Raw genomic sequence first — 243,793 nt, forward strand, 5'->3', positions numbered from 1 at the left:
AATATAGTTACATTCCAAACTAGAAGCAGAAAATACCCATTGCCCAGGCTGCACAGTCTTCTGCTCAAGAAGGAATTAGGTGCCTTACTGCTGGTCGGCAGTAGGAAATTTAAAAAGTCTGGTAGCTCTTTAGCGATTAACAGAATTAATGCCGGTTTGAGCTTTTGTGAGCCAGAGTTCACTTCATCAGATGTACGAAATATGCTTCCACTAGATCTAAAGCCCGTATTAATTGAAAATAAAATGGGCGCTAGATGGCCTCGGACTCCCCCCCCCCGACTCCCAAAGGCTTCTGTGTAGCTGTGGACGGGGTCCATGGGGCCGCAGAAGCCTTTCTCCTCCTCCCCCCCAGCAGACCGCAGAAGGCTTAAGCGGGGCTAGGACAGGATTTGGGGGAAGCGGCCTACCTGTCTTCAGCACTGGCGGCTCCTCAGCAGCTGGGAGCTGCAGGGACGCTGGTTCCGGGCGGCCCTGAGGCGGGCGGCCACGTGGCGTGGCACGGGGTGGTGGCCCAGCAGCAGTGATGATGGCGGCATTCCAGCCGTGGTGTGGACAGCAGCGTTTCAGCGGTGGTGTTCCAGCCGTGACTCAGGCGGGCCAGCAGTGGCGGTTTCAGCGGTGTTCCAGCCGCGGCACGGATGGCAGCTGGCCAGCAACGGCAGAGCGCCTGGGCGGAGCTGTCTTTGGCCCAACAGCTGCCGGCAGGCGGTGGTCAGGGCCTGGGTGCGTCAGTGGCGGCGAAGGCTGGGGACAGGCAGGGATCGGGGAAGTGGCAGTGGGTAAGTTGTGGTATGGGGGTGGGGGTGGGAAGGGGGCGGGGCAGGAGCGGGAGCGGGGGCGGACGGACGCTCGTGGTGGGTGCAGTAAGGGCATGCGCCGGGTCAGGCGGGGATGGCGGGTCAGGTTCCTTGTGTGAGGTAGATGGCCGGCGGTGTGCGGGGAGGGGGGTGGGGTAGCGCCAAGTCCCATCAGCGTTTGAGGGCTGTCGCTGGGCGGCGGGAAAGTGACATTCCTGGAGCCCAGCGGCGTGGGGCGAGCCTCCTCCCTGGCGGCCATCTGGGCAGGATGGTGGCTCGGGAGGACTGGAGTGTGTGGTGCAGCGTTCGGGAGACGGGCCAAGTATCCAATAGGCGCACCTCCCAATTGGACACTTGGCCCTGGAGTGCCACTCGGAGGAGCGAATCAGGAGCTTCGCGGCTCCTGATTCGCTCCTCCGAGTTTTTATCCCGGACGGAGCCCGCCCTAACTCCTCCCCACCAGCCCTTACTGCTTTATTTAATCCGCTCCACAGGAGCGGATTAAAGATTAGGTTGGTGCATTGATATTAACAGAAAGGGGAGAGAGGGATGTCATGAAAAGAGCCTGATTTAAAGCACGATGGCTCATGTTTCAAAGCAGCCTCTCTTTGGAGATAAACTTGCTTAGTCTCTAATGTGCCAGAACTGCCTTGAGCTGGCTGGCCAGGCAGGTTGGTCTATAAGCCTAATAATGTCCCCTGGTGTTATTCCACCTATTGTTCCTCTTCCATTTAACACTTACAATGTCATAAGGCAGGGTAATAGGACCAAGGTCTTACAGCGAATTTTAAAACACCAACATTTAAAGACAGCATAAGATTATAGGAGATGCTTCTGGCTGTCTCACCAATCCCACCTGGGGAACGGGATCAGAAATATCAGCTATTCCCTGTAAAATGCTGGGCATAAAAGAATTTCTTTCCACCATCAAACATGGCTTGTCATGTTGACTAAGCCCAAAGTAACTGAAGGAAGAACATGACTCAGTAGGAAAGTTTCCTGTATCTTCACACTGAGGGTTGCCAACTCCTCTGAAAATTCCTGGAGAGTTGATGGTGGAGCCATAGGGAGAGTTGGGTGTGGGGAAAGCAAGATATAATATCATAGTGTCCAGCCTCCCAAGAAGCCATGTTGTCAAGAGGAACTGATCTCTTCAGGCTGGAGATATGATGTAATTTGGGAAGTCCCCAGGCCCCACCTGAAGGTTCCTTCCCCGTTAAGCTTTTTCATGGGTTGAAAAGGATATATATCTGTGAGCAGCCATCTATTTGTTGTCAACATTTATCTTGCATCATTGGATTGGGGCAATTATTTTCTAAATTATGGTGATCTGAAAATTAAAATTAATATGTGATTTTGACTAGTGTTATATTTGTATTCTTTCAGGAACCAGAAGAATTCAATTTTGCCCAGCATTTTAACTAAATGGACAGAGGGGGAAATCAGAACATTAGGAGGCTCGTTAAAATAAATCAAAATAATTATTGTACATGTTGGTATTAATTTCTATTTCATTCAATTAGAACACATTCCAGATTAAGCACTGGTAAGCATGATTAAAAACATTAAACTAGAGGAGAATTGATTCATTTGAACTCTGGTGCTGGAGAAAGCTTCTGTGGATTCCATGAAAAGCTAAAGTAACAAGCAAGGAAATACAAGAACGAATAAAGCATGATATATAACTGATAGGCAAAATCACGAAACTCCGTCTCACTTATTTCGCCATATCATGTGATCCAACTCAACGGAGAAAATAATTATGCTTGGATTGGTCAGTAGTAAAAGGAAACCAAGCCGACAAAGAGTGTGGTGGTTAGACGTGATCAAAATGGACACTGACCAGAGCATTATGCAATGGAAAGAGGGATGTAGACAAACTGGAGCATGTCCAGAGGAGGGCAACAAAGATGGTGAGGGGTTTGGAGATCAAGACGTATAAAGAAAGGTTGGGGGAGCTTGGTCCGTTTAGGCTGGAGAGGAGATGACTGAGAGGGGATCTGATAAACATCTTCAAGTATTTAAAAGGGTGCCATATAGAGGATGGAGCAGAATTGTTCTCTCTTGCCCCAGAAGGACAGATCAGAACCAATGGGATGAAATTAATTCAAAAAGAAATTCCATCTAAACATCAGGAATACGTTCCTGACAGAGTGGTTTCTCAGTGGAATAGGCTTCCTCGGGAGGTGGTGGGTTCTCCATCTTTGGAAATTTTAAACAGAGGCTAGATAGCCATCTGACAGAGAGGCTGATTTTGTGAAGGCTCAAGGGGGTGGCAGGTTACAGTGGATGAGCGATAGGGTTGTGAAAGTCCCGCATAGTGCAGGGGGTTGGACTAGATGACCCACGAGATCCCTTCCAACTCTGTTATTCTATGATTCTATGAAAAGAAATGGTGCAAGATGGAAAGATGTGGTGTGACAGGTGAGTCATAGTATCACAAGAGTCAGACATGACTAAATAACTAACATCATGATCAAATATTAAGTATTTCATTAGGAAAGGTAAATATGTTTGCATTTAACCCTCAATTATGTTCTTATTAATACATTATCATTATTATTATTATTATTAAGCTATAATGTATTAAATCAATTCATTAACTTGTGGTTATAGTTGAATGTATGTATTATGTCAACAGGAGAGATAATTTCCATGCTCAAAAAGTTTGACTTGTGAAGAGGTGAAATAAATGAAAGTAAATTTCCTTTATTTAGATGAAGATGTGTAATGCCTGAACTATAACAATTACAATACCCTCTAAGACCGAGGTTTTCAAATTGTGTTGTGAGGACCAAAATAACAGGCTTATTCAGAAGTTTATCAGAGTTTCTTTTCTATTAAAATATATATATTCTTCACAGTTATATCCTCAAAGCAACTTGTGATGAGATTTATCCCATTTTGCCCCACACAAAGCAACCTGTGAAGTAACTGAGGCCAAGAGCAAGTAATTGAAAGCCACCAGCTGAGTTTTGTGACCACAGTGGGAGCTCCTTGTCTCACCAAGTTCTTCAGTCTAGAAATTACAGCACACTGGCTCCCCAAGGAGAATATCTGTATTGACACTGAGAAGCTCATGCATAGCATATTCTAGGGTATATTTTTTAGGCCTACATCTCTTTATTGCTAAACCTGTGATGGGGCAACATGACTGCCGTGGGGCAGGGAGTCACATGACAGGATGCCTCTCCATTAAAAAAAGATTCTCCTCACATAAAAAACAAAATGTGAATAAGAATATCTCTGGCCCTGATATGTTATTTTTGGGACTGAGTTGGGTTGCCAATTGCAGGATGAGAAATTCCTTGAGGTTTGAAGGGCTGTCTGGGTAGAGGGACCTCAACAGGGCCATAATGCCAGAGTCGGCTCTCAAAACCAGCTGTTCGCTCCAGGAGAACCGATCTCAATAGTTTGGAGATCTTGTTTTAATTCTGGGAGATTTCCAGGTCCCATCTGAAAGCTCGCAATATGAATGTTTTGTATAGTGGAACTATAAAGAGGTACAACACAAAAAGTTCAGTCTTAATTTTAGCTTGGGTAGCTGTGTGGGTTTGAAGTAGCAGAACAACATTTGAGGTCAATGACACCTTTAAGACTAACAAGTTTACACTTTGACTGAAACTATGTTGGTCTTAAAGTTGCCTTTGGCCTCAAACGTACCCCAGCCTTCCATGAATATTGGCTGATGTGTCTTCTTGGGACCTGAATTTGCACCCCAGGATATATCTTCAACTCTGATGCAAATCCCAGTGCTTTCTTAGTTAATATAGGAAAGCTTTCTCCAAGGCAAAATGGCAAAATAGGAATGGGAACCCAATTAAACCATGTATTATTTTACAATGCACTCAAAAGGGATGCTTTCTGTATCTGCCTTGGGAGAAATTTCAAAGCAATAAATCTTTCAAGAATTTCAAAAGATCCTTAGCCTTATCTGCATTGTGATTACTGTACTTAACAAAAAGCAAAATGTGTATTTCTTTCATCAGCTATGTAATTAGGATTCCTGCTTCAATAAAACAGAAGCTTTAAGTAAGAATACAGAAGTCAAATATAGAGAGAGGTACCTCTTGTTTTTTTTTCTGAGCTGTCAAAGCACAAACCCCACTAGATGGTGGGTCTAAAAGTACCGCCTGCTTATTTTGACAGGAAATCTATAATTTTGATGCATTACAGGACAGACAGTCCACAATCTGGCAGGTGTCAAAACTTGCTAGTGACAACTTAAAAGTAGAATCTCAGACCTGAGACTTAGTCATGAGGCTCACCAAAAATAGCAGGAGAAACTGAATTGGTCCCTTTCTATAGCCGGCTGTTCTCAAAAGCAAGAAACTGTCATATTGGTCAATACATTTTAGGTCGAGGCCAGGTGAACAGGGGTGGGAAGGGAACTGGAAAAGCTTTCAGAGCTGACCTTTACAAAGGTAGACTGAACAGTATTTGTTGGAAGCTGTCATTAGCTGTTATTTACAGATACAACATGGCGCCTTTCTTCTTCTACACTGAAATCCTTGTAAAAGAGTGAACACCTGATTAGTTTTATACCCCTGGTATTACGAGGAGTGACTGTGTTAGGATTGTGCCTCTTTGGTGGCACTAATGAGGCCGAACTCCTGGCAGCTGGTCAGCCATATCCTGCCCATGAGTTTCCAGAAGTACAACTGATTGAAACAGGAAGCTCATCTTTACATACCTTAGACTTTCCTACCAAAACATGTCTCATCTTATTGTCATAATTTCAGCCCTGTTAAGGTGCTGATTGCTACTTTCTCTTATCCTCCCTTCCCTCAATGGTTTCAGGGCGGTAAATAGGCCAATCCATTTTATCCTCACAAGAGTCTGAGGAGAAAGGGGAGCTAATGGGGATTTCAAACTGGGTCTCCTCAGGCCTATTCTAATGCTAATGTGAGTGGGGGGAGAGCAGGATGATGGCCTAAATATCTACCCCAACTTTTGTCTATTCATTGGAATGTCTACAGTGGCCTGTGCATTTAGAAGCCCTGGATCTAGACTGGCTACCAGTCACATGGGAAGAACCATAGACTCACACGTCAGAGACAGTGTATTCATTTGAAAGAAGCACATTGGTTGGGGGTGGAGCTAGCTGTCATGACCCAGCACCCCCATGCATACTTCCCATGCACAAACGTCTAAAAGGGGTTTTATATGAGATGCATTGATAAAAGAATCCAGGCAGGAGCCAATATGTTAAAGTCTGTAGATCTTTTTTGCTTTATTTTTGGAATTCTGAACAATCTGAGGTTTACTTCAAGTCTCTAAGGCATTTCTGACTGAAGACATGAAACTTACAGCTATATTAAATTGTGATGCTTTCGAAGCATTGATTGCCTATTGTGATGGACAGGAGAAAATCCCACCAGAAAATCCGACCAGATTGGAAAGGCTGAACAGAATGCTGAAGTGAGGGAAGGAAACTCCTGAGGAGTTTAACAGCCAACAATCAAGAGTCAATAAGTATGGAGGACGAATGAATAGGAGCTACCCCTGATAGACAGGGAGTGCAGGAAGGACTCTATGTGCGATTTTAGACAGGCAGGAATTGGATGCTGTTGCTTTGTGAAAAACAGTTATTTAAAGCTGCCTAGTTATTTCTTTAAGTCATAAATGCTGAAGGAGACACCGTAACAATTGAGCATAACGTACCTCTAGCTCAAGTAACTGTGGGCCGAACTAGACATAACAGCTGCCATGGTTCCAACCTGTGGTCACCAATGCCATTTTAGGGGAAGATTGAGTTGTTTTAAAAAATGTTGTAAGGGCCCAATCCTTATCATTCTGGCAGCACAACAGTCCCAAGAGTTCTTGTTTCTCCCTCACACAGATTTCAAGTATGGAAGCCTCTGTGAGTGGGCTGTTTTGGCACCTGAAAAGATTTGAGGACAAGATCTCCTGGGGCCACCAAACCATAGGGGACTGGGCCTGAGCAGCAATTTTTTTAATGATTAAATCTCCCTTTAAAACAGCATTGATGGCCATTGGGAGGGTCCATGGCTGTGGTCATCTTTAGTTTGGCTCCATGTCAGCTAACAGATTCGAGTGAAAGTCAGCACAGGTCAGCCTCACCCACTAAACAGAATTACATGTTTTGTTATATGTGACTCCTGGCCATTTTGAAACTGCCATTGTATTCCATTTTAGTCATTGGTTGCCAAAGGATTTATTTTTTCTTTCATTTCAAACAGACCCATTTTAGTAACTGGCTGCTAGAAGAATTTATTTACCTGTTCAGACAAACCTGCGTGCATTGGCTTAGCAAAACATCGTTGAGCTGCTTTTAATGAAAATGGCTTTCTTTCATTTCCTACCTCCTTCATTGCACTTCTGGATCACTGGGGCATGAAGTTTAAAATGCACAGAGAACTTCTTACAATGCCTCTTTTTCCCTGTCCTTTTTTCCACACTTTCTTCGGAGATTTTTTTAACATTCTAAGTTGAGCGCTGTAGTGCTTAACCAATATAGCATGTCAGGGCTATAGCAGTACCATTGAGATGCCTTGATTCCATTTTGATTCAAGGAAGATTGCCCCATCAAAAGCAAGGGGGGTAGGGGGGGCAGCACTGTTGGAAGCACTGCAGACCTTTTAAAGAGCATATCCCACACTCTAGAAGCACAAAGAGGGGAAATGGAAGAAAACAATTTCTCTTAAGAACAACTCAACCACATTTTGCTAAACGGTTGCAAGCAGTTCTGTATGAAAATGTAAATAAAATCCATTAGCTGATGGTTGCTAAAATGGTTATATCTGAAACGACACACAAAAAATCCATTAGCAACTGGCTACTAAAAGGGATTTAAAAGGTTATTTGAAAGGAAGTTAAGATCCATGAAAACAGGATCTTGATTTTGTTCCCGATAGGGTATCTGGTGCAAGATTAACGAACCTTATGGGTGTAAAAGAAGATGCACCAAATAAGAGAAAGCCATGTTGCCTCGTGCGCTTAAAGAGGACAGTATAGTAAACTAAACGGAGCCTGTGAGCAGTGAGGCAGATCACAGCACTTCAGTCTGAGGGACGTGGCACTGGGACAGTCATACAAAATAAGACAACCAAGAAAGGCCTGGATCAGAGGTTCTGACATAAATTGGTGCCAGTGAGGCGGGAGGGATTTGAGAAAGAGCTCTAGACAAAAGGAAGTGTCAGAGTGGGAATCAGACACAGAGCAAATTTAAAACAGTTTGTTGGACTGAGCTATTTAGATATGAATGTCTTTTTCCTCTGTCAGGACTGTCAGAGTACAGGCCCAGTGGATGCCAGCATGTCATTAGTTCCCCACCACCTGTATTTCTCAGGCACACTACAATTGCTCATGCCAGGGTTCCATGCTTGGATTTTTGTGGAATGTTAGGCTCTGGGCTCATTGATTTCCACTAACAAGTTCAGTTTTCTTTAGCCCATTTTTTCCCCTCAAGTGATTGCTAAAGGTGGGCTTTTAAAATTAATTGGATATGCAGTATAGAACACACCATAACATCTGCCGCTATTTACAGGAGCTTCAGAAGCTGTCAAAAAGAGCTGCTGAATTTGACTGCAAAGCTGAGGTGGGGAGTCCATCCAGGAGCATGTATTAAGGACAATTGTTGACATTCAAGACATCTTCAGGGGCCCAAAGGCAGATTATTGGGCAGGACATTTCTGGAGCCAGTTTTATACAAAAGGCAAGTCAACTGCAGTTAAGGGCCCCAGATTACGTTGTTGTTGTTAGGTGCGAAGTTGTGTCTGACCCATCGCAACCCCATGGACAATGATCCTCCAGGCCTTCCTGTCCTCTACCATTCCCCGGAGTCCATTTAAGTCCCAGATTATGAGAGGTATCTAAATACAAAAACTATTATGGTAATTCAATGTTCAAACGATACATTTGGGGGGCTAATGCTCTTCAAGAGCCAACTGATTGTAGTGGTTAAAGAACAGTGGCCTCTAATCTGGAGAATCTGGTGTGATTCCCCTCTCCTACTCCACATGCAACCAGCTGGTGATCTTGAACCAGTCAATTTTCTCAGAGCTCCATCTACCTCACAAAGTGCCTGTTGTGGTGAAAGGAAGGGTAGGTGATTATAAGCCAATTTAAGAAAAACACAGTTCTTCTTCTAGTTGGCATGGTTCAGGGCCTCCACCTGCAGTGATTCCAAATGACATATGAAAAGTTCAACTTCCTCTCCATATCCTTGGCGTAGCCTAGCGATCCCCAACCTGTGGGCTGCGGACCACATGTGGTCCTTCGACTAATTGGAGGTGGGCCCCGAAGGACGCCTTCTCCCCCCCCAGCCCTTTACAACACACTTCATTGTTGTGGAGTGTCTGTATCTTATTTTGAAGGGATGTTTAAACATTACCATAGCAATCAGAGAGTGCTAGGGCAGTGGTTGAGAGTAGAGGAGTAAGCTACCCCCCACCGGGCCTCAGTAAAAGGTGTTGAGTGGTCCCCAGTGAGTGGTCCCCGGCGTTGAGTGGTCCCCGGTGATTAAAAGGTTGGGGACCACTGGCGTAGCCCATTTCCTACCTTGACTAGGTGTGGCTGAGACTTTCAGGTTAACTCTCAAAACACCTGTCAGGGAGAATGGAGCAAACTGGAGGTCTGGGATGAATCTGAAAACCTTTACCCATCCCCAGCTGAGAACCAAAAGGCAGAGAGATATTTTAAAAATGGCGCACTAATTCATAGGTCAATAGCTTGTGGTCCAATGATTTAAGCAGTGCATGGAAAACATCAGATGGCTGCTTAAGAAACATTCTCCTGCCTGCCTGCCACCATGCTAACACTTCCCGAGTGACATCAGGAACAATTATGAACCAACTGTTCAAGAATATTTTTAAAGTATTGGGAAAGGAAGCTCGTCAGTAGAGGCCTGATGACAGTCTGAGTCTACCTACTTAGACCATTACAGTGCTCCTCTTCAGAATACAGGGAATTTTATTTTGCCAGACATGTATTAGGTCAGGGGTAGTCAACCTGTGGTCCTCCACATGTCCATGGACCACAATTCCCATGAGCCCCTGCCAGCGTTTGCTGGCAGGGGCTCATGGGAATTGTAGTCCATGGACATCTGGAGGACCACAGGTTGACTACCCCTGTAATTAGGTGCTAAAGCGTGGCCGCAATACCCAGGGCGCCATTTGTGCAGCTTAAGGGTCAGATGACCCAGGGTAAGTTTAGGCTTGTCAGGCAACACATTGTTATTCTTTAAAATAAAAGCTGTGGCCTGTTTGCCTATACAATCGATGGTGTGAGTGTGATCATTAGCCCAACTGCCCACCTGTGAGTTAAATCTTCCTTAATTTCTAAGGGAGCTACATCCATCCCTCCCAAAATCTAACCAAAATCCATGCCATCAGTTCTATGGACCGATCAAGAGTTTTGGGATTTAACCAAGACAAGGCTGATTGCCAACGTGGGTGGTTAGATAGGCAAAAAAGGACGCCAAGATTTCCGTCAGCTGCTTTAGGGGACAGTGGGACGCACTGTCACCTGAGAGAGCCATTTGCATTCATCCTTCCAGTTTAAAGCCAGCGTTCGTTGTTAGCCAGCGTCTCTGCAATGCAGTTGTACTGCTGTTCGGAGGTGAATCAAAACTGATCCCCTCCCCCATAACTGGAAGAAGAATTTCTTCTTTGGAAAACATTGAGAGCAGTGACCCCCTGTCCATCCCTACAGTGCTAAAGATGTAAAGACACCTGTTGTTCTTTGGCGAGACTAGCAATTTCTGCCTGTCCCCTGTTCCTATTACAGCCCACTGAGCCCCCAGAAAATTTCTTCCTGTGGGTCAGCAGGGGAAAGATGGGATTGGCAGAAATTTCTACCTGCTGCTAAGAAAACCAAGGTGTCCTGCAGTACCGTGTGATTGGCTGTAAAGTTGCCCTGCTAAAACTTCGTACTCCCTTTAGACGGAATAAGCCCTGCAGACTTTCCTGGGAGGACTTAGGACTGGCGCTGTTGATAGGGCTGCCAAATCAACGGCTATTATTCTACAGATCCTTCTGTGCTTTGGCATCATTTCCACATCTCCCGTCAGGTTACGAATGCACTCGCACACATCGATCACACCTGGAAAGAAGCAGCGTTACTTCGATTACATCAGGAGGACTGGCTGTGTGCGGTGTTTTACTGAGGCACCAATTCCCTGTGTTGGATTCAGGGTAAGGCTCTTGGGAGGTTTGAGCCAGAATCCTTCCGAGTTCTCTCCTTACCTAGCAGCCTGTTCCAACCCCTGGTAAGTGTATAGGACCCACGTAGAGTAATACCATGCAGGTCGGGAGGCTCCCCCGGGAACAGGAAAGGAGGCAAAATTGTTTCCTGCTTTCTCTTTCAATAGTGCATTTCCACTCACAGAAGAAGCAGAAAGGGGTTGGTCCGGGGTTGTGCTTAGAGTGTAAGATGACCGGGTTCATATCTCTTACTCAGTCATGGAAGCCTGCCAGGTGACCAGGAGCCCATCACTCAGAGTCTCTCAGCCTAACCTACTCTCACAATACAGTCTGAGGAAGAGTGCTTGCACTTGAAAGCTCATAGAATCATAGAATCATAGATTGGAAGGGACCTCCTCGGTCATCTAGTCCAACCCCCTGCACTATGCAGGACACTCACAACCCTATCGCTCATCTACTGTAACCTGCCACCCCCTTGAGCCTTCACAGGATCAGCCTCTCTGTCAGATGGCTATCCAGCCTCTGTTTAAAAATCTCCAAAGATGGAGAACCCACTACCTCCCGAGGAAGCCTGTTCCACTGAGAAACTGCTCTATAACTGTCAGGAACTTCTTCTGGATGTTTAGATGAAATTTCTTTTGAATTAATTTCATCCCATTGGTTCTAGTCCGTCCCTCCGGGGCAAGAGAGAAAAACTCTTCTCCATCCTCTATCTTAGGGGTAGTCAACCTGTGATCCTCCAGATGTCCGTGGACTACAATTCCCATGACCTCCTGCCAGCAAATGCTGGCAGGGGCTCATGGGAGTTGTAGTCCATGGACATGTGGAGGACCATAGCCTTCAATAAATCTTTGTTGGTCTTAAAGATGCTGCTGGACTCTGATTTTGCTGTGCTACTCTCACAAGGTTGTTGTGGCAGCAATCGAGGGGAAGATCCATAAAAGAATAGCCGGCCCAGAAATCCCACTGAAACTATCACATGAGGGATATTTAGAAGTCATGGTGATGACACCAAAAGGGAAGGGCCTGGAAGGGTAAGAACAATCCCCAAAGGGAAGTTAATCCTAAAATGACTTGAATTCTGACATTCTGCTTTCTAGGCTATGTTTTTTTCTTCTTCTTGGAATTGCTGCATATTGCCTGCAGTTTTTTAAAATCCATCTTGCCCTTACAGACCACCCTCTTCCTGAGGATTCTGCCTCTTCCCTCTGCTGAGCCATACTCCCAGGAGCAAAATGCTGGGGCAGGGAACTAAAACAGGAGTGAGAAATGGAAGAACCATGGATGGTTGGGGGCACGTAGGGTTGTCAGGTCTGGGTTGGGAAATACCTGGAGACTTTGAGGATGGAACTGGGAGGGGGTGGGATTTGGGGCAAGGAGGAACCTGTGGAATCCAATGCTATGGTGTCCACCCTCCAAAGCAGCCATTTTCTCCAGGGGAATTGATCTCTGTCCCCAGCTTGCCCCTGGGGACTGGCCTCCCTACCCCGTGCACTTTCTTTGCTCCAAAAACAAAAACATCAACCCCAGTCTGTGCATCAGGAACCAGCTACAGCTAAAGTACGAGTGAGATAGTCAAAACCGCAAACAGGGCAAAGGATTGCATCATGTGGTTTTGAAGAATAAAACATAAGCTCTTCCTGTCTGATCAGACTCGGAGACTTGTTAACCATCTGAATGGAAGAACATGTGGTTCGACGGAATTGCATTTGGTCTCTTTTGGGATCCCAGGCTCTTCCTAAGGAAGCGAGGCAGCCAAAGGGGAAGAAAGCCAGCAAATGTGTCATCTGTCCTTCCAGCGAGTCGCAAACACGGCGGAGGAATAGGAGTGGATGGCACCAAGGAACGGCGTTAGGCAGTGGTGTCCAAGTTAGGCTGTTCTCCATCATTGCCAGGTGACAAAGCAACAGATGGGAGAAAATAGCACTTCTCTATTAGCCACCTAGAAATGCCTTTTCTCCCCAAAGATGAGAGGGGGGGGGGAAATCATAAAGACATCTGTAAGCAGGCTGGTTTTGGAACTCTCTGCAGATATGTGTGAGTCCAGCGCCACCTTTAAGACTCACAAAGTTTATTCAAGTTTTATTCATCCGTCTTGATCAGGGGTGGTCAAATGCTGGCAGGGGCTCATGGGAATTGTAGTCCATGGACATTTGGAGGGCCACAATTTGACCACCTCTGGAAGATGCCACGAGACTCCAATATTGTTCGGCTGCTTCGGACCAACATGGCGACCCACCTGAATTTGTGTGTGTGCAAGCGCACTCACATCTGTGCATGTGTCATCACCCTGATAATTTCAAGGATGTGTTAATCTGATAGCAAAATGGCATTAATTTACGGGATGGACAGAGCAGAGAGACTTTCCTCACATTTGACCTTGGTCAGTTCTACAACACTTGTGGGTGCCCATACTGCCTCAAATGGGAGAAGGACTGAGATTATTGAGGCACAAAGCCATCCACCACACCGTGTCCAGACTGGCCTGCAGGGAGGATTGAGGGGGATTCTTCAACTGCACCAATGCACAATGACACTTCCAGCAAATAGCCGGAAGTGACATCAACATGCTGGCATGACAGTCTAGGATTCATGCAACACTGTATGGCAACCTTTCTCAACTCTTTAACCATTGAGAAGCCCCTGAAACATTATTTGGGCCTTGAGAAACCCCAGAAACAGTGCAGTCATGCAGAATATGGTTGTGTACGTCCAGCTGGTGCCCCTCGCTTCCCACTCCCTCCAGGCCAAGCATTGACCATTGCAGGGGGCAGATTAACAAGGCCATATATGTTCATTTGCCCAATAGATGTTCAACAATTTATATATCTTAAAAACGCTTCGCTGTTAAAATAACAGCCTAAGGGCTGGGTGGAGAGTGGGTGCGGCCTGTCCGAGGCAGGGCCCAATCAGGACATGTGTGGCCCAATCACCACAAGTTTGCCACTGGCTGCTGAGTGTAAGGTGACAGGGAAAGCCGGGAGGGGAGGCCTCCTCCCCCCCAGCCTATCCTGTCACTGGAAGTCCCATTAGCGGCAAACCAGTCCGCTTCGGGATCATCCAAGACGTGGAGCTACTGAAGGGGAACCGCGCTTGGGGCCGGAGGGAAGGGAGGGAAGGGCAGCCAGCTGTGTGCCTGCTTGCCAGCAGCTTACTGTTCTGCTCAAACCTGGGGTGGCTGGGGTGCCTGCCCCCGATCCGGCCTTGATTCAAGATACTGTGGCTGCTCAGGCTGGCTTTCATGACTTGTGAGTAAAGGATCTCCATGGCATCATTCTTGAAAGGTAGGAAGCTCTTCAGGAGCAAGCCGGCAAGCAGGAACGCTGAGAAGTGAAGCATGGGGCGGATCATGGTGAACTCAAGCATCAGTCGCCTGCCTGCATAATTCCCCGGCTCGTCTCACCCACCCACCACAACTGGTCAGTGGGGCTTCTGCCAGGATGCCTTTACAGAGCCCCTAACCACTTGGCATCCGCTCAGGTGCAAAAGTTGGGGAGCACTTCAGCCGGTGAGCGGCGGGAAAGGAGGGGGATCCCTGAGAAAGAGCCGGGAGGCCAGGAGCAATCAGAGGCTGGGTGGAACGGAGGGGACTAAACCGCTCCCGTCTGGCAGGATTTCTCGGGGGAGGTAGGGGGAGAGGCTGTGAGTGAAGGGATCTCGTTCTGCCGCGCTCAAGCAGTATCACCATTGGAAAACTCTGCTTCTATACCACTTCCAGTTTACACTAGATGGGATGCTGAACTTGGTGAAATGCCAAAGACATTGCTGCCATTCCCCAAGTGCCTCAGCTGGGTTGCTAGCTAAATCTTGCCTTCTTACTTAGGCAATCGTGTGGGCGACTGGGATCACCCACAGGGTCTTTGGGGACCGTCTTGGGAATGGTCGGCTACCATAACATTTGCCCTCCGATGCTACCATTTTCTCCAGGGGAAGTGATCCCATGAAGCCAGCAACCTTCCTCCATGACAGACTGAGGATTTCATTCGGGTTCTCCAAGATCCCGCTCCACGGTTTCAGCCTGGACATGGGTGCCAACGCATGCACCTCATCTGGGCCCCTTGGCAGCGATGGACTGTAAAGAATCTCCGGTCATTTCATAATAACAGAAAAACTGTGTGAGGCGACTGAATCACAGCCACGGAGGCCTTGGGGTGAGGTGAAGAAAGGTGCTATTAGAAGCAATTTCGGGGGAATAAAGGAAATGATTTTTAAATGATTAATTCCAGAACTATCAGAAGCCCCGGGCATCAGCCTCGAGGACCAACAGCGCTGGCTGCTGAGCTGGATCCCACAGTTCCTCAAGCAAGAACAGCGTGGCCTTAACTATTCCCTCGGAGCATCACAATGGTGCTCCATTAAGCCCTTTCACACAGAGCGTGTCTCACAGCAGCTCCCTTGGGGCTGAGCATTGACCAGGGCTTGCATTTTGCGGTTAATTTCGAAAAGAGTTTCACAGCCAGATGCCTGTTGGCATCCACTTTTGGGGAGCCTGATGATACACTGGGTTGCTTGCTTTTGGAGAGAGGACTAAGATTAACCACAAACAGAGTAATAATAACCTGATGGCAGGTTACTCTTCATCTGGCAGAGATGCACATTTTCACATGCTACTTATCTTTGTGGGTCACCACAAACAAATATCGTTTGCTTAGTGTCGTGCATTTTTAAACAATGCACACTGGATTGCCTTTAAAAAAAATAAATGCTACTGCCCAAACCAAACAACGCCCGAATAGTAATATAAGCAATATGTTCCATGCTTACATAGACTCTTCATGACTTGAGGCATTGGTCTAACTGCACATTTCCTCTGACAGAATGGCATTTCCAAGAGAACTTCCACTGCAGATCCCCTGCTGTTCCTGGGGTCTGCTGGCCACTAGAAACAACTGGGGGGGTAGTTGAGAGGACATGACAGCCACCTCCTTTAGCCACTGCCACCTCCTTCTTGTCATGGCCAGTGCCTTCTGGTAGGGGAGACCCAATGCTGGCCGCTCCTTGATTGGGCCGTAGTTGAGTCTGGACACTGCCCGGAGGCTAGACACACTCCACCACCCAGGCAGTTTCCCAAATATATAGGAGAACCATGGATAAGGATATATATATATATATATATATATATATATATATATATATATATATATATATATATATATATATATAAATTCCCACAGGTGACTCAAGACACACACATATTTTCTGAGGGTGGTTTTTTGAAGCAGAATCTCCCACCTTGGACATCTTACCAATTCATTGCTGAAATACAATATTATTGTGAACTGCAATTTCCACATTGTTTCTTGCTCAGTGGATGTCTCAGCAATTAATTGTTCGGGTATAAGCAAAAAACTTTGGCATGAATTTGAGTTAGGAAGCATCAAATCCCTGAATGGGCTCAGCTGGCTCCCAGCCAACATCAAGTGGTGTGTATGTTTGTGACTGTTATCAATGCTCAGTCCCCCAACATCATCACCTGGTCCAAACCAAGCTTTTGCTGCAATATGGCAGGGGACAGACCGAGGAGAAAGCACCAAAGGAATCATGATATCTTCATGTTTGCACTCTAGCCAACTTTGCCCCCTGTTCTCTTACATACAGCGCTGCTTTTTCTGGTTTCCCCATGAGACAATGTAGGTTATCTCTGATGGCAGAGGGTACCTAAATGTCTGCTGAGCCTTTCCCCTACTTGTGCCCTCCACAACATTGCAACACACTCCCATTCCTTTCTGGTATCATAGCAACCCACTGTTGGAGCAGCCAACTCTCTCAAGGACATAAGATGCTGCACTTGAAAGAAAGAGAGAAGTACATGGATGGTTGTTTTGAAATGGAAAAGTTCACGTTCAGGTCAGCTAGCAATTGTTTGGTTAGAATGAAAAAGTCATGGTATGTGCTGATCAGAAGCTCCTCCTAGACTACCTTCTGCTCCTCTGTGGCTTCTTACAAAGTGGTGGAGCCCATAAAAGCACATCTTGAAACAGAATTACTTAGTGTTCACCATACTACAAAGACTAAATCTTTTGTCAGGAGTGTCTGGTTTCTACAATATACAATATATATTGTATATACACACCAAATGGGATTTATATGCTACAGCTTGTAGTGATAATCTATAGATAGACAACCAATCTATCTTTCCATGCATTTGCCCACACTTTAAACACCTAGTTTCTTTAAATGAAACAAAGTCTTCTGGGCCAGATGAATTGCACCCAAGGGTACTAAAAAAACTTGCAGATGTCTGAATCTCTGTCCATTCTTTTTGACACTTCTTGGAGAACAGGTGAGGTGTCAGATGATTGGAGGCATGCAACTGTTGGTCACATCTTCAAGAAATGGAAAAAGGAGGAACCGGTTAACTATCGACCCGTCAGCTTGACATCTGTAGCTGGCAAAATTTTGGAACAAATCATCAAACACTCGGTCCTTGAGCTGCTGGAACAGAGAGCTGTGATTTCTAAGACTCAACACGGGTTTCGCAAGAACAAGTCATGTCAGACCAACCTTATCCCTTTTTTTTGCTGGATCAGGGGAATGCTGTGGACATAGTTTATCTGGATTCCGGTAAAGCTTTTGATAAGATTCCACATGATATTCTTGTTGACAAGTTGGTAAAATGAGGTATGGATCCTAATTCTGTCAGGTGGATTGATAACTGGTTGACAAATTGTACCCAAAGGGTTCAGCCTCCTCATGGAGAAGAGTGATGAGTGGAGTGCCCCAGGTATCTGTCCTGGGCCTGTGTTGTTCAAAATATTTATACATGATTTGGATGAGTGATTAGAGGGGATATTAAATTTGCAGATGATACTAAACTGGGAGGGGTAGCAAACACAACAGAAGACAGAATCAGAATACAGGATGGTCTTGATAGGCTCGAGAAGTGGGCTAAACTGAATAAAATGAAGTTCAATAGGGACAAATGTAAAGTTCTGCAGTTAGGCAGGAAAAACCATAGACACAAATATAGGATGGGGGAGACTTGTCTTGGCAGTAGTATGTGCAAAAAGGATCTAGGAGTCTTAGTGGACCATACTTGTTCTCTCTTGCCCCGGACGGACGGACCAGAATTCCCCTCTCCCCAACATGCAGCCAGCTGGGTGACCTTGGGCTCTGTAAGAGTGATTGTTAACTGGAACATGAAAACTTCTTTAAAAACAAGTTTCTTTATTCAGAGATGCAGACATCATTACAAAGGCATAGACAGGAATGGCAAATTATGGGAAAGATTACCCTGATAAAACCCAAACACACCTCATTCCCCCCTCCCTTGGGAAGGCGATGGCCTGCATTTCAAAGGAGTGCAACCATTTGGTGCAATACCTCCTTGCAGCCTATGTCAAATAATAAATATTTATTTTATAACCCGCCCTTCCAAAATGCTCAGGGTGGGTCACATGAATTCAACAGGCGATAAAATTATAAAATCATATATGAATCCCATAAAAAGATTATATTTCCATAGCCTCCAACTAATTCCGCTTTAGATCTATTCTCAAAGCCAGCAATTCTTGATGGCCTATTTGAACTTCAACTGTAGGCCTTATGGATAAGCTCTGTCTTGCAGGCCCTACAGAACTGGGTAAAGTCCAACAGGGCCCTGACCTCTCTTGGAAGAGCCTCCCCCCAGGCCAGGGCCAAAAAGGAGCCTTACCTCCAACTTGGCTCATGTTCTTCCCATCAGACCATACAAGGTTGTGCAGCATTTTGCTTCTTAACCATGCCATATCACACAATTTCTTGGTGATCCTCTGCAGCATTTCAAGGGTGGAAGGACTTGTGCCTGCAGTATGGTGGTGTTCTCATTTCTCTCCTTCCACAGCAGTCCCAAATGCTCCCCCCAGTCCCAAACGCTCCCTTCCAGGGGTCCCCTTTCCCAAAGCAGAATGCAAGGGGGGTGGGGCTTGGGATTGCCCCAGGAAAGAGGGAATCACAAACATTGTGTTAGACTGGAGGGAGGGAATCACGAATATTGTGTTAGCCCTGGGTGTTAGACTGTACAGGAGACCGATGCCAGGCTATATTTGGGGACCTGAGAGCAGAACAAGATCTTGAGATATCATGCCAGCCAAACACTGGCTTCAATTACTCTGAATGCCATCAGAAGATGGCAAAAAGCATTCTACTCATTTTCCCTAAACCCTTAATAATCCGTAAGGCAGCAGATATGCAGTCTGAAAGCTTTGCCCATGAGGCTGGGAGTTCAATCCCAGCAGCCGACTCAAGGTTGACTCAGCCTTCCATCCTTCCAAGGTCGGTAAAATGAGTACCCAGCTTGCTGTGGGGTAAACGGTAATGACTGGGGAAGGCACTGGCAAACCACCCTGTATTGAGTCTGCCAAGAAGACGCTAGAGGGCGCCACCCCAATAGACAGACATGACCCGGTGCTTGCACAGGGGATACCTTTACCTTTTAACCATGAGATGGTTGTTGTCTAGGTGGATTATTTGGGATAAGGTGGGCCTGTGCACGAGCATTCCCAGCTGGGCCACTTATCCCATCTAACTTTTTTTTTTTTAAGAAACTCACTTTTGGGATATGCCTGTTTTCATTGAAGCATTTCTGTTCCCACCCAAGAATTTCCTGTCCTACCTGCATAAGTTGGATTCTTCAAGAGAACGCACAGAACATCCACGATGAACTGTCACTTATTGTGATTTTGAGAGCAACAAGACTGAAGGGGCTAAGAAGTCATTGAATGAGGCCACTTAGTAATTAGGGGGATAACTAATTCATTACATAAATGTTTGCAGACATGAAAAACAGAGATACTGGGTTTACCAACGGAGTTTCATAGACTTCTGTAATAAGGAAATCCTTCCATTCACTTTTTTAAAGGCCCAACTGGAAATGGAATTGCACCTTTGTGTGTCTCTGTTCCAAGTGATGTGATCCTGTTTATTACCCTCACAACAATCCTTGAGTCATAAGGGTTAGACTGAGAGACTGGCCCAGATTTACATCATTGAATACTCTTTGTATTTCAACAAGATTTTGAAAACGGGTGCCCTGGCTCCTCATCAGTGATGTTGTATGTATGTATGTATAAGATTTTTTTTGTTTCCAGCCATAGGCCATTGCAATACTAGCAATATCATAGCGGTTGATATCAAAAAAGCAATAAAACAATTAAAACAATATATGCAGCGGTCCATAGATAATGAAAGACGATAAGAATTCGGGTGTCTAGCTCTCTGGTGGTGTAAATTTGGCTCGAATTTTCCTTGCTGCTAGTTCAGATAATGAGACATTATATGTGACAACGTACATACACACTTCCTTGGGGGTTGTTTGGGTTCGCTTCATTATCAGACTACAACGCGGATTCCCATGCATAGGTTCCCCTTGCCTCACCAAGCGATCGCTTGAACCTGTGAATGAGCAGACAAAATTCTCCCAACACCTCCAATAGGCTGTGTTCCCTTGGTTTCCATTTTGCCCATTCAGCTACAAGCAATCTCACCTGGCTCACCAGGTGGCCTGGGGAAAGGAGAGAGTTGTGTGAATTGAGTGAAGCCAGACTGCCAGACCCTTTCTCTGCAAACCCACCTGGCTGAAAAGGTCTGTCACTGCATGTTGATGGCTTGTATAAACTGGGGAGACTGCAGAACAAATCTAGTCCAGCAGGGAGACTGCTGCAATTCTTGGAATGAGTGTGGCCTTCTGGATAATAAAATCAGAGTCCAGCAGCACCTTTAAGACCAACAAAGATTTATTCAAGGCATGAGCTTTCGAGTGCAAGCACTTTTCGTCCGATGAAGAGTGCTTGCACTTGAAAGCTCACACCTTAAATAAATCTTTGTTGGTCTTAACGGTGCTCCTGGACTCTGATTTTATTGTGCTACTTCAGACCGACATGGCTACTCATTTGAAGCCTTCCAGATAAGTTAGGTTTAATGTTGGGAGGAGGGGGCGGGGACTCTAACAGGAAATTCTGTACTATGGAAACTGGGAGGAGGAGCTTCTGGAACACTGACTTGGCCAGTGTGTTCCAGGATGAATGCATGCTCATAATAGGTTGCCAAGGCGCCAGGCAAAGGAAACATGCACCAGGGGCCTGAGCAGAGCGGTGTATCAGCAGCTGGCCGGTGCTGACCATGGCCAGCGGGTACCAGCTCTGGGGACCCTGGTCCCCGCTGGATGAGTCCCTACAATGGCTGCGGGGAGCTGTCCCCAGGCCCAGCGGCACCAAACACCCTTTCCGCGGTGGGCAGAGCCCAGCCACCACAGCTGATCTGGAGGTGCAGCTTTGTTTCCAGGGACTCAGTCTGGTGCTGGAGCCCAACACAAAGACGGGAGCTGGGCAACCACAGCCTCCTGGGGCAGCGGGAGAGATGAGAGGAAGCAGCGGGACGGTGCGCAAGCCTCAAGCTGTGCGGCTCACAGGGCTCGACTCTGTCTTTGGGCACTTTGTGACTGCCCAGCCCCCACACTGGACTGGCTCACTGAGGGTGTCGGAGCGCTCAGCCTTCTGTCAGGTCATTAGCTCCCAGCAACGTTGGCCTCGGGGACTCCAGGAGCCACAAGTACGCATGGCTATGGCCATGTGCCGCCAGATGCTGCGTGCCATTCTTCTGCTTTATGCCGCCTACAAGAAGTGTGCCTTTGCCCTGCAGCATTCCCGTTAAGAGCTAACCTGTCTGAGAAAGGGCAGGGCAAACTGGGATCCTTAGCCTGCTCAGAAGACGATCTTTTACCCTCATATGCACCCTCCCCCCCCCCCCGTTTCATCTACATGTGCCCCGGCCAACAGCCCATCTATTTTCCCATTCCTGGAAACCCCAACTTCCCTGCTCCATGCCTGAACTAAATTTCTGCCACCAAGAGGAAAAAGAAATTCACCTAACTAGCAACAGCTTGTCAGCCAAAAGATCCAGGGTGGTGTGAAAACTGCAGATTGTTTGCAGAGACAATACCGATCATATTGTCAACGTGGCCTGGCAAAGAAGAGGGTCCTGGCAACATCTGGCTCATGAATGGAAGATGCAGACAAATAATATCCAGCTTTTTGAAAAGACTTTATAGGTAACTAAAACAAGAACCCAAATGGAGATCAAACAGGTTAACACACATCCTCAATAGGAGATCATATTCCGACACAGATTTTAAAGGGATTGAGGTAGAAAGGTGATTCTCCCCCCACCCTTCCCCCAAAATACCAAAGCTGGCTCCGTATGAATTTTCAATATGACTAGCAAAAGCATTTGCCCTGCTGGATGGGGCCGACATGAAGAACAGCAATATTTTAAATGTGGATAAGGAAATGAATTTGGAAAGGAAAGCAGAGTGCATGTCTTGAATCCAGGAAATAAAATTGTTCTTGTTCTAATGGAGTAAATAACCAACTGGAAATTATTCCTGAAACCAGCAATGGGTGGTATTCTGAAAATAGCAAGAAGATCTTCAGGTGGCCAAATGGAATCCATTGGAAGAACATTCTAAACAAGGATTATTTAAAACCAATGAATGAAATTCGACCCTTCTTGGTCACAGCGCTATATTTGACACCGAGATGAAGTAATTGTCCAAAAAGCACATCTATGTGCTGCCATTTTAAAAACAAAATAACAGATTATTTGTTTATCTCAATAGATGCCACTTGCAGCAGCTGGATATTTACTATTCAAAATGCAGACCCCCCCCCCACCCCATGAATATTTTGTTTTGTTTTTTGTGAACTATGAAGGGGCTGGAAAACTCTTTGCTTAAAGCCACATGGTCCCCAGATCCAATTCACTATGCGAGAGTTTGTAATCACAATGGAGCTAATGTGTAACAAATGTTTATTATAATTTTTCAGCCATTCAGCACCTTGAATCCAACCAAATTCTGGAGACAAATGGCATTTTCGCCTGTTCAATTGGGAAAAATCAAAGCATAAATCAAAGCATTAAGGATAGGGGGAGATGGACAACAGATCCTCCAATATATCAGAACTCTATCTTCTAATGTGTCAACCAGGAGCAAAATTTGGAAACAGACTTCAAGCAACATAGAACTTTGCAGCCCATTGATGGCACCTGTGAGAACCTACCTGCTTTGGCCTAGCCCGGCAGAAAATCAATGCTGATGTTCAAAGGGACCACCAGTTAGACTCGGGCTATTTTAACTGTCTCCCACAGATAGCCTGACTCACAGCGTGCGAAAGGAAGGAAGGAAGGAAGGAAGGAAGGAAGGAAGGAAGGAAGGAAGGAAGGAAGGAAGGAAGGATTTTCTTGCAAAAAAACAACCCCCAATGAAACCCTATGGTAACCTAGAGCAAGGCCTTGGTCATGCTGCATTTTATACCGACTGAAAGGCTGGATATAGAGGTTAATGGGGAAATCATTTTTTGAGTCTTGTTAAAACCCCAAACATACTTTAAATCTTAAGAGTACAATTTCCTCTAGGGAATGGAGTGGGGGGGAGAGAGAAGTGCGCCTTCATAATTAATTGGAAGGCATCTAGTTTTGGTACCTGTCAGCTTCTGCTTCTAGAAGTTCATCATGACCACTCAACAACACACATGCAGAATTTACTTCTACTGGGTGGATATGAATTTTGAACACTACTTTCCAGGATACCAAACAGAAATCTTGCCTTTTATTAACCAATACAAACATCCGGTGGACAGCATCAATGCAGGTTGCCTGACTGGCTCGAGTATCTTTAGAAACCATGCTGTTCCACGGAAAAAGAAGACGAAGACCCATTTCAACGTGTGGGGAGAAAAACCCTTGCTGCAATTGTCATTAAGCCCAGATCTGTGTTGGGGACTCCTTCAAAATGGAGTCTCTACAACAGTCTTATAGTAGATAGAGGAAATTTACAGAAGTCCTCATTGCCTTATGCAAAGCAGAGTGCCTTGACTTTAATCTATCTTTTATTGACAGAATAAAAGCTTTCAGTGGCGTAGTCGTCAGGCTTTGCCTTGAACAGCAACAAAAATGCCTGCTTTGACGCCACAGGTAAGATGAGTAAGAGGATCTTCACCTGGGGATTCAAAGGTCCAAATGTGACATGAATCATCTGCATCCAAGGAACGCAGTTTTTCCACAAAGCCGCCTCCTACGACATCTCTGCCTTATCAGCATGTGAAAAGAAAGCTCTTTGTCTTAGAGTCCCCCTTCCCCACAAAGGAAACCAGCTTTTCAGAAGTGTAACTTTGCCTTGCCAACAGCCCAAGCCAGTTGCCTATCTCTGCAACCACAAACATGATGCAGTTTATTTTAAGTCGAGGTTTAAGAAAAGAAATAATAAAAACCCTTAAGGTACAGTATTGTCTGAAATTTATGAGAGCTGCTTTCTTAGTTTTTTGGAAAGCAAATCTCTCTTCCCACCCTGCCTCTTTTTTAGCGGCGCATCTGAATACCATGCCAAATGTTAATCAAGTGTAGTCAGATTTGAACTATTAGGAGAAAAGGGAAGTAGGTTCAAATCAGCTTAGGAATAAAGCCTACTGAAATGGGGCCATCATCAGCTACTTTGGAAGGTGGGGGGCAGGTCAACAACAACATTTTTGGTCATATCGCCCAATTATATTTTAATTTTAAAAGTATATTAAAGTTAACTCCCACCCAATTTGCTCCCAAGGTTCAGGTTGACACAGTAAGCAGCAAGACATTCTGCTCGGTCCCAAGTCCCTCCAGAGCAAGAGAGTTGCAGAGTAACAGAGCATTTGGAAAGTATGCAGTTATTCATTAACTTTGTAGATGAGGTACAGGTCCAGACTCACAGTGCTTTGAGGTTTAAAAGAGAGTAATCTTTACTGCATGGTTATTTACAGAAAATATATCATATTTATCCACTTCAGTCTCATTACTGGAGCAGAGTACAAAAGCACAATGGAGCAGGTACAAAGAAAATACATTGCAATGTAGGACACTACATACCTGCACATCAGCAGAGAGCCTAAGGGAGTCACCTTGCTTGCTTCTGCAAAGCACACACAGATCTTCTTCTTGCTGAAGCAGCAGAAAGTGGGCAGGAGCCCACCTTAAACAAAAGAATCCCCAGGATATTTGCAGGTGGAGGGGGGTTTCATTGCAACCTAACCTGTGATCACTTGATGTACTAATGAGCACACAGGTACAGCTCAGCTGCTTAAAAAGCTTAAGGGCCCTTTAAGGCTGACTTCACCAAATTACTTGCTGGTTGTAATTTCAACACATTCAAATCACTACTGCTCCAGCCTCTGCAAGGTTGCCCTCATTAATTCAGGATGACCTCTGAGGGTTCTGGTTCATCCCATCTCCTCCCCTCCCGCTGTGAAGGTGTGCTCTCTTGCATCTGTTGAGAATTTTTGCACGCACTTTGTATGTTAAAAGCATGCAACATTTTCCAAAGCTGGCGGCAGCTCTTCCCACAATTATGCTAAAGGCCTATCACAAATCTCTCTCTGAAATTTTACAATAGCTTTGCCTTCAAGGGCACACCTGGAAATGTGAGTTAACTTTCTGGTGTCTGGAGTATTTATCTTTTAGAATAATTTAACCTGTACCAGGTATAAGATAAATTATGTAACTGTCATGCTTCAGAGGAATGGGCATTGCATGCTCATCTGTACACATCTCTAAGAAGTGTGCGGCTTTCCATGTGCCCACTAGATGGCATTTGCTTCCACATTACCTTGTAAGAAAAATGATGCATGGTGACAAGTGAATCTCCAGACACTTCGGATCTTGTCCTCCAGATGTTCTGCCTTTAAAAGATGCTGTCCTGACTGCTTCCATTCTGCATAACATAATTTCCATTGATGCAAACTTGTTTACTACAGTATTCATGGTTATATAATGCCATTTCTCAGACTGGAATCCAGGGAGTCTGAGAGTATTCTGTACCATCAGCTGGCAAGCTCCTCTGCTGCCATTCAGCCTAAGCAAAAAGGGAGTCTTCTCGATATTGTAGGCATGAGGTCAGGGACTCTGCATTGGGAAAAGGGGACAGAATTCACCTCTTCTGCCTTTTGACAGGTGGGAACTCACAACAGCACAGGCTCTCACTTACCGATCTCCCTGAGCACTAGCAGGGAATTCAGAAACCCAGAAACCAAGTAGCTCGGTCCAAGAAACTCTTAATTGGTTAAGTGGCACCACAGGGTGGGAGGGATTCAGTCATCCTCTTTATGTTTGAAGTAAGACAACAAAGAAGAGCTGGTTACTTATGCCCCGCTTCTCACTATGACCCATTATGCACGGGGGTTTTAGCGCACATTCGGGGTGGAATGGCGGCGACTAAAATCACGGATAACGCACGGAGCCGGCTGCAACCGGCTGCAGCTTCGGTGCATGCCGCCGAAAAAGCCGCGTCAGTGAAACGCGGAAGAAAGCGCAGCTTCCGGGTGAGCGGGGCGCAACCAGAAGCGGCGCCCGGATCGGCGCGTGCATAATCGGTTACTCTGGGTTTTGCCGCCGTCGCGCCCCGCCCCATGTATAACCGGTATGCGTCGCGTCTTCCCCCTCCGCGTTTTCCATGTGACCCGAAATCGCCGTTTCGGCGGCCGTGCATAATGGGCCATAGTGGAAGAGTCCCAATGCGGTTTACAGACACCTTTCCCGTTTCCGCACACCACACACCCTTTGAAGCCCTGTGGGAGGAAGACTGCCAGTGTGGGGAGGCACCGCCGCTGGTGCCCACCTCCCTGTCGTTCTCAGATGTATCCGAGCAGCACAAAAAGGAGCCGTGCCTTGGCCTCTCCCCCTGCCCCCAAGGCAAAGCATCAATTAATCAATTGAAGGGCTCCCTCCTCCGAAACCCATTCCCAGAGGCATGGCTGGACTTCCACTCCAGCCTGTCTGTAAAGCTCCCATAAAAGTGGCAGAGAAAGTCACAGGCAATTCCCCCCCCCCTTTAATGCATCTTTGAATAACAAGCAAGAATTACACAAAGAAATAATTAAGCTCAATTTTAAATGAAACCCCCAGACAATAAGTTGAAAGCAGCACTTTGCATTCATATTTCCACAGGCTGAAGGTTGCTTTCTTCTCCCCTTCTATTATCACCCCAAAAGCCCACCACCACCTAGGCTGCTACTGGAGGAACCTTCCCTCCACCCCCCCATCCCCCCCAGCCCCTCATTTCAAGGCATTTCAGAGGACCCTTGCAGGTGGAGGCAGCAGGTAAGAATGGAAAGCACTGGAAAGCTTTCCATCTGCAGGAAGCTCAAGGCACAGTCTAGAAAGGTAACTAAACATTTTGGTTATCTGAAATCATTTTTTCGAGCTGATTACTCAAGCCTCAGTGGAATTTCCACAGCGTGTTATCACAAAAATACCAACGACGTGTCTATTCAAGAAGCTGTAATGTTTGTTTATTAAACGGTTAGACGCCTGTCCCAGAAAGAAATCTAAATGGAGCTTTCTGACAATACACATCTCTATGCAAATTCAGTTAACTAAAAAAAACCATTAACCATGGATCCATTTGTCGCTTTTTAATTTGTTGACAGTGCTGGAAATAAAAATAATTTATTTACAAATATTAATCACCACAGTCCTACTTGTAAAAAGTTACATTAATGCCATGTGTTTAACAAGTAATTTTTTCCCCCATTCATTCTTTCATATTTATTTTCCATGGATGTCAGACATAACATATACAAGTAGAGGCATTTAAATATTTAAATAAGCAAACTTTTTCTTCCCTTTTGCCGTTCAATCTTGGTACTTTCAGTGATTTCCACAAAAATATTATTTTCAGAGGGAAAGAGAGTATTGGCAGCCAAGAATCAACTTCCCATTTCAGGTAGCCGGAAAGGCAGAAAACATGTTTCTGGGAAACCAAAGACCACCCAGCCAGCCAGCAGTTGCATTGTGGTACAGATATAGCTGTATTAGGCATGTTCCATTCCTGGGCATACTTCTCTGCAATTTCCTAGAGAAGAAGAAGAGGGTTTTTTTGCACCCAACTCATCTCTACCCAAAGGAGTCTCAAAGCAGCTGACAATCTCCTGTCCTACCTCTCCCCACAACAGACACAACAGAGGTAGCTGAAGTTCAGAGAACTCTGAGAGAAGTGTGACTGGCCCAAGATCACCCAGCGGGCCTCATGTGTCTCATAGCGGCGTACAATTGCCCACCCTTCCTCTCACCACAACAGACACCCTTTGAGGTAGGTGGGAATGAGAGAGCTCTAAGAGAACTGACTGGCCCAAGGTCACTCAGCTGGCTTCATGTGGAAGAGTGGGGAATCCGACCCAGTTCTCCAGAATAGAATCCGCCACTCTTAACCACTACACCAAACTGGATCTCGATCTCCAGCCTTCTAGAGAGCAGTATATAGGACCAATGAGGGCACAAGTAGCTTGGATTATTCATCCCCTTCAGCCCTGTAGGTGCTCCGCTGAACATCTCCTTATTTCCAAGAGAGAATCAGAAGTAATGATACCCCAAATCCCTTCTGTGGAGTAGCTCATATCCTTCCAGTTGTTCCTCTCTGTTCAGAAAGAATCAAGCATTCCCCACATGAGGAAATGGGTAATAGTCATAAACAGTACTCCCTATTGCAGGATACTTGCCCAGGATCATGGAACGCATCTTCTGAGGATGTTTCCATCATGACATCCTTGGCTGCACCTCTGTAGCCAACCCTGGGAAGTCATTTGGGATGGGATGGCAATACCACGAGGCTTTGGTTTTATCCTGACACCAAAGCAACCATCAAAAACAGAGTTAAGCACACTGCAGCCAGTTGCCATCCATGGATGCTAGAGTCAAATGCTTCTGCCATCTAAGCTGGCCACTTTGTGGTCAACTTTCAAACTGTATCATCCTTTAGATGTCACCTTAGCTTCTTGGGATGCACTTCCCCACAAGGGAATTACATTTAAGTGATGCAAACGTGGGTCGGGCAGATCGCCATGAACTACCCCTATGAAATAGACATACCCCCTTCCAAAGATGGTGGCAGTTCTTTAGTTGCAGCTCAGATGATTGGCCCATTTCCACACGTGGTTGGATTATCTTAACATTACCCTGGGCACAGGAGGAAGTAACTGACACAGGACTATCTAAAGGACCTCTGAATGACTGGGAAATAATATAATACACACCCACCAACTTTCTAAATTATTAAGGTGCTCTTAATAATCGCTAGGTTTTTCTGAGGAGGAAAATACGAGATATCCCAAACTTCAGAAAAACGCATTTCTTGTGCATCCATAAATCTTTAGCTTAAGGTAACCTTACCTGCTGAGGCTGTAGCCCCTGGGGCATTTCCGTGGGAATGACAAGCTTTTACTTTGGCAAAGTCATCCAGTCAATACTCCCAGGCCAGCAAGCATCTGGTTTAGTTATACAAATTCTTCACATGGCTTACAGGTTACCATCATAAGAATAATGCATAAACTTTATAGCAAGAAAAATACATATAATAATTAATTCTTCTCCGAATTGCATAAATGATATCTCCTTTTGTAGGCGCACACATGTAGTTTTGATGTGTATTTTGGTGCATGCAGAGATTGTTCAACAGAGGACCGATACGACCGTGAGTTATGTGTGGTCAGGAAGGGGCTCGGGGGCGGAGCCATGGATGAAGCCAAGGCCATCGTAGGGTAGAGTTCAGCACTATAGCTGCTGAGACGAGGGGTTGATTCAGAGCTTGACCACACATGGGGCAGCTGTACAGTCCTGTGGCATAGATAGATGCTGATGCCACACCTCTCCTCCCATGGTGTCCTCCATATGCACACCCAAATAGACAGGCATGCGCATAATCTTCCCTCCTGGCGAACGTGCTTTGCAAACTCTGACAATGAACACAGTAGTCCTTCCTTGGTGGTGCGCTTCCATCGGTACCCGAGATACTAGTTTCAAAGTCTTTGGAGATTGGAAGCAAACGTCACCGCTGGGAGCAGAGAATAGGTTTGATGCATCTGCCTTTGTGCTGGACTAAGTTTGCCGGGCAATGACACCCCGCGACACATGGCTTGTGGCAAGGGCCAATCTCGTTCCAGTTGTCACAGGTCTTCACGCACCCAGGGCCGCAGGTATCATAAACTGCTCCATTTTTACACTGGGTCGCTGGAAGAGAGTTCAAAGAGAACAGAGCTTCACTGATTGAAAATTGAAAAATTGTGGGTTTATTATTATTATTATTATTATCATTATCATTATCATTATTATTAAGATTTATTTCCTGCCATTCACAGCAAGCCATCTCGTGGCGGGTTACAAGATAAAACCCCCACATAAAAACATAAATCCCCATTAAAAATTCCCCATTAAATCCCAGCAGCAAAACTATCACACACACACACACACATGGTCCATGGCACTGCCTCTCGGTGTGCCAAGGGGATGACGGCTGCCGGCAACCACCCGCAGCGATAACCTGGCATAGTAGTCCCTCTGATCTTCCATGCCCTGGCCTCAACCATAGACCTGGCGGAAGAACTCCATCTTCCTGCTGTAATAGCAGTTCCGTTCCTTATTCTCTCTGTGAAATGCATGCCGTTCGACCCACTAAGCAAAAGCACTGCCCGAGTATTGTTGAAACATGCCAGGTTCTCCCTGGCCACAGAACTGAGTTGGGAAACTATTGGAGGTTGGGGATGGAGCCTGGGGGGGATGGGGACATCCGCAGGGTACACTGAAAGTCTGCCCTCCAAGGCATCCATTTTCTCCTGATGAACTGATCTCAGTAGTCTAGAGTAGTCTATTCCAGTCTATTCTATACTCAGGTCCCACCTGGTTGCTGGCATCCCAAACAAGAAATTATCTGCACACCTTTAATATTTAAGAGGTTTGCTATTACATTCCCCCCCCCCAACAGTCTGACATATAGACATTTCCCCAACTGACCTTCTTCCCCTCCTCTTGTTTACAATAAACTTTAAACCCTGGGGAAGTGAAGATCGGAAATCGGCAGGAGCTGACACTCCAACCAGTATGCTTTTGATCTAGTCATTCCAAATTCCAACTCCAGTTCATTCAAAATGCCTCAACATATACCTTTCCTTTAAGAAGAATCAGTAAAGTGGAAGTGCTGAGTAGCGACAGAACGCAATAAGTTTGTTTATTAATTGTATTTCTTAATTGAATTTATAAGCCTCGCCCGCTCCTGGCCTGCCAACTTGTGGTGGCTCACAGCAAACAGTTCAGAGCAATAAAACAGTTCATAAACAGTAAATCACAATAATACCTAGCCCCACCCCACCCTAAGCCTAACTCCTTTCTGCCGTACATCCAAGGAAAGAGTCATGTATCGGAGTATTGGAGGAAGGGCTACAGATCTTCCTCAGCCTGGCTTCAACCAAACACCTGGTGGAAGAGCGCCATCTTGCAGGCCCTGTGGATCCGAGTCAGTTGTCCGGGCCCTCAGCTCTTCTGTGAGCTCGTTCCACCAAGTGGGGCTAAGTACCAAAAAGGCCCTGGTCCTGGCAGAGGCCAAGTGAGCTTTCTAGGGCTAAATTCACATTTTTAAAAATGCAATCTTGCACTGAACTGGTTTTTCTCATATTTTGTTAGGCTGTAACGTTTTCAAAAACAATTAGTTGGAAACATTTATTTTTTCAGTTCCACAAGATCTTCTTACTCAGGGGTGGTCAAACGGCGGCCCTTCAGATGTCCATGGACTACAATTCCCATGAGCCCCTGCCAGCGTTCGCTGGCAGGGGCTCATGGGAATTGTAGTCCATGGACATCTGGAGGGCTGCAGTTTGACTACCCCTGTTTTTGCTCCTGTTCACGTTTATGTGTCCTGTCTGTGTGAATCTGTTCGCTGCCTAGTACAAACTGCAGGCTTTTAGCCATTCCTCTAATTGCTTCTTCTTTCCGTGGAATTAATATAAGCGGTGGCCATAAAAACGGCAAACAGCCTGTTCACAAATACCATCCAATGCAAAAGTCTTCTTTTAGCAAATGTTACAAGAGGGGAATCTGGGCTAATTATTTTCCATATAGCTATAAACTAGATCAATTACTCGAGCAACTGTGAATTCATTAACTAATTCGACACAGGAGACTCTTAAATCCCTTTCCAACTACAAAACCCTGAAAGTATGCAGGAGGATGGCAATTTCTGCCCCCAACAGGCAGGCATTCAGCAACTGCTGTGAAAAGCCCCTGCACATGTGTCCGCAGATAGGTAGTGTAGACACACGCACGTGTCTATGCATAGACAACTTATGCACATGTGGGTTCTTTATACACAAGTAACCCAATGCATATGTAGCAGAGATCGGTCTGGCTGGAAGGATTCTCTCCTTCACTGCTTGTTTTTTTTTGGGGGGGGGGCGGCTAATTCCTGAGAGAATTACTGGAGAAGACTGTTGTGAGTCCCTTGGACTGCAAGGCGAAGAAACCAGTCAGTCCTAGAGGAGATCAACCCTGACTGCTCTTTAGAAGGCCAGATCCTGAAGATGAAACTGAAATACTTTGGCCACCTCATGAGAAGGAAAGACTCCCTGGAGAAGAGCCTAATGCTGGGAGCCATCGAGGGCAAAAGAAGAAGGGGACGACAGAGAATGAGGTGGCTGGATGGAGTCACTGAAGCAGTCGGTGCGAGCTTAAATGGACTCCGGGGAATGGTGGAGGACAGGAGGGCCTGGAGGATCATTGTCCATGGGGTCATGAGTCGCGACTTCGCAACTAACAACAACAATTCCTGAGAATGGCTCTCATTATAAAAAGCAAGACCCTTTCCAGGCCCATATAAAAAGGTGCACTGGCCATCGTAAAGCTCCGTGGGATTACAAGCATTCCACACAAAAATCTCACGATTCAGGGGCAGCATCAAATGTGCTCCGAGTTTGTTGCGCTGTTAGGGAATGCTGCTCAAACCAGATTCCCCCCTGCCCCCAGGAGGGAATCTACCTCAAGTGGAAGCCCCAAAGACACGTTGGCTTCCTTCGCTTCCTTCACTGTTTCCTGCCTCAAATGGTGACTTTTCAGATCCGACCAAGGTCCTGTGCCTCCGTCTGCCCTCCCCTTCCTCCCCTCCTGTCCCTGCTGGGTGGTGATGAGAACAAGATTCCTAGCAGCCTTCCTCCAATGTAAAGATCGCAAAGCTGGAAGTCAATAGGGCAGCCCTGCTGCATCAGACCCATGGCCCATCTAGTCAGCATTCTGTTTCACACAGCGGCTGGCCGGGCGGAGAGGAGAAAGGCTTTGGGAGCATACTGAGACTGAGCACAGGGAAGAGACAGGTATACTCCCCCGGAAGAGCATTAAGACCACCCTTTTGCTCAAAGCCAGGGTTCATCTTCTGGCAAATCCATGCAGTCCGAAGGTTAACAAGCCATAGAGTCCAGCAAAGCCCCAAACGTGCATTCCGGGAAGCGGCAGGCTTTTTTCTCTCTTTAGGGTGTAGTCTGCAATTGGGCTTTTTACCCAGGCCCAGTTCGAATAAACACCTTCCATCTACACTGAATTCGATTTCCATTTTGATTTTGGGCGCTTTAAATTTTTCTTCTGCAACATGCATGATTGATCCGGAGTGAACCTACCTTTCCCCCATGATATCCAGAAGTGGATATAACCTGGCCTGGGGGGCACTGTTTGGTTCTCCTGCCAGAACTCTTCTGACAGAGCAGTTCTGTCAGAGCTCTTTTAGGGTGTCTGGCATCAGGTGAGGAAGGGAAGGCAATTGTAAGCTGCTTTGAGACTCCTTCATTTAGTGGGGTACAAAAGCCAGCAGCTATTCATCCTGTTGACTTTTCTGTATTTGTTGGGGGGGGAGGCTGGATGGGAGAGCCTGTGATGATGGAGCATTTCCTACCCTCAGCTTATATGCGAGTCAATAACTTTGCCCAGATTTTGTGGTAAAATTAGGTGCCTCGGCTTATATGCAGGTTGGCTTATATGCGAATATATGCATTGTGCAGAATCAGCCTAGGTTTCCAAAGGTATCCCTGATTTGCAAGTCGCGCGGTGCGGTCCTAAGAAGAGCTGAAATCACCGTGCTTAGACTGCAGCAGCTTGGCTTGATCAGCACTCACGCTCGAGAGTACGGCCTCGACCATTTCCTCCTCCCTGCGGCCAGGATCTGTGTCATCAGTATATTGCTGGCAGATTCTAGGCCCTTCATGTTTAAGGACTCCGGAACTAATTAGGGAATTTGCTAGGCGGTTAGCTCAGTTCTGGGATCTCAAAGGGCAAGTCCTACTGAAGTTAATGCACTCTCCCGTGACGTAGAAGCGGCCGGGCGCTCTGTTGCCCCAGTAGCCCCCTTAATTCACTTTCCTGCTGCTTTATTAAAGGCAAAGGTCAATAAACCGAGAGAGAGAGAGAGAAAGAGATTGCATTAATGATATCTGAGACCAGAATGCTACTTGGAAGCACTTTACTGGTATTGTTTCCCCCACTATAAAGGCGGGGAACAACTTTCAGAGCAGTCAGCTGCCTATTTTTGGCTCTGCCGTTCCACCCTATCGGCTAACGTCCCCTCCGTCGAAAAGGACATTCAAGGAAATCAGCGGACCTTGTGTCACATATAATTACCCATACAGTCCTCGAGTTAATAACTTCTGGAGCAGCAAGGATGACCCTTTTCCTTATCTTCCCTAATCACCATCAATTCCTCTCCACGAGCATCCAGGTCACCACCCCATTAGAAAGCAGCATGCCACAATAAAGCCATCAGCATGGGAAACATTGTGTGGCAAGGCGGCATGTGACGAGGTGGGGAAAGGACACCAACAACAAAGATGGATTTCTGGCAAAGAATGGCCCACGGCTTTATTTTCATGCACATGAGTGTCGGTGCAGCACGGGTGGATCCAGCCATCTTGTGGCCAACCTGGAGGTGCATGGAAACATGCATATGTGCATCCCAGGGCTGAATGGTTCTTGGGAGGTGGCCGGCAGTTAGGGGCCCCTCTGGCATCAGCCTCAGCTACGACCCCTGCCTATGTCCCGGAAATGTAAGACAGGCAACCAGTCTCCACCCCTGACAGGGATGGCGCCATGGTTCCACATCCACAAGGCCTCTTAGGGAGGCCCCCAAAATTGGGGAAGTCCAGTGCGCAAGCTTGGCCTCCATCCAATATGGATCCACCCCATGCACCATAACCCCAAATGGTGCCAAAGGGATAACGGGAAAAAACACATATCTGTATGATTAGTACAAGACAACTGAGCCAAACAAAGCATAAACCACCAGGGTAGGATGTGTGGGTGAATGCCAGAAAAAGAGACTGAGAGCCACAGTGAAACCCCTTAAATGGGGGTGCCTGCCCCCCCATGGCCAATCCACAGTGGGAATGTTGATCCCAGAGCTCAGAAAAATGGTGGGGAAGCGGGCACTTCCGGCCACAACTGGCCGTGCCAGGTCTGTTTCTGGCCTGGCGTCCCAAGCAGCGGCAAACTGTGGCCTGGATTATCAGCAGCCACATCCCTCGTCCAATAGTGCATGGACAGGAGGCCATCACTGGTATAAAAGCCACCACTGGGCACTGACTGAGGCACATGTGGCTGGGAGCAGCACAGGGTTGAAATAGGGGTGCCAGTTGGGGTCAGGAGCCAATCTATCCCACCCCTGGATTTACAGCTCATCTCCAGTTCCCCTGGAGAAAATGGATGCTATGGAGGGTGGACCTACTGTGCTTATATCCCTGCCCCAATTCCCACTCACTCCCACTCTACGCAAAGGCTCCCAGCCCAGAGCTGGCTAATCTAGACTGAAAGGTAGCAAAGACAAATCCAGGAAGCCCAATGGAAGTCAATTTCATCCCTGGAAAGCTGCAAAGGACACCTTGTCTCCCACCAGTGAGGAAAGGGAGGGCATCCAGACAGGCATGGACAGTGCAGAAGGCAGCTGAGGCAAGTGTCGCTCCCCCTCCCCCCCCTGCACTGCTAGCAACACCACTGAGTCTCCCAGGGCTGAGGTACAAATGATGGGCATGCATGAGGGGGCCGTCTGTGTTGTGGCCTCCAAGGCAGGGAAATGTGCTGTTCTGGGAAATCCCGTTTGCCCTCCCCCTCTGCCAGCCTGCTGGAGACCAGTAAAAACAAAACAAAACTGGGCTTCTCAAGAGAGCCTTCAAAGGTACCTTTACTGGGGCTGCTGGATGAAGAGATTCAGTTTGAACTTTGTAGTTTCTTTGTCTGTTTCTTTTGTTGTTGTTGCAGATTACCTTTGTGGTGTTAATTTTAGTAGCTGAGCTACATCTTTTGGTTTATTATTAAACTAGGGGCAAAGCCCGTTGTATCCAAGAATACAACGGGCGCTAGAGCTTGGCAGTGGGAAGAGGAAGGGGAGGAGTTGTTCAGTCTGTAAGGGCATGGGGTCGAATGTGTGTGTTGTGTGGGAGGTTGTGGTGGCATGGTGACAAATGAGGGTGTGGGTATGGAGATATGGGTGTCAAGAACCTGTGGTGTGGAATGTTCATTGAGTGTGGGAGAGGACTGACCTTTGGGAATTTTGGCATAGTGGTTACAGATGAGCTTTCCAGAACCATGTCTTCAGTTATGTGAAGGGAAAATTAGACTGGAGACTCTTCTTAGGGGGAGATTACATGGCAACCAATTCCTCCTAGTTCTGCGTTCAACCTCATTTCCCTTCTTGTGTGAATTAGGCCACAGACACAGCAATGTCTGCTTGCCCTAATACACATGGGGTAGTCACAGTACACAGTTGTCCACCCTCCTCCTTCTGTCTCCATTTTTTTACTGTTGATAAAATGTTATGTGGCCACATGCTTCTTTCACGGTTGCTCCTTAGAAGAAGAGCTGGATTTTTGTACCCTATTTACTACCCAAAGGAGTCTCTAAGCGGTTTACAAACACCTTTTCCCTTCCTCTCCTCATAGCAGAGTCCCCATGAGGGAGGTGGGGTAGAGGGCCTCACTTGGAAGATGGCAACCCTAAGAGGAGGTCTCTCTGTACATAGCAGACTTGTGCACACCTAGGTAGTGTGGAATTCCAGAACATGAACCTATACCAATCTGGCAACCTTTCCTTCTCTCTGCAATGTTTTCTTGACCTGAAATAGATCAGGGGATTCTAGGTGGCTGCAGGGGCATTACACACTTTTGAGATCCCACTTCCAGACTTCAAGGAATATGTTCAGACCAGGGACAGAAAAACTCCAGGTGGAGCCTGGAGATCTCCTGGAATTGCTGCTCATCTCCAGACTATAAAGATCAGCTCTCCAGGCAAAAATGGCTGCTTTGGAGGGGTGACTGTGTAGCAATGTATCCCACTGAGGTTTAGGGATGCCAGCCTCCAGGTGGGGTCTAAGATTCTATTGGAAATACAGCTCATCTCCAGGAAGTTAGGCTGAAGGGAAAGCTCTTTCCCCTCACATGCATCCCAGAATACCCTTGGTTGCTTGGCTGGTGATGTCTGCCCTTCTGAAGCCTGAGGCCTACTGCTGGCTACTGCAGTCCCTGTTGTTGTCTGCAAGGCCAAGTCATTGCCTCATAAAAGTGGATCACCTAGTTTCTCCCAAAGTCTCATTCTCTACTTTCCTGTAAAGCTAACTCCATTTGAAATTCAAAAGAACCTCCACAACAGCATCCAGTTTTGTCTGCACAACAACCCTGTGTGGTAGGCCTCAAATCTACAAAGAGTTGCTTGGATGTTTCTTCCCTCCAGCAGCGAGGCCGACCACAGCAGTATTTTAAGTGAAAAGGGGTATTTCTGTCAGCCAACTGTTTAGCAGAAGGGGATAGGTTCCCCCAAAAAGGAAAGCACAAATACCCCCACAGACTCCTCTGTGTTGCTCTCGGAAACAGCTCCCTCCCCTCAGTCAGGGTCTGTTAGAGGCTCCTTCACAGCAGGCCTGAAGGGAGGGGGGAAGCACATTCACCAGCCACCTGCCAGCTGCATCAATGGTCTGAGGCAAAGTGAGGAAGTTGTTGGATGTGACAGTTAGGACAGCCCTGGGGTGAAAAGGGCTGGCGCAGCCTGTCCAAGCCTCTATTCTCACCCCCTTGGCAGCCCTACCAAACGCCTCTCCCTGCAGTGGTCAGGGGTAGACTGGCAGCGATATCTCCAGATTGCCCCTGGCCGGGCTGGGGGGCGGCCTGTGTTGCCTCCATATTGGTCCCAGGTCCAGGGGGGCAGGGCCAGTACAATTTTTGGACCAATCAGAAACCCCCGCCTACTGCCCACCCACCTAGGCCTTAGCTTTTTATTATTATACAGCGAAGCTGTTTCAGACTAGGGGCCAAGCCTGTTGCATTCAGGAATACAAAGGGCACTAGATTGGGGGGGGGGGGGTGGAAGAACACTCTAGATGGCCTTGCCCTCCCCCCAGGACCTGGAAAGGCTGCAGGCAGTGTTAGGGAACTCACCAGCAGGGGAAGCTCTCATGTGGCAGGAATCCGCAGCCTCTGAGCCTCAGAGGGATGTGGAAGGAGGAGGGGGTGGTCAGGGGCGGGGGATGGAAAGCGATTGGCTGGCTGCCGGACAGACAGGCAAGCCGGTTGGAGGAGGAGGCACTCAGGGGTGAGACAGCCATCCTGAGTGGGTGTTAAGCACTGAGTGGCACTTAAGCCATGAGACACACTCCTCCTCCAATGCCTTACCAGAATTATATAGTGAAACAGATTATTATTATTAATTTTGGTGATATGCCATCTTTCTCCCCAATGGTGGATAATCTACTACAGGCCAATCTGCTCCCACTGTGCTTCTGCACAAACTAAAAAAACAGTGTGGGAAATGTTAATAATCAGCCGTAAGAATCCAGAAACTCAGCAATCCTTCCCCTAACTACCCCATCCACCTAGTGGACAAATGGACTAGGAAAAGCTTTAGAATAGGGCTGTTAGTACAAACTCGCTGGGCTTCTGCTAGTCACAGATGCTTCCTATATTCTCTCCAAAGCGCAGGAAACAGCCAGGCCGGTTATCAGATTTCTGCACCTGGTAACCATTCATTGATCTTTGTTAGTTGTGTGTGTGTGTGTGTTTTAAACTTCTGGCAGCAGAGTGGTTCGGGAAAAGATCTTCAGGCTGTATGTTCAAGGCAGATCTTGGTTAAATGCATGTGTGTGTGTGTGTGTGTGTGTGACAAAGGCCGGGCAACTCCTTTTGCAAAGGAAAAGTGGTTTTTGAAGGAATCAGTCTGGACTGGAGCTGTCACCTCTTCTTCTGTGCTCAGAACAGCCAAGGGGCTGATGTCACAGAGGAGGGACTGGATGTATTTTGGGGGGATGACTTAACGTGGAAGGGCAGGAAGGGGACTAAGCACAGTCTTCTCCTCCCCAGATCACCTCCCTCCCCATACTGCAGGGGTGGCCAAACTGTGGCTCTCCAGATAGCCATGGACTACAATTCCCATGAGCCCCTGCCAGCACACTGGCAGGGGCTCATGGGTATTGTAGTCCATGGCCATCTGGAGAGCCACAGTTTGGCCACCCCTGCCACACTGCTTTCCCCCTCCCTCCCTCCCCGTCAGAAGAAACATCCTTCAAGTCATGCAACTTGTTAGTGCCGGCCTCGGTTTCCGCAATACAACTGGCGTAATCCGCTTACCCGCACAGTTCTGCTCCGGTTTCCAATGGACTTTGAGACCTTCCCTCTGACAGGCTCTTGCGTAGGCTAGGAACGATTCGCAGTAGCAGTTTTTATGAGTGGGGCACTCACACATGTCCGTCACGCAGGACCTGCAGGGCACAGCCGAAAGGAGGGAGAGGGACGAGAGGGAAGATTCAGCGGCAGTGCAGTTCAAGACTCACTGTTCTTAAAGGCAAAGTGGACCCGAGAGGGAGTGCTTGGTTTCCACCCACCCGGTCAGCTCCAGTATGCTTGACGTGATGTTATTTGTTTGTTGGTTCTTGGATTTATAACCTGCCTCTCAGGACTTTTGTCACCTCGAGGTGGCTAACAATTAAAACCACGCTCTTGGCAGTAGGATGGGTGAAAAGGATCTAGGAGTCTTAGTAGACCACACATTGAACATGAGTCAGCAGTGTGACTCGGTGGCTAAAAAGGCAAATGGGATTTTGGGCTGTATCAAATGGAGTATCGTGTCCAGATCACAGTAGGTGATGGTACCGCTTTACTTTGCTCTGGTTCGACCTCCCTTGGAGTAATGTGTTCAGTTTTGGGCACCACAGTTGAAGAGGGATGTAGACAAACTGGAGCGTGTCCAGAGGAGGGCAACAAAGATAGTGAGGGGTTTGGAGACCAAGACGTATGAGGAAAGGTTAGGGGAGCTTGGTCTGTTTAGCCTGGAGAGGAGACGACTGAGAGGGGATCTGATAGCCATCTTCAAGTATTTAAAAGGCTGCCATGTAGAGGATGGAGCAGAATTGTTCTCTCTTGCCCCAGAGAGATAGACCAGAACCAATGGGATGAAATTAATTCAAAAGAAATTTCATCTAAACATCTGGAAGAAGTTCCTGACAATCAGAGTGATTTCTCAGTGGAACAGGCTTCCTCGGGAGGTGGTGGGTTCTCCATCGTTGGAAATTTTTAAGCAGAGGCTGGATAGCCATATGACGGGGGGGGGGGGGAGTTTAAACCATCCACTGCACAGTATGAATCAGACTCTGAGCACCTGGCACACACACACAAAAAACTACATTTTAATCCACTCGAATCATTTCCCCCTAATTTAGGCTTCCTGGAATTTATTCCCTTCTCCAGTTCTGTGTCTGTGGGGGGAAAAAATCTCATTTTTGACAGGATCACTTGTGAAATCTCATAAAGTTTTGTGAGTTTCCTTATAAAGGGATGTGGTTTCCTGCTTTCCTCCTTCCATTCTCTTCTCCCAACAGCAGCTTTGTCTAGAAAGCAGTCTCTTGCAGCATCCGTACACAAACCTCCGTATGCTTCTCTGTACGCTGTTTTCCCTCCCCGTCCTGCTTAAATCACACCTTAGTAGACCCAGACGTGGATGCAAGCTTCACTTCAGCCCATCAGTTACCATCATACATGTCAGGGAGAATTCCCATTATCTTTCTAACTCACCAAGATTTTTTTTTAAACTCACCTTCTTAAAAGGCATTGCTAAGACATGCATTTGTACAAAGGTCAGACAAGAAAGATGAACTAAACCTGTGAAATATCTCAGGCAGGATGACAAGAGTGGCTGCTGTGCAAACTTTGTTTATTTTGATGCCCAGGAAAGAGTCTACTGGCTGGCCTGCAGAATTCACCCTTCGTGGAGAAAGAGAGCCTACACAGTTCTTGGGATACATAAGTGGACAGACATGATTTTAATCGTGCTGAGAAATAAAGCAAAAAAATGAGATTGGAAGCTCCTTTTTGAAAGTCACTCTCCGTTAGGTGCTGTTGCACCATTGTCCACATATGTATCTAACCTGTTGCTGCTGTTTTTTTCAACACGGCATGATCACTAGAGCTGAAGGGTGGCTCGAAAACAAGGCCAACTTCAATGAGTTAGTCTGCTTCGTTTCAGTAGGCTCCAGAAAATCCAGGTTGCTTCTGGGGATGCACAGTAATAAATATTTCTCTAAAGCAGGGTAGTCAAACTGTGGCCCTCCAGATGTCTATGGACTACAACTCCCATGAGCCCCTGCCAGCAAATGCTGGCAAGGGCTCATGGGAATTGTAGTCCATGGACATCTGGAGGACAGCAGTTTGACTACCCTTGCTCTAAAGGGAAGGCAGTTATCGTAAAATGGAATTGTTCTGGGGCAGCTTCCTTCAGGCGGTTTTATTTTTTATGTCTCGTCTTGCCTTTGTTGTGCTTTTCTTCTCACTTTAATAAACCAGTGTCTTGCATCACTGTAGGTAGTACACTGCTTCAATTACAGCACTTTGCTTTCCAATTTTGTAGTCCAGTTTTCACTACATACTATATTCTATGTATTAAAATGCTTATTGCATGGAATTAAATTAAGAAGAATAAGAAGAAGAGATGGTTCTTGTATGCCGCTTTTCTCTACCTGAAGGAGGCTCAAAGCGGCTTACAGTCGCCTTCCCTTTCCCCACAACAGACACCCAGTTGAGCCGGCAGGACTCTAGCAGTAATTGTAACTCTTTTGATCGCTTCAAAAATATTTCCAGAGTTAAGCAAAGATAAAAAGACTTGAATGAGCAGAAAATGGGAAATCATGCAGACACTGGCGCCCTCTTGTGTTGAACATGCAGAATGTCAGCCCAGGACATTTTTGGAATACAAAAATAAGTATTTTAGAGAGTCCTTAAGTATGCCTTAAGAGCCTCTTGTGGCGCAGAGTGGTAAGGCAGCCGTCTGAAAGCTTTGCCCATGAGGCTGGGAGTTCAATCCCAGCAGCCGGCTCAAGGTTGACTCAGCCTTCCATCCTTCCAACGTCAGTAAAATGAGTACCCAGCTTGCTGGGGGGTAAACGGTAATGACTGGGGAAGGCACTGGCAAACCACCCCGTATTGAGTCTGCCATGAAAACGCTGGAGGGCGTCACCCCAAGGGTCAGACATGACTCGGTGCTTGCACAGGGGATACCTTTACCTTTACCTTTAAGTATGCCTTGTTTCTAGCAGGAAGCCTTCAGTGCCCCGAAGACTCATGGCACAGCAAGCAAGATACCAGACAGGTAAGGCACAAGTTGGGGGCTACAAAGAATAATGGGTGGGGGAGAAGAAATGGAAGAATTGTCCCCTCTGCTGAAGAAACGCACCACTTTCAAAGCCTTTCCCCACCTGGGAGCCATACACCTGAAGGACTGCCTGTCCCCAAGATCAGCCCAACTGACTGCTGATTTTCCCATCAGGCCTTGTTCCTGGTTCCTGGTTCCTTCCCTGGAAGCCTATTTAAGGGTTTTCTCTGTGGAACAGGTTGCCCAGGGACGCAAGGACTATACCATTTTTTGCTAACATTCAGGGAAAATGTGTAAGGCAAAGTTGTTTAGGAAGGCCCTCAGTTGAGCTTATGGTTTTATTTTAGCTCACTGATGGTGCTTCAGGAGATTTCTAGATAAAAGGTAACTTGGGTAGCGTGTTATTTGCAATCATTACACTCTTGATCTTTAAACCAGAATCAGGAGGTTCAATAAGGTTCTCTTTGGTATGAGTGCATATGTCTGACTCCTTATGGTAAGTTGTCACCTATGACATAACCTGTGAGGGCTTTTAAAAAGGTATCTTCCCACCCCTACTTCAGCATAATAATCTTACGGCACTGGTCAGACCACACCTGGAGTACTGTGTGCAGTTCTGGAGGCCTCACTTCAAGAAGGACGTGGATAAAATTGAAAGGGTACAGAGGAGAGTGACGAAGATGATCTGGGGCCAAGGGACCAAGCCCTATGAAGATAGGTTGAAGGACTTGGGAATGTTCAGCCTGGAGAAAAGGAGGTCGAGAGGGGACATGATAGCCCTCTTTAAGTATTTGAAAGGTTGTCATTTGGAGGAGGGCAGGATGCTGTTTCTGTTGGCTGCAGAGGAGAGGACACACAGTAATGGGTTTAAATTACAAGTACAACGATATAGGTTAGATATCAGGAAAAAAAATTTCACAGTCAGAGTAGTTCAGCAGTGGAATAGGCTGCCTAAGGAGGTGGTGAGCTCCCCCTCACTGGCAGTCTTCAAGCAAAGGTTGGATACACACTTTTCTTGGATGCTTTAGGATGCTTTGGGCTGATCTTGCGTTGAGCAGGGGGTTGGACTAGATGGCCTGTGTGGCCCCTTCCAGTTCTATGATTCTATGATTCTTATTATTGATATGGAACACATCTACTGGCACATCCCCTGAAACGGATATGACCATGTCCCACCCCAGGGAGTGCAACAGTAGATGACGGCTTGCAAGGCCCAACACTGAGCCCCACTCGTTGCGCTGTCTCCACCACTGCCCCCCAACTTCCACAGCTGGTCCCAACCTCAGGAGAACAGGAATGGCCTCAGAAGACAGGCAGTGGAGGCGGTAGTGGTGCAGCGAGCAGGGCTCAGCACTAGGCCTCGGCATCCTCCGCTGCACCCATTAAGTGGAATGTGTTTCCACATAATGGGCAAGAATCTGCTTGTCACTAGATTTTTACCCCCTCTTCTGCTTTGATTATTAAAATACTGTGCCCACCCTGTAATCACTCAAGAGTCCTGAGGTAAGAGTGAGGGCGGGGGACACCCAATAACTTTAATTTATCCCCTGGAAATAGTTAAAGGCTTTGGAGCAGTGAAGCCTGAAAAAATATAGAAATGTAACCATCAGGAAGTGTCACGGATAAAACAATTTATCGGGAAAACAGCGAGAAAATAACAGCGAATCTGCACTATGAGAGAGAATTGTGAGTCCCTGGATCAGGATTATCAAATCCCAGAACAGGAATGGCAGAATAGTATAAAATAAGACCATTTCTCACAGTCCTGGAAGATTCAATAAGCTGATTTAAACACCAAACATGAGTTTATCCTTGACATTACAATTCACCATCCTGCTTCCCTGAAGATTGACTCTGAGACCCCCCTCCCCCCCAAAAAAAAACACCTGCCTTTCTGTCAGCTAAACCTGGTCTGAAGGGAGGGGAGGAGGAGCTGGTAACTGCTTCTTGCTCCAGTCCCCTCCCCGCTGGTTTTCACGGTTCTAAGGGTCTTGATTGGCTTACTGGCCCAATAAGTCATTCTAACCGGGTCACTGGCCAGAAAAGGCAGGACTTTGACTGGTCTTAGAGGGGTTTGGTTCTCTATTGCTAGGTTACTGCTAGGCGTACTGCTCTGAGCACAGAGGGAAAGCAACCCATTCATGAGTCAAATAAATGAATTGAAGGGATATTGTGCCGCCTGCTCAAGCCTCTTGCACGTGATGCTCATGTGTGAAGAGGCGCTGGTAACTGGATGTCTGCACTCACAGACTCTTGCACCAGGACCCCAGGAAAGCGAAAGCATCTGTCATCTGTGGGACACGCACGTGCATCAGACAGTCCCGCATCTTCAAAGCGAACCATATGAGCACACTTCTTTAGCAACTGGCCTTTTTCACATTAAACTATGGAAAAGGTCCAAGTCCTTTTTTTAAGCCCTTCACTACATGGAATTCCTTTTTCTTTTCTTTTTTTTCTAATCTGCTTTTGCTGCTGCTGCTGCCGGCTTTACACATAGGTCCGCGGTATTGAAATTGCAGATGCTTGGTGTCTTTCCTCGAACATCTGCAGTTTCTTTTCCGTCCCAGTAAACAAGTACTCCCGATCAATCACCCTAAGTGGGAATGCCTTTTGCATTTAATATTTAACGCCCTTTGTTTCACCAAAGCCGGCATGATGAAGTGCGCAGTAAAAGGCACGGACTCCTCCAAGTCATAACGTTATGCAGATGGAAAGTAAGAGGCTCAAGTGAAAAGAGACGGGCCCGCTGGATTTAAACAGATCTCCCAGAGGTCTGATAGCGGAGCTGCCTCCCTTCCCAACAAATCAAACGGCATCCCGGTTAAAACACCTTCGGTCGCATACTGACAAATTGGGAGGTCTGCTTCTTGTAAAGAGAAGCCAGTTGGAAAGAAAAAGAGAGAGAGAAGGTTTAGCGTCCCGTGGAACTGGTGCCATGGGGAAAGGTCGTCTCGCCAGAGAGATGAAATCCAAGTTTTAGGGCAGGGGTAGTCAAACTGCGGCCCTCCAGATGTCCATGGACTACAATTCCCATGAGCCCCTGCCAGCGAACGCTGGCAGGGGCTCATGGGAATTGTAGTCCATGGACATCTGGAGGGCTGCAGTTTGACTACCCCTGTTTTAGGGTGTGCCTCACCTAATTTAACATGGAAAATGCCCTAAAACTGTCTGCTGACCTAACCATTGCCACAATCACCCCTCAGTGCCCGCAAGTTCATTTTTGTGATGGAAACCCTGGGGTTTTGTCATGCCTCATACAAAAGATGATGGGTTTTCCTTCTCTCACGGACGAGCTGAAATACATCTGTCGATATGCAGATACAGATACATCAGCTGGCTTTGCTGACAGAGCCGTTTTCCTCTTCTTAAATACAACGGAGGATCCGCCTTTCTGCTTCTAGCGGTGATGTTCTACCTGGGTGTTGGCTCTGCGCAAGGCAAGCATGAGGATTCATCGCTCTCCATGTAAACACCAAGCCAGGTGGCAGCAGCTTCTCTCTGTGTCGGTGGCCACTGGAGGCTACAGTGCAGAGGGAGGAAGGGGAGAATTGCTCTTCCTGGCTCTATTCCCCATGCCTCCCACCAGTTTTTCCTGACTTTGCTTGGACATAAATACTTCCAGGTCAGGCCTGCGTCTTTGGTGGCGTAGCCAAGTGCAGCTTGGGAAGTTACTGGCGATTTTGGGGGCAGAGCCAGGGGAAAGCAGGCATCTGGGAAAGGGGGAGAGAGCTAAGCAGGGGTGGGTTATCATGTCCTTGAAGATGCAGTCTAGAGCAGTGGTCCCCAACCTTTTTATCACCGTGGACCGGTCAACGCTTCACAATTTTACTGAGGCCCGGGGGGGGTAGTCTTTTGCCAAGGGACGGCACTGCCGCCTGAGTCCCTGCTCCACTTGCTTTCCCGCCGGTGCCCCTGACTTCCTGCTGCCCCCTAGGGGCCGCTGCCAGCTGCAGCTGTGCAGTGCCACACCAAGGGGGAGCCCCAGCCATGGTGGCCGCCGGAGAGCACCAAAGGTGAGCCGGTGGCAGAGTAGCAGGGCAGCTCCCAAGGGAGCAGCAGGGGAATAGGACGAGGAGGAGCCGCAGCCCGGTACCGACTGATCCACGGTCCCTGGAATGGGGGTTGGGGACCGCTGGTCTAGAGGTCAGGTATAGTTCCAGAAGGACGCCAGGGACCATCTGGAGGTTGTCCCACACCCTAGCATGCCACTCTAACTACTTTTGCACACCAGTCGTTAGGCAAATGGCAGCTCCTGAAGGCTAGTTCCTTAGGATCCTGTTCGAAGAGCCAGATGTATATGGAAGCTCTGCCATTTTGATATTTCAGCCACACATACTCCTTCGTGCATTATCAAACAGCAAACACTGCCTTTAATACATTCTGGAATTTTTCAAAGACTGTCGTGTTAGTTCTGGGCGTTTTAGTTTCAAGACCCAAACCTCCGCCCAAAATGTAAGCAAATATGCCATTTTTCAAGCAACATTCAATAAATGTAGGCCAGTATAAACCTTTCACACTTTATACGGAGCTGGGCTGGGTCATTAAAATCCTTCAGTGTATCCTGTGAAAAATATAAAGGCTACATTCCCTCCACCCCCCTCCCCAGATATTGCCAGTGCCCTGTTATATGTATTTTTGAACCTTTATTTGAAAGGAACCTTCAAGCCAAATTTGCATTTTATAGCCTTTAACCAGCATCACACCACAATAATAAGACAAAGTGAATAATGAAATCGCTTGGAATGTGTTTTTGGAAACCTCACAAAATAAAACTTTTGCAATCATAACACCCACCTCAAAGAGCTGCATTTGCAATCCTCCTTAAAATCTGGAGCCATAATTTTGAAGGCAATAAAAACCCCACTCATTTCCTCATTATATACCCCATAATATTCTCCTGATGAAGCACATGGTGGGCTCTCTCTTTCCCTGATGCTTGCTTGGAAGCCACATGGTACGTGAATTGCTGGTTTCTCTTTTTTCAAAAAGAAAAATTTCTGTACAAAAGGAGAGCCAGCCAGCGTAAAGCAGTCGAGGCAAGGTTCTCCCTTCCCGTTCCTCAGAGGCTACATGAGAATGAACAATCCTCCTCCATCATTCATTCGCCACGATGACAGAGTGACGCAAACTCACAGTCCTTTCGCCACATGTCTCACAACAGATCAGAGAAATCAGTGGCCGTCCCTCCCAATACTTTGGTTTCAAAACGAAAACATTCACAAGCCGCCTGTGGCCATAAAGAAGGCATCAGCGGAGAGGATCAGCCTCTGGTCTGGAGGACACTAGGCTAAGCTGACCATCTGTCTTGCCTTTGGCAGGGCAGTCCCGAATTTGGGGCATTTGGCCCGAGTTCCGCGGCGTTTTCCAAACTGTTCTGCAGTGTTCGGATATATATTTTTTTAATTTAAATTTTAAAAATACATATATTTTTATTTATTTTTTGCCCATGAGGCAGGCAGCCCATTAGACTGCCCGGGCTCAGGAGGCCCCTGTGCAGGCGCCCGGGCTCCGGGGTGGGGCTTCCCGGCCAGCTCTGCTGCCGCCTTTTCCTCCGGGCCTCCCTGCCTCCTCCAGGACCAGGCCTTGACCCAGGCCACTGCCCTAAGGTCAATCATGGAGGGAGGGGGGGAGAGAGGGAGGAGGGAGGGAGGAAGGAGGGAGGGCCCGCTGCCGGTGTTGCCATCGCCCCACTGCTGCCCTTCTAAGGGTCGGGGGAGAGGGAGGAGGAAGAAGGGAGAGGGGGCCCACCTGCTGCCGCCTACTGCCGCCACGGTGGCGCGTCCCACATTGTAGGGCCAGATATCTGGTCACCTTACACTAGGCCATCAACAGAACTTGGTTGGAGCCGGACTCCAGCCCAGGATGCCTTGGGAGCCCCGGGACTCATGCTGTGTTAGTTCAGTGGCTAAGCCACCTAACCACCATGTTTTCCCCATGGTCACATGGGGAAAACAGCTCATGCTAGGGTTGCAACTAGGGATGCCAACTCCAGGTGAGACTGCAGAGATCAGCTTCCCTGGAAAAAATGGCTGCTTTGGAGAGTAGCATTATATAGCATTATTACTAGGGGCCAAGCCTGTTGCATTCAGGGATACCACGGGTGCTAGATCAGGGAGGTGGGGCAGGAAGAACTCTGCGGAGGGCCTCTCCCTCCCCCCAGGACCTGGAAAGGCTGCAGTCTGGAGGCCCCCCAGGCAGGGAACTCACCGGCAGGGGCAGCTCTCACCTGGCAGGGATCTGCAGCCCCTGAGCCTCGGAGGGAAGTGGAAGGAGGGGGTCATGGGTGGGGGGACGGAAGGCGGCTGGCTGGCTGCTGGACAGACAGGCAAGCCAGTTGTAGGAGGAGGCACTAAGGGGCGGGACAGCCGGAGTGGGTGTTAAGTGCTGAGTGGCACTTAAGCCGTGGAAAAGATATCTTAGCGAGGTCCCTCTTTTCCCCTCGCCCTCCTCAGGATCAACCGCCCAATCTCCAGGACCTTTGCTTGGGAACCATAGGTTAGAGAATTTATATCAGTGCCTAATTCTTCCCCCACACTCTAATAAGGAGAGAACTGACATTTGAAGGAGAGAACAGGTACTTGGGGAGGACAGGCATCGCTGTGAATGTTCTGGCTCTTATGGTGCTTTCTGTCGCCCAGATGCAGACAGGCACTGTATGAAGAATTCTCACATTTACATTAGAGTCCTGAGTGGTGAGAAATTCCAGGGACTACAGGATCTGCGGAGCAATACTATGCAAATTAGCAGGGGATTGCACAGCTAAATCCATCCCTTTAGATAACTAATCACTCCCTTCTTCAGTTGCAGAAGCACCATGGCATGGATGGGAGAAGCCCTGAATTAAAGGTACTTAGCAGTTGCGGGTTCAAATCCCGTCTTACAACCAGGCTCCCTAGTTGTGGCTCAGTGATAAAGAATCTGGTTTGCATGACAAAGGTCCCAGGTCAAATCCCTACCATCTCCAGTCAACTGAGTTAGTAGGTGATATGAAAGTCCTCTGCCTGGGGCCATGTCCAAACTGATGATTGTCAAAGTAGACAGGGCTGAACTTGATAGGCCAAAAGTCACATAGTGGAAGGCAGATTGCCAAAGGACAAGCCAAGGCTCTCCTGTTTAAACTATTAGCCAACCATCAGGTTAACCAACAACGGTCTTCAAACAACCAAAACTGGGACTGAGTCGCAAGCATTGGAAGTTGTGCCCCGTGCAATTCCTCTTGCCTCAAGCTTGCAGGAGGAGACGGTTCCTGACCACGGACTCAGTGAGATCGCTAGGAACACTGACCACTCGCCTTCCTGACCCCTCTGATGCTGTCCCTTTACGGTTAGTCTGAGCCTCTTAGGGATAACTTCCTGTTACCTGCTTCTTCTTCAGAAATTTCTTCCCCCTCTCCATCTTGCTCACCTGCAGTATGGTGGTGGTGGAGATGCCCTGTCCGGTGTCCTGCCATGACTGCTTTGCTTCAAGGACCTGAAGTTACTGATCTTCTGTCGATACCATAGCAGCATTTGCAGACAGAAGGGCTTTCGTGCAGCTTGTTATTTGGGTTTCAAGTTCATGCCAGGCATGCTCGGAGAAGAAGGCTAGAAATAAATTCTCCCAGTGTCCACCAGAAGGGAATCATTAAGAATATTTGGAACGGAGGTGAGATTGCAAAGTCCATGCCTTAATGCCTCTCAGAGCAAGCACTGTATACATCGCAGGTTTGTGAGCTCTGTCCACGGAGGCAGTCCCGTTCATTCCAGCACGACGAGGGCAAAGAAGAGTTGGCCCTACAAAGCCGCTGAGAAATGTATCGTTTCTAGGGAGCCCGAGTCCTGCATTGCTGTGCTAAAGGGAGTAAAGGCAGCCAGTATCAACGGATAATGGATCATCAGCGACTAAAAATAGTCTTCTAGCAAAGGCAGGCACGAAAGGCAACAGGAAGAAGAATGGTGTTAATAAAAGAACTTCAAAGGAAGACGGCAGGGTGAAATTGCTGGATTAGGGTTCATTGGAACGTTTAATTGTGCTAGCCAGGGCTTAAACAGACATGATGTATTTCTGCAGGAATTGCAGGAATTAAATTGGTTAATGGTGCAACTAAGAATCTGCTGTCAGTCATTACAGCTGTTTTGAATGGCCACTGCACTTAGTTTGTATCATTTGGAGTTTTGCATTGCATCTCCCAGATTACATATTTTGTATGTCAGTCCTACAGTTCACCGTCATTCCCAGGCAGGTGTGTATCTGTAGACTGGACCATGAAAGTGGACATTATGCCTGGGCCTGCCTCAAAGGAGAAGCAAAACTCATTTTTTTCCTCTTTTGCTGCAGCAGACTAAGAAGGCTATCCCATTAGAATGCAGTAGATATAGGAGCTGCCGGCACAGGGCCTTCTCAGAAACCGAAAACAATGCGGAAATGCCTGCCACATTCTTAATGTACAATCTCCTCCACAAATCAGGGAGGCTTGAATCTCATCAAAGCCGACATTAGTGAAGGGCCCAGTTACTGATTCATTCCGCTAATCTTAAAAGCACACTTAACTGTCTCTTGATTGTGCCCCACAGACATATTTCATTCGTTATGCCATGGAAGCCAAATAACTTTGTACACAGGCACACGCTCACATTTATCATGGACATGCATGCATAGATCAGAGAGTATTTATGCCATTAAAGGGAATCTGTATGCTGTACTGTAGATCTGTATTCCATATTGTTCATACAGATAATAAGCAGTCCCCATAATACTTCCCATAATAAGCAGTCAGAAGCCAAAAGAAGCATGAGGTATGATGTTTCAGTCTACAAGCTCCTGAGACCCATTCAATAACATTGTCCAAAAATGTAAAAGTCATCTAAATTAAAATGCCCAAGTAGGGCTACCATATGATCATTGGAGACAGCAGGTGCTACCCTCTGGCACATAGCATAGAATCACCTCCAGGATACCAGCAGGGGCTCATGGGAATTGTAGTCCATGGACATCTGGAGGGCCACAGTTTGCCCACCCCTGGTCTAGACAATCACTGCCCCTCCATGTCCCTGATCACCCAGGTTTTCCACTGGTAGCCTGGACACATCTGACAACCCTACCACAAGACCTGTGAAAAAGCTGATATCACAACTTTCTATAATGCCAAAGAGTTCACCTTCCAAAGAAGCTCCAGGGGAACTGATGTCTGTAGTCTGGAAATCAGTTGTAATTCTGGGAGACCTCCAGGCCCCACCTGGAGGTTGGCAACCTAGTAGCAAGTCCATTTCTGCTGCAACATGGACCACCATTTAGAACCAGGGAGATGCCGTATCTAACCCACTTACACTACAGTTGATTACACCTGTCTTGAAAGTGCACAGGTATGTGTGCCGCAGGGGCCACGGAGGTTAATTTGCCGGCATTCGTGTCCCCATAGTTTCCATGCCCTCCCAAACAAGAAAGTAATTTGAAGCAGAATAAAATCCTATGTACAGTCATTTACATAATTCAGTTATTCTCTCCACCTGAGACTAATTTTAGAAGGCTATTTTAGAAGCATTAAAAAAATAAAATAAACCTATAACAAACTTTCAAGAAGGACTTTTCTGTCTGCAAGCATGGGATAATTTTATGATTTAATAAAACTGTGCAGGGCCCTATACGGACGGCCTTATTTTCGTTCGCTACAAGTACCTTGTGTTCATTTTATCTTAATTGTAATCTTAATTTTGTTTCAAGTTAGGCCAAACTATGCTAAACCACAGTAAGACATTCCTAAACCCAAATAAAAATGACCACTCGGAACCTAAACAGGGACACATGAAAAACTTTTAAGCCACGCACGTACAGCTTGGTGTGCAATTAACAATATGCCCAGAAGACATATACGTTAAATGTACATTAACCATGTAGGGTTTGCTGCTATTTTGCTTTGACTGTGTATTGGGAAAGGCGACTAGTCACAAATCAACATGGTATGGATGCTCTGCACATTCAAAGGGAAAGGGAGCAGCAGAAATGACAGGGGTAGTCAAACTGCGGCCCTCCAGATGTCCATGGGCTACAATTCCCATGACCCCCTGTTCGCTGGCAGCGGCTCATGGGAATTATAGTCCATGGACATCTGGAGGACCACAGTTTGACTACCCCTGAATGCTTTTCAACAATGTTTTATTTATTTATTGTAATGGCAATGCATAACTAACAGATCAATATTCGGATGCATTTCATCTGTCTGATATGCACAAATCAGGTTTGGATCAACAGCAACCAACTGAACCTGCAAATATTCTAACAAAGATATTACACGTAATAACAAACATGACATAACAGGGCTCAGGGGTTCGCTACCAGCGCCTAGCCATTACGAGGCAGGGAAGCACAGGCTGTAGGGACAGCAGCCCCTTCTTCAGCTGAGCCCATATAATGTTTCTTGGGGGTGGAAAGTGCCCACAAGTCACAGGGGACTTCTGGTGACCTCATATAGCCCTGAGCCACATGGGAGGGTGATATAAAAATCTAAGAAATAAAAAAAAATTAAAATAGCACAGGGGTGCCATAAGGTTTTAAAGGCAAGAAACTGTTTGCCATTGCCTGCCTCTGCATAGTGACCCTGGGGTTTACTAAACAATTTTATATGGAGGGTTGTGTCTCAATGAGCCATACCTCTCCAGGTACAGGAGCACCCTAAATCCCATTGCTTCCCAATAGCCAAATGTGGACCCCGTTCTTGCCTTTTACAATGCAGTCCTCCTAGTCATGCCGTTCTATGGCAGCTGAAGTCAATGGGCTTAGCAGGGTGTAATGCGTCTCAGGGAATGCACTGTGGCCCACCTTCTAGCCAAGCAAGGAACAAAACTGGTTTTGTCAGGGTAGCAGCAATCCTATGATTATTCTGTTGTTAAGCTTGGGAAGCATCAAAGATGATCCTTCTTGTTTTACAGAAACAAAAAATCCTGAGAGCCTCTATTATGAATCACAAGCATGGGGGGGATGGTGACATTTGGCTTCCTGAGAGAGAGAGAGAGAGAGAGAGAGAGAGAGAGAGAGAGAGAGAGAGAGAGAGAGAGAGAGAGAGAGAATGTATTTCCTACATGCACACATGCCTCTTTCTTCCTATCACTGACACTTAAAACAAACAGAGGAACTGGTCGAGGCCCCGGATCTGCTCAACTAAAAAGCATCCTATCCAGTGAAATGCAGAATGGGATCCTGGCACAGGAAATGTAAACTGAAGTGAAGTTATCTCCAGCTCCTGATGATGATTCACTGTATATATTTCCTAGGAGGTCCTGCGGTATAATAATAAACACCCTCGCTAGCGGAGAAGCCTTTGCATTCTTCAACTCTCCACAGGCCCTGCCCGGTAGGGCCGACAAGAAAGGTCCTCCCTTCAGAGGGCTGCACAGCACCGAAAGAGGCTGCCTGGATCTCGGAACCACATTCATTGGGCACAATAAAATCAGAGTAGCACCTTTAAGACCAACGAAGATTTATTCAGGGCGTGAGCTTTCGAGTGCAAACACTCGAAACACATTCATTTAGGGCAGTAATTGGCAAACTTTTTCTTTCTTTTTAATGTGGGAAGGACCCTCTTCCAAATGGGCTGTCGTTTTCAGGACCTGATTGCAAAACGATGCTTCTTTTCTTTAATTCACAACATAAAACACAGGAATTTCCCTTCAGTAATCCTGGACGAGTTTATGGTTCGTGTCATAATCTCAGTATTTATCATTATACAGCGTTACTGAGCAATGGCCAGGCAGTATTCCATGGCCATTCTGCACGTACGCACAGGAGATGGCAGATTAGCTTCCTGGGGTCTCCTCTTCTAGATCACCCTCTTCTTCTTCCTTCCTTCCTCACGAGAGACGCCTACTCTGGACTGGGAAATACCTGGAAAGTGGGGGGGTGGAGCCTGAGGAGGGGCGGGTTTGGGAAGGGGAGGGGCTTCAATGAAGCAGATTTTACTTTCCAAAGCAGCCATTTCCTCCAGGTGAACTGACTTCTATTGCCTGAGAGGAAGTTGTAAACTCCGGAAATCTCCAGCCACCACCTGGAGGCTGGCAACCCTGTGTCCTGGCCTCCTGATCCGCCTGTGAGAAGGCTGTATGCCCCTTTAGGGTTTAGGATTGTGCACTCCGGCACACTTCAGCCACTTGGGTGAGCACTGAAGCTTGAAGTGGCCAGAGCCGCAGAGGGGAGGGAGTGCTGGCTGGCGTACCTCTGCCGGAACTCCCCCTTCCCTCTGAGCCATGGCACTGGCCACCTCGGGCTTAGGTGCTCACCAAAGTGCGCCAAAGTGCACAACCCTAGTTCTGGTGGCTCGTCTGAGAATCCCTGGTTTCAGAAACAGCCTGTTGCTTTGAGTTAAAGATGTGGGGGGAAGAAGGAAACTGTTGTCTGCAGGTTACCCTTAAGAGCCATAATGCTTAAAGACAGTCTTTGCTTCTTTCTGGCAGGGAGAGCTGATTTCATTTTTATGTCTCTCCAGCACAGAAGAGCGTTCATATGAGAAACATCATGGAGCAATCCCAGAGCGAGGTCAAGTGCTAAAAGGAAGTTCCATACGCAGACAATTAAAGGCTGATCCCGCAGTAATAGTTTTCCTCTCTGGAGGACCCGTGTGGGGATATGTGTGGGGGGAAGAAGAAGAAGAAGAAGAAGAAGAAGAAGAAGAAGAAGAAGAAGAAGAAGAAGAAGAGGAAGAGGAAGAGGAAGAAGAAGAAGAGGAAGAAGAAGAAGAAGAAGAAGAAGAAGAAGAGGAAGAGGAAGAGGAAGAGGAAGAAGAGGAAGAAGAAGAGGAAGAAGAAGAAGAAGAGGAAGAGGAAGAAGAAGAAGAGGAAGAAGAAGAGGAAGAAGAGGAAGAAGAAGAAGAGGAAGAAGAAGAAGAAGAGGAAGAGGAAGAGGAAGAGGAAGAAGAAGAAGAAGAGGAAGAGGAAGAAGAAGAAGAGGAAGAAGAAGAGGAAGAATAAGAAGAAGAAGAGGAAGAGGAAGAAGAAGAAGAGGAAGAAGAAGAGGAAGAAGAAGAAGAAGAGGAAGAGGAAGAAGAGGAAGAGGAAGAGGAAGAAGAAGAAGAGGAAGAAGAAGAGGAAGAGGAAGAAGAAGAAGAGGAAGAAGAGGAAGAAGAAGAAGAAGAAGAGTTGGTTCTTAGATGCCACTTTTTTCTACACGAAGGAGTCTCAAAAGGGTCTTATAGTCGCCTTCCCTTTCCTCTCCCCACAACAGACACTCTGTGAGGTGGGTGAGGCTGAGAGAGCCCTGATATCACTGCTCAGTCAGAACAGCTTTATCAGTGCCGTGGTGAGCCCAAGTGTAACACAGTGTAACTCAGGCTGTGAAGACAGTGTAGATTTTGCTGGAGAGAGATCTTGAAAGGGTAGAGACCAAGGGGTTGAGTGGGCAAAATGACTAAGTTGTTTCTAGAGAGCTAAAGTATTCAGTTAGATGGCCAAACTTGCTAAGAAAAGGAGTCATCCACCCTTATCCCTGCGTGGCTCCTTAGTCAAGGGCAGCTGTGTGTGTTGGTTGTCCCTCCCCTTGGGATGGTTTTATCTGCCATGGCGGTGAAGATCTCCTCACAGCGGAACAATCTTCATGATTTTGACAGACAGGCCTTCTTGCTTTTTGTGGATTAAATAAGGAACATGATGCCATTGCTTCCCAGAAGCAATGGCGGTAGCTCTAGAAATCACTGACAACTCTATGATAAAGGGAGTCTGTCAACAGGTGTGCACCTAGAGGATGCAAATTCAGAGTCTGTGCCCCAGAATGCTTTGTAACTTTCAAGGGTTTCCTTCCTCTTGATGGCCTGGTGGTAAAGAAGATGACTGCAACCTTCTGAATGATCATACAGTTATTAGGGATTGGCTATAATTCTACATCCTGGTCTGTCCTGGTTCAAGTCTTCGGCTCTTACCAGGCAGAGAAAAGCCTATTCCTCTCTGGAATGTAGTTTTTGATAAGCTCTGTCACAAAACCAAAGTTTATTTTATAGCTGAGATAGTGTTTCTCAAGGCTAGATAAATGGAAGAGTGTGTCAGTACCATTTATGTAAACAATTGGTGGTTGGGGGGGGGGGAGCATGCAAGCAGCTTTTTGGACATCACAAGCTGTCATAGTCCCATTGTATACAGCACTGGTCAGACCACACCTGGAGTACTGTGAGCAGTTCTGGAGGCCTCACTTCAAGAAGGACGTAGATAAAATTGAAAGGGTACAGAGGAGAGCGACGAGGATGATCTCGTCAAACTATAACAAAAGGTTTTCTTCTCAGTGTGATTAATAGGGGCTGGGCAAAAGAACCCTAATTAGGCTGTTTGGCTATCCCTCCCTCATCATCCCATGAGACAGCATCCTCTCCTTACCCACCATTCGCTTTAAGAAACCATTCCGGTTTGAAAGATTCTCATCTGGGTAAAAGAGATGAGAAGGGAGGGAGGGAGGGAGGGAGAGAGAGAGAGAGAAACAGAGAAACAGAGAAACAGAGAAAGAAAGAAAGAAAGAAAGAAAGAAAGAAAGAAAGAAAGAAAGAAAGAAAGAAAGAAAGAAAGAAAGAAAGAAAGAAAGAAAGAAAGAAAGAAAGAAAGAAAGAAAGAAAGAAAGAAAGAAAGAAAGAAAGAGAAAGGCGGTCTTCCCCATAGGACTGGAAAATATGTGTTGATGGGCCTTGCATCTGCACAGCAGGAGCACTTCATGGGAAAACAACCAAGGTGCTGATTATACTGTAGCACTAAGAAGGGGGCCGTAGCTCAGAGGGAGAGCACATGCTTTGCGTGTATAAGGTCCCAGGTTCCCCTGGCAACTCTGGTTAGAGGTTTCCAAGCAGTGCCGCTCGGAAAGGAACTCTTTCTGAGACCTTGGCGGAACTGCTGCCAATCAGTATAGTCCGTACCAAGCGAAATGGATGAATGGTTTGATTCAGTACAAGGCAGGCCCGAGCATCGCTGTTTATTCCTTCTACAGAGGAACATTCACAGTGAAATACAAATAAAATAGAAAAGACACAGGGCCAGGAGGGTGGATGTCTCCTACAGAAATGCATGTGGGTTGTGCAACGTAATGTAATATCCCCATGTATTGGCCTTATTTGCCTTCTTTCTGAGAAGAGCATGAGATACAAAAGTGCCGGTAATTTTTTCGTCAATGGATTTCTTCCCAATGCTGATGGCCTCAAATAAAGAATGAGCAGATAGGCTTTCTGAAAACTGCACTTGTTTTACTCCCAATGTTATCATTTTTTAAAAAAATTAGAAATGCAGAAGATGTGAAGCACTAGTTAAATTAACAGATTTTCTAGCAATTTGTTCCCCAAAGCTTTCTCTTAATCTTACTGTGAAGAAGACTAATTCCTTCAAGGGTTAATGAGTCATTTCGACTGAGAACTGTCATAAAAGAGTCAGATTTTTCCAGTTGAGGATGCTTATCACTTTGAACCTCAGCTCCACTTCTCAATTGCAAATCCGGACTGAAAACTTCTTCATAGACTCCCATCTCCAGCTCACAGTAGGAAGAGTTACAAAGGCAAAAATGACACTTCACAATTCAAAACATAAGAATGCAACTTGAACCTTGATAAGACAAAGTTCTGCACTGAAAATCTCATGGCTGCCATTGAGCCCCGCCTTTCTGTATACTAATAATTTATTCTAGGGAAATGTCTTAAGGTATCTGGCAGGGCTTCAAGTTCTCCTTGAGTTACAGTTCTCCTGGAGTTACAGTTGATCCTCAGGCAGCAGAGATAAGTTTCTTGGAAGGAAATAACAATTTTAGAAGGTGGACTCTCTATTAGGGAATAAACTGGAGACAAATGCAATGTTGGCTACATCAATATATCCAGAAGTGATATAAGGTACCTCTAGGAACTGACAGAAACTCTATTGTAAAACAAAAGAATTTCTGGCAATGCCTAGAACTACTCGTTGTCACTTCCACATTTCCCCCGGAAGTGACATAGTCATGTAGTTGACATCACTATTTTTTTATTTTTCTCCTTATTTTTCTCCTGCTACTGCCCAGAGTGGCATCAGACAAATGCTGGTGAGGCAGCAGGCAGCTGTAGCCATCACCCCCAAATCTGCAGGATTTACCACAGCTGGAGTTGGCAGCTTTAGGACATAGACATCCTACCAGTGTTAAGATGAGAATTATAGCTAGGCCCTACATTTTATTAAGTGCACCCCAAACAGATCTTAATTCATCAACTATGACAAGGTAGTAATGGTTGCAAACCAAATGAAAGTGCCATATTTCTTATACCTCATGCAACCTTTACTGCCACTGCTACATAACACCTTGTGGATTCAAACACATTTCCAGACTTCTGCAAGGAGGCAGCCATCCTGATTTTTGTACTGAAAATCTCAATTGTATTTACTCCAGAAGACAATCTGCAAGGCTGGGTGTCTTCAAGCAGGGTGTCTGCTGACTGTCCTCCCTCGGGGGAGTTAGAAAGGCAACTTGGGTTGCGGTCCTTAACATCTCTACTGGAGCTAAATCCTCCTGAAATCAATGGGACTTAAAAAGACATACGGGTAGGATTAGGCTGTTACATTCAAATCCGTAAGCAGGGCTGTCAGCCTCCAGGCAAAGAGGAATTACAATCCATCTCCAGAGATTAGTTCTTGTGGAGGAAATAGCAGTTTCGGAGAGTGGGCTCTAAGGCAGAGATGTCGAACTCATTTGTTACGAGGGCCATATGTGCCATAAATGTCCTTTTGTCAGATTGGGCCATATGTGCCGTGAAAGGTAATGCCGGGTCCTGGAGATATAGACTTTGTCAAGGACAATATTATTTCTACTCAAAGTGCAACCATGCTTAAAACATTAACACTCTTACAATATTCCCTTGCAGGGGTGGCCAAACTATGGGTTTCAGATGTCCATGGACTACAATTCCCATGAGCCCATGCCATCTGGCAGGGGCTCATGGGAATTGTAGTCCATGGACATCTGGAGACCCACAGTTTGGTTACCACTGCCTTACAGTATCTTCCTGATGCCCGCCCTCCTACTTCCACTGCCCATTACTCATTAACCCTGGGACAGTATCTTTATACAGCTGTCGCTATATATATATAAACATAAAAGGCGAAGGGGTAAGTGGGTGGAGAGTGAGTGGGGCCGGTCCAAGTGAGTGGCCCCTCACTAGTACAGACACAGGTTCTAGCCAGTCAGGTTTGCCAGTGCCTTCCCCAGTCATTACCGTTTATCCCCCAGCAAGCTGGGTACTCATTTTACTGACCTCGGAAGGATGGAAGGCTGAGTCAACCTTGAGCCGGCTGCTGGGATCGAACTCCCAGCCTCATGGTCAGAGCTTTCAGACTGCATGTCTGCTGCCTTACCACTCTGCGCCACAAGAGGCTCTCCAATTTAAATACACCCTTCTTTTCCCAGCTAAAGGGGAGCTTTAGACTCCTTCAGACTGGAGGACAAAAAGACTGAAACATCTTGGTGGTCTGGGAGATGAAGGAGACAGAAGGAAAACTGAGAGGGGAAGACATGTCTGGCATGATACAAAACATGAAACAGACCAGGGGGCGACAAGTCTACCGAAAGTGAGAACTTCTTCATTAAAAGCGTAGGAGATACTAAGGCTTGTTAACCAGCCGGCAGCCTTTCAAATTAGGAAGCAGAAGGGGAGGAAAAAAGAATCTGAAGTTGCATTGCCAAGCCAAAGAAACGTTTCTCCAAGCTAAGCTCTCTGTAATGGAACTCTTTGAGAAATATCTTTTTGTGCAAAGCTCAATCTATCCAGCATGGCTGCAGCTGCCTTGCCTGGGACGTGAAGCCCGATCACTAGGTACGCACACGTGTCGTGCCTCTATTTGGAGGCCAACCGCCCGTGATGGATAGCACTGTCAAGGGCTTGGCTAAGCTCTCTGTCTGTCTGCCCCTTCTCATCAGCATCAGCCCCGACTTTCTTTGCTTCAACTCTAGCCAGCTGTCTTCAGTCCAGGTGCTGATCTCCTGCAGGCAGGGTGACAAGCAAAATGGTATACATGCAGACGGTACAAGGGGATGTATAGCCAGATTGGTGTCTGCTGTGCCTCACAACCGTCCCCATAGACACGCTGCATGAAAAAGGAAGGAGTGGGAAGAGGAAAAGATGTATGGCTGGGTTAGAAGGGATTGGGCTCGGTCTGAAAATGGATCTTAGTCAAAGCACCAGAGCTGCTGCTACACTAGGAAAGATGTGGGTTAAAGGAGAGCTGTATTTGGGGGAAACACATGACTTATACTGAATCAGACCATTAGTCTATTCAAGTTCAAGGCCTTACGCTCTGCGGGTGTGAATCTTTTGGTCATTCCCGGCCCCAGAGAAGCACGCCTGGCCTCGACCAGAGCCAGAGCCTTTTCGGTCTTGGCCCCTACCTGGTGGAATGAGCTCCCGGAGGAGCTGCAGGCCCTGTGAGAGCTTTCAGCTTTCCACAGGGCCTGCAAAACGGAGCTCTTCTGCCAGGTCTATGGTTGAGGCTGGGTGGCAAGGAAGATCAGGCCCCCTCCTACAGAAGCAGCGGTAGCGAATTCAGTCTGCACCTTCTTCCTCCCCCCCCCTTCTTAGATGATTAGGATTTTATTAGTATAGGGTCGTGTTTGCTGCTGTGCCTTATGGCTTTATGGTTATTCTGTAGTAAACTGTTTTAATTGTTAAGGGGTTTTTACTGGATTTTTAACAGAGGTTGTAACCCGCCGTGAGCTTCCGGGGAGCGGTGGGCAATACATTCAACAACAACAACAACAACAACAACAACAAACAAGGCATCCATTCCGACAGGAAGTGGCTCTCTATGGCAGGGGTAGTCAAACTGCGGCCCTCCAGATGTCCATGGACTACAATTCCCATGAGAATGGGAATTGTAGTCCATGGACATCTGGAGGGCTGCAGTTTGACTACCCCTGCTCTATGGTGTCAGGGAGAGGTCTTTCTAGGGATGCCAGTCCCCAGGTGGGACTTAGGGATCCTCTGGCTTTACAGCTTGTCTCCAGATAACGGAGATAGATTCCCCTTGAGAAAATGGCTGCTTTGGAGGGTGGACAGGGCAGAACTAGCATGAGGGATCTTTTCAAGAACAGGATGCTCTCATTCTGTTTCTTGTCAACAATCTGAGCCACAACCAACCCATTCTTTGAAGATTCTCTTTAAGCTCTGGAACTACAATGATCAGTCACAGGGACAAGAGCAGTCATCTGGGCCGACCAGAGAACAAAAATGACACATGGTCCCTGGAGGAGAGGGAAAGTTCTGTGAAGGCCCTCTGGGAATGAAAACCACAAAAGGAAGTAGAACACTAAAGTAGAAAGAGATGCAGGGTGGGGGAAGCATCTGCCGATGCCATTGTTTGTGGTATGGAGGTATATTATTGAGGGGGGAAGTCCCTGCTTACGCAGCATCCATAACCTAAATAAATAAAAAGGTGCAGAAAGAGAAAATGTTTGTGTGTGTGTTATATCAAAATCGTTTCTACCATCTGAGATTAAACAGCCAGCAACAATTTTTAAAAGAAACACAGATCTTGGGTGTCATAAATGAAGATGGGGGGAAGATGCACATACATGGTTGTGGGAACATCTGTAGGAAGCCATTAAGTACTTGTGCAACGGCAAGGGAAGAACATCTGCACAGACCACCGGCCATGCTGCGATTACAGCTTTTGAGTATCCACAATGCCTTTTATTACAAAGGTCGCAGCTCTTGTCCCATATTAATTAAGCCTCATAACATCCATGTGAGGGGAAGAGGCAGTGGGAGAGCTACTTCAAAGAGCGCCCCAGAAGGCAGCTGCCTCTGGGTTAAAACCGCAGCACCTGTTTCCACCACACGACAATGCTGTGTTCATGACAGGAAATGATCCATGATGCTCCAAGAGCACAAGGAACTTGGGACTGCTGAGAACCCACTGACATTTAGTCTTTACTGCGTTTCCTATTGTGTCATGTGGCTTGTACACAAGAGAACGGTTTCCACTTTGCCGCTGCCTTATGAATGCTGAAACTGCACCATTTTGCACAGCCTCTTGAAATACTCATTCAGGAGAATTGTTACGGTAGCAGTCTGTGCCAGCGACGCGTTACAATTCCCCCTCAATTCGCCAAGCGGGCTCAAAGTACCTCCCATCTAAATGACATGAGATTGATTCAAACCACTTTTATTTATTATCTTCCTAATGCTGCCCAAGGCAACGTTAAAAAAATTACTCAAATAGAAAACAGACTAGCAAGAAAGCTCATTGCAACCAGGAATGCAATGGGCACTAGGACCCAGGGGACACTGGCAGGCGCAGATCTCTCTCTATTGTGATAGGAGCCATAGCAAGTAATCAGGGCTCGTACGTAGCAGGGAATCAAGGCTTTTGCAGTTTGGGGTGGCTGTCTCTGTCTCTCTCTCCCTCACAGCATGAGCCATAGCAGGTAATCAGGGCTGGTTTGCGGTTTAGCAGGGCTCTCTGAGTCTCTGTGTCTCTCTCTCAGGCGTCTTAGGGCAAAGTGGCTAGTGTCCAGGGAAGGACAGTGGGAGCTGTAGGGGCAAGGCCAATCAGGGTGCAGCCAGCTTTTTTGGCTGCACCCTGATTGCCCCTATTCCAACAAGAACACCCTGGACATGTTCCACTCCCCAGGCTGTTTCACAAATATTAAGAGGAACAATGGATAAGGATATCCCTGCTAGTGCTCTTCCAATTATGTTTTTACTTGCACATAAATGAAGAATGTTGTCAAAATATAGTGGCATACAAATATATCCCATGAGTTCTTTTCAGGAAACACTGGCCTCAGGTAACACGTTGAAGTGCACTGGAGAAACACAGCCCATCCTGAGAATCTGGAGAACATTGGCCACACTACAGAAAGATGCGTTCTTGGGCTAGCCAAAATACACAGGTTTAGCAATGGTTGTTCAGATGTTTTCTGCCACATGTGACAGTGTGTTCTCAGTCGCCAAGTGCCGGATCCTATAAAGGTATGTCTTCAACCACAAGGCACATTACAGTTTGGCATGGCGTATGAATACACTACAATGCATAAAGCCCAATATATCACTGGTAGGCAAAATCACGAAATTCCAGCTCGCTTACATTGGCCATGTCATGCGACTCCATTCAACAGAGAAAACAGTTATGCTAGGATTGGTCCATGGTAAAAGGAAACCAGGCCAACAAAAAATGCAGTGGTTAGATACAATCAAAATGGATACTGGCCAGAACATTACAAAACTAAAAGAAGCTGCGCACAACTGGAAATCATGGCGGCAGCTGAGCCACAGCATTGCCAGAGTTGGACTTGACTGAACGTCTAACATCATCATGAATATACCCCAGAATACAATTTCACTTTTTGTTTTTTGGAGTATTTTAGCAATAATAAACAATAACATCAAATGGAATGAACTATCGTAAAACATAAAGGTGCTATGGAAGAAGAGGAAATGCAGGTTTGTAAAGTGAGGCTTTCCGGGTTATGCAGTAGGCTGAGGCTACATATAAAACAGCACACATTAAGGGAGATTCCCCCATGCCTTCTTCTGTTATGTGCTTGACTCCATGTGAGAATAAGCACCATGTTTCAAGGGCTACTGACTGGTTGTGAGTACCAACTTTGCCCTCCATGTGATTTATCAACAGTATTTTTAACCGTATCAGCAGTCCGTCAAAGTTTAAGTTTTTTCCAAATGGCATCTGATTAACAGAGGCATGAAAGATTCAAAAGAGTAGCCATGTTGGCCTGAAGTAGCACAATAAAATCAGAATCCAGTAGCACCTTAAAGACCAACAAAGATTTATTTAAGGTGTGAGCTTTCAAGTGCAAGCACTCAATTTTATTAAGGTATGAAAGAAATAAGATACATTACAGCCAATGCCCTCTAACTGGCAAATGTCGTGTGAACATTAACAAGCCCAGACAAATTCTGTGACTGTCCAAAACAATTGAAAGAAAAGAAACACCAGGTTCATGGAAATGTTAACATTCAGTGGTGTCTGTGTGAAAAAAGAAAGAGAAAACCAATAAACTGAGAGGTAAATGTCAACATTCGCCAAAATTTGGATATTTCATTATCATTCATATATAGATATAGAGGAGTCATGCTATCAATCATAGAATCATAGAATTGGAAGGGGCCATGAAGGCCCTGCTCAACATCCTGCTCAATACAGGAACAGCCTCAAGCATCCTTGATAAGTACCCTCCCAAGCTGCTGCTTGAAGGGAGGGGGAGTTCACCACCTCTTTAGGTAGCCCATTCCACTGCTGAACCTGCCAGCGTTCGCTGGGAATTGTAGTCCATGGACATCTGGAGGGCCACAGTTTGACTACCCCTGGTCTACACCATTGCTTGTGAGACTGTACTGTCAATACTTAGGACACAAGGCAGCATCCCTGGCTTGTACTTGCCCTCTCCCTCCAAAAAAATCTTCAGAATATCCCATGGATACCGTACGGACGGCCCCAAAGCAAAACTGAAAATATTACACCCCAGCCCCCTTTTTACCATCTCCTCTGGCTATTGAAAATACACCCGGCTAGCAGGGACCGAAATCCATGCACGGGGAGCCTGGAAAGTGACAAATAAGTTACTATTTGTGATTCCCAGATCCAGCTGCTGTTCTTGTCTCTCCATCCCTTTCACAATCCCCAGAGGTTCAGCAGCCTGGAGCTAACCTCCGTGCAGCAGTAATCAAACTGAACAGGAAGCGCACCAAAAAAAAAAAAATCTAACCTGTATAAACATTTCCCTCAAACTCTCTCCCTTGAAAATTCCCAGTGGCTGAAAGCCCGACAGAAGATCAGTGTGAGCCGTCTGCCAGAAAGCAGCGGTCCAGAGAGAGAACGCGTTGCTCCACACAGGAGTTGCTTTTCTGCCTACTGCCAATTAGGTGGGCAATGGAGACTAAGCGAAAAACCTCGTGCTGAGCCAATGGATAATTCCACATGGATGCGAGCTGGACAGCCAATGGAAATCATGATGCAAAGTTCAGCTCCAGGGCACCGCTTCAAGAGCTTAGTCGAAACAAGGCCTAGTTGTCAAGCTTTGTTGCGTGCGCAGTTTTTGAAAGCCAGCACGGAGGATCAGAGCAAACGATAAGGAAAGGAATTAACAACTTAGGAGGAAAAAAAGCTGATAGATTTGTTAACTTGGTCCTTTATATCCTGATTATCACCACCAGTACTGAAAGAGGTACTGGCAGCATGCTGACAGTTCAGGAGTTAGGACTAAGGCCTTTCTTTGATTTTTTTAAAAAATACCTTTATTGGCATAATAACAGAACAGAACATGCATATAAAAGACAAAGCAATTCAGATCCCAGATCACTTGCAGAAAATCCCATGGAGGAATTTTGCAATGCCTTTGAAATTCTATGCTGGGGTAGCAATTATTATGTACAATCCTCATCAAGGAGACAGGGGAGGAGGTGTGGCTAGTGGTGTCACATGCAAGAGCCCCTGGCATCTCCAGCTAAGGACTAGGGAGCAGTTGATGGGGATATCTGAAATCCCAGGAAGCCACCATCTGGAACCATCTGAAACTCCAGAGAGCCACCATCAGTCTGAATAGACAATTCAAGAGTCATCCTTATCCATGGTTCCTCTATATATTTGTGAAACAGCCTGGGGGGTGGAACGTGTCCGGCTGTCCGAGTTGGAATAAGGCCAATCAGGATTGGCCTTGCCCCTACAGCTCCCTCCCTACCACCCTGGATGCTAGCCACATTCCTCTCAGACGCTCCAGAGACAGAGAGAGAGACACAGAGCTCTGCCAGACTGATCACGAGCCCTCATTTCCTCCTATTGCTCCTGCTGCGAGGGAGGCAGAGAGAGACACAGAGAGAGCTGCCCCAAGCTGCTGACCAGCCCTGCTTCCCTCCTAAGAATGAGCCCTAATTACCTGCTATGGCTCCTGCTGCGACGGAGGGAGAGACACAGAGACCGTTTATGCACTAGGAACTTCACTGCCCCAGCTCCCATGCAGGAGCACAAATCGGGGGCAGATGAGGAGCACCGGGCGAAATGCTCCCCAATCTGGGTGCAGGAAGATGTGGGGCAGCCTGCCAAGATTAAAACTCCAGCCTGCAGCCCAACATGAAACTTCCAGTGCATAAATGGTCAGAGAGAGCCACCCCTGCTGCGACGGAAGGAGAGAGAGACAGACAGAGAGCTGCCCCAAACTGCATACCAGCCCTGCTTCCCTCCAACAAACCAGCCCTAATTACCTGCTATGCCTCCTGCTGCGAGGGACACTGAGAGACACGCAGCGAGAGGTAGAGAGAGAGACACAGAGAGAGATCTACACCTCCCGGTGTCTCCTGGGTCCTAGCGTCCATTGCATTCCTGGTTGCAATGGGCTTTCTTGCTAGTATACAGTATAAAGCACCTTCACATGTTCACCAATGACTTGTTGAATTAAGTCTGAGTCATTGGGTATCTTTTTCTACCATTAATTTAATTTACTGGAATTCATATGTACGCCCTTCACTTTCGAATGAAATCTCCTGACCAGGCAGGCTAGCAAGTCCAGTCATAGTTACAATGTCACACGGTGGACTTCAAATCTGTCCAAAATAAACATGCAAAAAGATTCCTAGGTCATTTTTCAATGGATACTTTTGAAACATCTAATCCCAGCCATTGATGGAGATCCGTCATGCTAAAACGCAAACTGGTTCAGCTCCCATCTTTCTCCCCAGTTGCAAGCCGATCGTCCAGCAAACCTATTCAGATGCTGGCAGGGGCTCATGGGAATTGTAGTCCATGAACATCTGGAGGACCACAGGTTGACTACCCCTGTCCTAAAGCACTGTTAATGGATGGTAGTCTTTCTTGGGGGGATTCAACCATGAGATCACATTAAAAAAAAAAAAATCCTGCCAGACGTGTGTGCATTGCATCAGCCTCAGGTCCTTTAGGAATGCACCATGAAACCCACTCTGAAGTTCGGACACCAAGTTGGAGGCGAATGAGAAACATGATTCCATTTCGACTCCAGGTGTTTTTCTGTCTGTTTATGCTGTCTTCAGTGGATGGCAATTGTCCATGTTTCTCATAAATTTGAGACCTGATGTGAAAATACAGCTCTTAGGCTTCTGTTACTTACTGCAATTTTTTTAAAAAAGCAACTTCTCAGTTGAAACCTAAGCCAACAATTCATTTATCCTAGACACGTGTTTCTTACTGCCCATTGGTCACTGACTTGCTGACAGACAGACAGCTGTTATCAATGGTCAAGGTCCTTCCTGGGCTCCCTCTACATCAGCTGCCAAGTTCTATCCCAGCAAGAGGAGCCAAGCCTGTATAGGAGTTCCTCTAAAGCCATGGAATGCGATATCTCCAGAAATCTGCAGTTCCTTCTTGTTACTTGCTTTTGGAGGTGGAACAAGACACACTACGTCCATTGGTCTAGCAAGCCAATTTGGTGTAGTGGTTAGGAGTGCAGACTTCTAATCTGGTGAGCCGGGTTCGATTCTGCACTCCCCCACATGCAGCCAGCTGGGTGACCTTGGGCTCGCCACGGCACTGATAAAGCTGTTCTGACCAGGCAGTAATCTCAGGGCTCTCTCAGCCTCACCCACCTCACAGGGTGTCTGTTGTGGGGAGAGGAATGGGAAGGCCATTGTAAGCCGCTTTGAGCCTCCTTCGGGTAGAGAAAAGCGGCATATAAGAACCAACTCTTCTTCTTCTTCTTCTTCTTCTTCAGTAATATCAGGACTCTCGCAACCTCACCCCTTGTCTGGCACATTTGTGGGAGCAATTTAGAGTGTGTCTTTGTTTTTATGATGTCATTTACCTGCTCTGGGTAGACTAAAAAAAGGATTTATTATTTATTGCTGTGGGGGCTCTGCTGGTGTGTTTGTGGGTTTTTGTGTTTTGGTTTTTTTGCTGTTTCATTATTTTGTTTGTTGTTATCATGTTGCCGAGTTTGAGAACTTCCTTGTGTTTTTTGAAAGGTGGCATATACATATTTGTTGTTGTTGTTAGGTACGAAGTCGTGTCCGACCCATCGCGATCCCATGGACAATGATCATCCAGGCCTTCCTGTCCTCTACCATTCCTCAAAGTCCATTTAAGTTTGCACCTACTGCTTCAGTGACTCCATCCAGCCACCTCATTCTCTGTCGACCCCTTCTTCTTTTGCCCTCGATCGCTCCCAGCATTAGGATCTTCTCCAGGGATTCCTTCCTTCTCATGAGGTGGCCAAAGTATTTGAGTTTCATCTTCAGGATCTGGCCTTCTAAGGAGCAGTCAGGGCTGATCTCCTCCAGGACTGACCGGTTTGTTCACCTTGCAGTCCAAGGAACTTCTCCAGCACAAGAGTTCAAAAGCCTCAATTCTTTGACACTCGGCCTTCCTTATGGTCTAACTTTCGCAGCCATACACTGCAAGACCATAGCCTTGACTAAATGCACTTTTGTTGGCAGGGTGATGTTTCTGCTTTTTAGGATGCTGTCTAGATTTTCCATAGCTTTCCTCCCCAGGAGCAAGCGTCTTTTAATTTCTTTGTTTGTTTGTTTAAAAACAAACCAATAACAACTTGCTCAGGTTGGCTCAGGGCTTCTTGCAGGATATAGCCAAACATAAAACTGCAAATGGCTGCTGGTCATGTTCCCAGATCTGGGTTGGGAAATATGTGGACAATTTGGGGGTGGAGCCTGGGGGTGGGGGTTGGGGAGGGTCTTTAGCAGGGTGCAATGTCACACAGCCCACTGTGCAAAGCTGCCTTTCTTTCCCAGGGAAACTCATCCTGGTCATCTGGAGATCAACTGTAATACTGAGAGATCTCCAGGTGCCATCTCGAACTTGGCAACCCTAGCCATTGGGCTACATTCGGCTTGGCGAACTATCAATTGTTGCAAGCCTGTTTTTACCCCCAGCTCCTCTGCAAACTGCCTTTTAAAAGAAACTGAGTTTTTAAATCTTTGGCAACATCTGCAGAACTTCCTTGCAGGGGCACTTATTGTTCTAGGCAAGGAGCAATTCACTTTGGGAAGCCCTGAGGAAACAACCCTCCTGCTGGGAAGCCCACACACACACAAACACACACACACACACACTGTATCACACTTGTCCCGAAAAGGAAGCAATGAGGGGCTGGAAATTCACTGGGTTCCTGCGACTTCCGCTTACAGACATTACAGTTTCTTCATGATCCAGAGCAGAAAGAGCTAAAGTGTGTCAAAATTTACAAGGTCTCAATGGGATCACTAAACAGGTCTTAAAGCTGAAGCAAGACTCTCCCGATACATATACCAGGAAGTGCATTACACCATTTCTGCTGTGGTATTCACCCAAGGCAAGCTGATAATGTCTATTCCTTTCACAGAGACATCACCAAGCATCCCGGCCCTCCTTCCATTGTACATCAGTCCTGTTCGAAATATACTCTGAGCATGTTTTAGAATCCCATTTTGTTGCGAAATGCAGATGCCTTCTACATATCTCTTTTACAGTCAGGGCAATTATTTTGATTGCTATAATTTAGAGACCCATCCTTACAGGAACGTAGAGGATACAACTGGGATACAATATTCTAAAGGAAGGTAATGGTCAGCAGATGTTCCACCAACCCCATTAAAATGCAACAATTTGAATTGCTATTATCCTTCAAAATGTATTAATTGCAGTGCCTGAAGAGCTTCGTAATAAGGACCCCATTGTGAGACAGTATTAAAAATTATTGCAAGTATCAGAATATTATCAGCAAAATATACCAGCTTCATAATGTATTAAAGTTGCTTTTTGCCATTATGGTTCATCCCTTTATTTATCTATAGGTTTCTATTAATCCTAAATAAGGAACACATCCTTGAAATACCCTGCAAGCTTACTGCCCTAATGTTAGATGAAATACAGAAGTAATTTCTAGATGTCTGTAGTTCCTACGGTTCTTTTGTGCTAAAGCCTGAGTTATACTGACTTACTAATAAATTGGTTGTGTGTTCAATCAGTTTTTGCAGCTCTGACAAATCTCTTGGCATCAGATTTGTATTGGTTATATTACTATGGGCTTTTAAAGAAATGTTTTCAAATATTCTAGAGGCTGCATAAGAACAAAAGAGAAGCAATGGTGGACCAAGTCAATGGCCCATGCAGTCCAACAATCTGTGTCACATGGTGCCCAAAATCCAGAAGCCATCAGACTGTCTACCAGTTGGGTCAGAACTCTAGAAGCTCTCCAACTGTTGCCCCCCCAAGAATGCAGAACATCACTGCACCAGACTTAAGTGTTCCCCTCCTCCACGTGTCCTTAGAACAAGGGTAGTCAAACTGCGGCCCTCCAGATGTCCATGGACTACAAATCCCATGAGCCCCTGCCAGCATTTGCTGGCAGGGGCTCATGGGAATTGTAGTCCATGGACATCTGAAGGACCGCAGTTTGACTACCCTTGCCTTAGAAGCTAGGTTAAGCTGAAGCAAAAATACAGACTCAGTAATCTCATGAGTATCGGTGTGAATTTGAACTTAGGTCTGCTGAGGCCTAGATGAACATCATAACCACGAGGTTGCTATCATAACCACATAGGGCTGGTGAGGCCTAGATGAACATCATGACCACTCTTCCAACAATCTCTAGGAGCTTCTATAGGCGTGACACAGCTAGCATTTTATTGTGCAGTACTTTGATGTCACTTCTGGGTGAAAATCTAGTATATCACTGTATCATGGTGACACTCTAGGAATTCCATAAATCACATATGGGAAAATTATAAAGATTTGAAGGATGGACAGACCATCTCCCACAAGTTATGTTGATGCTCTGCATAATACCCAACCCTCCTTCTTTCTCACCAGTCCAAGTGTTGGGGGGGAGGAGGGGGGAGTGCCAACAGGAGATACACCACCAGCAATGGGTAAGTTGGGTCACTAATGACATTATATATCCACAGTTTACAGATACTGCCTTTCATATATTAAAAAATACAGTTTTCATATACTAAAATACACAGAGTAAATTTCTGTGTAATAAACGTATGCTTAAGTTAAAGGAACATTAAGTTCTGCTGCAACAGACAAAATTTATGTACCATCTAAAACAGTTTTAAAAACCCTCCCAGATTTTATGTTGCTGATGCCATACAGAACAGCAAGGGAAGTTTTAGGGTGGTTTTGATTATTGGAAGAACCATTAACCATACTGTAAACAGATTGCAACAGAATACCTTTAATACAAAACCCCCTGCTTTCAGTTAGCATTTCAATTTATTGCGCCTTAGAGTAAATACTGAACTTGATCCCCCCAGTCAATATTTGCTCTCAAATCAATAAATCTTCATATGTACCACAAAACAGAAACCAGTAATTGTTTAATACCAACTTGGCTTCCATTATAAAGGCAAAAGGAAGATTTCAATCTCCCAATTTCCTTTGCATCTGGAAAAACTTTTAACCATTCAGTGTAATCTCTTTGCCTTCAGGCCTCATCTTGGTTATGGATGTTGCTCCTTGCTCCATCTATAACCACAGCATGACATGCAAAAGGACTTCACTTTGGCATGAGAGCCTCAGACCAATGTGAGTGTGCAGCCAGAGAACTGCAAATACTTTAAAATGGCAACTGGGTATGTTTGAAGATCTGCATATATGGATTCAAGGAATGGCAAATTCAGTGGCAATTCAGCCAAGCAAATACAAATGCAAACTTCTAATGCTATATGATCAGTATACACCAGGGTGACAGTGACCATGGATATTAGGCAATTCTTATAGTGTATAAAGCTGTTGATTCAATGTGAGAAAACCGTGACAGGAATCCAAGTGGGAGAGGAATAAGATGGGAGAGGGGGTTACATTTGTAAGCATTTACAAAAGAACAAAAGAAAGAATTGCTCCATTTTATGGATGTTCTCAGATGAGCAGGCTGGGGAAGGGTCATGTGTGATTTGCAGGGAAAGGATACACACAAAAGACCCTTAGAAATTATGGTAAGTCATCTTCCAGCCCTAATCAGGAACAGGATCTGCAAGAGACATTATAGTTAAACATCTGTCTTAATGGAGACAAATTTAAGTGAAGGACTGTGGGCTGGATTCCACAACTTTCTTTCAGTTGGACAGCAGTCCACCATTCATTGGGACATGTGGTCCATACCGACAGTGTATGCCCATCAGTCAATGGGCTCCCCATTCATATTAGATAGGAGGTCAGAGAAAACTATGGCGCTTTCCTGTCTGTGTGCAACATGTACTCCTCTGTGTATATGAACAATACACAAGAGAAAGTTGGTTGAAAGAAACCAACAAATATAAATTAATGCCTCTCTGCAAATGCAGTTCCTCTGACCCCTTGATGTATATTGATCAAATCTCATTTGATTTTCCCATTTCATATTTCTCCTTGACAGGATATGCAGGTGAATAGTTCATGAAATGTAGCCTTGGTGTCATATATATATATATATATAGGACCATTTTTCTGTGGGTTCTTCTTACAAGTCCACCAATCTTTGAAGGAAGCCAGAAGCAAAACAACTGTGCATCTATCTATCTATCTATCTATCTATCTATCTATCTATCTATCTATCTATCTATCTATCTATCTATCTATCTATCTATCTATCTATCTATCTATCTATCTATCTATCTATCTATCTATCTATCTACCTACCTACCTACCTACCTACCTACCTATCTATCTTATTGTTAGCATCAGATGCACAAGCAACTAGACATTTATGGGGAAGGAGGAAGAAAGCAAAAGTTGGCTCAGCCTCAACTTGGCATTTTTACCAATATAGGGTCAAAAATTAAAACAAATCTCCTCTTCCCAGAACAAATATAATGGCTTGGAACCACTGGAGTGTTTCTGAGGGTAGAAGGATTTCTTCTAGAAAAAGGCAAGAACTGGCTGATGAACTAAAGTTTGTCATGAATATCAGCCAGTTCATAGTTCATGATGTTTGTGAACTGAAGAACTGCCACAGACAGCCTGTGAGGTATGGGAGGCTGAGAGATACCTGATATTACTGCTTGGTCAGAACAGCTTTATCAGTGCAATGGCAAGCTCAAGGTTACCCAGCTGGTAGTATGAGGGGAGCACGGAATCAAACCTAGCTTGCCAGATTAGAAGTCCATACTCCTAACCACTACACCAAGATGGCTCTCTGGCCACCAGGGTTAGGGGCCATTACCAAAACGGCCTTGGCCCTGGTCAAAACCAGTCACATATCTTGTGAGTCAGGGACCACCAGCCTATTGGACCTGGCTGAGCATAATGCTCTTTGCAGGACATATTCAGGTCCTTCAGGTATGCCAAGCTCAGACTGGGAATGGCCTTAAACGTCAAAACCAGCAACCTGAACCTAATCTGGTACTCCACTGGGAACCAATGTTGAGTACAGGGCATATATGAGCCCTCCATGGTGTTCTAGTGAGGACTTTGGCAGTTGCATTTTGGACCAGCTGTAGTTTCTGGAGTAGGGACAAGGGAAGGCCCATGTACAGCGAGTTACAGAAGTCCAGTCTGGCAGTGACCATTGCATGGATGACTGTAGCTAAATGATCTAGGGCCAGGTAGGGCACTAGTAGCCTAGCCTGGCATAGATGGGAAAATGCCTGCTGAACTACTTTGGTGACTTATGCCTCCATAGAAAGGGAGGCATCAAGTATCTTTGTGCCCTCAGTTCTTCTGGAAGCTGATTCCATCAGGTCAGGCCAGGACCGAAAAGGCCCTGGCCCTGGTTGAGGCTAGGTGTGCCTCCCGGAGACCAGGGACCATCAACAAATTCAAACCTGCAGAGCAAAGAACTCTGGGGGGGAGGATAAGAAGACAAGCAGTGCTTGGTTAAGTGGTCAGCTCTCAGCACGCTGCATTTTAAACATGTGATGCTCAGAAATAATATAACGATTCCTAATTTCCCAGTGGTAAATCTTATATGAATTAATTAATAGCTGCAAAGCTCATTGGAATGGCAGCACACCCAATAGATACTTACAAAATGACTTTTATAAGCCTTCCCTTCCCTACCATAGTGCCTGCCGTACTTTTAGACTATTTTTTATGTAAATACTCAGCTCTTATCCCAAAGGCTCACTGTCTTTATAAACTGCATGCCATACTTGAGAGCTGACATACAAAAATCAGCTGTTAGAATAACTCAACATTTAAAACTCTCCTCTCTAAAAGGGTCTTAAGAGAAATAACCAGATATTAACTCTTACAACTTGAGCTGGTATGATTATCTAACGTAAACAAGGTCACCAGATGTAGGGGTACATGGGGATGAAAAATGTGTGCTTCTGAGCTTTCAACAGAGTCTCTCGAAGCCAGACTCTCCTCATCCAGAATGACCCACTTAGTTCTTCCCAACAACACAGGCAACAGCCAATATGTCTGTCTTCTCCAAGTGCTGCTTGATCTCCCTCAGTCATCTGACCATGACTATCAGTCAATAGTGTAAGGCAGAGAGGGCAGCTTCTAGAGGCTTATTTCAAGAAATATATAGTAGGGCATCATCAGCATATTGAGGATAAGGTAAAGGTAAAGGTATCCCCTGTGCAAGCACCAGGTCATGTCTGACCCTTGGGGTGACGCCCTCTAGCGTTTTCTTGGCAGACTCAATACAGGGTGGTTTGCCAGTGCCTTCCCCAGTCATGACTGTATATTGAGGATACCCAACACCAAAGCTTCAGAGACTTTATACAGGTGTTTAAAAACATAGGTGATGATACAAAGCTTTATGGAGCCTCAAAGGCTAAATGCCAAACAATAGATTCAACTTCTCCAATAACTTGGGCTGTTTCTTTAAGCCCAATTTCAGATTCAAGGTCAGATGTACAGATTCAAGGTCAGATTCAAGGTACAGAGTGGTCAACTGCATTAACAGCAACTGATAGACAAAGCAAAATTTACATAGATCCATTCCCTTTTGTCAGGAGGTAGGACTCTCTCTGTATATGCCTGGGGACAACTACGGGGCAAGAGAAATTACACAACAGAAGTCTTCCCCTATAAAGAATCTTGTTAAAGAACAAAACAAAATAGCTGATTTGAGCTTTGGGGTTGAGCTCAAACTAGGGACCAGCCCTAGAGATGCTGGCAACCTGAATCCTACAGTTTTATCTAACTGCAGACTTCTATAAAATCAGAGTCCCGTGGCACCTTTAAGACCAACAAAGATTTATTCAAGGCTTTCGAGTGCAAGTACTCTTCCTCAGACTATGAACTACCATCAGGACAATGGGAATATAAAGCAAAAATTAATTCTGTCAAATTAGTAAACACATCTGATTTTATTGTGCTACTTCAGACCAACACGGCTACCCATTTGAATCTATGCAGACTTCTATGACAACCAATCTTGCATTTGTCCCCTAACTGAAGCCTGAAACCAGGCTGAAAAGGACCAAGAGCAGATAAGTCAGCCAGAAACTCCATCACTACTCAGCTATTATATGCTCAATCACTTGTCCCATAGTTGCTGGAAGCCATGGACGCTGCCATGCTAACAGAGTCCGTCCTGTCCAGACCAACAAAAAAGTGTGGTCAGGTAAGTGAGCAGTAAAGGGGACTTGCAGGTAGTGCGGGATTACAGAGGGGACAGGAGAAGGCTCCATCATTCCCAGCAGTAGATTCATATAGCATGATCCAAACCAGTATCATCATGTAGCATGATCCAAGCCAGGTGAAATGAACTTCTTTTTAATTCAGTTTAAATTCTAAATTGATTCAGTAGGACTCACTCCTCACTGATTCTGTGAATTTCCTGGGAAGGCTTTGGCTCCTCAATTACATCACCAAGTTTATCTAAAATAAATTTTACATATTTTAGACTGAATGCATCCTTCTTTTAAAATTCCCCACTGATCTAACAAAGATCCAAACAGGTCAGTCTGGGATTACCAAAAGCTTCCATGAGTCACTTCGTTTTTCTAAAAATCATAATTTTTAACTTGATCTTGACTGCTTTTGCTTTTGCTTTTGCCTCCATCCTCCCGGAATGCAGCTAAATAATTCCCGACAAAAACGACATTTAGCTCTGTGGTCCGCAGCAATATTTCTGAAGGGTACGTCTGCCTTGGAAAGAAACCCAACCATACTCAATGGCAGGCATTTTGCTCAGTGTCTTCCTAGGGAATGATAATTTAGTTCTCCTGCAAAGGTACGGGCCTCCCTCCTGCTTCCTTCCAGTGTGCACAGATTTGAAGCTTGCGCTGTATTATCAAGAATCTCCGGCTATTTCTCAGGAAGAAAGTATAAACATTTCCCGTAAGAGGAATTCACATAAATTCATTTCCCAAATGGTGCTTCAGCTGTTCTTGGTTGTAAAGCTTAAATGAGAAAACAAAGAGAGCACTTTTTCAGTTCCCCCAGCTCCTCCACTGTACAAGCAGACATACCCGTGGCACACAACATTTACTTAAGGTGGAAGAGCCACTTTGGCTTTCCGAGGTCTGGATTTCAGCTCTAGTGATTCCCTTTAGTCAGCATTTGGCGGACACGGAAGCCAAAGTATACCTATACACTTTTCTTCCCACCATGCTCAGCATATATTCATCAGTCGCTTCCATTTTCAACCAGGTCATCAAGGGCGGCGGGGGGGGGGGGGAATCCCCTCCAATCTTGAAATGAATCGAATCCCACAAAAATATGTGAAGTTTTAAGGAACCCAGGTTCAAAATCTTGTTTGTCATTTAGTGGAGGCACAATGATATAAAATCTGTAAAAGTCACCGGGTAATATTTGGGGCCATTCCGCACTCGTTCAAAATTGCACAATGGTTACAAATTGAAAACACTACTGTTTTGCTGTTATGCACAACGTCATTGACAATCTGCAACACTCCTGAAACCGATCCGGAAAAAGCGCTTCGTTGTAGCGCTTTCGGGGAAATCCCAAAAAGTGGATTCACCCTCCGGAAAGTGCTACACTCTTGCAACCAATCTGCAACACTAGTGGGAAAGTTTTGTGTGTTACCATTGTTGCGGTTTCCGCAAAGTCCCTCCCCCTAGCTCTCTCCTCGCCCGAGTTGAGTGTGTAGGTTGTGTCATTAAGCGACTTCCAACTTACGGTGACCCTATGAATTAATGGCCTCCAAAATGTCCTTGCTCAGGTCTTGCAAAACGAGGGTCATGGCTTCCTTGATTGAGGCAACCCATCTCATGTTGGGTCTTCCTCTTTTCCTGCTGCCTTCAGCTTCTCCTAGCATTTCCTTGTGCTTGGTAGCTCAACGGTGACTTCAGAGATAATAGTCCCAAAGTACAATGTGACGGTGCTTGATCCAGCAACTGTGAAAACTAAGAAGGTCGGGATCAGCTCAGTGCCTGAACAGGAGTCCCCCATTATGCTTCTATGGAAGGAAGGCAAGATAACGTACTGAATAAATGAACCATAACTCAAGGTCATAAATTCATGGCTTAGATAAAGATTTTTCAAAGTGGGATGTCTGGATGGAGATAACATCAGCCTAGCAGATGCAGGCTCAGGGCATGGGAACAGATAGCAACACAGCAACTGTTAATCTCACTGAAAGTATATCTATGTGACCATCAATGGTAATAGAGAGGAAAGGTATCACTTCCAGAGAATACCCCACCTGTGCGGGCACAGCTCCCTGAAGGCACATGTGTGTGGCAACGTGTGATGGGAGATCACATGATGCTGCAAGAGATGGTTAAGCCAAAAAATGCTTTTTCAACTGCCTATAGAAAACTATCCAGAATGACCCTATGCACCCCAGACACATACCTTAGACAGGGAGGGATAGCAGATCGGGTATGTTTGACCCAGTGTTAACTGATTCAACGAATGAAGTAAGGAACTTGTTAAGGATTTCACTGGGTGTGCGTGTACACAAACATACAGACATGCCTGCACAGAAGGCAAACAAGAGAGAAGAATTCTATGTTGCTGCCTGGAAACCGCATTTAAATAAAGAAATATGGTCCCATTATATAATTAGGGGGAACCAAATGCAGCATTCCATCTTTGTGAACCAAGAGGAACTTCCCTATGTTCTAATTACAAAATAATATGTTGCTTCATCTGGTGTCCCTATAAATCCCCCCCTGGTCCCCCTCCTTCTAAACAGCAACAACAAAAATCATTAGCTTTCCACACAGAGAAAGCATAAAGTGGCTCACAGGGGAAATGCATCAGTCTTAGACTGGAAGGAAGCCATGGAGAGTCCCAGGTGAGTGATGTCTGTCCAATGCTATAGCCTTGTCAGGATCTGACGTCCCGCCCCCATGCGCTCCCTTCTCAACATCCAATTCCCAGCTCCTCAGCGGGAAAGGAGACATCTGTGAATCCTCTGGAACGGTGTCAATGTCTTCCAGCTGTAATAACCACAAACCCAAAGGTGGGGGACGGATGTCAGCCTTCCAAGTGCAAGGTTCCTGAGGAACGTCTCTCAACAAGACTCCAGATCCGTGTTTTGTGGATGGCATCTGCCCAACGAAGGAGGTATTAAAAGAAGATGACCAAATATGTTCATGTAAGTCTTAATCCGAGCTGAGGCCCGTTATCTCATCATTCAGCCAAACTGAGAAACGGCAAATGTGCTTTGATCAAATTTATTTCTGTGAGCTGCACCAACGGTGAGATGCTTGGTAATCTTATTGTATTTTTGGAATAAAGGAACCATACTACAGTTTGTAGGCTAACTAATATAATAGCATGTATAACATCAGTGTGTTAAAATCGCGGCCATGTTGATGAAATATTCCCGGAGGAGTTAAGGGGGTTAAATGTTTGTTTCTTTAAAGAAAAAAGAAGTATGTACAATATCTACCCCCTTCAAGGATCGCTGCCTTGTTGTGGCAAGGGGGCTTGCGTAGTTCAGTGAAGCTATGAGCTATACCGTGCAGGGCCACCCAAGACGGACAGGTCATAGCTGAGAGCTCTGACAAAAGGTGATCCACTGGAGAAGGAAATGGCAAACCACTCCAGTATCTTTGCCATGAAAACTCTATGGACAGTTCCAATAGGTATAACGATATGACGCTGGAAGATGAGCCCCTCAGGTCGGAAGGTGTCCAATATGCTACTGGGGATGAGCAGATGGCTAGTACGAGTAGCGCCAGAATGAATGAAGCGACTGGGCCAAAGCCGAAAGGACGCTCAGTTGTGGAAGTAACTGGTGGCGAAAAGACAGTCCGATGCTGTAAAGATTTTTATTCCATAGGAACCTGGAACGTCAGATCCATGAATCAAGGTAAGCTGGACGTGGTCAAACAAGAAATGACAAGACTGAACATCGACATTTTAGGAATCAGTGAACTAAAATGGACAGGAATGGGTGAATTTAATTCAGATGACCATCAGGTATACTACTGTGGACAAGAATCTCACAGAAGAAATGGAGTAGCCTTCATAATCAATAAGAGAGTAGGAAAAGCAGTCTTGGGATACAATCCCCAAAATGACAGAATGATCTCAGTTCGAATCCAAGGCAAACCATTCAACATCACAGTGATGCAGGTCTATGCCCCAACCACTGCTGCTGAAGAGGATGAAGTTGATCAGTTCTATGAAGCCCTACAACACCTTCTAGAAGCAACGCCAAAAAATGATGTGCTTATCATCATGGGGGATTGGAATGCTAAAGTAGGAAGCCAAAAGATAACGGGGATAACAGGCAAGTTTGGCCTTGGAGTACAAAATGAAGCAGGGCACAGGCTGGTAGAATTTTGTCAAGAGAATACAATGGTCATAGCAAACACTCTTTTCCAACAACCGAAGAGACGACTCTACACATGGACATCACCAGACGGTCAACACAGAAATCAGATTGACTATGTGCTCTGCAGCCAAAGATGGAAAAGTTCTATCCAGTCAATAAAAACAAGACCAGGAGCTGATTGTGGTTCAGATCATGAGCTTCTTGTTGCAAAATTTAGGCTTAAATTGAAGAAAGTAGGGAAAAGCACTAGGCCACTCAGGTATGAACTAAATCATATCCCCGACGAATACACAGTAGAGGTGACAAATAGATTTAAGGAATTAGATCTGATAGACAGAGTGCCTGAAGAACTATGGACTGAGGTTCACAACATTGTACAAGAGGTAGCAACTAAAACAATCCCAAAGAAAAAGAAATGCAAGAAATCAAAATGGCTGTCTGAGGAAGCTTTACAAATAGCTAAGGAGAGAAGGGAAGTGAAAGGCAAGGGAGAAAGAGAAAGATACACCCAATTGAATGCAGAATTCCAGAGAAAAGCTAGAAGAGATAAGAATGCCTTCTTAAATGAACAGTGCAAACAAATAGAAGAAAACAATAGAATGGGGAGGACCAGAGATCTTTTCAAGAAAATTGGAGATATGAAGAGAACGTTTCATGCAAAGTTGGGTATGATAAGGGACCAAAATGGTAGGGACCTCACAGAAGCAGAAGAGATTAAACAAAGGTGGCAAAATTATACAGAACAACTATACAAGAGCGAGCTTAACATCCCTGATGACCACAGTGGGGTAGTTACTGACCTGGAGCCAGACATCCTGGAATGTGAAGTCAAATGGGCCTTAGGAAGTCTGAGCAACAATAAAGCTAGTGGTGGTGACAGCATTCCAGTTGAACTATTCAAAATTTTAAAAGACGATGCAGTAAAAGTGCTACACTCAATATGCCAGCAAATTTGGAAAACTCAACAGTGGCCACAGGATTGGAAAAGGTCAGTTTACATTCCAATCCCAAAGAAGGGCAATGCCAAAGAATGTTCAAACTACCGCACCATTGCACTAATTTCTCATGCTAGCAAAGTTATGCTCAAAATCCTACAAGCTAGGCTCCAGCAATATGTGGACCGAGAACTTCCAGAAGTACAGGCAGGATTTCGAAGAGGCAGAGGAACTAGAGATCAAATTGCCAACATACGCTGGATCATGGAGAAAGCTAGGGAGTACCAGAAGAACGTCTACTTCTGCTTCATTGACTATGCTAAAGCCTTTGATTGTGTGGAGCACAACAAATTGTGGCAAGTTCTTAAAGAGATGGGAATACCAGAGCATCTTATTTGTCTCTTGAGAAATTTATATGCAGGTCAAGAAGCAACAGTGAGAACTGAACATGGAATCACTGACTGGTTCAAAATTGAGAAAGGAGTTCGGCAAGGCTGTATACTGTCGCCTTGCCTATTTAACATGTATGCAGAGCACATCATGAGAAATGCAGGATTAGAGGAATCACAAATTGGGATCAAGATTGCAGGGAGAAATATCAACAACCTTAGATATGCAGATGATACCACTCTAATGGCAGAAAGTGAAGAGGAACTAAAGAGCCTGTTGATGCAGGTGAAGGAGGAGAGTGCAAAAGTTGGCTTGAAACTCAACATCAAGAAAACAAAGATCATGGCATCCGGCCCTCTCAATTCATGGCAAATAGATGGGGAAGAAATTGAGGTAGTGACAGATTTTATTTTCCTGGGCTCCAAGATCACTGCAGATGGGGACTGCAGCAAAGAAATTAAAAGACGCTTGCTCCTGGGGAGGAAAGCTATGGCAAATCTAGACAGCATCCTAAAAAGCAGAGACATCACCCTGCCAACAAAAGTGCGTTTAGTCAAGGCTATGGTATTCCCAGTTGCAATGTATGGCTGCGAAAGTTGGACCATAAGGAAGGCCGAGCGTCAAAGAATTGAGGCTTTTGAACTCTGGTGCTGGAGAAGACTCTTGCGAGTCCCTTGGACTGCAAGGCGAACAAACCGGTCAGTCCTAGAGGAGATCAACCCTGACTGCTCTTTAGAAGGCCAGATCCTGAAGATGAAACTCAAATACTTTGGCCACCTCATGAGAAGGAAGGACTCCCTAGAGAAGAGCCTAATGCTGGGAGCGATCGAGGGCAAAAGAAGAAGGGGACGACAGAGAATGAGGTGGCTGGATGGAATCACTGAAGCAGTCGGTGCAAACTTAAATGGACTCCGGGGAATGGTAGAGGACAGGAAGGCCTGGAGGATCATTGTCCATGGGGTCGCGATGGGTCGGACACGACTTCGCAAATAACAACAACAACAACAACACAATATCTAGGTATTTCTTTGTATACCATGATGCCAGCTTAGTTACTACTTATTTGATTTTGTCCTACCCTTCCTCAAAACTACTCAGAGTATCCACACTCTCATTTATCCACACAACTACTCTGTTTGACTGGGCCATTCAAATGACCTTCAAGACTGAATAGGGATTTGAGTCCAGGGCTGATTCTGCCCTTCCTTTGTTTTTTCCATTGTGGATCCTGCTGAATTCAGATCGATTTGAACTCAGGTCTTCCTCTATTTCCCCCCCCCCCTTGAAACAGAAAGTGTTCTGCACTCGATTGGGAAAGCTCAGAGCGGGGAGAGAAGCCAAGCAGAGCAGGAGTCTCTTTCTTTTCTTGAACGAGGGGGTTGGGAGAGAGGATTGGAGACAGCAGAGGAGGAGAAAATAAGAGGCAATTCTCTGCTGAGCAAAGTTAGGACTTCTGGAGCACAGTCACTTTAAGACAAGCCCTGCAATCAGAAACCAGGAAGCCTTTGAACTGACACCCTGGCCAATCAGGGAAGGCTGCTTTGCTACAAGGCACGGAGAAGGAAGTTAGTTTGCAAAAAGCAGAAATCTGATTGCTTACTGATGGCAATTTTTCAAATATCGAGAGTTTAATCCACTTTTGGATATCACGGAGGAAAGGCAGGGTCACTTCGGATCAATCGCACATGTTGCAAAGAAAAATGTTAAGCACCCTAAATCAAAATGGAAATCGAATTCTGTGCAGACGGGAGGGATTTATTTGAGCGGGCAGTGGGTAAAAATCCCCGTGCAGACTACACCCTGATTCCCCCAGTCCTAATCGTGGAATTATAAAAAAGTTTCATAAACCAAGTTATTTTTATGCATCTTATGTCTGAATTATAGGGTTGACAAGCTCCGAGTGCTGGCTGGAGAGCGCCTGCTTTTACTACTGAGCTCCAGGCAACAAGATATCAGTTACCCTGGAGAAAATGGTCACTTTGGAGGTAGACTCTTCAATGGGCCTTATATTCCACTGAAATCCCTCCTCTCCCCAATCCCTGAACTCTTCAGGCTCCACCTCCAGAATTACTAGGTATTTACCAACCCAAAGCTAGCAATCCTGCTGAATTACAGAGCCTCTTGTGGCGCAGAGTGGTAAGGCAGCAGAAATGTTGTCTGAAAGCTCTGCCCATGAGGTTGGGAGTTCAATCCCAGCGGCCGGCTCAAGGTCAACTCAGCCTTCCATCCTTCCGAGGTCGGTAAAATGAGTACCCAGCTTGCTTGCTGGGGGGTAAACGGTAATGACTGGGGAAGGCACTGGCAAACCACCCCGTATTGAATCTGCCATGAAAATGCTAGAGGGCATCACCCCAAGGATCAGACATGACTCGGTGCTTGCACAGGGGATACCTTTATAATTAAAGAGTTTTGAATAAGCTGTAGACCAGGGTTAGTCAAACTGCGGCCCTCCAGATGTCCATGGACTGCAATTTCCATGAGCCCCTGCCAGCATTTGCTGGCAGGGGCTCATGGGAATTGTAGTCCATGGACATCTGGAAGGCTGCAGTTTGACTACCCCTGCTGTAGACTTTGGATAAATAACAAAAACTCAGTTCTCAGTGTGGGCAGGGGACACCTTTCTCATATGTTATTTCGTCCCTCGAAAGAGCACCGCACATCCCTGATTTTCTCGTGATCGTTTTAGCCTGAACGTGTTTAGATCAAACGGAGATGTTGTATGTCTTCATCTGTGCTACGTAAAGTTACGCACTCTCTTTTGCTAACAGTATTCCTTTTGTTACGCGGGGATATTTACAACAAATAAGTTGGAGGACTAGATATGCGCCATATACTCGTGAAGTAATAATTCGGGTCCATGACCTCATGGCTCTGTCAAAGTAGGATCTGTATTCTCAGTTGTTACTGGCTCTTCATCAAGCCACTAAATATTTCATTCCACAGAGAGAGGCCTGTTGGTTCAGTCCAGCCTCCTGGTTTGGCACAGGCAGGTCTCCCACGCTAGAAGCAAGGCTGCTGACTTGGGGGGGGGGGGAGTTGGGAGGAGGAAACTGCCATACACAGAGCAGCATACGGTGGGTGGGGCAAGGAACAGATCATGACCTTAACCTCGTCATCTAATAATATTGAATTCTTGCTCAGTAGCAGGATAAGAGAGATCCACCCCCTACATCTACAGTTGCTACGTCTACTGTTGTTCTGACTGAGCAGTGATATCAGGGCTTTCAAAGCCTCACCCACCTCATAGGGTGTCTGTTGTGGGGAGAGGAAAGGGAAGGCGAATGTAAGCTGCTTTGAGCCTCCTTCAGGTAGAGAAAAGTGGCATATAAGAACCAACTCTTCTTCTTAAGTCGGTGTCGGGTAATGGTTTGAGTGTTAGCCTAAAATCTGAATGATCCAGTACCCCATAGCCATGGGGGTACCAGTCAGTACCCTCTCCCCCTAATTTATTTTGCTTTGGGTTCCCCATGGGGAAGAAAAAATGTGAGGTTAAATACCCAAATATATCCATAAAATAAATGGGAAGCTCAACCTCGTCACCCTTGAATACTTTTAAAACAGCTCCATGGTATTTGCCTGTAAAAAAAATGTCCATTTCCGTAAAAGAACATCCAGATAATGGGTGCTTTGTATTTCTAACTAGGGAATACATGATATCTCATGGAGAAAAGAATTCTAAAATTCATGTTAAGATGACCACAGAAATATCATCGTAATGAATACAGTGTGATGCAGATGGCTGAAATTCTCAAGCCGGTTGCCTTTTTTGGCATTTGAAGTGAACATATTCTCATTTGTAATGTTCTTGCACAGCAGATTTCGCAGAATTCTTATCAGAAGCGGATCACTTAAGGAGGACTGTCATGAAATTTAAGGTAGTATTGATGCCTTGGAGGAGAAAAGAGTGGGGCGGAAAGAAAGTAACAGAGTTGCCAACTGATCTCTCGTTTAAAGGCTGTGCCTTATTTCTTAACTTCTTGCCCTCCAGTGATCAACAAGCAAGTCTTCTATGACAAAAGAGAAGCCTGCACTGTAAAGATCAACTCATTTCAAGCCATTCCGTTCAAAATCAGGATGAAATTACTCCAGGACATCTACAGAAGTTTATTATCTCCACATACATACTTGTATAGAGGTAATTGTGTGATTCTTGTGCAGCTTAAGAGGGCCAGACCCAGCCACCTATTCCTGCAAATGTTATGGGAATAGGCCACACCCACATGGAATGACATATACAGGCTCCACCCCAAAGCTCCAGGAATTTCCCAACCTGGATCTGGTGACCTCACCCCACCCCATCTCCTGCCAGCTACTGGGGTGGGGAGACCAAGCAACCCGACATTGTGTTCAGCTGCTGATTTGTGTTAAAAGGTAGAGCAACCCCAGTCCTAATGTGGCAATCATGCCACTTGCACTATCCCATGCCTTATCCTGGAGCAGCTGCTGCCTTTGGCCTGATAGCTTGGGTCACCTCTGGCCCCTGTACCATACCTATACCTTTCCGCACCCCGACTCCACACCACACCATTGGCTACTGTGATCAGGGAACACAATCACCTAAAGAATATTCTCGGGTGGGGGGAGATTCAGCACAAAAGGTTTCTCCAATTTTGTTACGGTTGCCAGGCTCAAGGAGGTACTTTCTAGGTTAGAAGAGGTACAATTTCAACGGGAAGCTGTATTAAGATGCTTCTTGAAGGCTGGGCTCTTTCAGTAATCTGTACTAACTTCAAAGCAGTTTCCTACTTGCTTGTCTGCTCTTGTAAGTGATATTGTAAAGCTCGGGGAAAGTGCTGAAAGGGGCAGCTTCACTGGCTCCCAAATGAATTCCGGATCTGGTTCAGGGTTCTGGTTTTAACATTCTTCTGGCTTCGAAAAACCCCAGATGTGGCACCATCATGCAGAATATGGTAGGGAAGCATAGCTGAGTACATCTCCACCCAAGGCCCCTCCCTTTCTCACCCCTTCCAGGCCCATCATTGGCCATTTTGGGTGTTGACATGACCATAAATGGTCATATCACCCTATAAATGTATAACAAAATACATTTAAAATTAATTAACTCCCATCCATTTGAGAAACCCTTCCAGGACCGTCAAGAAAGCCTGGCCTAACTGAATACAACCCTCAGAGAGCTCTTCAGTCAGCTAATGCCAACCATTTGGAGGTTCCTGGCCACAAAGATGGCCTCGACCAGATCAAGGGCCTTCTTGGCCCTGTCTTCCGCTTAGTGAAATGAGCTCCTGGGAGAGATCAGGGCCCTGACGGAACTCACTGAGTTCCGCAGGGCCTGCATGATGGAGCTCTTCTGCTGGGCTTACGATTGTGGCCAGCGGAGAAACTGACAGAACATCTCAGCCAGGCCTCCTTCCACCCTTCACTCTCCCTTTCTACCCCCCTCTCACTTCCGTGGCACTAGCAGTTTTTAAGTTGTGATAATTTGAATCATCTTTTTAAAAATGTGTTACTATTTCTTCCACCGATGGTTTACATATTTTGGTTTTATATGTACTGTCACAAACCTTGTTGAAAACCATCTCGAGGGGACTAGTCACAAGGGAGCAGTATAGAAATCCCCAAATAAATAAATCCAAAATTTTCAAGGGATTAGAGCCCCTTCACTACAAAGAAAGAATAAACCATATCGTATGTTTTTTATTTGAGGGGGGGGAGTTACTGGAGAGGGGCATATTTGCTTTCCCGCCGGCACCCCTGATTTCCCGCCACCCACTGGGGGGCGCTGCCAGCAGTAGCTGTGCAGTGCCGTGTTGAGGGGTAGCCCCAGCCATGGTGGCCGCCAGAGAGCACCAAAGGTGAGCCAGCGGCAGAGTGGCAGGGCAGCCCCTGAGGCAGCAGCCAGGGAGGAGGACGAGGAGAAGCTGCGGCCCGGTACCGACTGATCTACAGACCAGTACCAGTCTTCGACCGGGGGTTGGGGAACACTGCTCTATATGGCAGCCTTTAAATACTTGAAGATGGCTATCAAATCTCCTTGAAAATGCTGCTGTCAGTTTCAAACTAGTCATGTCAGTTTCAAGAGACCCTCCACTTTTCCAGCATTCACACAAATGTACCAGTGCCCTTTGAAGTATAACACTGCATCATCTTCAAGGGACTACCTTTATTTTCCACCAATATTACTTCCATAGTGAAAAGAGAAAGGCAGCTACGGTAACCTTTGCATGTCATTTCCCTGTGATGTTTTGTACCTGCCTAGCCAAGATATAAATCACTTTTCTTTCTCATGTCAAGGATTTCATTGCACTAAATTAATCACAAGGAATTTTTAAAGAGGAAGTAGGAAGAAAAATCCCAACTATGAAATAAAAGAGCAGTTGCAGGGTTGTATGAAATGAAGCCTGATCTCTCAGTGCCTGGTCTCCATTTTCAGTTTTCATCACTTACCTGTGAAAAATGGCCGTGGTAAAATGGAGTTATTGCTGAAATATAAACAGCAGAACTCCTTTGGTTAATAGTACTTAGTACACTGTGTTGATCTAGCAATACGGAGGAAATGAAAGTGCTACAACCATCCTGTAAACTCTCCTCTCCTTGGATGGGGCTTTTCAGGGATCATAGCCTCAAGCGTAGAATATATTAGAGCAGTGGTTCTCAACCTTCCTAATGCCGCAACCTTTTAAGACAGTTCCTCATGTTGCGGTGATCCCCAACCAAAATATTATGCAAGTGTTCTTTCACAGAAATTAAACCAAAACTGACCAATAGCGTGAAGAGCCATGGTTCATGACTGTATATAAATTAGATAGGTTAGGAACTCCTGCATTAAATGTATGTATGTATGTATGGATGGATGGATGGATGGATGGAGGGAGGGAGGGAGGGAGGGAGGGAGGGTTAGAGGGATGGATAGTATAGTATAGCCAGGAAATCCTACAGTTGCAGGAGGATCTGGTGGCCAGGCAACAGAAGATCGGACGTGGCTTGCCACTGTCTACCTCTATGCCTTGACCGTAGTTTTCCTTGGAGGTCTCCCATTCAAATACTAACCGAGGTCAACCCTACTTAGCTTCTGAGTTTGGAGGAGACTGGGCATGCCTGTTACATCACCAGAATGGCATGCCTGTTGTATTCCCTTCTCATTGCAGAACTCCACTATTTAGGCAGGTCCCTGACCCTCCTCCCCTAGGCCATCCTGAAGCTCTTAAAGAGGTTTACAAAAAATAAAAAACGAAACTAAAGCTGTGAAATTCATAAAATGAGAAACAACAAACAAAGAGCACCAAAGTCAAGAAGTGAGAAAAACAGCATAGCATCCAAATGTTATGGGCTCAGACCACCAGTGTTAAATGAGAACAAAAATGCGGAGGCAAGAGGGAGATCTATCTGTCACCAAAAGATTAGAAGAATAAGAATGTCTTTCCTTCCCTTGGTGCCTCATGCCTAATAAAAGACACCAGGCAAGTTTACAAGGAGTGGGGAATTCCATAGGTGAGGGCTACCAGTTCTGGGTTGGGAAACACCTTGGGGGGGGGGGCTTGAGCCTAAAGAGGGCAGGGGTTGGGATTTGGGAAAGGGAAGGACTTCAAGGACGGGGGAGGGGAGTGGGTTATATATTTATTATCCGCCATCATGATATTGTGTATTAATTATGTTTTAATGGGTTTTTATGGGATTTTATTGTTCTTAAGAATCTCTGTAAACCGCCGCAAGACTTTTGAGAGCAGTGGTATATAAATATATATAAATAAATAAATAAATAAATAAATAAATAAATAAATAAATAAATAAATAAAATGCCATAGAGTTTACCATCTAAAGTGGCTGTTTTCTCCAGGTAAACTGATCTCCCAGATCTTCAGCTACCACCTGGAGATTGGCAACACCTCTGAGGATCTACCAAAGAAAAGACTCTCTCCCATGCTCATATGACCCATCTCTTGACAGCTGAGCAACAGGACCCCAGGTAAGGTCCTTAGCAATCAGGTGGACCCCACTGGTGGATATTCAGGTTTCCAAAGCATAAAAGACTCTCAAATTTAAACAGTCTTACAAGCCAGCTTCCAAATTAGGAAGAAACACTAGCCTTGGGAATTTTTGCTCCCACACCGTCTTTTAAAACTAACTTCTGGCCCTTCTGCCCCTCCTTTAATATTGGTTCAGAAACCTGAATGGTTTCCTCAGTCACACACGCCACGCTGCTCTTAAACTTATGCCACACTGGCATATATCCTGCGGGATTTACTATAGGGCAATGCTAATGAGGGCAGAAAAGGACACTTTGCTGCCTAGCCAAGCTTGCTCTGTCCTGAATAAACTCGTGGTGATTTAGTAATTGCTGTGGGCTTACTTGCAAGATGCTGGGTTCCAGTTCCTTCTTCCTAGCAACATTATTTCTACATTATTTCAGTGTTGGCATACCCCCTTTCTTTTTGCATAGCAGAGTTGCTCTTCCTTACTACCTTCTTATCGTTTTGTGCTCCCCTTCCTCTCTCTGTTCCCCTTCCAGTAGATGTTCAGCAGCGTTTTTCACCAGGGTTTCTCGCCCCCCCCCCCCTTATTCTCGCTTTGCTCATCAAAAAAGCTGCACTTACCGATAAAAAGTATCATAGTCAACTGTTGAATGGCAAGTCTGGAAGTCCCAAGCTTTGAGTTTCTGGCATTCCCGGTGAGCCCGGAGTTTCACCCTCACTGTTCCCTGGCACAATTCAGGAAAGTGCTTCTTCGTAGGGCGAGTGCAGAACTCATTGGACTCCACACGCCAGGACTCGGCAAAGTCATCGACATCAAACTTGAAATTCCCATCTCCTCCAATCAAGTCATCTCTCTTGTGGCCATTGTAGTTGCCGCACAAACCACACAACCTGCCCTTGAGATGCGGTGCAGCCATGACTTCGACAAAACTGTCTCCATCCCAAGAGATTTCCAGTCCTGCAAAAGAAGGCAAGATGGTTACTTATGGAAATAAGAAGGTGACATATAATCAGAACGTTGGTCCCTCAGACAAAGTACTACCTGGATGGTAGAAGCTCTTTGGTGTTCTTTTGCAGCTGCAGTACCTGAGGTCTTTTGAACCAGGACTGAACCTAATCGTTGCTGATGGACACCCATTAAGTGTTACTCATTGTAGCAGATATCTTATGCTACTTGGTTTTGGAAAGTGCCACCTGCCTCAAAATCTCAACCTTTACACCTTGCTTACTACTTGCAGGCAGGAATTTAAATATGACAAAATGAGATGAATAGATTATACCATTTCATGCTGCGGGTGGGAGATATTTTTGGAACCAATCTTTTAAAAATGCAGATAGACAACTAACATCCTAGAGGGACACAAGAAGTTGCTATAGGTCATTTCATTTATTACAGTCCAAGAGTGGTCAACAGCAACACGAGTGAACCAGCTAAATACAAAACTGTTATTGGGCACAAGTCACCACCCCAGGTGCAGAATGAACAAGATTCCACACCAAATTCCAAACTAGTCTTTTCTTACATTGTTTCTAGGTAGTTCTCCCAAATGCCCAGGCCTGGCAACAAGCTCTCCCACCCTTGAGAAACTGAGGAGCAAGAGAATAAGTAGCACCTTTAAGACCAACAAAGATTTATTCAAGGCATGAGCTTTCGAGTGCAAGCACTCTTCCTCAGACTAAGAACTCCCCAACCTCCTGTTGAACCCGCTTTCCTGAAGAAAGAAAACTGAAGACAAGAGGAAGTCCCAAAGTTCCAAATCTTTAGGGTCAATGGAACTGGACCTAAGCCAGCCTCCTTTCTCAGAGAGACAAGCTGATTTAGCACATTCCATGAAAAGCGCCATCTCAGGAGCAGGAGAAAAGTGATGCTTACGAATTTCCGATACTCTCCATAGTCTTTACCATAGAGATTAAGGGAAATTTCCAGAATGCCACCTGGAAATGATATCCAATCCTCTTTAAACTGTACCTTTCCCAGGAGCCACCCCAAAATCCCTCAGCATTTGCCTAGGTAAGTGATGGGAACCCTATTTCCAGAGGAAATAAAACCTATACCCAGGGGTAGTCAACCTGTGGTCCTCCAGATGTTCATGGACTACAATTCCCATGAGCCCCTGCCAGCATTTGCATTTGCTGTCAGGTGCTCATGGGAATTGTAGTCCATGAACATCTGGAGGACCACAGGTTGACTACCCCTGCAGTAGAAGACAGGAGTGTGGGTAAGTGATCACAAAAGATCTACTTAGTCTAAAATCACATTGCTGTTGAGATTCCTCTATCTTGAACTTTCTCCAGAAAATATCCTGTATTGATGACTAGTAATAACTGGCCTATTTCCTATAACTGGAAATTTAAATGCCCCAAAGAGTAGGGCACTGACAGGAAGAAATGACCATCACGGAGCTCTTTCAAATTGAATGGTCATGATTTTAATTTAGAGGACGTTCATCAGCTTCTGTTTTGTTTGCATCCTCTGACATCCAAATGTCAGTCTCTAAATCCAGGATAGCAAGTAAATAAATATGGAAAACCAGTTCAGGACTGCGATAGAATAGACTGGAAGCAGGGTTGTGTTCAGTGCTGTTTTCTCAGCAACGTTTAAATCATATGAAACAATTTATAGTTCCTTAGGATTTAAACACTAAATCCAGACCTGGTTTTTTTCAGTTCACTGAATCACAGAAATTCACTTTAGGCTCCAATAAGAAACCATATATGTTTCTTGTTCTAACTCTTTTGGAAAAACAGTGAGTCTTTATTAGCCAGAATCATAATAAAGTTGCTATTTTCATGCTTCCTAATTGTACTGCACACTATGCATTTTCATTTGGGCATATGTGGAAAATTGAATGATTTTAATTAATTGAACCATGCACTGCTGCAAAAAAAAGAGTTATTTTGCAGAATAAATTTGAAAGCAGTCCTTGAAACTATGTTTGGAACTTTTTATCTGGTGTCTCTTTTTAGTTGAATGGATGAGTTCTCTGTTCATTTGGAAGGGAACCAGGATACAAGGAATTGGTCAGATTCGAAGCCAGAGGGTACAACATCTGTCCCATCTGGAGCTGTTCAAAATAAGAGCATTCTTTCCTGGCCTTTATAGGGTTTTCCCAGTTTGCAGTTTCTTTTGGCAAATGCTTAACCAGTTTTCTCCTTATCTTTTCAGTCTGGCTGTCTAACATGCTGAATTTGGAATATTTGTCATACACTGAGAATCCCATGCTGGGATCTCCTACCCAATTGCTCCATAGTTTTATTTCCACTGAAAAGGCTTCCACAAATACTGACAATAAACTGAAGACTGAATGCCAGCATTTTACAGCAAGCCAGATGGATATTATACTGATAACAGTTCAGTAGCTGTGCAGATAAAAGCTTCCCCAGAGGCCAGAAGGACCAATATTGACCAATGATTCCAACCCTTATGCCCCTTTCAGATTATTAATTAAGGCTGGAATCTAGGCATAAGGTTGTAAAACAAATTAAGAGATAGCCAGTCCATATGGATAGCTTCTCAAGTGTCTGGTGCAGTTCATTTAAATGCAAAGAGCAATGAGCCATCCACTGGCTGGAAGGAGGCAAATGGTCTCAAGTAATTCCCTTCTCATTTTAGTGTTACAATAAAAGTCTCTTGGACTAGGTGCAATTTGGGTGAGCTCTTCCCCTCCTTAGCTATCATAGCTTTATGGTAGCCCAGGCTTTCTCAACCAGGGTTTCATGACAGCCCTGGAAGAGTTTCCTGAATGGGTGGGAGTTAATTAATTTTCAATATATTTTTTTAATTTGTTAAACGTTTATTGGGTGATAAAACCACATATGGTCAAGTCAACCCACCCACGCCTCCCAGAATGGCCAGAGGGATTGGGAAGGGGAGGGGGCTCAGGTGAACGTGTACAACTCTTGGCTTCCCAACCATATTCTGCATCATCTTTTCGGGTTTCTCAAAGCCTGAAGAATGCTTCAGGGTGTTCTCAATGGTAAAAAGTTGAGAAAGGCTGTGCTAGCCTAATGTGGTCTCTCATGTGTTTTCTCAGACTATATTGGCCACAGATCTATGGCCTCTCAGTGGCTGGCTATAGCTCATAAGATGAAAGGAAATGTTGCTTTGTGGTGCCCTGAAATAGCTGTTTTGGAAGGATGTCATAAAACTTTAAATATGGCCGTGTCAAGCTATTTCCAAGCAGACTAAATGGGGGGGGGGGGTGTTCCTACTTATTAATATTATTTATAGGCTATTTTTCTCAGAGGGGATCTTCAGAGGGGAAGCCCTCTGTCTGATATCTCAGGAGCTAGAAGAGATGGTATTCTGCTAGATAAACCAATGGTCTGATTTCACACAAGGAGCAGTTCCCAGCCTTTTGAGTGTGGTGGGTCACCAGCCCAATCTTATTTTGACAAAAAAGAAAAGAAAAATAAAAACCAATACAAAGCAGAGCATACACAAATCAATAAAACAGTTAAAAGCCCAGGTACCACTTCCACAAGCTTCATTGCCCCACAGGTTGGGGAGCACTGAAATAAAGGTGTATTTGCATGTTCCGGGTTAAAATTTTAAGTGCTGCAAATGTTTTAACAAACAAAAATAACCAAAGAATGCCTACACGTTGAACAGATAAAATGCTTGAGTTAACGACATGCTGTCGTATCTTAACTATAATGCTGATCCAGAGAAGACGGTTTTATTATTCTTATTTTTAAAAACCTGCCTCAAATTGTTCAAGATATCTCAACATTTCTATTGGCATTACGTAACTTCAGTATCATGGCTTATACTAAAGGGCATAATCTATTGGAAGGGGAGTTATAGCTCAGTGGCCTTGTTTTGTATTCACAAGGTCACAAGCTCAGTTCCTGGTATCTCCATTTTAAAGTATCCCCGGCTGTGAAAGACTTGGGAATACCACAGTCTGGTAGAACAGAGTGGAACAGGTTATAAGAACTATTGGTATGTCTTAGAACAGGGGTGAGCAACTGTGGCCCTCCAGAGGTCCATGGACTACAATTCCCATGAGCCCCTGCCAGCAAATGCTGGCAGGGGCTCATGGGAATTGTAGTCCATGAACATATGGAGGACCACAGGTTGACTACCCCTGCAGTAGAAGACAGGAGTGTGGGTAAGTGATCACAAGAGATCTACTAAGTCTAAAATCACATTGCTGTTGAGAACTCAGATTCCTCTATCTTGAACTTTCTCCAGAAAATATCCTGTATTGATGACTAATGATAACTAGCCTATTTAATCTTTGTTGGTCTTAAAGGTGCCACTGGACTCTGATTTTAGAAGAAGGCAGTCTTCTATTTTGGTTTCTAAGCATCAGAAACTCTGCAAAAGTCCTTAGAATCAATACAGGTATATTAGTCCACTCCATAGCTTACTGCAGCTGTACGTCAGCATTACCAGAATGGAAAATGCAATGCTGGGTGTCACTGCAAGCTGCTTTTCAGCATGGATGCTCCCAGTCTTTGGGTCAGTCTGCTAAGAACGCATTCAGTACAAGGACTTTTGGTTAACGGGGATCATGGGTGGCAACAGACGGCAATTACACGCTCCGGAGTGCCATTCTTGTCCCAGCTCTGCCAAATCCATGATAATGAGGCTTGCTGTAGTTTACTGAGCCGAGACAGAACAGGAGGACCAGATTCGAGTCAATTGAAACCATCCAAAACCGTCCTCAGGAATTCAGGATTTGTTGGCAGTGAAGAGACACAATCAAGATGCTTTCAATTAGAGCTTGTGAATAATATGTCTCTTGCGTGCATTATATAGACAGCCACAAACTTTCTTCCTTTTCTTTCCTTTTTTTTTACTCTCACAACTTTGATGAATGAGACCAGTGTTGTTTTGCAGGAGACAAAGGAGCAGGTGGATCAGCGGTGGGCACTGAGATACCGCTCAAGCGTTCCCTAGATCAGTGGTCCCCAGCCTTTTTATCACCGGGGACCGGTCAATGCTTGGCAATTTTACTGAGGCCCGGGGGGGGGGTAGTCTTTTGCCAAGGGACGTCACCGCCACCGCCTGAGCCCTTCTCCGCTTGCTTTCCCGCCGGCACCCCTGACTTCTTGCCACCTGCTGGGGGGGGGGGCGCTGCCAGCAGCAGCTGTGCAGTGCCACGCTGACAGGGAGCCCCAGCCATGGCAAAGGTGAGCCGGCAGCAGAGTGGCAGGGCAGCCCTCGAGGCAGCAGCCAGGAAGGAGGACAAGGAGGAGCTGTGGCCCGGTACCGACTGATCCACGCACCGAGACCGGTCTCTGGACCAGGGGTTGGGGACCACTGCCTTAGATGATGCATAGGCCTGCTTCACATGGGGGAAAAGTTTGGGATGGTGAGCTGACAGGAGAAACAGCAAGTAGGGGGAGGGAGGCTTAGCCCCGCTGATTGTTCAACTATCCTCCCTCGGTTTTCTTCACCAAGGAGTTCCAGGATATAAGTTTACTGTACCTTTGAGAAAAGTGGCGGAAGAAGCGATCGGTGAGAGAAGAATTAAACATTCTTCCTTGCTTGTTGCTCCACACACACACACACATCCCTGACAAATAGTTTGAGCTCCACAATCACAACATATTTAGTCACTATCTGTTAGGGGTCCCACTGCTGGTGGGAGGTCTCTTGCCTGCCTGACATTACAGCAGTTGGCAGGAGAGAGAAAATGCCATCAGGAATGGAGTAAGGCACTGGGATACCAGTATGGTGTCTCAAATATAACAATATAATGGACTTCTACGGAGTCTTCAAACTTCAGTAGTTCTTTAATGTCCGGAATATAATGTCTGGAACAAATCCCAACATGTTTCGCTATGTGGCTTTTTCAAGGGACATCAATTTTAACGTTTTCAACAGGAACTTCAACTCTCTATTAAGCGATTATTTCTATAAACTGAAGTTCCTGTTGAAAACATCACCCCATTCCTTTCCTTGTTTCTGGTCCTTCGCTGGGTCCTACCCCGCCTATTTCATTTTTGCATCAGCAATGGTGTGACAGATTATGATGGTGTCATCCGTTCAGTTGTGTCTGACCTTTGGCGATTCTATAGGAAAGTCTTCACCATAAGCCCCTGTCTCTGACTGCTTCTTTTAGTTGGTTCATGGTCATCCCTGTGTTGGCTTTGATCATGTTGAGCCAGCGACCTTGGCGACCACGTCTCCTTTTGCCGCTGACCATGCCGAGCATTAATGATTTTTCTAGCGAGTTTGATAGCAGGATGTGTCCAAAATAAGTGAGCTATAGCCATAATATCTAGCCTTCTAATGACATAGTTGGTTTGCTCCTCTCTAAAACTATCTATTTGGCTGCCCATGGTATTCGCAACATTCGTCTCCAACACCATAATTTGAAAGCATCTATTCTCCTGTCTTCCTTCTTCAGGGTCCAGCTTTTGCATCCATAGGTTGTTATGGGGAAGACAACGGCGTTGACTATTGGTGTCAACCGCTAACAATGTGACAGAATTTCTGGGGAAAACTCAGAGGTGACGGAACTGCTGAAAACCTAGGAGTGACATGAGTCCACTCTAGGAATCGTGTGATATTGCTTCTGGATTTGCCCTGGAAGGGATGTCACAAAATTACTGCGTCCCCCTCTAGATTCCCACTGGCCACCATACTGTCAATTAATCATTCCCTCAGTGAAATTACCCTGAATGAGATGATCTGATACATACAGGCAAGAACTAGCATTTCAAAGTAGATCCCAGCTGGCTGCATGTGGAGGAGCAGGGAATCACTCACAACCACTGTAGCAAGCTGGCTCTCAAGGTCCCCAAGAGGTCCTCAGACTTCTTGCCACACATTTCATCTATTTTTAAGATTAGAAAACCAATGACTTTAGAAGGGCAAGAGACCAGATCTGCAAATGGCAAGCCATTTTAATAAACATGCCACAAAGAGTAGCAAAACAGTGCAATTAGAGTAGTGTACAATGAAATGTACCATGTGCACTCTAACCAGAAAGCCTCATTTCTTTTCTGGTCTCTCTCTCTGCCTCTGCTTTGTGTTTCCTGCTTCCTTTGCTCTTTGCCAGTCCTTATATGCTCTTTGGAATCCATCCCCCATCCTTCAAGAAACAGCACAGAAGTTACTTGGAAGTAAGTCTACCCAACCTGCTTTATCATGTTGCAGGACAGCCATGAAATCCCAAGCGGAGTTACTGACACCCTTCCAATGGACTCAGGGCAGGATCACTCTGCTTAAGATTGTACTGTGGGATGCTTACTCAGAAGCAGATCTTCTGGCACACAGGCTGACTAGCCTGCTGTTTGGAATAGCACAGTGGGTTGCTTCCTCATGAGTAGATCTGCTCTCAAAGTGTCACTGCATTCTGCTGCTGGAACACCGCAGGCTAGAATGAGGCTCATGCAAGATATCTTGAGCATCTGGTGGGTGGGAATTTGGCCCTTTAAGTCCCAACTCATTTCCATTTGACATCCCTGGATTATCCCATCATAACTAATGAAAGTTGTACTGTCAGACATCCTGATCACTGATACGCTTTTAAGATTCATCCATCTCAGATTCCTGTATTTTATGATACCTGTTTTCTTTACGGTAGTTACCAGATGTTCTCAATTTCCCTATTAAATCATATTTCAGATCTGAATGATGCAAGACACACATGCACACAAAAAGACTCAATCCAAACACAGAAGCAATTCATTTTGGCAGGAGGCAAACCCAGACAGATGTTACACAACACCACCATCCTTTGGGGAGATGCAGAAAAGAGCTATTTTTTCACACTCGAGGTCTAACATCACACCAGCTTTTTGGTTCAGCAAGTAATTTTCATGCAGGCCTGTTGGCCAGAAAGCTTGTGAGCTTTGCAAAGGGTAGGAATGAGGAGCAGACCAATGTCCTTGCTCCAGCTTTCTCAATTTGTTTTGTTTCGTTAAATTTGTTTAACTTGGACATGTTTTACTAAACTTTTTCTTTGCTCTACAAGCACCACTGGCACACTGCTTGCTGATTCTTGATTTCTCCTGGTACCATGACTGTAGCTCTTCAAACTGTGTTCCAAAAAAGCAAGGGGGCTCCTCACAACTTTATCTGGGATACAATGATCTACGGTGGGATTTAACTACTCCCAGCTCCTTATGGGAGGAGGTGGTCAGCAAAAGCTTGCTCAGTCGTTACCCCTTTTTGCATTGGCCATATCTCACCTAAGAGCCTCTTGTGGCGCAGGGTGGTAAGGCAGCAGACATGCTGTCTGAAGCTCTGACCATGAGGCTGGGAGTTCGATCCCAGCAGCCGGCTCAAGGTTGACTCAGCCTTCCATCCTTCCGAGATCAATAAAATGAGGGAATGATTAATTGCTGGGAGGGGGTGTAAAACTGGGGAAGGGAATGGCAAATCACCCTGTATTGAGTCTGTCATGAAAATGCTATAGGGCGTCACCCCAAGGGTCAGACATGATTCTGTGCTTGCACAGGGGATACCTTTACCTTATATCTTACCTAGGCACTAAAATTTTCCCTCCTGGAATTCCCAACTTAAAGGACGGTGAAAGTGATAAAGATCTCCGCTTGGGCCAGTGTCCTGTAACTGTTTCTTCAACACAAAAACCAGTAAGAGTAGATTTCCCTGAATGGCAATTTCCTCAGCATCACCCCCTTTACCTGCAATGTGCTGCCACAAACCAATGATCTCAGTGTTCTATTGGCAACATTCCCCAACCTGTGGGGCTTGACCCAAATGTGGGTTGCAAAGCCGGTGGAAGTGAGCCCCAGTCTTTGGCACTTCTAACAGTGTGTGCATGTTCTTCTTTTTCAAGCAGGCCCCCAGATCAAAATAAATTTGGATCTGTGGGATACCATAGCAGGGGTCAGGGACCACTGTTCTATGACACAGCTCTACTGAGTAAGTGTTGTGGAATACCCTTCAGATGCCTTTGCGGAGTTCTATGGCAGACTAAGAGCCTCTTGTGGCGCAGGGTGGTAAAGCAGCAGAAATGCTGTCTGCCCAAGAGGCTGGGAGTTCGATCCCAGCAGCCGGCTCAAGGTTAACTCAGCCTTCCATCCTTCCGAGGTCGGTAAAATGAGTACCCAGCTTGCTGGGGGGTAAATGGTAATGACTGGGGAAGGCACTGGCAAACCACCCCGTATTGAGTCTGCCATGAAAACGCTAGAGGGCAACCCTCCAAGGGTCAGATATGACCCGGTGCTGGCACAGGGGATACCTTTACCTTTTTTTTATGGCAGACTAGTAATGCCTCCTTGGAAGAAGCTCAGAAAAGGACAGAAAAGGAAGAAATATGGACATTCTTGGTCTAGGTGATATATGATTCAGACCACACAGGATCCACCTCCACATAAGACTGGCAGACTACCTAAACTATACCATTAGGTTTCAAAGATCACCATCATTCCAATGCACATAGTGGTTCCAGATAAGCCAAAAACAAAATCTAAAGGCCAAAATAATGAGTCTCTCATCCATTCTTATTAGGTATATTAATGACTCAGCTTCTTGATTGCCAAGAAGGTGAATGATTAATATAGATTGCCAAGAAGTTGAATAATTAATATACTTAATATACTTAATAAGAATGGTGCAGCTTCTTTGCATACGTGGGTCTATGCATGCACTATAGTTCTTTTAAGGACGTCAATATATTATTATTATTATTATTATTATTATTATTATTATTATTATTATTATTATTATTATTATTATTATTATTATTATTATTATTATTATTATTAAAATTTATTAAAAGCTCACTGGCAGGGATGGGAGATAATCCGGTCCTCAGTTCCCAGAATCTTTCCAAAGGAAAGTATTCAGACTGATGAAAGGTGTTGGAAGTGCTATTATGATATGGACTCTGGACATGCATTCATGGGAAGCAGCACTGTTGCAAAATATGCTCTTCGTTAAAGCTTGCAAGTGAATCTCTCCATTAGTAAGTGTCATGGAACAATTAAGTCCAACACAGACTAGCTTATGTACAGAAGACAGTTGGATTCCAGTGGCACCTTTAAAAACAACAAAGTTTAATTCAGGGTATAGGCTTTTGTGAGCATTCACATGAAAGTTTATATGCGGAATTAAACTTTGTTGTCTTAAAGGTGACACTAGAATCAGGTTTATTTATAGCTTCAGCTGTAGACATGCGTCGACTGGGATCAACCTCTATAATTCTGGACACAAAGGGAAGTTCACCGTACCAGCCATGGTATTTTACTAGTAACTGTAAGTATTCCATGCTGCTGACAGGCCATGGCACATGAATGTTAACTTCAACTTGGTGGTACAAAAGCTGCACAGGAATACTTTAGAGATCGCCTTCTTCCCCTGTCCTACAGTTATAACCTGATCAAAGTGCAATTGGATCTCAAAGAAGCTTACAGATATACAATATTGCATAAAAAACAGCATACATTTCATTTAACTACTAATAGTGGAAACAAATATTTTAAAAATAAAATGTATGAGGACACTGTGCCAACATTTAAAAGACTTGTCGCCCTGTTTCCTTAGATTGAAAAATGTTGGTTACAGATCAACACCCATGAAGCTGGTTCAACCTGAAAAGACTCTTCGTCCATCAAGGTCGCCCTCGTCTACCCATATTGGCGACAGGTATCCATGGCCTGTGATGGAGATCTTTCACATCACCTCCTGCCTGGCCCTGGAGATGCCAGGGACTGAACCTGGGACCTCCTGCATGCCTTGCAATGGTGCTTCCATTGAGCCACAGCCCCTCCCAGCTGCTGAGGAAGTTAAAATAAAACAGCATAGCCCCTCTATCCCAGCCATTGTCATTGCGATGGTCTTTGCATGGTCTGAAGCAGGGGTGGGCAAACTGTGGCCCTCTAGATGCCCATGGACTACAATTCCCATGAGCCCCTGCCAGCATTCGCTGGCAGGGGCTCATGGAAATTGTAGTCCATGAACCTCTGGAAGACCACAGTCTGCCCACCCCTGGTCTTAAGTGTAACAAGGGCACTGGTCCCAGCCCCACCTGCTTTGGTTGTCACTTTCAAAAGGTACCCTTCCAAGTCGACGTGAAAGTGGGGCGTTTCGTAAGGCAGAGCTATCCGAGTCCCATTCCACTTCACGGTGAGGTGCTGATGGAGGCTGACGGTGCTGCCGCCCAGCACAAGGTCTACAGATTTTGTCCAGGAGAAAGACCGAGTCCGCCGGGCATCGTTCTTCACCAGCACCTGGAAGGGCGGGGCAGAGGAGGAGCAGTCTTTCGTCAAAACGTACTGACATGTTCCCTGAAAGTTAAATGTCCGTCCGTCAAAAGTGTTGTAGTGGGGGTCTCCAAATACAGTGCAAACGCCGGGCTCTGCAGGTGAGTGAGAAACAAAAGCACCATCAGGACCGTCTGAAGTTGGACAAGGTGGGGAATTATATGAACACAAAAGGCTCTGGCAACAATTCAGGCCACCTGATTCCTAGGATCCCAGGAAAGTGACTTTAGGATGGCAGCCTACACAGATAGCTTGAGGGTCAGGGGCATACTCGAAATGTGTCAGGAAGATACACGTTTGTGCCATGCAGATACAGAGTGCCAAATTGGCTCAATTCTGTCCACTGAGCCTACACAGGGACAAGATCAGGTTTGAAACGGGTGGAGCGGCTTTCCGCTTGGCATAATAGGGACATTGTGAAAGAGATTCCATAGGCGATAACAGGGGTGGGCAAACTGTGGCCCTCCAGATGTCCATTCGCATTCGCTGACAGGGGTTCATGGGAATTGTAGTCCATGGACATCTGGAGGGCCACAGTTTGCCAACCCCTGGACCCTAATGTGGCTTTGTTGAGAAAATGCCCATATTCTGTAAAAAAAAATGCCTATTTAAAAAACATGATTTACTAATGGTGGGACCCATGCTTTGCATACATAGAAGTCAAGAGTGGGGCCATACAGCCCCTCTCAATGCCGGATCAGACTAAAGCATTCAGGGCCTATTCTGCACACAATAGATAATGCACTTTCAATGCACTTCAGAAGTAGATTTTCTTGTTCCGCACAGGAAAATCCAGCTGCCAAAGCACATTGAAAGTGCATTATCCTATGTGTGCAGAATGGGCCCAGGATAAGTATTTGTCCAGACCATCAGCGAGGGTGAGCTCACCACCTCTTTGGGTAGCTGATTCCCCTGCAGGACTACTCTGATTCTAATACCACAGTATTAGGATGCAATCCTGTTAACACATATTTCAGTTCACTGGGACACTTTGATTCTTGAAAGCGTATGTAGCAAAAAATACTGTTGGTCTGTCAGGTATTATGGGCCTCAAATCTAGCTCTGAGACGTGTCCTGGTCATAAGATGGAGGTGTTAACTCACAGAAAGGGGTTGGCAGTGTACTTGACCCTCTTTTTTTGCCCCTCAGTAAACAAAATGCCCTCCACTGCATAACAAATCAGTTTGGAATATCCGCTAAATTTTAACAGTGCTTGGTCAAATAGAAAAATGTAGATTGGGGGTGTGGGACAGGGAAAAGGACTGCAGCTGGACAGGGGAGGGGAGATGGGGAGTTAACTCCGATGAATAGCCATCTTTTAATGTATGGGGGTTTTATGGGTTGGGTTGTTTTCTTCTTTTATTGTAAATCACCGTGAGTCTTTAAGAGAGGCGGTATATAAATAAATAAATAAATAAATAAATAAATAAATAAATAAATAAATAAATAAATAAATAAATAAATAAATAAATAAATAAATAAATAAATAAATAAATAAATAAAACAAAATCCTTTAAAAGTGTAAAGTCTCTGCAAAGAAACTTCATTGAACTCAAATGAGTAGCCATGTTGGTCTGAAGTAGCACAATAAAATCAAAGTCCAGTAGCACCTTTAAAACCAACAAAGATTTATTCAAGGCATGAGCCTTGAATAAATCTTTGCTGGTCTTAAAGGTGCTACTGGACTCTGATTTCATTGAACTCAGCGGGATATGGCTTCTGCATAAACAGGCGTAGGTTTGGTCTATATTTCCCACTGCACATACAAATGCTATTGATACCAGGTGTGTGGTCATGTTGGTCTGGTGCAATAGAACAACGTCTGAGTCCAGGGGCACCTTTACGACAAACACATTTTATTCAAGGTATAAGCTTTCATGCACACGGACACTTCCTCAGATACAATGAAATGATACCATTTGTACTGTTTGTAACCATTGGTATCTCCCTTTCTTTGTGTCTGAGGAAGACTGCGTACGCATGACAGCTTATCCCTTGAATAAAACTTTGTTGGTCTTAAAGGTGCTCCTGGCCTCAAACTTTGGTACAAACACCACAATACTAATCATAATTTTACCACAAATCACGAAGAGTGATGGAAAAAGTTTCCAATTTCCCTTTAAACATTTACATTTAGTACCCCAGCTTTTCTCCAAGTAAGCTTTCGTGCAGTCTCCTTTCCCATTTGATCCTTACAAACCACTAAGAGACAATTACAATTCCCAGGCCATCGAATGAGCGTTCTGGCTGAGCCCAGTAATCCTGGCTCAAATTCAACACAGTGTCCACTGTAATGAAAAATATCTATCCAACTGGCATCTTCTTAAATACTTGTGCCAGAGAATCACAGCCCAATCAGGACTCCTAGGCGTACATACGCAGGTATTTTGAGAATTCACAACTCTTGCTTACATTGTAAGCATATGTTGCTATTGCGGAATAGAGGTTTCCATGCTGGAGTGGATTGGAGACACCTAAATTCAAATCCCCTCATAGCTTCAATTCACCAAGCTCTTGGATCTTAAAATAGCAGGTGAAACTAGACTGCATTATGACTATCAAGGCAATCCAGCCAAAGTGAAATACTTTAAATTCACGGGAATTAAGCTCTTAATTAGACTCCACTGAAGGAAATTAAAAGGATTTAAGAATGCCCATATTATCTTTTCCCTTTAAAATATCTTCCTTCTCCTATAACCAGCACTAGATGGACACCATCTTCCAAATGACAGGGGTTAATTCAGACATGCAAATGCACATGAGACAGCTCCCATTTCACTCTCACATTGTGGATTTAAACTTTCAACATCCACTGCCTTCAATCAAGAATCTAAGTAGATCACACTGTTGAGTTGTCCCTGAGTTTGGCAGTCTTGGTTTACAAGGTCATGGCATGGAGAGCTGATACTGTAACATTACTTAGCCATTGGAAAGAGCTCTGAAGAATTCTTGGACTGTTCTTGTGGTATCTAATATGCCACTACTGTAAAGAAAGACATAACCACATGGGGAAGTCGGCCATCTTGCAGGTGAGAGGCACTGGAATTTCAGACCCACAAAATCTGTGCAAAAGGCAGCAGGGGAAGGAAGTGGCAAGACACCCAAACAGTTAAGTTAATTCCAAAGTGTCCAGATGTAACATACCCCAGGGCAGGGATTGTAGCTTATTTACGGCAGCCAAGGAAAATATTATGTAAGCTACAAGCAAGAGGGATTTGGATGTTTTCTGAGCAAAAATTATGACATTAAAAACAGAAAAGAGAATAATTTGTTCACACATGCATAACTCAACAGAGCCTTTCACCAAAAATGTTAGGCTTCAGTATCAAAGCAAATGGCTAGATTTTAAATCAAATAGGAGCAAATTTATTAATTTGAAAACTAGCTTGATCCCCTGAAGAGCTGAATTTTATTGTGCTCCCCATTCTGTAAAGGTGGCAAAGCATTTCTACACTTTTCAAAATCCCAGTTGCTCTACTATATTTTATTTGAATTATTTTTAGATTTCTATGCCGCCGCTCTCCAAAAGTCTCGCATCTGTAAATACAGTAAATCCCATTTTAAAACCCATATAATTTCTTTGTGCCACAATGACTATTTAACTGGACAAGAAGATCCTTTGGACAGATGCAGCCTTCACCTAGCAAATGTGTCAGCTCAGTGTACGCCACAATGTAGACAACACAGTCACATGGGGGTGTGGCTAAGTGGCAGAGCATCTGTTTGGCACGCAGAAGATTCACGCTTCAGTCCCCAGCATCTCCAGTTTAAAAGGATCAGGTATCAGGCAGATTCAACCTGAGATCCTGGAAAGCCATTATGTAGCAAAGGAAATCACGTGGACCTTGACAGACCAATAGCCTGGCTCGTGACAAGGCCCCCAAAGCCCTCTCACCGCCAGAGGTGGCGAGAGGGCTTTGGGGCCCAAAGGGAAGCGGCTGCGGGGTGTGGGGGGGAGGCTCCCCTTCCTTTCCCTCGTTGTTGCTGTGGCCCTCTGTAACGACTCACTGCTTTTTAATATGTTTAAAGCAAAGAATATTTTGTGGGTTTAACTATGATGGAAAGTACAGCTAAGTATTCTTTGAATGAATTATTCACTTGTAATCCAAGCCACTGTCCATCATGACCTAGTTCCTTGGGGGTATCCAAGAAATTCTTCCTATCTGAACTTTTATGAGCTGTTCCTTCTCGACTTTGTCTCCTGCATATCCTGTCTGCTCTGCATCTCTCATACATGACGTTTCGTTTTTTACCCAGGTTTTAAATTGTACCTCCACGCTGCCTTATAAATCAGCTTCAGAGAGACTCAACATCTCGCACTTGCTTTCCTTGGAGGAAGGAGACTACTGCGGTTTCCAATAATATACGTTCACACCTTCACCCATGAACCTGGGTCTCGCTCATTTCCCCAAGAATATTTGGAGACATCAAACTCCCATCCAAGAAGACAGAGTTATGGACTCCTAGCTGCAGCCTGTTTCTTCAGTGTCTGGGCTAGCTGTCAAAGATTGTCTTTTGTGAGAGAGGGGATTGCTTGCTTGCTAACCATCTGGCTACAGCAGCTGTGCAACCAAGGAACATTGACAAGATTGGTGTCAGCCTTTGGCTTTATGAACTAGGCTGGATTCCACCTGCAAGGGCCAAACAGACTGGACTGGGAGATGCTGCAAACAGCTGTGTGCAAAAGGTTTCATGCAAGGATGCTCTTCCCTTGATGGCTCATACATCAAGTGATGAATTCAGCAGGGGAATGAGATATCACAGACTGGATGGATTTTCACATCACAACACATCACTGGAGTCAGTTTATTTATGTAGCACATACTAGGGGCATCACACGGTGACTTCCCCCCATGGATCAGGGCCAAAGCCTCTATCCTCTCCCCCCCCCCTTTTCTCTCTTTAAGGACATTCGGAATGACACTCCATTCCGTTATGCCCCCCCCCCCTCTGTGCCCAGTCTGGCTGCTCCCACTGCAATTGTACTCTGCTAGGGCCCCATGGATCTTTAAACTGGCTCTGGTGCTACAGGTCCCATGAGTCCTTAAACCACCCCTGCCCATCACCTAGATGCTTTCTGGTGGTGCCCTTTCACACCTTCACCTTCAAGCAGTAAACAGATTCACATGGATGTGAGAATGAGTATTATTAGAACAGCCATTTCATTCACCATTTTAAAATCTTGGCATGAATTCTAGAGAAGGTTCTTCCTTCCTAGCAACCATTGTTCACTTTACATTTTAGGGTTTTTTTTCCTATGCATGCCTGGGTTCAAAATAAGTCTGCCTCTCCATACTGGAGGCTTCATGCTGGGCTGCAGGCTGGAGTCTGAGCCAGGGCAGGTTGCCCCACCTCTTCTTGCTCCCATACAGGGGAGCATTTGGCCCGGTGCACTTCACCCACCCTAGGTCTGTGCTCCCACACGGGAGCCAGGACAGCATTTCCCAGTGCAGAAACGGTTGAACAAGAGTTAAAGAAGTAAGCGTGCTGAATTTGGTACAGATCTTTCTGTTTTGTTTTGTTTTTTTAATAATGCATAAGTCCAATCCTTTCCTATGGCTGCTTCAGAGTTTGATAAACTACATGTGTATTTCATACTTGGATACTGAATGCCGAAAAGCAAAGTGAGAAGTGGCAGGAAAATCCTATGCTCTTTCTCAGACTGGCTTCCAAGACTGCCACATCATAGATCTTTCCAGATGTGACATCTGGTGATACTGAGCAGCATGTACTGGGAGCACACACTACCCACAGTCCCCCGGACAGGCACTCACCATTTTGTCTGAAAGTGGCACCATGCCTGCATAAACAGATGCATTCCAGACAAAATGGTGGCTGTGCACATATTGTCATGTTGGATACACCCAAATATCAGAAGACACGTATGAAGCCAGTCAGAAGAGCCATATGTTGAAATAAACAGCTGCAGCACCTAGATTTCCCGGTGAAGTCTATACACCAGCGTAAATAAAACAAGCAAGCGAGCATCCAATATTTGCGGGTAGGCACAGAAACTAGTAATTCTTTAATGTGCCTTTCTGTTTTGACACTGTAGAATACTAATTGGTTGCCAGTTGTGGCCCGAATTATGTTCACGGTCTTGGTGTTGACCTTTTAGGCCCTTCATGGTCTGGGACCCACATACCTGGGGGGAACATCTTCTGCCCTATGCCCCTTGCAGGGCCTTGTGCTCTGCAGGGACCAACTTGCTGACCGTTCCTGGCCCCAGGGATGCTCGCCTAGCCTCGACCAGGACCAGGTCCTTTTGGGTCCTGGCCCCTACCTGGTGGAATGAGCTCCCAGAGGAGTTGCGGGCCTTTGGAGAGCTTACTGCTTTCTGTAGGGCCTGCAAAACGGAGCTCTTCCACCAGGTTTATGGTCAGGGCTAATGCTACAGCAGGTGATATGGGTCCCCCTTGGTATTGGTACATGACCATCTGGGACCGAACATCTTGCTTCCCCTCATGCTGCCCTTGCAAGGGCCTTCCTATTTTAAGGAGAGGCATGGGATTTTTGCCATCTGTTGAGATTTTTGTGTTTTCTGATTGGGTTTTAATGGGGGATTTAATGAACTTTATTGTATGGACTTTTTTTGTATGTGACCTGCTGCCAGCCGATTTTTGAGAGTGGTGGGCTATAAACCGAATGAAGGAATGAATGAATGAATGAATGAATGAATGAATGAATGAATGATCCTCAGTCCAATGGCCAGATGGTTCTACTAGCATGAACAGCAGCTAAAATAAGGATAGATTACTTAGCATATATTAGTACCATAATCCTTACGTCAGTGAGGAATACTGGTATTATTATAACTATCCTGACTGAAGATGGAAAACTGAGGTTGAGAAAATATCGACTTGCTTAAGACCACTGAATGAATTCACAGCTAAAGCAAGACTCGGACCAGGTTCATCCTCATAACAGTAAAGAGATAACACTTTTCAGGGCACATTTTATACAATAATCCATTTGGGATTGGGCTACCTTTCATTCAGAATGCTTTTAGTAATCATTTTCATGCAAACAAAGAACCAGGAATTTTAAATAGAACAAATCCCATTGGAAAATTATATGCTTTCCTTAACTAATTGCAGGATAACGGTATTTATCCGAGTCCTCCAAGCCCCACGAGTTACTTTGTGATGCATGCAAAATGCACTGGTTGTGGTCTCTGAGGACTTGGAGACTTGTGCCGTAAAACTTGATATATGTTGTCATTGGAAAGTGATTTGTGTGTGAACCAGGGAAGAGGGAAAGCACTGGGGCATCTATGGAGATGACATTTATGAACAATCCCTCCCTTTCTGCAACTACTTCCATTACCCATATTGCATATCCTTTAGTACTATCTTTGGAGGTGGGCAAATAAGACAGTTGAAAAGCTGTGTGAAGAATTAACTTACTCACTTTCAGTGCAGATGGGGCAGCATCCTTTTCTGTTCAGGATCTTTCCCTATTTGGGATAAATGCAAACAACATTTAATTTTTTAATGCTAGTGCAATGGTCACATCGGGTCAAGTGTAGAAGAACTTTCAAAAGGGCGAACATGGGTTCCATTTGTCAATTTCATTGGAGAGGCACAAAAAGTATTCAGAAATACCCTCCGGTGACTTTGTAAATTAAATTCCCAGCTCTGCAGGTGAACCATGGGGTCCTATCTGTCTGCTCTGCTGTTTCTGACACCACAGGCCCCACTTTTTGGTTAGTCATTTGGAGAGCAGAATACGGTGTGAGGGGAGTGGCTCTCCCGTGCTTTCAGTCAGTCTTCTTCAGACAAATGCAGAGTATTGTTGATAACGTCTGCTATCACGAACGGGGGCAGTGGAAAGTGCCGTCAAGTTGCAAAGGGGTTGGCCAACTGACGAACAGTCCCTCACGAAACTGGCTTCCTGTTTGTGACTTTCAAACAGGACGTGGGCCAAACTGGTTGGGGTTGGAGCATTTTGGAGCAGGGATGTTCAAACACCTGCCAGTTTGGCTCATGTTCTGCTCAAAAGTCACAAACAGGAAGCCAGTTTCGTGAGGGACTGTTCATGGGTTCGCCAACCCATTTTGACTTGATGACCTCCTCCAAGGGATCTTAATGAACAAAACAATGTTTGATACATCCACAGTAAAATGATGCAGAAAAGTCTGTGAACAAGAGATTGAGAGTTTTGCCTGGACTTAAAGTGGTATAATTATATCAAAGATCCAGTTTTAACGTTTGAAATTCCCTGGTTTTTTTTGGGGGGGGGGACCTTAAATAGTATTTTTCTATCCTTCCAAATGAGGGAGAAATAACACAAATGTATAGTAATCTATAGCAAGGGTAGTCAACGTGGTCCTCCAGATGTTCATGGACTACAATTCCCATGAGCCCCTGCCAGCAAATGGGAATTGTAGTCCATGAACATCTGGAGGACCACAGGTTGACTACCCCTGATCTATAGAATTTCTAACTGCCAGGTGGGACCTGGAGATTTGGTACTATTACAGCTGATCTCCACAACAGAGATAAGTTCCCCTGGAGAAAATGGCAGCTTTGGAGGGTGGACCCCATAGCATAGTAAGCTGCTGAGGCCCCTCCCTCCTCAGACCCAAAAATCTCCAGGTTTTTCCCAACAGAGCTGGCAACCCGAGCAAACTACCTGGGTTTCTAATACACATCCGTGTTTGAATAATAATATAAACAATACTGAACATGACACCAATTAGCCTGCCAGCAAGAATACTATTCAGATCCTCACACCAGACATCAGGAAGGGTTAAATGGGTTGGACCAACTATGTGCATGAATAAGGCAGCTGCAGAAATGGTCCAAAGCCAAGCCCCATCCAATTTGCCTAAACTGACTTTTTAAAAAATGGTGCTTTACACTTAATTGGCAACGGAAAAGAGCCAAGCTGCTTCAGGAAGTCACCTTAGAGTAAACAGAGAACTGCAATAATTGTGGCTTCAGCACACACTTTAGGACAGAAGAAATTTTCCAGTGCTCCTGGCTCAGTAGACAGTCAAATGGCAATTTAATCGGTCCATTATACCTCCATTTCAAGGTTCAGGTCTTCATTTAATATGCTGCTGAGGCCAAAAAGTTTTCTTACAAGTTCTGGCATGAACAGCAGTGGTCAACAACTCTGCGAAACATGTGGCGTTTGTTTTTTTGGAATCCTCCACGAATCCCTGTTAAAAACCAGCTTCAATTAATTGCACTCAAATTAGAGGCTCTGGCAGCGATTCAAAGAGCTACTTTAAGGTGAGCCTGAGGGTTCGGGTGCACCCATTGGGATTTGATGTTTACTTCTTTGCTTTCATCAGCATTCTCCGGTGCCGTCTCACAAACTGCTTTTGAAAATTCCCTTCAGCTTCTAAAGATGAGCACAAAACCCAAGTGGGCGACACCAGCCCAGGCGCACTGAACTGGTTGCACTGTTCTTGGGAACCTGGCCTAAGAGTCAGATTTGGAGGTTGATTTCAGAGGGCCAATGCCGGATGACTGATGCTTATGGAGAAATTCAAGCAACCACCCCTGGGCAGTTAACCCCATCTAAAAACAGCTGGTTCCCTTTATGACAAGGATGACAACTACTTTCTGAGGCTTGGGGCGCCCTGGACACTCTTGAACTAGGCATACAGCCAGTGCCAGACTGAGTCAGACCATTCCAGTTCAGTATTACTTGTTCTGACTGGCAGCAGTTCTTCAAGGCCTAGCCGAGAAAATGTTCTGCCTAGCAGGACAATTGGAAAGTCGTGCGTTCTGACTCACAATCCAGTGCTCTGACGAGCCTATATTTTTCTCTGAGCTACCAGCAAACCCCCCAAAGTTGCTTTCTTTTGATATAAAACATTTGCTGTAATAAATCACTTTCATGTCCCTTTAATGGGAGTATGGAAGTCCACAGGAGCCCTACCACCCCCCACCCACCCCAAATACCGCATCTTAACTGGGCACAGTTCTCCAGCATGGATGGGAGACATACAGCGGACTGTTTGCTAATTGTGCTGGATTATCTTACTTCAGGGATTGAGCTGCAGCCATCATCCAAACTGGAAATGGCAGGAATTCAAGCAAAATTAGGCTTCGCAAGCCAACCTGCTAAGCCTGGTTACTTGAGCCGCCATGCTGGAACAGGAACCTGTTTTTGTCTTGTGGAATAAGGAAGTCCATTGTTATTAACATGTGCTGCTAGAGTTCGTTAGCACTGAGAGCTCCCTTAGGAGCTGGCTCAAGAGGCAAGTCCATTTTTGTCCATGAATATTTATGAGCAGGCTACTTCTGAAAACCTGGGCATTTTGCAGGATCTTTACCCTGATTTCTTTTCATGCGTGTTTTATATCCAGGGAGGGGCTGTCCTCTTTTTTTTACCCCTCCATCTAAGCTAATCAGGATTTCTGTTATTGTCTTCGTCGTCATCATTGGTGGTGGTGGTGGTGGTGGTGGTGGTGGGGTTCAGTTGTGCAATACAAACAGCTGCTCTTGTTTTGTGCTTCGTTTGGCACTGCAGTTAAGACCAGCAACTTCTCTGTTTTCATTTGTTTGTAACAATAACAGATGTGAATGAAAAAAAAAAATTAACGCTCCCTGTGTTAGGCATGGGACGGCATGCCCAGAATAAATTTGAATCGCACCTCGCATTCAGAGGTTGAAAATGCATCCACAAGAATAAAACTCTCAAAAATTAGACCGAAGCTCTCGAATTGTCGCTGAACCCCAGAAAGCAGAAGGTCACAGGCTACAATCCGGTGGCCTTGTTTACTCTAGCCCTCTTTTGGATGTTTGGCAGATCTGCTTGGATATCCAAAACGTTTTGGAAGACAGACTAAAACAGCCTTTCAAGAGACCTCAACCTTCCAAGAGGCCTCCAGCTCCAGGCCTCTAAAGGTCTCTCCTAAACAAGGCCTGAAGGCATCTACAGATCTTCTGCACCTCTCATTACATCGGTGGTTCTCAACTTGGGGGTCGGGACCCCTTTGGGGCTCGAACGACCCTTTCACAGGGGTTGCGGTAGGGTGAGCAACCAATTTATACACAATCATGAACAATGGATCTTCACGCCACTGGTCAGTTTCGGTTTAATTTCTGTGAAAGAACCCTTGCATAATTTTATGGTTGGGGGTCACCACAACATGAGGAACTATATTAAAGGGTTGCGCCATTAGGAAGGTTGAGAACCACTGCATTACTTGAATCTGTCTTCTCTGCTAGCCCATAAACTTTTCCAGGGAAACAGCATACAGCTCCCATGATGGTCCCAGGGCTCCTTTTAAAGTCTTCCCTTTCTGGTATAAATCAGGCCCTTTCCTTGATCCGCTCCTGCCTCCAGTAATTCACACAGATACGGAGAATCCAACCTACACTGCATAGAATCAGAGGTTCCAGTAGACACATTGTTGTTGTTAATTTATTAAATTTTTATACCACCCTCTGATGATGGCTCAGGGGACCTAATAGTTCATGGTGGTAATATTGTGCGTACAAGGTCCTGTACGCTGTAGAATGCACAAAATTGATTCATCAAAGAAATATGGGGGATTTTCTTAGACTAACTAAAAATTGTATTAGGTGTTGTAGAGATTGCATCTTTACTTAACCTTACTGTGCTGGCACAGCAACAGAGTTACTGAGTCATGAAGATGAGCTCCCCACCTCAAGCACAAAATTCTCAGTATAGTTAATGGAATTAGCATGGAGCCTGAACTGAAACATCAATATCAAAAAGCATTGCTGCTATATTAAGGCAAATAACTTGATTGGCTGTTTAGCTCTGTGCCAATGAGCCCTATTCCTCCCCTAAACCACTAGGGCATATTTCTAATTAAGTGCCTTTAGCAAGCTCTGAACATTTGTAAAAGGATGCTTATGAAGGAAGCTAGAATGAAGTAGCACCACACAACAGGATAATTGAGGAACCAAGCAGGGAGGGAAAGGGCAACCGATTGTGAAAACTAATGCAGAAAAATGGAGAGAGAAATTTGGGGGGGAAAGCAGAAGGCCTCAAGACCAGAAACCATAGCCAGTGGGGGAAATGGTGCTATACTGTTTGGGATACTCTAGGCCAGGGGTAGTCAAACTGCGGCCCTCCAGATGTCCATGGACTACAATTCCCAGGAGACCCTGCCAGCGAATGCTGGCAGGGGCTTCTGGGAATTGTAGTCCATGGACATCTGGAGGGCCGCAGTTTGACTACCCCTGGTCTAGGCTGCCTCCCAACCTGGAGACTTGTTTGACTCTGTTATTCCCCAGGTGGTCAAAGCCTTCAGCCTGGGATTCGATTGAGAAAGGCAGCCAATGAATACACGGTGGGGCGCAAACATGCTCTGTGTTAACACTCACATGAGGGCAGCTGCTGACAGGAATGCACTGCTTCTTGTGACATTCTGCTTTGCCTTGGACACAGGCGCAGATGGTGCAGTTGAGGGAGGACCACATCTCTCCATCCTGCAGGAGAGAGAACATGAAGGAGCCATCAGCTGAGGTGACGGAAGGATGAAGGCTAGCCGTCCTATTATACAAGAGTGGGGGGAGCCCACACTTTCCCAGTCGGAGTTATGTCATTGTTTAGTCTGAGGAGATCGTGAGGTGTCCCTCTCCGCCCAGTCAGATTAAGGATGGGAGCTCATCAGGAGAAAAAAAAAATTCCCTCACACCGATCCTTCCCACTAAAGAAGCCGCATTCCATTTTGAAGACACGTTTAGAATGTTCTATCAACAGCCTGATTAGTCGCATTTTCTTCACGGGGGGAAAAAAAAAGAATATTCAAGTTGCAAACACCAGCATCACGACAGTCTAATTTGGGATGACCTAATTTAAAATACAGCCGTGTGATTGGCATGTTTAAGTTACTGCACGTGAAAGTATTTGATTCGCATCTCGGGATGCAGCAGCTTGATTCCCAGATGTGGCATCCCTTCTCCTTTCACTCGGGGAAGGGACTTAATCGTGAATTCAAATCGAGATTATTTACAGCACTAAGGCAGACATCCAATCTGCTTAACATCAGGAAATGTTTATAGACCCCCCCAAAAAAACCCACCCCAAATTCAAGCAGGTACAGAAAACATCTTATTGTAACTCCTGTTACCCCTCCCTTTAGTGGTTCCATGACTCCTAAACGTTGCTTCGGAAACGCCCCAGCTCTCTTCCTCACAGATTGAGCACATGTGCCAAATGTGGTTCCTAAAGTATTTCCCATTTCATCCACGGATGGTCCAGAGCTGCTCCTTTTATAGCCGACATATGGAAGCTTTTGATGGATCGGAATGCGAGTGGATGTGGGGGCAGTGAGAAATGCCACAGAAAAACAGGCGGCACTGGGGGACCCTGTGAGCTGAAGGACAATGGAGATGAGAGGGATGCAATTCTTTTTATATATATTTTACCAAACTGCATATTTGTTCCCAGTCTGTAAGGACAGTCTTATCTTTCCCTAAAACAAAACAAATAAAACCAGCCTTTCATGTTTTTGTTGTTTGTGGCAGCACACTGAACAAACTCCCAAAAGCCAATTTTCTACACGACAAAATATTCTACACTGTTCTTCTTGAATAATAACAATAACAATAACAATAACAATAACAATAACAATAACAATAACAATAACAATAACAATAACAATAACAATAATCTTTAATCCTCTCCTGCGGAGCGGATTAAATAAAGGAGTAAGGGCTGTTGGGGAGGAGTTAATGAGAGTGTAATCTCATGTGCGTCAGAAAAAGCTTTGACGCGCATGAGATTACACTCTGAGTACAGAACTTAATGATAGCGAAGAGTGGTGACTTTAGGGACATAACATAGGAATTGGTCTCCAAAAAGGATAAAATTTATACATTACAGATCCCACTGAACCATTCAGCTATACATTATAGAGAGTTCTATATAGGTATATTTATATAGAGAGTGTATTATTATAATCTTGACCACTGAGGAAGACCCGGAAGGGTCGAAACGCGTTTGGTCCTTGGTTCTATGTGCTGTTAGTTAGGTATAGTTTTTAAGAAGTTTTTATTCAGTTTTTAACTGTGCACCATAATAAATATTTAACAAGTTTTACATTATTTTTATTGTTCAGCTCAACTTGTGAGTTCCTATTTCTTACTCACCAACATATCAGATGGCCAACTCTTTTGGAAACTGAGAGATGCCAATCCCCATTGGCACAGACCTAAAGAAGATCCTAACCAATGTTGTGCAACCTAACTCATGCGGGAAGGCAATGTATTTTTAGCTTATATATAAGAAAAGACAATCGACTGGGTGCTTCACCCATTTTCCGCGTGTGAACGCGGCCTGAACGAAACGTATTCCTTTCAATGACTTGTAAACAGGATATCCAAGACCTCTATAAATTGCATCTTTGTGCAACGGGGGGGGGGGGGGGGAATGCAAATGAATGAAAAGAAGCATTGGCCGAGGAAAGCCTGCATGCACAAGGGATTTCACTTTCCATCTGATCCAAGGGCCTCTTGAAATACAGATGGTCCAAACAGCGACAGATATCAGTTCCAGAAGAAAATTAGTGTTGCGGGAGGGAAGGGGGAGTAGGATTAGCCCTGCACCACTTGAAAAAACAAACAGGCGCCCAACAGTATGGGAAGTGTTTTGCAGGGAATCCCCAATGACCCTGAGTGGGAGGAGGGCAGGAGCAGAGTATTACTGCACAGACGGCTCCCCGGTCCACGAAGTACTGTCTGTACTTATAGCTATGGGCTGAACTGCATCCAGAACAGCAAATAAAGCTGCCATTGGCTTAGTCAGGGGAAAGCACTGATGTCTGCGAGCTAGAGAGAAATATCTTTTCCACGGCCATTAGGATTTGCACGGGAAAGTGAATCGCACAGATATAAAGCACGTCATTATGTGGGGCAGCAGCTCAGCTGTCTCCCTGGGGAGAAGGGCTGAGTCTGCTCAGGACTGTAGAATGAGCTGTTTTTTTTGTCCACACAAAAAATCAACAAAAAACAAAAAACAGCTCCGTATTTACAACCACCTGCTGATAATCCCCAGTGTTGCTAGTTTACTAAAGAGGCAGTTTTAAGGGCATTTACCCGGAAGACCTTGTTACCAAACTTGCACACATTTCTTTCCTCAAGAGGTGTGAACAGGACACACTCCGTGCAGCATTGGTCTTTGGATTTCAGGCACTCTCCAGGAGGCGAGCAGTTCTTCTTGCACACCACAGTGGAATCCTTCAAAGAAGGAAGAAAAAAAACAGAATCCACAAATTAGAACAGTGAGCCCCTCCTCCTTCCTAAACAGCAACTAATGGGTAATCTCAGAGATTGCCAATCTACGCCATAGCTGCACTGGTCAGACAGTAACAATTTACCTGAAATTTCATAGATGGTAGGAATGCAATAATATTGGGAGGTGTAATTTCCTATTATTAAGCATATATGCTATGTTTTGGCATTCATTTCCTACCCCTGTGAAGCCAGCTGGACATCCTGGACAGGCTCCTCCCACAGGGTCGTTTCACAAATATATAGAGGAATCATTGATAAGGATGTGAATTCTCAGTTTCCATTATTTTTTTAAGTAAGTCTTTAGCTTCATCTGTTATGGAGATATGCTTTTACTCACAATGCAAAAAGATAGAGATTTACTTTTAGGAAAGGGAAGGGAGGAGAGAGAGAGAGAGAGAGAGAGAGAGAGAGAGAGAGAGAGAGAGAGAGAGAGAGAGAGAGAGAGAGAGAGATGAAGACTTAGAGAACCTAACAGACAAATGATTATGTTATAATGCTATATCAATATGTAAACTGCCAATTATGTATGTACACAGCTCAGAGCTGGTCTCAGAAGGGTGGCCTAGAAAAGTATTATTATTTTAAAAATCCTGGAAAAGTCCTGAGCGGGGTTGGAAACAGGTTAGGGCAGGAAAAATGCAGCGAACATGCCATGTTAACCCCTGTTGTCTCTGCAGACACTGCAACAATGGGGAAACTACACAAGCACACATACACACACAATGTACCCCTGTTTGGCACAGCCTCTCCCCCTTCGTTGCAGGCCCCCTGCTCTGCTCCTGTTCACTCAAGGTCATGGTCAGACTTTCTGTTGCTATGTGGCCCTGGTGTCTTTCCTTCGTGGAATGAGATACTTATGGGTAGTTGTCCTGTTATTTATGTTAATTCACTTTATAAATAACAGAAGAGTTCCCTGCTGATGCCTCCTCCCCTCCTCCCCTCTGTGCTCCCCAATGGTGCCTCCAAGGTCCCAGTCCCTTCTGGCCTTCTGGAAAGTCTGCTCCGCTGTTTTCTTCCAAAGGACCTTGGGCTGAAGGTTTGGGAGACAATCGTTTCCTGGTGAATGTATGGAAGCGTTTGTGCTTTAAAGTGTGCTGTGCTTTGCAGAGCAAGCCTGAGATCTTCCCCCATTCTGCCATAAATTGCCTCGAGCTTTATGGACAAGTGGGTGGGTCGAGGTCCCCAATCGTTCAATCAATGGCTTTTTGATGCCTGATGGTTGTTACATTTTTTAAAAATTCAATTTGAGAGCTGCCTCGAGAGCCTTTTCAGCAGAGAGCTGGAGGGCTGGAAATCTTTTAAAATAAATAAAACTTGCCCTTAAAGCCACACCCTGCAAGCATATATTTTCTTTGCAGACACACTCACTTTGGAACGGCCCTTCTTAATCACTTCTGTGTGGTGCTGGCACTTGTGTTTCAGATAATTGCGACCCCAAAGTAGCCTTGAGTGCTAAACTGAATCCTGAGACCTGAACTGGATTTTCTTTTTAACTCCTTCTTTCGGGGACCAGAGATGCACCTTCATAAAAGCACAAATATGTCCCTGATCATTCTGCCACTGCCTCCTGTTGCCTTCCTGAGTTGTAGCTGAAAGCAGGCCTGCACACTTTCTGACTCACCATACTGGATGCAACTCTATCAAGTGCGAAGAAGAAGAAGAAGAAGAAGAAGAAGAAGAAGAAGAACAACAACAACAACAACAACAACAACAACAACAACAACAACAACAACAAGAAGAAGAACAAGAAGAACAAGAAGAACAAGAAGAACAAGAAGAACAAGAAGAACAAGAAGAACAAGAGCAAGAGCAAGAGCAAGAACAAGAACAAGAGCAAGAGCAAGAGCAAGAACAAGAACAAGAACAAGAACAAGAACAAGACAAGGAAGAGGAAGAGGAAGAGGAAGAGGAGAGAAGTTGGTTTTTATACTCCACTTTCACTACTCAAAGGAGTCCCAAAGTGGCTTACAAGCATCTTTCCCTTCCTCTCCTGAAAACAGACACCCTGCGAAGTAGGTGAGGCTGAGAAAGTTCTAAGAAAACTGCCCTAAGAGAAATGTGACTAGCCCAAGGTCACCCAGTTGACTGCATGGAGAGGATGAGGGAATCAAGCCTGGTTCTCTCGATCAGAGTCTGACACTATGATGGCTTTCAATAGCCCTTCATGTTTGTTTTTCCAGTGCCCATGTCAGAGAACAAAACCACCAAGGGCTGATCAAGGACCATACGGCCTGGTTGGCACCTTAAGCATGATCAGATCTTCAGCTTTACAGGCCTGCGTTAAGGAGCATATGCCAAATCCAGGCCTTTCAGTAGTGCTGAGAAATGGCGGTGTCACAGCGATAAGAATCATGGACAGGCTTGCCAACCTCCAGGTGGGGGCTGGAGACTGCCTGAAATGACTACTGCTTGTTTATTATTAATTTATCAAACACATTTTCCCACTCGTCCTGAAGAAAATGGCAGCATTGGAAGGTGGACGGCATGGCATCATCACCCCTTTGAGTTCCCTCCCCAGTCTCCAACCCCAAATCTCCAGGTGTTTCTGAACTTGTGGTTGGCAACCCTAATCATGGAGGTTGTACGCATAGGGAGCTGCCCCATCCACAAGGGCCAGGGCTATGAACCTCAGCCCAGTCCGAGAATCTAGCTGTGAACCCTGCCTGCCTTTTCCTCTTCCTGCTAGGTAGAACTGCAGATGGCTGTAAGCAGGGATTCCAGCCTCCTAAACCATAAGAACAGGTCAGTGCGACCCCATAAGGAGCACACCCAAGTGATACTCACCAGGCAGGTGCATGTGCTGCAGATGTCATGCGCAAACGACGCCCCATTGTCATAAACGTCGCTGTGGAAGAGGCAGCTTCCAAATGGGAGATCAAACACTTTCCTCTGACCTGCAGAAAAACAAGGATCACAGATTCAAATGAGTAGCTGTGTTGGTCTGAAGTAGCACAATGAAATCAGAGTCCAGTAGCATTTTTAAGACCAACAAAGATTCATTCAAGGCGTGAGCTTTTGAGTGCAAGCACTCAAGAGTAGCACCTTTAAGACCCACAAAGATTTATTCAAGGCGTGAGCTTTTGAGTGCAAGAACTCAAGAGTAGCACCTTTAAGACCCACAAAGATTTATTCAAGGTGTGAGCTTTCGAGTGCAAGCACTCAAGAGTAGCACCTTTAAGACCCACAAAGATTTATTCAAGGCGTGAGCTTTCGAGTGCAAGAACTCAAGAGTAGCACCTTTAAGACCCACAAAGATTTATTCAAGGTGTGAGCTTTCGAGTGCAAGCACTCAAGAGTAGCACCTTTAAGACCCACAAAGATTTATTCAAGGCGTGAGCTTTTGAGTGCAAGAACTCAAGAGTAGCACCTTTAAGACCCACAAAGATTTATTCAAGGTGTGAGCTTTCGAGTGCAAGCACTCAAGAGTAGCACCTTTAAGACCCACAAAGATTTATTCAAGGCGTGAGCTTTTGAGTGCAAGAACTCAAGAGTAGCACCTTTAAGACCCACAAAGATTTATTCAAGGTGTGAGCTTTCGAGTGCAAGCACTCAAGAGTAGCACCTTTAAGACCCACAAAGATTTATTCAAGGCGTGAGCTTTCGAGTGCAAGAACTCAAGAGTAGCACCTTTAAGACCCACAAAGATTTATTCAAGGTGTGAGCTTTCGAGTGCAAGCACTCAAGAGTAGCACCTTTAAGACCCGCAAAGATTTATTCAAGGCGTGAGCTTTCGAGTGCAAGCACTCAAGAGTAGCACCTTTAAGACCCGCAAAGATTTATTCAAGGCGTGAGCTTTCGAGTGCAAGCACTCTTGAGTGCTTGCATTCGAAAGCTCATGCCTTGAATAAATCTTTGTGGGTCTTAAAGGTGCCACTGGACTCTGATTTTAAGGATCACAGAAACACTTAATATGGCTGAAAGGGAGCTGGATCATCAACAAAAAGACTCATCTGCAACTTATTATAGGATATATAATTTTGCTTGGATCTATTTTTAATGTATCTTTTAAAAAGAGAGAGAGAGAGAGAGAGAGAGAGCACATTGTGCAGCAGGGAAATTCTGAAACACACTATGATCGTACGATCTGTCAGTCCAATGAGTGGTCTATCTAGCCCCAGGCTGCCTCGTCTCCTGCTCCCTGAGATCTTTTATAAAACAGGATACGGGGGGCTGAACCAGGGACCAACTGCATGCATGCCAAGCATGCGATCACCTTTAATATGCCTTTCTGTGTTAAATGGGAACACCCCAAGGTCTTGGGCAGCAGAGATTTTATTTCCTGTGAAGTCGGTAGGGATTTAATTTGGGCTAAATACATGCACAGAATTTGTTCTGTCTTTGAGCAATGGTCTGTACCTGATTTAAAATGTGCCTCTGAGCTTTTCAAGCAGAACTTTGCCTTAGTTTCATAGTCTCTTAAATCCCACTTGCTGCTGCAGCTCAATCAGTAACATCCCTTCAATCCAGCCTTTCTCAACTTTTTTACTGTTGAGAAACCCCCGAAACATTCCTCAGGCTTCCTAAACAGGGTCACAACCTTACAAGTCCATTGGCATGGTACATGTCTTAAATCCCAGAGAACACACGAAGAACATTCAGTACTTCTTGAGAGCAGAAACTTTCTCCTTCTCAGATACATGGATGTGCAAAGTAGTTACAGATCCAGGGCCATTCCGCATGAATTTAATGTAGCAGAAGGCTTTCATATTGTAAACGCTACTAATTTGCAGTTCCGCAAGACATCGCACACAATCTGCAACACTCCTGCAACAGTTCCGCGAAAAGTGATTCGTTGTAGCGCTTCTAGGGAAATCGGGAAAAGTGGATTCACCCTCCGAAAAGCGCTACACTCTTGCGAACAATCTGCAACACTAGCGAAAAAGATCTGTGCATTCTCATTGTTGCGGTTCCCACAAAGTCCATCCCCCTGGCTCTCTCTTCTGAACTTCTGGCGAAGCGATCGCCATTTTTTTTTCCTCGGAGCGAGCGGGGAAATCAACGAACCAGTGAGGCTTGATTCACCCAGTGAGGCTCCTCCGGCTACAGTCCCTCCACAGAAGTGCTTTAAATCTCCCCTAAATCCCCAAGCACAACACAGCCCCATTTGCAAGTTCCTTTTATTTTCGGCCGAAAATCACGCCCGTGCGGGGGGGGGGGTTCACTCGGGGGAGCATGGTAACAATGAATTGCCAGCTCACATGCCAATTAGATGGGTCTCTCCATTGCAACGAATCAATGCATATTCGTTGCAACGTGGTTTTTTTTTTTTAAACCTGTGCTTAAAGGGAAAGGGGCTTTTCTGGAGCATGATAACAACCGCCTATTGGCTGTTCATTTGATTGATGGCCAGGGGCGGGACCAAGCACAGAAAAAAATCACTTCCTTTCTAGAGATTCTTGCGAGACCGGAAACCTATGGGGAACAAATGAAACGCTACTGGATTCCACTACAAATGCAGGTATGCGTAACGCTGAGATTCCACTATTTAAAATAGCGTTTCCGCTTTGTGGAACCAATTGGCAACATTGGTCCTTGTGTGGAAACACCCCTAGTTTTCCCCAGTGTTAAGGTGAACATGCAGTCCACCTTGCATATGAAGAGGAATTTTGGCCATGGAGCATCACAACCACTGTGTACAACAGGAGTTATACATATGAGGAAATAGAAGAAGAAGAAGAAGAAGAAGAAGAAGAAGAAGAAGAAGAAGAAGAAGAAGAAGAAGAAGAAGAAGAAGAAGAAGAAGAAGAAGAAGAATTATTCCATGTTGCTTTTCCCTACCCAAAGGAGTCTCAAAGTGGCTTACAATCCCCTTCCATTTCCTCTCCCCACAACAGGCACCCTGTGAGGTGGGTGAGGCTGAGAGAGCCCTGATATCACTGCTCGGTCAGAACAGCTTTATTAGTGCTGTGGCGAGCCGAAGGTCACCCAGCTGGCTGCATGTGGGGGAGCGGGGAATCAAACCTGACTCACCAGATTAGAAGTCCACACTCTACCCACTCCACCAAGCTGTGCCTATGCATCTAGGATTAAAAGGGTGCCTTGTCTACAATAGTTTTGGCACTCTGGTTCAGCTCCACTGAGCCTCTAAAAAATCTCATCTACTGTATATTGAACCTCCGTCTGAACAGTCCCCCACCTGCACGATAAAATGAATCCTTACAAGCACACATCTTTTAAAAAACAGCTCAGGACTTCCTGAAAAGCAATCTCCTTGATGTAATGTTTTGAGTTAGAAAGCGGTAATCGCTAAGTGTTGATGTCCACCAGCCCAGGAGATAATTCAGTACAACTTTTATGGCATGCCAACCAAGTCTTGCAGGATATGAAAAAGCCCAGCCAACGCCAAGACTGTCCTAGGAAAATTGGTTCAAGATGTTCAGAAATCCCAAATGGGACAACACATCCTTTGCATTGCTACGCGTTGCATGAAAGCGTATTATATTGGTCTGGCACGGCTGGAAACGATAGATGAGTTATCTATTTCCTGCGGTCCCAAAGGGCAGTTATATCATTCCAACTCTCATTTAGGATGTAGATAAATCTAGAAACAGGGCATGCCATCTGCCCAAGGCATTTTGCCACCCCAGGCAGATGTACTGCACAATTCATGCAATGAGCCCCGGGACCTCCTGTAATATCACAAGAGATTATGAGGAAGCACAACTTTTGGGTTGTGCAATGCTGCCAGGGATCCCAGGGTGCGTGTTCTGGAACGGCATCTGGCTTTGTTCTTCTTAAAATATTGTTAGAATCCCTTGGCCAATCAGGCTTCCTAAAGCTAAACATCATATGGAATGTTCAGAGCGGTTCCCTCATTTTCTTAGCAGACCTCACTAATCAATCAGCTTCCAGCTTTCAGATATATATTTTACCTCATGGCTTTAGAAGAACTTGCAAGCCAACGTTTTGTTTTGTTTTTAAGTTCCCAAAGTACATCTGGTTCTTTTGCAATTCAATGCATGTCTACTTTTAAAATGAAGCTGGGAAGATTTTTTCCATTCCTGTGGGGAGGAGTAACTTAGAAGATATCAAGTTATCTCAAACCTCTAAAAGCTGTGCCTTCAAACTGATGCTGGTGGAGACCCCATAAGCTAGCCCAGTAGGAAAACAGAGAAACCTGGTTGCTTGAGCGGTGGTCCTTCCTACTGGGTGCCCAGAGTTGTTCTCCTGTGCTCACAGTACATCACTACAGACATTGTGATGGTCTCATCCTCTGAAACAGGGGTAGTCAAGCTGCGGCCCTCCAGATGTCCATGGACTACAATTCCCAGGAGCCCCTGCCAGCAAATGCTGGCAGGGGCTCCTGGGAATTGTAGTCCATGGACATCTGGAGGGCCGCAGCTTGACTACCCCTGCTCTGGAACATTGCCCAGGTTTTTAAATGTAAGGGGTACCTTCTCAAGAATCACCACCAATAAAAATGCCAAATGATAAAATGGCAGAAGACTATTGCACCATTCCTGTTTGGGGGACAACAAGGGCACATAGAGAATCAGTTTCTCAGAACTAGTTTCAGTGTACATGTGCTTATTTTTAAAAAATAAATGGACTATTTGCATAAAACCAAATATATATGTCCAACATTGCAGCAGATATGGGCATGGATCCTATGGTTAAATATTCACCTATAGATGGTATTCCCATCTATATGCATCTAGGATTCCCATCTATAGAACAGGATTTCCTGACTTCCCCAATTGCCTTTCAAAATGGGTCTCCCCAGAGATGGTGAATGCAATCAAGCAGTCAATCAATAACCCGCAAAAAGCAGGGGAATTGACTGTAGGATCCAGTCCAAGCAGAATGTGAAAAAGCTCATGAAAACCGTCATGTGGATGGATATGCAAATGAGAGCACCTGCAATATACCACTCACCTAAACATTTGGGGCAACACTGTCCTGCAGGAGTGTGACTGAGGTGTTGGGGACACGAAAGAACAGGGCACACTTCTTGCACACACTGTGTCCTGCCGCCCTAAATGAAAACAGAGACAGTTAGCGAACACACACACACACACTGGGGACAAGCACAGAACGTAGCATAGGTAGACTTCTCCAGGTAGACTTTTACATGTGTACACATGCAGGACATTTAGGCAGAGCACTCCTTGAGCCTCTTGAGGTTGTACGTACTCTGCTTAGAAAAAATAATAACGCAATCCAAATTCTGTATTACACAAGTGTAGACAATCGTGAAAATGATGCCGGTCCTCATGATTTCTTCTAAATTATTTACTATTTTACAGAGCTTGTTGTTTTTTCAAATGAACCACTGAATACCAGGATAGGTAAGGCAAAAAAAAAAAAGCCTCATAGCCAGCTATTAGGATCCTTATTCATCCATCCCAGCTGACCCCTGACATTTCAGCAGGCCTGGCAGACATATTTTCAACCTTGTCTTCATCTGGCCAAGTAGGGCAATTTAAGGACAAGAAGAGCTGTTTTTTCATACTTTGCTTTTCACTACCCAAAGGAGTCCCAATGTGGCTTACAAACACCTTTCCCTTTCCTCTCTCAACAACAGAAACCCTGTGAGGTAGGTGGGACTGAGAGAGCTCTGGGAGAACTGCTATGCAAGAACAACCCTAGGAAAAGGTCACCTGGCTGGCTGCATGTGGATGAGTGGGGAATCACACCCAGTCCTCCAGATTCCATCCTGCCTGTCTTAACCACTATACCAAGGGTAGTCAAACTGCGGCCCTCCAAATGTCCATGGACTACAATTCCCATGAGCCCCTGCCAGCATTTGCTGGCAGGGGCTCATGGGAATTGTAGTCCATGGACATCTGGAGGGCCGCAGTTTGACTACCCCTGCACTATACCATGCTGGCTCTCAAGAATGGGCCTTCCTGGTTGTACCACTGAAACTTTTGAACTTCCTCCCCAGGGAGATTCTTCTGTCTCCCTCCATAGCTGGCCTTTCACCAGTGGGTGAAGAATTTTTTGTTTTGTTTGGCATGCCTCTAATAATTGTTATTGGCTCCCCTCCCTGATCATGTTGTGTGTGCTCATGTGTTTTACTGAATTGCTTGTATTTTCTCTTAAAGTGTGGTTGAAGGGTTTTAATGTTTTGATGTCCACCTCCTTGGGGACCCTATTTGTGTGGAAAAGGTGGCGTGGAAGTGTTTTTCAAATAAAATAATAAAATAAAGCGAAAACAGAAAGACCTGGATTTTCAGGAAGCTGAATTCAGCACCCGCAGAATCTTGGCACACGCAGCTCCAGATACTCAACACCCAAAGTGAAAGAATATTAGAGAGTGGCTGAAAATTTCTCTGCCTAGCAGATGGGAGGCTGCACATTTGAATGCTTCCCTGGCTGTGCAAGAAAATTAGAGCATTAAGAAGTACTCTTAGACTATGCCTGCAGGTTTTTGGATGTTGCGCTCCTGTGGGGTTATACGATACGATAACCCCACTCCTGTGGGGTTATAGTAGTCATTTGCAAATGGCTTGCCCCCTTGTAGATAAAGAACAGGAGGTCTCTCGATTTATTTGGTGAGAAGACATGGGGCATATTTGGCATTCTGTTTAAAACTGTACATGACTAATCTAAATCGTGCATATGATTTTGTGAGTGGCCGTCAATGATAGCCCTTCTCCGTGGTTATATTGTGCCATGTGTACAGGAAGAATGCACCACACGCAATCCTCCTGATACGTACTGTTGTGTCTGTGGACTTTTAGAGACCAGGAGTTTGGGAGCAGAGATTGGGATCCTAAACCTGTGTCCAGAATTCACTGGTTCCCATTTTTCAGCCAAACAGACTTAAGGTCCAATCACGGGCCTCCATTAATGGCCAACCGGACATCTTGGCAGGAGTCATGAATGTGCACATAAATTCCCCAGTTCTGTTTATCTGAGTTCAGTATTTTCAGGTTCCATTAAAGTTGTTGGAGCAAAGAGTCTTATCAAACCCACAAACTGAATACATACTATTGTCAAATGCCTGAAAGAGGCAACATGTGAATTTTATCCTTGCGTAGACAAAACAGCCGTTAATCCCACATGCAGGGAGGGTCGCATGTAGCACATATTAAAATGTGACAACTGAAAGGGGGGACTTTTTAAACAGGTGCAGGAGAAGGACGAAAAGCGAACAATTCAGCATGAGATTGGATTCGGCAAAAAAAAAAGGCTGTTTCTAAAAGAAGGAAGTATACTTGGGAGCTGTATGGTACAGCACAGAACAAAGGTCTTGGGAATCAAGGAGAAAGGGTGAAGGCCAAACTGTGAGAGAAATATTGTTTTGGCCAGCTCAGCTCTTTAAATGAAATATTATCAACATCCGTATGGCCCTGAGAGGCCCAAGTCAGGGAACATGGTTGAAATGTTGCACATTGAGCATAAAAAGAGAAGGTTTTTCCCCCTCAAGGAGATACCTGCTTAAATAATATCCTATGGGTTTTCTTTTTATTTCAAAAGGAAAGAAATCATTGTTGATGATGGGGAAAACGTGATTAAGGAAGACTGGGAAGCAGAAGGGAGAAACCACCGTTTACGTCTCCGCCCGGCTGCCAAAACTCTCCCATAAACAGAACCTTCTCCCAGCTTGTCCACCCCATAGGATGACAATCAACTCGTATTCCTTGAAAACAAAAGCATAACTTTGTCCCAGATAATCTAATCTAAATTTCCTGTGTAGTTCTTAATTTAAAGCAGCAGAAGCAGCCAGCAATAAACTCTACACTCCAAGAGGCTAAATGAATGAAAGAATTATGAACTGTCCGCAACCACATGCATACAGAATGCTTCTCTAAACACTCTGGAGAAACATGTAATATGAAGCCCATCTCTCTGCAGCTCAAAGGAGGAAGCTTTGATGCGCAGTGAGCCGGCAGAGCCGCTCTGCTATTCATATGAAGAAATTAGCACACCATCTTCTTTTACCGCACACATACTGTTTGCAAGACATTAAGATGCTAAATCCTCTGAAAAGAATAAAGCTCACTTGCCCGCCCACCCCATGCAGCTTGGCCAAAGGGACCTGGTGCAACTTCCTAAATGCACAAGCTTTAGGTCTGTGCTCATAATCCTTTCAACGTGGCATCTTGGGATCTGCAATATATCGTGGCCGGAAAATGCTGCTCTGAATTATGAATCAGTCGGGAAATGCAGAAATTATCCCCCCTGAACTTGGCCACTCAAAGCACAAATCTTTTGGAAGGATATGCAGGTACAAGTATGGGAGAATTCAACCTATGGCTTTTGAAAAATGGTGCAATTGCTCTTTTCACCATGGGAGGACCTTAAAAACAGGATCCACCCTTAAAAGATAATGTTATACTGTATAAGGTATGAGAGGTTATTGAGAGGACATCGAGCCAAAGGGAAATGCAGAGGTGGCCGAACTGTGGGTCTCCAGATGTCCATAGACTACAACTAACATGACCCCTGCCGGTATGCTGACAGGGACTCATGATAATTGTAGTCCATGGACATATACAAAATGAATGAATGACTAAATCTGGAGTCCCACAATTTGGCCATCCCTGCCATAGAGTCTGCCCTCTAAAACAGTCACTTCCTTCTGATCTCCAGATACAATTCCAGGAGAACTCCAGGTCCTATTAATGGAGGAAGTAATATTTTAAAACTAGGGGCCAAGCCCACTGCATTCAGGAATACCATGGGCATTAGACTGTATGTGTGTGGAAGAACTCTGCAGATGGCCTCTCCCTCCCCACAGGACCTGGAACGGCTGCAATCTGGAGGCCCCTGGGCAGGGAACTCACCAGCAGGGGCAGCTCTCACACGGCAGGGACGTGCAGCCTCCAAGCCTCGGAGGGAAGTGGAAGGAGGAGGGGGTGGCCAGGGGCGGAGGCACTCAGGGGTGGGACAGCTGTCCTGAGTGGCTGTTAAGCGCTGAAAGAAACAAGAGGATCATCATCTTCTGTAACCTGCGACCCAGCTGCTTAAGGAAGCAGGTGGACCACTGGATGGCAACTGAATTAAAGGGGCGGAATGAGCTGCAAATAGAAGTGGCATACTTCTACTCCTAGTTTCAACGTATTATTTGACAGTAAATTTGGATTAGCAGCCACTGTGATTGTACTGATACAGATGTCACAAAAAGCCACAGTGATCATTAATCAGTAAAGGGAGAAAAGGGGGAAATTGTTTGGCTGGGGTTTGGGACACATGAGTCCGTAGCACGCTCCCAATGACCCAGTGCTTCTGTCCTTACTCATTAATAATAGTTATTATTAAGAGTGATCAAGGTACACAGGTGCTTTCCAGAGTAATTTACAACAGGAAAAGGGTATAACACTGAAATTAAATGTTGACAGCTGATTTAGCAGGCATGTGCCCCAAGGACAATGAAATACGCCTGTGAACAAATCATGTCTCCAAAGCCACCTTGCAAGAGAGCAAAATAATCATCTCTAACTTTTAAAGATCTGGAGAATTCTCTTCAATGAAAGAATTTGCAGGTATTGCCATTCAGAACCAGACTCAATTTGCCACATCATTCTGCGATGTGAGATGTAGAACAACCAACGTTCTGACCTGATCTCCCCACTTTTGCCTTTTCCTAATGTCACAGATGCCAGGTCTCTTGAATGGCTGCTTATTGATAATTGCTTGGAGACCACTGAACAGGTAGCCTAGTTTTTATCTATAGTTATATGACCTGCAGGGTAAAGCAGTAAACGTCACTGACTTTATCTTTTTGTATTTGCTGCTCCCTTCATAGAATCATAGAGTTGGAAGGGACGTCATGGGTCATCTAGTCCAACCCCCTGCACTATGCAGGACACTCACATCCCAATCGCTCATCCACTGTAACCTGCCACCCTTCTGCCTTCACAGAATCAACCTCTCTGTCAGATGGCTATCCAGCCTCTGTTTAAAAATCTCCAAAGATGGAGAACCCACCACCTCCTGAGGAAGCCTGTTCCACTGAGAAACCGCTCTGTCAGGAACTTCTTCTGGATGTTTAGATGGGATTTCTTTTGAATTAATTTCATCCCATTCATTCTGGTCTGTCCCTCTGGGGCAAGAGAGAACAATTCTGCTCCATCCTCCATATGGCACCCTTTTAAATACTTGAAGATGGCTATCAGATCCCCTCTCAGTCATCTCCTCTCTAGGGTAAACATAATTTGTCTGCTGTAATTTTTTACAACTTTACAGATCTGTATTACAGAAGTAATTTGTATAGTGCTTTACATATTGGATGACATTAAAGTTTTTTGTATTGTACTGTAAAGATCTGGATGCAAATTACAAGAAAGACAGGTTTGATCTGACCATCTTCTTCAACAAGCTCAACCCAAAATGATCAGTTATTCACTTATAAAAGGTTTCTGAGTCCATAGAGCTTACTGACATGGTCACTAATATATGCACATTGAACCAAATATTGGGAGATTAGGCTATTTCCAACTAAACAGTGCTTTTAACCATCTCACACATAAATGAAGCCAAGTGAGAAAGTGATGAACAGAGAACAGAATAAGAGAAGTGAAATTCTCAGCACCATTTATGCACAAACTAAGTGAAACTTCACAATGAGAAGATGCTGGCCTATTCTTTATTTATTTCCTTCATGCCTCCACCTGTGTCCCCAAAGGGGACCCAAAGAAGGTTAGTTCATTCTCCTCTCCTCCATTTTATCCTCAAAATAATCCTGTGAGGTATGTTAGGTTGCTTGTTTGGAGCTGGCCCAAAGCCACCCAAGCAGGCTGCCATGGCAGAGTAGGGAGTCAAACCTTGATACTTCCAGGTCCTCCTGATTCAACACCACGCTGGCTCTCATGCCTAATGCAATTGTCTGAATTCAGAATGCAATCGGCAACTTCTCCATGGGTGTGCCAGGTATAAATAGATCCTAAATTACAGCATCCAAATAAAATCCACTCACCGAGTTGTGCAGTGACACACAAAAAGAGGTTTTGTCTTTAACGTTGGAATAACACTGCGGTCGGACATGCCACCGTGCCTCCTGGAAGTGGTCTGCCCATTTGGCTCATCTGTTGTAACTCTAGGAGCTTCTTGTTCACGTAACATAAACTTCTTGGGGACGTTAGTACCAAAAGTAGTTGTGGAAGCGATCCTCTTTGGGAATTCAGGATGGTGTGGTTATAGACAGCTGCAACGGAGTTCCTTGTGCTGCCCATCAGCTAGTAATTTAGATCAAAAGGAAGCCACTGAATTACAGCCATGCTTCTCAACAACTGGCAAACAGGCCCAAGTCTGTGATGCCAAGGGCTAAATCAGTGCTGCCGTTTGTTGCCCATTCTAGTTTCCCAGGGCTGTGCTTCCTGAGATCACTAAAATATATTTCAGCATCGTGAGCTGACAGCCAAAGCGCAGCGTAATGAAGTCAAAGTATTTCCTTTCAGTAAAAGAAGCTGAGTTAAACCCGAAGCACCAGCAATCTCTCGACTGTTGAAGTTTTAAAGCATGAATAAATTACCCAAACATGTTAATTCTATTAAATTCAGCATTTACCCAATTATTAGGAGACTCAATGCTCAGTTCAGACATCTTGATAGCCCACAGTTGGACTAAGAATAATTTTGAATCAACCTATGGCTTGAACTTCTGAGCAGACCAACAGTATGATTTACAGTGCAATCCTAAACTCCGTTATAGCCTTCTAAATCCACTGAAGTTAATGGATTTAACAATGTTTGGGATTATGTTTCTGGACTTGCTTGTATAGTTTCCTTTTTCAACATTTCACCATGCAGGTGTATAAATTCATCACTCCTGCATCCATAATGCAAAAACTTTAAAACACTGAGCTATGGTCAAAAGTATGATTTCTCAGTTATGACATTCTGCCAAAACCATTGTCGGTACAAACAAAGGAATGCAATCCCATTTCGGATGATTGCTTCTGACTTTGGTTTACCAGCTGTCTACAAACTATTATTTATTGGTTCCAGTGTCACCCCAAAATATAGTTTGTGTATTTTTAAACTGCTTTTGGTTTTAGACAATGTCGGATAGAAATAACAAAAGAGTGAAAAGATTCATCCGGAAAGGAAAGAGACTACCAAAAAACAGAATTCTTTCTGTTGATTTCGACTGAACAAATATAGAACAGTCACCTATATGGGGACTGCTTTTTTTTAGGAAAGGTGTTGGATGAACTGAGTCAAAAGAGGAAATGGAGATGAAGATCGTTGGTCTCCTGATAGAAATATACTCCCTGTTGCTAAAAGCTGCCTTCCTTCCAGTGGATTAGAAGAACAAACACAACACCAGGTTCAAAAGGGAATCCAGGGGTTTCTGGGACATTTTAGGCCAAGTAGCTGCCTCAAGCTACTAGAATAAGAGCCTCTTGTGGCGCAGAGTGGTAAGGCAGCCGTCTGACAGCTTTGCCCATGAGGCTGGGAGTTCAATCCCAGCAGCCGGCTCAAGGTTGACTCAGCCTTCCATCCTTCCGAGGTCGGTAAAATGAGTACCCAGCTTGCTGGGGGGTAAACGGTCATGACTGGGGAAGGCACTGGCAAACCACCCCGTATTGAGTCTGCCAAGAAAACGCTAGAGGGCGTCACCCCAAGGGTCAGACATGACTCGGTGCTTGCACAGGGGATACCTTTACCTTTACCTAGCTGCCTCAAGAGGAATTTGGACATGCCAACATTTGAGGTTCAGGCTGAGTGCCCTCTTCCTCTTCCCCCCATCCTGTATGTTATGTCTGTATTAGTGCAACACTTCATTGCCATCCACTTCCCCAATAAACAAATCCATTATTCTAACACAGGGGTAGTCAACCTGTGATCCTCCAGATGTTCGTGGACTACAATTCCCATGAGCCCTGCCAAAAAATGCTGGCAGGGGCTCATGGGAATTGTAGTCCACGGATATCTGGAGGACCACAGGTTGATTACCCCTGTTCTAACAGGTTCCTCCCATGATTTCTCTGTGTGTGTAGAGAGAAAGAGGAAGTTGATGGAAAGTGCCCTCAAGCCAAATCTGACTTATGGTGATCCTGTAGCATAGTTCAAGGCAAGGGAATTTCAGAGGTGGCATTGCCTGCCTCTCCGTAGGGTCCCTGGTTGGCCTTGATGGTCTCCCATCCAAATATTAACCATGGCTGATCCTGCTTAGCTCCTGAGATCTGGCAAGATCCACTCTAGCCATTCAGGTCAGGGCATACATTGCATCGCTATTTTTAAAAAATCGAGGACATTTACAATAGAATCGTTTGATAAAGAATAACCTTTGTTAAAATTCCTCCATGAATGTTTGCGACTTTTCTCCATTCCAGGCTAAGAACTGTGTGGGTGTGTTGCAGCATTATCCAGAGGAAGGTTCTCTTCTGGAACAAAAAACATCAAATTGCCCCAAATGCCCTTTTGCATTATGGGTTCCTGTTTGTTGTGAGCAGCCAGACTATGGGTGCTCCTGGGAAAGATGGAGTTAGTGCAGGCCTAGATCCAAAACTCTATCCTGCATTCCCCTCCAGGGGCCAGCGGGGACCTGGAACCCCAATACTGAACTAATTGATATGCAATCACAAAACTGACTTGAAATTGTCAAGAAGCTTCCTACCATTATTCCTTGGTTGTCACCTCCTATTAATAAATGGTGATTAAATCTCGGGGAGTCAACCATACTGTGAAAGTCCAGCCGAACAGCACAGTTCTGAAGACTTGAGTCCTGGCTTTTCAACATACTTTTGGTCTGGATTAGTAAAACACATTATTTTTATTGGCACCAAGAAGACACAGGTAAAGTTTAAAATGCGTACAGTTGTGCATACATCATCGGGGCATTTGCATAGCTTTTGAAAGGACTTAACTTGATTTTGTGCAATCCAATCTCTCTCCCTCTCCATGTATTTATGTAAGCAGGGCTCCATTTTTATAAAAGGGAATATATGCAAAGGTTGCTTTTCCAGAAGGCTTCCCTCCCCTGTTTCAGTCATTAATCCCTCTCACAGCTACCCTGTGTGTTTTCATGCTCTCGCTAGTGCTTAGAGTCTAGTGGCCATGCCTGTAAATCTCAGATTTAGAGAAATAAATGGAATTATATAATACATCATTACTCTACTGCTCTTTAGCCTTTCAGTATAAATATTCAAGCATCGTTTTGGTAGTTTGTGAGGACAGCATGCTCTATAACAGGGGTGGTCAAACTGCGGCCCTCCAGATGTCCATGGACTACAATTCCCATGAGCAATTCGCTGGCAGGGGCTCATGGGAATTGTAGTCCATGGACATCTGGAGGGCCGCAGTTTGACCACCCCTGCTCTGTAAGATCAGACACTGAGCAGCCTGCAGTATGTTTTCTTTCCATCACTTACAGAAGGCAGAGGGATTGCAATGGTCAGGCGCATTATGCGCACATGCACATAGCAGGCTGACTCACAACTTTTGAATATTATCCAGCGTATGCATTGTCAAGTCTTAGGACAAACGTACAATTTTTCTGGGACTGGTGCTGAGACTTGTGCTTAAGTCTCCCTCTGGATGCAGAGTCCTTCTTCTATCACAGCCTGGCTAATTTAAAACAGAGAAGAGTCTTGCCCGTTGAACCATATGAGTGGATGGAAACAGAGACTTCAGACTGAGCCCCCTCTGAATTCATACTCGGACCATGGCTAGGTGGTATTCTGCCTGCTTTACATGCAGAAGGTGCCAGGTTTGATCCTGAGAATCTCATGACAGAAGAAACAGGAGATTGGGGCTACAAAGGATCTCAGCCTGAGACCCTAGGTCAGGCTTTCGCAACCAGGGTTTTGTGAAACACTGGGGCTTTGGGGTGGGTTTCCCAAATGGGTGGGAGTTAATTCATTTATTTGTTAAACTTTTTTGGGGTGATATGACTATATAGGGTCATGCTGATGACTCCCCCCCCCAAATGGCCAATGATGGGCCTGGAGGGGGTGGGAAGGGGAGGAGCTTCACATGGGTGTGTCCACAACTATGCTTCTCATCTATACTCTGCATGATCGCCCCACTTTGGGGGTTTCTTGAAGCCTGATGAATGTTTTAGGGGTTTCTCAATGGTAAAATAGTTGAGAAAGTCTGCCCTAAAGGATATCTGCCAGTTGACAATACTGACCAATGGTCTGACTCGGTGGAAGGTAATTCCACATGTTCCAGCCACCCGGCCCTAAACATGCACACACTCAAAGAACTCTAGCCTTAAAACTACGTAGCTACCATGCATTTTTTTGCCATTATATTTTACTCTATAACAATTGGGGGAGGAGTCCTTTTTCTTCATTAGCCTTTGCCTTGACTCCTACACTGTAAATGAGCACTCTAGAAATGTTTTACTTAAGAAGACTCTCGAACTTCGACATTATAGTCCCATTTGACGCTGATTCACACTGGCACATGCAACTCACAGACTTCCTCTTAAACAACATTTGCATTCCATACTTATCACTGATCTGAACTCCGGAAATACAGGATTTCACACATTCCTCTTTCTTCAGCAGAGCTATCAAAGGACCGCATTAACAGGAAATCCTGCTTGTTTCTGGAAACACAGGCCCATAAGGAGACTGGTAATAAGGAGACTGGTAATCTAATTCAGCCGAAAGACATGCTGACACCATAGGTATTCGAGAAGGCATGCAGGAAACTTTACAAAATGAAAGCATATTCAGTCTAGCTACCCCCTCAGGCACACATTCATGTTATTACAGGCATCAGGATTATTCTCTCTGTTAGGCATCCATCTTCATGGAATATCTGGATACCTGTCCCTAAGGTGCCAAAGGACTCAGATCTAGCTGTCGGTCACTAAGGAGCTCCTGGTCTTGAACCCAGATGTTCTGCTGAAAACCAACACAGCTCCCCTCTGAAACTATCTCCATAGAATGTATGCATCTTCCATGCCAGGAGTGGCCAAACTGTGGCTCTCCAGATGTCCATGTGCTGGCAGGAGCTCATGGGAATTGTAGTCCACAGACATCTGGAGAGCCGCAGTTTGGACAACCCTGTTCTATGCATTGTGCACAGAAGATCCATATGTGGCCTTTAAACTGGTTAATCCCAAAACCATTTAACTCATGAGTCAGTAAACCAAAGCCAGTGAATACACTCAAATCCCTTCTGTCCACTCACTCACAATCTGCCTAAGGTCACAGAATCAGCCTCTCCGTCAAATGGCTATCGAGCCTCTGCTTAAAAACTTCCCAAGAAGGAGAACCCACCATCTCCCAAAGAAGCCTGCTCCACTGAGGAACCGCTCTAACTGTCAGGAACTTCTTCCGGATGTTTAGCCGAAAATTCTGATGAATTAATTTCATCCATCCTCAAGACACAAGGAGGCTTGTCACAAAAGCAGATGCAAAAGCAGAGCCACACTGGGAGAGGGTATAGAAATTTAAATAATAATAATATCATGGTTATTCGTGTTCTTCTAGGGGGGTGCACACACAGCCAGAAGGTAAGCTAGAGGGCAACTCCAGCTCAGGGTAAAACACTTGAGTGTATTGGGAGAGGTCCTGAGCAGAGTCATGACCTTCTAAGTACATTGAAGTTGAGTCAGGCGCAACTCAGCCAAGGTTCACCCTGTAGGTTCCCTTGCACTGGCTAGCACTAAGTGTTGGTGGAGAGAAGGGAAGGAAGTCAAGGGTTGTTTTTCTTTTCTTTCAGAGAGTGTTTGTGTGTGTGTGCGTGTGCGTGTGTGTGCGTGTGTGTGTGTGTGTTTTTATAGAAGATTAATATTCCGGCCTGAACAGTGGTGCTTTTTTTGGAATGCAGAAGACTAAATTTCCACAAGCGGATTTATCTGTGTTAGAGGATGTCTTGCTTCAACTTACAGAACCGAACATGGTATTAATATTGTGCCACTTTTCTGGACTTCATTCACACACTCCGAGCATAGTTGTAGTGCTGGGTGTACAATATAAGGCAGCCTCAAGCCTACTTTGAAAGAATGAAAATAAATGCGTGATTATCCCGCGTTGTGGCATATCTGCCATCAGAACATGGCATTTTCATAACTTCCACTGTGCATCATGCAGAAAGGGAATCTGAAAATAACGGGGTTCAAACGCATGGCCCCTCTCCATACTTCAAGAAAACATGAGTGGCGGCTAATTGACAGAACTGGATTCTATGTTTGCAATGCGACATATTGGTTGAGCAGTCAAAGCCCCACCCAAACACATGCCCGTTGACTTCAACACAGCCACATGGCCAAACATTACATGTAAGCTTCATTCTTGTTATTCTTGTTATCAGAAATGCTACGAAGCTGGGCATTTTGGTGGGAGCCAACTTGGTGTAGTGGTTAGGACTGTGGACTTCTAATCTGGCGACCCAAGTTTGATTCCCCACTCCTCCTCCACATGCAGCCAGCTGGGTGACCTTGGGCCACTCACAGTTCTCTCAGAGCTCTCCCAGCCTCGCCTGCCTCACAGGGTGTCTGTTGTGGGGAGAGGAAGAACAGACAATTGCGAGCTTTTTTGAGACACCTTCAGGTATTAAAAAGCAGGGTACAAAGAAGAAGAAAAGTTGTTTTTATACCCCACTTTTCTCTATCTGAAGAAGTCTCAAAGCAGCTTACAATTGCCTTCCCTTCCTCTCCCCACAATAGCCACCTGGTGAGGTAGGTAGGGCTGAGAGAGCTTTGGCAGAGCTGCTTTGGGAGAACAGTCCCAATAGGGCTGTGACTGGCCCAAGGTCACCCATCTGGCTGCATGTGGAGGAGCGAGGAATCAAACCCGGATTGCCAGATTAGAAGTTGCCGCTCTTAACCACCCCACCATGCTGGTTGTTCTTCTCTTAACCACTACACCAAACTGGATTTCAAAGAGAGGCCATAATCTGGCAGCCATTCTCATATATGCATCCCACATGAGTACAAATCTTGGGCAAGACCTGCTTAAAGCTGACTGAGAGTTTCCCCCTCAGTTTTTGCCACTTGAAGTTCCCAACCTGCCTTTTAAGCTTCCTAACCAAAACCTATGTCCTTATCCATTCCTTGTTCCTCTGTTTCTCTCATGCCTGCTGCTCTCTGTTGCTTCTTCCCTACATCTGCCCTAGTCCAGAGGGCCGGTTCCTTGGGACAGAGGCTGTGTTTGTTCTCATTCTCAGAGCTGGGAATACCTTGGCCAGCTACTCCACAAGGAATCAGGCTTTCCTGTTTTCCAGGAGGCAGTGACATGTCCAAGCAAGGGGGAATGTATGTTTTAACTTCCACTTGCTATTTCTCCCCCGTCCCCCCCACCTTAGCTGGAAAGCAGTGTAGCAAATTTGCCTCTCAGGGAAGGGTCAGAAGGTTGAGAAAGAGAGGATGCTAATTTCCTCAAAAACGGGGAACGTTCACCCAAGATAAACTAATTTCCCTCCTCTGCTCCCTCTGCATGTGTTTCAGGCCACGATGTGCTCAGCTGTATAAACTCGGCCAGCTTTTTATCAGCTCGCTTTATGCTAGTTCTAATCTTCCAGTGCCAGCCATCCTTTGACAATATGAGAAGGTGACATCTGAAATAACTTTAAAAGGGGGGGGGAAGCGGGGAAGCGGCCATGGAGCTAAACTGTAAAGATGGGCCGCTGGTTAACAGCCGAAATACCTTCCTCCCACAATGATAAAATAATAGTCACTGCTACGTAGAAAGCGGATTCAAGGTTGGAGCCAAGTGCCATGTTTATTTAGATATGTGCTTCACTGCTCTTCTAAGTGGAGGCTGATGACAGATGTGTTTTTAAGGCAAAAATATTAACTCTGGAGATGTCAGCATCTGTTCTTTTTCAGCCAAGCCTCACAGGATCACACCTCATTTTTCAACAGCAGAAGAGAGCCACATTGGGGTTTTTTTTCTACAGAGAATTAAAAAATGCTGGTGTACGTTACTAGTATTCTGACATTTGATGGTTTTACTGTAATGCTGCTAAGTCTTCATAGCTCGGGCCTAGGTATGAATATGGGTGGGTTTCAGGAGGCAGACTAATCTACATGGGGGGTATCGGCAGTCATCTCCTTTCGCCTTCTGGTGGCACCTGCTTTTTCATATTAGCAAGTCGGGATTGGAAATGCTTGAACTTTGTCTCAATGTCTGAAAAGCCACAATTCGTCTTCCACGTGCTCAACCATCAGCGGGATTTTCACTGATCCATAGGGATGGGACTCCAAAGTGCCATTTTGGTAACTGGCCCTCTTCACATGGATCTTGTCTCATGGCTTCCAGTTTTTTTGGCTTGTAGAATTTGACCTTTTCCTTCTCCATATGCCATTTGTGCCCAAATGAGTAATGATTCTAACTCAAGAGAGGGGTTTCTTCTTCCTTTATTGACAGGAAAACTTTGAGTTTCCTGCCCTGAGGAGATGAGTGGGATTCAACAGTAAGCCAGTGATCTGGTGATTAATTGTTATTTTCATTTAAGTAAGTCAAAACTTCATCTGAAACTAAACAGGGAATGTGGACCATGTTTTGGACCTAGAAAGGAAACAGCACCACAAACTGTATGAGGCAACTTTGTTAAGGCAGATTTCAAGCTTTGAGCAAACAGACTTCCCTACTTTAGAGTAGCCACCCAACTTGAGTTTGGTTGATGCTATGGTTCTGAGTGTCCAATTAGAAAAGGACCTCAGAAACAAATCAGGAACTTAGGGGTATACCTCGGAGATGGTAAATCTTGAGTGCTTGGATGGAGCCCAGTGTTCAGACATGGCCAACTGCTATTCAGAAGCCAAATTCGACTGTTCCCCTGATACACCCCCAACTCTGACCAGTGTCTCCCTTTCTGCTGGTGGGGTTCCTCCAAGTAATAGTGTCAGACCCCCAGCAACGTTTTCAAAGAACAGCAAAAGCAGTTTACTGAGTTGGCGATATGAAGGTCATGATTAGGGATAGCCAATTTGGTTCGGGTCAGGAAACACAACAGAAATGCTAGTGATAAAACATGGGCAAAATAAGGTCAACATGTTTTTAAAAGAACATCTGGTTGAATCTGCCCCCCTTAGGAAGTTACGCAACCTGTGCTAGAACATCATGGGTGATAATTGGTTGACATCGCCCTCTGTCACCCCGGTGGCAGGAGTACCGTATAGGGATGATGATGATGATGTCATCCGTTCAGTCATCTCTGACCCTTGGCGATTCTATAGGAAAGTCTTGGCCATGCGCCCCTGTCTCTGACTGCTTCTTTTAGTTGGTTCATGGTCATTCCTGTATTGGCTTTGATCGTGTCGAGCCAGCGGATCCTTTGGCGACCACATTTCCTTTTGCCGCTGACCATGCCGAGCATTAATGATTTTTCTAGCGAGTTTGATCACATGATGTGTCCAAAGTAAGTGAGCCTTAGGTGTAATAGCTTGCCTTCTAATGACATAGTTTATTTATTTATTTGTTTATTTATTTATTTATTTGATTTCTATATCGCCCTTCCATATGGCTCTGGGCGGTTAACATACAACATGAGGGATACATGGAGTTGGTTTGCTCCTCTCTAAAACTGTCTTGTTGGTAACTTTGGCTGTCCGTGGGATTCGCAGCATTCGTCTCCAACACCATAATTCGAAAGCATCTATTCTCCTCCTGTCTTCCTTCTTCAGGGTCCAGCTTTCGCATCCATAGGTTGTTATGGGGAAGACAATGGCATTGACTAGCCGGCACTTTGTATGAAGATTGATATTCTTACTCTTCCATATTCGGTTCATGCCTAACATTGTGTCGCAGCCCAATGTTATTCGCCGTTTGATTTCACGGCTGCATCCACCCCTTCGAGGGAAGGATGGGGAAGGATTGTGTTTTTCTACCACATTGTTTTTTGTAATGTTTGATACTATTTTAATGGGGTTTTAATAGGATTTTATTGTTGTAGGGCTTTTTATGTTGCGACCCATCACGAGCTGCCTTGCCAAGAGTGATGGGTAAGAATTGTAAATAAATAATAATAAAAAATATTATTATTTAATAAGAAGATACAATCCCCTCCCCCAGCATCTTCATACATCTTTAATTTGTAGAGTACTCAGATAAGACTCCTGGAGTATTTGGGGGGAGTGGGAGCCAACAAAATTTCCCTGTGGAGTTTTGCCCCTCCCTGCCTACTACAATGGATTCTATGGGAGTGGGGAGTGTATTTGACTTCGGCAAGCCTTACAGAGATGAGTTCCTCCCTGTAGTATTCCAACCAAACCAAGAAAAGTCTGAAGTGCTCCTGTTAGTAGCAACTTGTACCTCCCAAATATACTGCAATGCTCACAAAGTTTGATTTCGTTCTAAAACCAACCCCCCCACTACCACCACACTAAAAGAAAACACAGTAGATAGAAACAATGAAACCTTGTTAAAGTTAAACCTCCAATGGGAAATTTCTTAAAGCAGGGAATTCTCATAAAGAATCTTGAGTCATTTCCAATGTATTCCAATGGCAAATTAAGTCCAAATTCAAACCTGGTGTAAACAGGTAGTTCTCCAGTGAAATCAGTTTGGAACATACAGCCATTCCACCCCATTCCTCAAATACACTCCCTCCGGAAAGCTAAATTAGCCACATGGGGAGGGGACACAGTGTTATACATTAAGATGCCTACAAAATGTTCTTCCCTTATATAGACATTCTCTCTAAATTGTATCCTGCGTGCATTTCCAATTCCTAGAAAGCAATCTTTTCCTGGAAGCCAATCTCCTAAATTATATATAATGATGATGATGAAGCAGCAGATGTTTGGTCATTTTTAAGCCCAGAGAAACATTTAAGAAATTGCCACTCAACATTCACTAAGAAATTACTAAAACACCTGCTGAAGCCCAGAAGTAGGACTGTCAACCTCCGGATCTCCCAGAACCATATCTGATCCCCAGATGACAAAGATCAGTTCCCCTGGAGAAAAGTGTGAACTCTATGGCATCATATCCCATTCCGATAGGAAGCTGCCAAGTTGGAATTCAGATGCTGATCTAACACTATCAAACTTTCAGCATAACTTAATCTCAGCATAACTTGCTCAGTACCTTGTCCTTCCTTAGGATAGAAGGATACAGGTAGGATACAAAGGGTGCCATTATAGCCCACTGAGGCTCCACCTATACTTTCGGGAATTTCCCATCTGGAAGCTGGAATCCTACCTGGAAGAGACTAAAGGGAGAAAGAGTCCATGGAGGAAGGTCCATGGAGACCTTTGCTGGTTTAAAGGAGCCTCCACTGCAGCAGGAAATAACTCTGTTTTTCCCCTCTTAGTCATCTAACCCTGAGCCTGCCCTTTTATTAGAGTGCAATATTGTAGAGATATTTTTAGAGCTAGAATATAGCATTTTGGGAAACCAATGTCAATTGAGCAAGAATATACAAAAGATTTTTAGATCAAAATCTTCACTCAAATGCAAATGTCTGCTTACGATCGATTAAAATCCAACGTTCCCCAAATTCCAGGTGAGCAGCCATGTTAGTCTGCTGCCAAAATGGCAACATTTTTACAGGGCAGGGCAGGGCAGGGCTAGGGCTGCTAACTAGAAACTGGCTCTTGGGGAGGCTGGGATTCAGAGTGTAGATGGACCTCAGCAGGGTATAGAACCATAGAATTCACCCTCCTCCAAAGCAGCCATTTTCTCTAGGAGAAGATCTCTAAGTATCAGCTGTAAGAAGAAGGAGGAGGAGGAGGAGGAGCAGGAGTTGGAGGAGCAGGAGCAGGAGCAGGAGGAGACTGTTTTTGTACCATGTTTCTTACTAACAAAGGAGGCTCAAAGCTAGAACATAGCCATACTGCCAAACATCTATAGGCTTCTGTTTCTATTGTTAATGTCCAAATTGGGTCCATGAACTCTCTTGCACAGAGACTGCCCAGTCTGGATTATTTAAATGGCAGAGGGCCAATGCTGGAACATGATACTATATGCCACATTAGCAGATGAACCTGACATGGCTGTTGGGTCTGATGATGCATTGGATCCTATGGACTGTAAAATACTCTTCCGCCTTCCACAGGAGCCCTCTGAAAAGGCGCTGCTTTGAATGGCATTGGGAGACCTTCGGGGTAAAACATTCCCGGTCCTGTTGGCAGCAGTGAGGAGGAAGGATGAGGGTGATTTCCCACCATCCATAGTGCCCCCCTTCTCATGCCCATGGTGTCTTTTGTCCACTGGAGTTCTCTGAACCCCAGTAATGTTACCCCAGGGATTAAAGATTTCTGTTGCGGGAAAAGAGAGCAGGAAAATGCAAGTCTGCTCCTGAAAATGCATAGGATTCGACCCAATATATTTTCTTCTGGTCTAACTTGAATATAAAAACAGAAGCACCTATTTGAAATTACAAAGAGATATCTCTGAAATGCCCTTTTTCTCCCCACATTCTGACATTCCTAAATACAAGTTTCTCTCCTGAGTAGAACCAGTGCATCAGAAATTCTGTGCCCGTTTTCAATTTTTATATAAGTCGTTGTGCATGAACAATTTGCCATAACTTCAGTTCATATTAGCAATTTGCAAGTATACATTGCAAAAACACGGCAAAATAAAAAGCACGGCTTGCTTGATGGATGAGCAGGGATCTGAATGTGGGTTTCCCCAGACCTAGTCAGATAATTCACGTGGGTATTTTTTGGGTTGGACCAGATGGCCTGTATGGCCCTTTCCAATTCTATGGTTCTATCCCTAAAATCTGTTCCAGACTCAAGTGAGCTAGCTTTCAGTAGATGCCCTACTACGAAGGGTCGATCATCACAGAATAAAGATTTCCCCATTTTTAATGCAAATCTACAGTGTCAATCTGAATAGTTTCAAGGGGAGGGAGGGAACAGCACAAGAAATGATGTCTCATGGGAAAACAGCAGAGGTTAACCAACCCACGTGAAATGTACTTTCCCGTTCTCATGCTGGCTCTTTGCCTGACTTCACAAGATCTGCAAAAGCGGAGCAGCAGGATAAGGTGTGAAGCTAGGGGGAAAGACTTCTTCTCACTCCTACAACAGAGCAAGGGAAGCAGGGAGCAGACGTTGCCTCCAGATGCTGTTGGAAAATCTAGCAGAGGGTTGTCCCCACGGAAAATGAGCTCACACTGAAATGCCACTGGCCAAGTGCCTGTTCTATCAGAAAAGGTGTTATCAGTGCAAGGATAGAAATAGAGGTTTTATTTGGTGAAATGTAAAAAAACCCAAAAAAAACCAACAACCCAATCATTTTCCTTGGAAGCACAGAAGCTTTATGATGTATCCCCAGTCCTCCACATTCCCCGGTCAAGGGGAAAATGCTGTTCAAACAAATTACAGAGGTGAATGGACTCCAATGACAGCAAGAAAGAACTCTGACTTACAAAAATAAGAACGCCTCTTCCATGACGCATTCATGTAGGGGCATTTAATGTATGGTGAGCAAACTAATTTCCAAAAGGTTAATGATACAGCCCCAAGTCATGCAAAGGAGAGGAGAGGAGAGAGAAGATAAAACAGAAGACCAGCCATGGCCAAAGAGGCTCCACATCTAACCAATGAGAGGGTGGGGCCGATTTCCCAGTGTACCGCAGGGAGAGAACCTTTTCCCTCCCAGAACCTTGTCTGAATTATCAGCTTTCATTCAAAAAATAATAATAATCTCTCAGCCCTTTTCCCTGAAGAGATATAAAGGAAAAGGCACGACTCCACATCAAAAAGGGCTAGAAACTAATTTCTTTAGAAAAAAACAACTGAGAATTCAGATGATCTCATACATTTATTACTATATTATTATATCAATATAATGCTATTCGATAGCGGATTTTGAAAGCTCTGCCAGCTCCACCCAGTGGTGAGGGAGATAGTTATTACTGCAGAAGCAAACCCTCATGGGAAACTTGGAGCCAATCCATGTAACATTTCCTGGCTATGAGGTAGACTGTATGGCAGGGGTAGTCAAACTGCAGCCTTCCAGATGTCCATGGACTACAATTCCCATGAGCCCCTGCTAGCAAATGCTGGGGCTCATGGGAATTGCAGTCCATGGACATCTAGAGGGCCGCAGTTTGACTACCCCAACTGTACGGCATGGTCACTGTGGGACTGGCTTCCACTTGCGTCATTTAACTTGCTTCTTCTGTAGTTTTAATGTGGTGCTGACCTTTTTCATTTTTGTCCTTTAATAATCTGTGTATTAAGTTCCGGGATCCCACTTGGACATTCTAACCACCACACCACCCTGGCTCCAACGCCCAATACTCAGCTGTGCACAGACGGTGCCCTGGTTGCAGCCCACTTTGGACCTGTGGCCTCTGAAAATTTACCGAGCCTGGCTATGGGACAGAGGAAGCTGTTTTGAAATCGCTACTCAATGATGGTTCTCGTCATGTGACTTTGGGTCGCTCAGTCTCACAGGGCTGTGCTTGCATAGAGTGGACATTGCCTTATGTTCCTGCCACTGAGCTTAGGGTCACCAGCTGTGGGCATGGGAATATCAGGAGAGTTGGGGGTGTGGAAGCTGGGCTTGGGAAAGAGAGGGAAATCAGCATGCTAGTGCTCACCCACCACCCAAGACTGCCATTTTCTCCAAAGGAACTGATACAGTTGCCACTTGGGGGGGGAATCTCCCGGGATCACAACGGATCTCCAGGAAAGAGAGATCAGGTCCCCTGGAGAAAATGGCTGCTTTGGAGGCTGGACTTTAGGGCAGTGGTCCCCAATCGCTGGTTCAGGGACTGGGACCGGTTCATGGATCAGTCGGTACCTGGCCGTGGCTCCTCCTCATCCTCCTCCCTGGTTGCTGCCTTGGGACTGCCCTGCCACTCTGCCACCGGCTCACCTTTGGTGCTCTCCAGCGACTGCCATGGCTAGGGCTCCCCTTCAGCGTGGCACTGCGCAGCTGCTGCTGGCAGCAACCCCCAGCGGGCAGTGGGAAGTCAGGGGTGCCAACGGGAAAGCAAGTGGAGCAGGGACTCAGGCAGTGGCGGCGACGTCCCTCAGCAAAAGACTACCCTCCCCCCGGACCTCAGTAAAATTGTCACGCGTTGACCGGTCCCCAGTGATAAAAAGGTTGGGGACCACTGCTTTAGGACATTGGACCCATCTGAGTCCCTTCCCCCTCCCAAGCACTGCCCTCCCCAGGCTCCACCCCAAAATCTCCAGGCATTCCCCAACCCAGATGGCAACCACAGGTTGGAGATCAGCCATAATAGCGGGGCATCTCCGGGTGCCGCCTGGAAGTTGGCAACCGTAACTGAGCTTCTTGGAGGAAAAAGCCAGATGTGGCTGCCGGAGCAAGATCCATTCTGCATGCTAGGCGCATGAAAAAGCACAGCATGATGTTACGCAAGAGCAGCTGGACAATATAAGCGATACGGAAGGACTCTGCCAACCCGCTCTCTTGCTGCTATTGCGGGAGTGGAAATGCCCCCTTGCACGTAGACCGAAGGAAAAGGGATCTGACACCTCAGACTAGTCCTTCCTTTCCAGCCTTTGAACAGTGTTACACGGCAAGACAAGATCCACTTTCTCCTTTTTTGGGTGGCTGTTTTTAAAGCACCACCGAAACCCAGCAGCAGTAAAATACAGAGCTGCGGGGAAGGGGGGGGGGAGACGCAGGGAAAGCAACTTCACTCACATTCCGACAGCCTCTAAGCTCCTTTTGTTTTGCTTTTAACAAGACCCTGGAAAGGAATAAGGACAAAGTTCATAAAATCCTTTCGGATGTAGGGTTTTTTTTCCCATTAAACAAGTCATAAAACGGTTAACTATGTGTAGCAGCAGCATCAAACTCCCCAAAAATATGAAGCACCAAATTTGGGACTCACGCAGAAAACAACGGTGTAATAGGAGAAAGTGTCTGGCTGTTTATTATAGGAGCAGAGGGATCTTTTAGGAAGAGGAAAACACAGAACATTCCTGCCTCCTTCTTCTGTTTTCTTCTGCACTCTCTTTCCATCCGTGGAAAACCTTGAGCTGCTGAAAGAGCAATCCGGCCCTTGTATCGGCAATTAAATTTAGTGCTGTTGTCTTAAAAGACGGTTGTGTAATTAAGAAAGCCTCGGTTTTTCTTGTGCTGCAGTGGCTAGCTCAGTTTCTGCCAGGGTCAGCTCAGATGACCCAAATATCCCAGCATAGTTTCTTATTGCCACAAATCAGGCATTGGGGTGGGGTGCCACAAATCAGGCACTGGCTCTTACAATACCCAACAGAAATCGGCTTAGCCACTTACTCTGAAGATCCTTTACGATCTTTCTCTGCATGGCATGGCCTGCATTGTCATTCTCCGGAAGCTTTTCATTCCAGCCCAGGTAAAGGAGACCTGCTATTCCCTTGAGAATGAGGCATTTTCACACAAAAACCACTAGGTGGTGCCAAAAACAAGAAGGTAGGCCATGCCAGGAAGACGGTCCTATAGCTTTTGCTGTTGTACCACCGTTGAACAATCAAATGCTGGCATTCATCGGAAACAGGTGGTTATAATAATAAGTCCACACAAAATACTCCAATGCAACGCCTGAAGCATATGCTCTAAATGGACTCTTTTCGTCGACAGAATCTCCGCTTTCTTGTTCTTTCACCTAAATTCCACCAAAGAGGACACCAAAATATGGATCTCCCGTTCAGTTCATTCAAGTGCAGAGGCCACCAGACTGATCCACCCCCAAAGTCTCCAGGTATTTCCCATCCCAGAGTTGGCAGCCCTATTTTCAATCCTACAGAAGGTTGATTCAATTCCCTTAGGACCTGCCAACATGCCAGAATTGGCTTTTTAAGTTTGATACGGACAACTTCAAAAGCAACCAACCGAACTTGATTCTGCACATGGAGCTGCCGGCCTGCCAGAGTTTTGGCTTCAGCAGCTAGGATGCTGCTTGCCTCCACTGGACACTGCCTGGGGTGGTGCGCAGTTTGCGGGAAGTCTTGTTTGTGCTTGCAGGGGCAGTTCCTTGCCATGGGAATTTTGCTGGGAATTTGCCTCCCTTGTGCAAGAGCCGATCATTTCACTTTTGCTGAACTGCAGTGTTACTTATGCAGACGTAGCAGGATCCTGGGCCTTGGTAAAAGGATTCATTCTGTCCCAGGGTGCGTGCAGGTTGTTCTAGATGTTTTCCCATAAGCTTGCCACTGATTGTGCTGAACCCAATCTTGTTCCTTTGAAAACCTCTGCTAAAGTTGTGGTGCCAGGAGTCTGCAAACATCTCTTACATATCATTGCATATCTCAAAGGATTTTCATCCTTTGCGGTGAAGCAAGTTTCATAATCCTCAGACCCTTCTGCAGCTTTACTTTCTGCTCATGTTGTCTACAATGAATTAACAGAACTAACTGAGCAGGGACTCCACCCCAGCAGCAGAAGAAGAAGAAGAAGAAGAAGAAGTTGGTTCTTATATGCCTTTTCTCTACCCAAAGGAGTCTCAAAGCACCTTACAGTCGCCTTCCCATTCCTCTCCCCGCAACAGACACCCTGTGAGGTGGGTGAGCCTGAGAGAGCCCTGAGATTACTGCTCGGTCAAAACAGCTTTATCAGTGCTGTGGCGAGCCCAAGGTCACCCAGCTGGCTGCATGTTGGAGAGTGCAGAGTCGAACCCGGCGTGCCAGATTAGAAGTCCGCATTCCTAATCACTACACCAAACTGGCTCTCCAAGTACCAAGTACAAATATTCATGATGCTGAAAAACAAAGCTATCTGTGAATTGCCCCAAGAGGACCTCCACAAACTGGGTGAGTGGGCAGCAATGTGGCAAATGAAGTTCAATGCTGGCAAGTGTAACACAAAAAAATCCCAGATTCGTGTATAGGTTAATGATGTCCGAACTGCTAAAACTGAGAGGGAAAAGGATCTTGGGGTCATAGTGGAGAGCACAACAGAAGCATCAACTCAGTGTGCTGCAGTGGTGAAAAAGGCAAAAGCCTGTTAGGGGTGATAAGGAAAGCTATTGAGAATAAAACAGCTAATATTGTAATACTCCTCTAGAGATCTATGGTGCTGCTTCATTAGAAAGACTGTGTACAATTTGGTTCCCATCTCTCAGAAAGGACACAGCAGAGCTGGGAAATGTACAGAGGAGGGCAGCCAAGGGGCTGGAGCACCTACCCTATGACAAAAGGCTGAAGACTGTGACTTTGCAGTTTAGAAGAGAGACAACTAAGGGGAAATATGATAGAAGTTTATAAAAGTACACTGGATGGAAAGAACTGACAAAAAGAAATTGTCCTCCTTCTCCCAAAATACTAGAAACTCAAGACCATTCCATGAAGCTGGTGGTCAGTAAATTCAGGACAGACAAAAAGAAAATACTGTTTTACAGAGAGAGCGATTAAATTTGGAATTCACTGCCAAAGGAGATAGTGATGGCCACAAGAATAAATAGTTCTAAAGGGAGATTAGATAGATTCATGAAGGATAAGACTCTCAATGGCTACTAGCCATGGAGACTGAGAAGAACCTCTATTAAGCTCTGAATCCCAGAGCCAGGAGGCAACTTCAGGGGAAGGTCTTGGCCTTTATGCCCTGTTCTTGGCACTCCAGAAAAACAGGCTGGCCACTGTGTGAGATGAACTAGATGGGCCATTGGTGTGATCCAGCAGGGCTCTTTTTAAATTCTTATGCATAGTGCAGGGAGTTGGACTAGATGACCCATGACTAGATGACCCATGAGGCCCCTTCCAACTCTATGATTCTATGATTCTATGTCACAGGTTGTTCCTCTGTCATGCATACGAGGAATCTAAAAGCTTGAGCAGCAGCAGAATATATTAAATATTCAAATACAAATATTTATTTCAATTCATGTGCACATATAACATTTTAAAACATCAACATTAGTCCCACACCATTGCACAAATTCAAAGCATACGGACACGCGGATGAATGACAAAAAAGATCCAAATGTCCTTCAACCCCTCTTGGGGTTTTCTTCAGTGGTCTGATATTTAAATACACTCGGGTGATGTAATAATGGGGACTATAAGGAATGTAATAATGGGGACTATCTACAGTGGCCCTGCTGTGATCCCACTGCAGTTGCTATGTTCACAGCAAGTTGGAATCGCACATGTTCGCCATTTCCGTTCTCTGACCCCACAGCATAAGAGAGCAACTAGCCATGTAATGTACCGGCATTCGGGGCTTACAAGGGAGCTGACCCATCTTTTATTTTCAAGTCACCATGTAGCTATTTTAGAGAAGACATTTAAAGACAACCCCTTCCACTAAGATGCAATCTGCCTGCAACAGCAACGCAAGTTTCAGGAAAGCCGTTTGCATCCCCCCCCCCCTCATCCTGTCCAGCAACAAATAACCGGGTGCTTACTGCACACAACATATTGTCTTTTGAGGCCCACAAATTGTCTTGCATAGAGCCTGCCCAGGAAGGTTTTTTTTTTTAAATGTGAGATTGCAGAGTTGAGAGCAATCAGAGCTGTCTCTTTCCTGCATCCCAAGGGGAAAATTAGTGAACTGCTGCTGTGTTTTCCGACAGTCTTTTAACACCAAGCTACTGTGGGTCAAATGGAAACCCTGCAGAGATCCACTGGCGATGACCTTATCTCTGATATGAAATGGCAATAAACTCCCGGTGCTTTTACATCCTGTGACTGAAGGTCAGGACACTTTTTGAAAGGCTGAAATCCCCAGGATTATGTTATGTTCAAAGTATTGCCTGCAATGTCAGAAGCTGAAAGTCATGTTCACATGCAGCGGAGTCTCCTTCACTAAACAATAAAGAGAAATTCAAGGAGTAGCTTCAAGCCTCAACATTTCTTTTTCACACCAACTCAAGGGTTCAGTCCAAACAATGCAGAACAACCCTGGTTTACTTTAGCTATGGCTAGTTTGTGATGGCTGTTAAATTACTCAAATTCTTGTTTACCGTGAACAATGCTGTTCTCCCCCCCCCCGCCCCCTTCTGACCAAGCTGCTATTTAGCTGGGGTGCATGCAAGAGCATTGCACGGGAACAAGCCCACGATTATGGATGGCCACATTCATATGTTGCACAATCTGTAACAGCGGGATTGCTGTTATAATAACTTGCGAAGGGTAAAGTGGGCAGAGAGTGGGCATGGCTGTCTGAGGCAGGGCCCAACTGGGACATGCTTCTGCACAGGGCATGGCCACTCCCACCTACCCAGCTGGCCAGGGGCTCCAGTTTGCCCCTGGATGCTGCACAGGACACATGTCCTGTGTGCCCTAAAATTCACTGGTCAGAGAGGGACATTGGATTTCGATAATTCACCTGGGGCTCAGTGCAGCTGGATTAATTTTTCATCAGCCATAAGTTACAGGTTAGACTAATTTCCCTCGAAACATTTCATTATGTGAAAGTTTTCAAAAAATAGCTACTAAATTTAAACTTGGCTCCATGTGTGGCAGCTAAAACTGAGACATACAGGTTTTTCACAAACAGGTTTGATGGCTACATCCGATTAAGCAAAACTGGTTAGTCTAAGCAGATCTGGCTGTCATCCGACAGCAGAGCATCCTCCTGCATTCCTGAGGATAGTCTGACGTGGACTCTGGAAAACACACGCAGGCACCTTGGCTTTCTCTAGGAGAGACTGGTCAGCTTAAGAACCTGACAGCCAGGACAATCTTATGCAGAGTTACATCCTGAAAAAACATACGTCCAGGTTCTCCTCAGCACTCAGAGTCAGCTTGGTGTAGTGAAGAGCACGGGGCTCTAATCTAGAGAACTGGGTTTCATTCACTCCTCCACAGGCAGCCAGCTGGCTGGCCTTGGGCAACTCAGTAGTTCTCTCAGAGCTCTCTCAGGCCCACCTGCCTCACATAAAAAGCCAGCTTGGTGTAGTGGTTAGGAGCGCAGACTTCTAATCTGGTGAGCTAGATTTGATTCTGTGGCTCCCGCACATGCGACCAGCTGGGTGACCTTGGGCTCACCACAGCATTGATACAGCTGTTCTGACATAGCAGGAATCTCAGGGCTCTCTCAGCCTCACCTACCTCACAGGGTGTCTGCCTGTTGTGGGGAGAGGAAAAGGAAGGCGACTGTAAGCCACTTTGAGACTCCTTTGGGTAGAGAAAAGCGGCATATAAGAACCAACTCTTTTCTTTTTCAGTAATATCAGGGCTCTCTCAACCTTACCTCACTTACACAGTGTCTGTTGTGGGGAGAGGAAAGGGAAGGCGACTGTAAGCTGCTCTGAGTCTCATTCAGGCAGAGAAAAGCGGCATATAAGAACCAGCTCTTCTTCTCACAAGGTGTCTGTTGTGGAGAGGGGAAGGCAAATGAAAGCTGCTGTGAGGCTCCTTTGTGAAATGAAAACCAGGGCATAAACAGCAACTTTTCTTCTTCTTCCAACAATCCTACAAAAGTCCTCCCTCTAGCTTTAACACCCTTCTCTCACTCTCACAACGACTTAGTTTTGACTCCACTCCACGCCCTGCCTGCTATGCGAACTGGTTCCTCGGCTCCCAATGTCCCGGGCTGGACTCTGGTTTCTGGCTTGGTTTCCTGCCTCAGCATGACAACCCGGCCACTTGGGTGTGGCCCGGCAGGGCAGCACACGGGGTTTGTACCACGTCTAATTGCGACAAAATCTGAAGTCAATCTTGATCCGGGTTTGTAAATACGACTGTTACCACCACATTTGTCTATCAGGCCAACGCCTTATAGTAGGAGTGGGCAAACGGTGGCCCTCCAGATGTCCATGGACTACAATTCCCATGAACTCCTGCCAGCAAATGCTGGCAGGGGCTCATGGGAAATGTAGTCCATGGAGATCTGGAGGGCCACAGTTTGCCCACCCCTGCCTTATAGGAATTCACAATACGGTGGGCAACAATTACAGCAGAGAAGAATATAGAGCGTTTGTCTGTACGTGACGCTTTCCTTCCGGCCGCAGACGCTGCTCTGTGACACATTTCCCAACCGCCTCTCTGCTTGCTCTCGGTATCGGTATTTCATCATGCCTTCCCCTACCTCTCCGGGCCCGGACATTAATGCATGCAATGTGTGCGGTAAACGCCTTCCGATCATGGTCATTAGCATGCGGGGAAAACGGCACCGCGGTAAAGACAGGACGGTGGACATTTCACCGGGCCCTTTGCATTTCCAAGAGGCCTGCCCTGGTAAACGTATCCAAAGCTGCAGTCTGCCGGGCCCAGAAGGATCCTCAACCCCATCATAAAACGTTTCGCAAACAAAGGCTCTCACCCCTGACAGGCTGTTGCTTTCGCTGTTTCCTGAGACAAGTGGTGGGAATCTTCTAGGCCTAAATCAATTTTTCAAACAAGTGGCCCCGCGAGATACCCCACACATTCCATTTGAAAGCAGTTTATAAAAAGTGCTTCAGCAGCTGAACATAAATCCACCGAGTGCTCTGGACACGTCTGCAGTAATGCTGCAATGGGTTTCTCCCCTTACGGTCATTGGGGGTTAGTATTCATTGTTTTCTTTCCTTCGAGTGGCTTCCAGAGGCTTTGTTTTGCTCCTCCGTCTTTTGCCCATCTTCTCTTTTGTCGTTGTTCTTTTGTATTTTCTGAGGTAACCCTTTAAACGTGTCTTTATGAACTCCAGCGAAGCCCCAAGCTAGTAAAAAAAAATAGTAGGTTCTCATCAGGGGCCGCCTGTCAATGGGCCACATTTATGGCCTGAACTGTGTAAACTTTACGTCTTTCCTTGTCAGTGGAAGCAATCAATCCTAGCTTGTTAATTAGGAGGGCTTTATGAACTGGGACTTGTCAACCTTTAACATCATTATGTGTGTTCAATAAATATCTCCCTGTCTATACGCGCTGGAGGGGGGAGGAAAATACAAAGGGACCCCTGTGCAACAAACGCAATAAAAGAAACATATGAACAGTCCCTATTGGGCCAGATCAGTGACCCATCGATCCCAGTTACCTGTCTCCACCCAGGTCTGGCTCTTAGGGGCAGGAGAGATATATAACAACACACAGTGTTAATAAAACAACTCTACTATCTGTAATATTAATGAGTAGAGACACTCTGTGGATTAGAACACAAGCCCAGATCTGTATCCATCGGGACTTTTGAAAACATGGTTGTGCAATTGATTGGCATCGTCTGCAATAGCAGAGTGGGGAACCAAAAGGATGAAATGTTAATTTGTGTGCCTTTATTTAGAGTAGTGATACCCAATCTGTGGGTCACGGACCACATGTGGTCCTTCAACTAATTGGAGGTGGGCCCCGAAGGACGCCTTCTCTCCCCCCCCCCCAGCCCTTTACAACACACTTCATTGTTGTGGCATGTCTGTATCTTATTTTGAAGGGATGTTTAAACATTACCATAGCGATCAGAGAGCGCTAGGGCAGTGGTTGAGAGCAGAGGAGTAAACTACCCACCCCACCGGGCCTCAGTAAAAGGCGTTGAGTGGTCCCCGGTGATAAAAAGGCTGGGGACCACTGATTTAGAGTATTATGTGAGGGGGCGGGAACTGTTTTGGGTTTTGTTGGTGGGGGGTTGTTTTTATCTTGTAACCCGAGAGTGGCAGGAAATAAATCCAAATTAGTAGTAGTAGTAGTAGTAGTAGTAATTTACAGAATTGGTGCAGAATTCTATTTCTTCTCTTAGCTGCATCCATTAAGTCTGACGTTTGATAATGCCCTTTCCAAAGTGCTGATGCAGACCATGAGCTAAGAGCACAAACAGCCACCTCATCCTCTCCTGCACACTCATCGTGGGCTTTTCCACACCCGGTTTTTGATGCAGCGCAACTCATAACTACATCGGCTTCTCCCCTCCATTAAAGACTGTATCATTTGTGGTTGCTCTGTCCCTGATTTTTCTTCAATTTTTTCCTGCATTTTTTCCCAGGCCACCTTTGGGGTGGTCTAAAAACACATGGGAGGGAATTCTAAAAAGCAGGAGGGGAGGGAGCAATGACCTGCAAACAATAATGTCTGTAAGAGAGTCCTGTGTGGAAAAGCCCTGAGTTGTGTTGTTGACCAGGTGTGATTTATTCCTCGGGAAGACTTCCATTCCTGGCAAACTCCCTGGTTTACACCGTGAGTGAAATATCCACTTTTCTTTCTAGCTAGGGGGAAGTAGATCCATCAAAAACATTCTAATGAGGTATGGTAAAATGCGAATTAAACCATTTTACCAATTAATGGATCTCATCAAAATGTTTTTTAAGACCAAATGATCAAATATGAGTTTACAAAATGTTTTAGTCAAAATGCAGTCAGTTCTTTCATGTCGGCTCCTTAATACAACATGTTAATACTGTCTTAGTAATCTATTTAATGTGGCCTACATACAAGATAAAACAAAGATTTCTTGTTATCTAGAAGCTCTCCTCTTAAAGGGATTTCCCCCAGTCATAAAACCAAGCTGGCACGGAAAACTAATATAAAAACCAAATACACAAGTTCTTAGGGTGTGGAAAGATTGGTTCGTCAGCTTAAAAAAAGGATAATTTAAGATCAAGGTAAGATGGCTGAGAGATAAGAGTATGTCTGGAATTAGAGTCTCCGCAGTTGAGACAACCAAGAGTCTTGTGACATCTTAAAAGACCAATGGATTGATTGTAGCATAATATGTCACGGAGTAGAGCCCTCTGCCACGCTCTGGTCCCCAAGCCCTTATTCAACGATAAATCTGCTGGTCTTTAAGGTGCCACAAGACTCCTTTGTGTTCACTGCAAGTAACAAAAACAGAACTACTCCTCTACAAGATGACCACCCCCCTCTAGAATTCCTCAGCAGGAATTTCCTAATAGGAATAAATAGATTCCTCCAGCCACATTTCAGTTAGATATGTCCCCCCCCCTTTAATCCAGAGGTTTTGCTCTGAGGAACTTCCATTGAGTTTAATTAGGCACGTGCGATTTGTTGAATATCAATTCAGGTTAAATTTTTTGCAGATGTCTAGTTGCAATAGAACAATCCAAGGATTAAAAAGTTCATGTTCGTGGGAGAGGTCTTCGATGTCTAACCAATCTTATCTTGTATATTCTAGTCCAGGGGTAGTCAACCTGCGGTCCTCCAGATGCTGGCAGGGACTCATGGGAATTGTAGCCCATGGACATCTGGAGGACCACAGGTTGACTACCCCTGTTCTAGTCCATAAGGCTATACCATTCCAGGATGGATTGATTCACAGATCGAATAACTTTACTACTCTAAAAAGAGTAGCAAAATATATTGTCATTAGAATAAAGCTGGCCTATTGGCATGTAGGCCTCACAATATTCTGCTTTTCTCCAAGAAACTCCTAAACTAAAGTTTCTCCAAAACTAAAGAGGTCATAATCCAGGCCTCCCTGTTCCAAACACAGACAAATTTACATCTGAATCTTAAACCTGATCTATATTAAACATCCTGCTACAAGAACGGAAATGGTTAGAACAGTTTAAGGGGCCTATGATGGAAAAAAACCCACAATATAACCCCAACTTGATAGCATAGGCTAGCTCAATCTCATTAGACCTCAGAAGCTAAACAGAGTCGGCTCGGGCTAGTATTTGGATAGGAGACCTCCAAGGAAGACCAGGGGCATGACATGAAGGCAAGCAATGGCAAACCACTTAGAGGAATGTCTCTCGCCTTGAAAACCCTGTGGGATCTCCATGAGTCAGCTGCAACTTGACGACAAATAAATAAACATGCACACACAAATGCATAAACACACACACACAAGATACGACACAACAGGAGAATATTATAAATCTTAATACTACAAAGTCTACATTTCCACCATGCTATGTACCATTTTCTATTCATTTATTTATCTATTTATTTGGATTTTTATACCGCCCATTCTTTGCAGCTCCCCCTGCTCTCCACCCACTTATAAGATTCCCTAGAGCAGGGGTAGGCAAACCGTGGCCCTCCAGATGTCCATGGACTACAATTCCCATGAGCCCCTAGCTCATGGGAATTGTAGTCCATGGACATCTGGAGGGCCACAGTTTGCCTACCCCTGCCCTAGAGGATGGTTACCTCGTTGGACCTTTGACATTAATAGACCCAAGATATAAGTCTTAAAATATAAGGTTGCGTATTGAAAGTTAACTTTGTTAGTAAAAACCGATATACTGACAAGTTCACTGATGAAGTGAAAATGAAAACGAGGCTGTTGTACCTAGGAACTCATTCTGCTTATAACAGTTTATATTGTTTAAATAAAGTTTTTGCCATCGCCAGCTTGAAAACTACCTTGTCTATGATTCATGGTGCAGGGCAACAGCCATCTTAACAGTGCACCAACCCGACATTATTTGTTCCACCTCTTAATATGACACACTGGAGGGGGGGGGGGACCAGCTTTCTTCCCCGTTCCCAGCAGGAAGCTGGAGGCATCATCCTCCTCCTCTGAATCTACTCAGTGGCCCTCCCTGCTCTCGCAGCATGGTGGTACCTGACGTCTCCAAATACCTCACATGCCAGCAGTCATAAAGCTTATAGTCTCGGTAACACGGGCGTGCAGGAGTCTGGGCAATTAAAAAGGGCCCAGTTATGGGCCTGAAATACTCTCCCTTAACAATAAACTTTGCCATGGTTACTGCCCCCGCACGACAGCCATTTCCTTGCCAAGCCAGCCTTTTAAAAATTATTTTTAAACTGTTGCATCAAAAGCGGGGGGGGGGGAGGTAATAAGATAATTGGAATCTGACTATTTAATATAGGCAGCAAGAAAGCACATGTGAAAGCCAAGAGTTCAAACAGACACCCTCCTCCCAGAAACAACGGGGTAGGTTCCCTCGTAAGTTCTTGTAAATGTGATTTCTGAGAAGCAACAGCCGATTAATGTCACTGCTCCATCATTCCAGGGGATGTGCTACAAATGGAGAAGGTGGGGGGGGGGGGAGAGAAAACCAAGGTTTCTTTGAAAACTTTCATGAGTTTCCTCAAAGCTGTTCCGCAGAATTACGCTGAGTGGATGAATTACTAGAGGGCAGCTGGGCCTCCGTAAGCAATCCTTATAACCCTGCCCCTCTTTCACACACAAATGAACTCCCCAGAGAGATCCAGCCATTTAAACCCAGTTTGCTCTCACTGAAAGCCAATACGGGAAGAGTGGTGCTCAAGACATTTTCACGTTCATCAGGAAACCACAAGCCTCCTACCCAGGAAAGTGTTAATGGACTATGAAGATGTCTCAAGAACAAAAGCCATCTGGAGCCGCAATGATTGACAGCGAGCCTTCAGAATAAAGCAGGAAGGTCAGCCTGTTTTAACACAGCTTCAGCCACAGGGAAGCTGACTGGCGTTGCAGGGCGATCATGAAGATGGAACCGCTTGAAAAGAACACAAGTAGAACCCAAGGTGCTACAGTCAATTAAGGATTATTAGAATGGGAGGAGGGGAGGGGACAGGAGTAGAGCTGGCATGTATAGACAAACACACGGGTTTTGCAATAGGCATCAATCGCTGAAATTAAATAGCTGCAGCCCTCAGTAAAACATGTCCTATAAATAAGGAGGAGAACCTTGGAAGGAGCCTCCAGTCTCACTCACAGAATCCCAAAGTGAAGAAACGGTGCTAGGAATTAGTTCCCCCCCCCCCAAGAGAAGGGCTGAAAACGCAGAGCTGCGAAACATCTCTCCTAAAAGCCCAACCACACGTTCCATGCTATGTGGTCTCCCATGAGGCCTTGCAGCTGTGTGCTAGCTGAACGTTCCTCATGGGAACTCCATTTAGAAAGAGTCGCAGAAGCCCGGTTCTGAATGGGACTGCAGCACAGGGGTGGGGGAAGGGCGCCTATCTTCTTCTTGAGCCATTTTGGATGAGGGGCGAGAGGAGCCATGATGGATCAGGCCAATTCCCTTGCCTGGGAAGCAACACGGGGCTGTGCTGAATGGCAAAGCCAATGTTGTTAACCTCAAGGCGATGGCTGAAGATCTCCTGGGATTAACTGCTGACCTCCAGGGAACAGGGCACCTGGAGAAAATGGCTGCTCTGGGAGGTGGACTCCGTGGCATTCTACCTCAGGGAAGTCTCTCCCCTCCCCAAGCCCTGCCCTCCACACGCGCCACCTGCAAAATATCCAGGTGTTTCCCAACCCTGAGCTGGCAACCCCATGCATGAGGTTTTGCGACTGGGGATGTAGGTGGTGGCTGGGAGCATCTGCCCCTTGGCTACTTAAGCAGGGACAACTGATGATCAGTGATCAGATTAGGAGCACGCTCCATAGCTAGGTTAAAACTGGTGGCTTTTTACCTTTGTGTATTTGGTTTGCTCCAGGTATGCTGTTCTGCTATTCCAGGCCCTGACAGCCAGGCATTTCTGGGAGCAGGAGATACAACAAAACTGTCTTGTGTTTTCCACCTATCATCCTAAAAAAAAGGGGGGGGGAGGGGAGAATCCTTGGGGGGAATTGTCTTTGGTGTTCTGCTTTCTTCTTCGTTCCTCTTCTTCTCCTTTACAGAAGGCACGCCGAATGATTACAATCTCAGATCGCCCTGGAAATCTAATTGGGGTGGGGAAAATACCTTTCATCTCTTCCTCACATGTTACAGCACATCACTCACAACCCAGTTCCCAGACCATCGCATGACTGGATAGGTATCTGAAACAAGACAGCCGCCCTGCTTCTCTGATAAGAGATTTGCTGACGCAATTTCTTTTTTTTTTTGCTTTAAGGGGAGGGGGGCAGGAAAGCATGTCGGAGCCAAGGCAGAGAAAACGACAACTAGCATCTATGACAGCTCCACAGTTCACTTTATGTTACCTGAGCAGGATCCTGATTCGAAGGGAAATGCTCGAGAGAAAAGAGGAGGGGAGAAAACAGGGGCGCAGATGAGCACTGTTTCAAGGGAGGAGCCGGGCACGTTGCTCTCCTGTCAGCTGAAATTGAAACATCCCCCCCTCGTACTACCCGACTGATTTCTCTCAGGTAGAGAAGGTGGGAAAGGAAGCAGCCGACAAACTGGCAACTTATTAATTGTACTAATCAACGTGCAACTCCTGTTTGATGAAGCTGAAGGTGGTGTTGGAGACACGCAGCCAACTCCACCCCAGGCAAAGTCACACGCATTCTACTGATCTTACTGGAGCTATATATATATATATATATATATGCATGCTGAATGATTAATAGAAGCCGGCATGGGACAGATCCGGTAATGTTACGCAATGCTACTGTGCCAGGAACAGGATTGCACATGAGAGGCGTTCTGTCTGGTGCATCAACTGGCTAGCAACCGCGGATAAGGCTTTCCAATGGCAGTAAAGGCAAAGCAATTAACACCGTCTTTTCCCTTACAGTTGTAGGGCATGGCCAGAAGTGTGAGCCAAAGGACAAGAGCCTGTTGGAGTATGAAACGTCTGCAGTGCGCATAATTGAACAGAATACAAAGGTTGTCCTGCAGGGGGCATCGGAGATATAGCATAGATAGGTATAACATAGATATAGCATAGATAGGATAGGAACTTCCTGATGATTTCAAATTATCTCCTCCAGTGTCCTGATTGGTTCAAGAGGAGACTTCCTGCTTTTTGAGCACACTTCCTCCCAGCTTACCCCCAAAACAGCAGTTGAACAGGAGAATGGCTGCAGCTAGCTAGTTAGGTCTCTATCTCTTTACATTGTTAGGTCTCTAATTCTCTCTTTCTGTACATAGATAGGTCTCTCTCTCTCTTTCTCTAGATAGTTAGATCTATAGATTTCTCTTTCTATAGTCAGGCCGCTCTTTCTATACATAGTTGTTTCTCTTCATAAATAAAATTATTTTATTCTTTAAGCAGCTTGGTGCTCTGCCCTCTCTGCAAATGCACACGCTGCCAACAGAGCCTAGGTGTTCTTGTGCCACAGCTTTAGCTCACAGCCTCCAATGAGATAGGTCCAGGCCCAGGCCCAGGCCCAGGTCAGGAGGCACTCCTGGTTTCCTGTAGTCTGGGGAAGTCACTTATTTAAGTGGAGGTTTTGTCCCTCGCCAAGGAGGAGAAAAGTGGGCTATCAATGCCTAAAAAAAATTCTAGATATACAACAGGTGAGATCTTGCTGTAGATGTCCCACTGCAAAATACATTCTATTACGGGGTTCCGCAAACTTTCTGAGCCTGTGTGCTGTGTTCCCCCAAATGACCACAAACGGGAAAAAAGCTTGCAGCATTGCTAGATTCTCCAGACCACCCTTGTGAGACAGAGGAACAGCATGGTTTTCTATGCCAACGGAGAACGTGGTTATTCAGCATGGACGATCTTATGTGTTCTACATGACATGACCCAAATCTATCATCAAGTTAATCGCCTTAACACATCAAAGTCGGAGGTAAAAATAGATTTTTTTACTGAACACCGATTTAATTTTTTTTTAATTAAAAAAAGCAAAACACTTTTCTTTGGCAATGGACTATTGGCAAGGAATTGAAAATAATTATTTAACATTAAGATATTTAAAATGGGGCATACTGTGCTGCAGTTCGAGCTTGTTCACCCTTCTTCAATTGCACTATACTTACGGCATTATCACTCATGTAATTGATTTTATTTTATTTTTTGCACTTCGTATATCTATAAATTGACACATTCAGTATAGTTGAGCATCACAGGAGAAGGATGCAACCATGCAATCTGCCCTAACTGCTATGGCGGAAGCTTCACATACCGGCGTGCAAACCTGAGACAAAGAGATCCTGTGGGAACTTAAGAAAAGGCCTTCTCTGTTCCAGAAAAACTGGCAAAAACTTAGGGCTGCCAGATCCTTCCTGACCACTGGTGGGGGCTGGTGGGCAGGGGTTCCATCTCCAGTTTGGGAAACTTCTGGAGATTTGGGTTTGGTGTGTAGGGAGGACAGGGAGTGGGGTGTAATGCCCTAGAATCCACCTAGAATAAAGCATAAATTTTTCTCCTGGAAAAGAGATCCCTGTAGTGTGGAAACGAAGTGTAATTCTGGAGGACCCCCAAGTTCCACCTGGAGGCTGGCATCCCTACTTGCACAACCGCACAAAGGCCAAAGAAGCTCTGCTGACTTAACCGCCTATGTTTCAATTACATGCTGTATTATTCTAGCGCATGTTAAATGCTCCTCACCACAAAAGGTGGAGGTTTTGCACTGCAATCCTAAGAAACTGTTATCCAGTCTATTGATTTGAGTGGGCTTAAACTGGAGTACAGTGACTGTTCTGCTGAGCATGATAAGCAATGGCAGTAGAAAATGCAAATCATGCCACAAATTTTCAATTAAATATTTTGCTCCTGGAATGACAAGAAGTTAATCCTGGGCAGAGTCTGCACTTACTTTGTTTATTCCATTGTCAATCCTGTTGAATTCAGATCGATTTGAACTCGGGTCTTTCTCTCTCCCCCCCCCCCCATTGAAACAGAAAAGTGTTCAGCACGTGGTTAGGGTAGTTCCGAAGGGGAGGGGGAGCCAAGCCTCTCTTTCTTTTCTTGAAAGGGGGGGAGGAGCCAAGCAGGGAGCCTCTTTCTTTTCTTGGAGGGGGGAAAGAGGATAAAAGAAGGCAGAGGAGGGAGAAAAAATCCAAGACCAACAGAAGTTGAGAGAAATTAGGGGCTTCTCCTTTAAGGCAAGCTTACCATACGGGCACCTTTGGCCAATCAAGGCGTCTCTACCACGGAGGAGAGCCTAGATTCAAAACAGCCTGATTTCTCAATCCGAATCTTAAAATATTGAGGTTTAAAAGCACTCTAAGATGTCGCATGATAAAGGTAGGGTCATGCCGGATCAAATCCTGCTTGTTGAGGAAGGAAAATTTAAATCGTCCAAAATCAAAATGGAAATCACATTCTGTGTAGACAGCAGGGACTGAATCGACCTGGGATTGGAATAAAAGCTCCGTGCAGTTTACACCCAGGTGACCATAAATAATCCGGAATGTAAATAATAATGGTAACAACGGCAACCGTAATAATAGTGGCAGCAACAAAAATGGCAAAAACAATCCTCATTTTTCTATAGTCAGGTGCTTTGATACAACGTTAAAGACTTACAACACAAGTACACTTGATGCATTTGTTCCCTTCAGGCTGAAATTCCTCACCTTCATAGTAACGTCTACCTTCAAATGTACAACCTGGAAAGAAAAAAAAGGATAGGAGAAAAGTTTGGAACAACTTTGGCTCATGTCTCTCTTAAAGCACAACCGCAATACAAACACCGTGGCAGCAAAATATCACCAGCCCTAACTATTTTTCAAACCAGCAGCTCAGATAAAATCATTACCTGAAAATAAGATAAACACATATGGGAATTCCGAGTAATTGCCGTTTCATTTCCAAGCCTCCGGGGCACACCGCATTAACATTTTAAATCTTATCTTCATAACCACAAAGGTCTGTGTACTTAATTAAAACACATTAAGCAGAGTGTTTTCATCTGAGGAAAACGGGCTTTAACAAACAGGGGGAATCAACAAGTATATGATCCTGGAGGGTCTTCCTCATGTACCACAATGATGTATTGATTACATCATGTAGAAACCAGAGAGAGTCATTGGGAGCATGGGGCGGGGGGAATCAATGGGATGCTAGAGACATGACGGAAAGATAATCTTCATGGGAGAAGAAGAAGAAGAAGAAGAAGAAGAAGAAGAAGAAGAAGAAGAAGAAGAAGAAGAGGTGGCAGCGGCGGCGGAAGAGGAGTAGTAGTTGGTTTTTATATCCTGCTTTTCAAGGATCAAAGGAGTCTCAAAATGGCTTGCAGTCGCCTTCCCTTTCCTCTCCCCACAACAGACACCCTGTGAGGGAGGTGAGGCTGAAAGAGCCCTGATATCATTGCTCAGTCAGAACAGCTTTTTCAGTGCAGTGGCGAGTCCAAGGTCACCCAGATGGCTGCATGTGGGGGAGCAGGGAATCAAATCCAGTTTGCCACATTAGAAGCCACTGCTCTTAACCGCGACACCATGATGGCCCAAGACATAGAGCATTTCCTAGTGTTCTCCTGGCTCAAAAGACCAGTTACCTTCTAGATTTTATCAACTGTAACATTATTTTGTAGTCAACTGAAAGAACCCTCTAGTACAGTGGTTCTCAACCTGGGGGTCGGGACCCCTTTGGGGGTTAAATGACCTTTTCACAGGGGTCGTGGCAGTGCAAGCAGCTTGGCCGGGGAAGCATCATCCGCACAACAGCTTTGCAGGGTAGATAGAGACAGGGCGTTCGTCTGTCTGGAGCAGCGGAATAGAGCGAGTTCGGCATGGTGGGACAAGAGGCAGAAGTTAACTGAGAAACCCCAGGAAAAAAACAATTTATATACAATCATGACAATGGATCTTCATGCCATTGGTCAGTTTTGGTTTAATTTCTGTGAAAGAACACTGGCATATTTTTATGGTTGGAGGTCACCACAACATACATTCATTCATTCATTCATACATACATACATACATTCATTTGATTTCTATACCGTCCTTCCATATGGCTCAGGGCAGTTTACATACAACATGGGGGGATACATGGAACATGAGGAACTGTATTAAAGGGTCACAGAATTAGGAAGGTTGAGAACCACTGCTCTAGTAAGTATTGTTAAGGCATCATGTGTAATGTAATGATTAGAGATACATTAAACATGCCCCTCTATTCCATGGCACTTTCTGCTTTTCCAAAATCTCGATACCTGTGGAAATGCCATGTCTCAGAGATATCCCTGCTTTCAGGAACTCTAGTGTTAAATCAGCTGCGGATCAGAATACAGATGCCCCCCGCTGCTATCCGTGGGATGCACATTTGATGTGCATCTCCAGTCTTAAACTCCTAATTAGATTTTGCCAGGGTTTGTTCATCCAGTCGCTGATAATCGTTTCTCTTGGCAGGAAGTTTCCTGCTGAGACAGAAGATGGGCTCAAGTACAACTTTCCAAATTAGCAAAACTACAATTATCTGTGAATCTGCGGTTCACTGAGGCATCTTTAATTGTTTGATCAGATTTGGGAGGGAGATGTCAAACCTGGAAAGGATTCAGAGAAGGAGTTTGCGAGGGGTGGCTCTCCCAAAAACATGGTGGGATGCCACCATCAGCTCAAGGGACATCAGCCACATCTCTTGGCTCACTTTGGCATGGATGGGAAGTTCTGCAGGATTTGAGGACTGCAGAGAGAGTGCCTGTCACCATGTGGCCTGCTTATATTGTCAGTCAGAGCAAAGGTTAAGAGGAATCCTCAAATGTTTTGCACCAAACAGGCCTTTCCAACCTTTTGACCATGGGGGAAGCCCTGGAATATTTTTCAGGCTTCGAGGAACCCTGGAAGTGGTGACATGTCCAGTCAGAGAAGTGGGCATGGAAATAAGACGGGGGAGTCAGCCAACTGTTTGATCATTTATTATTGTTGTTATTGTTATTGTTATTGCTATTCCTGTTGTTGTTTTATTGTTATTGCCGTTATTGTTATCATTGTCATTATTGTTATTATTATTATCCTTTAATTTATTACCCGCCTTCCCCTGGAGGCTCGAAGCAGGTTACAATACTCCATAAAAACCCCAAAATACAATCCAAGAAAACAATATAAAACCAATACATATAAAAATATCCTCCTCAATAAAACCAAGATGAAACGGCAAAAAAACTCCTCCTGGACTAAAACCCCGAATCTTCACCACCTAGAGGAGACAGTGCAAAGGGTACTGATTGACTTTGTGTCTGCCACTCGTCAGGAGGGCCCTGATCTCCCTTGTCGTCCAGCCTCAACCATAGACCTGGCGGAAGAGCTCCATTTTGCAGGCCCTGCGGAATGCAGAAAGTTCTCGCAGGGCCCGCAGCTCCTCCGGGAGCTCATTCCACCTGGTCGAGGCCAGGCGAGCCTCTCTAGGGCCAGGAATGACCAATACATTAGAACCCGCAGAGCATAAAGCCCTGTGGGGGGCATAGGGCAACAGGCGGTCCCTCAAATATGCTGAGCCCAGACCGAGTATGGCCTTAAAGGTCAAAACCAAACTTTGAACCTGATCCAGAAGACAACTGGCAGCCAATGCAGCTGCCTCATTTCCATTGTGAAGTAAGAGACCAGGCGTGCAGAGCGACAGGAGAAGTGGGCTCCAGTGACATCTAGTGATGTGCCATCCAAACTTCTGGGAAAGGCAGCGTAACCCCTGGGGTCTTGTATAACCCCAGGTTCCCCAGAACCCTAGTTGGGGACCCCTGCACCACAGAAACCCTCTCTCTTCCACCTGAGGGTTATGTTGCCAGATGATGCTAGCAAGACATTTTGCATGGGAGCCTTGTGGGAATGGTAAGAGTATATTTTGCCTACAAATAAGGGCACTAACTGGAAACAGGCTAAAAACTTTCAAAACTATACAAGCACAAAGGAATACAACTGTTCAAGCTATCTGCAAACAACTGAGTCAAGCCACTCCTAACCAATCAAATCTTTCCATTCAGCTGTTTCCAAAGAGCTCCCATTTGTGACACCATGCTTTGGTGAACACCACAAAATCTAGATCTAATATATTATTGAATACTTTTTTTATTGCACCAATTAAGCATATGCAGAAGATTATATATCAAATGTATTATTAGTAAAATAGCAATCAATCACTTGGGGGGGGGGGGACAGGCTGATGCTATCTACCAAAGTAACACAAATCTGCTATCAATAAAAGTAAAATGAACATAAAAGGTAAAATAAAATAAGCCAGAAATATTAGGGGCCTTTACGCACGGGGATCTTTGTTGCAAATTGTTTGCAGAATGAAAAATCGCCATTTAAAATAGTGGAATTCGTTGTTATGCATACCTGCCTTTGTAGTGGAATCAGTTGCGTTTTTTAGCGTTTCCCACAGACTTCCGGTCTCGGCAGAAATCGCTAGAAAGGAAGCGCTATTGCCAAGCTCGTCCCGCCCCTGGCCGTCAAGCAGCCAATGGGCAGCCGTTAGCATGCTCCCAAACAGCCCCTTTCCCTTTAAGAAAGGTTTTTTTAAAAAAAAAAACAGACCCATAGCAACGAATCTAGGTAGATTCGTTGCAACGGAGAGACCCATCCACCTGCCTAATGTGAGCTGTCGTTTGATCGTATGATCGTTGCCACGCTGCCTCGAGTGATAAAAAAAAAAATCCCCCCCCCTCTCACGGGCCCGATTTTCGGCTGAATTAATGTATAAAAAATAAAGGGACTTTATTTCAGCAAACGGGCTTTTATGTGGTTTGTGCTTAGTGACTAAAGGTAAAGGACTGAAGCCAGGGAAGCCTCTAAACAGAAAGAGGCTCGCTGGTGCGTTTATCCCCGCTCGCTCAGAGAAAAAAAAATGGCGATCGCTTCGCCGGAAGTTTGGAGGACAGGCTCAGGAGGAGGGACTTTGAAGAAACCGCAACAATGGTAACGCACAGGTCTTTATCGCTAGTGTTACAGATTGTTTGCAAGAGTGTAGCGCTTTCCGGAGGGTGAATCCACTTTTTGGGATTCCCCTGAAAGCGCTACAACGAAGCGCTTTTTGCTGATCGGTTTCAGGAGTGTTGCAGATTGTCTACGACGTCGTGCGTTAAGGCAAATCAATAGCGTTTCCAATTAGCAACCATTGTGCGATTTTGAAGCCGTGCAAAAAGCCCCTAGAAACACATACTTCAGATTTATACAGCGCTGTCTCCTTGAAATCTTACCTAGACATGGAAACATATGCTTTAGATTTATACAGCACTGTCTCCTTGAAATCTTACCTAGACATGTAGGACAACACATTCCTGGCTGCTTCAGGGGATTTTTACAGTGAACCACACACTGAATCTTGGATTCTGTTACCACTCCTTCCTGCCAAAGAACACAAAAAAACCAAAAAGTCATTAATCCGAAACATGATTTTCTGTATTTATTTACAAAGTTTATATCCCAAACTTTCTGCCCAATCTGACCCACCAAGGTGGCTAACAATTTAAAACAAAACTTCATAAAAGCACATCATAAATCCAAAAATACCAAACAGACATTAAAACACAAAAAGACAGCAATCAAAACACAGGTCTGATAGGACATTAGGATCTCTGAGGAAATGCCAGCCAAAACACAGAAGTCTTCACCCACTGGACGGGATTGAAAGGGACAGATAACTGTCCCTTGGGAGGAAGCATCATTTTGGCACTGCAAGAGGAAAAGCCCACTCTTGGGTTTCCACCCATCTAACCTCAGAAGGCAGAAGCACCCAAAGGAGGACTGCAGAAAATGACTGAAGGGGTTGCGTAGGTTTGAATAAGAAATGAAACCAATAGGCAAAAAGTTGTGTCTTCTTGAGATTTATTAAATGCTATCCTAAATAATTTTGCAACCACAACGGGGTCCCGGGTATTCATTCCCGCTTTCTATTGCTTCTTCAGTGGTTGCAATTATAGTCTTAATATAACATCATATAACATCACCAGTATTACAGGTACAGGGTATCACATAGGCAATAGCTCTTCAGAAGTGACCCCTTTACTGAAAGGTGTATTTCTACAAGAAACCAACGGTGTTTCTTCATATGGACTAGGTTTGTATAGGAGCAGGGAGTACTGAGATATGCTGATCCCAGGCCATTCATTGCTTTACAGATCACTACCGGGATAATCAGCCAATACTGCTACTGCTTTGATGGGGTAAGATCTGATTTAAAAGATCCTTCCCACTCAACTTCCAAAGTGAAATAGAGACAGAATCAAAGTCTGTTATCTCGGATGGCTATTACTGATAGGGTCTAGTAAATCAGCTGTCCCCAACCTTTTTATGGTTGAGGACCGGCTCCGGGGGTGGGGAAGAGCCAGCGGCCCGGGGCGCTAATGCGCATGCGCAGCAGCTCCACTCATGCGGGTTTGTGTCCACTGGCGTGCCAGTGGCCACACCTGCCTCTTCCTCCCCCTCTCGCAGCAAGAAGCTAGATGGGCCGTGGCCTGGTGAGCTTCTCGCTGTGGGGGGAGAGGCAGGCGTGGCCAACGGCAGCCAGTTATCAAGGCCTTCACGGCCCGATACCGGGCCGCAGACCGGGGGTTGACAACCCCCGTAGTAAATGATCACTTTGCGCATTTATTGCTTCAGAAGTCAAAATCTTGATACATAAATGGGGAGCTTGCTGTTCATAGCTTCCTGATTTCTGATAGGTCTGTTTGTATTCCTGAGCGCAAGGGGGGGGGGACTCAATGGGATCTTTGAAAGTAGAAACTGTACAGTTTGTCAAACTCATTACATGTGGCTGCTACGGAAAAGAGCAGGGTGTGTTTAATGCCTCCCTGTTCTACTACAATTGCCCTTTTCAGTCGCTATGATTCTGAAGATTCAACCATGCCCAAGGAAAGATGGCAGTGAGAGCGATTCTCTCGATGCAAGAAGTCACCATTTTGCATGAACAGAGCAATGCAATTTATTTTTCAGGTCTGGGTATATAGGATGAGAAACCCAGATTTCACAGAATTCACCCATGCTGAAGCTGGTAAAAAGAAATTATACAAAATGGCAATTAAATTGAGCATCAAGGAGAGGATTGCAGGTGGCATACTTTGGAGGCACACGAGGTTGGAGTGGACACCACCTCCTGATGGTGGCTAATTTCACACGGATCAGATGATGCACTTTCAAAGTGCCTTAGCAGTCCTTTGCAGCTGGATTTCCCTGTGCAAACACAGGAAAAGCTACCTGCAAGCAATGGCCAACATGCATTGGAAGTGCATCACCCAATGTGTGTGAAATTAGCTGATGCCTCAGCATTCTTTCTTCTCCGCAATGACCAATGCCCCCGACAGCAGCAATAATTTTGTGGGAGCAGGCAGAAACAAACAAACAAAACAAAAAAAACACCATGGGACAATGGCCAGAAAATAGATTAACTGTCCCTGATTATGGGCATCAGGGTAAAGTTGTTATATGTGGTGGCAACCAAACCTTTAATATGTCATTCTTAGTTTTGCCAAGTCTGGAGATTTGGGGGTGGAGTTTGGGGAAGAGAAGGGGACTCAACATGGTGGCAGCGCTCTAGAGTCTGCCCAATCTCTGTGCTCTGGAAATCAATTGAAATTTTGGAAGAATGCCAGGCCCTACCTGGAGGCCAGCGATCCTACTCTGTCCTCGTGATACATACAAAGGATCCATTCTGAATCTACTACAGATCGGATATCTGATGTACCTGCTAGCCTTACATAACCTCCAAGTGTATTTTCAGATTGCAGGGTCTGAAAACTGATGTCTACTGATTTGCTTCTGTTACCCACAACTTAGGACAAACTGGGGACAAATAATATTTAGAAACGCCCTGTTAAGTATTTGGGCTGGGAAGCCTATGGTTAGTTTTCTATTTCATATAAACATTTCAGACTTTCAGATTCCCCACTCCTTAACATCTTGAATCCATTTCTGTCTGCAAATGCTTTCACGGAAGGTATTGGATCTTTCCTCGGGGAGATCTTTATTTTCTTGATGTTTTCATAGGCAAATGCCCGAGCAAAAGAATACGAACAGCAATACCCTTACACCACTTGTGTCTTCCATCCTTCACTTACCTTCAGATTCTTCATTTAACCACCAAACCAGGTTGATACATTTCGTTATATGAAACAGGAAAAGCAGGACCCTCTGCCTTTATTGAGATTTACAAAAGTCAAAAATTCAGCCACTGAACATTTATGACTTCCCCTCCTTACCTGGCACTGATGCATGGTACAGGGTTTTTCTGGGACCTGCCATATAGCTGAGCTATTATATGAAGTTCCTTCAAAACTGCAGCCTAGAAAAAAGAAACGAAGCAGGACACACCCTGTGAGTCCGTCTACACGAAGCTTCTTAGAAGAGCAGCATGCCTTAAAGGATTGTTAAAAGTCTCCCAAGCAACAAGCACAGCATTTCAGAGAGATCCTTGCACTCACAGAAGGTTCTTTTCGAAAATACCAAGAACGGTTCATTTAAAAAGTTAAACAAGCTTCTAGCCCTCCTGAGCCAGAAGACACCTTTAAAAACCTGTATACCAGTGGTTCTCAACCTTCCTAATGCTGTACTTCAATACAGTTCCTCGTGTTGTGTTGACCCCGAACCATAAAATTATGCAAGTGTTCTTTCACAGAAATTAAACTGAAACTGACCAATGGCGTGAAGATCTATTGCTCATAATGGTATATAAATTGGGTTTTTTTTTCCAGGGTTTCTCAGTTCAGTTCTGCCTCTTGTCCCACCATGCTGATCGCTTTTTTTCCACTGCTCTAGACAGATGAACGCTCTGTCTCGTCCTGCCGCGACCCCTCCCAACCTGAGAGGAAGGGATGACAGATAATAGTGTGGTTAAGAAGTGCTTTAGTGCAGCTGTCCCTAGCCCCCGGTTCGGAGACTGGTACCGGTCCATGGATCCATCGGTACTGGGCCGCAGCTCTTCCTCGTCCTCCTCCCCGGCTGCTGCCTCAGGGGCTGCCTTGCCACTCTGCTGCCGCTCACCTTTGGTGCTCTCCAGCAGCCGCCATGATTGGGGCTCCCCCTTGGAGTGGCACTGTGCAGCTGCTGTAGGCAGTGCCCTCCGTGGGTGGCAGGACGTCAGAGGCACTGATGGGAAAGCAAGCAGAGCAGGGGCTCAGGCGGCAGTGACATCCCTTAGCAAAAGGCTACCCCCCCCCCCGGGCCTCAGTAAAATTGTTAAGTGTTGACTGGTCCCCGGTGATAAAAAGGTTGGGGACCACTGCTTTAGCACCTAAGCAGGCCTACTCAGGAGTAAGCCCCATATTATTCAAGAGGCTTTCTCCCTGGATACATTCTCAGGATTGTAGTTGATGGGCACTAACAATCCCTTTGATCTGATCAAGCACATTTTTTTAAAATCACACTCTTCTTCCAGGGCAGAACAAATGTTTTTTGAATGCCCTGTTTCATCCTCACAGGTTGGACTAAGCGTGACTGGCCCAGGGAGTTTCATTGCTAAATAGGGATTGGAACCTCAGTCTTTGCAGGCCTAATTAGGGTTGCCAGGCTCCAGGTGGTGGCTGAAGAAAGACCTCCTGGGATTACAGCTGGTTCCCAGGCAACTGAAACCAGTTTCCCTTAAAGAAAATGGCCACTTTGCAAGGGGAACTGTTATGCATGTGGACATTGAACCATGTGTCAATACTATGCTAATGAAGAGTTGCAATGCACCCAATTGCTAACCTCTTCTGTCCTCAGCTATGACCAGCGGGAAGTCTCTTGGATGGACCAGTTGTGAGGCTCCACTAGAGCCAATCAGGTTTCTTGGCGGGAAGCCTGAAGTGTATATAAGTTTGTGGGATGCTTGCATGACTGATTAGTGCTTGAGTTCTTGTTGGAGTTTAATAAAGGAGGTGAGCACTGAAGACACTGCGTCTGTCTCTACTGAACCCACAGATCTAACAGAGACCCTGTGGCATTGTACCTCGTTGGAATTACACCTCCCCTCCTCAAACCCTGCCCTCCTCAGGCTCCACTCCCCAAATCTCCAGGTATATCCCAGCTGAGGGCAGCCCTAGTCCCAAATTAGCATCCTAACCATATAGCAGCCATTTTGCCATATGCGAGGAGACCAAGGGGAAGGAACAAATCTATAACACAACCAGAGCTGTTCTTTCTTAGATTAGCAGTCTTGTACTAATGGGGGATCCCTTGGTGTTTGTTAGATCATTGTCCTTCCTCCCAATGGGAGAGCTCATTTGACCACAAGCCGAACAGTAAATAAATGCTTAGGAACATTCTTGCTGTGCTTATATAAGCCACATATAGTGTCTTCCAGTTCTGTACCTTTGTCCAAGAAGTTCCAGGTGCAAAGATGCTACTTAATGGGATATAAACATCTGAAAGATTCTTCCGAAAACTGCTTGAGTGGTAAACATCTTTCACCTTGGTAAGTTTACTCAGCCAGGTAGAATTCCACCTGCTATTCGACCGAGCACAGAGCGTGCATCGGGCCTGGAAAGTAGCAATTACTGAATTCTTCACATTCAGAAATATCTCTGAAGGCTTTGGTTTGCGTCCTCCTCATTACACCATAATCAAGCATTAAGACTATTCATGCCATTTATCTTCCAGATGAAGAGGAGACAACTTCTGGATTAAATCAAGGGGGGGGAGGGGAGAGTCAAGCCTCATTCCAGCATATTCTTAAAACACAACGCACAAGTCCAGACTGCTTCCAATGCAATGAGGCTTTACCAATTTGTACCCGCTAGGGATTTGCTTATAATTTACAGACCATCTCAGTAGCATTTAATTAAGGCAAAAGAAGAGCCTTCTGAGACGGAAAAATATCCCTCCACCCCACCCTTGTGAGATCAAGAAATCACATTACGGACTTAAGTTGAAAGAGGCAGGTTCCTCCTCATGGATTCAGGGCATATCTAGAAGTATGATTTAGATGCAACTTGAATTTTTGTGCATTTCATGGTCAAAGAGACATGCCCCTACTCTGTAATATGGAATCTGCCATGTCTGCAAAAAGGTTATGCGAATGAATGCTCTCTTTTTGCATAGGGAACTATGCAAAGTGCCATGCATACTAGTTCTGTTATATAAAATGACTAATAAGTAGCACAATAAAATTAGAGCCCAGTAGCACCTTTAAGATCAACAAAGATTTATTCAGGGTGTGAGCTTTCGAGTGCAAGCACTCTTTGTGGACTCTGGACTCTGATTTTATTTAGCAGTGTACAAGTGACATATATACAAGAAACATATAGACAGGACACATTTTTTCTCTGTGTCACTGATGAATAAGTTGCCCACCAAATTCATTCAAAATACCCATCTAGATTCTAAAAATTCATTGTGGGTTTTGCTTATTTTAGGTGAGCAGAAATCTTCTAAGCAAGTCATTTTTTTTAACACTCCCAAGAGGAAAAAATACATAGCAACATTCTGTAAACTGGCCCCACAACCTCCTTTTCTGACCAGGTTTTTGTGATTTTTCCCTCCTATATTGCCCCCCCCCCATCTTTAAAAAAATGTTTCTATTGGCATGAAAAAATAAACATCAGAAGGGGGAAAAAGATATATTCAAGGACATGTTATATTTAATTCTTGATAAATTATTCCTCAGAGGAAATTCCAGACAAACGAACACAGAAATACAAGAATAGGCCAACAATACCCTCATAAAAAGGAATCATCTGTATTCTATAAACATTAATATGTTGACCAAGTTGAAAAAACCCTGCAAATCCTACATAGAAGATATCAAATGTGTTTTCACATATTTTTAAAACATTACAAAACCACTGATGCTGCCGGGCCAAGCCAGAAATTCTGGTCAGTTTTACTTATGCTAAACGTGTAATAATCCTCCTTGAATAATTACTGAAAGCTAAAGCAGACCTAACCCCGAACCATGGTTAAAATACTACTTAAAGGTAATTCCTATTCAGCATCTTGGTCCTTCCTATTCAAGATTCATTACTATGTATGCTAAGGATCCCAGCCTCCAGGCGGGACCTGGGGATCTCCTGGAATTACAACTCATCTCCAGACTACAGAGATAAGATCCCCCTGAAAAAAATAGATGCTTTGGAGGGAAAACTGTATGACATTGTACCCCACTGAAGTTCCTGCCCTCCTCAGGCATCGTCCCCAAATCTCCAGGAGTTTCCCAACCTGCATCTGGCAACCCTTCCCACATCCTCTGCTGGTGGCCAGGAGGAACCTGGCATAGGGTTGCCAAGTCACTTCTGGCCACTGACAGGGGATGGGGGAGTAGTTCATCAGTGGGATGGGCTGCCTAAGGGGGTGGTGAGCTCCCCCTCACTGGTAGTCTTCAAGCCGTGACTGGACAAAGAATGGTCCTGGATGCTTTAGGCTGGTCCTGCATTAAGCAGGAGATGGGACTAGAGGGCCTCTATGGACACTTTCCAACTCTATGGTTCTATGATTCTTATCATGAATGCTTGAGGCCGATTCTGCATTGAGTAGTGGGTTGGACTAGATGATGACCTCTGCGGTACCCTTCAAGCCCTATGATTCTAAATGCACTGCTGAATCAGACCAGTGGTCCATCTATTCCAGCATCCTGTTTCACACATTGGTCAACTAATTCACTCTGGAGAGCCAACAAATATGGCCTAGAGGCTGAGACATTCCCCGGTGTTTCCTCCAAGCGCTGGTATTCAAAGATTTGCTGCCTTTGAACACTTCCATCCTCTTCAGTCACCATGGCTGGTAGCCATTGATGGACCTCTCCTCCACGCATCTGCCTGATGCCCTTTCAAAGCTATCTGTGATTTTGTTGACCTTCCTAAGCATCTGATCGCAAAGGATGCAACTTTGGGGTTAATATACTAGGTTGGGTTTATTCTAGAAATTCCCCAAGTATTTGTCACGGAAAGTTCATGTGTCATGAGAAAACAGAAAGTATCCCATGAGAAAGAAAAAGGCTCATGTGAGCCTTGGGTTGCCAACCTCCAGGTGGGGCCTGGAGACAGACCTCCTGGAATTAGAGAGTAGCTCCAGACTGTATAATCAGCCCCTCCTCTCTCCAAATCCTTCCCTGGTAATATTGACTGGTTTGGAGGTCCTTACCTGTGGCATTGCACCACAGACAGATCCTTCCTCTGTTTCCCAGCCCAAGGCTGCTAACCCTATAACCTCGTCTATCTGCCCACAACTATCTGCCACTGCAATTTTGTATGCTTCCTTACAACACCCTTGGTGTCTCCTAAGAGGAGGCTTTTGCAGAACAGTCAGGAGAGGGAGGATCTGGGAAATTACAGGCTTATTAGCTTAAACTGGCATTTGGTAAATTGAATAGACAATAAAATGAATGTCTGCAAGGATATGGAATGATTACTGCAAACCTTGCAAAATACTAGCTGAAAGCAAATCTTGCCTAATGTGCCATATAAGATGCAAACTGGGTTTGGTGGATAAAGGAAGTGGACTGGATATTTCCCTGCAATCCTCTTTCAAAGAATGTTCTAAAAGTTACCTAATAGAGTTTGTCACTGAGGTTAGGCCAGCTTAAGCTTGATCAGTATCTAGGAGTGAGATTGTCTGGGCTCTCTGGAGGAAAGGGCAGGTACCAAGAATTCCCTGGGATGCTTGCGCTGTCGGAACGAAGGCCTGGGTGTTCAGGGGCTGCTCTCACTGGCTACCAAGGTGCTCAATTTCAGGAGGGCATCCATGTCAGGCTGAAGGAGAAGAGCTAAAATCAGATTCAGTAGCACCTTTGAGAACAAGATTTTAGGGGTATCGGCTTTGGAGAGTCAAAGCTCCCTTTGTCAGATACCAGGTAAAGCTTCTTGTTCATAAAGGGCCGCTGGGCTGGAACCTAGCCCAACTGCTTAGGGGAGTCAAAACCAACAAATAATTCTTAGTGGGTGCATGTCAAGGTGTGTGTCCTGTGCTCTTTGAAGAGCAAGATGATAAATGGATGATAGAACACAGACAGATGATGGATGGATGGATGGATGGATGGATGGATGGATGGATGGATGGATGGATGGATGGATGGATGGATGGATGGATGGATGGATGGATGGATGGATCAGGCTGTGAGATGGTACCTCAGGCTGTGAGATGGATGAAGCACAACCCCAACTGTCTCTCAGGACACACATGGGTGGGTGGGTGGGTGGATAGAGGGACAGACAGACAGATCCTAAGTAGAATTCTACTCTTCTCACTTAAGATAAATTTAGGTGGGCAGCCATGTTGGTCTGAAGCAGCTGAACAAAGTTTGAGTCCGGTAGTACCTTTAAGACTAAGAAAGTTTTTGTAATGTATAAGCTTGTATAAGAGCCAGTTTGATGTAGTGGTTAGGAGTGCAGACTTCTAATCTGGCAAGCCGGGTTCAATTCTACACTTCCCCCACATGCAGCCAGCTGGGTGACCTTGGTACAATTCCGTTTATGGTGGCCTCATCAATGGTTTTGAGAACAGGGGCAGTCAGCGAAAAGAAACTGCACCTTATAAAGAAAACCACCCCACAAAACATGGGGATATGAGCCAGGATCCAAAGCTGCTGAAAAGACTCTGCTGGTTGTAATAAATCATGGTTTAAATATGAGTCACCAATCTGGCACTGCTGTAAAAGGGGAAAAAATACACAAAATGCCCTTCAGGGATATATTTACAAAAAGCTCTGCTTATGCTTCACCTGTAGTGCTGTGCCGATGCTTAGTCACCGGAATTCTGAGAACAGCATGACTTAATTGGAAATGATTTGAAAGAACGGCAACCGAGATCATAATGGATCTGCAATAGATAATGCCAGAGGAAAAAACCTGTTTGGGTGATTAAAAACAGAAGCGGAAAAGTGATCATTTTTGATGCACTGCCATAGAGGAAGGTGAGAACGATTGTTCTTAAGAGATGAGGAAAGAACACGTTGCAACAATCAGATAACCCAGGCGCCTGCAAGGGTGACTCTAGCCAATCTCACTGCTGCTCCAAATTACTCAAACCCATTTCACGCAAGCAGTGTAAGGGGGCCACTGGAGACCAGGCAGAGACTGTTCCGTGAGAAAAGGTGTTTATATGCAGCAGCTCACCACCTGGAACAGAAGAGACTGTGGGAGCAAGCCTAAACAGGTTTACTCAGAAGTACATGGCTAGTGTGGTGCGGTTGAGAGGGCCAGACGAGTATCTGTGAGACCCAGGTTCAAATCCCTACTTGTGCCCTACTTGTGTCCTCACCTTAGGACAGTCACTTTTTTCTCAGGGTTGTTGTGAGGATAAAATGGAGGAGGGGAGAACAATGTAAGCTGCCTTGGGTCCCCCCCCCCCCCCAATTAGGAGAGAAAGGTGGGCGTAGAAATGAATAAAAATTCAAAAATAAATAAGTCCTGTGCTATTTAATGGGGCTTTAAGACTGCAGCTTTTAGCTCACAGAACAGAAATGGGATATTCACTAGCTAACTGGCATGGTAAGGAATCCAATGCTCAGGGCAGCCCTGCATGATTTTTAAGGATAAATCATCACACCAAGGAGGAAGGAGAAGAAGAAGAGTTCACTGCCCAAAAGAGTCTCAAAGTGGCCTACAATCACCTTCCCTGCTTCTACCTACAAATGGACACCCTGTGAGGCAGGTATGGCTGAAAGAGAACGGTGACTGGCCTAAGTCCTCCCACCTGGCTGCATGTGGAGGAGTGGGGGATCAAACCCAGTTCTCCAGAGTAGAAGCCGCCATTCTTAACCACTACACCAAGCTGGCTCCCAAAGTGATGTTCATTGCTGCCTAACCTGTAGCCCATCGTGAGATTGGTACCTCAGGCTGTGAGATGGATGAAGCACAACCCCAACTGTTTCTCAGGACACATCATCTTGTCCAAAATGGAACCAGATTTGTCCATGATACGATCACTGAGTGGCAAGCCACAACAACCCCACTGAGATCCATCTGAGAGCCTGGGCATCCAGAAGACATCTGGGAAATGTATCCATCTGTTTCAGGCTCTTGTGGCGCAGGGTGTTAAGGCAGCCAACATGCTGTCTGAAGCTCTGACCATGAGACTGGGAGTTTGATCCCAGCAGCCGGCTCAAGGTTGACTCAGCCTTACATCCTTCCGAGGTCGGTAAAATGAGTACCCAGCTTACTGGGGGGTAAAACGGTAATGACTGGGGAAGGCACTGGCAAACCACCCTGTATTGAGTCTGCCAAGAAAATGCTAGAGGGCGTCACCCCAAGGATCAGACATGACTCGGTGCTTTACCTTTTTACTTTTTTTCAGGCTACAGGATCTGAGGATGCAAGGGTATCCATTGCTAGTTTTAGGAAATCATGTACCTGTGAGAACTTATTGCTTTCATATAACCCATTAAAGTTCTTGTGATATTTGTTCTAACTTACATATGTGAAGAATGACCTCACTCCTAAACAACATGCACAAACACGCACAAACACAAGTTCCAGGCTAATACATAACACTGTTGAAACCCTAACTTTGGTAAGTTCTTCTCAAAAAGCTTTAGAAATAACAAACTATTTGGTGAACTACCTCATAGATAATATCTTGACACTCCGCTGTGACATTCCCCCAGCATTTGACACAGTAAAAGAACTGGAGGCCACTTGGCTGCCTTCAGAGGGATGGCATGACACTTTCAGGTGCCTTAGGCAGACCAAGGTAGATAAGCTGCTGCCTTCAGTGAGGCCTATCAGTTGTCCACTAGACTCCTGCTCCTTAAAATTAGAAATGAAAGGTCAGGAGGACCACTACAGGATATAATAAATCTCTCCCTGACTTCAGAGACCTTCTCAGGTGGTCTGAAGTAGGCAGTGGTTCATCCTCTTTTGAAAAAAAAACTAGCATGTGACCATGCCAGCTACCATCCTGCCTTGCATCTTGAGTTTCTGGGAAAGGTGGCTGAGCGGATGGCTGTGGACCAACTTCTAGCATACCTAGATAAAGCTTTGGTGCTTGACCCATTCCAGTCCAGCTTCCACCCTGGCCTCACAGCAGCATGAGACATGGTAGATCACAAGCTTCTTGTCTGCCAACTAGTTGGTACAGGGGTACAGGGGACTGCCCTTAAGTGGCTGATTTCCTTTCTCCACAATCAAGGACAAAGGGTTAGCGATCAGTGTGAGTCAGTCACAACACTGTCCACTCCAGTGTGGAGTCCTGCAGGGCATGAACCTTTTACTGACATTATTCAATATCTTTATGGGCCTTCTTGCCAGGTTAAGCCAGAGCTTCAGGCTTGGGTGTCATCGATATGTGGATGCCACCTAGCTTTGTCTCCAGATATCTCCAGCTGCCTACACTCATCATTAAGTGGTGGAGTTGTCTGTTTGGAGAAAAGAGCACAAGATGAAAAGGGAAAGGAGAAAGACAGAGGCCTATCTGAATATAGGCCGCCATGGCCTCAACCATCAGCCTGGTGGGAGAGTGCCGTTTTACAGGCCCTGCCGAACTTTCACAGCTCCATCATTTGGTGTTTTGTCCTTGGAGAAAAGCTACAAACCCCCTCGTACAGAAAACTAGTGTGGTGCTCAACCACCGTGGCAGCCAAAGCTCTCTTCCTATCAGAGGAAACCTGCCATTGCAGAAGTTTGGACTAGTGACCTGAAGGGCCCATTCCAACAATGCCCTTCTGTGGTTCTATGGAGCGATCTTTGCCCTGCCTTCACACTGACATCAATGGGAGGTGTGCATTGGGAACAAGAACAGAGCACGGCTCACAGTTATCATAACCATACCTTTATCCATCTCCAATCCACTGATATAACAAACATTTATTCGGAAAGCAAATGCGTATTTGTTATAGATGGAGACAGACCCAAATTAAAATGACATATCTCCATCCAACTAAATAGGGAAATGCTGCCAAATCCACTTCTATAACAATCTATGATCTCATGTGTTTTGATTAAATATACCGAATAAATGAGAGAGGGAGAAAGGCATTTTTTGCTTTCCTGCTACAACTGTAGGAGAAACTAGACAAAAATCCATTCTTTCACTCTTACTTGGGAACCCAAGAACTTCATGACTGTCTACATGTCAGCTCAGCTCTCTAATCTGAATATTCAATTTCTGAAATGAGGCTCGGTGAGGCTTAGCGTTCCCAAGAAGTCACATGCTCTGACTGGAAGACTTTTGTTCTTGACTCAGATGCGTTGGGGCGAGGTGCAGTTGCGCCATGGCAGGGAAGAATGCCCTCTCCGAGTGCTTAAGCAACTCTTCTAGAGTCGTTGCTTCATGTACTCCAGCAATTAGTTGAGCCACCGTATTGCAAACAGGACTGACCTGAGCAATTGAGCCTTAAATTGGAGGCAGTACTTGGGCAGCAGCTGCCAGTGGATCTACACTTGGGTTCATGGTCATGCCCAAGAAGATTTTTCAGTGCCAGAGATGAGATAACACCGGGCAAGATCCTGGAGACGCCATGAAACGACAATGCTTTGATTTTTGTGGGCCAGGGTGAAAGAATGGCAGAGTGGCCAAAGCAGAACTCATAAAAGAGACATGGGATGGACTTAAAATCATACACTCCTGACAGGTGCTCATCCAACCTCCTTCAAAAACCTCTAACAGAGATTCCACCACCCTCCAAGGCAGCACATTCCATCAATGAACAGCCTTCACCATAAGAAAATGCTTCCTAATATTTAAGTGGAACCTCCTTTCCCATAATTTGAATCCCTTATTCCTAGTCCCTGTCTCTAAAGCTGCAGTAAACAGGTTGGCCCACTCTTCAACATGCCTACCTTTTACATAGTTAAACCCAACTATCATATCACCCTCCTCTTCTCCAAGCCATGCATACCCAGCTCTCCCAGCCTCTCCTTGTAAGGCATGGATTCCTACCCCTCTACTCTCCTAGTCACCCTTCCCTGAACATGTTCCAACTTTTCAATATCCTTCTTGAACTACAGTGTCCAGAACTGGACACAATACTCCAAATGAAGTCTAACCAATGTGGAAGAGAGTGGTATTGTAACTTCCCTTGCTCTAGATTCTATGCTCCTAATAATGCAGCCTAATATCGCATTAGCCTTCTTAGCTGCCATATCAAACAGTTGGCTCATATGCAACTTTTGTCCACCAGAACACCCAAGTCCCTAAGTCTTTTCTCATGGGACTTGGTCCCTCTCGTCACTCTCCTCTGCACCCTCTCAATTTGGTCCATGTTCTTTTTGAAGTGAGGCCTCCAGAACTGCACACGGTACTCCAGGTGGGTTCATAAATATAAATTTTTACTCAGGCTAATAGTTTTGTTCAGTTTCAGTGTTCACCCTGCCATGGAAGCTTGCTGGGTGATGTTGGGTCAGCCTCTCACCATTGGCCCTGCTGGGATATGCAAGAGCTGTAATGTGCATGATTCAAAAGACTATGAAGTGAATCCTACAGGCAGCATCGAGGGAGATGTCTAGTTAGAATATTTAAATTAGGAATCTCCTGGGTTTCCAAAGAGTCTCCTCTAGTTCCCTGATTAGCTCACTTGGAGACTTCCTGCTCCTTTGACCGCAGTTCCACCCTCTTGCCTCCTCAACAAACAAGAGCTAAGGGCCCTGGGGAAGCTGTCTTACTCTAAGCTCTGCAGGGCCTGCAAGATGGAGCTCTTCCACCAGGCATTTGGTTGAGGCCGGGGGGAAGGGGGGAGGTTGATGGGAGTTTCGATCTGGGGCCCCACCCTAGCTGAGCATCCCTGTAATACAATAATAACTAGTGCTGATTTTGTTTGGCTGGCCTTAGTAGATTTGAATTGGGATAGATTGTTTCCTCCATCTTGTGGGTTATTATATGTCTTGTTTACTGTTTTAATGGAGTTTTGATGGGGTATATGTTTATGGTTTTAATTGTTAGCCGCCTCGAGGTGACAAAAGTCATGAGAGGCGGGATGTAAATCCAAATATAAATAAAATAAAATAAAATAAAATAAAATAAAATAAAATAAAATAAAATAAAATAAAATAAAATAAAATAAAATAAAATAAAATAAAATGAAATGAAATGAAATGAAATGAAATGAAATGAAATGAACAACAAAACAGACGGTTAGAAATCTCTTATCTCTCTTTCTATACACAGTTTGTTCTCTTCTAAATAAAGCTATTTTATTCTTTAAGCCAGGGGTAGTCAACCTGTAGTCCTCCAGATGTCCATGATGTACAATTCCCATGAGCCCCTGCCAGCAAACGCTGGCAGGGACTCATGGGAACTGTAGTCCATGGACATCTGGAGGACCACAGGTTAACTACCTCTGCTTTAAGCAGTCTAGGGCTCAACTCCTGCCAACAGGCCTTCCTTCCTTACAGGGTTGTTGTGATGATAAAACTCGGGAAGGGAGCATAACCTTTGTAACCTGCTTTGGGTCTCCATTGGGGAGAAAGGCAGGCTATAAGTATCTAAGTTAAACAAACTGTATATAACTATTTTAGTAGTTTCAGTGGAATTCCAGTTCATTGTCATCTTAAAATATGCCCCTTCTTACATCTGGGATTTTCTATTACTGAATTCAGCTTGGTCTAACAGCACACATTCATAAAACCAAAGCTCTGTGTGTGTGAGTGAGAGAAATAGAGAGAAAGAGAGAGAGAGAGAGAGAGAGAGAGAGAGAGAGAATAAACCCATCAGCTACAAAATGCTATTATTCATCCAGGATAAACATATATCCATCACGTTCGCTTTGTCAGAATTATGGCATATCCTGTTTTCCCAGTGTTATGTTTTTTTCCAGTACATCGGTAGTATGTTTGCATTGGATTTGGGGTTCAGAATTGCCTGTCGAGAGTTCTTTCTCACCACCTCCTCCTTAAGTGACTCCCCTCGTGTTTGGAGCACTTTTTACAAGCCTCTTAAAGAGTTCTACAAATATTGAGCATGTATTAACTTCCTCTCGTCGCTGTTTCTTTCTAAAATATGGTTTCTTGCTTCTTTTACGTGCAAAAAGTAGTACCCAAAGAGCCTGCAGTGAAATCTCCCGATCGGGAACTAAAGTTCATTTGCCTTGCAGGAGGACAGTCCAGGGCTTCCTGTCCAAGTAGTTGTTTGGGAGATGACAAACGTAACCATGAAAGGTGTCACCAGCTGCTCCATTCAGAGTCCTTTTCTTTTACCCACCACGTGCATCTGCATCAAACTGCAGTGAAAAGACACTCATCTGTATGTCCAGCATTTCAGACATTGCATCTCTATCTGTGTCAGAACAGCTGCACTGTTAGCCTGTGAGACTGTGCAGCCTCTTCCTCAGTTGCTGGGCTGGGGGGCGATGGAATATGAAAGATCTACAGTGTGCGTCATTGAATGGAATAGAAAGGGTGTCCTGCAGGGAGCACCGGAGATGTGTATGTAGCATAGTTAGGAGCAGGAACTTCCTAATGATTTCTCAAATTATCTCCCCCAATGTCCTGATTGGCTGAACACGAAACTTCCTGCTTCTCTAGCACACTTCCTCCCCGCTTGCCTCCAGAACAGTTGTTGAACAGACAGAAGAATGACTGCAGACAACAGCTAAGAGTTAGCTGGGTCTCTCTCTCTCTCTCTCTCTCTCTCTCTCTCTCTCTCTCTCCTGCTGTACGTAGTTATTTCTCTTCCAAAATAAAGCTATTTTATTATTTAAGCAGCCTGGTGCTTGGCTCTTTCCTGTATTCAAACTCTGCCACGAGTGTAACAAGTGCTTCTAAATGTTATAGCAAGAAAGGGCTAAAAAAAAAAAAATTGAGAACAGGTGAGAGAAAATGCTCGTGATACAAAAAGAGGTTTTCCCCTAATGTGATTCAGCATACCCTCAAGGATCCTCATGTGGTCCAGGGAAGCTATACAAGATGAAGAGAAGAGTAGAACAGGGAAACCTGACAGGTGGGGAACAGTTCTAAAACATGCCAAAAGAGATGCTTGGATTCCAGGTAGAAGTTGTTGTTTTTTGATTTTACACCATTTATACCGTACTGTTCTACCCAACAGGGACACAAAGTGCTTTGCAACGTTTTCCCTTTCCCTGTTTTGTCTTTACAACAATCCTATGATGTAGGCTAGGCTGAGATTATGTGTTTGACCCAAGACTACCCAGACAATTTCCGAATGATCAATTAGGCTCTGACGTCTTTTTGTTTGTGTCCGTGGTTTGTCCCCCATTCCACACGGAAACAGGCCCCTTCAGAGGTAGTCCCAGGACTGGCCCAACTTGCCCCCTCAGTTGGCCTGCTCAGAAATCCGTGCTCCATTTTTTAACGCAGGATCCAACAGGATGTATGTCAGAGCTGGGCCATATGAAAACTCCCCAGTCGGGCATTCCCAGCCATTCCCACCCACCCCCGAGCATCACTTCTGTCATTTAGCTTCACTTTCTTCCCCAGCCTTTTTTTTTGGGGGGGGGGAGGAAAAACCCCATTGCCATGTTTTGTCAGCCCCTTTCCTCCTTTCTCTTTTTTCTTTAGGATTCAACAGCATACTTGGTTGAGATCCGGGTGAGTCTGCATGTGTGGGTGTGAGAGTGTGTCGTGTGGGTGTGACGTGATAAAACAGACCATCTTTTTGTATCCCCTTGTTCGTGCTGCTACAGTTTTGTGTTATAACACAATTGTGGTAATTTAAAAGTATATATTTTGGACTTGGAGGGGGGTGCTCAAATGCAACACGATGGCACCGGAAGACGATTGAGCGTTTTCACCATGTGACAATGACTGACAAGTAAATAAATTGGCAGGAAGTTTTCGCTTCCTGTCCCTGGGCTTTCACGTATAGTCTCAAATCTGGGGGCAAACAGGGGGCGGGGGGAAGGAGGACAATGGCTCCCTCATGTAGACATGGGAAAATGACTGGGGAGCCATCCCAAGACAAAAAAACAGGAGACATAACAGCTGGGTGAGTCTTCAGTGCAGAAGCGGTTCAAGTAAGCTTTAAGGCAAAGTAGAAGTCTAGCTTGGGCTTCCCGGATCTCAGTCTGACACCCCAACTATACAAGGCTGCCACCTATAAGTTGGGAGATTTTTTAGGAGTGGAGGCTGAGGAGGGTGTGTTGGGACTTCAATGGGGTTTAATGCTATAGAATCCACCTTCCAAAGAGGCCGTTTTCTCCAGGGGAACTGACCTCTGTCGGCTGAAGATCAGTTGTAATCCCAGGAGATCTCCAGCTACAACCAGAGGTTGGCATTCCCACAATTACACCATGCTGGTTGTTGAGGGAAGGGGACAAGTTATAACCTCCACGAAGTCCTTTAGGAATGCCCAACTGTTACTGTTCATCTTTTAGTTTCTGTTTTTCTTTGGGGAATGGAAGAATTGGCTTCCTCTGAAACACAACAGAAGCACTGGTCTCTTTAACGAAAACAGAGTTCTGCTAGATCACAGGATTCAATATGTGCATCTGAGGACTGTGGCCAGAGCAAAGAGAGACACTGATTCATATTTTATCCCACCATTCTTCCAAAGAGCTAGAGGAACACGCATTGTTTCTATCTGGTTGGATACTGGCCACTATAAGCAAAAACACATCCATTCATCAAGAGAGAAACAGTCCCCATGGGTGGCTGGTTGTGGGTTTCTCTGGTGTTTCCCCCCAAAAGATTAGTCTTCCAATTCAAGTTGCCTTAGCTTGCTAAAAGCCTATACTACAAATAAGAGATATTGTGAACAGAGAGGATGCTTTGCGTTACTCCAACAATGGCTTCTTAGGGGGAACATTTTTTGATCTGCTGCTTCGTTTTTTTAATATCCCAGGAGCAGAAAAGGAAGCTACCAAACAAGCACTACCAAAGTGGGTCGGAAGACTTCTTTTGTATCAAGTGAAATTTTGTGCACCGTCTTAAGCGAAGCATTTAAAGCTCTAATCCGTGAAAATTTATGCCAGAATAAAACTTTGCTGGATTTAAACTCCTGCTTCTTGGAGCATTTGGGGGTCTCATGCTGACAAACCTACACCCACCATAATAAAAATAAAAATAAAAATAAAAATAAAAATAAAAATAAAAATAAAAATAAAAATAAAAATAAAAATAAAAATAAAAATAAAAATAAAAATAAAAATAAAAATAAAAATAAAAATAAAAATAAAAATAAAAATAAAAATAAAAATAAAAATAAAAATAAAAATAAAAATAAAAATAAAAATAAAAATAAAAATAAAAATAAAAATAAAAATAAAAATAAAAATAAAAATAAAAATAAAAATAAAAATAAAAATAAAAATAAAAATAAAAATAAAAATAAAAATAAAAATAAAAATAAAAATAAAAATAAAATGTGGTTCTCAACCCGGGGGTCGGGAACCCTTTGGAGGTCGAACAACCCTTTCACATGGGTTGCAGAAGGCCAAGCAGTTTTGTGGGGGGGGGAACCATCCATACAACAGCCTTGCGGGGTAGATCGAGATAGAACGTTCATCTGTCTGGAGCAGCGGAAAAAAGCAAGATCGTCATGGTAGGACAAGAGGCAGAACTGAACTGAGAAACTCCGGGGGGGGGGAAATAATTTATATACAATCATGAACAGTGGATCTTCACGCCATGGGTCAGTTTCGGCTTAATTTATGTGAAAGAACACTTGCATAATTTTATGGTTGGGGGTCACCACAACATGAGGAACTGTACTAAAGGGATATGGCATTAGGAAGGTTGAGAACTACTGGAATAAAATGAGAGGAAAGCGTGTAAGACTACTGTACCTTTACATCGCTCACAGCACGTTCCTCTCTGCTTAACGACCAGGGCACACTCCTTGGAAAGGACCGGACACTTCTCCCGTTTACACGTCACTTCCTTGTTCTGGGGGAAGAAAAGGCAAAGCACAAATTGAAAGGGAGGTCCCACACCAGTCCCCATTTTCTGCCATCGGGGAGAAGCAAAAGGAAGTCAGCTTTGGTAAACCTCCCCACTGCTTGACAACAGTTCTTTGGGATACAGAGAGGGCCTAGCAACTCCTTCAAGCAAATCAGCAGAGCATTTCCCTCCTGACCCCATCTGCGGCAGAAGGGAGTGAAACAATGAGGGCGACAGGGAGCAGAAGCAACTCCAAAAAGGAGACTGGACCAAGATAGAGTTATGCCAAAGGAAACATGTGACTCGTTTCGTTCTAATGTTACTTTTTGGTATACTGGAGAAACGATAATATTTACGTAAACTGGAGCTGGAACTATTAGAATACCTGGTCCGGGGCTTCCTTGTGCGAACAAAAATATTTGGCTATGACCATTCAACAGGTCTGCAATATTACAGCGAGTTGGAGGGGGAAAAAACGAAGTCTAAATTTCCAACCTAAATAAAGACAAAGGTGGCTTGAATGAACCCCATTCTTTTTTTTTTAATGAAACTATCAGCCAAGGACCCAGTGTCGCTAACATTATGAATGTTTAAGTCCCACTGAGTTCAATAGCAGACAAATAATTTAATTCTTTCATTTTAATGTTTTCTAACTTTGTCCCTTGAATATTAAGCACCCTGCTTAATATTAAGACGGGCCCTGTACATTACCTTAGTAGCATGGGGGGGAGGGCTTCTCTGTGCTTTATTTCATCCCCCCCCCCTCCCCGTAAAGACTGAATGAACCATGTGGGCAAATTAAATCATGGTGTTTGGGTTTATGTTTTTAAATGAAACACCAGAACTGAAAAGCCTTCTGCCTGAATTATCTAAACAAGTCACAGGTCAAAAGCATCCATATTTTGTGGAAGAGCAGCAGACTCTAATCTGAAGAACTGGATTTGATTCCCTACTTCTTCTCCATACATGGGCAGCTGGGTCAGCCATAGTTCTCTCAGCCCTGCCTACCTCACAGGGTGTCTGTTGTGGGAAGAGGAAGGGAAGGTAATTATAAGTCATCTTGAGACATATGAGGCCTGCTTGGTGGCCCTGGGCCACTTACCGTTCTCAGGGATCTCTTAGCCCCACCTCCCTCACACGGAGAAGAGGGGTAAGCAATTCTAAGCCACTTGGAGACTCCTTTGGGTATTAAAAAGCAGGATACAAAAAAACCCCAAAACAAAACCCAGCTCTACTTCTTGTTCACCAGCCAAGGGCAGGAAAACAGTTTTTCATCCAGGAGTGTGGCTGTTTGCAGTCTGAGCCTGTTTGCTTGGTTATGTTCCATATATTCAAACAAAGTACAGCGCAACTGGCCATGTCTCAACCATAAGCACTCATATTCAAACCAAGCAGAGCTCTTCTTTCCCCCTTCCCCAAACCCGTAGCAGCTGCGGGTCACCTGGCAACCATCATTTAAATCCAGAGTGAGCAAACCTAGCATCTCATCCATAATTTGGTGCTTATTTAAGTCCGTATAGAATTATAGAATCTTAGAGTTGGAAGGGACCTCCTGGTTCATCTAGTCAACACTATGAATGACACTCACAACCCTATCGTTCATCCACTCTAACCTGCCACCCCCTTGAAACTTCACATAATCAGCCTCTCCATCAGATGGCTATCCAGCCTCTTTTTAAAAATTTCCAAAGATGGAGAATCCACCACCTCCCAAGGAAGCCTGTTCCACTGAGAAACTGCTCTGTCAGGAACTTCTTCTGGATGTTTAGACGCAATTTCCTTTGAATTAATTTTATCCCATTGGTTCTGGTCCATCCCTCTGGGGCAACTCTACTCCATCTTCTATATGGCAGCCTTTTAAATACTTGAAGATGGCTATCAGATCCCCTCTCAGTCATCTCCTCTCCGGGCTAAACAGACAAAGCTCCCCCAACCTTTCTTCATATGTCTTGGTCTCCAAAACCCTCACCATCTTTGTTGCCCTCCTCTGGACACACTCCAGTTTGTCTACATCCCTCTTCAACTGAGGTACCCAAAACTGAACACAGTACTCCAAGGGAGGCCGAACCAGAGCAAAGTAAAGCGGTACCATTACCTCCCGTAATCTGGACATGATAGTTTGATACAGCCAAAATCCCATTTGCCTTTTTAGCCACTGAGTCACACTGCTGACTCATGTTCAATGTGTGGTCTACTAAGACTCCTAGATCCTTTTCACACATGCTACTGCCAAGACAAGTCTCCCCCATCCTATATCGGTATAGATGGTTTTTCCTACCTAAATGCAGAACTTTACACTTGTCCCTATTGAATTTCATTTTATTCAGTTTAGCCCACTTTTCAAGCCTATCAAGATCATCCTGTGTTGTTGTTGATGATGTTGTTAAGATTAGATTTATAAACTGCCTCTCCCTACAAATGCTCGGGGCTGGGTATAATATGTTACAAATTGGCATGGACCATTTCCAGTTAAAAATCATATACAATAAAAGCATTTAAAACCACTATTCTGCTGTTCTCCCCACTGGCCTTGTTCTTATAGCCTATATAATTGGCCAGTTGTGCCTGTGTATTCTGGGGGGTACGTTCTGAGAGGGAGGGGGGAGACCCACTGATTTTTTTGTTTGCTCTGCTTCAATTCTATGCCTGCGGAGCAGCCCCATTTTGCAGGCCTTGTGGAACTTTGAGAGTTCCGTCCGGGTGCAGATCTCTGCTGGCAGCATGATCCACCAGGTTGGGGCTGGGGCAGAAATATCCCTGGCCCTGGTTGAGGTCAGGGATCAACAGCATGTGTATTTTCACACAGCTTTGTGAGGCATAGGTTCCCCCAGGCCACTCAGTGATCTGACCACATATGGCCCTGGGATAGAACCAATTTCCCTTGCTGCACAGAAGCCCCGCAAAGCAGGGGAGTGAAGCTCCACCACAGCAAGGAAGCAAAACTCTATCATCGCAACTTCTGGGCACCTCCAAATCTGTTTAACTGGTGCTCAGGGAGGCTGGTAGGCAGATGAACAGATCCAAGGATCATGACACTTGAACTCAGGGTGTGGTAACCCACAGGGAGCTCACAGCATCTCTAGTGCAAAGCGGCTGGACAGGATTCCAACAAGAGAATTCAAACAAGAGATCTGGGAAGTTCAAGAGGAACACTCGCTTCAGCATTTCTAAGCCACCGTTGAGGTCAAGTTTTTTAAAATCACTCCCCATATCATTCTACAAAGGCTGTTGGCAGAGTTTTAAAATGCAAAAGAGGAGCGCAGCACCGCTGCTTAACAAATGAATTTGTTTGCTTAAGAAGAGAAACAACTATGTAAAGAGGAGAGGAGAGATATAGTCCTAACAATCTAGGTAAAGGTAAAGGTATCCCCTGTGCAAGCACTGAGTCATGTCTGACCCTTGGGGTGACGCCCTCCAGCGTTTTCTTGGCAGACTCAATACAGGGTGGTTTGCCAGTGCCTTCCCCAGTCATTACCGCTTACCCCCCAGCAAGCTGGGTACTCATTTTACCGACCTCGGAAGGATGGAAGGCTGAGTCAACCTTGAGCCGGCTGCTGGGATTGAACTCCCAGCCTCATGGGCAAAGCTTTCAGACAGCTGCCTTACCACTCTGCGCCACAAGAGGCTCTGCGCCTAACAATCTGACTGGCTGCTATTCTTCCTCTGAAGGCAAAAAGGAATGAAGTGGGCTCAAAAGGGCAGGAAGTCACCAATGGAGCCGGCCAAGTCTTAGGAGGAGGTGATTTGAAAAACACTGGGAAGTTCCTAATCGAAATACCCTAACCTCGTATCTTCTCCCCTGTAGGATATTCCTCATATCCTCTTGAATGATGCACACTATTGATCTTGCATATCCCAACTAAGGCATCCAGCCAACTTTCTCCACAGCATCCCAATAGACTGACAGGACACTTAGCTAGACAGACCACTGATCTGAACAAATACAGCCACGTTTATTTATTAGCAAGGCAGACAATAAAATTGCACCAAACTTAGCTAGATGCTCAGGTTCTAGCCTTGCATCTAGCCGAGCCTTGCTGGGAACAAAGCCATTTCTTAATTAGGACCAGAGGACATTAGCTGAGGGTGGAGAGACACCACTTCCCATTCCTATTCAGTCATTAAAATCATTAGGCCTGAGCTACCTCACCGCATTGCTGGGAGGACAGAATGGGTGGAAGCAGAACCATCATGGCACCCTGAGTTCATAACAGGAAGGGAGGGATACAAAGGTGATAAACCATCCTTCTCCTCCCCTGCTGTCTCTGCCTCTCTACATCTTCAATGCAGATCACTAAAGACAAGTCCAAAGGAAACTTCCTGTGCCATGTGAGGAAAGGTTGAGAGAGTCGGGTAGGCGTAGCTCGGAGAAGAGTGGGTTAAGGGGTGATGGGATAACTGTGTTGACCTACATCAAAGGTAGACATGTGGAGGAAAAGGCCAACTTGTTCACTACAGCTTTAGACACAAGCACCAGGAGCAAAGGGGGGAAATTACAGGAAGGGAGGTTCCACTTAAATATGAGGAAGCACTTTCTGATGGTGAGAGCTGTTCGTGGATGGAATATGCTGCCTCGAAGGGTGGTGGAGTCTTCACTGTTGGAAATTTTTAGGAGGAGATTGGCTGAGCACGTGTCAAAAGTGGGTGTTTTTTTAGCCTCTGGGAAGGTGGGGGGGGGCTCGACTGGATGGTCTCTCCCAGCTCTGTGTGGTTCTGATTCATAGCACTTGGCTTGGAGCACAGGAAAAAGGGGAGGGTCTTTTCCCCAAACCTGGACTCAAATCCAACCTTACTATGTGCTCCCTGGAACAAAGTGGGAGTACAGTGGCACTTTTTAAATGAATAAAGTTGTATAAGCTTATGCCTTGCATAAGACTTAGCTGGTTTTGAAGGTAACTCTGGGCTCAAATCTTGTTCTGCTGCTTCAGACCGACATGGTGACCCACCTGGATTTATGCGATCACTGGGTAGCCATTATACAGGAAAGTTGAGCAGATCCTGGAGGTGTGGGAGCAATGCCTTGGGAAGGGCAGAGTTTGGGCAGGGGAGAAAGCTGAGCTGGAATGTGATTTCTTCCAGGGGATCTGGTCTCTCTGCAATCTGGAGATTGCTTGTAATCCCAGGACAGCTCCAAGCTTGAGGTGGGCAACTGTGCATTCAGGGCCCCATTCCAGTTACTAGAATGGCCCCACAGGAGAGTCCAAGGCTGCCACTATGACTGGAGAAACCAGACCTCACCAGGGCCCATTCCACACACATAGGATAATGCACTTTCAATGTGCTTTGGCAGCCGGATTTTCCTGCACAGAACAGGAAAAACTATCTCAAAAGTGCATTGAAAGTGCATTATCTGTTGTGTGCAGAATAGGCCCAGGATGGGGTGCCGTCGCTCCCTCAAGCTAGCAGGAATGGCCAATCCAAAGAATCACAGTCAAGATTCTCAGCCCAATTGCCTGCAATGAATCATTCCTGGTGGACCTAAACTGCTTAAGAACTGGGAACTATAGCTCAAGTCAGTTGATAAGGAAGTAAGTTGACAGGCAGGAGCGCATTGTTGGCCCCGAATGAAGATGCTTCAAACATGTTTAATTGGCAGAACCGGCCACAGCTTTATTTTCCAAGGAGTGTTGGATGGGGAATAGGGGAGAGCCTGCCTTGTGGTCAGCCGACCACACCCGCGCCTAACTATTCAGGCGGCCCCATCAGGTATCCCTCCTTTCCTCCCAGCCGGGAGTCAAGGTTCCTGGGCCACCGGAATCCTATCTTGGGAAGTGTAACACCCGAGGTACCGCAGGAGGCGCACACCTCCATTGGTCCAACCTCGGGCCACCCGGCTGCGTGAATCCCTGGCCTCTTCCACAGAGGTCATCCTTCACGCTTGGCCACCTCTTAGGAGGTCCCAAGTTTTTGGGAGTCGGGCCGCAAGCCGTCCTCCCCCAAATCTCAGGTTCCCCCTATGCCCCCCGCCTAGCTGTGACGAAATAGCAGAAAAAACACATATTCAAGAACCATTAACAACAAACGAACTAAAAAACAGGGTGGGTGGGAAAGCCTCCTTCCGACCTGGCTCCGGAGCGACGAAAGAGGCCAGGCTGGCACACGTGGCGCCTTTTATAGCCCGCCTCTTGGCCCCTCCTCACGCGTCCTGCGTCCCGCCGCTCCTGGACGTGCCAGCTGGCACGTCACTCCTTCACGCCTCTTCTACGGCGCCCAGCAGCTCCGCCCGTCAATGGGCAGCTTCGGGTGAGTCCGGCTTTCTTTTAATTGTTCTCAGTGTAGCGATGATAAGCACTGGACAGGATTTGTTTGTTTTCTGCATTGATACCCTGCCTTTCTCCCCAGTGGGGTCCACAGTGGTTTATATTTTCTCACAACAGCCTAAGAGGCAGCGTAAACTGTGTTTGACCGATCCAAGGTCACCCAACAAGCTTTCAGAAAGAAGATTCAAACCTGGGGTCTCCCAGATCTTAGTGTAACCTCAGGATGCAGTTCCCTGGTGTGACCTATGGATCCCCTGGTTTTACAGCTCATCTCCAGGCAAAAAAGATCAGTGCCCCAAAAGAAAATGACTGCTTTGGAGTGGGGGGACCCCATAGCATTATACTCCACTAAGGTCCCTCCATGACCCAAATCCTGGCCTCTCCCAGCTCAACCTCCAAAATCTCCAGGTGTCTCCCATTTTTGGAGCTCCTTCACTGAGGACCTCACACACTCTGTAATGGACTGCCCCCTCTATGATGAACCAAGAGGCAAATTTATTAAAAAGAATACTCCCTACCACCTCCGGCCTCTCAAAAACTAAATATGTGATTTTTCTACTGTCTGATATCGATGCCTACGTTACCAGTACAGTTGCACTGTTTGCTCTCGCTGCTAGGAAAATTAGGTCCAAATTGTGCAATCAGGATTAAAACCTTAATCATTATGGTTCCTTTTTATCTGTGCAATCTCTTCTTACCGTGTAGGAACTCAATTGACAACCTTTAAACTCCTCTTGATCTTATCAGTTTTACGTCCTAATTTTAACTGATTTTGTAGATAACAGTCAACTTGTTTGAAATGGCCAATGGCTGACTAATAAACTGAATCTGAATCAGGTATTTCCCAACCCAGAGCTGGTGGCAACCCTATTTTGACCAATACCTGAAACCCTTTCAATATAAAATATTGCAGGAGAAGAGCAATACCTGTTACCAGCTGTAGGGTGGAAACTGCCAAACGAATGATTACCAAAAGCAATAGTATTAAAATTTTAGTATTACTGTTAATGCTACTAAATGGAAGGACTGCCCCTGTTTGCAGAGCCGAGGACAAAGGCCAGGGACGGTCTCAGCTCTATTAGTGAACAATGAAGACACCAACTCGGCTCTTTAGCCTCCCCGGACATTCGGCAGCACCCTGGCCGTGCACCGTTTGGTTTTGAGGAATAAACTTTTACGGCTTGAAATTCCTCCTTTCAGCAAAGCTGAAAGGAGGAAGGGGGGGGTTTTCTGCAGCATGCCCCTCCTATAATTACCGACTGCCGGTGTCTACCCGAGGAGATCCCATGCTCTAATTACACAGCCCAAAAGGAGGAGGGGGGAATCAAAGAAAACGAAGAATGCCAATCATAAAACCGAATGAGGCAGAAGCTCCACTGCTCTTCATTGCTCCGTTTCCTACTGTCGGAGCCAAGGCACTTTGGAAGAAGAGGTTAAAGTTCTTACGGTATGTGGGCCCCTTGGGCTTGTTTAAAGGAGAGGGGGAGGCCCTCCCCATCCTCACAGCCCTGCCGTATTCCTCCAGCAGTCGGTATCTGGTTTGTTATAAAATATGATTCACGATCTCCTCGCGCAGGCCAAATCTGCAATTATTTCAACTGCAGAGACAGCGAAGCACAAGCAGGAAGAAGCTGACTTCTCAAGCCGGGGATCCGCTGCTGTCAGAACAGGGCTTGTTGTCAAAATGATTCATTCCCGTGATCTTCTGGCTGTTCTGCGCTGCTGTAACAGTTGCAAATGCTTAGCCATTCGTTTGGCTTACCTGCAGGGCAGTTGCTCATCTGCTGAGCTTCACCGCTTTTCAGAATTGGCTCTGAGCAGACCGTGCGTACCCTGTGGAAAACTGACTCAGAAACGTTGGGCCCAATTTCCACTTCCTTCTTACGAAAGTGAACTCCACGACAGGAGGAATTAGTCCTTTAAAGAGAGACCAGGGGAGCAGAATATTTCAGCGTACAGTTTTGTAGCCCGTTTCAGAAGCTCAAGGTTAAGGGCAGGTGCAGGCTCAGTTCAGGCCTCATGCAAAACTGCAGACTAATCATGGTTGGTGTGACCGAACGGAGGATGCAAGAGACTCCGCTGCATGCCGTTAGGGAGCATCGCACCGGGGCCTATTCTGCACACAAGAGATAATGCACTTTCAATGCACTTTAGAAGTAGATTTTCCTGTTCTGCACAGGAAAAATCAGCTGCCAAAGCACTTTAAAAGAGCATTATCCTATGTGTGCAGAATGGGCCTAGGATCGGAAACCACGATTAAAGAAACCCAGTGATCCTTGGTTTCATAGGACGCACAATTTTGGATTCTGTGGCTGAATCTTGACTTGATCCTCGGCGCTGCTCTGACCTTGTATTGCAAGCAGGGGATATCATTCGGGCACCCTTTGCAAAAGATAGGGGGAAGAGCAACGGCCTGGAAGCCGGCATTCTTGAGAAATGAAAACTGGAATTTGACTGATTGCCAGCAAGCCACATCTGGACAACACATTGTTGGGGTGAGGGTGTACGCATGATCCCCCACTCCCTGATCCTGGCCACTGTTCAAACCCTTACTCAACTCCTATGGCCTCTGCCTGAGAAAAAGGAGGGAGCTGCCACCACTGGGGTCCTCGACCTCTTTCTGACTTCCAACCTGCCCTACGTGGAGTTGTCAGTCTTCATCAGCTTCTCTCCAAGAAGTTTTAAAGATGGTGGTCCTGCAGCTTGTGGTTTCTCAGGAGATTTCCCACTCTCTCACTTCTTGCCAACAAACCTTATGCAAATAAGGACTCAAGAACTGTACAATCGCAGCCAATCGGAACATGTATTGGAACTCTCTAAACAGACCAATGAGCTGCCTTCGTTTGGGACCAATCAGGTTCTTTAACGGGCAATCCAAAGTGTATGTAAGTCCGTGTTGTGCCTGTGTTGTTTTCTTTCGTGTTTTGAGTTGGTGATGGACTGAATAAAGTGCTGATTTGTTTTCGAAGAACTTGGTGGTCTGTGTCTACCAAACCCGCAGACACATCACAGGCTATCTCCTGGGCCCTGAAGAGGTGTCTTCCTGCATCTCTCTTGTTCCACAGGGCAGCTGAGGAGGTAGCAATATCTCAGTGGCTTCCAGTGGCATGGCAAATGTCAGGCAGCCATCAGATCCTGCCATAATTTGCTTGACCAAAGTCCCAGAACTCCCCACAGGGACTTGTCCTGGAGTTGTCTGCTCATCCCCTCTCCCTTTTGTTCCCATACTCTATCCCCATCATGTGCTCAGTTGTTGAGGCTGTTGCTTCCTGCCTGGAGGTGTCAACTGTACTACCCCTTTGATGGTAAGAGCTATTCTGCATGAAACTGAATTGTGTACAGAAGAGGGGGGATTTTGCTTCTATGATTGCTCTACGTTTTGGCTTGTCTGTCTTCTGGGAGTCTTGTGAAGCCGTTTGTATTCTCCTGAATAAGCCTCTACGTTTCTAGCCAGAACTTTGAGTTTGCCTTCTTTGGGGAGATTTGCTATGGAACATGGCAGCAAGCAACTACCAGTTGGGGGGGGGGGCAGGCAATAGCTGAAATAAACTGTAGTTTTTCCTTGCACTGAGTCACAGACAAACCACAGTTTGTTATTTCATGAATGAGCTTGTGGAGATTCCTCCAGCAGGTGTACTTCTTTCCTTGCCCACTTCACTTTCCCAGAGAGCCAGAATGGGACAGTGGTTAAGAGCAGCGGCCTCTCATCTAAACCAGCTTTGATTCCCTGCTCCTCCTCCACATGCAGCCGGATGAGTGACCCTAGGCCAGGAACAATTATCTCACTCAGCCTCACCTACCTCACAGGCTGCCTGTTGTGCAGAGAGGTAGGGAAGGCAATTGTATGCCACTTTGAGACTCTGTCAGGTAATAAGAAGCAGGGTACAAAAAAGCCCAGCTTTTCTTCTTCTCCCTCTCAAAACTTGAAACAAACCACTCTTGCCACTATGGCTTGGCCTGCAGCTAGCACTTCTTTAGGTTGGAAGGACTTCCACTGGCAGAGTGTGATTTTACTCCCACTTCTCCCATGGGAACAGAAATCCCCCCCCCCTTGACAGGTTTGCGGGGCATTCCAGTCTTCCACAGGAGAGAGGATCAGAAAATTGTGGTTCATGAGCAAAAGTCCTTGCACCCACAAAGCTCCAGTTGGGCTCTGTCTCTGTTTCTGAAACTGGGTTTTTTTTGTCCTACAAACTAAGAATCCAAAACAAGGTTTAATCCTGTTTTGAAATCCTGGCTTGCAGGAAAGAGAGCAAACAGGGTCTGTGGTTCAGACACAGTGACAACATGTGGTTTGCCACAAATGCGGAAATCTTTCATTATCAAGCCATGCGTGGGAGGATGGAGAATTCCCCAGGCTTATTCGCCTAATGACAAACTGAGTTTCGCTCTGGTATCTGAACCAATGCAGGAAACACTATATTTTTGTTGTTATTTTATTTTCAGTATCTCACAATAACAAAGTAATGTTACCAACACCCATCAAAGCATCTCTCCCTTAAAGGGAATTTGTGCCTTTGGAATACACGCCTAACATATGCACCCATTTAACTGTATATTAATACCAGTTAGTGTGCAGGACCAATAAACTAACCAAAGAGCACGAAGCATAGCGCCATAAAGCAATCTCACAGCCTGTATTAAAATAAAATTAAGTCAAACAAAAAGTGGCAAAACCTGAAAGAACAGAACAGAGCTAAAATCCCCACTGTTTCCGCATCATAATCAGAATTCATGCGACGGATGATAAAGTCATTTAGTCTTGATTTCCTGTACAGTAAGTAAGGGATTAAAACAGATGGCCCAAAACAGATGACCGTTTTCAACTACTTCTGTCAGCAAGAATGAGAAGCAGAAGAGTCAGTTTTATACCCTGCTTGTTACCACCAGAAGGAGTGTCAAAGCAGCTGACAATTGCCTACCCTTTCCCTCCCCACAACAAACACCCTAGAAGGTAGGGTGAGGCTGAAAGAACTCTAAGAGAACTGTGACTGGCCCAAGACATTGCCATTTGAATATTTACAATGTAAACCGCCCTGAGCTGAAAGGGAGGGCGGTATATAAATATAAACAAATAAACAAACAGATAAATAAATAAAGGTCATCCAGCTGGCTACATGTAGAGAAGTGGGGAATCAAACCCAGTTCTCCAGATTAGAGGCTGCCATTCTTAATCACTACACCAGGGGTAGTCAAACTGCGGCCTTCCAGATGTCCATGGACTACAATTTCCATGAGCCCTTGCCAGCGTTTGTTGGCAGGGGCTCATGGGAATTGTAGTCCATGGACATCTGGAGGGCCACAGTTTGACTACCCCTGCACTACACCAAGCTGGCTGTTCATTTGAGGCAAACCAAGTCCCGGATCCAGCCCCTCACTCACTCCTCCAAAGAGTGGACTGCCACTGCCAAAATGGACACATCTGGCCTCTGTTCAGATTTTTGTATTCAGACCTGATTCAGTATGGATTGCAGAGTAGGTACACCAAAGCCCTGTATGAACCCACCTGGTGGTCCAATTGACCCTGCTTGAAGGTAAGCAATCAGATCAAAGCCAATCATCTGCTGGGTTCATACCAAGCTGCCTCACAAACATCTGCCAAACTGTTTTGCATCTGGTTTTCCAAAAAAATTGTCCATGCACAAAGATGTTGCTGATTCAAATTGATTTGTCAGCCATTAGTGTCACTGAGAAATATTTAGATGAACTCCAAAGGGTAGGATTTTACTGAGACACTGGACAGGTTGATGATTGATTTAAATTAATTCTGAGTGACTAAAAGACTGTATTAAATTATTTCTGAATGCATTTAAACACTTGCATGCCGAGCGGTGCAGTTACATGGCAGGGGTGGGAGGAGAAAAGCAACTCCATCAAGCCACATGAGAGTCAACGTGACTGAAAAGTCAATCGCTGAACTGCATGGTTAGTCGGGAACACAGTTAAAACAAGCTGTTGAACATCCACTAACCCAGGGGCGGCCAAGCTGTGACTCTCTAGATGTCCATGGACTACAATTCCCAATGCTGGCAGGGGCTCATGGGAGTTGTAGTTCATGGACATCTGAGGAGCCACTGTTTGGCCACCCCTGCACTACCCAATCAACAACATATCATACTAAGCATTAAAAAAGTGGGTCTCTGTTTCCATCTTGTGGATAGATAGACAAGGATATACCTTGTTGTTATTGGGGGAGGGAGGATTAACTCCCTAAGGCAGGGGTAGTCACAACCTATGGTCCTCCAGATGTTCATGGACTACAATTCCCATGAGCCCCTGCCATTGACATCTGGAGGACCGCAGGATGACTACCCCTGCCCTAAGGCATTCTTTCATGTATGTTAAGATAGAAAATGAAGCCATTTCTACTAGAGATTTTTTTCAGAAAAAAATGGGGGGGGGGAATGAAATATATGTCATGCTTGCTTTCCTATTTACAGTTCTTCTACTGACTGACCAACATTTAAAATGACTCATTTATAACTCAGCATTTATACATGTATTACATGGCATATTTGTGGGATTTTAAAATGTAATATCTTCATTTTCTATAAGAAAAAAAGTGTATTTGAGAAAGAGTCACAAACTACTGCATCTTGTGCTGGCATATCACATGAATCATTAATTTTTGGCTAAGTAGCAGGGGAAAAATACACACTGAAGGTAGAAATAGCCTGTTGCAAACAAAAGAAATTCCATTATTTGGATAGAAACACTCACATAGTGCCTCAACAGCATGTTTGGATATTAAGATAAACTTTAAAGCACTGAAAACAAAACTTTTTCACACTACATTACTATTTAAAAGATTTAAAATATGCCAAAATTAAACTCCCAAAAATCTTGAAAACATGTCTATTTTGTTTTTTATTGCTCTTTCCCCCTTTTTTCCCCACTCAAAAAGGAAAAAAATGTCATAGGAGGGTGTGTTCTCTCCATTCCTCAAGATTTCTCCATTTTCATTAGAAAAATGGAAAAGTCAGACTTTTTACACATTGGGTGTCAAAAACATTGCCATATAAATCACGTGAATCATTCTAAAATAGATAAGGTTTCATGAAAGGATTTTTGAAGTGGTCCCCCAATTTTTCCTCTCGGAAAACGGGGTGGGGAGACAGGCCTCTGAAAAAAATGGCCCAAATCTTTCCATCTCTAGTCTACACAACAATTGACGCTTGTTGAGATGAGGAGTAATCTGTTCAATTTTAACTAAGGAAGATTTCTGACCATGAATTTGAAAGGCCTCAACATTCACTTTGGTTTTAAGAAAATTTGTAAGCCGTGACTTCTTTGGGTAGTAAGTAGAGATGTTGCTGGGAAGAATCTTGAGAACTGTTCCCAAGTTCCTATCCAAATGCTGTGAACTGAATGTTTTCCATCATGGAGCAGGGACCTTTCCAACCAATAAAAATACCCTAGATATTTTCCTTGATAATATGCATATGCTGGGCCTCATTCCAGAATCAGCAATTCTTATCTCATTCTATACAATCAATGAAGAGACTCTATGTTTTTAAATATCTTCTTGCTTACTTATTTTATTTTACTTCATTTATACCCTGCCTTTCTTCCCAGTGGGGACCTAAGGCAGATAACAACATTCTCCTCAATTGCCACTACAAAAGAAAGCCCAGCATAACTGTAGCCAAATACTTAGAAGCTGGGGAGGAAGAAATAAAACTTCAGAAAAATTAAGAAAATAGTTAATGGAAGAAGAAAAGTGCATTCTCAAGCATCAGTGACATCACAAGCAGTATCCAATCACTGTTCATGACACAACATCAGTGCCTTCTTGTATTTAATTTCTTCCATGAACTAATGTACATCATATTTTCCAAACACCATGTCTTACTTTTAGTTGCACCTTGAATCTATATAAGGCATTTTTTTCAAGGGTGGATGCTTAAAATTCTCCTTTCTTATTGATTTTGGAAAGATTAGAAGAATCGCAGTCCCTTTTGAAGTCCTCTGTTTTGCAAATGAGTGAGAAATCACCTTGTTTCTACTGATTATATTCAAAGCTGCTTGTTCAATATTTCGTGCAGCTCTATTATTGCGGTCCTCAAATTGTTTATGATTATAAGTCTTTTCAAGCTGGCTTATTACTTCAGTGAAAAACAGTTTGTCTTTTGCTTCAATTTGTGATATAGTATTTTCATAACTTTTTGGAAAACTAAAAGCAGCACAAGCAAATCCTGCTTGGGAATTTCCCTGCCAACGCTTCTGAGCCGTTCAGTTAGAAGCACTTCATCTAAGTGGTCACACAAATTCCCTTTTTCTGGCATTTTAATGCTAAAGAAATGGCATCTCAGAGATGATTTAACATACAGCCACTCTTATTCCGACCAGACTGCTTTTGCTGTCTCCATTTGAATGACTCTTATGGCCTCCCTGTTGGACAAAGCTTTGTTCATCTCTCTCCTTGACTTCTCTCTGTCCCAAACTTTTTGTTCTGCAGGGTTGTCATCTAATAGCCAGGGCTGTTTAATCAAATGCCACAGTCCCATATCTAGTAGGTGGCTCTTTATTCTCTGCTTCCAGATAAGGTAGTTCCCTTTGGTAAGCCTGTCAAGCAGGTAATTATGCTGAATACTGCAGGAAACCACCATCTTCTGTTTCTTCTTCTCACTATTGAACTATCTATCTTTCATAGCCTGAATGTTCATGCTTGGCCCAGCACTCTGTTGGCAGAGTTTAAATATGAAAAGAAGCACCAGCTACTTAAAGAATAAAATAGTTTTATTAAGAAGAGAAACAACTTTGTAAAGAGAGAGGATATAGAAAGACCCTGCAGCCTACCTGACTAACTGTTGTTCTGGAGGCAATCAGGGAGAAAGTGTGCTCAAAAGAGCAGGAAGTCCCCAGATGAGTCAAGCAGGACACAGGAGGAGATTATCTGAAAATACTAGGATGTTCCTATCTAAATATGCTAATTACATATCTCCCTGGATGCCCCCTTTATATGCTTTTGTATTATGCACACTACAGAAAAAAAAATGTACCACATTGTGGCCTCAATAAATGTATTATTTTTCTGTCAGGATCTCACCAAAGAGGTCAGTAAAAGTTTCATTTGAGCTTTGCTTTGTAATACAGCTAAAATAAGCATCTACCTTTCCAGTCTGCCTGATAAAGAAGTCTCTACAGGTTGAAAACTTGCATGATTCCCTGCCAACACACAGTTGGCTCAAAAAAAGATATCACATTACCTTTTCTATACTTCAAAGACCTACTGAATATTCATCTCTTAAAATAAGCATGTGTAATTCCACTGAAACCTTTGGAATTGTGCCTGTTTTCTGCTCCGGCTAGATATGACCCTTAAACCATTCCAGAATATTCTTTGAAAAGTGTTATGGTCTAACATGATCCATACCATGTAGGCTATATCTTCAGAAATGTCATGGCCAGTAAAAGGTGATGGGAAGGGGAAAGGAAATCTGTGTGTTTCATTGTTCTCTCCACCTTTCTGTCGCCCCTTCTCACATTCAGCTAGGTTGGTAAATCTTTGCTTGGTGTATTGTATGCTAGTGTTATAAAATGCAGGTCTCTGAGGTCCAGTATGAATTCTCAGGGGAAGGAGATAAAACCTGAAACAAGGAACATTCTTTTGGTTTTAATCCCTCTCCCAAAATGTCACAGCCGCCACCAGTATATTTAGATATATCTTCTGATTGCCTGTATATTTTGAGCTAGAAAGAGGGAAGGAGAAAGGGAGAATAACAGCTGGGACAATTGGGTTTGGCTTCTTTCAGATACGTTACACTGCAAACTCAAAGTGCAAAAGGAATACACAAACAGATTTACATATCTCCACATATGTTGTTGTTGTTATGTGCGAAGTCGTGTCCGACCCATCGCGACCCCACGGACAACGATCCTCCAGGCCCCCCTGTCCTCTACCACTCCCCGGAGTCCTCCTAAGTTTGCACCATCTCCACATATGTACAGTGCCAAACATAGGGTTGGCCAGCTCTGGGTTGAAAATTTCCTGGAGATTGGGGGGGGGGGGTCGAACATGGGGATATCAGAGTTTGGGAGGGGCAGGACCTCGGCAGGGGATAATGTTTGGTTGAGTCCAGGTGGGAGCCCCTGGGTATATGATCGAGTCCCCTCCCTTCCCCTTGCTCCTATTGTAGTGTTAGACCAGTGTTTCCCAACCCCCGGGCCGGGACCCGGGGCCGGGGCATGGAGCCCTCGGTACCAGGCCGCGGCAGGGGGAAGGGAGGCATGGGTGCTGCGCCATGAGCAATCGGCTGCTTCAGCAGCCAAATCGCTCAAGCCTAGCCGCACTGCGAGGGGGAGGCGCGGGCACAAACGGCAGCTCCACACCTGCGCATTTGCTCCCACTGGCAAGCAGCACTCTCCCTCTCCCCCCCCCCCGGTCCCCGGCCTGAAAAAGATTGGGGACCACTGTGTTAGACTATGTTGGGAGCATGACTCTATCTTTCCCAGCCATCATTCTCATCTGTGCGGAGACCGAGGCCCTGTACATGGGGAAAGATTTTTACGGTAGATTGTGTCCGCCATCTGGTATATGGTATATGGCATATTGTTGGGGTTTGCTTTAACGAGAGATTTAATGGGATATTGTTGCATATGATTTTTGTGAACCGCCGCAAGCTGGTTTTACTGGGAGTGTGTGATATATAATAACCTTAATAAATAAATAAATAAAATGCCATGGAGTCCACCATCCAAAGCAGCCCTCTTCTCTCAGGGAACTAATCTTGATCATCAAGAGATCAGTTGTAATAGCAGACAATTTCCAGGGTCCCATTTGCAGGTTGGCAACCCTACAATGTGTTTCAGCAAGGGCTGAACAGCCCAGGAGCAAGTGAGACACATTGACCACCATTGCACCAGGGGCCACTCAGCTCAGCTCCAGCTAGTGGAAGTCAGCACAGAATTTCAGGATTCTGGCAACAGTAGACTTGGTTTGGCTTATAATTGGCTGTCAGCATCCCACCGGGATATGTCCCAGTAAACTGAATGGACAGTCCTGCCCCGGTGTTTCAGAATCAGCTGAAAACTCTCAGGGATTTCCATTGTGATGATTGGGATGGGGGGGGGGCTTTCAGAAGCTAACATTTTCTAAGCCAGGGAAGAGAGGGTTTTTTTGCCCCCTCCCCTTTTGTTAAAAATGGAAGGCTCTGTACTTTTTGGCATCAGTTAGCACAGAAGAGACATGTTGCTCATAAATACATAAAACTATTTTATAAATCATAAACCTGGGAGTCAGGCAAAATCCATAATAGGATCCCAAGATTCATAATAAATAATATGTAATTATAGCCACGGACAACAGTTATTTTAAACAGATGGTTTATAGATTAACATCTGGGTTTTTTTTCCAGCATAAATATATAAATACAGGGAAAGAACGTAATGGCTAGATTTGGGATAGAATACTTTAAAAAAATGAACATGGGGTACCATGAAGTCCTCATGGGCAAGTCCCATCGGGCAGTTTTACTGTGCTTTCGACTCATGCAAAAGGCTGGGACTTGGGCAAGTGTTGGTTTTTCTGCCCTAAGAAATCAAAGAGGCTTACAACATCTTTCCCTTCATTACCCTGCAACAGGCACCTTGTGAGGTAGGTAGGGCTGAGAGAGCTCTAAGAGAACTGTGACTGACCCAAGGTCACCCAGCAGGTTTCAAGAACCCCAGTTCCTGAGGTTAGAATCTACACAACTACAAGAGACGGGCGCAAACTGACTCCCAAAAGGAAGTTCATAAAATTTTTTGGCTGATTTGTGAAACAATGTTCATGATCTGAAGAGCTACCACGAACCTCCAGAAATCTTAAGGCAGTTCATGGTGGTTAATGAAAAGCAGAAATCTGGTCCTCATGAAAAGTGGTGGGGAGCAGAAAGCAGGGGGTCACAAATCAACATGAACCAGTTAGGTTTGCAAACCAACCTCCTGGTTTGTATTGGTTTTGGTCAGCCATGAACCACAAACCGAACTACAAAAATGCAGTTTGTGCCCATGCCTACCCACTATATGCGCATGAACACATTAGTGTGCACCCGTGTATGTGTGCATGAGAAGCAAAGGAGAGAAATGTGGGGCGATATTTCTCAGTCAAAGCTGATCCAGGGTAATACTGTCACATCTGATGCAATTTCCATACAACGACTTGGCAAGACATCCAGGGTCATCATTCAAAGTTCATCTTGGGTTCAGGCTTGCCTAAAAATAATGCTTTTTTGTTCGAATCCATTTATCTGGGGAGTCTGTTTCGCTCTTCTTCCCTGAGACACATGGAAAATTATGTCTTCTACTTGAAGCCTGCTGCTAAAGTTTAAGAGTGTTATTTCACATCGATATGTACAGCTTTAAATCAGCCCTGGACAGTAAGCAGTCTTAGTTGCTTTATCCCCTAATTTTTGACACCATCAAGCTATTTCACTTGTATCCTCATCCTGCCAAAGCAAATAGCCTTCCGATGTCAAGGCATTGTTGAAAATTTCCACAAGTATCCCACACAGAATGGCTCTTCTTTTTCTCAATTGCCTCCTCCACTAAGCCTTGCCTTAAGGGTCTATTTCTCAAGATGTGCTGCCTGCCCTTTTCCTTCAGGGATTCTTTCTGGGCCCTCCTCTCCTTTCAGAGAGCTTCTTGCTACCATGGTCTTTTTCTTACTTGCCTGCAATATCCGTACTGTTCTACTCTCTGAAGTTCTGTCCAGCAGAACCCTTTTCTTCTCATTCCTAAGCTTAGTCTTCTTAACCAGTTTTTATTGGTTGGATCTCAGCAGCTCTGATTTAAGTTTTACCATTGGTTGCATTTTGGCAATACTTTGGCGTACTTTCTGCAAAGGACGCACTTGATTATTGCCTGCGATGTCGTGAGCTGTGCCAAGCAGAGCTCTGAAGAGGCGGCATGTGTAATTTTGAAGTTAATTGATGAATTAATCTGTCACTTCTGCCAGATAAATTGTCCTGAGCTGTCCACTTACAACTGGAGAATGTTCATGAAAATTCTTTAGCAGCTCAGTTGATTATGCAAATCTAGACAAAGGACTGTGATGGTAAGAGTCGGCATATAAGAGAGGGCTCAAACACTGTAGGGACCAAGGGAATATCCTAAACATAGTATTTTTCAGTTGACGGGACTGCATGGCAGACACTCACATGCAATATATAAAGGAAAAATGTGTACTGAAGGATACTGAATCCATCTGTTATGTAAATCTCGGCCTCACCCACTTCACAGGGTGTCTGTTGTGGGGAGAGGAATGGGAAGGCAACTGTCAGCCGCTTTGAGACTCCTTCAGGGAGAGAAAAGCGGCATATAAGAACCAACTCTTCTTCTTCTTTAGTAATATCAGGGCTCTCTCAGGCTCTCCTCCCTCACAGCGTGTCTGTGGTGGGGAGAGGAATGGGCAACTGTAAACCGCTTTGAGACTCCTTCAGGGAGATAAAAGTGGCATATAAAACCAACTCTTCTTCTTCAAAGCCTGCTTTCCTCCAGTCGTCTTACCATCTGCTAACAATGGACTTTGTCCTATGGGACATACCAGGAGCCACCAAGATCCCAACACATCAGATCTGCAACACATCAACTTGGGTTTTAAGACAATTTCTTGATGCTACCTGGATGGGACTAAACAATGGAAGCCAGAAACCGACTTGTTTCATATGACCAAGAGATATTGGAACTCTGTGTAAAAGGACAATTTCTTTCACAAACATACTACTGAACTGAAGCTCTTCTCTCCCCCCAGGGGAAGAAAACTTTATGTCAATTCATTCACACGAAAGACAAACTAGGCAGAGGCTTGGCTCCAGGGTCGTCTAATCTGGAATCCCGCCTCACCAATAACTGATTCATCCTCAAAGCATGGCCTCTATTTTTACCTACCATCAAACAGCTCTGTGTATAAAACCCCCATTATGATGACAAATCATATCATATCCTTAACTCATATGGTACCGTAAAATAAAATGCCAACATGAAAAGATATCTTTTTAAAAAAAAAAATCTAAAATGTTTGGCAGGGATCGGGAATGGGACCTGTTCCAAACCACAGTTTTAGGTCAGCTGCCAAAATTCCTACAGGATTCTCGATTGCGTCTCGGCTTTTAAAAAGAAAAAGAAAGAAAAGATCAACCACTCTAAGAATTACTTTCTTCAACACGCTTGTGGCTTGGAACAGGAGCCTTGCTTTCTTTTGGGAATATGGGGAACACTCTGGAATAACCTGACGTGCTATGCTCTGAGCTGAAAGTTTAATTATCAGGTGCAGAAGGGGAACAGGCTGTACAACTAGAGCAGATGCTAATTCTCCAGACACTTCCAGAGTTACGTTCTGCTCGAGTTTTTCTCTGTTTTTTAAAAGAGAGAGGGATGTTTTCAAAAGCTCTGCTGTGTGTTTGCGTTATCATCTAAAATATATATTTTATGTCTCTCCTACGAATTTGGAAATATTGATCTTTCAGTATATATACCACAAACTCCCCAGACCGACGACTCATCTCCAGACTACAGAGGAGAACATGGATGTTTTGGAGTGTCGACTCTCTGGCCTTGTACTCCACTGAGGTCCTTTCTTCCCCCAGGGGCCTTTCCCCAATCTCCAAGTGTTTCTCAACTTTGATCTGGCAACCCTACCCCCCCCCCCAATCCTCTACCAGGCAACCCTACAATGATGACCCCATGGGGCCACAGTTCACAAAAGTGTTCTAGTATGTATAAACCAGAGTTTGCATGTGTACATTTGCTCATGAGAAAGTCCCATACATGTAGGGACACCAGCCTCCAGCGAGATCTCCTGGAATTGCACATTTCTAGACTACGGAGATCAATTTCCCTGGAGACAAAGGATGCTTTAGAAGGTGGATTCTATGGCTTTATACCCCACTGAGGTCCGTATCTCCCCAGGCTCTCTCTTCAAAGCTTCAGGAGTTCCTCAACCTGGATATGGCAACCCTAGCCCACAATCCGACCGCTGGTAGCCAGGGGGGACCTGGCAACCTGATAGACATGCATGGGCTACATAAACACAAAATATGGAAAAGAAGAGATTTTTTGTACCCCGCTTTTACTACCCAAAGTAGTCTTAAAGTGATTTACAATCACCTATCCTTCCTCTCCCCATGACAGACCTTCTGTGAGGGAGGTAAGGCTGAGAGAGCTCTGAGAGAACTGTGCTGGCCCAAGGTCATCCAGCTGACTTTGGTTCTTCAGATTAAAGGCCGCCACTCTTAACCACTATGCCAAGCTGGATAACGATACAAGTATATAAGCCCCAATTCACACCTCCTTTGCCCGCAGGAGCTCCCTAGATACAGTGTTGTCCAATCCCCAGGCTGCAGACCGGTACCGGACCGTGGAGCCCTCGGTACCGGGCCGCAGCGGGGGGGGGAGGGAGGCGCAGGTGCGCCAATGGGCATTTGCTGCACCAGGAGTGATTGGCCACTTCGGTGTCCAAATCACTCAAGCCGAGGAAGTGCTGGCGCAAATGCGCAGGCGTGGCAGCCCCGCACCCGTGCGTTTGCACCTACTGGCAAATGCCACGCTGCGGGGGGAGGCACGAGCACTCCGTGCCTGCACGTTTGTGCCCGCCAGTGAGCACCTCTGCTTGATCCATATACAGACCTTTCCTTGAAAACCAAATCCTACAAGTTTTCAGCTCCAACCTTACACTATGTCTGCACCTCTGCTGGGATCACTCTAAAAACACTCCCCTTTCTCTAAGTCAAAATGCTCCCTGAATCGTGATGTCTGAAAGGGCCACGGTGGCCAGAGCAGCAGGGCACTGTTGATACTAAGTAAGGACGGTGTTACAGATCTGTCTACGAGGGATCTTTGCCAACATCAATGGCTCCCCCCGGCATTCCGCCTCGACCCCAAGAGACATTAATAAAAGCAAAAGTTTGTGCTTACACAGAGACTGCTACATTTCATGGCGAATTTTCATTCCCGCCACCAAGTTGTATAAGCAGTTCACACCACTCCCTACAGGCCAAACAATCACTTCCTGCAGCGTGCCTGATGCTTAAACAAATTTTCTCCTGTGCTCAGTTGCACATCTGAGTTTTCCTGTCAGCAGGACACTGTTCTGGTACTATAGCAGTCGGGGAGACAGAGAGAGAGAGAGAGAGAGAGAGAGAGAGAGAGAGAGAGAGAAGGGAAGACTGATCCACACAGAACATTCAAACAGAACATTTTTATTTTGCTTTGATGGCCCCAAAAGATTAAACTGGCTTAACTTTACACAGTTCCTCTTAACTAGCTGCCTGCACACATGAATACGCATATGGCTTACAAAGACAGATAAAATCTTCTGCAGCCTCCCCTTAACCCTTCCATAGCATTAGCCCAGAGGCAAGATCAGCAGCCTGTTCAACCAAATGATGGAATTCTTGGATGGATGGAAATGTTCATTCAATGGCCATTCGCTGATCCTCAGTCCCATTCACAGAGTTACAATTCCCAGGTCTCCTCCATGTCAATCAAATTTCAGTCTACAGCACTAAAACAATCCTGGAATTTCCTTTTACAATTAGAGAAATGTAGTGATCCTAACAAGGCATTCAGAATTCTGATAATTGGAGAGTTGTGTGTGCTGAGAGATATCCTGGGAGCCCTGTGCACGCAGCCTGGGGTTCCAAGACAGAATGTGGTACAAAAATGAATGAATGAATGAATGAATGAATGAATGAATGAATGAATGAATGAATGAATGAATGAATGAATGAATGAATGAATGAATGAATGAATGAATGAATGAATGAATGAATGAATGAATGCTTTTTTTGTTTTCCAGTTACACCATTCCAAAACAATAAAATAGGTATTTTCATACTTAAGTCATAGTCTTCACCTTCTATCAGAGGACAGTGTCTTGAACTGGCCAAAGATCCCATCATTAGCAGAACAGATCTGCAAGATCCATTTGGAAGGTTCTTTCCACTCTCAGTTGAGAATATAAGAAGGGCCCTGCTGGATTAGACCAGTGGTCCAGCATCCGGTCTCACTCAGGGGGCATCCAGCTCCTCTGGAGGGCCAATAATGGGGCACAAAGGCTGAATCCTTCCTTTGATGTTGCTTTCTAGCACTGGTATTTAGAGGTTTACTGCTTCTGAATATGGATGTTCCCTTTAGCCAGCATAAGTAATAGCCCCTGACCCATCCCCTATGAATCTGTCTAATCCCCCTTTATAGCTGCCAATGTCTGTGGCCATCACTATGCCCCCTAGCAGAGGATTCCATTTTTCCCTGGGGCCAATCATGCAAAACCAACCCTGTCCAATGGGTCTACCATGGGGTCAAGATGGACTGAAGCATCCCATGGGTCCCACCTCTAAAGCACTGAGGACACAGAAACAGCATTTCGTTTCTGTCCAGTGCTCGCATTAACAGAATTGTATCATCTACCGTTATTTTACACCCAAAAAAATCCTCAAATTCAGTGGTTCTCAACCTGGGGGTAGGGACCCCTTTGGGGGTCGAACGACCCTTTCACAGGGATCACGGCAGGGCAAGCAGCTTGGCCGGCGGGAGAGAGGACCATCCACACAACAACCTTGCAGGGTAGATAGAGACAGAGCGTTTGTCTGTCTGGAGCAGCGGAAAAGAACGAGATCAGCATGGTGGGACAAGAGGCAGAGCTGAACTGAGAAACCTGGGGGGGGCAATTTATTATTATTATTATTATTATTATTATTATTATTAGATTTATAGCCCGCCACTCCCTTGCGGCTCGTGGCGGGTAACAATATCGCAATTCCCCATTAAAACCCCATAAAACAATAATAAAGGTAAAGGTAAAGGTATCCCCTGTGCAAGCACCGAGTCATGTCTGACCCTTGGGGTGACGCCCTCCAGCGTTTTCATGGCAGACTCAATACGGGGTGGTTTGCCAGTGCCTTCCCCAGTCATGACCGTTTACCCCCCAGCAAGCTGGGTACTCATTTTACCGACCTCGGAAGGATGGAAGGCTGAGTCAACCTTGAGCCGGCTGCTGGGATTGAACTCCCAGCCTTATGGGCAAAGCTTTCAGACGGCTGCCTTACCACTCTGCGCCACAAGAGGCTCTCAAAAAACAATAATAACATTGCCATTATTATATACAATAATTATTGTATATAATTAATTATTGTATATAATTAATTATTGTATATAATAATGGCAATGGTAAAAAAAAACAATAATAACATTGCCATTATTATATACAATAATGAACAATGGATCTTCATGCCATTGGTCAGGTGTGGTTTCATTTCCATGAAAGAACACTTGCGTAATTTTATGATTGGGGGTCACCACAACATGAGGAAGTGTATTAAAGGGTCGCGGCATTAGGAAGGTTGAGAACCCACTGCTCAAATTGGTCTTTTGAACTTTTCTTACTACCATTTTGTGTAGTCAGAAATGGGCTTCCTCTTAATGATGGGTGTTTTCATCCCGTTGCTGCATCCCTCGTAGCTGCCGTGATTGTGACCCCCCCCTTCCCCTTCTCTCTGTCTCTCTTCCATATCAAAGGTCTGCTCAGACAGTCTTTACACTAGAGACTTCGGCCATGACAAATATTACCTTGTTGGGGTTCCTTGTGGCCGGAGCCGGCATGGAAAAAAAAACTCTGAACAAAGCGGCCCTTGAAGCCGTTCGGTTTCAAAAGGTTTTACAAAACCCACCGGACCTCCCGGCTTATTTTGCAACAAGTCATATCCCATGAAGAAATTCACTTCTGTATAACACAAAAACAGGGCTAGATTAAAGAAAGAGAAAGAAGGAAAGCAAAATCCCCTGCTGTTCTGTCTGGCCAGAATTGTGTTTTTTACTGCCCGTATCCTTTAAAGAAATGATCTTCTCAAGATATATTGCCCTAATACATCACCAAATGACAGGGTGCTCATGATACAGTATTCTTAAAAATATGACACACGCCAGAAGAAGCCACGGGGAATGTCTAAAACGGTTTTCTTTTTCCTTATCTACTTTTCTGTTTTGTGGGGGGGACGGGGGACGGGGGGCACTGTGAGTCTGCTAAAAGCACGGTGCCTGTTTTTGTCCAGAGCTGTTGTTTTTTTTTTTCCTTTTCTCCAATCTTGGCTTTCTAAACTGTTTTAGAGAAATTATTGCTTACCCGCCCCCACTCCAAAAAAGTGTCTCAGGAAATTTCTTTGTTGTTTTTTTAAGAAGGGCTTGAGGAGCAACAAGCCAAATAAAAATAGTATACCCCCCCCCAAAAAAGAAATAGTAGCAGCAGTCTGTTTTCTATTACAAAATTATCTAAACAAGAGGCCTCCTTCCAGACACTGCTGGTTTAATGTACTTGCAGCTCAAATGAGGGCTGACCCTGGTTTTATTTTCTCCTGTGATCTTGCCTGGGCTGCGTAGTAGCAAATATTACAAAAGAGGACAAATAATCCGAGCAGACCTGTGTAAACAAAGTTGTAAATGTGGTATGTCAGTTTTCTTGAACACCCCAAGGTACGTGCAGGTCTGCCAAGGCTCTCTCGTTGGGTGATAAATCCCCATTTTTAAGGCTGACCTAATTTCCTAAAATCTTCGGGATCAAATCCATGCCTTGTATACAATGCTTGGTTCTGATACGTTTGACCTAAACTGTGTATTTCTTCAGCAATATCCCACCAAACACTACTGCCAGCTCCAGAAAGCAAGACAAAAATTGCAGGGAGAGTGAGTGGAATGCAACCTTAAATCTTCACTTTTGCTTAATTGAATGTTTTTATACTGAAGACATCCTAAAAATATGATTGTCTCCACCTGGGTGGCCCAGGCTAGTTTGGCATCATCAAATCCTGGAAATTAAGCCGTTGGCCCTGGTTAGCATTGGCTTAGAAAACCGTCAAGGAAGTCCAGGGTCACTATGAAGAAGAAGGCAAACCACCACCTGTGTTAGACTCTTGCCTTGAGAACCTTACAGGGTTGAAATAGGTTGGTTGTCACTTGATGGGGCTTTACACACACATACAAGAATGTGAACCCCCAAGTCTTTCAACAAGTGATAACATTGTATTGACTTAACTTTTGGTATAGTGGTCTGAGGCTGAAAACATCTGTCTGTCTGTCTGTCTGTCTGTCTGTTCTATCATCCATCAATCCATCAATCCATCAATCCATCATCTGTCTGTGTTCTATCATTTATCCGTCCGTCCGTCCGTCCGTCCGTCCATCCATCCATCCATCCATCCATCATCTGTCTGTGTTCTATCATTTATCCGTCCATCTGTCCGTCCGTCCGTCCATCCGTCCGTCCATCCATCCATCCATCCATCCATCATCTGTCTGTGTTCTATCAGCCATCCATCATCTTGCTCTTCAAAGAGCACAGAGCATACACCTTGACATGTACCCACTAAGAATTATTTGTTGGTTTTGACTCCCCTAAGCAGTTGGGCTAGGTTCCAGCCCAGCAGCCCTTTATGAACAACAAGCTTTGCCTGGTATCTGACAAAGGCAGCTTTAACTCTCAAAAGCCGATACCCCTAAAATCTTGTTGTTCTCAAAGGTGCGACTGAATCCAATTTTAGCTCTACTCCTTCAGCCTGATGTGGATGCCCTCCTGAAGGGAGGAGATGCAGATGAGCTTGTGTAATGAGTATTATTTGCTAAGGCTCAGTGTTTGCTCTGGTTGGAGGACCTGTTCTCTTTTTAAGGATTAAGGTCACTTGACAGTTCTAATATGAGCCTGGGGTCTGCATCCTTCACTTGATTTGGCTTGGAAATTGTTTATCACAAGAAGATGATGTCATTTTGACCTCTTGAGGAAGAAGATGTCACTTGTCTCTGGAGATAGCATGGGTTGCCTGAATGATGGAAAATAACAGAGACATGGTGGTCTCTATATTTGATATTAAGTGCTTTGAAGAGAGTTGAGGAAGGAATGGATCCCCTAAGTAATTGGGCTATGTCAATTACATGATGTTTGTTCAATGTCAGTTTGTAGAGTAAGGTTGACCTAGGACAGTAGTGGACTTGGAACATTTGAGAATGCCAGGAGGAGTTTTGGGGAGACTCTTATGATGAGCATAGAAATATATTTAGTTAAGGTTTCATTTATTTAATCTATTATATTAACACTCATACATATATGTACATGTGAAAGGTCTATTTGAGGAATTAGAGAAGTTAGGTTGAAACTTGCTGTGAAATGGAACTTTGGGGGATTTTTGTCATCTGGGTCAAACTAGGAGGAAGGGGAAATGGACCATATATGGACAGGTGCTTTATGTAACTTTAGGGACTTTCTGTGCCAAGTGGGGAGGGTACCTGAGATCAGCATCACGGGATGTGGGAGTTTATTATTGGTTTATCGATGAGAGAACAACTGAGCGGGCGTTGGTTTAGACCAGGGGTAGTCAAACTACGGCCCTCCAGATGTCCATGGACTACAATTCCCAGGAGCCCCTGCCAGCATTTGCTGGCAGGAGCTCCTGGGACTTGTAGTCCATGGACATCTGGAGAGCCGCAGTTTGACTACCCCTGGTTTAGACAATGTGATTGGATGTTGGTTCCATATGGAAAGGATTTAAAAGATGGGAATCTTTGAGAGAATTTAGAGAACTCCTGGAGTACCTCCAGGTTTCTTGAAGCCTCCATCGAACCCTAAAGGACAGGTAAATATGAATCATAAAACTGCTGTTAAGCTGCATAGGTAACTGAGTAATTAGGGGGAGTTGGGTTGTGAGGGATAGAGATTGCATTTGCTTGGCTGTATAAGGAATCGTTTAATTGATAGAGTTGGGATAAGTAAAGCTTGCTAACCTACATCTATACTTACTTGTTGTGGGATTGTGTATTGGATTTGCTTTGAAGTGATTTTAATTGCAAGAATGTACCCCCTTTATTAATCCCTACATAAACTCTACATGCTTTCACCTCGCTGTGTCTTCATTGTGCTTGGGAAAAGAGAAACCCTCAGTGTATCACCAACAGATCCGGCCCGCTCTTGGGTTTAACTCGCTGAATGCAATAAGGGACATTCAGCAGAGGTTAATATATCTATCTAATCATCCCTCCCTCTGTCCATCCAGCTACCCATCCATCTATCTATCTAATCATCCATCCAATTTATAACTCATGCCTTCGGATGGAACTTGAGGCAGCTAACAGGATGTAAAATACATCCAATAAAACAGTAGCAAAGATGAAATAAATTATCTTCAAAATTATCTTCAACATCTATTGCGGTCAAAAATCTATCCATTGTCAAGCAGGGTTGAGTGCATGGATGGCGGAGAATATTCTATCAGCTGCCTGGTGGGTCACAATTGTCCCAAGGCCACCCAGAAAAGAGTGGCCATGCGTACCCTGTGGGACCTAGGGAGTCCTGCAAGGCATGCACTGCTTTGGGCATCTGGTTCCACAGGACAAGGGCCACTACCAAGAAGACTCTTGCTCTTGTTGACAAGAGACAGACAGTTTGTGGACCAGGAACCGCCAATACATTTCAAGATGAAGACTGAAGAAGACTGGGAGATCATACCAGGATAGGCAGTCCTGAAGGTCTGACAATTCCAGGCCATACAGGCATCTCAGTATACATGTCTCAGTATACAAACACTTTGAATTGGTCTCAAAAACGAACATGGAGGCAACGAACCTTGGAGCAAGCACAATAGGATTTACTTCGGACTAAAGATGTACCCCCTTCAAGGATCGCTGCCTTGTTGTGGCAAGGGGGCTTGCGTAGTTCAGTGAAGCTATGAGCTATGCCGTGCAGGGCCACCCAAGACGGACAGGTCATAGCTGAGAGCTCTGACAAAAGGTGATCCACTGGAGAAGGCAATGGCAAACCACTCCAGTATCTTTGCCATGAAAACTCTATGGACAGTTCCAATAGGCATAACGATATGACGCTGGAAGATGAGCCCCTCAGGTCGGAAGGTGTCCAATATGCTACTGGGGATGAGCAGACGGCTAGTACGAGTAGCGCCAGAATGAATGAAGCGGCTGGGCCAAAGCCGAAAGGACGCTCAGTTGTGGAAGTAACTGGTGGCGAAAAGACAGTCCGATGCTGTAAAGATTTTTATTCCATAGGAACCTGGAACGTCAGATCCATGAATCAAGGCAAGCTGGACGTGGTTAAACAAGAAATGAGAAGACTGAACATCGACATTTTAGGAATCAGTGAACTAAAATGGACAGGAATGGGTGAATTTAATTCAGATGACCATCAGGTATACTACTGTGGACAAGAATCTCGCAGAAGAAATGGAGTAGCATTCATAATCAATAAGAGAGTAGGAAAAGCAGTCTTGGGATACAATCCCCAAAATGACAGAATGATCTCAGTTCGAATCCAAGGCAAACCATTCAACATCACAGTGATCCAGGTCTACGCCCCAACCACTGCTGCTGAAGAGGATGAAGTTGATCAGTTCTATGAAGTCCTACAACACCTTCTAGAAGCAACGCCCAAAAATGATGTGCTTATCATCATGGGGGATTGGAATGCTAAAGTAGGAAGCCAAAAGATAACCGGGATAACAGGCAAGTTTGGCCTTGGAGTACAAAATGAAGCAGGGCACAGGCTGGTAGAATTTTGTCAAGAGAATACAATGGTCATAGCAAACACTCTTTTCCAGCAACCCAAGAGACGACTCTACACATGGACATCACCAGACGGTCAACACAGAAATCAGATTGACTATGTGCTCTGCAGCCAAAGATGGAAAAGTTCTATCCAGTCAATAAAAACAAGACCAGGAGCTGATTGTGGTTCAGATCATGAGCTTCTTGTTGCAAAATTTAGGCTTAAATTGAAGAAAGTAGGGAAAAGCACTAGGCCACTCAGGTATGAACTAAATCATATCCCTGACGAATACACAGTGGAGGTGACAAATAGATTTAAGGAATTAGATCTGATAGACAGAGTGCCTGAAGAACTATGGACGGAGGTTCGCAACATTGTACAAGAGGTAGCAACTAAAACCATCCCAAAGAAAAAGAAATGCAAGAAATCAAAATGGCTGTCTGAGGAAGCTTTACAAATAGCTAAGGAGAGAAGGGAAGTGAAAGGCAAGGGAGAAAGAGAAAGATACACCCAATTGAATGCAGAATTCCAGAGAAAAGCTAGAAGAGATAAGAATGCCTTCTTAAATGAACAGTGCAAACAAATAGAAGAAAACAATAGAATGGGGAGGACCAGAGATCTTTTCAAGAAAATTGGAGATATGAAGAGAACGTTTCATGCAAAGATGGGTATGATAAGGGACCAAAATGGTAGGGACCTCACAGAAGCAGAAGAGATCAAACAAAGGTGGCAAAATTATACAGAAGAACTATACAAGAGCGAGCTTAACATCCCTGATGACCACAATGGGGTAGTTACTGACCTGGAGCCAGACATCCTGGAATGTGAAGTCAAATGGGCCTTAGGAAGTCTGAGCAACAATAAAGCTAGTGGTAGTGACAGCATTCCAGTTGAACTATTCAAAATCTTAAAGGACGATGCAGTAAAAGTGCTACACTCAATATGCCAGCAAATTTGGAAAACTCAACAATGGCCACAGGATTGGAAAAGGTCAGTTTACATTCCAATTCCAAAGAAGGGCAATGCCAAAGAATGTTCAAACTACCGCACCATCGCACTAATTTCTCATGCTAGCAAAGTTATGCTCAAAATCCTACAAGCTAGGCTCCAGCAATATGTGGACCGAGAACTTCCAGAAGTACAGGCAGGATTTCGAAGAGGCAGAGGAACTAGAGATCAAATTGCCAACATACGCTGGATCATGGAGAAAGCTAGGGAGTACCAGAAGAACGTCTACTTCTGCTTCATTGACTATGCTAAAGCCTTTGATTGTGTGGAGCACAACAAATTGTGGCAAGTTCTTAAAGAGATGGGAATACCAGAGCATCTTATTTGTCTCTTGAGAAATTTATATGCAGGTCAAGAAGCAACAGTGAGAACTGAACATGGAATCACTGACTGGTTCAAAATTGAGAAAGGAGTTCGGCAAGGCTGTATACTGTCGCCTTGCCTATTTAACTTGTATGCAGAGCACATCATGAGAAATGCGGGATTAGAGGAGTCACAAATTGGGATCAAGATTGCAGGGAGAAATATCAACAACCTCAGATATGCAGATGATACCACTCTAATGGCAGAAAGTGAAGAGGAACTAAAGAGCCTGTTGATGCGGGTGAAGGAGGAGAGTGCCAAAGTTGGCTTGAAACTCAACATCAAGAAAACAAAGATCATGGCATCCGGCCCTCTCAAGTCCTGGCAAATAGAAGGGGAAGAAATGGAGATAGTGACAGATTTTATTTTCCTGGGCTCCAAGATCACTGCAGATGGGGACTGCAGCAAAGAAATTAAAAGACGCTTGCTCCTGGGGAGGAAAGCTATGGCAAATCTAGACAGCATCCTAAAAAGCAGAGACATCACCCTGCCAACAAAAGTGCGTTTAGTCAAGGCTATGGTCTTCCCAGTTGCAATGTATGGCTGCGAAAGTTGGACCATAAGGAAGGCCGAGCGTCAAATAATTGAGGCTTTTGAACTCTGGTGCTGGAGAAGACTCTTGCGAGTCCCTTGGACTGCAAGGCGAACAAACCAGTCAGTCCTAGAGGAGATCAGCCCTGGCTGCTCTTTAGAAGGCCAGATCCTGAAGATGAAACTCAAATATTTTGGCCACCTCATGAGAAGGAAGGACTCCCTGGAGAAGAGCCTAATGCTGGGAGAGATCGAGGGCAAAAGAAGAAGGGGACGACAGAGAATGAGGTGGATGGATGGAGTCACTGAAGCAGTAGGTGCAAACTTAAATGGACTCCGGGGAATGGTAGAGGACAGGAAGGCCTGGAGGATCATTGTCCATGGGGTCGCGATGGGTCGGACACGACTTCGCACATAACAACAACAAAAGATGTAGAGGAGTGTACTATCTCTATTGCATTTTCAGCTGGATCTGTGCCTTTCCGATTGCCAAGCAGCTTTTCAGAGAGCATTCTCTCTGTCTCAACTCCCAGACCATGTCTCTACTGTAGACCAAAACTCCTTTAAGTATCGTGACTTTCCCCACAGAGTCCCAGGGAACTGTCATTCTGCCAGAAAACAAAGAATCCTTATATTGTTCTTAAATCAGTTTACATTTTTAATGTAACTACAGAGCGAATGGCCCCATCAGAGAGGCCCCTTGCCTGTGCAGGAATCCAAACATGTCTCAGTATTCCCACATACTTTCCCATAGGCTTTGGTGTTAGCGACAGCTTTGCACGCACATCCCGACTGCTTGAGATCAGGCCACTTGCCCATATCAGGTACAGGGTTCCCTTTAATTAACCCAAGTCACAAGCAGGTCAGCAAGCAACAACCACAATTAGTCACAGTAACCACTTTAAGGTACTGGTACTGACCTTTAAGGCCATACGTGGTTAGGGCCCAGCATAGCTGAGGGACTGCTTAACTGACTATGCCCCCCAAAGGACATTAAGATTGTCTAGGGCAATGGTTTTCAACCTGGGGGTTGGGACCCTTTTGGGGGTCAAACGACCCCTTCACAGGGGTTGCGGCAGGGCAAACAGCTTGGCCATGGGGGCGCCATCTAAACAACAGCCTTGTGGGGTAGATCGAGATAGAGCATTCGTCTGTCTGGAGTAGCGGAAAAGAGTGAGATTGGCATGGTGGGACAAGAGGCAGAACTGAACTGAGAAACCTTGGGGGGAATAAAGCTAATTTAGATGCAATCATGAACAATGGATCTTCACACTATTGGTCAGTTTTGACTTAATTTCTGTGAAAGAACACCTACATAATTTTATGGTTGGGGGGGTCACCACAATATGAGAAACTGTATTGAAGGGTCGCGGCAATAGGAAGGTTGAGAACCACTGGTCTAGGGCAAATAAAATGGGGATCCCTGGCCCAAAAGAAGCATGTCTGAGGGCCCTACAGGGCATGTAAGACGGAGCTCTTCTGCCAGGCTTTTGGTTAACATCTTGGGCTCCCTCTATAGGGATACCCTCCTTGGAAACCGGAACTGAGATGCTCTCACCTTGCCACGCCATTGGTAGGATAGTGTTCTTGTGTTTTTAACTGCTGCTTTTATGTTTCTCCATTTTATTTTATACAATACTAGCCGAAGAGCCCACTGCAGGAGGAAATGCAGTGGGCGCTAGCGGGGAGTGGGTGGCTGAGGGGGGATTGGGAGGCGGGGAGCACGTGGGGAAGCTGGTGCCGGTAGGCGTGGAGTGGCAGCACAGTAGCGGGGAGGCTCCACCGGTGGCATGGGGGTGGACAAGGGAAGGCCACGGCAGTCCTCCGGCGGCGGGGCTGGGAAGGGAGGGTGGTATTTTGGGCGACATGTCTGTGTACCAGGTCTTCGGCTGGGCCATGTTGGGTCCTCAGCAGGGGCCCCACCATCCTGACTGCCAGCAGCTGCCAGGTGGAGCAGCGGGGTGGCAGAAATGTAAGCTCCCCAGTAGCCAGGCTTGTCTGCACCCAGGCTGCTAGGGAGGGCAGTGAGCATAGGGGCCAGCCCAATCAGGGTGCAGCCAGTGCTGTTTGGACCCTAAACTCCACCCCAAAAATCTCCATGTATTTCCCAGCTCAGAGCTGCCAGCCCTAAGTGGACCGACAACCTTTAGCTGGGGGTCTTCCTCCTCTCCAGATGGCCTTTAGGTTTTATTGTTGTTATTATAACATTGGTTGCCTTGGGATTTTGAAAGCTCCTAAAGCAAGGTTTAGATGGGAAGCATGTATTAGGCGAAATATAATGACTAAGGACAGCTTCTGGTAGAAGGTCCTTCTGTCACCTCGGCAGCCTCAAAGAGACTATGGAGCAGGGTACATTAAAACCAACCGTTCAAAATTAAAAATAAGCTATCTTAAAAAATTTTAATACAAGCAGATTTAAAATCAAACCTCTCGTGTGTGTGAGTCTGTCCATCAAGCCATAGCCAAATTATGGCAACCCCAGCAATAGAAGGCCAGTGGGAAGCAGGGGTGTTTTTCCACATTGCCTTCCTCTGCAGGACCTCCTTGGTGGTCTCCCTTCCAAGTATGGATCCTCCTTCGTTTCCGAGATCTGAAGAGATCAGTCTACACTATGCCGCCTTACCTCTCGAAACTTGGATATCAACATATAATCTCTTAAAACTGGAGTTAGGAAAGACAAGAAAGGCTGCTATTCTTTGCATTGAAAGAACTGTGGGAGGACAGTGTTCCCAACCTCTAGTTGGAGCCAGGAGATCTCCCAGAATTGCAACTGTTCTCCGGACTACAGCAACCAGTTCCCTGGGAGAAAATGGCCACTTTGAAGGGTGGACTCTGTGGCATTGTATCCCTCCTCAAACTCTGCCCTTCCCTGGCTCTATCCCCAGATTGCCAGGTTTTTCCCAACCTGGCAACTGGGGGGGGGGATCATCTTTGCTAATCATGACACAGCAGAAGTCTGTTGGTTTACTTAAGAAGAAGAAGAGTTGGTTCTTATATGCCACTTTTCTCTACCCGAAGGAGCCTCAAAGCTGCTTACAGTGACCTTTGTTTCCTCTCTCCACATCAGATATCCTGTGAGGTGGGTGAGGCTGAGAGAGCTCTGACAGGACTGCTCAGTCAGAACAGCACTATCAGTACTGTGACTAGACCGAGGTCAGTAGCTGGCTGCATGTGGGGGAGTGGGAAATCAAACCCAGCTTGCCAGATTAGGATGCTTTAGGATGCTTAGGGCTGATCCTGTGTTGAGCAGGGGGTTGGACTAGATGGCCTGTATGGCCCCTTCCAACTCTATGATTCTATGATTCTATGATTATAAGTCACCACTCTTAACCACTGCACCATGCTGGCTTTCACCTTTCCCTGAAGGATCCAAAATGGGTTACACGGAATATGCCAATGAAGTTGAAAATTACATTTGAAACAACTCAGCCTTTCCATTTTCATAACATCAGTAACAAAAACACATGTAACAGACTCATCGCAAAACGCAAGGCTTCGTGTTCAATGAACAGCCTACACGAATCAGTGGAAAGTTCTCTAAAATAAAATTGTTCCATGCTTTCCCTAAAAACCCATAAAATGTGGCATTTTTTCAGGAGGACCATTCCATTCCAGTGACGGGAAAAGCCAGCTCTCCATAGAAGAAGCACAGAAAGCAGAAATAAGGGAGAGGAAGGTTACTATTTGATAATGGGTGGCAAGAAATGGCAAATCACCCCATGTCCTCTGACTAGGTTTGCCGGTTCTAGGTGGGGAAATGCCTGGAGTCTTTGGGGGTGGGACTGGAAGTGGGCAGGAGAGTTCACAGCAGAGTGGAGTCCATCCTCCAAAGCAAACTTTTTATCCAGAGGAACTGATCTCTTTAGGCTGGATATAATTCCAAAGGGATCCCTAGTTCTCCCCTGGGGACTGGCATCCCTGTATGACCTACCTGGGTGCCTTTTTACTCCCATTTACAGACCATCTACCAGACAAACATCATGGATCTTCCACATTCCGTCTCATGGAAAACACCAATCGGCCTGATAAGCACTAACAGCTCCTGCTTCTGGAAGAAATTGTTCCGTGGCTGGGAGGAAAGTCACACGAGAGAAGGGAATTAGCAGATTTAAGGTCTGGTTCACGCATGCAGGAGAATCAGAAGACTGCCAAGGGGGCGGAAAGGACTGCACCCCTTCCAATCGGCCCAGCAGGGAGAACGCAAATACTTTCCTTCTTTGTTTCCACTGCAGATTTTCTATTGACATCGTTTGGGTTTTCTTAACACAGAGATGCATTCTAAAATAGTCTTCCATGACCTTCTGAATGATGCAGTCCATTCTAGCCCTTCACTGATTATTACTTTGTTCCGACTCTGTTCTCTTGCATACATAAGCCAGGCATAAGAAAGAGAGGGGCACTAGAAAAAAGTATGTTGCATCGACTCCATCCAGCACAGGTCGAGAAAAACTTGTAGACAGGTAGGCTTCAGAAGTAGTCCCTATTTAGGGCTACGAGCATTAGCTATCTAAAAATCGTAAGAGCAATAAGCATTACGCTCCCAATGCTTACAAGCACCTTTCCCTTCCTCTCCTCCACAACAGACACCTTGTGAGGCAGGTGGGGCTGAGAGAGCTCTCTTAAACTGATCTGCAAGAACAGCCGTAAGAGAACTGCGACTGGCCTGAGGTCACCCTTCATGTGGAGGAGAAGTGGGGAATCAAACCTGGGCCCATTCCGCACACATAGGATAATGCATTTTGGCAGCTAGAATTTCCTTTGCAGAACAGGAAAATCTACTTCTAAAGTGCATTGAAAGTGCATTATCTATTGTGTGCAGAATAGGCCCTGTTTTTCAAGATTTGAGTCCTCTGCTCTTAGCTACCACACTACACTGGCTCGCAAATGCAACGTAAAGCATTGTATATCATCTTTCAAAGTTGTAAAAAAGTTTGCCTTAAATAATAGGCTCTCATAGTTAACTGCAAATAATTGTGTCGTTTTACTTATGGAAGTGTTTAAATAATCTTTGGAGGTCTGCTTTGATTGCCCCTCCATTTGAGGGTAGATGGGTGTCAACCTGAGAAACTTCGGAACTCCCTCCTCAGGGAGATTTGTCTAGCACTGCTTCGCCAGCAAAGAAAGGGCTTTTTTGGTTTGCTTCCTTTGGCACACTCCCAGTAACTGTTATCGGCCTCCATCCCTGGTTCTGTTTGTATTTTTATCAAATTATTTTAATAATTTTCAATGGCTTCATTAGTTCAAATGTTAATGGATCAAACGTTTCAATGATTTTATGTCTGGTCCCCTCATCTTTCAGGCAGAAAGGTGGCATAAAAAGTCTTAAATAAAAACAGCCTGTGGAAAGTTTTGATGTCAATCAGTTATTGAAATTGAGCTCTGCAGGTTTAAATCAATGCATCCTGGCAAGGTTAGCTGGCCCTCCTGGCTCCGCTCGGAGATTACGGAACCCACCGGGAAGCAGTTTTTATACCCTGCTTTTCACTATCCAAAGGGGTCTCAAAGCAGATTACAACTGCCTTCCCTTCCTCTCCCCACAGCAGACACCCTGTGAGGTAGGTGGAGCTGAGAGAGCTCTGAGAGAACTGTGCCCAATGCCCCCCAGCTGCCTGCATGTGAGAGAGTGGGGAATCAAACCCAGTTCTCCAGATCAGAGGCAGCCGCTCTTAACCACAACACCATGGAGCAGTGAAAGAAGCAGCCCCGATGCAAGAGACCACGAGGCAGCCCGTGTGCTCTTGGCGTCTGCGTTTCCTCCCTTCACCCAACTGCAAAAGTGGCAGACTGATTCCTAACTGGCAGCTGGTTGTCAGCTGCACCCCTAGGTTACAATCCCCCCCCCCCGCTCAAGCCTCTTGAAAACATACGTCCACAAGGTGCGGCTAGAGCCAAAACACGTCCTTCGTCACTGATTCAGCTCCTGAGCCACAACGCCGTTGCTAGCAGTTCTCAAGAACAGTTTCTGTCATCTATAATGGATTTTCTTATGGGAAGAAGGCATCCTACATTATGTCTTGATAGCTTAATAATGTGTTTTTGCAAAAGTCTCCGCCCTGCAGGGGCCAAAACCACTCTGGGAAGGAGAAGGGGGGGCCCTGTCCCTCCTCTTGCACTCCAGCAGTTAGAGCAGAGTCGGGAAAGAACAGGACTTATTATCGTGAATTTGTGCTTGGGTCGCTCCTTCTCCTTTTGCCCGGCGGCTCTGCTGGATGTAACAAAAATACCTGCTTTTTGACAAGCGGACGAAGCAGACGCCACCCATGAAGTGACAGAGTGGAAAAGGCTGCATGCACAACTCCATCTGTCATTTTGACAAAGTGACTTCTGGTCACCACTGGGACACTGTAAAAGACATCTGCAGGATTGGCCTCGACCACCGGCAATCCCTTACAAGCCAGAAGGGGCCCTGCGAGACTTGAAACCCAACCTGCCTTCGAATTGGCCATCGCAGTTGCACCTCGTGATGGCTATAAAAGCTGTGCAATATATCAAATGCCATTACCCTCTCTGCCAGAAGCTTACGTGTCCATTGGTAGTGACAGCAGATAGCATCTTGTTAATCCAACTAATCTTCCTCAAATGCCAGGAAACGGGATTATGCATGGCTGAAAAAATCCACACAGGAGAAAAAGCGAGCAACAGATGTTTTCTCGGTATGAAACGCAGCAGTCGCTGGACGTGAAGTGTACGGCGCAAGGTCGGCATTTAAACAGAACGAACGAGGCAGGGAAACGTCCGGGAGAGTTTTAAAAAACAAGCCAGAGAGGGATGTGTGCACGCAGTTACAGACGTACAGATTTGGGCTGGCTACAGATGTTCACACTCTGACCTGGGTGAGCCAAATTAGCTTGATCATGGCTAATACTTGGACAGGGGGGGCTGCCAAGGATGCCTTTACACCTCTGTTTAGCTCTTGCCTTGGAAACTGTGGCGTACAGCTTGAAAAGCGATCCATTTGCTGTGACTGGAAGCCACTTGCCACAGAAAGATATTTGTAATGGGTTGCCGCTAATACTCTTCCTGGCGCACCTGAGATCTCGTAGCTTTGAATTTTCTGCATTCTGTTGGACTAGATGACCCTGGAACAGGGGTAGTCAAACTGCGGAGCTCCAGATGTCCATGGACTACAATTCCCATGAACCCCTGCCAGCAAATGCTGGCAGGGGCTCATGGGAATTGTAGTCCATGGACATCTGGAGCGCCGCAGTTTGACTACCCCTGCCCTGGAGGTCCTTTCCAACTCTAAGATTCTATTATTCTAGGAGTCAAGGGGCACCTGTGTCTATCACAACCCTGTCCCTTCCTGAAATCTGCAGCCATCAATGTTGTTTCTCAACTGCCTGGATCATAAAGACCACCACACCCCCACACCCCCCCCCAGTGTATCTGAGAGACCACCTTCCTGCCTATATCCCCAAAAGTCCTACACTCCGCCACCTCCAACTGGCTGTGGATCCCTGGCTCCAGAGAAGCGCGTTGGACCTCAACCAGGGCCAGAGCCTTCTCGGTCCTGGCCCCCACCTGGTGGAATGAGCTCCCAGAGGAGATCAGAGCCCTGCCCGAACATCCACAGTTCCGCAGGGCCTGCAAGAGGGGGCTCTTCCACCAGGCATTCGCTTGAGGCCGACCAACTCAGAACCCCCGCTGGTCCCCCCAGACGCCCACCCATGACTCTCCCAATGTTACTGTTAATTGTTATTATATTATAATTGTGGTTTTGTAATCTTTTGATGTTTTTTGAAAGTTGTTTTGACGTTATAGTCTGCATAATGTTTCATGTAAGTTCTAATGTTCTGTGTAAACCGCCCAGAGCTGCAAAGAAATGGGCAGTATAGAAATCTAAATAAATAAATAAACAAACAAACAAACAAACAAAGCAAGTATCGTGAAATGCTGAGCTGGGGGGCGGGCACCTACTTCTTTTAAAACATTTCTAGGCTGCATTTCCTCAGCCCTCACCCCAAAAATGCTAACCTAATCATAGTAAAAGCAATAAAAAAACAACCTAGCAATGAGCAACAACCTAGCCGGCAGGTTTTCTTCTACAGACATCACCATCAGAGAAATGCTTTTTGAAATAAGAAGAGCTAGTTTTCTGTACCCCACCTTTTACTACTCGAAGGAGTGGCTTACAATCCCCTTCCTTTCCTCTCCCTGCAAGAGACACCCCGTGAGGTAGGTGAGGCTGAGAGAGCTCCGGGAGAACTCTGACTGGGCCCAGGTCACCCAGCTAATTGCATGTGGAGGAGGAGGAGGAAGAGAGTGGGGAATCAAACCTGATTCTCCATAGTAGAAGAGTTGGCTTCTACATCCCGCTTTTCTCCACCAGGAGTTCCAAAGCTGCTTCCCTTCCTCTCCCCACAGCAAGCACCCTGTAAGGTAGGTGGGGCTGAGAGAGCCCTGATTTTACTGCTCTGTGAGAACAGCACTATCAAGGCTATGAAGAGCCCAAGGTCATCCAGCTGGCTGTATGTGGAGGAGCAGGAAAGCTGCCACTTCTAACCACTACAGCAGGCAGGCTCTGGTCCCAAGCAAGGCATGAATGTTGGCCCTATCGGGCTTCCATAGGACATCCGTGGGATAACTAAGGGGTGGTATTGGAGAAGGCACAAGAACAAGCTGTGTTCGGGCATGCCAGAGCCCTGCAGACTGATTTGAAGAGTGTTGCTAATATGCAAACTAAGTAGAAAAACCTGTGATCTGGTGGTTGCCTATGGCCTCAGGGCTAGAAGTATCTGTTCAATACATTTTTATCCCACCCTTCCTCCAGGGAGTTTGGAGCAGTATTTGTGACTCCTCTCTCTTTACGTTTATCCTCACAACCAATCCTATGAGATATATCAGGCTAAGAAAGACTGGTCCAAGAGCACGTCATTTCTACGTCAAGGATCAGATGACAGCAGAGCAGGTGGCCCAGTGGTAGTGGGGGGGGGGCTTTATACCAGCCCCGTGATCCCAGATCCCCAGTACCAGTATGCTTCATGGTGGAACCGGGATTTGAACCCAGGACTCATCAGCCTTGTTCCAGTACCCACCACCACACCGGCTCTCAACGGCAGATTGTAAAACAGACTGCTTTGGCATTAGGGATATTGTTCAGGTTTGCATTTTTAAAGGATTGGGTTTTTGTCCATTTCCATACTGAAATTGCCATCTCACTTGCCCTATGGCAAAGGATTCATCAGAAATCTGGATATCACTTTTTAATGTAGGGTCTAATGGGGGCTATTTTGAGGCTGTTCAGTATGGGAACGCGTGCATTCTTTTCTTCTTCTTTTTTCTTTTTTTGCAAAGCCCCCCATTTTGAGTATTTGGGTATGCCCCTATCCTTGTCACTGTCCTCCCTCCCCTTCCCATGGCAAGGTACCCCAGCACTCCCCTCTTCCATATGCCCTGTATCTCTCCCCCCCCCCAGTAGTTCCCCTTCATTCCACATTCCCTCTCCTCCACTCTGTTTTCTTGTCCCTGGAAGATTGGAGAAGGCAGCGGGCTTCTGAAGGATGGGGGGGGGGGGAAGCAAGTGTAAAGAAATTTTCCCGCACCTCCCCAGTGCTGGACAGATAGGCCGTCATCTCACTTCTGAAGGATGGGGGGAGGCAGGTATGGAGAAATCTGTGCATGCCTCCCCAATGCTGCACAATCCAAGCTCTGGGCAACCATTCCTACGAAGCTGGAGCTGGTTTCCCAAGTCTCTTTGGAGCTTCAAGCCAGGCGGGTGTTTCCCCCAGCCACTGTTTCCTCCCACTGGGGAGCAGGAAGTGGCGATCACTCCTCTTTCCTGCCTGCGAAGGCTCTAGCGTAACTGTCCCCTCTTACTCTGTATGGCAGCCATCACACTGCTGTTCCTTTATTGAGAAACTGCCAATTTCTTCCATGTAGCCCCATGAGCTCCCTCTCCACTATTCTGCATCTGCACTGCGCCCACAGCCCAGAGGCACCTGCCATGCTCAACCGGGGAGTGCTGTGAGGCCAAATTGGCCAACAAAGTGGGACTGCACAGCGCCATCTGACTCCCTCCAGGGACAAAGTAACAGTCTTGCTTGTTACAATGCACTAGCGTTGTAACGTAATAACCTTATTTTTAAAAGCTAATAAAACACCTTACAGGAAAAGAGGGGAGGTGAGGGAACATGGAATGAAGCAGCATAATTAAAAGAAAGGTAGAGGTAGGCACCATTCTGCAATATATATATATATATATATATATATATATATATATATATATATATATATATATATATATATATATATATATATATATATATATATATATATATATATATATATATATTGGAATGGGGAAGGGAGCAAAGCATTATGGAAGGCTGCCTCCTACCAACCCAGAAAACATGGTGAATTACAAAGTAGAAGGGAAAGCCCAAATGCAGAAGGCAGAGTGCCAACTGGCATCATCCAATCAAAGTCCAAAGCAAAGCTAAAATAAAGTATGTCTCGTAATGCGGGAATGGTCACAGAATCTGCATATTCAAGTCTATCACTATGTGACAAAAGCCAGGGTCTTTCAGTTTTTAAAATGCAGTGCAAGAATGCTCCACTCATGTAATAGGGCTACTTTCCCCCTATCCCCTGCTTTAGATGGCAGCTCCAATTCCCAGAAAGCGGTAAAAGCTTGAGGCCCCTCCGGGCAGCTTTTAGAGGGCATCAAAGGTTGTCGCTAGGGCAGAAATAATAACACATATGCTCCTGGGCACAGGCATAATGTGTCTTCCTCTTGCTGATGGCAAAGAGGTTGCATTCAAGGCACTGAAAGCAAAAAACATAATAGGGGTAACCTTCTGTTGGAAACCATATACTAGGACTAGATGAGCCTTTCATCTGATCCAGCCAGGTTCTTCTTAACATCCTCCAGACAACAAAAGGCTCTTTTGCAAGATAGAAACAAATCCAAGTTCACACTTAAAAGGACAGAGCCACAATTTTAATTATGTTATTTTTTTAAAAAACATAAGTCCAGTAGCCATGTCAACAGAAAATATTTCTCATAAAGTCATTTCTCTAATGCACTTCCAAGCTGTATTATGAATTGATTAACACATTAAATATTCAAACCTTATGAAGCACTAAACAAAAGTTCTCCTTTTAAGATAAATGGCTATTTTCTTTTAAATGCCAACATCAGCTGAACACCAGATATCCTGCAACAGAATTACAAGACTGTAATTTTTTTTTAAGTCTATTAACAACTCCATGGAAGAAACTTGAAAGCTTATAAATGGGTGTGCACAGGTAAAGCCGCATTTTGATATTGAAGCTTTTCTTTAATAACATGCCTTTTATTGGCAGTAAAGAAAAAAACGTTTCTTTAGCATAGGCCCCAAATCCTTTCTGCATATAAAGCAGAAACATTCCAGAGCATTTGCAACCTACATTTCCCTCATTTTGTTTATGGCATGAAATGCCCTTCAAAACGGTCATTATTTATTTGTTTTAAGTATGTGCTTTATATTCAGTTTTCTGGAGCTCATAATTACACCCTAAACCAGCCTTTCTCAACTTTTTTACCCTTGAGAAACCCCTGAAACATTCTTCAGGCTTTGAGAAACCCCCAAAGTGGTGTGACCATGCAGGGTGGGAAGCTTAGCTGTGTGCATCCCCACCCCCTCCAGACTATCACTGGCCATTTTTGGGAGGGGTGGGTGGGTCAACATGACCATATACGGTTATATCACCTGATAAACGTTTAACAAATGTTAAAAATATTTTTAAAAACAATTAACGTCCACCCATTTGGGAAACTCTTCCAAGGCCGTCAAGAAACCCCAGGGTTTCACAAAACCCTGGTGGAGAAAGCCTGCCCTAACCCTTGCTGGCTCCCTTCTGGCCGAGCAACATCAAAACATATGCGCCATCCAACTTTCCATGCGTACCTGTTTTCCCTCATCACATCACAACCAATTCATTAGTCACTAGATAAAAGCAGTAGATAGATAATCCACAAACCCATATAAATCAAGGGCAGAATAAACATAAGGTCTTCTTGTATCACACACTCAATACAACTTTATGGCACAGGAGAAACTGTTATATCACTAGGGGCCCTTTCCTAGAATTGCCAGTCTCCAGAATCATGTACACTTTAATGCAGACACGGAATTACTGTATGGTTGCCACTCGAACGACGGTGTTGTGGCTGTTCTAGATGCAGAGCGTAAATAAGCTTGCTTCGGCTGTATAAATCACTATACTCCATTTAAAAAAGACAATAACTTTTTTTCTCAGAGAAGAAAAAAAAGAAAAAGAAGAAGAGTTGGTTCTTATATGCCACTTTTCCCTACCCAAGGAGTCTCAAAGCAGCTTACAGTTGCCTTCCCTTTCCTCTCCCCACAGCAGACACCCTGTGAGGTGGGTGAGGCTGAGAGAGCCCTGATATCACTGCTTGATCAAAACAGCTTTATCAGTGCCGTGGCAAGCCCACGGTCACCCTGTAAGTACAGAATCGAACCCATCTTGCCAGATTAGAAGTCCGCACTCCTAACCACTACACCAAAAGGTCCCTAGTGGAGCCCCAGTTCCCATCTTTTCCTCCTGCACCAGAGCAAGCAGGTAGGTGCAACAGCTGAATAGTTACAACATCTCCCCATCAGGATGTCCAAATGCCAGGACTGGTTTGAATGCTCCCCACCCTCCACCCCATTCAATGAAACTTCAAATCAGGTTCTAAGTAATTTCTTCTAATTATCAACCCAGTGCATATTATTATGCTGATATTCCTTTGAACCCACTAATCCCAGCATCAAAGACCTCACTCAGTTCTTACAAAACCCACATTAACAAAGCAATGTATTAATAGAACAGCTGATGAACTTACAGAAATTTGGATTTATCTATTTCCATCGCTATTTTTGCACGCTTAGTAATCTACATGTCAGCTTATATGGTAACATAAAAAATAAGATCCAAGTGCCCTGCCATCCCGAATAGAGTTTCTGTTTCAAACACATCTTGAACATTTCGAAGATGCTTAAAAGGAATCATGTATGGGCACATGTCTACTCTGGGATGTGCTTGCCAAACTCTGATCAAAACCGTTTCCAGTATGGTGCAACTAAAGGCTACTATTAAACTACTGTGTAGGTCGGAGAACAAAAACGGATTGTTATTTTTTTCCAGCCATAAAGGCATTTCAACTGAGAGGCATCAACACCAGGAGATTCTTTTAAATGATGCCCGTCAGCTGTTGGAAGTAGGTTGAATAAAATAGATACAAAAGTACTTGTTTTGGAGATACTATTTTAACACTCATGGCTCCTCAAGGTTTCATCTGGCCCATATTATACCTTGACACAACAACAATTGGATCCTGATGTGCTAAGACATAGCTGTTTTCACCAAAGACATATGCCAAACACTTGCTTTTAGATGGGGCATCACTCTCAAAGGGAAGGCCGTGCGGTGGGAAACAACTGATTTTATGAGAGGCATGTAGAGAATTTAGGAATACCACAACAGTTTGGAGTAAGCAACCTCTTTGGGCTATCAAAAGGGGAAGGGTGCCGGCTTCTTGGACCAATTGAGCTCAGTGAAAACTACTTCTTGCAACACCAACTTCCAACTTCATTTTTATACGCAAAAGGTCAGATTCTACCTGGCATATTTGGATACAGAAATGGAAATTTGAACGGCAGAATGACGTTTCATGCTGAAGAAAACTCATGCCAAGCAAAGCTTCGATTTCTCATTTCCTCCTGGCTTTTCTCGTGCTTCCAGTGTAAGGCTACACTTGGCTGACACTGGCTCCCTTCTGTTCTGCGTTGAGGTGACAAAAGCTTGGGAACGACAATGGCCACTGTTTGGGTAACTTTGATGGGCTCTACATTTGAGAGGTAAGGGGGGGGGATAGTTATCGATGTCTTTTGCTAGAGTCATTGCTGGCTTTTATCCATTGTTGCTCCATGCATGATGTTTCTGAAAGTTGTCCCAATGATAATTCAGTTTATTTCTGTCCCTGGTCAATGATGGTTTCACAACAAGAGTCACCACAACTCAATCATTTGGGTTTGGTGAGAAGCAGTTTTAGTTGCAGATTTGAAAAATCATGGCTGACAACAACCAACCTTGCCCTTCTATGATCTAATCTAATAAATAAATAAGGTAGGATTTCTCAACTGGGGTTTCACAAAATCTTGGGGGGGGGGGGAGGCTGTGATGGCCTGGAAAGGTTCCGCCAATTGGGTGAGAGTTAATTCATTTTTATATGTTATTTAATTTTTTTTCAAATAATGTATTGGGTGACATGACCCTATGACCAGCCTTCCTGACCCCATCAAATGATGGGCCTGGAGAGGGTGGGGAGGGGAGGGGGCCCAGCCATATAAATTCTGGCTGGCCAGCACTCGGCGCCTATAGTAGTGACTGGAGACCAGAGAGGTAAATACTCTAATTGTACCTTAACTGCAGGGGGTGCAATGGAGCAACATAGGCCTTCCCCAGCCCTGTTTCTGATACTGGGAGGGTCAAGGTGATGGAGCAGCACAGGCCTGCCCCAGCCCTGTTTCTTCCCTTTAGTGAAGATGAGCATACTGGTAGCAAGCTGAGAGTGAAGGTATAGTTCTATTCACAAACCATCTGAAATTATTTCTGCGTTGTCATATCCTGTGCTTTGGGAGTAGCCTGGTGATGTCACATCGGGTGGGAGTGTCCAGGTGATGGCACTGCTGGTGGCATGTGACTTCTGGGGGTGTGGCCAGAAGATGTGGCTTGCTGACATCACTTCCGGAATTCTTGAAGCCTGAAGAATGTTCAGCCTTTCTCAACAGTAAAAAGGTGGAGAAAGGCTGAAAGGGAATAGCTCCAAGATATGCTGAGGAAGCAGGGTTGCCAATTATGGGTGGAGAAATTCATAAGAATTTAGGAAAGAGACTGAAGATGGCAAGGATCTGAGCACGGTATTCTGCGATAGAGTCCACCATCCAAAGGAGCCATTTTCTCTAGGAGAACTGATCTCAGTTATTCAGGATGGTACAACCCAAGCTGACTATGAAGAGATCCAAGAGGACTTCCATAAACTGGATGAATGGGAAGCAAGCTGGCAAATGAAATTCATTGTTGGTAAAATGCACAGTGGGAGTAAAAAATCCCAGCTTCGTCTGAACTTATCTGTTTATGCCCCCTGCAGGGCTCTTTGCTTTGTGGGTATGAATCTACTGGTTGTACCAGGCCCCAGGGATAGAATGAGTTCCCAGAAGAGCTACAGGCCCTATTGGAGTTGTCAGCTTTCCACAGGGCCTGCAAGATGGAGCTCTTCCACCAGGCATATGGATGAGGCCAGGGTGGCATCCTGGTGTCACCATCTGAGGATCTCCAACTGAGACTAGCCAGTACTGCTGTATTTGAAACTACTGATTCATCTCATTTGAAATCAAATTGTAACTCATGGTTTAAACTGTTTTAACTGGCGTATCTATGACATGACGAGCACAGCCCTGAGCCGGCTTGTTGGGAGAGCGGCATAAAAATCAAATAAATAAAATAATAAAAATATAAACATTAACAAGCTCACACGCTATCTAGCCCAGGTACGTAGTCTTACATAACATCAGTTCTGTTGCTGATTTTCATTAAGAAAAATTAACCTCTTATAATGTGGCCCATCAGTCTCATGTACAGGCGATAGTTAGAACAACACCAGAAATGCTTGAGCACAGCTGAATCTGGACTGCACAAATAACCCTTTGTCAGTTTTCTAAACCGTGATCAATCTTTAAACCTTTATCATTCAAAGACTTCATATTTTACTCCTAAATGATGACTAGTAGCCAAGCACGTGAACTGACTTAGAATCATAGAGTTGGAAGGGATATCATGGGTCATTTAGTCCAACCCCCTGCACTATGCAGGACACTCACAACCCAATCGCTCATCCACTGTAACCTGCCACCCCCTTGAGCCTTCACAGAATCAGCCTTTCTGTCAGATGGCTATTTAGCCTCTGTTTAAAAATTTCCAAAGATGGAGAACCCACCACCTCCCGAGGAAGCCTGTTCCACTGAGAAACCACTCTAACTGTCATTCTTCCTGATATTTAGACGGAATTTCTTTTGAATTAATTTCATCCCATTGGTTCTGGTCCATCCCTCCTGGGCAAGAAAGAACAACTCTGCTTCATCCTCTATATGACAGCCTTTTAAATACTTGAAGATGGCTATCAGATCCCCTCTCAGTTGTCTCCTCTCCAGGCTAAACAGACCGAGCTCCCCCAACACTTCTTCATACGTCTTGGTCTCCAAACCCCTCACCATCCTTCTTGCCCTCCTCTGGACACGCTCCAGTTTGTCTACATCTCTCTTCAACTGGGGTGCCCAAAACTGAACACAGGACTCCAAGTGAGGCTGCCGCTGTATTTTACAGTATTCATATCACACATGCGGGACTATACCTACTGGCTCATTTGAATGTGTGGGTGAATCATGGATGTGACTCTGTCATCTCTATGAGTCACGTCCAATTAACCTAAACAAGTCGCTAGACTCAGCAACTGCTGAATGCATATATGTGTGAACTATCCTGTAAGCCCTCATCCAAATTCTATAACCCCCACCTCAGATACCTAATAGTAGAGCAAGCCCCTCCCTGTGAGGATTAAAAAATCCACAAAATAGGTTCCCACAAAGCTGAGGAATCCCCATGTTTGTAGCAAAATTAGAGATTATTTAATGAGGGTAAAACCCTCCCGACTACCCAAAAATGTTAAGATCAGTTTCCATGCATGCACAGGCATCACAACAACACCCAAATATTGTCTGACTGCCAACAAGAAGTGGAAGAAGAGAGAAGGGTTGCTTTTTTAAACCCCGCTTTTCACTACCCAAAGGAGTTCCAAAATGGTTTATAAACACTTTTCCTTTCCTCTCCCCATGACAGACACCTTGTGTGGGAGGTAAGGCTGAGAGGACTCTAAGAGAATTGGTCCATAGGAACAGCCCTAATCTAACTGTGACTAGCCCAAGGTCACCCAACCGACTGCAGGTAGAATAATGGGGAATCAACCCAGTTCCCCAGATTAGAGGCCACTGTTCTCAGTCACTACATCACACTGGCTCTGTGAAGAGGAGGATAGAAAAGAATAAGAGACTGGATGGGGGGAGCCAGGACATGATGGAAAGAAGGCTCTTGAAGGGGAAAAGTGGAGTGGAACAGAGCGAAAAATGAACAGAACATTTTCCCATTCTCATCTCATCCTCTTTTCCTACTGTAATATAAATAAGAGCCTGTACTTATATAGTTTCTCATTACATCCCACACATAGCACAACTTCAAGAATATCATCAATCCCCTATAATACAAATTAGAAAGTGCAGGATATGAAACACAATTCAAGGAACATGACTTCTTCAGATCTCCATTCTCTGAGGGTATTTTTAGGCAGAACAAATTGTAGGTCAGAGCAATCATTTGTAAATTACTTTGTGTTGTGTTTGTATTTTGCATTTCCGTGCAAGGGAATCTGCAGGAGGATGGCCTGTTTCCTGGAGAGGCACTGTCAGTTCCCCTGCACACCCACCCACAGTGGCATGGGAGCTGTTTCATCACCATACATAATCCCATGTGGCGGCAGTATGTGAGCAGAGTCAGAAATGTGGGCCCTACCCAACCAATCACAACCCAGCCTGCACAGCAACAATGATCTTTGGGAAAGGCCCATGTAATTGGTGCTACCCACACAATTCCAGAAATAGAACAAGATTAAAATGTACGTCCCATAGTACATAGCATTGCACCATAGAGAAGCAACTCCCAGTCCACTATTTCTATATGAATAGTATCTAAGCAATATGGCCACCTGGATGTCAATATTATGTGACTCAACCTTGACTACAGTTGGAAAGCTAAGTCAATTATGGCCGTCATGGAGGTACTTCAGCTATGGTGAGCATAAAGCAACCTTTCCCAACTTTTTTGCTGTTGAGAAACCCCCTGAAACATTATTCAGGCTTTGAGAAACCCCAGAAGTGGGAAGCAGAGCTGTGGACATGCCCACCAGGGGACCCTCCCCTTTCCACCCCTTCCAGGTCTATTTTAGGAGGGAGGAGCAGGTCAACATGAGGGTATATGGTCATATCACCCAATACATGTCAACAAATTTTTAAATATATTAAAAACGAATTAACTCCCATCCATTCAGGAAACTCTTCCAGGGCCATCAAGAAACCTCGGGGTTTCATGAAACGCTGGTGGAGAAAGACTAGAATAAAGGGAAAGCATATAGTCTAACGAGTGGCCAAGGGGGAGCTGGGAGTTAAAGCATTGGGTGAAAAGAATCAAGTGAAACTGGACTGAGTTAGATGGGGGAGGAGTGTTACAAGAAGAGAATGGATATTCATAGGGTTGCTAGGTCTTCCAGCTCCACATTAGGAAACTCTCGGAGATTTGGTGGTGGAGCCTAGGAAGGACCGGGACCTCAGTGGGGTACAATGCCACAGGGTCCACCCTCCAAGGCAGCAATTTCCTTTAGGAGAATTGATCTCTGTAACCTGGAGATAAGCTGTAATTCTGAGGGATCCTCAGGTCCCACCTGGAGGCTGGCATCCCTAAAATATGTAAAGATCTTGCAGGAGGCCAGTCATGGCCTAAAAAACAACAGCTGATGAGCTGGAAAGTTTCTGCTACTGTTTGTATTCTCCCTTCACCGAAAGATAGCTGAGTTGCCCAACAGACACCTGACAGTCAAACTGTCTTGCACTGTCTTCCCTAAACAATGGGCCAGATTGTATGTATGTCAGTTACAGAATGACTTTGCTAACATCTATTTACAGCCTGAAACTGTAAACAGTGAACAAGTAAATGGCTGGAGAGACAAGGGAACTGGAGTGTCTTTTTTCAAGCTTGGCCTGGTAAATAAAATTTTTAAAAAACAGTATACGCCAGGAAGGTCCTATGAACTCAAAGGCATAAGTGGCCCAGAATTTCAAGTATAGTTAGCTTTACAGGAAAGTAGACAGTGAGACTTTGAGGGAAACTAGGTGATCCACTTGGCCTTGCGGACAACAACAGGGACTGCAGTTGCCAGCAGCAGGCCTCAGGCTTCAGAAGGGCAGGCATTACCAGCCAACCAACCGAGGGGAATCTGGGGCCATGTGCATTCCTTTGGAAGGGATGCACCTGAGCAGAAAGAGATTTCCCTTCAGCCCATAAGTTCCCTTTCATTGTATCTAAAGAAGTATGTTGTGCACACAAACACTTATTATTATTATTATTAATAATAATAATAATAAAATAATTTTATTTGTTAACAGCTGCTCTCTCCCAGTAAAAATCACAGTAAAACCATACAATAAAACCAGACAACTCTCCCAATACCCCAAGTCAACGGGCCCCCACCCTAGTAGGCCTGATGCCTCAGGGGAAGGGGGTGCGCAGAGGATTACACCTTGCATAAAACTTTGTTGCCTTAAAGGTGTCATTGGACTCAAACTTTGTTCTGCTGCTTCAGACCAACATGGCCGCCCAATGACTCTATGAACTGACCTATGTCATGTCCTGTGTAATGAGGAGAGAACAAAGGTGGATAAAGATTCTCCAATAGGCATCTGACAAGGCATCAGCATCTGAAAGGGCACAAGATTATGCTGAGGTTAAGGAAAAGGGAACATAGACTTCCATCTTGTACTCCAGGAGCCCTACTTTTGAACAGGCGTGTTGTGACTGAATAGTCTATGCCAGAATAAATTGTTTGAGAGAGCATAAGAGGTCCCCTGCCTACGTGTACAGCATTAGGCAAAATCACACCTCTCTGTACCTAAGAGTTCTTGTTTGACTCAGAGTTCATGTGAGCCTCCATTCATTAATGTTTGTAGAGCAGTCGGAGGTGCCTGGATAGAAGGCACTATTAAAGGACCACTTGTACAAAGAAGCTCATACAGAAGTTATTGTCTGGACATTGTACTTTCTGCTGCTCAGCAAAGAGCACGCAACTTGGAAAATTCAAACACCACATTGTTTTGTGCAGAGCAAGGTGAGTGAATGAAGGATTACCAAGGCTCATACCAGTAACAAGTAACCATGGGTGGTTATTACATGTGAATGCAATCGACAGCATGGTTCTGATGAGGAAGCAGCCACCTTATAAACTATATAAAACACAGAAGGTAAACAAGGAGCATTTTCACAGCAGGGCCCATTCTGCACATGTTGGGTGATGCCCTTTCGATGCAATTTAGAAGTCACTAACAGAAATATACAACAGAAGTCAAGACTTATCTAGACTACTTGTATAAAAAGTGGATCTCAAATGCTTGAGTGGATCTGGTTGCAATTCATTATGAACTAAAGTCCTTTTCAGACTTTAAAGCGGGGGTAGTCAAACTGCGGCCCTCCAGATGTCCATGGACTACAATTCCCAGGAGCCCCTGCCAGCGAATGCATATGACTACCCCTGCTGTAGAGCCACATATACCAGGAGCATCACAGGAGCACACATAACCCACAGTCCTTCTAACATACATGTCTGCCACACTGGGAGAACAGGCGCAACCTGAAGGTCCCCTGCTCCCCCCCCCCTCCCACTCATAATTCCACCAGAATACGCTGGACCTGTTTGCACTGTTGCCCTGTTCATTATTTATATTGTTTATACTGTTATATTGTTATACGGATACAGCTATTAGTTATTAATATTACTGTACGGTTATTCATATGTTATAGACTGTTGTATGTCCTGTTCTTATGTTCCATGTAAACCACCCTGAGCCTCCGGGGAGGGCGGTATAGAAAAATAAATAAACAAACAAACAAATGAATAAAATATTTACTATGGGCATACAGCCTTGGTGTGTATAAACACAGCACAATTTAGTGGCTGGATCATGTGCACCAAAGATGCATGAGCACAGTAAATGTTGTTCCTGTTCATATAACATGGAGATTGTGAGTACTGGAAGTATTGCTGTTAACACACTTTTCCAAGTGCTTAGTACACCCTCGGTGCTCTTGACTGCAATTTCAGGGAAAGGCTTACAATCTTTTTCAGGGGCCCTAAGTTTACTGTGTGTGTATACTCTTTGCATGTATACTTTCTCCTCTTTGAGTGGTTTTTAAATTTGTAAACAATATTTAATATGCACATAAATGGCTACAAATAACAGTTGATATACAACATTTTATATATATACAACATAATTTCCAGTCTGAAAATAATGCTCCCGAACTTATAGAGACATTCTTCTGGAAGGAGGAAACAAGACGAGAGGAGGAGCATAAGGAGACCTCAGAAACTGCTGTACGTGGGCAAGAGTCTTGGGAAAGTCACATTTGGCTGTGAGGAATGGATCCTTTCCCCCTCTTGTAAAGTCAAGATGACTGGGGTCTGCCCAGTGTAGAATCATCTTGGCTTGGGCTGTGTCAGACAGCTAGACTGACCCCCAAAAAGAAGAGTTGTTTTTTATATGCCGCTTTTCACTACTCAAAGGAGTTTCAAAGCATCTTATAATCACCTTTCCTTTCTTCTCCCCACAACAGACACTCTGTGAGTGAGGTGGTCTGAGAGAGCTCTAAAAAAACCATGGCTGGCCGGCCCAAGGTCACCCAGCAGACTCAGCTGTCTCAAAGCGATTTACAATTGCCTTCCCTTCCTCTCCTCACAATAGACCTCCCTGTGAGGTAAATGGGGATGAGGAAGCTCTAAGAGAATCATGACTGGTCCAAGGTCACCCAGCAGGCCTCATGTGTCTCACAGCAGCTTACAATCACTTATCCTTCCTCTTTCCACAACAGGTACCCTGTGAGGTGAATGAGGCTGAAGTGCAATTTAAGAAAAACATTAAAACCTGTTGCAATTGAGAAAGCTAGACGGCTAGGATAAGGGCATGAAGAAGCTGTTTTAAGAACTTTAGAAATCATGAGCAAACCTCAAAGCTTTATCATCACAAGTAGCTTCATTGACTAAACAAGCTCTTTGTGTTACCTAGTCAGTCGCTGATCACTGCACAACCTGCAGAATCCCAGCAAAGTGAACTTAAGAAAGTATTGTGTAGAACAGGATCAGCCCCTTAAAAAGCATTAAATTTACCGGTGGTCCTGCCCTCAAATCTCCAGGGAGTTCCTACAGTCTAGCTCCCCCAATAACACATTTTGCCTCTGTTCAAAGCAGTCTGCAGACTTACCTTCAGGATAAAACAGAGATCATTTATTCAGTATCTTTTGCTTCCCTCTTTTTCTCCCTTCCCATTTTTTTTTCTCCTCCAGTTCCCCTTCTAAAATTACTACCAGCAACAATGAGGCAATGATTTTGATGACTTCCTAGCTAAATACTGCTAGGTGATGACTGAAAGATCCACTGCAGATCTGGGCACCTAAATAACATACCATGGGGGGGGGGGGGGGAGGCACCATAACGACCCTAGAACACCTGTCTCCATTTGCAACCTGACAAATGGAAAAATCATCTTTCTATAGCAAAAAAAACCATTCTGAAAGATCCAGCCCCTACTTCTCTTTCTGAAGCCTATAAACACAGCTATTCCTATTCTAGTTCCCACAGGAGTTTATTTTTTAAGTTTTAAAAAAGCCCTTTTAATATTTGCTTTCTAATCATCAGTGATTTTTTTCCCCTGTGGCTCTCACATCTACTTGCAAAGTACTTCTGCTGTGTAACTGAGAGTCCATGCAAAAAATGGAGTGGGGAGGAGATTCCCTCTGCTTAGAATACAAGCCAGGGTCATTGTTCGCTACCAGAGAATCTGAATTCCTCGCACAAATAGCAGCCAGTGTCATCCTCAGATTGCAGAGTCTGGTTTTTTTGTGGGCTTTTTTTTTTATAGAAGTATCATATGTGCTGGCATTGTCTAGCCAAGAATGCAATGCCTGAACTCATACCATACTGCCTTTGGAAAGCAGACCCTTCAATGTCCAAACCACCTGGATACAGTTGCTGCATTGACCTGTTGCATCTCTCATTATATTCCCGAAGCCCTTCCCCTCCCCCAGCTGCCCCCGAAACAAATATTCAAGCTAAACCGTCCCTGCTTTCTCCTCCGCCACAAGCACTGCGCATTATGCACACATGCAAGCCCCTTTCTCAGTGCCCTCGCAACCGCTTCAGTCACCAAGCCATCCTGTAAATAAACGCATTTTCTGATAGCCTTGCAATGTCACAGGCAAAGTCATCTCAAAGACTTGTGTCTGCGAGTTTAAAGTCAAGGCTATGATTCCCACGATTAGGGGGCTGGAAATGTTTGCAACCAGTCCAGGAGTGAGATAACCTCTGGCGTCACCAAAGAAAAAAGAAAGATAAGCAGCATTTGATCACAAGAGACATTCCTGCTTGATCTTATCAGGTGAATTCACACTTACCTGGCAAATGCACATTATGCAAGGGTTGTCGGTAATGAAGGGGATCTGCAGAACTTCGCCTTCATTTTCACATTTTGCAACAGAACCTACGATGGATATGTATTTTTTAAGTTTATACTTTTTACACATCAGGCATTTGGTTCAGAACTCTTAATTTTCACAGCGGGAGCTCCCCGTCTCTCAGTTTAAACCATACCAGGTCCCTTCCCTGGCAATGGAGGGCTTTAAAGCCAGGTTTTAAACAGCCTTTCTATGTACAGCATTCGAACCCAAAACTGCTGAAGCTTAATCCTACTTATACGCAAGGACACCCCCTTGACATGAATAGGACCAAATTGTAAGTCATCCTCAGTAGGCTGGAAATTGGGGAGTTTTGTTGTGTTGGGGAGGAATATTTTCAAGTATTGTTTATTTTGTGACGTCCTGCTGAACAGTCAAAGCACAAATCAGGAGGAACAACAGTTTTTGTTATCTGGGCAATCCAGCTTTATTTATTTATTACATTTATATGCTGCTCTTCCTTGTGGCTCTGGGCGGTTTACATGAAATAGTTTAAAATTAATTAAAATTAATTTATCCCTATCCAGGTTATCTTTGTATCTCTGGGATGTTATTGATCTTCTCAAAAACCTTGGGAGCAGACCGGTTGTATAATTTGGTTGTGTTTTTTTTTAACTGGCTACCTGTGGAATTAGGCTCCTTCGATCTCTCTCTCGGTGGAAATGAATGGGGGTGTTTCTATGGTGAGTACCTGAACAAAATGCCAGCCTTTCCACCCATCAAAGCCCAAGACTGTCATCAGCATCAATTTGCAAAAATGAGTCCCGTTAGCAAATACAGTTCCTGCAACCTTCTGCCGTCACCCCCAACTCCCTGCCTGAACATTATCGCATGATGGCTGGAAACCCAACACTTCTCACGGGGAGTAGAAATGGGCTCAATGGGGTCCCCCCCCCTTTCCTTTATGCACCAGGTGTCAGTAAAGTATGTCCTTCAAGGAGAGTTGGGAGGGGAGGCAGCTCAGGTCTTTCACCTGTTTGGGAAAAGAAGCCATGGCAGTCGTGCGCCACGCATTTATTATTATTATTATTTTTTTTTTGCTAAAGTGTGCTTCTTAATGACAGACCAACCGGGAATCGAGCCTCTGCACATCTCACGGCTCTAAGGAAAACTGCTGGCACCTGAAAGCTCGCCCCTTGAATAAATGTGAGTTGATCTTCAAGGTGCCCCCGAACTGAGATTTTGTTGCGCTCCTTCAGACCGACACGGCTACCCATTGGAATGGCCCCAGAGAACTCCAGCGCGAAACTTCTTTCAAACTCTTCTGGCAGCACAAAAGCACCGCATATTCTAAACAGCTGCTGCCCGGATCGGGGGGGGGGGGGGAGGACACACCCTGTGTCGAGGTCTCTAGGGGGTCGGCCCCACCAGGGATCTGCCATCCCAGGGCCCCCAGGCCAGCCAGCCCCGGGCACCTCCACCGGGATGGGCAACCCAGCGGGCTCCCTGTTGGGCATCCCTGTCGGGCACGCACGCGGCCACCCCCAGCACCACCACTCCCACCAGCACCAGCAGCACCAGCATCCTCCTCCTCCTCCTGCCCGCCCGGGATGCTGCTCGGAGGCTGCCCTTGCCCGCGCCTTACCTGTCAGCAGCGCGGACGCGCGAGCGCCGGGGGGTCCCAGGTGGTGGAGCAGGAGCCAGGCGGCCACGCGCAGCGCGGGGGAGCCCAGCAGCTGAGCCACCGCTCGCCAGCCGCCGCACAGCCAGAGCATCGTCCGTCCGGGAGGCCGGCGCCGGCTGCGGCAGGGCGGCGAGCGAGCGAGCGAGAGGCGGCCAGGCAGGAGAGCCGCGCAGGGAAGTCGCTCTCTGCTGCTGCTGCTGCTGCCGCCGCCGCCGCCGCCGGAGATGCAGGGGAGGGAGCGGCGCGGAGGCGGAGGAGGAGGCGGTGGCTGCTGCTCCCAGGCCGGGCAGGGCGCTGAGGCGCGCTCGCTCTGCGGCCCCTCCTGAGCGGGCTCCGGGTGGGCAGGGCAGGAGGGCGGGCGGGCGGGGCTGCCGGAGGGGGGACCCCCGCCCCGGGCGCTGACAGCGAGAGGCGGCCGCCCCCGGCGCGCCCACAGAGGCGCTCCCTTCCCCCGGCGGCCGCCCTGCTGGGCCACGAGGCCGGCGGCCCCCCGGCGGGGAGCGGAGGGAAGCGAAGGCGAGGGCGCCAGGCGGGGCAGCGGCGCTCATGCGGCGGGTGGCCCTGGGGGCGTCCGCCCTCCGCCTCCCCTTCCCCTCGGGGGTAGCTGGCCGTGCCCACCGGATGGGTCCCTGCCCTTCACACGGGGAAGGAATCCCGAGGGGGAGATGCCCAGAAGTGGCCACCCCGGGGTCATCTTCCATCCATCCGGCCCACTTCCCACCCACTTCCCACAATCTTTCAC

The 243,793-nt window shown here is 45.3% G+C and overlaps 2 protein-coding genes across 2 annotated transcripts; one reads left to right on the plus strand and one right to left on the minus strand.

Moving 5' to 3' along the window:
* Window positions 1-20,981: 20,981 nt before the first annotated feature.
* On the plus strand, window positions 20,982-24,217 carry FANCD2OS (FANCD2 opposite strand). The gene has a single exon (XM_077303859.1). The coding sequence runs from the start codon at window positions 21,062-21,064 to the stop codon at window positions 21,590-21,592; it is 531 nt and encodes a 176-aa protein (XP_077159974.1). The 5' UTR covers window positions 20,982-21,061; the 3' UTR covers window positions 21,593-24,217.
* A 3,028-nt stretch (window positions 24,218-27,245) lies between these two features.
* BMPER (BMP binding endothelial regulator) lies at window positions 27,246-243,430 on the minus strand. Its single transcript, XM_077302588.1, has 15 exons — window positions 243,013-243,430; window positions 241,368-241,453; window positions 186,290-186,389; window positions 169,908-169,990; window positions 166,968-167,058; window positions 162,305-162,387; window positions 124,496-124,595; window positions 119,405-119,514; window positions 116,423-116,563; window positions 113,708-113,812; window positions 108,801-108,846; window positions 101,156-101,485; window positions 89,820-90,156; window positions 39,367-39,497; window positions 27,246-29,965 (listed from the first exon to the last, which is right to left on the minus strand). The coding sequence occupies exons 1-15, from the start codon at window positions 243,140-243,142 to the stop codon at window positions 29,784-29,786; spliced, it is 2,055 nt and encodes a 684-aa protein (XP_077158703.1). The 5' UTR covers window positions 243,143-243,430; the 3' UTR covers window positions 27,246-29,783.
* Window positions 243,431-243,793: the final 363 nt, after the last annotated feature.

Source organism: Paroedura picta, chromosome 11, assembly GCF_049243985.1.
Source record: "Paroedura picta isolate Pp20150507F chromosome 11, Ppicta_v3.0, whole genome shotgun sequence".
NCBI classification, from domain to species: Eukaryota; Metazoa; Chordata; class Lepidosauria; order Squamata; family Gekkonidae; genus Paroedura; species Paroedura picta.

Bases quoted from the DNA above. Each gene is read 5' to 3' on its own strand.
- FANCD2OS (XM_077303859.1), top strand. From the start codon at position 21,062: ATGGCCAGCGGGTACCAGCTCTGGGGACCCTGGTCCCCGCTGGATGAG.
- BMPER (XM_077302588.1), bottom strand. From the start codon at position 243,142: ATGCTCTGGCTGTGCGGCGGCTGGCGAGCGGTGGCTCAGCTGCTGGGC. The intron at 113,813-116,422 runs GTAAATGCCCTT...TCTCTCCTGCAG, and splicing joins TTGGTAACAAGGTCTTCCGG to GATGGAGAGATGTGGTCCTC. The intron at 108,847-113,707 runs GTGAGTGTTAAC...TATCCCAAATAG, and splicing joins CTGTCAGCAGCTGCCCTCAT to GGAAAGATCCTGAACAGAAA.